At 41.5% G+C, this 288,358-nt stretch overlaps 2 protein-coding genes, 1 long non-coding RNA gene and 1 pseudogene across 19 annotated transcripts in view; 2 read left to right on the forward strand and 2 right to left on the reverse strand.

Annotated features, from left to right (window-relative positions):
* Positions 1 to 9,779: 9,779 nt before the first annotated feature.
* On the forward strand, positions 9,780 to 187,837 carry RFX4 (regulatory factor X4). 7 transcript variants are annotated; one of them, XM_050748632.1, is made up of 19 exons: positions 28,334 to 28,543; positions 35,959 to 36,045; positions 65,249 to 65,309; positions 80,431 to 80,554; positions 108,375 to 108,436; positions 113,568 to 113,781; positions 115,979 to 116,056; positions 123,348 to 123,511; positions 136,086 to 136,186; positions 138,189 to 138,247; positions 142,180 to 142,324; positions 146,449 to 146,543; positions 147,274 to 147,391; positions 158,599 to 158,718; positions 159,384 to 159,554; positions 171,178 to 171,300; positions 173,940 to 174,102; positions 177,154 to 177,292; positions 186,241 to 187,837. In XM_050748632.1, the coding sequence occupies exons 1-19, from the start codon at positions 28,474 to 28,476 to the stop codon at positions 186,511 to 186,513; spliced, it is 2,367 nt and encodes a 788-aa protein (XP_050604589.1). In that variant the 5' UTR covers positions 28,334 to 28,473; the 3' UTR covers positions 186,514 to 187,837. The 7 variants fall into 7 exon arrangements, with proteins under 7 accessions (XP_050604592.1, XP_050604589.1, XP_050604591.1 ...); XM_050748633.1 differs by having other exon boundaries at positions 28,368 to 28,543; positions 159,387 to 159,554; XM_050748635.1 differs by lacking the exons at positions 28,334 to 28,543; positions 171,178 to 171,300 and adding an exon at positions 9,780 to 10,281.
* Positions 48,074 to 48,955, reverse strand: LOC126931008 (60S ribosomal protein L6-like; annotated as a pseudogene). The gene has a single exon (XR_007717764.1). The product of XR_007717764.1 is annotated as a 60S ribosomal protein L6-like (transcript).
* Positions 104,718 to 111,008, reverse strand: LOC126931009 (uncharacterized). The gene is made up of 5 exons (XR_007717765.1): positions 110,895 to 111,008; positions 108,373 to 108,551; positions 107,449 to 107,528; positions 106,984 to 107,099; positions 104,718 to 104,966 (listed from the first exon to the last, which is right to left on the reverse strand). It is a non-coding gene; the product is annotated as an uncharacterized LOC126931009 (long non-coding RNA).
* An 11,127-nt stretch (positions 187,838 to 198,964) lies between the features above and the next one.
* Positions 198,965 to 288,358, forward strand: part of RIC8B (RIC8 guanine nucleotide exchange factor B) — a 113,590-nt gene continuing 24,196 nt past the window's right edge. For 8 of the 10 annotated variants that reach the window (XR_007717762.1, XR_007717763.1, XM_050748639.1 and 5 more), the window contains exons 1-8: positions 198,965 to 199,194; positions 208,269 to 208,316; positions 241,057 to 241,665; positions 251,743 to 251,837; positions 268,775 to 269,003; positions 270,015 to 270,110; positions 277,612 to 277,756; positions 285,307 to 285,451. Coding sequence is in view for 8 of the 10 variants with exons in the window: in XM_050748639.1 (XP_050604596.1) it covers positions 199,111 to 199,194; positions 208,269 to 208,316; positions 241,057 to 241,665; positions 251,743 to 251,837; positions 268,775 to 269,003; positions 270,015 to 270,110; positions 277,612 to 277,756; positions 285,307 to 285,451 (1,451 nt within the window). In the remaining 2 variants the exon portion in view is untranslated. Of the gene's footprint in view, positions 199,794 to 208,268; positions 208,317 to 241,056; positions 241,666 to 251,742; positions 251,838 to 268,774; positions 269,004 to 270,014; positions 270,111 to 277,611; positions 277,757 to 285,306; positions 285,452 to 288,358 lie in introns of all 10 variants that reach the window. The other 2 variants (XM_050748646.1, XM_050748647.1) reach the window with 1 other exon arrangement.

Consider the following 288,358-nt stretch of genomic DNA (forward strand, 5'->3'; position numbering starts at 1 on the left):
AATACTAGAAATCACAAACACTGTTAACAGAAGTGAAGAATATTTTTTATGACTCCTTTAATAGACTTGACATAACTGAAGAGAGAAATCAGCATGCCTGAAGATAAGCCAACAGAAACTTCCCAAACAGAAATGCAAAGACAATGGGAAAAACAAAACAAAACAAAACAAAAAAACAGAAGAGAATATTCAAGAACTGTAGGACAGTTTTCAAAATATGTAACGTACATATAATTAGTATATCAGGAGAAGAAAAAACCAGAGCAAAATATTTGAAGTAATAATGATCAAGAACTTTCTAAAATTAATGACAGACACCAAATCACAGATCTAGGAAGCTCAGATAACACCAAGCAGAATAAATACAAAAACAAAAATAAAAAACACCCCACTTAGGTATATCACATTTAAAATGCAAAAACAAAACCAAACAAAAAACAAAGACAAAGAGAAAATTGAAAAAAAAAAAAAAAAAAAAAAGAACACCTCACCTATAAAGGACCAAGAATAAGAATTACAATAAACTTATCAGAAACCATGCAAATAAGAGAATGGAGTGATATATTTAGTGTTATGAGGAAAAAAAAAACACCAACCAAAAATTCCATATCCAGCAAAATTATTCTTCAAAAGTCAAGGAGAAATATAGACATTCTTTAACAAAAACTGAAGGAATTCATTGTCATCAGACCTTCCTTACAATAAATGTTACAAGAAGTTCTTCAAAGATAGAGAAAGTGATATCAGAAACTCAGATCTAGCTAGGCACTGTGGCTTAAAGCCATAATCTTAGCTACGTGGGAGGCTGAGACCAGGAGTGCAAGGCTGCAGTGAGCTGTGATTGTGCCACTGTACTCTGGCCTGGGTGACAAAGTGAGACCCCATATCTAGTATTAAAAAAAAAAAAAAAAAAAAAAAAAAAGCCTGGCCAACGTGGTGAAACCCCATCTCTATCATAAAACACAAAAACTAGCCAGGCATGATGGTACATGCCTGTAATCCCAGCTACTTGGAAGGTTGAAGCCAAGAATTGCTTGAACCCAGGAGGTGGAGGTTGCAGTGAGCCAAGATCACACCACTGCACTCCAGCCTGGGTGACAGAGCGAGACCCTGTCTCAAAAAAACAAAAACAAAAGAAAACAAAAGCAAAAACTCAGATCTGTGTAAAGAAAATAAGCGCATTGGAGAAAGTATAAATAAAGGTAAAATAAAATCTTTCATTTCTCTTGATCTAAAAGATTACTGCAGTTTAAGGGAATAATATTAATAATATAATGGGTGTTGATAGCATATAGATAAGTAAATAAATGACAACAATGTCATAAGGGACAGGAGAGAAGAATTGGGAATGTTCTGCTATAAAGTGCCTGTGCTACAGGTTAATAATGCTATTTGAGCATGAACTTACATTAGTTAGAAAGGTATGTTGAAAACTCTAGAGGAATCAATAACATTTTTTAAAAAGCCAACTACAATGCACTGAGAGAGAAGATAAAATGCACAATTAAAACCAAACAAGGTAGTAAAAGAAGTCTCTGACAATGGATAGAAAACAGTTACAAACATAGTTGACACTCCCAGAAATATATTAATCATTGCTTTAAATATGAATATCTAAATATGCCAATTAAAAATTATCAAAGTAGATTTTTAAAAACTAGATTCAATGTATGTTGTCTACAGAAACACATTTTTAATATAAAGACTGATAGATTATAAGTAATGGGGATAGAGAGAGACATCCTGGTCAACACGGTGAAAATGTCTCCGTGCACCTTTAGTCCCAGCTACTCGGGAGGCTGAGGCAGGAGAATTGCTTGAACTCAGGAGGCGGAGGTTTCAGTGAGCCGAGATCGCACGACGGCACTCCAGCCTGGGCAACAGAGCGAGATTCCGTCAAAAGAAAAGAAAGCTGGAATAACTCTACTAATTTCAGACAAAACAGACTTCAGAACGAGAGAAATTATCAGGAACAAAGAAGGGCACTAAATAATAATGAAAGGACCAGTTTTCCAAGAAGGTATAACAATCGAATAAAGCTGATAATTTATCCAGATTTTTTCCCCAAGGGATTTTGAAACAATTATTTGACTGTATAGCTTGTGCAAAATACACTCTAATGACAAAGAGCACTGTAATAAAATGACCTTAAACTGTTTCCCATAATCATATTGTTAGTAATAATACAGAATTGTAATTTTGAAACGATTATACACACACATAACTATAAAGAATACTGTCTTATCAGGACTTATAGCCAAGTGCAAGAGACAGACATAAAAGCTAATAATCATGGCAACATGATAAATAATATAATAGAGATATGAACAAGATTCGAGGATAATAGCCAGGAGGAAATACTGAACTTTTTGTGATAAGGTCAGGCAGAGCTTCCCAGAAGAAGTAACAATTGCGCTATATATGAATTTCTAGTACAAAGTGAGAACGGCAATCCAGGCCAAGAAAATTTACAAAGACAAAGGCATGGCTTGGTTGGAAAGCTACAAAAATGCTTTGACAGGAACGGGGAACACTGTATACCCAGAAAAGAAGGCTAGAAATATGGAGAAGTGAGCGACTAAAGTAGGCAAAAGGGCCTTGCGTACCAATGTAAAGAGCTTATACTTGAACCTGTAAATGATGATACACCGTGGACAATTAATATCAGGTAAGGAACATAATCAGATTTGCCTTAGAGAAAGATTACTAAACAGTGGTATAGAGGCTGGAGGGTGTTTTAAAAGAGAGGGAGACTAGAGGCATAGAGTCCACCATTTTAGAAGCTTACCAAATGCTCTAAATACCATTTCCCACTGAAAGGAACCAGGACTCCTTGGAGAAATAGCTGATTCCATGTCTAAGGCAAAAAAAAAAAAAAAAAAAAAAAAAAATTAAATTAATTAAATAAATGTAAAAGATGAACCTGGATCATCTTGTCATGCCACAGAGCAAGGAAGCCATCAAAAGCCACAAGGGTCATGTCAAAAGGCTTGGGGACCAATTGACAGATAGGATAATTTTAGTGTAAAAAGAATAATGTAATGGATTGAAGCATCTCAAATTTGTTAAATTCTTTAAGATCATAATACTGCTACAACAAAATATCCAATAAGGGCCACCTTTGGAAGAATTTAGGAAACAAAATTATTATTGTAAAAACTGGCAAGTAAAGGGGGAAAGTCAAATATTTATCCTGCCTTTGTTATATGAACTCTGTCTCAAGGCAACAAAATACTGGATGGAAATAATTTTATAGAGAATTCGAGCTATACATGCAGAAGGGATTTTATAGAGAATTCCAGCTATACATGCAGAAGAGATAATAAAATCAAATATTACCATTTTGCAGACCCTAAGAAAAAATAATGGATCTAAGTAATGGTCATCAATGGCTGTTAAAACCACTAGGTGAACAACTGATGAGGAACTTTATAAAAATGGATCAGGTTGGTAACACCTGAACCCACTGATCTTCTTAACACAGACATTATATGAATCCCAATGTTAGGTAACAGAAAGTACACATCACCACCTGTGCTACTCTTGCCAAAACCTTGAATCTGAACCTGATCGAATCTCTAGACCCAATTACCAATTTACAGACACTACAGGGGACAGAGGAGCATGTAAAACAACCCAGCAGTGATGTCATTAGCAGATTGCAGAATGTTGGGCATGCAACAGGACAAATGACCTGATTTTGTCACTAAATAGAAGGAATAAAATAAGGACAGGAAACCTCCATATTTAAAGAGACCTAAGAGATATAGCAAACAAATGCATTGCATGGATTTGGTTTGGATCTTAATTCAAACAAACCAACTTAAAGTATCAGATAGGCAAATTTTGACAATAAATAGTTGATGGTTATGGAATTATTATTGATGTTTTAGGAGTGATAATGGTTGTGATATTTTAAAAAATCCTTGTATTTTATAGATACATGCTGGGAGTGTTTATGGATGAAGTACATGATGTCTGGATTTGTGTTGAAATAAACCTGTTAGAGGTGAAGGGCCGGGGAGGGGAATAGGGTAGATTTACAGATGAATTGACATTGATCCCACGTTGATAATAATTGCCTTATGGTTACTTTCTTATGGGGGTTCTCTGCATTACTCTTATTTTATATTTATTTGAATTGTTTTATGATAAAACTTTCTTGAAGTACATATTGCTGGGCCCACTGCAGAGCTTCTTAATCAGAACCTCAGGGGACAAAACTCACTAGTGTGCTTCGATATAAAGCCCTCCAGCTGATTCTGCAACACACTGAATTTAAGGAACAGTGTTCTATGGATAACAATCCCCTCCCATTTATATCTCCAGTTCTAACCTCTCCACTAAACCCTAAACTTATATATCAAAATGCCAATTTGACATCTGCAGTGGATGCCCAAGAGGCATCTCAAACCATACATGGCTGAGAAGAGGTATTGGTTTTGCCCCAAACCTGTTTGACCCCAGACTTCTCCATCTTAGTAAATAGGACCACAATTTACCCCGTTGTTAGAGTTAAAAACACAAGAGTTTCTGCATTCTTCTCTTATTCTCATTCCCTACCTCCATCCATCAGCAGGCCTTGTTTTACTTCCAACGTATACCCCGAACCTGTCTGTTTCTCCTATCTCCATACCTACCATCTTTTAAGAAGTCACCATACAATTTGCCTGGACCCCAGCCCCAACCCTAACCCCTACTCCTATCCCTACTCTTACCCTAACCCTATTACTGCTGCAACAAGGCTGTATCACAAACCACCCAAGGACATAGTGGTTTACAATAACAAGCATATATCACAGGTCTGCTGGTTGGCTAGGCAGTCCTGTTTCAGGCTACAGTCATAGTGCATTGTGGAAATAAAGGTTCATGTAGGTTGGGCAACCTGGAGGCCTGGCTTCTGGTGGCTCTGGGGATGAGCTCAGATCTGAAGCACATGCTATAGTCCCAAGGGTTTCTTCCAGAAAGGCTGGCTTAAGCTGAAATGGATGCTGAGAGTAGCCAGCTAGGGTTCTTCCATAGACTTAACGCTTTAAGGCGATTCACAGTGGTGAAGCCATCACCAGAGAGATGTTCCTCACTAGCACCTCTATAGCTCCCCTTATGTCTGCAGATTGCCTAGGTTCAAATCTTGACCCTGTTGTTACTTGTGTGACCTTAAGTAAGTTGCCTAACCTCTTTGTGCCTCATGGAAGTGGGTATAATAAAAATACCGATCTCACGGGATTTTTGTGACAATTAAGCCTTAGAACTGTGCCTGGTTCTTAGTAAATGCTTAATAAGCATTAGCTATTATTAGTAATGGTCTCACCATCTTAAAGGAAAAGACATTAATATATCAAAACCCTACTTATAGACCTGTCTTCCCCCTTTAAGATGATAAGACTATTACCAACAACTTTCAGTGGCTTGTAACAACAAACATTTATTTCTTGCTCGCAGTTCTGTGGGTCCCTGGGAAAAAGAGGAGCTCTTCAAACTGCCCAGCAGGTTCTGGTTGGCTCCATGTGTCTCTCATTCTGGGACCAGTGACTACTTGGAGTTTGCTCAAGGCAAGTCAGGAGTCCAAGAGTACTAGCCAAACCACCCCCAGGATGTGTAAGGCCTCTGGTTTGGTTTAACATATGTTGTCTGCTCACATTCTGTTGGCGAAAGCAAGCCAATAGCCAAACCCCAAATCAGTGGGAAGGGAAGCCAGAGCAGGGCAGAGAGGGAAGAGAGAATTAGGAATAAGTAATACCATCTACCACATCAGACAAGTCAATAATTACAATGAAGTGAGTGCTGGGTTTGGAAAGTACAGGGATTTTGAGATTACAGCAGTGGAGGCAGAGCACACGCCATCATCTAAAAGGGATCCACCCTGCACCTTCCTCTTTCCTGCTGCTCATTCATCCATTCCAGGGGATTCAGCAGCTACCCAGGTCTACACAAGCAGTGCCAACTCCACACCTTTGTGGGTCTGCCTGCCTGTCATTGCTACTGGGCTACTGGGAAGTTTTAAGGGCCCTTCAAATCCTTCTCTCTTGCTGCCAAGTCTTCCCTCCTCATGTCACATCCTGGTACCAATAGCTACTCATTGCCCAAGTCAGAAACCTGGGCATCCCTTCTCCCTCCCCATCCCTGGCCACAACTAATCAACATCAAGCGTGGGAATACAGCTTCCTTGGTATCTCCTGAACCCTGCCCCCACTGCCATGTACCTGTGTCAGGTCATCCCAATCCCTCCCGATGACCACCCCGTCCTGCAACCAACCCCCATCTGGCCGCCACACATTTTGAGATCTCTTCACATTTTGTGATCTCTTCAAAATGTAGATTTAGTCCTATATGCACCAAACCCTTCCAGGATACATTTCTTTGCATGGCCCCAGCTTACCTCCTCATGACATGGCCTGTTAATCCTCTCTTCTTCTCTTGGGTTCCGTGTGTAGCCAGGCTAGGCTCCAGTCCCAAACACACTCCTCTTTCCCCGTACCTCTGTCTGTAACACCCTCAACCCCCTTCTCTGGTTAGTTCAGCTCCTGGCTGGGTCACCCCTTCCTCCAGGAGGCCTGTCTTGACACCAGCCTCTGAGGATCAGTCACATGGCCCTCTCTTTGCTCTCACAGCACCCACACTTTCCCCATCACCCCCTCCCTGCCCCTGTGCTATGTTCTATTGAGATTTCAAGCCTCTGCAGGATAGGAATTGGATAATTCATGACCGTGTCCACAGTGTCTGTCAAGGGCAAGAGAGCCACACTGAACCCCAGTTGTTCTCCTAAAAGTGGAGACAATAATGTTTTAGTTGTGTTGTGAGGATGAAATGAACTAATGCATGGAAGATGCCTGCCCCGTGGAAACACGTAATGAATATATTAATAGTAAATGGTAGCTCTTACTATTTATAATGTTGACAGCATTAAATCTAAGCAAACATTTTATTGAAGTATGAAATACGTTCCGAAAAATGTGCAAACTCACAAGTGTCACAGTCAGTGAACTGTCACAAATGAACACACCCTTGTGACTGGACCCTGGATACCATTATTTTTAAGCTCAAATGTCAGCTTCTCAGAGAGGCCCTGCCTGACTTCCTCTCCCATCTCCTAATTCTATGTCGTGTATATTATCTCTTTCCCCTCACGCCCATGTGAACTTCAGGAGAGCAAGATTTTTTTTTTTTTTTTTTTTTTTTTTTGGTCTATTTTGTTCAGTTCTGTATCCCCTGCTTCCTAGAATAGTTCTGGACACATAGTAGCTGCACAATAAAAATTTACCAAGAAATGAGTGAGCGATTATTATTTTCATTTCTTTAAGCTCCCAGGCGCTGCAGCACGGTCATGGCCGAGCACTCACGTCCTCCCAGGTGAAGCAGCGCTGGGCCTGGACCAGCCGCACCTGGCCCGGCTCTGAGCTGTGCTGGGCTGGGTCCGGGCTTCCTGCCGCCCACAGCTCCGGGTTCTTCCGCCTCACTCCTGGCCCGTGAGCCTGGCTCACCTCACCCTACCCACGTTCACTCTGCGTGCAAAAATTAAAATAATAATAACAGCAACAATAATCTCATCCGCCCTGGAGACCACCAGTGCCCCCGTGGCATCCCTCAAGGACTCTCTCGCGAGGTCCGAAACACTCCGGGCGGTGGCAGCCGCCCACCCTGGGGACGCGCTCCTGGCCGCGGGAAAGCCCCCCGGCCAGGCTCTATCTACGCACAGTCAGACCCTCCCGCCGTCTGAAGGAGGCTTTTACTCTTCAGCCTACTCCAGTGGCAGAGAAGCTAAGGCTGCAAGAGGCGAACGCGGACAGTCAGATCTGACTTCGAATTCCGCGGTCATTGCTGCCAGGCATACCACGAGGACGCGCGGTGACCACCACCATGGCCTTCGGCTGCCAAAGGTTTCCATCGACCTCTTTCCCATCACCAGCATCGCAGCGGGAAAGAATGTTCTGGGCACTGGGCATGAGGTGGTGAACAAAGTCCTCCAGAAATAAACCGGGTAATGAGCCGGGCAGCGGCCGGGGCAGGAAGGGACCTTCGCAGAGTGATCAAGCACGGCCCCTCCGAGGAGGCGACGTTCAGCTGAGACCAGGGTGACGCAAAGGTGTCGGCTGGTTAGGCACCTGTGAGGAAGGAGGAGCCGGCAGAATGCCAAGTAGAGGGAACAGCAAATGCCCGGCTCTTTGTATAACCACTGCCTCAGTTATCTTCCTCCAAACCTTGAGAGGGGGCAACTTTGCTACATTTCACAGACGAGGAAGCTGAGGCCCAGAGTGTGAAGGAATTTACAGAGCTGGGATTCGAACCCCGCGTTACCGTCAGTCCATCCCGGGCTCTGTCCAGCCGGTACCGCGCGCCGCCCCCTTCCTCCCGCACCGTGACCTTAACTCGGCACGTGCTGGCCCCTCGGGCCCCCCAGCCCCCGTACATTGTCTCACTCAGCTCTGATTGTGGGGAGGGGGACGGACCGGGAGGCGGGGGACGTCTTTCCGAAGGATGGCTGGAAGCAGCGCGCAGCCAGGGGCCGGGGGTTAGAGACCCCCACCCCCGCTCGACGTTAGGGACTCCGCGCTTCCCCGCCCCCGCCGCGGCCGGCCGGCGCTGCCTCTGTCCATGGTCAAAGCACCCGGGGTAATCCGCCTTTCTCTTCCGCCCGCCGGGCCCCATTCATATTCTAATCACAGCGCGGCCGGCCCGCGAACGGCCACTTTATCGGGGCCCGCCGGAGACGCGGCTTGCTCCCCCCGACTTCCACTTCCAGCACCCCCCCGGCCCTTGCCCCCCTCTTTCTGCACTTTCAACTCCGCCGAGGAGGGGGTCCCTGGGAAAACCGCGTCCCTACTTGGACGCCGGGGCTTCTCACAAACTTCGAGGCCGACTGGGGGACGGCGGTGGGGTAGGGAGGGCAGGGGGAGGGCGGAGGAACAGAGACAGACAGACTGACAGAGTTACGGGAAGAGGCGCGGGGGAGGGGGAGGACGGTACAGAGAGACCGAGGGGGATAGAGACAGAGAGGGGCAGAGTCCTAGGGGGAGACAAAGAGAAGTGGAGGCAGGGTCTGGACAGAGACACTTGCAGCCAAGGAAGGAGAAATAGAGGGACAGAGACAGAGGCACAGAGGACGAGAGGGACAGAGAGCTAGAGACAGACAACGGGAGACAGGCGGAGAGAGCGAGATGGAAGGAGAGAAACCGGATGAAGGACCCAGGCCCAGAGGAAGACAGAAAGTTCTGGAGGTGGCGAACCAGCCACTCACCTCCTACCCGCCTAGCGGCCTTCTCACGCTCAGATTGGGGGATGGGATCTTAGGGTTTCAGTTCCCCTTCCCCGCCCTTTCCCCCTCAAGCTCGCCTCGCTCCCCCACGCGTGTCTGTGGATCCGCGTGTAAGGGGTCAAGACATATCCCCGCCCGCATTCCCAGGGCCACCACCAGAAATCTAACCCAGGACCAAAATGGGGGGTGGGGGCGCAAGAGAAGGAAGGGAGTGGGGCCCCACTCGTGGTAGCGCAGGCGACTCCCCAGGCTCCAGGAGTTCCCCGCGGCTCCCCACCCCCCGCTCCCCTCCCCGCCTGCCTGCGCTACGCGGGGCCCGATGGCGGGGAAGGGCCGGGAGGGGGAGGGGGCCACATCTAAGCCAATTTTGATTTCGCCTATAATGAGTGCCGGGCGAAGGCTGGAGAAGGCCTCTGGAACTTTAAATAAGAAAAACGTTGCTAATGCTATAATAGAAGGGGGAAGTCGGAGGGCTGGGATTGCGTCGCTCTGAGCCCCCCTTTTCGGAGGCGGCTTTTCTTATTCAAAACAGGCCCACAATGGGCTTCACAGTGCGCCTCGCCACGGCCCCATCTGACGAGCGGCCATTCATCAGGCCGGCTGGCCTATCAATGACATTGCTCCCATCGGGGCTCCTATAAAATGATGCTTTTTCCCATGAAACATCCGCAAACATTTTGACGGGTTTGGCTTTGCCCGGCTGGATTACTGAGTGTCCCCTCGCTCGCTCGCTTTTTCTCTCTCCCCCTTCACCGAGCTCGCTCCCTTCTCACCCTCTCTCTCCTCTTTTCTTCTTTCTCTTTTCTTTCCTCTTCTTTTTCTTTTCTTTTCCTTTCCTTCTTTATCCTTGTGCCCCCTCACACTCTGCGTCTCTCTCTCTCCCCTTCTCCCTCCCTCACTCCCTTCCTCCCTGGGCATCTCTAGCACAGGGGATCCCCAAACATCAGGACTTTTGGGGGGCGCCTGTGCTGTCCATGGGAAGAGCATGCATTGTGGGTTACTGGAGGAACCCGACATGGATTCCACAGGTTAGTGCTACTGATGGGGGGTTGGGGGGATACATTGGGAGGGAAGGAGAAGGGAGAGGGGGAACTTTAGAAAGAAGTTGGGAAAAGTTCAGACGGGTCAACTTGACAGTGGAACCCCAAGGAATAACGGAGAGCTTGCAGAAGTTTTCAATTGGAGGCGATGTGTGTAAGTGGATGAGTGGAAGTATGTGTATAAGCGTGTGATTGTGTACGTGTGTGTGTTCGTGCGCGCGCGCGAAGGAGCGCGCTTTCGCTTGCCCTGGACACAAAGTTACGTAAAGATGCGCTGGCTCGCGGCGAGCTCGAGGTGCCACTTGCAGAAACTTTGCCAGCCGACCGCCCCCTCCCGGGCCCGGTCCTCCTCCGGTATGGGGGCCTCGGAATAGCGGTGCGCTCGGGTTCTGGCGGCCAGGGCCGGGAAGCCGAGCGGAACGCCCCGAGGCAGGGGAGGGTGACTGCTTCGCGCTGCGCCTGGGAGGTGGGGACCGAAGCTCCGGCTGGTAGAGACGCGCAGCTGGAGGGAGTGGCGGCGGCGAACCCGGTGGTCCTGGGGAATCCACAGAAACGGGAGGTGGGAGTCCTGGGCTGTGGGGGCGGGCTTTTAGCTTTTCTGCCAGGAAGGGGCACCCAACGCCGGGCTCCACTCGGGGGCTGTGACCTTGCTGGAGGGAGGGCAGGACGCAGAATAGCTCGCTAAACTCGGCGTTGGGGTCTGCAAACTGCTCTGCAGTTCAAGAGTTGCTGGGCGTCAGGTTTTGGGGGCGCCGCGGTCCTTAACAACGAAAAAGGGATGCCAAGGAATCTTTCACAACAAAAATGCCCGGTATCTCGGTTCTTCCTCCAGTAGTTTTCGCCACCTCCCACTCCTAGCACCTTTGAAGAACCGTCACACTTCTAGATCTGTTACGCTTCCTAAGTCCCATGCAGGTGGAAGTTCTCTTACAGTTCACCCACCCCCCCAGGCTCATTCTTGCAACCAAGCTATTCTCATTTTGGCCCCGCTGCAGCCTCAGGGTTTCTTGGGGTGATGAGGTCAGGGAGAAGCAGAAATAGGGCAGTGGACGCAGCCTGGGCCGTGGCGAGGTTTGAGAGAATGCCTGCACGCATACGCTGCTGGGCATTGCAGCGCGGAGCAACAAGTGCCTTCCAGCCCCGGCCGTCCCCTAAGCATGCACGTCCCTTCCTTGAGCAAATAAATGCCGCACGAATGTCTCCCCAACTCCACCCCTAGGCAGGCTGGATATGGAAGTGGGGTGGAGGCTGGGATCATGGGGCATTGCCCCAGAAGGTCTTTCCTCAGTCCCTGCAGAAATATTTAAGGCCTCTCCAGGTTTCCGCTGCAGCCCTGGTGGCCCGGACACCGGGCTGCTCTTGCCAGGGGGGATATTCGGTGTTTTAGGGTAGTTGTCGATCTCTGATTCCTAGAGTCAAGGCCCTCCCTGATTGCTCTCCTCTGGGTGGGTGTGAGCCCCCAGGGAGTGGGGAAAGGCTAAGCCCCGAAGTTCTCCTTCCTATACCCGATGACAAACGAAGGCAAGGAGAAGAGTCGCCTGCCCGCGTGCGCCTCCGGACACAGTGGGCCCCGCTGAGGTCTCTGCTGGCGGTAAAGCGGGAGCCCAGAGAAGGAAAAGCGCCTTTTCCACCATTTTTTCATCTCAAGCGCTGCGCCTTCACCACCTCCTGAGAACCCTAACATTAAAAATGCATATCCTTAACAAAATTAAACTCATGTCTGCAGAGTTTGTGGCCAAGTATTTTCGAGCGCCCCACGCAGGGACATAGGGTCTGCCTACATCGCAAACCTGCAGAGTGGCCCAGCTGGGGTTTTTAGCTGCCTCCTCCACCTGACCAGGGCCCCTCGGTACTTCTGGGGAGGACTGTGGGGCTGTGGATACGTGGTGTTTTCTGTTCTGGATGCAACTGGTGGTCGTGGGAGCACCGGGTCCTCTTCACCTCAACTGCAAACACTCCAAAGAGGTTCTGAAACAGAAATCCTTTCCCCATCCACCTCTCCCCCTTTTGTATACCCGAGACATCCCTAGGTCACCACCCTGAACGCAAAATCAAAAGTTTTGGTACACGACAGTGTGAAGAAATGACAAGAGGCGCACCAGGTGACATTTCACTCGGACTTGCAAAACCGACGACGACAAGGGAAGTGCAGCTTGGCGCGGTCCAGTCCAGAAGCCTTCCCTCACCTCCCTTCCAGAGAATTTAATCCAATTAGCTTTTCTTCTGAGTTTCCCTTGTTATGTAAAGGTCCTTTCTCCTTGGCTTGCAGAGACGGGCGCTCCACGGAGCAGTTCAATTCTGCTCCTTTTGTATAAGATCGCGCGCGATCAGAACCAGGATATTGCTGTTATTATTTCATTCCGAAAGGACTGGAACAACCGACTCACAGCAAGTGCTGGGGCGAAGTAGGAAACGTCCAGGATAAGAGAGGCGGGCGAGCTGGGCCACTGTCCCTTGCTCTTAAAAGGAAAATCCCCGCGAAGTGCCTCGGGCCCGGGAGAACAGTTTTGCAGGGGCCAGAGCTCTAGTGGCCTGCTTTGGGGCCACTTCAGCATGACCTGCGGAAACGCGCCCCTTTGTTTCGCACACCGAGCCAGTAATATATTCCTCGAGTTTCCCCAAAATACTCGACAAGTGTGGAGCTAAGACAATGGCCCCGTCGGGGGAAGCTGGACAGCCGGCGCGCGCCTCCTGGGCCCTAGGCTCTCTCGCGGCCGAGCGGGACAAGGCAAAGCCCCAGGCTGCGGTGCGCCGCGGTGCTCCTGCAGGAGGCAAAGGCGACAGGCGCGCGCAGGGGCAGTCGAAGCACCTTCTGGCCGGTGCGCGGTTTGCAGTAAGCGCAGGCGCGCGTTCTGCTCGGCCCACGCTACAGCCCCACGCCGCGCAAAAGTGGGTGCTGAGCCCCGCGTGGCCTGCCCTCCCCACGCGGGCCACCGGCAGCTGTGTGTTTGTGTCCGCCGGGTCCAATCTGGGCTTCTCTGCCTGGGAGATCGTTGCTCAGTTACTCAAGTTATCCGGAAATTCCAGAACGATGGGGGAAAGTGGGTAGAATTTTAGACCACCGAGAACTTGTGCAAAGTGGGCCGGGCCGGCTCGGTCGCCTACGCAACAGACGGATCATTTCTTTTAAAACGGGATGGCGCGTTAGAGAGGGCCACTGCCAAGCTGGAGCTGGAAACTTCTGCCTCCATCCACTTTCCGCTTCCATCTCCAGAACCCAGAGCTGAGGCGGCCAAAGTACTCCTGGAGCCGGATTTGAGTTCCCCGGGTCGCATCAGTAGGAGGGCACGCTAGTCTACAGGCCCCCAGCTCAGCACAAATTCTGTCTAAAATTCTACCACCAAATTAATTATATGCCTTTGTGGGCCCGGTGTAGGGATGTCCAGTGGCCTTGGCGCCATGCCCACAAGGCAAAGTGCATCCTGGAGGGAACAGAGCCCGAGTCTCCTCCATTCTAGATGCCCAGGCACAGCCCTGGGGAAGGAGCCACTGTCTGCGGGCTTGGGAAAGCAAGGAGCCGGAGGTCCGAGCCTTGCTCCGGTGCCCAAACCAGGCAGTCTCGCCCTCCCTGGGCGTGTGTGTGTGCGTGTGTGTGTGCATGCGCGCGGGCGAACGGGGCATGTGCGCCCCCAATTCTGCCACCTGCTAAGCGCGGGCGTCTGGATTTGTCAGCGGGGTCAAGTGAGAGCCACACGGTACCAGGGTTCCGGGTCCCCGAGGCTGCAACCCTTGATGGCGCAGACGCTGCACGCAGGCTGGGCCCTCGGAGTCCCGGATTCAGCACGCGACTCCGTGCGGCAGCCTGGGACAGCGCGCTTTCCTACCCGGCCTGCAGGTCCCAGAGACTCGGAAAAGTTTGCAGGGGCCGCCCAGTGCCTCGGGCCTGGGATTTCCAAAGCCGCGCCCGCCCTCCTCCCCAGCGCGTCACCATGGAGACTGCTGGAAGTTTGTGGTAGAAAACAGACCTGGCGCAAAGCAAAATATTATGAGTGCAGTTGGGGTGACTTCAGGGGCGCCGGGGGACCGGAGGGCAGGAGCGGGAGCCAGAGGCAGAGGCTGACAACAAAGGGCCCAGTGCGAGGAAGAGAGAGGAGTTTGCACGGGCCCTACCCGCCGCTGTGTGAGTGCTGGACCATCCTGCTTCCCAGAGGCGCCGAAGTCTAATTTCTCTCCAGCAGCTATACCTTTTCTCAGCCCGCCTTGGAGCCCATGCTCCCTCCCTTCCTCTCCGGATTCTCTTCCAGCCTCCCCCCTCACCCGTCCCGAGGTTAGGCGCCAGCTGGGCAGTGCGCCCGCCTCCCTAAGAGCCACAGGCTCACCAACGTGAAAGGTTCTGGCTTTTCTTCCCCACGACCCGTGGGTCGCCCAGGGTGAGTTTCTCACCCCCTATCTCAAACCCGATCTGAAAGGGTGATGGGTTAGAATAAGGCGGGAACAGAACGAGAAGAGAAGGGAGTGTCTGGCCAGAAATCTTGGGAGTGGGAATGGGTAAAGAGGAGATTCTGATTCCCACCCCCCACCCCCACCCCCACTTTTTACAGTAAGAAAGGCGCTAGGTCGTGATTCCAACTCAGCCACTTGTAATGTGACTTTAGGTTAATCTTCTAGCCTTTCCAAGATTATTTTTAATTGCCTGTAAAATGAAGGGTTAGACAGCTCACAGGCTGGGATTCTCTGACAACGTAGACATTTCCCTCTATTCCTTTGACTTTACTGTAGAATCCAGGAAGCAATATATGGGCTGGTTACCACTATCTGAACTATGACCCACTGCACAATTAGTTAATTTCTCCTCGAACTAATAATACACTATTTTTTGCAAGTCATTTAGGATTTTAAGAGTCAAGAACCATGAACAACTCTTTTAAAAGGCCCAGATGTCCTTTCTCATTGCCCACCTGCAGTGCATTTCTTAATTGTTTGGCCAACTCCCTCCATCCCCAAAGGATTTACTAAAAGACACTAGACTTTATGGGGCTGTATCCAGTGCCAATTTAGGGAACACTGAAATGCTTCTAGATGATGAAGCCAGCATCACAGACCCTCACATATGTTAGACAGGAATGCACATTGGTCAATGTGCTAAAATGCAGCCATCAAAGGAAAATCACTCTACCCTCCACTGCTCAAGGTTTTGGGAAGACGTCTCGTCTCACGCCGAGGCACCCCTCCTGATGACAATCTGGGCAAAGGAGCCCTTCTTCTTTCCCTGAGATTCCATTGCCTCATTTGCAAAAAAATGGATTGGATGTAAAAGTTGATATGGTCTGTTGGGTTGGCGCAAAAGTAATTGCAGGTTTTGCCATTGTGGCAAAATGTGCCACAGTGGTAAAACCCGCAATTACTTTTGCATCAACCTAATGAAATTCTACCTCTCAATGATATGCCTATGTCATGTTTGTCTTCTCACATCTATGTGAAATCTTCTGGGTGCTTTGTTTATAGAGTAGTTTTACTGACATTGAGCCTCCCAAGCACTCCATGAGCATGGCATTACTGTGAAGCATAGGGTTTTTCTTTCATTTCCAACATTTTAAGACTGATTTTTAAGCCAAGTTGGTCTGTTTGCCTCAGCGTCTTTTGCAAAAAGGCTGAGAAGATATAAAATGATGACATCACAAGCTGGGATGCCAGACACTCAGGTTTCCACTTCACAGGTCCCTGAGAGCCCACCCTATATGTTCTGCAGGTCACTTGGGAAACTCTTCAGCTGCTCCTCTGATGACCCTAAGGCTCTGCAGGATGGAGACGGTGGGAGAAACCCCCAATGTTGTTTTTACCTCTTCCGCTCTATTTTAGATATTTGCAATTTTATTAAGGTTTAGGGGAGAGAGAATGAACTTGAAGAGTTTATTTGGAGGTATCAGGTAAAAGTGAAATTTTATAAAAAGAAGAAAACAAAGAGGCTACTTTGGGTTTTATTCAGTCTCACTTCCTGACTACCTGCTGGGTGGCAGACCCTGAAGTTGAACAAGGTCGCAGTCCCTACTGTCAAGGACTTCAGAATGCATTTAATAAGAGAAGGTATGGACACACTGCGAGTGGTGAGCACTACAAGGAACATAAAAGTTGAGTCATTTTGGAGCCTAGAGGAAAGGATGCTCTCTCTTGCTGAGTACCTACCATGTATCAGCTCTGTAACAGGCACTTTTTCACACATTAGCCAATGAAGCCCTATCACAACTCTGCATAGTCTCTTTTTAGGCTGAAGGAGGGTCTGAAACCTGCCTGAGGTCACAACTGGTACATGGCAGAACTAGATTGGAGAGCAGACTAGGGAACACTCATGCCTTCTCCCCACCCAGGCCATATCACCTAGACACTGCTGTCATGATATATCAGTGTTTAGTTATGACAATGGCTTTAGGTGGATTTGAATCCCACTTGGTGAGAAGGGAAACAGGTGGATGAGAGTGGAGAATCAGAATGTTGTCTTCCCTGGGCTCCAGAAAAAAACCCCTCTGAAGGAATCCTGTGACTCTGCCTTTGAGGAGGATTTTAAATGGTGGCAGCAATGGGAGGCAGTGTATCACAGCAGTTGAGTAGAGATTTGGGTCACAGACAAATCTTGGCTTTCTTCATTCATGTGTTCATTCATTCATCCAAGAAGACTATGTGTCTCCTATGTGCCCAGCATTCTGCTAGATACTGGGCTTAACAAAAATGTCATCTTTGCTTCTCTAGAGCATAAGTCCCAGACCCACAAATAAGTAAACACAAAAATAGATAATTTCAGTAAGTGATTAGCAATATGAAGGGGGGAAGAAAAACCTATCTGGTGGCATGGTGATGGGGTTGCTGCCTTCAGAGGGTGGCTCTGCCACATAAAGCTGCGAGCATTTGGTCTGGAAGCTTAACGTTGCTGAGCTTCAATTTTCTTATGGGATTGATAAAACCAGCTGATAGAGCTGTAGTGAACATGAAATATGAAAGTGGTAATAGTTAACATACGTTCGATACTTACTACGTCTTCACTTTGCTGAGCATTTTAAGTACATTATCTGTGTAATGCTCACAACAATCCCATTAAGAAGAAACTGTTATTATTAAGAAGAAACTGTTATTATTTACAGTTTAAATAGAAAAACCAACAAGTTAAAGGAAAAATTGAAACTAGAAACGGACATGTTAAATAAGTTTCTGAGCCCCAGGAAGCTGGGATGGCAAGCTATACCTCCATTGCTTGGGAAGCTTGATCACTCTTATTGTGTGCTCCTAACTTTCCTGAGGCAGGATGCAAGTAGGAGACCTAGCTTTCCATTTGTATTTTAAAAAGCAAATGTTTTAAAAACACTGTGACAGAGAAAGGATATCCAATGGCCAGGCGCTGTGGCTTATGCCTATCATCCCTGCACTTTGGGAGGTGAGGCAGGAGGATCACTTGAGGGCAAGAGTTGGAGACCAGGCTGGGCAACATAGCGACACTCTATCTCTACAAGAAATTTCAAAAATTAGACGGGCATGGTGGTGCATGCCTGTAGTCCCAGCTACTCAGGAGGCTGAGATGGGAGGATCACTTGAGCCCAGGAGTTTAAGGCTGTAGTGAGCTCTGATCACACCACCGCACTTCAGCCTAGGTGAGAGTGAGACTCTGTGTCAAAGAAAAAAACAAAAAAGAAAGGAAGGAAGGAAAAGAAAAAAAAAAAGAAAAGAAAAAAGAAAAAGAAAAAAAAGAAAGCCTATCCAAGAGATGAGTAAGTGGCAGAACCAGGATTCGAGTGGAGGGCCCACAGCCCAGCCTGGCTGGCTCTTAGATCTACACTCTTAGTCATGAAGCTGTATTGACTATCTCTTCCTTTTTTTTTTTTTCCATTAGGGAGAGGGTGGCAGTGGGAGGAATGCCCAATAACACACATAGCATTTTAGCAAAAGACTTGCTATTTTCTCCCTATATAAAAATGTTAAAAGTCTTTTTGGTTTTTTTTGTGACAGAGTCTTGCACTGTCACCCGGGCTGGAGTGCAATGGCTCAATCTCGGCTCACTGCAACCTCTGCCTCCCAGGTTCAAGCAATTCTCCTGCCTCAGCCCCCTGAGTAGCTGAGATTACAGGTGCCCGCCACCGCGCTGGCTGATTTTTTGTATTTTTAGTAGAGACGGGGTTTCACTGTGTTGGCCAGGCTGGTCTCGAACTCCTGACCTCGTGATCCACCTGCCTCAGCTTCCCAAAGTGCTGGGATTACAGGCGTGAGCCACCACATCCAGCTAAAATAATCTTTTGAACTGTAAGGGCAAAATTTATAATTGTTGTTGACAAAAATAGGGACGTAAGTAAATCATTCATACCTTTACTACACATATGAAACGTACTTTCATCTTTTTTTGGATTCACTCAGACTTTGGCTAATATTTGCTTTGTCTCTGAGAAAGTCAAGGCTTCATTCATGCAACAGGAAGAATAATAGAATGAGGCAAAAACAATTAAGTAATATGATAATATATGGAGCCTTTAGGTAACTTAATATATTGCATCTAGAAGTCATTCACAGATATGTGTTAAAATATGGCTTCAGGGGTATATAGTGTGACTTAGTGAAAAGAACATGAGCTTTGCCATCAGACAAGGTTCAAAACCTGTATCAGTTACATTCTTGCTGTGTGATCCAGAGCAAATTATCTTACTTCTCTAAGCCTCAGTTTCCTTCTTTGTGAAAATGTCTACTCACTACCTTCTAGGATGGTTATGAAAATTCAGTAAGATTGTACATGTTAAGTATTTGATTTAATGCCTGAATCCTAAAAGTTGCTCAGTAAATGGCAGATATTATTATTATTATTAACAATAATTATCTGGGCTTCCTACACTTTATTCTAGGTGCCTAGTTGGGAAAGGGGATAAGAATACCAAAAAAAAAAAAAAAATGTAGACTGTTTTAGAATACCTAGATGTGCTTGTACTATGTAGATACAACCCCAGTTTTAATGTTTCGATAAGTCTTTTTTTTCTGAAGGGTTTAGACCAAAAGACTAATTTTATTTTTATTTTTCCACCTTCCCCACGAAGAAGGCATTTTGTGTGCCCCTGTTTGCCATTATTTCATCCTTGTGTTTTCCAGTCTGTTAAAGGAAGTGGAAAATGTGTCTTTGTCGAGGCAACACCTGTGGGCTTGAATTTAAATCCTGGAAGAGAGATCTATGGCGTACTCAGAGGTGACATATGTTGCACAACCCTGATAGAGGCCCCTCCACAACTCCTGATGCCCTTCCAGTTCTGGAATGTGATGGCCCACATTTTTCATACCTCTTCCTCTTGCCTTCCCCCGACCCCAGCCCCCTCAACCACCCAACCCTCTTATGTTTGCAGGCATCACTGTTTTAAGGATTAAACCATTTTCACACTTGGTTTTCAGGAAGTATAAAACTCAGTTTCAAGTGAGCCATACTCGGGAACTCGTTTTAGCAGGATGCTTAGAGAGTTTGGTTCTTTTGCCTTTCTTGCATTTATATATATATTTTTAATGTAAGGATAAAACATCCATTTGTTCTGTTTTTGTCTTTATAATTTGATGTTTACTAACATTGCAGTTTTTGAGTTCTTGAAATGTTTACCAGAGGGAAAGAGATCATAAAAAGCAGAAAAGAATGAAATGCAGCCGTATTATTTTCAGTTGAATTGAGTCCAAACTGAGGCAACTAGGGCTGGATTGACCTGTGCCGGGAGATTACGGGGTTTATGTGTGTCATATCCCACCCTCAAGGCAGGAATACTTCAAAAGATGTATACAGTTTCCACTTTTCTGGTTGGTTATTCTTCCATAAAATATAAAAACATCATTCTGCCTCCGAGCAATCAATAATTATCAGTAGAGAGGTGAACATGGACACGTTTGATTTGTGTTTTTGCAGTTGCTTTGTTTTCATTTAAAAGAACAATGAGAAAGCCTTTGAAAAGGCTGCCACCCGGTGAAGGTTAGTTAGCACTTTGTGTCCTGTGTGTTTTCCGGCTACCCAGTAATTGTGCTAAAGACCGGTGGTTAGACACAACCTAAGTGAGACTGCTGAATGTAGCAGATATTTATTTAATCCGAATGGAAATTTACCACTTCATAAGCACTGATGTCCTGAATCCATCATGTTGGAGAAAATACAGTATCAGTCAATGCAAGCAAACTAGTCTTTGAACTAAATTTTGAATGGACATTTGGATAATCTAATGAGTGATTAGTGATTGACAATTACACCTCCACGCCAGCATCTAATTTTTGAGACACAAATGCATTTTGTGAATAAAGTGACGTCAGTGCCTTTGTTTTGAATCTTGGCCATCAAATCATCGCAAGTTACATTACACTTTTGAAGAAAGAAGTGTTTCTTGGAATGTTGTGATTATAGAATTTATAATTTTTATTTATTTTTTATTTTTTATTTTTTTATTTTTTTATTTTTTATTTTATTTTTTTATTTTTTATTTTTGAGACGGAGTCTCGCTCTGCCGCCCAGGCTGGAGTGCAGTGGCCGGATCTCAGCTCACTGCAGGCTCCGCCTCCCGGGTTCACGCAATTCTCCTGCCTCAGCCTCCCCAGTAGCTGGGACTACAGGCGCCCGCCACCTCGCCCGGCTAGTTTTTTGTATTTTTTTAGTAGAGACGGGGTTTCACCGTGTCAGCCAGGATGGTCTCGATCTCCTGACCTCGTAATCCGCCCGCCTCGGCCTCCCAAAGTGCTGGGATTACAGGCTTGAGCCACCGCGCCCGGCCAGAATTTATAATTTTTAAAAGTGAGCATGAGAGACTTTTTTGAGTTCTGTGTTATCTTTTTCTGAATGTGATTAGTCCAAGTTTGGGGTGTCCATACATGGAACATATTTATAATTTGTATACTGAATCTAAATGCTCATGAATAAGTCAAGTTTCTATTGAAGTTATTAGGATTTTATAAAGTTCTAGAATTGGGTCCATGGCATAAACTCAAACCCATGGTGGAACTGATGGATTATTCTCAACATTTTGCCAAGTTTTCTTCCTGGTGTTCACTTCCACTGCTGATAATAAGTCTAGGGTGAGGGAAGAAATGGGGTGTCTTTATAAAGTTATTTGTCTCCCCAAAAAGCAAATCAACACATTTTGTTTCATCCTTAAATGGCTACTAACCGGGCTAAAATTTCTTTTACTTTTATTTCTTTTACTCAGTGACTCCTTTTTCAAAAGCAAAATAATTTCTCCACCAAGCGTTATTGGACATCACAGAAAATAAGTCTGGCTTAGAAAGTTCTGGGAGTTTACAAGGAAGAAAGATTCCAGAGGGCTTGAGGCCCTCAGTTAAAACATTAAAACGTATAAGCATTCGAGAGAAGATTTCTAAAGCGTCGAGCCGTTGTTGTGAGAAAGGCTTTGGTCTCCGTGAACTTTTATTTTCAACTCAGTGGGCAGAGTTTTTAGGTTTCTGTGGTTTGGGTAGGGGACCTTTTCAGAAATGCCAGGCTTTTAGAAAAAACAGAGCTTTTCTTCTAATCAAGGCTGCGTTTTAAAGTTTGAAAACTTTGGTGTGATGACAAGAATAAATTATTTCTCTGCTACGCTGGGGTTTCCTCTGGGTGCCCAGGCTGCGGGGCATTCTCGCCTCGGCTACCTCACAAGGCACAGCTGCGGAGGCGCTGGGAGTGGGAGTGCGGTCCGTCCAGACCTCGCCCCACATGTACTGGGCAGCCTCGCACCGAGGCGGGCCGAGCCTTGAGCGCTGCTTGGAAAGCCTGCCGAGCTGAGCAGTCCACCGGGGACCTACACAAGGATGCCCTACGGATCCCGTGTTCTGCTAAAAGTTTTTCTTGGCATTGAGAGGGATTTTTTAGAAAGAAATGAAATTGTATATCGGTAGCTGATGATAGACTGAGCATTTTGAGAAGGAAGGGACAAAGAAAGGGAGGAGGACCCGAAGGGAGGATGGGAGGCAAGGAAGAGGCTTCATCAGAATCATTTCTGTAATTGACAGCAGGCTGATTTGGTGAGTTTTTTCAAAATTATTAGTTTCTTTTTTATACAAGTGAGTCCCTTTTGGAAATTGAGTAGCAGATTAATCAAACTTGTAATTTTTTCCAGGCACTGTGTGAATACTTATGCATGTTACTTTATTTAACTTGCATATTGATTCTATGGTGTTATTATCCCCAGTTCACAGATGGGGAAACTGAGATTCAGACAGCCTAGGTAACGATATGTCCAGGCCAAACCCCTAGTGTCAAACCAGGATTTGAACACGGATTACTGTGATTCCAAAGCCAGGCTGCTTCCTTGCTTCCTCAGCTCCAGAGCTAGAAGGAAGACCTGAGAGCTGTACATTCTCATTCACCTCCTCTACTGCATAAAGTTCAGGAGGTTCAGTCATTCCCTCATCCTGGTGGGAGACAGCTGCCGTTCTTTGGAGTGCACCATCATGGGTGTCAATGGCGACTGGGAGCCACTGGCATTGAGATGTGACTCTAGCAGCAGGCTGCTGAGGATGCCCACGGGCAATCCTCCCCGAGTGGGTGCCTCCATGCAATGTGTGCCTTTCATCTCAAATCATTCTCAGAGCTTCTGAGTTCAACCTGGCACCACCACTAGGCCGGTATCTTCCCACCTGCCAGTTACTTTGGGAAATTTGACATCTTACACACATCATCAAGGGCTCCATGTCTATTTACTTACAGACATGATTTCACTTAGAATAGGTTCAACATAAAAACCTTGCTGTTAAAAGAACAGCACCTTCCATTGTATAGCATGTTGTAGTCTATAATCATGGATAGAATCATTAACAGTGCGGGCTCTGGAATCCAACAGGCTTCCTGAGAATTGGTTTTGCCATGGGCTGGATGTATGAACTCAGCAACTTAGGTAACCTCTCTGAGCCTCAGTTTGCTTTTCAGTAAAATGGCACTATTCAAATACCCACCTCATGGAGTATTGTGAGGATTAAATAAAATAATATGTAAAGGGACCAGCACAGGTCTTGGCACATCATAAAAGCTCAATAAACAACAGCTGCTTTGAGCACCACTTGCAAGGAGAACCTTGGGGTCCTCTAGTGGCTTCCAAGACCTTTTCCCCCAACCCCCACACACAAAGACCACATAGGATGATATGGTTTGGCTCTGTGTGCCCACCCAAATCTCATCTTGTAGCTCCCATAATTCTCAGGTGTTGTGGGAAGGACCTGGTGGGAGATGATTGAATCATGGGAGCAGGTCTTTCCCGTGCTGTTCTTGTGATAGTCAATGGGTCTCATGAAATCTGATGGTTTTAAAAACGGGAGTTTCTCTGCACAAGCTCTCTCTTTGCCTGCTGCCATCCACGTAAGATGTGATTTGCTCCTCCTTGCCTTCCACCATTATTGTGAGGCCTCCCAGCCACATGGAACTGTGACGTGAGTCCAATCAAACCTCTTTCTTTTGTAAATTGCCCAGTCTCGGGTATGTCTTTATCAGCAGCATGAAATTGTACTAATACATAGGAAAAGAAAACAAAATTTTATAGAATTTGTTCTTCCACTGTGTTCAGTCTTTTGAGGCAATATCTCATAAACCTGTGACTTGGAATGATCATTCATTCCCATTGTACACCTGGGAAAACCAGTAAGATTCAGTCACATGCATTGGTCTGTATGGCAACTGAGGTTTGTTGCTCCAAAGCTGATCCTGCTTTGTTTAAATCAGGCCACCTACATCCCAATTAAAAACTTAAAAAGAAGTGTATTTTTCATTCTGATTTTATGTGGTTATTTGAAGCTTCTTCCTTTGTTTTTCAAGAGTTTCGCCTGTGTCATTGTTTTCTGTGTTTAGCACAGTGCATAGCATCTGCTAGAGTGGCTTGCACATAGTTAGTGCTTAATAAATGTTTATTTAATATATATATCAAACCGTTTTTAATATTGCAAAGGATTCCGCATCTCTTTCCTTACTTTCTAGGAAGCCTGGCCCCAAGGGCCCCTGCAAACTTGTTTGTGCCTGATAAATTACAGATTAACTAACACTCTTTGGATCCCCTACTATGTGCTAGGCATGGTGTTAGTGCTTCATTCATTCATTTCTTTCCCTCCCTCCTTTCTGTCCTTTCCTCCACTTCTATTGATCTGCTATTCTGGGCCAAGCACTGTCCTAAATACAGCAAATAGTGAGTGAATAAAATACAATCAGCACTTAAGGAGCTTATATTATTTCTTCTAATCCTCATAATAACCTCATGGGATAGTTTTTTTATTTAATAGGAAGGAAATTGAGGCCCACAAGGTTAAGTAATTTGCCTAGGGTTGCAGAGCTTACTTAGTCAATTGTTTAAGGGGAGGATTAGAATTAGTGTCTTTCTGGCTTCCAAGGCCAAGTTCTTTTAATTGTATTGGGAGATCCAAGAATCAAACAGGAAAGGTGATTTCAGGTACAGACTAAGGTGGGATGCCTTAGAGGTGGGCATGATACATTAGCTAAGACATATAATGCTTATCATGTAGGCACCTGATGTGCCTTATTCACTCAATTCTTATATAAACTCTGTGAGCTGTTACTGATATTACTCCACTTTGCAGATGAAGAACCCAAGGCTCAAGGAGGTTGAGTCACTTGCCTTAAGGTCACAGAGCAAAGAAGTCAGAATTGAATCTAGCAGTTTGGCTCGTCAGTCCATGGTCTTAACTGTTACACTGACATTAAAAACAATAATGACAGAGCCAGGTGTGCTGGCTGAAGCCTATAATCCCAGTGCTTTGGAAGGCTGAGGCAGGAGGATCACCTGAACCCTGGAATTTGAGGCTGCAGTGAGCTATGATGGTGCCACTGCATTCCAGCCAAGGCAACAGAGCAAGATCCCATCTCTAAAAAAGGTGGTCAGGACTGGGGTGCAAAAAAATAATAAAGAAAAAGAGGAAAAAAGGTGCCTCTGTCAGAAGCAAACTCTTGGGATTATGGTTGTTCCGTGTGGCTAGAACTTGCTCTGGTCCAGAATAAGCATAGTATTCTATGTGCTTTCTGTGCATTTGTTCACTTAAATCTCACACTATTAAGATGAGGTAGGCAGATTATTATTATCCATATTACGCCTAAGGAGACACCGAGGTTTGGAGAAGTTAATTTGCCTTGATTCATTGAACTAGTAAGTATTAAGCCTGAAATTCAGACAATTCATTGGTAATTAGTCACTAATCCCACCTGGTAACTTTTCCTTCTTCTAAGTGACTCTCAGGAAATGATCAAAACAAAGAAAAAAATGATATGCACCAAGTCGTTTATTGAAACATTATGGAAAATAGAAACACTTGCTCAATGGAACATTGGTCATCTTTCAAACAATGATGACTATGAAGACTGTAGTGCCCTAGGAAAAATCTACATAATAGTAGAACATTAAGAGAAAAACGAATAGAAATGCTATGTTTGCTGGAGTTACAGTTCTCTTACGTGCGCTTATAGATACGAGACTTGCGACCAATACACACAAAAAAAGAAAAGAAAGGTAGTTACCAGGTTAGAGTGGTGGGATTGTGGGAAAATATGTTTCTCTTTTCAACATTTTAAAATGTAATTTCTGCAATAAACTTACAGGAAAGATAAAGGCATTTTGCCTACGAGAAGGATGTTTTGGTGGCTTACCTCAAAAGTTCAGGCTGGGTTAAAATCTATTCAGCTTCTGTAGCCAGGGGTGCCTGGCTCCTGAGGTTCTGGGAGAATCCACATCCCCAAACAGAGCAGGAGAGGTAAAAATAAAATAAAAACCCAAAACTGGAAAAGGCAATGATGTCAAGGATGGGATAATATCAGATGCCATGCAGAGCAAGTAACCTTGGCCTCAATGATTCTTTTCCTAATTTTATATTTTAATAATATTGTTATAGTAGAAATAGAAACAAAGAAAAAAGTCTGCTAACATTAAGTAGTAGTAGGTACACCCTTCTGCAGAAGTTGAGGGAAAATGAAATTTTTACAACCTGGTTATGCAATAATGTACATGAATGCTAGTGTTCCCAGGGATATTTTCAGAGCCGAGATCTGCTTTTACACTGAATTTATCTTCGACAGGAGATGGCACTGAACACCTTAGGTTGAATTTTCTCTAGTGTCTGAAGACTCTTGGTGAGTTCATGATCTCTGAACAAACGGCATTGGTGTATCATTGGGAGTTCCCTCGTTCTTTTCTTTTTTCTTGTACATTGCAGATAATGACCCCTTAGTTAATTTCCTTGCCTGCTTTAGAGTTTTACATACTGAGTTTCCCTAAAGAGGGAAAGGGTAGCCACATTATTGAGCACCTATTGTATGTCTGGTGTTATGTTAGACACAGCTTAGAATTCACAGTGAGACTTTAATGTGCATATAATAATTACCAGTATTATAGCACAGGTGAGTGGTTAGGATCAAGTCAGATTCAAATCCCTGCTCAGCAGCTTAACGACTGCGTGATCTTGGGCAAGTCATCACTGTGATGATGATGACAATGACAATGATGATGATGAAGGTTATGGTGCTTGTGTTGGGAGGCCACATTCCAGGAGAATGATATTAGCGTCATCTCAGGCTCACCTGTGTCCTGTTGTGATTGAGACTCCAGCTGATGAGGAAGAGACACAGAGCCAGTGATCACATGGATTGTCTGGGGAGTGAACACAGTCAACTGGAAAGAATTCCTATATTTTCTCCACAGCATTCTTTTTTTTAAACAAATTACTTCATCCATCCAGTTCAGATCTTTAAGACATAATGAGTTTCTAGTGGCCTCCTACAGAGGGGGACAAGTAAGTCTTGGTTCGCTTGGCTCGATCCTGGTTTATGCATGTGATCCTGGCAAAATTATTAATGATAGTGCTTTTCAATCTCAAAAGTGTTCAGGTTTGGATGATAAGGGATATGGTCACCCTTACTCCGTGGCCTCCTTTTCTATTCTCTCCCCTCTAAAACATGTTTAGCAGCACCAGATGTAGTTGCCCACAGAACTGCTTTACTTATGCCCCACTCTACTAAAAAACTTTATGAGGTTCCCCACGACCTACTGAATACAGTCCAGACTCCTAACCCAGCACTGAGTACAGAAGCAAGGCTTATGTATGTGCATCCCCTATAGCATATCGTAAAGTGCTTATCAAGTAGCATGATCTCAGGAAACACGTATTGATACCTGAATCAATGTGTGTAGTCATGCTCAGGCTGCTTGTCAGTTTCTTGAATGCATCTTTCTTCTGCCTGCTTCAAGAACTTCGCACATGCTGTTCCTTCTGCCAGGAAGATGCTTCTTCCCCCTCCACCTGGTTCGTGCCTTCGCATTCTTTAGCTGCCAATTTACTGCTGCTTCCTCCAAGAAGCTTCCTAACTACCCCCAGATTAGACCGAATCCCCCTTTTTTTCCTCTCGTGTGGCACTCTCGGCAATTGCATCGCTGTGTGATTATTTATAGTTGTCCACACTAAACTCTAATCTTCCAAAAAGACTGAACTGTCCATTGAGGCTCTGTCCCTCCTGTGTAGTCAGCCCCTGGTGCATGGTACCCCATAAATAGTTGCCAAATGAAGACAGGGATGAATGAATGTGGGCTACCCTTTCTGAGCCAGTGCAGTCCGCGTCACCTATTTAAAGTCCTCCGATAGCTTCTCAGCACACTTGGAATAAATGTGAAGTTCCTAGGAGGGTCTGCAAGTCCCCACATACTTTGGATTCTTCCCAACTTTCTACCTCATTTCCTGCTGCTCTCCCCACCTCTCGCTTCGCCATGCTGGCCTCCTGGCTTCTCCTCACACACCCAAGGCCACCCAAACCCTTGCACTCCAACATCACCTCATCAGAGAGGCCTTCAGTGTCCCCACTGCCCAAAAAGCACCCCCACCTCTCTTGATCTCCCATTCTATGGCTTTATTTTCTTCATAACACTCACTTTCTGCTGTCTTCTTGCTAATTTGTCTCTGTCTCCACCACAGAATATAAGCTCTCTGAGAGCAGGGACCTTGTCTGCCATGTTCATCACTAGCTGCTCAGAACCTGGCAAACAGTAGGTGCTAAATCAATACTTGGTAAATGAGGGAAGGAGTGAAAGCAGAGGCGGGGCAGGGCCCCTTCCTGGAACCCAGCAGCCCCTGGGGCAGGGCCTGTGGCGTTGCCATGGCAACCCACTGACCTGAGCCACCCCCTGGAGAGGCCACAGCTGCTGGCTTCCTGGGCTTCTCCAAGCTTCTGTGTGTCGCCACTGCCACCGGCAGGGAGCCAGGAGAGAGACAGAAAGGGGCTGAGAGAGAATGATCAAAAGGAGAGCCCACCCTGGTGCGGGAGGCGACAGGACCAGGCCTCGACGGCGCCGTTCCACTGGTAATGACCAGGGCCCAGGGAGAGGAGACTGGGGTGGGCCTGGCACCCCCAGGGGGAACCGGGGCCAGGCCTGCCCTTGGTAGCTGTGAGTGTGGCGTGTCAACTCTTTTGTAGCGTTTCTGGAGCTGCAAGTTCCTAAAATAGGCCCCAGCACAGTGCCCTGAGAGACTGTTGATACAGTGTGAATAACAGCCTCTATTAAATCCCGGTGACACTTTCTAAGTCAGGAGGCGTTTTCTACAGGTATTGCACAAGTCAGGACCTCCGTGTTTTCATCCAGTGCCTCAGGAACAAAACTCAGCGTGTTCACTTCCCCACTGCTTGAACACCACGGCTGGCTCCCAGCTGCCTGCAGGCTTCGTGGCCTGGTGGGCCCGGCGGGCAAGGCCTTTGCAATCTGCTCCTAACGGACTCTTCCACCTGTCTCCCAGCACTGGGAGTCACAGGTCGGCGAACTCTTCACCTTTCCCAGAACCACCAGGCCTTTCACAGCTTTGTGCCTTTGTCCTGAAGGCAGCCCTCCTGCCTGAAATGCCCTGCTTCCCTCCTTGGTCTGGCAGGTGCTGAATCCTTTAAGGACCAGCTGAAATGCCACCCCCTCTGTGAAGCAGCCAGGCTTTCCTCTCCATGGAAGCTCTCCTCTCTATGCCCCACAGCATCTTATTATAATACCAAACACTCCTGGTACCTGCTTGTAGAAGCAGTGTGGGCAGTGTGGGCAGTGTGGGCAGTGAGCACACCCCAGCCTTGGAGTCAGACAGACCTGACCTAGCTCAGCCACCAACTAGCTTCTCTGGGTCTGAGTTTCATTCTTGCAAATCAAAGTTAGTCAAGTCTCCGTTTCAGTTGCTGTGAGCAACAGAGATGAAGCATGTGGAGTGGAGCGACCAGCACTGGAGGTCACTCAATAAATGCCAGACGTCACCATTGGGCATCTGTCCCTGTCACTCAGCTGTGAGTTCCTGGTGGATAGAGACCATGTCTTCCTCACTTTTCTATGGCTCTTAAAGCCAAACACACTAAGTGCTTTACCTTTATAATTCCAGTTAATCTTTGAAGAAATCAGGTAGGTAAGAATTCAGGACGGTTTAGGAACCATCCCAATGTTACATAACTAGTAAGTGGCCAGGCTGGGATTTGAAATCCAGTCGGATTTGAGCTCCAAACCCCACTTTCTACCAAGCCCATCTCTGTCTTCTCTTTCATGTTGTACCACCTCCCCCTTGATCACTCTGCATCAGCCCCCTGAGCCTTCTTGCCATTCCTCAAACAAGTCAAGCATGATCTTTCCTGGGGTTGGGGGTAACCTTCACCCTTGTGGTCCCCTCTTTCTGAATCTTGGAAAACCTTGCTCCCTCACTAAACTCAGTGTCTGCTCACGGGCTGTTTCTTCCCAGAGGCCTTTCTAGTGGAGAATCCCCGCTCCTCCTCTCTCATTCTCCATTATTTTCTTCCTTTACTTTTCTTTATCACAAGCATCACTACAGCTATGTGCCCAATACTGTACTAGGCTCTTGGGGACAAGGTACTGAACAAGATACACAAGGTCATTAGAATTTACGTGTTAAGGGTGGGAAAAATAAGTGATTTTTTAAAAAGGGAATAAACAACAACAACAACAAAAACCCAGATACTTTTAGGTCTTGAGACGCTAGTCCACAAGAGATATCCTATGTAATGTATGTGTGTCCTGTTGAATAGCTTTTGTTCATCTCTTCTATTTGAACACTGAAGATACTTGATAATTCTTTGGAAAATGAATAAACGGATGCACGGATAATCTAAGAGATTCCTGTCAATGTGTCCTATAAACTTCAAGGATTACCTGGCTCTTGATAACCTTCTTAATAGGCCCTCTCTGCCAGGTCAATATGAGTTTGTGAAGCACCACTCTGAATCTTGAACTGCCTTGGATGTGCCATGTCCCTGATGCGGCTACTTCTGAGTTATTCTTTGCTGCTGTAAAGAGAATGAAGCCTTGTAGAAAACCTGATAACTATACATGGCTCTGCTCAACCTCATTATATGTACCCAGGAGAATAACTTCACATTGGGGTTTCCAAATCTTCAGTCCAAAGTGAAGAGGCACAAAGATCTTCCTCTAAGGAATGTGGGCTGAACTCCCTGAAAGTGAAAATCCATAGGCATTATCTGCCTCCTCCTTCCTGCCCATAATCCCAGATGAATCAGGGGAAGGGATGCTTCACAGCCCAGGAGCCTCTGCTCACAGCTGTAGGCAAATCCTCTTGGGCACTTGCACAAGCTTGGTCCTTACTAACAGGTCAGATGATTTTTATAGATCAAGAATGAGGCAATTGGGAATAGGAAGTTATCTCAGTAGGAACTGAACTCTCTTTCTCCTATGTCCCATGCAGTCCCCAGAACTCAGTACCAGTATTGCAGCATTGATCACAGTCTGCCTTCCTTTAGAACTTTTGCTTCAAGCCTAACTTTCCATATCTATAATTAGAGATATGAAAACATGACATGTAATGTTGTTCTGGGTCCAATTTAGACAACATATGTGAAAATGGCTTCTATAGTACCTGGCACTCAATAGGAACTTAATTTTTTAGAAAAAACATGTATTTACTGTGCAACATCTATGGAGCCAGGCACAGGGCCAGCCACTGGGTGTGAGATGATGGACAAAAATGACAGGGTCCTGCACTCATGAGCTCAGGGGGTAGCACATGCCTTACTTTCTACTTGGTAACTAGAGGGCAGAAGCCAGTCTTGTTCATGTTTATATCACTACAACTGCTCTCTTTTTTTTTTTTTTTTTTTTTTGAGATGGAGTCTCACTCTGTCACCCAGGCTGGAGTGCAGTGGTGCAATCTCAGCTCACAGCAATCTCTGCCTTCCAGGTTCAAGCTATTCTCCTGCCTCATCCTCCTGAGTAGCTGGGATTACAGGTGCATGCCACCCACACCCAGCTAATTTTTGTATTTGTAGTAGAGACGGGGTTTCGTCACATTGGCCAGGCTGGTCTTTATCGGCCTGTCTCAGCCTCCCAAAGTACTGGGATTACAGGCATGAGCCACTGCACCTGGCCACTACAGCTTCTCTTTAGCACAGCTTCTTGCATCTAGAAGGCACAAAATAAATGTGTGTTGAATTTTGCTTTATTTGGAAAATCGCCTTTGATGTGTTATACTTTTCCATGCCTATGCGGTTAAAAAAAAAAGAGAGAGAAAATGATTAGGAAATTCTATAGATATGTGGATGTATCTACTTATAAGCTATGCCTTCTTTGACATATGTGTCACTGATGTAACACTTATTGAGGCCAGACTACAGGAAAAACTTTATAACAGTACTAGTGGAGAGTCAAAAGAAATAGAATAAAACAGGCTCCATTCTTAAGAGGTTTAAATTCTAAACTGAAGAGTCTTCTGTATATGACAAAGGCTGACAAAAAATATGTAAATGAATTTAGCGCATTATATAAGTAGAGTTTTAGCAAAAGTTCGAATACAAAGCAGACTGAGAAAAATGCTGCAGAATTGGCACATTGTTCTGAGGACTAAATGGGACATAGGAGGAGAAAGCTCAGTTCACATTTGGAGAGAGCATTGTGATTATGACCTGAGTTTGAATGCTGGTCTTCCTCTTACTAGCCAGATGACTTTGGACGAGTCACTGAATCTCTCTGAGCCTTAGTTTTCTTATCTCTAAAATGGGCCTATTAATAGCACCCACCTCTAGGACTATAATAAGTATTAAGTATGATGATGTATGTAATGCAGTTATATGATACCTCACCCATAGTGAGAGCTCAATATATACTGAACTTTATTATTATAAAATCACATCACCTACAAATCAATAAGGTGGAAGAACACAGTGTTTCATTCAAAATTCAGTATACATGTCATTCTGCCCAAGTAATTCTTGACCTCTGCAAGACCGAAATCCATTGTTAAAAATAATTTTAAAGTACATAACGTTGACTTCAGCTGACCTAAAGAGAGGCCTTCCAGTCATAGGAAGCTACCTGGCTTATGAGACATGAATTGGAGATGCCACTCCTAAGAGCTCCACTAGGGAAGAAGACAAAGGTCAAAGTGCCCCTGCAGATTCAAGGCCTGTATCTGGTTTGGATATCTCAGAGTGTTGCATCCACATAGTCTGGAATGCAAGACCCTTGAATGCATGAGAACTCCAACTGTCCAGAACAACACAGGTGATGGTTCTTTCACTGTTCACACCATGGTCTGAACCCTCAGAGTCTATCCCAAGTGCCACGTGTTCACATGGACATTGATTAACTAGAAGACACCCAGAAGCAGGTGAACTGGATGGCAAAGAAATGGGAACATTTTTTTCCAAGAAAGAGGTGAAACAATGCAGTTCTTTGATGGGGGTACTTCAACCAGAAATATGGGGAAATGATGGTTATCTTCTCATATCTGCAATGTGCCAGTGAGACCAGACTTATTGTGGGTTGCCCCAGGGAGCACAGTTGGCTACAGGCATAGACTGTTGGGTCAGAGAGATCTGAGTGGGTGCGATGGGTGAGATGTGTTCTCTTTCATTTTCACGGTACCTCCCACCCTCTCCCACTTCTCGTAGCCTTGCTTTCATCTCTCTCCAATGTGGGACTGCACAGTGTGGAGGACAGGTGCTGCCGTCAGGAAAGTTCTTTCTTTACTTGAGCTCTTGTGGGTGGGCGCTGTGCTCTCTTGGCTTACCTGGTTATTAGAACAAGCTCGTCTCGGGAATGTTGCCACAAATTCTTCAGAGAATGTCCCACTAGTCACAGGGGTTCTCACCTGCGAGAACAGGCCCTTCTAAGGACTCTGATGTTAACAGGCCTGAATCCAGCGCAGGCAAATGGGTGAGAGGGAGAGTGCTTCCCTTAGTTCCTGTTTCTGACAATGTGGGGATTGGGGTGTAGATGTGAGTGCGTGTGAGAGTGACTGGGTGTGTATACCTATCTAGGAAGACCAGGGGTTGGCCCAGAACTATAGATATTGCTTTTGATGGTATGGTTTGGTGGAGGCAGGGGCTGCCAACTTCAGCAGATGCCATCTACATGTAGCCATGGCTGCTGCCAGGGAAAATGAGCCAGGAATTGAAAGGATGAGAAGATCTAAGTGGAGACATTCTGGAGAATCCTGAAACGAATTCTGGAGATTTGTAAGCAGATATGCGTTTGGATACAGTGTGATGACAGACACCTACCCCCAGCTTTGAAACATTACAAGCTGTCTGTCTCCACATTGTGCATTCGATATCTGGAAGGGGCAGCGTTTTAATGTTTTGAATTTCTCTGCTCCTCAGTATTTCCTGGGAAATATCAGATTTCCATATCCTCTCAACAAGCTGGCCCTTGTTCCTCCCCTCAGATATTTTCCCCCTACTTATTCACAATTTTGGAAGCAGCTTTTAAAAGAGCAGTTTGTTGGGACATAAAATACAAAACAAAACAAAAATCCGACATCTCTCCCGGCTGTTGACATTGATTTCCCCTCTCCACATAGCTTACTCGTCTACGTGGCTTCTTTTTACAATGTGTAACCTAAGGTGTTAACTAATGATCTTTTCCTCAGCTCTTTGAATTATGAAGAGTCACATTACTTAATCCCTCTAAATCCCAGTTGCTTTCTAGGAAAAATAGAGATTAAAATCCTTGCTTCAGAGAGTTGTTGTGAAGATTCAATGAAATAACTTATGCAGAGGGCTGGCATGTTCAAATAGGTGTACAATAAATACCAGCTCCCAGATCATAAAGAAGGCAATGGGGAACCACACTGCCCAAAAGCCTGCAGCCATAGGTGTAGCCATTTCTGCTATAACACCCCATATGCCTTCCACATTATACAGAATCGGCCAACAAAGACCACTGAGTTTACTGGAAAAATAAGCTTAGGGCCACAATACTGAAAAACCTTGTCAGTGACACATAATAAAAGACAGAAACCTAATAAAAATGATATCACAGTTTTGCACATGTTAAATGGTTTAGAAATACACAAATCCAATAAAAATGGCACTTCACCTTGGAAAAGACCTGAAGATTGCCTTTAGAGGTGGGTATCGGAAGGGTTGCAGCCTGTGAGTTATTATGAAGTGAGCAGGTGTGACTCATAGCACAATGTGGACCAAAGTAGCTGGTAGATGTCTGAGGTGTGAACATGAGTGCGTTCTGCATATTTCTGTGGTGCTCGGTATAATGGCGGGGGAGGGGCGTGGAGTTTTCTGCATTCACCTAATGTTTTTTATGAAATAAATGGAGCATAAAGAGACACAAAGTTTGCACTCTGCTCAGATTGTTCCCAAATATATCACTTGCATTGGGACACATTTGTTTTCTCAAGACAAGTGTTATAGTAGAGCTGACTATACTTAGCTGATGTTGTTGAATGATGAATGAATGAATGAATGAATGAATGAATGGTGGGTGGTCTAGAAAAGAGAATAAGTATTACACTACATTGCGACAAATACATTTGTATTTGTAGCCTTTGAAACTGGATTAAAAAAAAACAACCCATAGTCTTGGATTTTAAAAGGGCTCCATAGCGGCTGGGCACAATGGCTCACGCCTGTAATCCCAGCACTTTGGGAGGCCAAGGCAGGCGGATCGCCTGAGGTCAGGAGTTCGAGAACAGCCTGGCCAACATGGTGAAAACCCGTCTCTACTGATAATACAAAAATTAGCAGGGCTTGGTGGCGGGCGCCTTCCCAGCTACTCAGGAGGCTGAGGCAGGAGAATAGCTTGAGCCCGGGAGGCAGAGGTTGCAGTGAGCCGAGATCACGCCATTGCACTTCAGCCTAGGTGACAAGAGCAAACTTCCATCTCAAAAAAAAAAAAAAGGGGGGGGGGCTGCATAGCTACCATAGTGCTTTTGATTTCTCTTCCTGCTATGGCTTCCAGTCTGTGAGAGCTCTTTGAGGCGTCCCTGGCCAAAGGGAGGCAAGCTACAAGGTTCCCTGTCCTCTTCCAACCAGAGTCCCTAAAGTTTTACCTGTTTTTCTTTTTGTTTTCACTTGAAGAAAAGTTCTGCTGCTAATTCACAAGTTTACAAACCACCACCAGTGATTCAGTTGACCAAGTCTGGTTTTACAAACTGCTACTCAGGAACATACCTTCTTTGCTCAGAAAGATAATCCTCAGTTGGTACTACAAATACTCCAGAATTCGTAGAATCTGACCAAGAAATACTCAAGTGAGGCTTCAAAAAGCCATTTTGCATCCAAACTACTCAGCAGTCTCAGCAGCAGCAGCAGTGGTGCACATGGAACTCCGTGTAAAATCCCATTCCAGTCTGGGCAGATGCCACATGCATGTTGATGAGCATTTAAATCTAATGCATTTATGATGTTCTGTCTCTCCTCAAACACCCACAGCAGTTCTGTGATTTTCTTTTTCTTTTTCTTTTCTTTCTTTCTTTTTTTTTTCTTTTTAGAGAGCTGGATTGAAAGATGTCTCAACGAAAGTGAAAACAAACGTTATTCCAGCCACACATCTCTGGGGAATGTTTCTAATGATGAAAGTAAGTGCTTGAAACTCATTCTTCCATGACATCTCAGACGTGGCCAGTGTCCTGATGGGAGGGTAGTGCCTCTAGATTGCTAGGCTGGGCCGAGTCACCTGGAACAAGATGCTCTCCAGCTATTTATGAAATATCCCAGGACCTCTCTGTAATATTCCACAATAGGGAGTGGAATCCATTCAGGTAGACCTGGAAACTGAGGCCACAGCAAAAACTGTGTTTTTACAGTTTAAACTGTTTATAGACTCAACTTCTGCAGGGGACTTGCTAGCCTGCGTTCCCAAAGACCTTGTTATAGTGATGCTCCAGTCGGGCAAATGTGGTCCCTGGTTGGGAAAGGCCATTCTCAGTGTCCACTATAAATATGGGTTCAAAGTAGTTGTGTCACAGGATTGTTGTTTTAGTCATAAATGGCCTTGATATCAGAAAGCAGAAATTTCTTCCAGTTCTTGGACTAGAGAGCTAGAGTTGACTGAAAGATGTACACTCCTGTGTTTACACCTTGCCCTGTTTTATGTCAGACTGGGGCTTCTGGGTGCTATATTAAGAGCAGTAGGCTACTCGGAACTTGTATTTTTCCCCTTAAACACTAAAAAAGTGGGATCAGCTTATTATAAGTCCAATTTTTTGCAGAGTCAGAAATGACTTTCTTACATGGTTGGTAAAGTGCATCTCCTTAGTTCAGTTTTCTGAAAGCATGAGCCCCGGCCCACCTGCTCCACAATCCCCTAAAACATTTGCTAGATCTACTCAATAGCCCCCTCCTGAGTCTTAGCTGAGGTTGTCATTCTGTCATCACCATGTCACTTCATTTTATAAAACTGAGCTACATTGGCCGGGTGCGGTGGCTCATGCCTGTAATCCCAGCACTTTGGGAGGCCAAGGCGGGCGGATCATGAGGTCAGGAGATCGAGACCACGGTGAAACCCCGTCTCTCCTAAAAATATAAAAAATTAGCCGGGCGTGGTGGCGGCTGCCTGTAGTCCCAGCTACTCGGGAGGCTGAGGCAGGAGAATGGCGTGAACCTGGGAGGTGGAGCTTGCAGTGAGCTGAGTTTGTGCCACTGCACTCTAGCCTGGGCGACAGAGTGAGACTCCGTCTCAAAAACAAAAAAAAAAACCAAAAAACAAAAAAAACTCTGAGTTACATTGAACATAAACTATACAAATCTTATGTGAGTAGTTTGATGTTTTTTTTCTTTACATATTGTATCCACTGGTGTCATTACCACCCAGAAAAAGATATAGAACATTTCTTGTCCCCCAGGAGGCTTCCTCATCAGTCACTACTGTCCTGACTTATCAGTATAGCCTGTTTTTGCCTGCTTTTAAAACTTCATATAAATGGGATAATGGACTCTGTATTCTTTTGTGGGTAACTTTTCTCAGTCAATATAATGTCTGTCTCAGTCAATATAATGTCTGTGAGATTCATTCATGTTGTTGTCTCTAGCAGTAGTTAATTCTTTCCCATTGCTGTATAGTATTTCACTGTATGCATATATCACAATTTACAGATCTTTTAAGTGTTGATGAATATTTAGTTGTTTCAAGTTTTTGATTACTAAGAATAAAACACTACTTGGGAGGCTGAGGCAGGAGAATGGCATGAATTCGGGACGTAGAGCTTGCAGTGAGCCAAGATCATGCCACTGCACTCCAGCCTCGGCAACACAGTGAGACTCCATCTCAAAAAAAATAAAAGAATAAGGCCAGGCGTAGTGGCTCATGCCTGTAATCCCACCACTTTGGGAGGCTGAGGCAGGCAGATCACGAGGTTAGGAGATCGAGACCATCCTGGCTAACACGTTGAAACCCTGTCTCTACTAAAAATCCAAAAAATTAGCTGGGCGTGGTGGTGGGCACCTATAGTCTCACCCTCTCGGGAAGCTGAGGCAGGAGAATGGCATGAACCCAGGAGGCAGTGCTTTCAGTGAGCCGAGATTGTGCCACTGCACTCCAGCCTGGGCGACAGAGCGAGACTCCATCTGGAAAAAAAAAAAAAAGAAGAAGAAGAAAACATATCTGAATATTCTAAGTTTTATTTAATTTTGGCAAAATCTACATAACATAAAATGTATCATTTAATCATTTGAAATGTACAATTCATTGGCGTTAAGTACATTCATTCACCTTGTTGTGCAGCCATCTACACCATTCATTTCCAGAGATTTTTTCATCTTCCGAGACTGAAACTCTGTACCCGTTAAATAGTAGCTTCTCATTCTCCTTTTCCCTCAGTCTCTGACAACTACTATTCTACTTTCTGCCTCTGTTAATTCGACTGCTCTAAGTATCTTCTATAAGTGGAGTTGTAAAGTATGCGTCTTTTTATGACTGGCATGTTTCACTTAGCATAATGCCTTCAAGATTAATCCATGTTGTAGCATGTGTCAGAATTTTCTTCCTTTTGAAGGCTGAATAATATTCCACCGTATGGATATGTCACATTGTCTTTATCCATTAAGACATTGATGGGCAATTGAGTTGTTTCTATCCTTTGGTCATTGTAAATAACACTGTTGTGAACACAGGCATACAAATATCTTTTCAAGTCTCTGCACCTAATTCTTTTGGGGGTACAGACCCAGAAATGAAATTGTTGGATAATATGGTAACTCTGTGTTTAATTTTTTGAGAAACCACAAAAATGGTTTCATAGTGGCTGTATCACTTTACGTTTCCACTAGCAAGGCACAAGAGTTCCAATTTTACCAGTTCCTAATCATCATTTATTATTTTTTTTAAATAATAGCCATCCTAATGAATATAAAATGGTATCTCATTGTGGTTTTCATTTGCAATTACCTAATGGTTGTGGTGATGTTGAACATCTTTTCATGTGCTTATTCACCATTTGCATATCTTCTTTGAAGAAATGTCTAAGTTCTTTGCCTGTTTTAAAATCAGGTTGTTTTCTGTTGTTTTAGTTCTTTATATATTCTGGATATTAACGTCTTATCAGTTATATATACTTGCAAATATTTCCTCCTATCCCATGGCTTGCTTTTTCACTCTGTTGATTGTGTTCTTTAATGCACAGAAATTTTTATTCTAATGCATCCAATTTAACTATTTTTTCTTTTGTTGTCTGTGCCTTTAGTGTCCTATCTAAGAAATCATTGTCAGATTCAATGTTGTGAAGCTTTTGCCTTTTTTTTTTTTCTGAGAGTTTTACAGTTTTAGATCTTACATTTAGATTTTTGATCTGTTTTGAGCTAATATTTGTATATGATATTAGGTAAGAGCCCAGCTTTATTCTTTATTTTTAGACAGAGTCTCACTCTGTCACCCAGGCTGGAGTGCAGTGGTGCTGTCTTGGCTCACTGCAACCTCCGCCTCCCACGTTCAAGTGATTCTCCTGCCTCAGCCTCCTAAGTAGCTGGGATTACAGGCATGTGCTACCAAGCCAGGCTAATTTTTGTATTTCTTTTTAGTACAGAAAGGGTTTCACCATGTTCGTCAAGTTGGTCTCAAACTCCTGACCTCGTGATCTGCCCTCCTCAGCCTCCCAAAGTGCTTGAATTACAGGCATGAGCTACTGTGCCCGTCTGAGTCCAGCTTTATTCTTTCACATGTTGGTATCCAGGTTCCCCAGGTTCCCCAGCACTATTTGTTGAAAAGACTGTTCTTTCCCCCATTGAATGGTCTTGGCACCATTGTCAAAAAACACTTGATCATGTATGTGGAGGTTTATTTCTGGGCTTTCCATATTACTCCATTGATCTGTATGTCTGTCTTTATGCCAGAACCGGACTGTAGCTTTGTAGTAAGTTGTGAAATCAGGAAATGTGTGACCTCTCATGTTCTTCTTTTTCAAGATCGTTTTGGCTATTCAAAGTCCCTTGAGATTCCATATGAATTTTAGAATGGATTTTTCTATTTCTGCAAAAAAAAAAAAAAAAAAAAGCCACTGGGGTTTTGATAGGCATTGCATTGAATCTGTAGATTGCTTTGGGTAGTTTTAACATCTTAATAGTAAGTATTCCAATCCATGAACACAGGATGTCTTTCCATTTATTTGGTGTCTTTAGTTTCTTTCAGCAACAACATTTAGTAGTTTTCAGTGTACAAGTGTTTTGCTTCCTTGGTTAAGTTTATTCCTAAGTATTTTATTCTTTTTGATGCTATTGTACATGAAATTTTCTTAATTTCCTTTTCAGATTACTCGTTCTTAGTGTATAGAAATGCAACTGATTATTGTGTGCTGATTTTGTGTCCTGCAACTTTGCTGAATTCATTCATTAGTTTTAACAGTACTTTTGTGTTTGGGTATGTGTTAAATCTTTGGAGTTTTCTACATATAAGATCATTTCGGCCAAACGCAGTGGCTTACACCTGTAATCCCAGCACTTTGGGAGGGTGAGGGAGGTGGATCACCTGAGGTCAGGAGTTCAAAACCAGCCTGGCCAACATGGCAAAACCCCATCTCTACTAAAAATACACAAATTAGCTGGGCATGGTGGCAGACACCTGTAATCCAAGCTACTTGGGAGGCTGAGGCATGAAAATAGCTTGAATCCGGGAGGCAGAGGGTGCAGTGAGCCAAGATCGCACCACTGCACTCCAGCCTGGGTGACAGAGTGAGACTACATCTCAAAAAATAATAATAATAATAACTTTATTTCCTTTTAATAATTTGGAATGTTTTTATTTCTTTTTCTTGCCAAATTGCTGTGGCTAGGACTTCCAGTACTATTTCAAATAGAAGTGGTGAATGCAGGCAACCTTGTCTTGTTCCTGATTCTAGAGAAAAAGCTTTCAGTCTCTCACCTTCGTTAGCTGTTGTTTTTTAAAATATGACCTTTATTATGTTGAGGTAATGCTCTTCTGTTCTTAGTTTATTGAGTGCTTTTATCATAAAATGGTGTTGAGTTTTGTCATATTTTTTTTCTCCATCAGTTGAGATGGTTACGTAGTTTTCCTTCATTTTGTAGGAACCATCAGTTGAAATAGTTATGTAGTTTTCCTTCCTTGAATGCAAGGATGGTCTGGCAAACAGAAATCAATTGATATAATGTATTTATTGATTTTGTATGCCAAACCATCCTTGCATTCACGGAATATATCCCATTTGGTCATGATCTGTAATCCTTTTACTGTGCTGCTGAATTCTGTTTGTTAGTATTTTGCTGAGGATTTTTGCATCTATCTATCTATCTATCTATCTATCTATCTATCTATCTATCTATATATTTAGATGGAGTCTCACTCTTTTGCCCAGGCTGGAGTGCAATGGCACAATCTTGGCTCACTGCAACCTCCGCCTCCCAGGTTCAAGCAATTCTCCTGTCTCAGCCTCACACATAGCTGGGATTACAGGCGCCCGCCACCACACCCAACTAATTTTTTGTATTTTTAGTAGAGATGGGGTTTCACCATGTTTTTGGCCAGGCAGGTCTCCAACTCCTGACCTCAGGTGATGCACCCTCCTTGGCCTCCCAAAGTGCTGGTATTATAGGTGTGAGCCACCGCACCTGGCCTGCATCAATATTTATAAGGGATATTAGCCTGTAGTTTTCTTTTCTTGTAGTATCTTTATCTGGCTTTCATATCATGATAATGCCGGCCTCATAGGATAAATTTGAATGTGTTCCCTCCTCTTTCATTATTTTGAAGGAATTTGAGGATTGGAGTTCTGAATATTCTTGTATATCTTTTGGTGAACATGAGCACTTATTTTTGTTGGTATGTTCCCAGGAGTAGAATTGCTAGATTGTAATGTATAGGTATATTTAGTTTTAGTAGATACTGCCGAAACAGTTTCCTAAAGTGGTTGTGCCGATTTAGACTCCCACTATCAATTTATAAAAGTTTCAGTGTTTCACTTCCTTGTCAACATTTGAGATAGCCATTCCTTCTAATATTAGCTATTTTCATGGGTGTATAGCATATGTCATTTTGGTTGCATTTTTTCTGATAAATAATGAGTATAGCATCTTATTATATGCTTATTAGGCATTTGTATATCTTTTGTGAATTACCTCTTCATGTCTTTTTTTTTTGAGTCAGAGTCTTGCTGTGTCGCCCAGGCTGGAGTGCAGTGGCATAATCTTGGCTCACTGCAACCTCTGCCTCCCAGGTTCAAGTGATTCTTCTGCCTCAGTCTCCCAAGTAACTGGGATTACAGGCACATGCCACCATGCCTGACTAATTTTTGTATTTTTAGTAGAGATAGGGTTTCAGCATATTGGCCAGGCTGGTCTTGAACTCCTGATCTCGAGATCCACCCACCTCGGCCTCCCAAAGTGGTGGGATTACAGGCGTGAGCCCCCGCACCCGGCCCTTCTTCACGTCTTTTGCCTGTGTGTTTTTTAAAAATTATGTTGTTGGTTTTCCCCTTAAGGGTTTGTAAGAGTTGTTTTTATATCTTGAATAGGAGATATTAATATTTGCCAGGTAAAAGTATTACAAATATCTTCTCTTGGTTTGTGGGTTGCCTTTTTATTCTCATAATGGTAACTTTTATGAATATAAGTTTTTCATTCTAATAAAATTCAATTTATTAATGTTTTTCTTTTATAGTTAGTGCTTTGGTATCCTATTAAGAAATTTTTGCTTACCTGAAGTTCACGAAGATCTTTTTAACAGATCATCTAGCAGCTTTACTATTTTACCTTTCATTTTTATATCAATAGTTCATCTGGAACTTTTGTGTATGGTGTGAAGGAGGAGTCGAAGTTCTTTTTTTTTCTTATTAATTAACTGATAGAGCATGATTTCTTGAAAAGGTCACCCTTTATCCACTGAGTTCCAGTGGTGCCTTCATCATAAATTGGCAGATTATATATATTTGGATCTGGGTCTGGAGTTTTATTCCAAACTGTTGGCCTTACTGTCTATTTTTGGGCTAATACTACAGTCTTTATTACTGCACCTATACAATAAGTCGTGATATCTGGTGCATAAGCCCTCTTGTTCTTGTTTACTTCTTCAGTATTGCTTTGGTTAATCTACATTCTTAACCATTCCATATTGATTTTAGAATTAGTTGTCATTTTTTCACATATGCAAAATATCTGCTAGGATTTTTGATGGGGATTGCATTGAATCTATAAGAAATTTGGGAAGAACACCTTAACAACATCAAATTTCCAATTAACATATGTTACATTAGGCCTCCAAGTATTTGGATCATCTTTAATTTTTCCCAGCAGTGTTTTGTAGATTTCACTGTAGAGGTTTTACACATCTTTCTTTAGACTTATTCCTAGATAATTGATGTTTTTCAATGCTAAAGTAAGTAGTACATTTGAAGTTTTTTCTAATTGTTAGTTGCTAGCATATTAAAATGCAATTATTTAGATAACTTTGTATTTAACCACTTTGCTAAATTTGCTTATTAATTTAAAATTTGCATTTTTTGAACGTTCTATGAACATCATCATGTCACCTGAGAATAATGACAGCTTTGCATCTTCCTTTATAATCTTTGTATTTTTATTTGTTTTGTGTGCCTTATGTACTGGCTGGGACCTCTAGTGCAATTTTGAGGTGACGTGGTGATAGTGGACATCATTGCCTTTTTCCCAACCTAAGTGGTGAAAGCGTTTAGTGTTTCACCATTAGGTGCGATATTTGCTGTGGATTTTTGTACATACTCATTATCAGGTTGAGAAAATTCCCTTCTATCTTTGGTTTTCTGAGAGACTTTTCTTAAATGGGTGTTGAATTTTATCAAACACTTTTTCTACATCTGTTTTGATGATCATATGTTTTTCTCCTTTATTCTGTTAATACTGTGAATTACATTGGTTGAGTTTTGAATGTTAAGTCAAACATGCATTCCTGGAATAAATCATACTTGGTCAGAAGTATGATCTTTCTATATACTTCTGGGTGTGATTTTTCTATATTTCAGGCTGGATTTTGTTAAGGACTTTGGCGTCTATGTTCATGAGATTTGTGGCCTATGATATTTCTTTTTTATGATGTTCTTGTCAGGTTTTGGTGTCAAGATTATACAGGTCTCATGAACAGGGGTAGGAAGTTTCATACTTCTCTATTGTTTTGAAGAGTTTATATAAGATTGGTATTCTTTATTTCTTAACTCTTTGGAATAATTCAACAACTGGGTTTGGAATTTTCTTTGAGGGAAAGTTTTTGATGATGGATTCAATTTTCTAAATAGTTATTAGATTATTTATATTTTTATTTCTTTTTTTACTTTTAGTAAATTGTTACTTTTAAGGAATCTGTTTCATCTAAATTTTCAAGTTTATTTACATAATGTTCAAACTTTCCTTTTATTACTTTTGCCTTTATTTATTTATTTATTTATTTTTTGAGATGGAGGCTCACTCTTTTGCCCAGGCTGCAGTGCAATGGCATGATCTTGGCTCACTGTAACCTCTGCCTGCCGGACTCAAGCAATTCTCTTGCCTCAGCCTCCTGAGTACCTGGGACTACATGCATCCACCACCATGCCCGGCTAATTTTTTTTTTTTTTTTTTTTTTTTTGGTAGAGGTGGGGTTTCACCACGTTGGCCAGGTTGGTCTTGAACTCCTGACCTTGTGATCTGCCCACCTCAGCTTCCCAAAGTGCTGGGATTACAGGCATGAGCCACCATGCCTGGCCACTTTTGTCATGTTTTTAACATCTATGTTGATGTTCTTTCATTTTTGATATTGGCAATTTATGTTTTCTCTGTTTTTCTTCAGCAGCCTTGCCAGGGTCTATCAATTTTAATGGTCTTTTCAAAGGTCCAACTTTTGGCTTTGTTGTTTTCTCAATTTACATCTTTTAAGAATTGCATTCATTTCTGCTCTTATCTTTTTTCGTTCCTTCTACTTTCTTTGAGTTTAATATGCTGTCTTTTTCCAGATTTTGAGATAGGTGCTTAGATTATTGATTCTCAACCTTTCCTAAGATATACATTTAAAGTCAAAAATTTTCCCGTAAGCATTGCTCGATTAATCCCAACATTTTTCTGATACCACACTTTCATTATTGTTCAGTTAAACACATTTTCAATTTTTTATTGTGATTTCTTCTTTTACTTGGCTTATTTAGAAATCTGTTGCTTAATGTCCCAACATTCATAGATTTCCTAATTGTCTTTCTGTTGTTGATTTCTCTTTTAGTTTCACCATGGTCAGAGGACATATTCTGTATTATTTCAAAATTTGAAATTGTTGAGACTTAGTGTCTGTCCCAACATATAGTCTATTTTGGTTAATGTCCATGCACACTTGAAAAGGATGTATATTTTGCATTTTGAATGTACATTTTGGGTTTGTTGTTGTTGTTTTTGGGACAAAACCTCACTCCATCACGCAGGCTGGAGTGCAGTGGAGCAATCTCAGCTCACTGTAGCCTCTACGTCCCAGTTCAAATGATTCTCCTGCTTCAGTCTTCCACGTAGCTGGGATTACCGGTGCCTGTCACCACACCTGGCTAATTTTTGTATTTTTAGTAGAGACAGGGTTTCACATGTTGACCAGGCTGGTCTTGAACCCCTGACCTCAAGTGATCCACCCACCTCAGCCTCCCAAAGGGCTGGGATTATAGGTGTGAGCTACCACGCCCAGCTGAATGTACATTTTAAATGTCCCAACATATAACCTATTTTGGTTAATGCCCATGTGCACTTGAGGAGAATGAGTATTTTGCATTTTGAATGTACATTTTGAATGTATACTGGATGGAGTGTTTTATAGATATCAGTTATGTGAATTTAGTTAATTATGTTATTTAAATATTCCATATCCTTACTGTTTTACTGTTGTTATTGTTTGTTCTCTCAGTTACTGCGACAGGTATGTTAATATCTCCAGCTCTGATTATGGTTGTAGCTGTCTATCTTTTTAGTTTTGTTAATTTTTACTTTATATATTTTGAAGTATTAATTTCTTAGAAATTTAGGATTGCTATGTCCTCTTATTGAAATGACTTTTTTTATTATTGTTAAATATCTCTACCTTATCTCTAGTAATACTTTTTGCTTTGAAGTCTATCTTGTCTGATATTAATACAGCTACACCAGTTTTCTTTACACATGGGTTGCTACGGTATATCTTTTTCATCTTTTTATTTTCAGTCTTACTATATAATCTTAATATATTTAGTCCAGTAAAGTTTTTAACTATAGCTTTTTTGAAAAACAAAACCCAGTCTGATAATCTTTGAATTTAGACCATTTAAATTTAATATTGTTACTGACATTATTGAGTTTAAGTCAACAAACTTACTATTTATTTTTTATTCGTCCCATCTGTCTTTATTCCTTTATTCTTACTTTTTAGCTTTTTGGGAAGGGATTAATAGAATTTAAAAAAATATTCGATGTTTTCTTCTGCTAGCTTTTCAATTATACATTCTCTTAGAGTGGTACTATTGGGGATTACAATATGCATTTTTGCATTCTTCACTTATTAATACATCTACCTCACATTACTCCTTCCCTCACTTCAAGCACAGGGGAAGAACACCATCATATTTTAACCTCATTTTCCTCTTTCTCATCTTCTGAGCTCTCATTTTAATGTATACATCTTCTACATATGTTATACACCCCACAAGGCATAATTATTATTGTTTTAAGCAGTCAATATTTATTTTTATTTATTCACAAATTTACCCTCTCCAGGGTTCTTTCTTCCTGTCAGCAGTTTCATGCTTCCATCTGGAATCATTTTTTCTTTAACTCAGAGAAATTCCTTGCAGATTTATTATCATACTGTGTGGTGTAGTGTAGATCATGAAACACATCTTTATTTCACATATATTGTTGGAGGATATTTTTGCTAGTGATAAAATTCTAGGTTGGTGAGATTTTTTTAAATTTTAATTTTCCTTTCAACACTTTTAAGTTATTCCACTGTCTTCTGGGGTCCAAAAATGTCTATTGAAAAGTTAGTCATCAGACATATTTTTACTCCTTTGAATGCAATGTGTCTTTTTGTCTCTGGCTGATTTAAAATTTTTTTCATTGTCTTTGGTTTTCAGTAGTTTGACTATGATGTGCATAGATACGGCTTGCTTGTTTTTATTCTTCTTGGGGATCACTGAGCTTCTTTAATGTGTATGTTGTCTTTCATCAAATTTGCAGATTCTTTGCCATTGTCTCTTCAAATATTTTGTCTTCCTCACTCTTCTCATCTTCTGGAGCTGCAGTTACATGAATATTAGACCTTTGATTATACTTCTTTTTTTATGTTTTGCTCTGGTTTGTCCATCTTCATTCCTTTGTACCTCAGTTTTGTATTTTTTTAATTGACCTGCCTTTCAGTTCTAAATTCCCATTTTCTATCGTGTCTAGTCTTCTATTAAACCCATCCAAGTGATCTTAATTTCAGATATTGTATTCTTCTGTGGTAGGCGGTCCAATTGATTCTTTTCTCATAGTTTCTAAATCTTGATTGATATTCTCCATTTTTCATCTGTTTTGTCCATCATTTCCTCTAATTTGACCATATTTTTCTCTATCTCCTCGAACATATTATCCATAGTTATTTTAAAGTTCCTGTCTGCTAAGTCTAGTATCTGAATTATCTCTGGATCTATTTCTATTATCTGGCTATTTCTTGGATTTCAGGTATTTTTGGTCCTTTTGAGGTTTTTCAATAACACCTCATAGTTTTTTATCCAATACTGGACATTATGGATACAAAGTTGAAGAGCCTTTGGGTGAAGGATGTTAACTTTCTCCAACAAGTATTGAGTTTTGTTCTAGCAGGCAGAGAGAGAGCTAGCAGATCTCCTTAATCTTGTCAAACCTAGTATATTTCGCTTTTGTCTGTACTACTAGGGTATGGTTTTTATTCCTAAAGCCTGGCCTTTGTGGGTGTTTACCAACTTCCCTCTACTTTGACCCAGCTTAGACTCCAACTCTAACCAATGAATGATTGGCTCTTTAGTCTCTAAGCTGCTACTTTCCCCTCAGTTTCTTGGTTACTCACTCTGCATGTATAGCTTGGAGTGGGCTAAGGATTTGAGGGGTAATTTGAATACAAGTATGTTTGTCTCTTTTTTTTTTTTTTTTTTTTTTTTTTTGGTAGTTAGCTATTTAATGAGGTTCTTAAGACATTTAGAACACCAATTTGTGAGGATAAATTCCATTCATCAGGGCAAACACAGATCACAGGTAGCCCTGGAGCTGAGGAACAGCTTTGATTTTTGGTAGAATTTGTGAGTCCACAGCTTTCTGATCAGTCTTGCGCTGCTCTGTAATCTCATACTTCTCTTTTTCTATGTAGAAGATCTCACGTTCCTGGTGTCTGGGCTTCCGCAGCTGCTGCTTCTTGAAGTAAGCATCAGTAAGATGTTTTGGGATTTTGATATTGCTGATATCGATTTTGGTTGAGGTGGCAATGACAAATTTCTGGTGTGTTCTTTGTAGAGGAACTTGATTGAGGACCAGAGGTCCAGTCACAAGTAACTAGCCACTAGCCAGCTGCTTCAGGAAAACCACGCTCTTGCCCCTGTGGCGTCCAGTGAGGATGATCAGAATGGTCCCGGGGGTAATGCTGGCTCGCAGTTTTCTCACGTGCTGACTGAAGGGTTTTTTGCTGTGGCTCAACAGCTTTCGAGGCACATCTTCAGTAGGATAATATCTAGGCATTTTGCGAAGTTTAACCACCCAGGTACCGCCGTTCTTGTCACCACCAACTGGTTTTGTAAGAGTTGCAAGAACCTTCTCCTTCTTTTTCTTTTCAACCTTGGATTTAGCGGCTGAGTACTTCCTCTTCCACATGGCCTTTCTGGAATACATGGCAGATCGGGAATACCTGCCAATTCCTCTGACAAGGACAGGGTTGCGGCTGCAATGGGGCTTCCCCTTCTTGGGCTTCTTAGCCTTGAGGTTACCCTTTTTTACCTTGCCACCAGCATCAGCCTTCTTGGCTTCCGGTTTCTTCTCTTTAGTATCTGGCTTCTCAACTTTTTCACCCGCCATCTTGCAAGATGGGAAAGAGGTGTCTCTTTCTTTAAAGTTCTCTTCTCTTTGGGATTTTGCTCCTTAGATATTAGCTACTCTGTTATCCCCAAACTCTCCTTAGCTCAATAGACTATACTCTTTGCTTGGGTTCTATTTCCCAGTGTAGCAATTTGGAAAGATCTTTCAGGAAAACGCCAAGGTGACTGTAGAGCTTACTTGTGGTGCTTCCTTTATTTCAAGGCTTGTAGTTCCTCTAGTCCTGTCTGCATTTATTGCTCTCCAATGTTTTCAAATAGCTATTTGTATATTTTCTAGCTTTTACAATTTGGTGGGTGAGTTAATCTAGTGGAAGCTACTTTATCATGGAGGGAACTGGAAGTCTGATTATCAACAACTCTTAGACAAGGAAATTGAGACCTAGAGAAGTGACGTGCCTTTCTAAGATTATGCAAGAAGTCAATACCAGTGCTAGATCTAGAACATGGGCCACCTGACTCTTGTCCAGATAAAAGAATAAAGGAGTTTCAGTTCACATTTTGCATTTATTTTCAAAACACAAAGATCACATTTAAAAAAGTCCCACAACTTTAAAAGTTATATGTACATATATTTGGAAAAAATCTGAGGAAAGAAAATAATTGCCTCTAATCCCACTATGTAGAGATAACCACTCTTGATATTTTGTGTTTCCTTCCAGTCTTTTTTCTAAGAATATATTGTTAAGCAAAATTATATATATATTTATTTATAGTTAATATGTATATATAGCTATCATTTACTGAGCAATGAGAAGTGCTTTAATTCCATGATCTCATTTCTTTCTCACAATAGTCCAAAGAGGCGGCTTATGATTATGAGCTTTACTTCCATGTGTAGAAATTGAAGCTCAAGCCTACTTGCATTCAAATTCCCCTCAAGTCCTTAGGCCACTCCAAATTGCTTCTTTTTTTGAGATGGAGTCTCGCTCTATTGCCAGGCTGGAGTGCAGTCATCTCAGCTTACTGCAACCTCTGCCTCTCGGGTTCAAGCAGTTCTCCTGCCTCAGCCTCCTGAGTAGCTGGGACTACAGGCACGTGCCACCACATCCAGCTAATTTTTGTATTTTTAGCAGAGATGGGGTTTCACCATGTTGGCCAGCATGGTCTTGATCTCTTGACCTCGTGAACTGACTGCCTTAGCCTCCCAAAGTGCTGGGATTACAGGCGTGAGCCGCTGCACCAGGCCCAAATTGCATTTTTCCCCTCTAGCAGATGTCAAGAATCTTGCCCAAAGTCACATAGCTGTTAAGTGGTAGAGTTGAGATTTGAACTTAGGTCTATATGTCTGCCTTTCAGCATTAGTCTTTTATAGTGTTTTTTGCATTTGTCTGCCTCTCAGAAAGTAATAAACCGTCATGTTTCAAAGACTTGGCATTGGAGATTTCATAATTTGCCAGTAGGAACACCAACAGTAGAGCTCATCACCCCCATTTAGTGACTGATCTGATGTGTCAATATTTGATTGTGCCTTGTCATCTCCTTTACTAGACTAGAAAGCCCCAAGAAGGCAGGAATGTTGTGTGGTTTACTGTTGTAACCCCGGTGCTTACTACAGGACATGGTTGAAGTTTTAAAAATTACTTATGAGGGGCGGGGCGCAGTGGCAAGACGGGCGGATCACGAGGTCAGGAGATCGAGACCATCCTGGCTAACACGGTGAAACCCCGTCTCTACTAAAAAATACAAAAAACTAGCGGGGCGAGGTGGCAGGCGCCTGTAGTCCCAGCTACACAGGAGGCTGAGGCAGGAGAATGGCGTAAACCCGGGAGGCGGAGCTTGCAGTGAGCTGAGATCCGGCCACTGCGCTCCAGCCCCGGCGACAGAGCGAGACTCCGTCTCAAAAAAAAATATTACTTATGAGGAAAAAACCACTCTGCTTTAGCATGTTAAGAATGCTTTGACCTGTGGTCCCAGCTACTCAGGAGGCTGAGTTAGAAGGATTGCTTGAGCTGGGGAGGTGGAGGTTGCAGTGAACCAAGATCATGCCACTGCACACCAGCCTGTGTGACAGAGTGAGACCCCATCTCAAAAAACAAAAATCCAAAAGAATGCTTTGGATTTTAACAGACAGAAACCTGATGGTTTAAATGATGTAGATATTTATTATTTTATTTAACCAAAGACGGAAAGGATGAGGTTCCAGGGTTTATTCAACAGTTCAACATCCTCCAGGACCCAGGCTTTTTATGTCTTTCTGCTGAGTCCCCTACATTGTTGGTATTTTGTCCCCGTGTTAGTACTTCATAATCACAAGGTAGCTGCTGCAGGTCCAGGCATCAGGTCCACATTTAAGACAGGAAAATGGAACAAGGGGAGGTGCCAGTTACTTTTCTTCTTGTGTGTCTCTCTTTTATCAGAAAACAACAAAATCTTTCCCAGAAGCCCCCAATAGACTTATTTTATGTTGTTTTTGTCCAGAACTCTATCATTTATAGCTGAAAGGGAGGATGAAAGAGAATTTGTCCAAAGAATAAGATTATAACTGGACTGACCACAGATCAAATCTAGCCTGTGGGCTGTTTTTATACATCCCATGATCTAATAATTTTTTTCATTTTTATTTTATTTTACTTTATTTTTTGAGATGGAGTCTCACTCTGTCACCAGGCTGGAGTGCAGTGTCGTGATCTTGGCTCACTGCAACCTCCATCTCCCGGGTTCAAGCGATTCTCCTGCCTTAGCCTTCCGAGTAGCTGGGACTACAGGAGCTCACCACCATGCCCAGTTAATTTTTGTATTTTTTTTTTTGGTAGAGATGGGGTTTCACCATGTTAGCCAGGATGGTCTCGATCTCTTGATATCATGATCCGCCTGCCTCGGCCTCCCAAAGTCCACCGCGCCTGGCCTTTATTTTCATTTTTAAAGAGTGTGTGTGGAGGTTGAGGGGAAGAAGAAGAAAAGGAATAGACTGTGTGTGGCCCACAGGGCCTAAAATATTGACTATCTGGCTCTTTGCAGAAAAAGTTTACCAACTCTTGGCTTAGAAAAATCATGGTTTACCTCTTGGGCTATCATAATATTGCCTTGGATAAAACTGGGGTTTGATTAGCAAGCAGGAAAAAATGAACAATTGGCTATTGGGTGGCCTGCCATAGAATGTATCCCTGGACCAGGCCAATGGAAAAAATGCCTTCTCGGGGTGTGATTTGAGAGAGGTCAACATTCTGCCTACTGAGAGGACTTCTTTTGCTGGCATGAGCCTTTCAGTATCAGCACCAAGGACCTGGTCAAAATGAAAATGTGCTGCTCGGAATGGGAGACTATTCAGTTTGTTAGCCTAGAATAAAAGAGTATGAGATTTTATGGATCATCTTGGCCCAACTCTCCCGTTTTACAGTTAAGGAAACTAAGGCTCAGAGAAGGGATGTGATTTGCCAGAGATCACACTCCTAGTTAGTGTCAGAATCAGGACTGTTACTGAGGCCTTCTGATATCTGTCAAATGCTCTGTTATGTCCGCTTAGCAACCCAGAAAAGATTAATTTAGTTGATTCGCTAGAGACTCAGTGAGTGTGAGGAAATGTGATATGGGACTGATATTTTTTGATGGAATGCAGTTGGAAAGAAAACCCTGGACCAGTGGGGTCAAGTCCTAAATGCCTGATAGGTGAAGAAACCGAGCAAGAGTGGATGGGTTATTTGCCATAATTCAGGTCTCATGAGTTCTCACTTCCAACCTAAACAATTGCATTTTTCCACTAGCAGATGTCAGTAGATATGTATGCTTCTGATGGCATACTCACCAACAAACAGGAGGATTGTGACTGTAAAATATTAAAAAGTCAGTGACTATTGGAGCATCATATCCAGAGAGGAAAGCTCAGCAGTGTGGATTGGACAGAGTTGTATGGGTAGAACAGAAGTTTCTGCAAAAGTTGGGCCCAGAAGATTCCCTGAGCACCTACTACATGCTAGACTCTATGGAAATCCCAAGATTATGTAAGGAAAGAAAGAGGAGGGAGCCAATATTAAAATATATTCAGCACCAGGCAGTATGCTGGGCATAATCACAACCATGATTTCTTTTAATCCTCTGGAGGGAAAGTATTTTTTCTCCCCATTTTACAGATGAAGAAACTGAGATTCAGAGATTATGTGACTTATTCAATGTCATAGCAAGTAAGTGGTAGAGTTAAGACTTGAATTTAGAGCTATCTGATTTTATTGCTGGCTCTCTTTCGACTACATAAACTGTCTTTTCCGTGGATCCCTACTCTCAATGAATTTTCAATCGAGAAAAGAAGTTAAGGCACATACTTGAATATTCATAATGCAAGGCCATATGTGATCGACTTCATTCAAAGGATATGAGGTGTACTTAAGACCTTGCCAAACCAAGTGTGGTACTGACCTAGAGCATAGACCTTCCTGGAAGCTTGTTAGGAATGCAATATTTTAGGCCCATCCCAGACTCATTGACACATGCTCTGTATTTTAATAATACTTGCAGGTGATTTACTAATTATGCATGCTGAAGTTTGGAGAGGTCACGAGATTGGAAGGTGACTCTGGAGAAGGCATTTTGGAGGAGGTGACATTTGTCTTGGCCCTCAAAGGATCCATGTGGTTCCTGCAGTGATGGGAAAATGGGGGAGGCAGAAAGCTACGAGACTGGTCTTGAGCTTGGAGAGTTTTCCAGGTTGGCTTGAGCAGAGAGGTTGAAGAATCATGGCAAACAAGGCTAGGAATGAGTTTGGGCCACATCACTGAGGGACCTGAATTCCAAACAAGAAGTCTAGAATTTGAGGTCTGAGGTGTCACTGAAGGAGCTGACTGAGGAGTGACAAATCAAAGTGGTGTTTTCAGAAGGTTGGTGTGGAGGTTCTATGCAGGTGGATTCAAGCCAGGAAGGCTACTACTCCAAGTTTGAGACCTTAGACTAGGCTGGTGTTAGAGGGTTGGAAGAAATTAGAGAAACTGGGAGGATAGGTTCAACAGGAGAAACCTCCTGGGTCACTTGCAAAGAATTGGATTGCCCCCATGGGGTGTCTACTGCAGTTTTAGTGCTGGCTGGGAACCCAGGGTTGAGACTGCTAGCTGGCTGGCGCGGCCCCAGTGTTTAGGCTGTGATTTAAGATGGCCTCCTTGGCTCCTCCCGTTCCTCACCTCCGTGCCCACAGTGTCATCAAGGGCTGCCCATTCTGCCCGCAGTGTCAGCCTATCTGTCCTTTTTTCTCCAGCTGACCTTCCCCACTCCTCTGGGGAAGAAGGACGTACTGCTTCCTCTGGGCTTCGAGCACACTGTCAGGCCAGGGCCCCTCCACCCTCCATTTAGTCTCTCCATGGGGCCAAAACATCTTGAGGGGAAGGCACTGTGTCTGACTGTATCTCATCAACACTTAACATAGTAGGGCCTGGTACATGGTAGGTGCTCAGTAAGCATATGGATATTAGGAAAACAAAATAGACCATAAAGCCTCACTAGATTATGGGTGTTTATAATTTGCTTTCAGTTTTTGGCACTCCAGGACCACTTATCCATTTGAGTAGATTCTTCCTTTGGATGCCCCTCCCCTATAGGATCTTTTTAATTTGTTCATACTTAAAAGTTAGGATAGTTTTGAATAGATTATACAGCCATATGGTCCAACAATCAAAATGCTGTAAAAGGTACTCATTGAGAAGTCTTGGTCTCACCCCCATCTTCCCCTGCAACCCTCTACTCCAGCTTCCTAGTAATAAACACTTTTGTTTATCATGTATTCTTCGAGTATTTCCTTATGCAAATGGAAAATTCAAATATGTGTTCCTTTTTTTTTTTTTTTTTTTTTTTTGAGACAAAGTCTTGCTCTGTCACCCAGGCTGGAATGCAGTGGTGCCATCTTGGCTCACTGCAGCCTCCATCTCCCAGGTTCAAGCGATTCTCCTGTTTTATCCTTCCGAGTAGCTAGGATTACAGGCATGCACCACCATGCCCGGCTAATTTTTGTGTTTTTGTAGAGGCAAGGTCTTGCCATATTGGTTAGGCTGTTCTCAAACTCCTTACCTCAAGTGATCTACCTGACTCGGCCTCCCAAAGTACTGGGATTACAGGCATGAGCCACCGTGCCCAGCCATTTGTTACTTTTTTAACACAAAAAAGTGGCGTACTATATGCACTGTGTTGTGACTTGCTTTTTTCACTTAATAATAAAAACCAGAGTGTTCCATATCAGTAAGAATATAGAAAGTGTCCTCATTCTTTTTTGGTTTTCATCTTAAAAAAAAAATACTTGCATAGTATCCCATTGTGAGGATGCATTCTAATTTAGTTATCCAGATAAACGCCTGCGCTGTTTCCAAACTTTTGCTGCTACAGACAAGCTGCAACAAATAACCTTGTGTATGCATCGTTTCAGATGTGTCCAGGTATAGCTGTAGGATCAGTTCACAGACCTGGGGCTGCTGGATAAAGGGTACATGGGATTTCAGTAGATTCTGCCAAATGACCTTCCATACAGAGAAGCCCTGGGTTTTGTTTGTTTGTTTTGTTGTTTTGTTTAGTTTTTGTTTTTGAGATAGGGTCTTTCTCTGTCACTCAGGCTGCAATGCAGTGGTGCAATCACGGCTCACTGCAGCCTCAGCCTCCTAGGCTCAGGTGATGGCTCCCACCTCAGCCTTCTGAGTAGCTGGGAGTACAGGTGTGCACCACCATGCCTGGCTAATTTTTTATAGAGATGGAGTTTTACCATGTTGCCAAGGCTGGTCGAACTCCTGAGCTCAAGCAATTTGCCCACCGTGGCCTCCCAAAGTGCTGAAATTACAGGCATGAGCCACTGTGCCCAGCCTTTCCAGCTAATTTTCAAAATTTTTTTGTAGAGACGGAGTCTTACTATGACCCTCCTGCCTCAGCCTCCCAAAGTGCTGGGATTATAGGTGTGAGCCACTGTGTCTGGCCAGGAGGCACGGTTCACTCTCCCCCTGCAAGGTGGGAGGGTACCTGTTTCCCATTAGCTTCACAGCAGAGTTGCGTGGTTGTGATTTGGATTTTTGCCAATCCGATAAGTAAGAAATGTCATCTTGGTGTAATTTCTATGTTCATTGGTTAAAACTGACCATCTTTCCACCTTTTAAGAGCATTTGTAATTTTTCCATTAAATGTGTGTCATGTGCATCGCCTATTTTTGCTTTTGGTTCTTGGTCTTTTTCCTGCTACTTTTACAGGAGCTCTTTTCTATGGTGGGCAGATGAGACCATTGTCTGTGGAATGATTGCAGTTTTCCTGAGTGAGTCATTATCTTTGTACTCATGTTGTGGTTTTTTTTTTTCCCCCTCACATAGAAATTTTGGATTTTTTATGTCATAAAATTTATCAATCTTTTCTTTTATGGCTTTTTGATTTTGTATCAAAGTTAGACAGCCTCTTTCCCACTCCAAGATTATGAAGGAATTCACCCAGAGGAGGCAAGAGGAAGCAGGTGTGGGCCCCTCACAGCAAATGCTGCCAACATCACAGTTTTGTTTGGGATTTAGCCCCGTTCCCACGGGGGAGAAGGGTTTGCTGCCAGAGGCTGATGCCCACTGCCAAAGGCCTGGGTGCCAGGCACCCTGCTCATCAGCTGGTGCCCTTTGCAGGGGCTAGAAAGGAGGTGAATGAGGGGAAATGAAACCTTTGGCAGCCCCATGTTCCCAACAGGTGAGGTCTGACCAGGTGCAGCCAGGTCAGTATAATGAAAGGAAATAGAATTAGAACTTTGAAGTGAAATTTGAGACTCACATAAACTTGAACCTTTCCTGGGATTTGAAAAGAAGTAATTAATTTAGAAATGTGCTTCCTCAATGTTAAACTCTGCCACACTGGCTCCAGGCAAGAAATATTCTAGAATAGATTCCCAAGTGTGAATTCATTTGACATGGAGGCAGAAAAGAAATGATGAGGCAGATAATAACTTCTCTAAAATCTTCAGTCCAGTACTACGAGTTTGAAGACAGAATGAGGCTCATAAATATTTGGGTCTGGGGAGGTTTTGACATCAACTAGCCTGGGTCCTTGTCTTTGTTCTGCCACTCACTGTGTGACCTCAGACAAATTCCTTCACTTCTCTGAGCCTTAGTTTCTTCCTCTGTAAATGGGGATAATACTAATAATTAGGACTAACATTGATTAAGCACTAAGTACACTAAGGCCCTGCATTTGATGTTTCACATGCGTTAAACTGTTCACTTTCTAGGGCAGCTGTGAAAGCTAAATGCCATACCATGAAGAGCTTTCCACAGTGCCTGGCACAATATAAGTCCTTAATAAACATTCCCCGGTAGTACTGCAGTTTTATATGTTACTGAAATCATATGTTTTTTATATGAACATTTAATATATGAAATCATGTTTTTTGTATGTTACTGAATCACTCCACTTTTAATTGTGATGTCATTTTATTCATTCACTCATTCCACAAATGCTTCCTGAGCCCCTACCACATGTGGGTGCTGGAGACCCAATGGTGAGCAAGGTCTGCGCCCTGCAGAGCTTACAAGCTAACAAGGCAGACACAGTGGTCAGTGCTGCAGACTGAATGTCTGTATTCCCCCCAAATTCAAATGTTGAAGCTCTAACCCCCAATGTGATGGTATTTGGAGATGAGGCTTTGGGGAAGTGTTAGGTCATGAGGGCTCAGCCCTTGTGAATGGGATTAGTGTCTCCTTATAAAAGAGGCCCCAGAGAGCTCCTCACCCCTTCTGCTATGTGTGAACACAGGGCGAGAAGACAGCTGTCTTTGAACCAGGAAGCAGACCCTCACCAGACACCAAATCACTGATGCCTTCATCTTGGACTTCCAAGCCTCCAAAACTATGAGAAATCAATTTCTGTGTTTAAAACCACCCAGTCTATGGTATTTTGTTACCGCAGCCTGAATGGATTAAAACGATCCATGGGCAGCGACCATGGGGACTTTGCTGGGGAGCAGTCAGGTGCTGAGGGAGCACAGAGTGAATAACCCTCCCAGCTGCAGAGCTTGCCAAACCTCATGGACAGGGTGGGGAGCCAGCCGCATGGTCCCTCTGGAGAAGCAATAGCAATTATAGGAACAGGGAACACTTAGATAGCAAGTCCTTTGAACCAGAAGTGGTTCAATTAATACTCACGATAGCGGTATGAGGTTGGTCCTATTATTATCCCTATTTTACAGATAATGAAACTGAGGAACCAAAATGGTGTTCAAGGTCAGGTGGCTAATAAGTAGTGGAGCTGGGATTTGAGCCTGGAAATTTGGCCCCAGAGTTTATATTGGGGGTAGATGCAGAGAGGAGAGCAGAGATGCTCACTACTGGGAACTGGACTGAGATCCCTGCACCGTGTTAGGAATCATTACTGCAAAGTGGGAGCAGAACAGAGTGGCAAGAAGACCAGGCGCCAGGGCAGCATCTTGGCAGGAGCTTTTTTTTTTAAAGCAGACTGCAGCTCTCCAGCCTTGGCAGGACCAGCAGGGGGGCACTGCAGGTGTGCCTGCGAACGGCTCCAGGAATCCTGCTGGCCTGAAATGATGCTTTATGGATGAATCTTGTTTGGTTCAAGGCATTTCTCCCAGTGAAAATGAAAAGGCATTTGGCAGGACCAGTTCCTAAAGTCTCTATCAACTATGGCTGTTTCCATTTACCTAAAATGTGTTCCCCTACTCTCTACTCTCTTTACCTAGGTAAGGTTCTTGCTCCTCCTCAGATCCCCAAGCCAGGCTCACACCCTACATTTGGTGCTGCTATAGCATTCTGGACCTGCACTTCACAGCTCTTGCCTAGGACTTACTTTTAAAGTTTGGGGTTTCTTTTTGTTTTGTTTTGTTTTAATTTTACTTTACTTTTGAAATCGGGTCTTGCCATGTTGCCCAGGCTGGTCTCGAACTGCTGGGCTCAAGTGATCCTCCCAGATCAGCCTCTCAAGTAGCTGGGACTATAGGTGCGTACCACTGTACCTGACTTGGACTTACATTCAATTGGCTGATAATTTATGACCTCAAGACAGCAGTGACTATGTCTGCTTTTTCTTACCCTTTAACACCTGTCATGGGGCTGAAATGTAGTAGACACTCAATGAATATCTGATGAATGAGTAAATAAATAGCCAGCACTTCAGGAGAACTAAGATAGAGAGCCATCAAATAGGAGGGTCAGGCCTGGGTGTGACACACCTCCTACTTTAGAAGAAAAGGGCTGGGCATTCAGACCCTGGGCACAAAATTGCCAGTGATCTAAGGAAAGGAGCCAGCAGAGGTGGACAGCACCTGTTTGGTGACTGAGCTGGAGGGCCCACATTGGCTTTTGGGGTAGACCAGTTCTCTTCTAAACACTATCTGTAGCCACTGGATTTCTGAGCACCTAGTGAGGTCCTGTCTGCATTCACCAGCTACATGGCCTCATGCAATTATTCACCCTCACCAAACTCTGCTTCCTTATTTATAAAATGGGGATATAACATTTCTTCATAGCAATATTTGGAGGAATAAAATGAGGTAGCATACGAAAAGTGATGTGCAGTGCCTGGCCTAAGTACTTGACCAATGAGTGCTATTATTAGTATGGCATTTTTAAAAACTGTTCTTGTTCTAGTTCTTAACATATTATATTTAATCCTCAAAACATCCTTGTGACATAAGTTATGATTCACATTTTTTTTAGATAAGGGCCTTCAGGCTTGGATGAGTCAAGTTGCCGCTCAAAGTCCACACAGTTGGGGGCAATGCTGGAATTTAAACCCATGTCTGCTTGTCCTCAAAGCCAAGTTCTTTTTATTCACTGATACTCAGAAATGGGGCCATAACAAAATCTAGCTGGGAAAAAAATCTTATATAACAAAGGCAGTGTTGCCTGAGTGGGAGACACTGCTATGGAATCCCAGAACAGGGAGCTTCCCTGGCTCCACCAATGGGACCACGTGCATCTTCCCTGGGCCCCAGGTCCCAGTTCCTTGCCTTTCCTCCTGCTGCTTCTGACTCTTGGAGTACCCTCTCCCTTGGTGGCCTCCTCCCAGAGTCTGACGTGTCCTCTTCAAAATGAACAGGGCAGGTTACAAACTAGGATGGACTATATGACCCTCACATGTTTTAAGCGCAGGTATGTATGTGTTTGTGTGTGAAAGAACCCTGAAAAAAGACGAGGCAAATAGGATAAAAAGGTAACAGTCGTTCCCTCTGTTGAGAGGGGCTTGGATTCTGAGATATTTTCTCCATACTTTCTTCATTTTAAAAAGATGAACATGCATTACTTTTGTGAATATAAAACAACATTATCTTTTAAAAACCTCAACCATCCCTTTAGGGCTCAGCTCAAGTGCCGTCTCCTATACGGAGCTGTGACGTCCCCTGGTGTGTGTTTGCCTTGTGAGGTCCTTGGCGACGCGGTTGTCTTTGCCCCTGTAAATCTTCCATAGCAGCAGATCCCAGCAGACAGAATTGCTCCAAACGCCCCCTGGCTGGCCAGGCATAGCCAAGGGCAACCTTTCTCCGCAGACGGCTAGCTCATTTCACTTCACCCTCCCAACAACGTTTTGAGGTAGGGCTTATTATTATCCTCCGTTTAGAGACGACTGTCTTAAGACTTAAACGGGATAATTAGATTGTTAAACATCACATTCCATGCTCACCTGGATCCACTCTGCCACATCCAGCAAAGACCCATGCTGTAGCCACCTTGCTTCTGGGAAAGTGACACAATCTGTCAGGTCCCTTGTCTTTATCTGCTCTCACCTTCCCCACCCTACTCCTGACTTCCATCCCACCTTACCCCCGTCTGGCTCCCATCTCTGACTCACTCCAGGACACGGCTCACCTATCACTTCCTCCAGGGAACCTTCTCTGACAAGCTCTGCTTTTTCATGTAGTCTGGGTTGGCCAACTCCTCCGTGCCTACCTGTATCACAGCACTTACCACTTCTCGCTGAACTTGTCCTCTGTCTCCTCTGCCTTTCTCTTTCCCCAACTAAACTCAAGGGCAAGAGTTTAATTTCTTTCTCTGTGGTGACTAGTTGGCACAAATAAGGTATTCAATAAATATTTGTTGAACAAATTAATAGGATTCTTATAATTGCCATAGAAGATGACCTTTTTACAAACGAGGAAAAATGAAGCTCGAGTAAGTTGAGTGATTTGCTCAGTTCTGGCCGGTTAAGTGTTAGGATTATTCGAATCTAGGTCTTTTGACAACCTGTCCACGTTGACCAAAACGCTGAAATTTAAAGAAACAAAAATTTAAAACCCCGCCGGTTTTAGGGGGAACAAAAATACTAGCAACGTGCCAGTGCAAGCTAGATAGGGGTAGATTTAGGTTGTTTATATGTTTTTTTTTTGTTGTTTAAAAAAACACAATTGACAATTTGTTGTTGTTGTTTGTTTTTGAGACAGGGTTTCATTCCTGTCACACAGGCTGGAGTGTAGTGGTGTGATCTCTCTGCAACCTCCGCCTCCCGGGCTCAAGAGACTCTGGTGCCTCAGCCACCCGAGTAGCTGGGATTACAGGTGTGCGCCATGATGCCCGGCTAATTTTTGTATTTTTAGTAGAGAGAGGGTTTCACCGTGTTGGGCAGGCTGGTCTCAAACTCCTGGCCTCAAGTGATCTGCCTGCCTCCACCTCCCAAAGTGCTGGGATTACAGGCGTGAGCCACCGCACGTGGTCCCATGTTTTTTATATAGCCCTTTCTTTCTCTTCGATTATTTGCTTAGTATTATAATTTCTAGAAGTTGGGTTGTGAGGACAAGCAGCTGAACATTTTAGATGGTTCTTAACATTACTGCCAAATTGCATACTAAAAACATTAACACTATCTTCAGGTATAAAGAACTCTGAGAGTGTCAATTTCACCATGTATACACCAGCATCAAAAATTGTCATTATTTAAATTTGCTTTTCCCTCAGAGATATAAAGAATGACTCATTATTTGTTTCCTTTTTATTTATTTGTGAACAACTGAGGTTGAGTATTGTTCTGTGTACTTAGGTGTTCACTTACCCACATTCTTGTGAGACCCCCATGTTCACGCTCTATATTGTGCTGTTCTTTAAGACTGGAGAAGGCACACTTAACTACTTAAATACTAAGTGGAAGGTGCTGTGCTAGGTCCTGCAGGAGGTAATGCAGCTGACTGAGATACCACCCCTGCCTTCTCACTGAGTTTATGCTTGAGCAGAAGGGGTGGATGTGTACAGAAATAATAATCCAGTCGCCTGAGGGCAGGAGTTTGGCATCAGCCTGACCAACATGGTGAAACCCCGACTCTACTAAAAAATACAAAAATTAGCTGGGCGTGGTTATGGGCACCTGTAATCCCAGCTCCTCGGAGGGCTGAGGCAGAAGAATCATCTGAACCTGGGAGGTGGAGGTTGCAGTGAGCTGAGATTATGCCATTGCACTCCAGCCTGGGCGACAAGAGCAAAACTCCGTCTCAAAAAAAAAAAAAAGAAAAGAAATAGTGATCCAGGTGGCTACACAGGACAGCTAAGAGGTGAATAATGTGTTATAGAAGCACAGAGTTAGGATCAATGATTGATTCCTGACTAAGAGAGTATCAAGGAAAGCTTCAAAGAGTTGGTGGCATTTATTCCAGGCTGGAAGGGATGAGAAACATCTATTTAGAAGAACTCCAGGTTGACAAAGCATCATGAACAGGTGTTGAGTCTATGATGTATTTTACATTCCGTTCCTGAGAACATTTAGCATTAGTGTGGTTCGGGTTCTAACCATCAGTTAGAATAGTTTTAGTGGCAGGGAAGAGAATACCCAATGAAAGGAAGTTTTATCAACCGAAGAAACTGTGCTGTCTCATAGAATAGGAGGCAGCCATTGTTTGGGTTGGTTCATCAGAGGCACCATGTGATAATCAGAGCCCCCAAGCTTTCCCTTTTTTTCTCTGCCTTCCTAGGTGTTGACTTTGTCCTCAGATTGTGTTTTTCCCCATCCCAAGTTTGCTGCTTTAATCTAGTTATTGTGTCATCTCAAAGCCACATTCAAAAGTAGAACAGGCGAGAATCTCTCACTCCTTCAATTTTATTAGGGAAAAATACTTTTCCCAGAAGCCCTGAGAGAGAGCGTCTTCTGAAATGTGATCAGCCTACATCATGTTACATGCTCCACCTAATCCAATCAGTGGCTAGATGACATAAAATTAATTATCATGATTGTCGTAAATGAATCAACATTCACCTTTCTAGGATTTGAAAGGGGGTCACTCTCCTTGAACACACAATCCTCTCTAAACTGGGCTTCTACATATAAGGAAGAAGGTGGGTACATGTAGGTTTTGATTAAGCAACAACAATATCTGCCACAGTGCTTATAAGTAGACATTTAAATCAGAATTACACCAATATTGATACATTTTCATCAATAAGATATTTTCTGGATTCAGCTTTGATGAGCTAATTTTAGAAAAATTTTTCTGTACATCATATGACATTTTCATTTTTTTCATTTTCTTTTTTGTTTTACTTAAACTGTTTTCATAGATACCAATTCTTTTCCATATAAATTTTATGCCACAGATTGATTTCATTTATCTTTTTAATGTCTATATTAAATTTTATTGATAATATTTGTAGGCTTTGACATTATTAGTTTTCTTCTTGAGACTCTTATTTGTCCTAATTATCTTGGGCCAAATTTTGTGAATCAAGGAATTTTATGTTGACTGTTCCTATCAATAATCTTTATTAGGAATTGGATAAGAGACTGATTATATGTGTTTCTCAGTAAATCCATGATGAAATTGTGACAAATTCTTTTTAGATATGCTAAAAATTAATCTGTTGTTCAGACTGTGGTATTGCAGGGCTCAGCAAATCAGGGTCATGTGAGCCAAATCTGGCCTGATGCTTGTGGGGCTGCAAGCTAAAAATGGTCTTTACAGATCAACTTTTGTAATCTATTTAATAATAGGCAACATTAATTCTAATCCCAATTAGAAGAATGTTACCTACACCCCCAAAATTAATTTAATTCTTCTCATTAATAGACATATATTACAAAAATTATATTCAATTATTACTATTACATTGGATTTTTTTTTTTTTTTTTTTTGATTCTTGCTCTGTTGCCCAGACTGGAGTGCAGTGGCACGATCTTGGCTCTCTGCAACCTCCGCCTCCCAGGTTCAAGTGATTTTCCTGCCTCAGTCTCCTGAGTAGCTGAGATTACAAGTGTGTGCCACCATGCCTGGCTAATTTTTGTATTTTTAGTAGAGACAGAGTTTCACCATGTTGGCCAGGCTGGTCTTGAACTCCTGACCTCAACTGATCCACTTACCTTGGCCTCCCAAAGTGCTGGGATTACAGGTGTGAGTCACTGTGCCTGGGCTTACATTGAATTTTATCAATAAATATTTCATGGAAACTTGTTTTCTCTTCCGTCATATAAATTCTATACAATATTCTTGATTTTTACTATTGGTCCACAAACCCTAAAATATTTACTATCAGGTCCTTTACAGAAAATATGTGCTAAACCCTGCTCCATTGCATTGCTAACCCGATTCTTCTCCTGAACACTTACACTTTCCCTACCCTACATTAAGGCTCTGCTTCATTGGGGTTACAAAGAACAAATGGTGAAGAGTTTAGTCTGTTCAGGTTTTCATAACAAAATACCATAAACTGGGTGGGTTATGAACAACAGAGATTTATTTCTCTATTGTTTATTCTCAAAGATTAATTAACAGAGATTTATTCTCCCAGTTCTGGAGGCTGGGAAGTCCAAGATCAAGGCAATAGCAGATTTGGGTGTGGTGAGGGCCCGCTTCCTGGTTCATAGATGGCTATCTTCTCACTATCTTCTCTCTGTCTTCTCAGAGGGGAGAAATGGGTATGAGGAAGCTCTCTGGGATCTCTTTCATAAAGACATTAATTTCATTCATAAGACTCATGACTGATCACTTCCTAAAGGCCCCACCTTCAAATATCATCATCATCTTGGGGATTAGGTTTCAACACATAAATTCTGTGGGGGACACAAATATTCAGTCCATAGCAGTGAGTGAGGTCCCTATGTTTTTAGGGTTGAAATTGTAGTCTGTCCTGCTTCAGTTACGAAAATACCGAGTGGATGAATGTGATCACATTGGTCAGTGATAAAGGGAAATGCTCTTCAAACTCTAACACATTGTGTCAAATAAAAACAAAATTGACATAAGAGTTTTAAAATAAAAGTCAATTTTGCTTTTTTTTGTATTAAAGTATGATGAGTCTAACATGTTGGAAAAGCCAAAATATTGTTTCAAAGCATCAACATTTCAGAGAAACATAGTCTTTTGAAACTTGGGAGAGTCGACACGACTTTTACTTTTTCCTACTGTTTCCTACTGAAGTTAGCTTCTTTTTCTTTCCTTTAACAGATGAGGAAAAAGAAAATAATAGAGCATCCAAGCCCCACTCCACTCCTGCTACTCTGCAATGGTAAGTTTCCATTTTTAGCAAGTTCTCTCTTCAGAGGATGCTCATATCTTCTTACCTATAGGATAGGATATCACTTGGATATTTTAACATTGTCATAACTTGACATCCCACAACCAACATGAAATCTATTTAATTTGCAGTATATGTAAAATGCTCCACTAGCCTTAGATCTAGCCTGGGGATTGGAATTTTCATATTTTATTTTAGGGTAGATGTTTTTTCTGTTATCCAAACACTGGCAAGGACTGGATTCCCCATGGTGTTATTAATTGATTTTAATAGAATCCATTATTACAATTTATAATAGAAACAGATGTCTGTTGACTCTTACCAATGAACCCTTAATTCATAATTAATTGCAACTATATATAATTATTTTAACATTAATAACACTAACAAGAGTAATCTACTAGAATGGCTTTCTCTTTAATATTCGGCATTCCTGGGCTTGATGAAATATTTAATGATGTTTAAGTGATTGCCTTTGTGTTTGATATTTACAGATAAATTCTCCTCTAAAAGCTTTATTTGGAAATTATGTTGTAGCTTTGAACACTAGAGCTCTCTATGAGATTCACCCCATGGAGAATCTTGGCCATTGAAGGCAATTATTCCCCTAGCAGTGCAGCCCAGCAAATATGAAAGAATTAGGAATGAAGGGGAAGGAAAGAGAAATGGGGAAAAGAAAGGAAGGGGTGCATTATATGCACCCCTCCATGCTAGGCACTTTATATATATGCCTCATTTCATTCTCACAATTCTGTGGAGTTGCTATTGTTGTGCCCGTTTAACTGATGAGGAAAATAAAGCTGAACCAGTTAAATCATTTGCCTGAATAGGCACACAGCCAATCAGTGGCAGAGGCAGGAACCTGGCTGGGTCTCTTTAACTGCAAAGCTCATGCTTGGGAAGAAAGGAAAAGAAACATTAGGAAGGATAGAGAAGAGAGGGCAGATCAGAAAAGGAAGCAGATGGGCTTTAATGAGCAAATCATATTAGATTCTCTAGTCTAATCCATCCAGAGGTGAGAGGAAAACAACACTGGGAGAAAGCACTCAGGAGCGTAACTCAATCTTCTCTAACAAGAGCCTCAGCAGTCAGCTTGTTTTGCTTCAAGAATAGCAAAGGTTGCTTTCAAGAGCTCTATTTCCAGCCTTTTGGCTTCTTTCCATCATTTGTTCCTATAGACCTTTTCCTCATTGCATTTTCTGCTTTTTGCTTTATTTAAAATTCGACTTTACTTCTCAGATCAAATCTCCCCCTTCACCCTTCCCTAAGTATTACAGCCACGCAAGTTCCCATAGTGCCAAGACATCGAATGAGGCATCGATGTAAAGGACTTTGGGAGTGAGAGTTTTTAGAAATGCACGGAATTGACAGACTTTTTTTTTTTTTTTGAGGTGGAGTCTCACTCTGTTGCCCAGGCTGGAGTCCTATGGCGTGATTTTGGCTCACTGCAACCTCCACCCTCCGGGTTCAAGTGATCCTCTTACCTCAGCCTCCCAACTGGCCGGGATCACAGGCACCCACCAACACGCCTGGTTAATTTTTGTGCTTTTTGTAGAGATGCGGTTTCACCACGTTGGCTAGGCTTGAACTCCTGACCTCAGGTGACCCTCCTGCCTCGGCCTCTCAAAGTGGTGGGATTACAGGTGTAAACCACCACACTCGGCCAACAGACATTCTTGCTTTAATAACCTGAACATGTCATATGTTTCAGAGTAAAAAATTTGAAAGGAACTAGAAGAAAATCACCTTGTTCATGTCTATTTTTCTGTGGTTGCAGGACATCTGCCTGGCAACAGTGAGACTGTAAATGGTGCAGTCTCTGAAATCAAGCTGTCATGGCTTAACTCCCAGCTCTGCCACTTACAAGCTGTGAAATCTTAGACAAGGTCCTTAACGTCTCTGTGCCTCAGTCTACTCACGTATAAAATGGGGAGAGCAATAGTGTCTAGCTCATAGGGTAGTCATGAAGATGAAATCAGTTGTTCCATAGAAGGTGCTTGAACAGCATCTGGCGTGGGGTGGGGGTTCAGTCGATCCCTCAGCTCACACCTTCCTTCTGAGACCCACAAGGACAGCCTGGAGCAGGCCCCGTCTCCTCCCTGGCATAGGCACAGCCACATCTCCTTCTATGCTACCTAATTCTGCACAAAATATCTGTTCTTCTAAATAAAGGGTCACATAGATCATTCCAGAAGAAATTTTACTCTCCAAGTCACAAGGTCAGTGAACTGTTTTTAATGATACGTCTATTTTCAAAGCCAAACCAAATTTGGGAATTTGCACATTTTAGCCTTATTCTTATCAAAAGCCATCAAGTTGTTTAAAGAACATTAACGTTTCCTCTAATTATCTTTATATGTTTTAGAATTTCAGTCATTAACTAATTCAAGAAATGTTTACTGAGCACCTGGTATTTGCTAGGTCCTTGTTCTAGGCTCTGGAAATGCAACGGTGGATGAGGTAGACGAAGAAAAGGAGCCAATGATGGGGAAAATAGGGGAAATATCTATATCTACATCTATAGATATAGATATAGGTAGGTAGATAGGTAGGCAGATAGATAGAGAGAGAGAGAGAGAGATTTTTTTTTTTTTTTGAGACGGAGTTTTGCTCTTGTTGCCCAGGCTGGAGTGCAGTGGCGTGATCTCGGCTCACCGCAACCTCTACCTCCTGGGTTCAAGTGATTCTCCTGCCTCAGCCTCCCAAGTAGCTGGGATTACAGACATGCACCACCACATCCGGCTAATATTGTATTTTTTGTAGAGACAGAGTTTCTCCATGTTGGTCAGGCTGGTATCGAACTCCGGACCTCATGTGATCTACCTGCCTCAACCTCTCAAAGTGTTGGAATTACAGGTGTGAGCCACCATGCCCAGCCGAAATATATACAGATATAGTTAAACTAATGACACTCAGGGCGCATTAGTTTAACGCCTGTAATCCAAGCACTTTGAGAGGCTGAGGTGGGAGGATCACTTGAAGCCAGGAGCTCAAGACTAGCCTGGGCAACATAGTGAGACCCTGTCTCTGCAAAAAACAAAAATCTTAGCTGGGCATGGTGGCATAAACCTGTAGTCTTACCTACTCTGGAGGCTGAGACAGGAGTATGGCTTGAGCCTGGGAGTTCAAGACTGTAGCAGACTGATTGTGCCACTTTACTCGAGCCTGGGTGACAGAGCAAGACCCTGTCTCTATTTTTAAAAATTACTCATGATTGACAGATAAACAAATAATGTATTAGATAGTGAGAAGCGCTGTGCAGAGACTTCAACTTGGCTAATAGGGTAGTGTCTGAGAGGCTATTTCAGGTTGAGCAGTAAGGGCAAGTTTCTCTGAGAAGGTGACATTTCCGTGGATAGATGTATGACACCATGACAGTGTGAAAACCAGGGACAGGGGAATGTTCCAGGTGGAGAGAACAGCTTCTACAAAGGCCCCACTGTTGTAGGTGGCCTCTCCAGATTGAGCAGAGTTCTGCATACAGGTGGTTTATTAGGCATGTGCCCAGCCTCCACACCCACGGGAGTGTGAGGGACGCTGGATAGACAGAGCGGGTGTTGGGCAGTGAAGAGGTTGTCACAGAGGCTTCAGCCAATCCTACAGGGAGTTCTGAGGTGGGGACGGCCCATTAAAGATGACCTGAATCAAAGCAACAGATCCAGGCCTTTATCCCCAGCCCCATTGTGCATCACTGGATACAGGCTGCCCCCAGGGTGGGGCGTAACTTGGGAGAGGCAGTTCCCTTCATGTTTTGCTGAGGGTCACTCCTTGGAAGGATTCAGCCTCCCAGCAGGGGGAACAGTGTCTCAGTGCCCCAGGGCAGTCTGGGCACACACAACATCCACCACTCCTTCCTGGGATGGGAGCAGGCTGAGCTTGCTGAAGGACCAGCGAGAAGGTGGCCCATGTGGTTGGAGCATAGCACACAAGGAGGACAGTGACACAAGATGAGGCGGGAGAAGCGGGCAGGGGAGAGGGTATGGAAGCAGTAAGGAAGAGAAAGTAGGACATTAAACTTAGATAGGAACAGTCATGCTTAAAATGGTGGTGGAGGACGTGTGACCTCCTATGTAAAGCTGCACATGTATCATTTTTTTAAAAATATGGTTTCAGTATAAAAACTTTCTCTCTGAAAAGAGAGTGGATGCACCCTCCATTTTACAAGGAAAAGTGACATAATTTACAGTGTGCCCCCTTTTTGCTCTGGCTGCCATGGGGTTGAGAGCAAAATCTGATGCTTACATACTTTTTCAATCTCTTCTTTCCTTTGTCTAATTTTCTTCTTCTTTTGTAAGCTTAAAAAAAAATAACAGGATATAAGTAAATTTATCCTGTTGTTCCTTATTGTTCCCCCTGCTGGGAGGCTGAATCCTTTCAAGGAGTGATCCTCAGCAAAACATGAAGGGAACTGCCTCTCCCAAGTTACACCCCGCCCTGGGGGCAGCCTGTATCCAGTGATGGACAATTTACTCATATCCTGGGTGCATTTAAAGTATATTTTTGCTTTACTTTTATTTTATTTACACAAGAAATACATTTCCTTGTTAAAAAATTAAAAACATTATAGGTAAGAGTCCAGTCCATTTCTCCTTGTAGTTCTTTGCCTTCTCCTCAAAAGCAACCCTATTACCAGTGAGACATGTGTGTGCATGTGTGCACTTGTGTGTATACATATGTGTAGATATGTATTACAGATATGCATTTGCACACATATGTATCTGTAGAAGTTTCTGAACTGCAGTTTTTAATTTAGCATTGTCTCCTTTATAAAAAGCATGAAGATGTATCACACTAAAAACATGGACCCACAACCTGTTATGCTGTATTGATCCACTACTTGCTTTCTTCCTCAGTAGAATGTCCTGAAGCTACACCTATGGTTCATAAAGAACAACCTCATTTTAACTGCAGCGCAGTGGTCAGCATCAGACAATGGCAGAATTAATTAAGACAATGGCAGAATTAATGTTGCCATTTCCCTTTTTTTTTTTTTTTTTTTTTTTTTGAGACAGAATCTTGCTCTGTCACTCAGGCTGGAGTGCAATGGCGTGATCTCGGCTCACTGCAACCTCCGCCTCCCAGGTTCAAGCAATTCTCCTGCCTCAGCCTTCCAAGTAGCTGGGATTACAGGCACACACCGCCATGTCCAGTTAATTTTTGTATTTTGGTAGAGATGAGGTTTTACCATGTTGGCCAGGCTGGTCTTGAACTTCCGACCTCAAGTGATCCAGCCTCCCAAAGTGTTGGGATTACAGGTATGAGCCACCACACCCGGCACCACTTCCCTTTTGATGAACTTTTAAGTTGTGTTCAAATCTCGTCTTTGCCATTGCAAATAGGGCCTCACAGAACATCTTCGTGTGTGCCCCCTTGGACACCGTGGGAGTGTTTCTTCATGTCTGTATCAAGAAGCAGAATTGCTCCATTAACACCTGAAGTGTTGATGGGATTGCAAAATTGCCCATCAAATGGCTTTACCATTTTATATCTTCATCTGCAGTGCAAAATACTTACAAAACAAAACAGGAACCTAACGCTAAGACAAGCATCTCATTCTCTGAGGCATTTTTGTCCTTCATGCTGTGCCCTCTCTCCAGCGGCAGTGGCCAGCCCCTGAGGACAGAGAGCAGGGCAGGCGCAGGAAAGGACACTGGCCGCACCACTAAGGCGCCCGCCACCCGCCTGACAGTGCCGAGCTCTCCTGGGACATTTGGCTTGTTATTGGAATTGGGTTAGGAGCTATTTGCTTCTCCTTCTTCCCCTTCCTTGCCACAAACCTCCTCCCCCTCCCCCTAGAACAAATAACACCGCTCTAAGAACAAATAATACAGCAGCCAAGCAGCCTAAAATAATTGGGGCCACGTGATCTGGAGGCAACTCCCAGCAGAAAACAGGCAAATATTGTCAAATGCCTTCTGCCAAACACTTTCCAGCATCCTCGGTCACGAGGGTTAGTAAATCCCAACTCACTGGGGATGGTGAGCGCTGCTGGAATCCCAGCCGCACAATAACCTCTATTCATGCAGAGAATTTCGAAATGGAAAGCAGCCTGTTCCGCAGTCCTGGCCTACTTGCTGCCAACACATGCCCCCTCTGTGCCCCGCCCTCGCCCGCCACCCTTGCCGCCCTTACCCAGAGCTCCTTGTGCGCCTTCTGGGTGGGGACATTTTCCCTTCCAGCAATTTACCGAAGAAATGAGGCTCTTCCAAAAAGGAGGAGGACAGAAGATCAAATTGTCACTTTCAGCGGGGGGATTGGAGGCAGATTTTCCTTTCTTTTGAAAAAAAATAAATTGAGGACTTGGCTGGTTGACAAGCTATCAATATTCCAAATTAATATGAAACAAAAGAAATTTAGAATTTCTCTTTAGAATGTTCTGGAAGGTCATAGGTAAGAAATTGGGTTTGGCATTGTTCCAAAGAAGAAATACATTGAAGTTTTAGACCAGATCACAGCTGCTAGACCAGACTCATTGGATGTAACCAATAACTGACGTTCTGCACCCGTTTGTGACTTGATTCTTACTCAACAGCGGCAGAACATTGTCTGCTTTCATAATATGAGTTAGGTAACATAGTTCTAAAAAGAGAGGCTGAACACTTTTAGCTCTGAATGCAACCAGTGTTGATAGATAATACCGCTAGATGTGACTGTGTCCCTCCAGATGACCTCAGCTACAGATGGAGAAAGGTCAGTGAAGCTGGACAACCCAATGCCAAGGGCAGAAATGTCTCAGGGAATGAGATGCTGTGTTGTGGAGCCACAACTTTTTTTAAAAAAAAAAGTATTTTGTGCTGTGGGTAAATGTGTCAAATGGTAAAGCCATTTGATGGGCAATTTTGCAATCCCATTAGCATTTGAAGCACATGTACCCAGCAGCTCTGCTTCTTGATGCCGGCAGGGAGAAACACTCCCACACAGGTGTGTAAGGGGGCACATATGAAGATGTTCTGCACGGCCCTATTCATAATGGCAAAGTGCAGTAGAGATGAGTAGACACTGGGTATAGGTGGAAAGGGACCGCTGAGGAGGTAGCTTCTGGTAGGGGATGGTGCCAAAATCACCTCAGCTACTGTCCAGGACCACCAGAGTTCTGGGCTGCAAACCCGTAGCCTAGGCCCCAATAGAAGCGTTGGGAACCGAATGGAAATTGCAACACTGTGCTTAATACATTGCCTAGTTTTATCAAAAAAAAAAAAAGAAAAAAAAAGAAGAAGGGACTTGAATAACCAAAAACTGAGCTGAGAGATTCCAGAAGCTGCCTAAGCCCAGGCCTTACCGGAACACTAGTTCAGTATGTTGTAGGTCAAACCCAGGGTAGGAATTGGATGCTACTGTTCTGGTCCAGTTTAGACATTACAATGGCAGAAAAAAATCTCTGATTCAGTCCATTGCCCCGCATCAGCGAAACCTACACGTTCAGCACACCTGTGGGATGCCAGGCTTGTCAGGTGATGTCACTGCTGAGCACACCTAATCCTCATGAAAATCCTGTAGAGAAGGTGGGACAGTTACCTGTATTTAAAGAGGAGGAAACCAAGGTAGTCTCTTTCTACACAAAGAGGGGGACATTCCTGACTCCCCAAGAAAATCCTCAACAACGAGGAAGCTGGGTCAGCTGAGGTCCCTTGAGAAATGTCAGGGTCCACACAAACGCATGTTTCTGATTGGCTTGTCTACTTAGCAGCAAAGCATGGCTTAACCGTTGTATAATGAAATAGATTTGTTTTTCGTTTGTTTTATTTTGCTTTGGAGTTTTCTAGACTCAGCCTCAGTCCTAACCAGAGCCCATATGAGCCAAAGCCCACTGTTTTCTATTCATTGGCTGTCTGGTGGTGTTATCTCCCTAGCTCCCATCTTCCTTCTGGTTAACTGTCGGTTTCTTAAAGGCCAGGGCAAGGGTAGTGTCTTCTTGTTCATGGCTGTATTCTACAGTGGCTGGGACATAGTAGGTGCTCAGTAAATATATGCTGACTGACCAAATGCATGTCAGTTTCTGGCACACAGTGAGAACTTTAGAGGCATCATACCTGAGTTCATACTTTTTAGCCTAGCTTTTCCCAGCCGAGTTGCTGTGGACAAGCCACTTTACTTCCTTGACCCTCCATTTCTTCCTCTATGTCCTAGGGCATAGTGTTACTCATCTTGTGCGGGTAGTGAAAGCAAGTATGAACATCGCTAGCGCACGGTAGGCACTTGAAAATGTAAATCAAATGTATTAATATTAACCGTGCTTTTCCTTTAACCACCCAGATAGTAAGATTAATAAAATACCAGAGTCCCTTGACCTGTGCAAAAGCCTGTCTTCCTTCCTGTCAGCCTTTCCTCCTTTCCCCTCCTTCCTCCTGCAGTGTTTACCGACTGTGTAAGGAACCATGTGCTAGGAACCATGTTACAACCATGTTACACCTAGTTACACAGTGCTAGGAACCATGTTAACTTCAATGGGAATTTGGCTTGGTCCCTGCCCTTGAAGGACTTTCAGTTTAAGAGACAAAACATTACCTGAATATTCCACAATATTGTAAAATAATGCTGATCGTTATTCTTTATTGAGTGTTCCCCACAATAAAGGGCCTCAGGCTGTGCATGGATTCTTGTCTAGTCCTCACAGCAAGCTTGGGAGATGGTACAGTTTCTCTCATTTTACAGGTGAAGGAAGTGAGGGAGTTCAAGTAACGTGCCCCAGGCTATACAGCTTGTAAGTGGCGGAAGCAGGATTCAAACTCAGTGATCTCAAACTCTAAAACCGGTGCTGCCTCCTGAGGAAAGCTATTTGGGCCATAAACTACGAGGAACTATGGCCATGCCTGGGAAGTAGTGAGAGCTTTATGAGTAGAGGATGTGGCTTTTCTACAGACATAACAATAGCTGGCATTTAGACCACTGCAGCACTCTACATGTTACCGAAGGAATAAACGAATCTGGCAAGGAGGAAAGGATGAAGAAGTGGTTAGCAGATGGGGTTGGGTGTGCATTGAATGTAGTTCCAAGGAAGAGAAATGTGAGTTGAGCCTTGATGCGTGGAGCATGGTGGAAGAGGTCATCCCCTGCGGTAGGAAGGTAACGGATCGTGTGTGGGAGTGGAAGGTGACCAGGTGTGTCTCAGGAGCAGGAAACAGTCCAGTTGGCTGGAAAGAGGTATACATGTGGGAAAGCAGGCCGGAAAAGGAGCCAGAGGCCTTGGATGCCACGGTCAGGAATCTGGATTTTTGTGGAGAAGGAACAGGGAGCCACTGACGGGTGTAGACTACTGTCTTGTCCTGATTGCTTAGCAAGGGTTTTTTTTGTTTTTTTGTTTTTTTTGTTTTTTTCATAGCTTACAGTCTCAGATCTCTGTGACAACTTCAATGATAAGTTATAATTGTTAATATTTTTAAAAATCCTGTTGCCTTGTAAAGTCTGGGCTTTCTGTAAAAAAAAAAAAAAAAAAAAAAAAAAAAAAAAATTCCTGTTGTCTTTTTTTTTCTTTTTTGGTAAAAGAGAATAAAAAAGTTTCTGTTCTTGACATGTGTTCAAGAACTTGAGAAGTGAGTACTTTGAGCTGATGCAGAGCGACCTTTCCTAAGAATACATCAATCATGCTGCTCCCATGCTATCAAACAGCTGATTGGTTTAACAGATCTCTGTGTATACATATAAGAAATCACAGGTTTAAAATGAGGACAGTGGGACATTATGCCAGGTGCTGAAACATTTGCTTTTCATTTTAAGTGCTGATACAAAGCTTCCTCCATGTGCCCTAGGAGGCCACATGCTGAAACCTTGTGAGGAAGTCTTAAAAATATATAACTCAGATAATGACTCATGTTAGCTAGCAGACTGAGCTCATTATCTCTCCATAATAGGATAGGCTCAATTCAAATATAATCAAGTTGTTAAATAGAAGATAAGGAAAATGGAAGAAGTGCGGAATTTTTTTCTGATCATTAAAAAAAACCCAGGTATAATGGAGTATTGTTCACCATGTCAGACTAATGATGTCCTCTAAAAGAGAGGAGGAAACGGGAAAATTTCATCAGATATGAAGAAGAATAATTAACTGCCTTTCTTTCTGCCATGCCTTGGTCAGGGAAGTGGACATTCCAATTAGCAACTTTAGTAGACAGACAGAACCTCTGGATTTTGTGAGGTTTGGGTAAAGGTGTCATGATGCTATTCCTGTAGAAACTCATCAAGCATCAAAGGGGCCCTTCCGTGCCAATTACATCCATTTGTTCATAGAGCTTATTAAAATGCTTGGTAGTTATAAGCCACCTAGTTACTTTGAGGCTCAGAAGCTCCGGAAAGAGGAACAAAACGCGGGCTGAAATATACTTATTTAGGAGGCTCTGGACTTTGACAGGTAACTGTTTAATTAGCTCAGCCTGTGTGAACCATGACTTACACCTATCTGATTTGAATAGTTTGTTGCTGCTATGGGTTCATTTGATGTGATGTTTCTTAACCATGATCTTGTATTTCAATCTTGACCTCTTGGCCAGATTTAGTGAGCACACAAGTCACAAGAACAACAAATGGAAACTGAGGCACAGGGAGCTTAAATAAAGTAACTAATGAGTGAAGGTGCCAGGAATGTCCTTGGAAACTCATGCTGTTTGACGCCGCATTTGAAAGCATGATTTTCACCCTTAACTGTCCTCTCCTTCTGCATTTCTGATCGTGGGGAATGGAGCCCTCCATTCATGCATTCTGCCCAGTTAGGAACCTGAGAGTTTGCCTGGTTGCTCCTGTCCTCCTCACATCTGGCAGCATGAGGCCCACACCCTAAGTGTTATCTCTGCCCCCACAACCACTGCTTCAGTTCATGCCACATCATTTCCTGCCAGAACTATTATAGTAGCTCCTAATTGGTCTCCTGTGTTCATTCATTCATTCAACAAGTCCTAATTAATCAGCCACTACGTGCCAGGCTTTGATCGTCCTCCTGGGCCACCTCCCCTAGAGGCGCAGAGCAAACTTTCCAAAGAATGCATTGAGCATACCACTCCCATGCTTAAAAAAGAATCTAATTGGTTTTAAAGGATTTCTATCAATTTAAATAATCATATGCAAGATGAATTCTGAATGGTTTGAAATGCACATTTGTTTAGTATGTTCATGGATTTTTTTTTTAGCCAAAAAAAATTCTAGGAAGCCATTAGCAAAAATAAGCAAAAAGGGATACTTTTATCTTCCCCACAACTTGTCATACACAAAATTGCAGTTGCCCAAATTGTTCTTACGTATGCATGAGAATGGAAAATGTTCCACTACAAGTGTTGAAGTCAAATCTCTTTTAAAAGCTGCTTAATGGAACTCTCAAAAGTCAAAGATGGCCAGGCACGGTGGCTCATGCCTGTAATCCCAGCACTTTGGGAGGCTAAGGCAGGAGGATCATTTGAGGTCAGGAGTTCGAGACCAGCCTGGCCAACATGGAGAAACCTCATCTTTACTAAAAATACAAAAATTAGCCAGGTATAGTGGTGGGTACCTATAATCCCAGCTACTCAGGAGACTGAGGCAGGAGAATTGCTTGAACCCGGGAGGCGGAGGTTGCAGTGAGCCAAGATGGCACCACTTCACTCCAGCCTGGGTGACAGAGTGAGACTCTGTCTCAAAAGAAAAAAAAAAAGTCTAAGATGACACCTATGAGACAGGTGTTTCGTTGTTGTTTTTGTTGTTTGACGTTCTTTTATTATACTCAAGCCATTCCTGGCAAATAGAACATATTAAGCTTTAAATTATTGTTTAAATTATTAAACTATTATGAAATTAAATTTGTTTAAATTAATGTCAGTTATTGTTGTTATTGATGATACTATTATCATTATCATTATTATTATTCATATAGCATCTTTGTTTCTTTCAGTCCTCCTGAGTACAACTCTACTGCCTTCTTCTGAAAATAACATTTTTATAGTAACTCTTCAACTCCAAGGGAGTGCTAAATTCTTAAGCCAAATGATATCCATTTGTGTGGCATTTAAAGACTCCCTCCACCTCCCATGGTTCTTCCCTTTAGATACCCCTTCCTTCTCTCTCCACTTGGATCGGCATCTCCATCATTCAAAACACATGGCACTGTCTCCCATCCTCGCTGTTCTACTTGCCTGGAACCTCCCTCCCTCCCCCAACTACTATGGCAGAATACCAGAGAGGTTTGGACTGAGACAAACCCTCCTATTTACTAGCTGCATGACTGGGCAAATGAGTTACACCCTCTGAGCCTCAGACTCCTATCCTGAAACATATGTATAAATACCTACCTCATACCATACAGTTATTGTGAGATCAAATGAGACCATGGATACCCAGGGCCCAGCACCTAGTAAGAGCTCAACAGATGCTAGCTGTTGTTGTTGTTTGTTGTTACACAATTCCAAACCCAATTCTTCCATGAAACTTTAATTATCGACTCTCATCTACACATCAATCTCTCTGTTTTCCCACCTTCAACTATACCTATGGTCATGAGTTTATAGTAATTAAATATTATTTCTTATGCATGCTTCTCCCCAAATAGACTGCAAAGTTAACTAGGACATAGATCATGTCTTATGCCAATACAAGTGCCTACAGGAGCCAGACAAGGAACAGAAAATAGACAGGGTACAAAGAAATAGGGAGGAGTGAGGACTCTGGCCAACTCCAGGGCACATGTAGCTCTGGCCAATTGTTGTCGTGCGGGAATATGGGTCCAGTGTTGCCAGATCTCAGCTTTTTCAAAAGAAGCCAGAAATCCAGATTCTTATGTGCAATGTCCTGAATTTTAAAAATTGGGCCAACACTGTTCAGGCCAAAACAAAGCATGTCTGTGAGACCCCAGTTTGAGAAAGCTGTCTTATTCAGATGGCCCCTACAAGTTTGTACGCGAGCTGGTTATTTGGACCTCTGAACTCACTTTTATAGAGAAACAATGCCGTGAATGGCAGTTAGGGGTCCAGGCTAACCTCCCAGGCTGATTTTCATTCATACTGGACCTGAAGCTTAGGACAGTCCTAAGAAACCTGTTCTTTATGTGAAACCCTTTTCCCACCGGAAAACACACTTAGAATTCCAATTTATGATGTCAGAGACATACATCAGAATGTAAGCCTGTTCAGGACAGGACCATTGTTTTGTTCACCACTGTTTCCTTAATATCTAGAACATCGCCTGGCACTTAGTAAATACTTGTTGAGTTAAAGGTTATCTATGTCTTTGTCCATCTGTCTACCATTAATCTGTTCACTGTATGCAAACATGAACTATCTTGCTCATTGTGATATCCCCAGTGCCTGGCAGGTGATAAGATCAATAAATATTTGTTGAATGAATAAATGACTGAAATAATCTATCCATAAGACACTTACTGACCACCTACTGTGTGCCAAGGAATATGCTGTATCTCAAGGATGCAGAAGTGACTCAGACACTATCCCAGCCTCAAGGAATTTGATCACCTAGAAAGGATTACATCAACTGTTTCTGGGAACATTTCTAACAACCATCCCAAGTTACTCAGTGTTCCCTATCCCAGAAGACGGGGAGTGGATGAGATGATCGGGGACTGTTCGGCACCAGGTTTTGTCTTGGTGCTGACAGGTCTGTGTCCCTAGGGTTGTGTTCCCCCTCTGCGGGGTTTGGATATGAAATGATTGAACTGATGTTCTTGCAATCACATGTTGGAATGAGTTGAACAAGCGCTGCCCTTTCAAGTGGGCACCTTGGGGGGCCGTGTCCTCATTCCACTTCACTTACGACAGTGCTGGGCCACTTCTTTGGCAAATGCTCTCAGAGGGAGTTTTGAAGCCACTTGAGGACATTTGTTTCATCACTTTGGAATTACGCCTTATTTTTGACCCAAAAAATTGGGGCTGGGGGATGGGTTTCCAGTTACTTTATCCCCCAAACTTGCTTCCAAATCACTTTGGGTTGTTTCCTAAAATCTAGTTAATGATCAAAGGAGAAATGTTTCTGTTGGTGAGTTGATTTAGCAGTAGGTGCCCCAGGCTTCGAAGGCATGACCCTAAGAGAAGTTCCCAAATTGCCTTGTGCCACAGCAGTTTTCTTGGGAAAGGTATTTAACTTCCAGAGTGCCTAGGACAATGGAGGCAAGATACATTTGGATGCCTACATTCTGGTGTTTGGGTTAAAGAATAATAAATTATTTAAACCCTGTATCTAATTTTTGTTTATATCCCCAATATCTAGCACAGAGTCAGGACATATCGTGCCCAAAAATGTTTTCTGGAGAGGAAGAATGAATTATGAGGAGGTCTGACATCTTCTCAGTGCTTCCCATGCACGTGCCAGGCACGATGCGGATGCTTGTCACACATTACCTCATCTAATCATTATAACCACTTTAGAAGGCACTTACAATTCAGTCCCTCCAAAAGGAAACTGAGGCCTGAGCTTCATTAAGTAACTTGCCCAACGTCACCAAGCCAGCAAGTGACAAGGCTGGGATGTAAACCCAGTTGTAGAAAATCTCTCCTATAGAATTCCTAACAGAGACTCAGTAAGAAGGTAATGGGTATAGAATCATTACCCCTAGCACAGCAGAGAAGAAGAGGATTCTAAAGTAATCACGGAGCCAACTTCCTTCTCTGGTCATGAGACCTCCCTTCAGTCAGCAGATTAGTGGCTGTACAGCTGTATAGGCCTCTCTCAGGGCATTGGTTTTCCAGACAATCCCCCTCCATTGAGTTTGTCAGCCAAGGAGCTCCAAGATGTTGACACATCCTCCTTTGGCTTTTAGCTATTACAAGTGGCTCCTCAAGTGGGTTCATTCCTGGCTGATTGGGGCATCCACAAGACCCTATGTAGTTTTTGGAGTTTGCAGGTATCTGATCTAGCCAGAACAAGGCCAGGCCAATAACAGTACAGAGTAGAGGATCTGGGAATTTGGGCTGAAAAAGGAGCCTCGTGTTATACCCAAAGGGGCCAGGATTCTGACACTGCCAAGCCACTCATGCCAGGCTTGACCTTGGGTAGCTTGCTTTGCCTTCCTGGGCCCCAGCTTCTCCACCTGTAGAAAGAACGCTATTTTTAAGGTCTGCCCATCTCTGGAGGACTAGAAAGAACACACCGTTCTTGCTTGGGGAAGGTAACACAGTTTTTGCTCATTGGGCGTTTATTTCCCTAGGCTGGAGGAGAACTATGAGATTGCAGAGGGGGTCTGCATCCCTCGCAGTGCCCTCTATATGCATTACCTGGATTTCTGCGAGAAGAATGATACCCAACCTGTCAATGCTGCCAGCTTTGGAAAGGTGAGTCCAACCTCATCAGGCTTGTCCTCCCCACCACCCCAACTTTAAGTCATTTATACACGGTTTTAAAGCATTTTAGCTATTTTTTTTTTAAGTTATCAAAGTACTTACTTTGGTACTTTGACAACTTCAACTTCACTGTAATACTTTGCTATCAAAATTTCAAACAATTCAAAAACATTGTAAAGTAAGAAGGGTATGTCTAACTTGAATTTCCTCAGTACTTAATTTTCACAAAGCAACTTATTTTCTCTGAGGGGCAAATATTGAACTCAAAAGTGTGTTACACGGATGTCAATCAACCTGGGACAGGCAACCTTCTTGGCTTAGTCATGTAGATGCTTGGAGAAACTGGAAATGGCCCTGTATCCTTAGATTGGAGGTGTGGGAGTCCTCTGCAAGGAGGGGTACTATTTGCATTATCACCACAGTCCTAACTGTTCTCTTTCCACCTTATAATAAAAATACAATCCACATTTAGAGCCGTGTCTACAAAAAATTGTTAGCACTGATCATTCCCATTTAATAGGCCAAGGAAAGCTGTTGGGACATTCTTTAAGACTGATCATTTATTTATTCGATGGCTAAAAATCTGTATTTTACACCAAAAAAACACCCAATTTGAGTCAATACACCTAAACCCTTCCTCCTTTTGTTAGCTTCATTTTTCTACGTGTAATTTTTCCTGCATCTGCTAATAAAAATAGGCTTGTTCTGTACCACGATTCTTTATCAGTTTTCTGAGTGCAGGAATACGAAGGGCTGAAATGGCAGAAAGAGGTCAGTGTATGAGTTTCAGGAATTCCCTTTTCAGATCCCCAACAGATAAATCATCAGTAGGAAAAAACAAAGAGCAGTGTTAGGGCTGGGCCAACCACCCTGGAGAGCCCAAAAACGGAGTGGCTGAGAAATGGCTCCATTCAATAAATTGGGAGGATGCTCTATGATGACTTGGGGACGAAAAAATGTTTTTGTGTTGATTAACACAATTTCTCCAAAGTGAAAGGGATGTTTTTTAAAAGTCAGTGGAGAAACCACCTTTGACTATTTCTTTCATTCATTTCTTCAGTCCTTCAGTATTGGTAGAGACTGGCTGTGTGGCAGGCCCTGTGTTAAGTAGTGGCAGTGGGGACCCAGAAAGGAACTCGGTATGGCTCTGCTATGGAGGTGCCCCTCAGCAGGTGGGAGAAGGGAGAGCACACACTGTGGATGTGTATGCTACCAGAGCTTGGTCAGGTGTTTGCGGTCCTGGAATATTCAGTGGGACCTACAAACCCCCTCGCAGAGGCCACAGTGGAGAGCCCAAATGAGGCCTCCTACGTACGGGCTGGGGGACAGGTTAGGTGAACCAAAAGACCAGGAATCCTCAGTTTCCTGGACTTATTATCTAACCTCTCTGAGCCTCAGCTGCCCCAGCTTCCTCAGGGGGATGTTGCAAGAGTCAACTAAGATGATGTCAGTGGATGATGGAAGGTACTGTTTACTCAGTCATCCAGTAACTCAGACATTTATTAAGCACCTACCATGTGCTATTACAACTTGTTGCTGTTATGAATTCTGCGTGAGATGTCTGTGCATAGACATAAATAGATATTTGTTAGCTTATATTCTGCAAAACAAACAAGAACCCTCACCACTTTTAGAAACTTGGATTTGCCTGCATAAGAAGCCTCTATTCTCTTTTTCTCAACTACTTTTGTAACCCTATTAGCTTGTGGTTTTCTTGACCTCCTGATCTGGGTAAAATCAGTTTAAGCTCACGCCTTCACCTCAGCACCCCAGTCCCATTTTCAGTTTAAGTCTCAAGCCTGCCCCAAGACTTCAGCAAATCTCAAAGCATTTGCATTCTCAGGGTCACCTTGACTTGGGACTCTTCCTTCTGGTCATTAGCCATGTGTGGCTGTTTAACTTAAAGTTAAACAAAATAAAAACTTGAGTTCACTAGCAGTTGTATTAACCACATTTCAAATACTCAAGAGCCACATGTGACTAGAAGCTACCATATTGGGCAGTGCAGAATGGAACGTTCCCAGCCTCACAGAAAGTTCTATCAGACAGTCCTGTGTTATACTGCAGTGAGTCAAGGAGGAAACTCAGCACCCCCTTTGCTTTTCACAAGACAGCCCACAGGAAGCCTCTGTGATCCCAGTAGAGTGAGATTTGTAGGAGAGGTTTACATCCCAAACAGGGTTTACTTCCCAAACAGGGTCCTACGGAACAGACATACCCCACTTCAAAATGCTCTTCAGTCTCTTCACCACAGTGGGGGCTTACTGGTCCCGCCCCTGCTGGTTCCCAAAACTAGTCCCAGCCCTTCTCCACCCTGCTGTCTCCCTTTTTTCCTCTTCCATCTCCCTTCTCCTCATTCTCCTCTCCCCCTCCTCCTTGAGACACCCCCCACCAAATGTCTCTCTTCTGCAATCTTTGGTTTCTGCTGACATCTATGCCCGTAGAGGTATCTCACTTACCCCAAATAGCTTGTCAAATTATTTTTCCGAACAATACATTTTCTCCCTAAGAATTATACTGCCAGCTGCTTCCAAAATAGTCATTAAAAAAAAAAATCTAAACTCCATCTTATCTTCAGCCTGAAAACAAGGAAATACTCAAATGGCATTAAGAGCACAAATGCAAATGCTCTGTGCAGCTGCCTTGCCATCAATTTCGAATGGACTGGGAACTGGGGCTGTCCTTCCAGCCACAGAGGACAGGAGCTGCCTGCTAAGGGTTTCCACACTGAGCTTGCTGGATTGAAATCCCAGACACATTTGCCTTTCCTGAGGATTCCAGCATGCTGCAGCTGTCATCTCCTTGAGAGAAAGGGACTAGTTGTTCTGTGAAACTTTGAGGTGAAATCGTGGACAGTCTTCCTTTGAGCAGATCCATCCAAACTTATGATTCATTGATGAACTTTTAACTTAGAGCAGACGAGGTTTAATATTTCAGCTTAGCTTTTGGAGAACAAATATATCAGTAGTAGTCTCTACCCAGCTTGCAAGTGGGCTGAGGCAATACAGAGATCAATGCTGAAGCTGTTCCCCAGGGTGACCTGGTTGGGATACCATTCTTCATAAAGTGGGTGGCAGCCATTGCTTCGCTGCAAGTAAGATCTGAAATATAAATCCTCTTTCCAAGTCTCTGGCCAAGCCCCATAAGCACCAACTTCCAGTAACGCTGTATTGACTTTGGGTCCCAGAATTAATTTAGGGAGTGTAGAGAATGTGAAAGCTTCTAGCTGAACTGGTCTTGTACCTGCTTTCTCTGTTAAGGGTAATAAAAAGTCACCCGACTTGGAGTCATTGAACTTTTCTGAGCTCGCATTTCCTTATCTTTAGACAGGAATAATCCCTCACGAAACTAGGGATAAAATGAGACAGTGCTTATGAGGGTGTTTTTTGAAACTATAAAGTGCTCTGCCCATCAAAAAAATCATCATTCTCTAAATGAGGACCTCATTCCATCTTACCTCCTGTATTTCCTTACCGTGCTTTATTTTTCTTTATAGCATTTATCATGACTTGAAATAGATATATTTATACATTTATACAGTATAGTTTTCTCTCTCTCTACAGATATATAGCTAACTTTCCCTACTGCTATTCTAGGCTTGCCAAATATCTGTATCTATATCTATATCTACACCTACCATGTGAGTATAGAGAAGCATTATATATACATAATGATTTTGTTTTGTCTGTCTCCTCTAGAATGAAAGCTCTATGAGGACTTTTTTGTTCATTATGCATCCCCTACACCCGGAACAATGCCTGGCACAGAATAAGCCCTCAGATATTTGTTACATGTTGTATGATTTATATTTACATTACTTGTCAGGGACGATGTGAATCATTTTTAGGTATGTGAACTCATTTAACCTTCATGATAATAACTCTATGAAACTGGTGTTGTATCCATTTTCCTTTAGCCCATTTACTGAGTAGGAACGAACTTATTGAGGTACACGTGGAAACTAGCTGTATTTTTACTTACTTTGAAAAATCGCCTTCAGAGTTCTCTGTCCAACTCTTCCTGTTCTGATGATGATGTCTTCAGAGGAAATCCCACAGCATCTGGCCATGTTCACCCATCACATCAGTCTTGGTTGAATAATTACAGCTCATTCTCAGCTATTAAAAAGTGCAGTTCAGTCCAATTTAAAACTTCAATCTCACATCTAAGTCAGGGCTTCTTCCTCCTTGTGGCTTAAAATTTGCTCTGGGAAAGAGGGGTAGGGTCAGCTTTTTCTCCTTCCTTTTCTGGCTCCTCCAGGGTTGGGGGTGGGAGACAGTGGAGGAGGAAAGGCAAGAGTCATTCGACCAACTGGTGCTCACTGGGGGCTTCTCCTAGCTATCAATGCCTTCTGCTATGACTGTCACCCAAATGCTGGGGCCAGGGGTCCTGTCATAGGTTTTGGGGGAGCCACTGTGGATCTCTGTCCACATTAACTGAGAGATGCACTCTCTAGCCAACCTCCCACCACCTCCACTCACAGGCTGCTTTGGCCCTGCAGGTAACTGAGGAGTCCCTCTGTCGCTCTGTTATTGTGTTGGAAGCTTCTGGCCAACTCACTGCACACTGTTTACACCCTGATTCTTAGAGATGCCCAGAGGAGCCCCACAAAGCAGAACTGGCAGATAGAACTCAATGAAGCATAAACAAAAAATAGCTTTGCTTTGTTCCAAGTTTGTCTGTGGCTCACTTCCTTCCCTGACCCCTGATGGTTGCATGGCAGATTGAATAGCTTTTGGGTTATTGATTATAAGAACAAGCATCTTCTCAATAATTTAGACTCTCTTTTAGATGTTAAAACTCCATCCAGTCCAGTTCTTGAATTTAAAACTGCAGTCTCACATCTACTTCAAAACTCCTCCCTAGCCCAGCTTGGGTCTGCCTATCTCTGGCTTGGACACCCACAGTAAGGAAGGGAAGAGTGTGATCTGATCTTCTTCCCTTCCCTGGCCTTTCCCTCCTGCTCCTGGTCCCTTTAGGTGTGTTAGACTGAGAAAAAATACTTCCAGAATATAACTCTAGCTCTCCAGGGAAACAGTGAAATAAATTTTTAGAGAACAACAGAACTATAAATTGAAACAAACATATAGTAATAGGGATCAGAATTGGCACGCACTTGATGTTGTCCAAGCTTACCAATAGGCAGTTTTTTAACAGATGGTAGAAGTGTCTAGCTCTGTCTAACTTAGAATGCAACATTCAGTTTTCATACAATTAAATAGCAAACATTTATGTAGGGCTTTGTGTATACCTGGTACTGTTCTAAGCACTTTACATGTATCAACCTTGTCTAGTCCTCTAAATAACTCTATGAGGTAGATACTGTTATTGTTCCCATTCCATGGATGGTAAACTGAGTCCCAGAGAAGTTGGGTGATTTGCCAAGTTCACACAGCCAGTAAGTGGAGGACTTAGGATGTGAACCAGGGAAATACGGCTCCAGAGCCCATGCCCTTAGCCACCTCGTTTACACAGGATGAGTTATTTCAGGGCTAGGCTAGGTATGTGTGGAGGCAGGTTTTGTGTACACACTTGTCCTTTTGACTTTGTTGTAGTCGTTAGTAGTCATCTGATGACCTCCTAGGTGACGGAATTTTGGAGAGAAGTCTCAGCCTCTCTGTATCTCAGGGGTCAAGTGTGCTGACCACTACAGTTGAGAAATGCTTTCCCAAATCTTCCCAGCTGGGGTGTTCTGGGTACTGTGGACTCTGGGGTACTGAGTACTACCTCCCCCAGCACCCGGGTTCATCCATTTATCTGATATTCATTTATCTTATGTCTGTGTGGGTCAAGTTCCATGCTGGGAGATGGGATACAGAGTGAAGTCTGCCTTTGAGGTAACAACCCTGTAGAAGAGACATATACACATGAGTGACTGCAAAACAAGATGGCAAATGCACTTCCCAAGTATGAATGCAAGATTGGAAGGACACAGGATTGGAAGGATGCTTCCTCCTTGTGGGGGTGAGGGGCAGCCTGAGAACCAGGCTAGTCATGGAAAAGCTCCAGGTACTGAGCATCCCCCTCCCTCAGCCCACAACCCTGGAAGATCCATGAAAGCTAAAGTGAGTGTTTTAATTTCACCAGAAACCTCCTTCTCCTGCTTGACCACTTGTCTTTCAGAAACTCTAAAACAAAAACTCTACCCACACAAAGATGGAACATCACTGCATTTGGCCAACAAGCTAAACCTTTTCAGAAAGAAAAACTGAGCCTCAGATTTTTGAGCAAAGAGAACATCTCTAACCTACAAATGAGTTGCTTTCCAAGCATTTGAAAGATGCATTTCAGTAGAGCAGAAGTCCTCAACCCCTGGTCTGTGGACTGGTACTGGTCCATGGCCTGTTAGGAACTGGGCCACACAGCAGGAGGTGAGTAGGTGGGCGAGTGAGCGAGCGTTACCTCTTGAGCTCCACCTCCTGTCAGATCAGTAGTGGCATTAGATCTTCATAGGAGTGAGAACCTTATTGTGACCTGTGCTTGCGAGGGATCTAGGTTGTGTGCTTCTTATGAAAATCTAATGCCTGATGATCTGAGGTGGAACAGTTTCATCCTGAAACCATTCCTTCAACCTGTCCGTGGGAAAATTGTCTTCCATGAAACCAGTCCCTGGTGCCAAACAGGTTGGGGACTGCTGCAGTAGAGGCCACAAAGTGAAAGAATGTCTTCTTCAACTAACACTTATTGAGGGTCCCCCATGTGCTGTAGCCCAGGAATTTCCAATAATGTCAGGTTTTGAGCCCTGAACTTAAGGATCTATCACCCTTACTCACCATGTGATGATGGTCAGGTCCTTTTCCCTCTCTGAACCTCACTTCCTCCATCTATCAAATGGTGAAGTTAGTCTACAAGCATATGAGGATCCTTACCATATTAGCCCAAAACACTTTTCAACTAGAAATCATAAAATAGCTAACACTGACTCTGTGCCAGTTCCTGGGTAAGACCTTTTCATGGATTATCTCATTTTAATCCTTGCATACTCTGTGAATGAGATGCTGTGATTTGGGTTTTTTGTTTGTTTGTTTAAAACTTTTTAAAAGAGAAATTTTAGTTTTAACAGCAAAGAATACATTGTACAGAGATTTCTCATATACCCCCATCCCCACACTTGCACAGCCTCCCCCATTATCAATATCCCTCACCAGAGTAGTACATTTGTTACAACTGATGAACCTACATTGACACATCATCACCCAAAGTCCATAGTTTACATTAGAATTCAATCTTGATGAATTCACTTACATTGGTGAATTCACTCACATTCTGTGAGTTTGGACAAATGTATAATAACATGTATCCATTGTTTTGGTATCATGCAGAGTATTTTCACTGCCCTAAAAATCCCCTGTTCTCTGCCTAGTCCTCTCTCCCTGTCCCCTAACCCCTGGTAACTATTGCTCTTTTTACTGTCTCCAGTTTTGCCTTCTCCAGAATGTCATATAGTTGGAATCATACAGTATGTAGCCTTTTCAGATTGACCTCTTTCCATTCATAATATGCATTTAGGTTTCCTCCATGTCTTTTATGGCTTGATAGCACATTGCTTTTTAGTGCTGAATAATATTTCATTGTCTGGATGTACCATAGTTTATTCATCCACCTACTTACTGAAGGATATTTTGGTTGCTTCCCATTTTGGCAATTATGAATACAGCTGCTATAAATATGCATGTGCAGGTTTTCATGTGGACATAAGTTTTCAGCTCCTTTGGGTAAATACCAAGGAGTGCAATTGCTAGATTGTATGGTAAGAGTTTGTTTAGTTTTGTAATAAACTGCCAAACTGTCTTCCAAAGTGGCTGTACCATTTTGCATTCCCACAGCAATAAATGAGAGTTCCTGTTGCTCTACATCCTCACCAGCATTTGTGTTCCAGGTTTTGGCCATTCTAATAGGTATGTAGTGGTATGTCATTGTTGTTTTAATTTGCATTTCCCTGATGATATGTGATGTGGAGCATCTTTTCATTTGCTTCTTTGCCATCTGTGTATCTCTTTGGTGAGGTGTTTGTTCAGGTCTTTGGTCCGTCTTTTAATTGGGTTGTTTGTTTTCTTATTGTTTTTAAAGAGTTCTTTGTATCTTTTGAGCAACAATCCTTTATTAGATGTGTCTTTTGCAAATATTTTCTCCCAGCCTGTGGCTTATCTTCTCATTCTCTTGACATTGTCTTTCACAGAGCATACATTTTTAATTTTAAGGAAGTCCCATTTATCAATTATGTCTTTAATGGATTGTGCCTTTGGTGTTTTATCTAAAAAGTCATCATCATACTCAGGGCCATCTAAGTTTTCTTCTATGTTGTTTTCTAGGTGTTTTACAGTTTTGTGTTTGACTTAGATCTATGATCCATTTTGAGTTAATTTTTGTGATGGGTATGAGGTCGGTATCTAGATTCATTTTTTTTTTTTTTTGCATGTGTATTTTCAGTTGTTCCAGCATCATTTTATTTAAAAGATTATCTTTGCTTCATTTATTGCCTTTGATCCTTTGTCAAAGATCAGTTGACTATACTTATGTGGGTCTATTTCTGGACTCTCTATTGTGTTTTGTTGTCCTATTTGTCTATTCTTTTGCCAATACCATACTGTCTTGATTACTGTAGCTTTATTGTACATCTTGAAGATGGATAGAATCAGTCCTTCAATTTTATTCTTCTTCAATATTGGGCTGACTATTCTGGGTCTTTGGCCTTTCCACAGAAACATTAGAATCAATTTATTGATAGCCACAAAGTAACTTGCTGGGATTCTGAGTGGGATTGTATTGAATCTATTGATCAAGATGGGAAGAACTGACATATTGGCAATATTGCATCTTCCTATCCATGAATGTGGAATCTCTATTTTTATTTAGTTCTTCTTTGATTGAATTCATCTGAATTTTGTGGTTTTCCTCATATAGCTCTTATACATAGTTTGTTAGATTTCTACATAAGTATGTCATTTTGGGGGGATGCTAACATAAATAGTACTGTGTTTTCAATGTCAAATACCACTTGTTTATTACTGGCATATAGGAAAGTGATTGACTTCTGTATATTAACCTTGTATCTTACAACCTTGCTTATTAGTTCCAGGAGATATTTTTTTTCTTTTGTAGAATCTTTTGGATTTTCTACTTGGACAATTATGTCACCTTTGAACAAAGAGTTTTATTTCTGCCTTCTCAATCTACATGCATTTTATTTCCTTTTCTTGTCTTATTGCATTTGGCTAATGCAGTATGATGTTAAAAAGAAGTGGTGGCAGGGGACATCCTTGCCTTGGTCCTGATCTTAGTGGGAAAACTTTGAGTTTCTTACCATTAAGTATAATGTTAGTTGTGGGTTTTTTGTAGGTATTCTTTATCAAATTGAAGAAGTTACCCTTTATTCCTAGTTTGCAGAGAGGGGTTTTTTTTTTTTTTTCAAATCAGAGTGGGTGTTGCAATTTGCCAAATACTTTTGTGCATCTGTTGATATGATCATATAATTTTTTAGCCTGTTGATGTGATAGATTACATTACTTGATTTTTGAATGTCAAACCAGCCTTGCATATCTGGGATACATCCCACTTGGTTATGGTGTATAATTTCTTTTGTACATCATTGGACTCAATTTGCAAATATTCTGTTAAGAATTTTTGCATCTATGTTTATGGGAAAATTGGTCCATAACTTTTTTTAATGTCTTTTGTCTGGTTTTGGTACTAGGTAACAGTTGACCTCATAGAAAGAGTTAGGAAGTAGTCCCTCTGCTTCTGTCCTCTGAAAGAAATTGTAAAGAATTGACAAAATTTATTCTATAAATGTTTGGTAGAATTTACCAGTGTACCCATCTGAACCTTTTTGTTTTGGAAGGTTATTAATTATTGATTCAATATACTTAATAGATATAGACCTATTCTGTCTGTTTCTTTGTGTGAGTTTTGGCAAATCAAATCTTTCAAGAAACTAGTCCATTTCATCTAGATTATCAAATTTGTGGGCATAGAGTTATTTATAGTATTCCTTTATTATCCTTATAATGTCTATAAGATCTGTAGTGGTGTCTCCTCTTTCATTTCTAATATTACTAATTGGGGTCTGCTCTCTTTTTTTCTTTGTTATGCTTTGCTAGAGGCTTATCAATTTTATTGATCTTTTCAAAGAACTGGCTTTTGGTTTCATTGATTTTCTTTATTGCTTTCCTGTTTTCGATTTCACTGATTTCTGCTCTAATTCTTATTGTTTCTTCTTCTTCAGATTAAATTCACTCTTCTTTTTCTAGTTTCCTAAGGTGGAAACTTACATTATTGATTTTATATCTTTTCTAATATATGCATTCAGTGTGATAAATTTTCCTCTACTCACTGCTTTCACTGCATCTCACAAATTTTAATGTTGCATTTTCATTTTTATTTGGTTCAAATATTTTTATTTCTCTGAGAGTTCTTCTTTGCTCCATAAGTTATGTAGAATTGTTATTTTATTTTCACATATTTGAGGATTTTCTAGTTATCTTTCTGTTATTGAATAATAGCTTAATTCTACTGTGGCCTGAGAGCAGACATTATACAATTTTTGTGTTTTATGACCCAGAATGTGATCTATCTTGATGAATGTCCCATGTAAGTTTGAGAATATATATTCTGCTATTTTGGATTAAGTAGTCTATTAATATCAATTATATTTAATTGATTCATGTCCTTACTGATCTTCTGCCTTACTGATTTCCATTTCTGATAGAGGGGTATTGACGTTTCCAACTATGATACTGGATTCATCAAGTTTTCTTTGCAGTTCTATTAGTTTTGGCTTCATGTAGTCTAATGCTCTGTTGTTAGGCACATGTATATTAAGAATTGTTGTGTCTTCTTGGAGATTGATACCTTTATAATTATATAATGCCCTTCTTTATCCTTGATAACTTTCTTTGCTTTGAAGTATGCTCCATATGAAATTAATATAGTTATTCCTGTTTCTTTTGATTAGTATTATCATAGTATATTTTTTTCCATTCATTTACTTTTAATCTATATGAGTCTTTATATTTAAAGTGGGTTTCTTATAGACAACATATAGTTGGGTCTTGTTTTTTGAACTGCTCAGGCAATCTTTGTCTTTTAATTGATGCATTTAGACCATGATCTTCAAAGTGATTATTGATAAAATTGGATTAATAGTTACCATATTTGTTACTGTTTTCTATTTGTTACCCTTGTTATTTGTTACTATTTTTGTCTTCCACTCTTCTGCTGCCCTTTGTGGTTTTAATTGAGCATTTCATATCATTCCATTTTTTTCTCCTTTATTAGCAGATCAGTTATACTTTAACATAAAAAATCTTTTAAATGGCCATCTAGAATTTGCAATATATATTTACAACTAATGCAAGCCCACTTTCAAATAACACTATACCACTTCACAAGAAGGGTGAGCACCTTATAATGAGAAAATCTTAACTTTGGAGCCCTCTGTAAAAAGTCACATACACACATACTTACATATGTGTTTTAATTGATATACACATATAATAAAATATTTTGTTGCCATTATTATTTTGAATCACTGTCATCTGTTAGATCCATTAAAAAACAAGAAAAATAAGTTTTTATTTTACTTCACTTATTCCTTTGTCAGTCCTCTTCCTTTCTTTGTGTAGATCTGAGTTTCTGACCTATATCAATTTCCTTCTCCTTAAAGAATTTCTTTTAACATTTCTTGCAAGTCAGGTTTACTGAAAACAAATTCCCTTAACTTTTGTTTGTCTGAGATAGTCTCTACTACTACTTCAGTTTTGAAGGATAATTTCTCAGTGTACAGAAACCTAGGTTGGTAGGTTTTTTTCCTCTCAATACTTTAAATATTTCATTTCACCCTCTTCTTGTTTACATGATTTCCAAGCAGAAGTCAAAAGATAGTCTTATCTTTGTCCTGTATAGGTAACTGGGTTGTTTTTCTCTCTGGCTTTTTTCAGGATGTTTTTCTTTATCTTTGATTTTCTATAGTTTGAAAATGATATACCTTGATGTAGTTTTCCTGTGACTTGTTTTTTTGTTGTTTGTTATTTGACATTTATCCTGCTTGGTGTTCTCTTAGCTTTTTGAATCTGTGATTTGGTGTCTGACATTAATTTGGGAAAATTCTCAGTCATTTTTGTTTCACATATTTCTTTGCTTCTTTTCTCTCTGTCTGATATTCTTATTATGTGTATTTACATCTTTTGTAGTTGCCCCATAGTCCTTGGATGTTCTGTTCTGTTTTTCAGTGTTTATTCTCTTCACTTTTTAGTTTTTGATGTTTCTGTTGATATATACGCAAACTCAGAGAGTCTTTCTTCAGCTGTGTCTAGTCACCTACAAATCCATCAAAGTCACTCTTCATTTCTGTTACAGTGTTTTTGATCTCTAGCATTTCTTTTTGGTTCTTTCTCAGGATTTCTCTCTCTGCTCACATGGCCCATCTGTTCTTACATGCTGTCTAATCTATCAATTAGAGCCCTTAGCAAATTGATCACAGTTGTTTTAAATTCCTGGTCAAATTCCAACATCCTTGCCTTGTCTGGTTCTGATGCTTGCTGTTTCTTTAAATTGTGTTTTAGCATGCCTTGTAATTTTTTCTTGGTGGCTGAACATGATGGGCCAGGTAAGAAAGGAATTGCGATGTGATGTGATGGTAAGGCATGTGGTGGCGGGGAAACAATCTATTGTCCTGTGATTAGGTCTCAATCCTTTAGTGAGCCTATGCCTCTGGACTGTGAACTTTGCTACAAGTGTTTCTCAATTTTTTCCCTCCCTCTTAGATGTCATAGGATGGCTAAAGTTGGCTAGAATTGAATATTTCCCTTCTTTCACATGGAATGTTAGAGGTGACTGGTGTTCGGTTATTTCCTTCTCGCATGGAAGGCTAGAGCTGACTGGAGTTGGGTATTTCCCTTCTCCCAAGTCAGTTAGGCTCTGATAATACCTCAGCAGATTAGGCTCTGGTTAACTAGCTTCTCCTGAAAGCAGGCCTTGTTAAGAAGAACATAGTGCTCCGGCATATTTCAAAATGGGCCCTTTTCTTCCCCCGCCTGCCGGAAGCATGAGGGACTTTTGCTCTGATATTTACTGTGGGAATCTGGTCACACTCCTAGAGGTACATCTCTCAATATTGTGTGGGTTCCTCTATGATTGGGCCTCCCTGGAGTTATTTTTTAACTCTCAGCCTTGTCTGCATTAAGCCTTCACAACTCATCAATTACAATTCAGGTGTTCCTACCCCAGCACTGGCTCCTGAGGCAGTTCCCACTCCTGAGTCTCTGCTCCAGGAAGCCACGACTCCCTGTATTTGCCTGTCTCTCCAATCTTGGGGGCAGTAGTTTGCTCTGTGTCCTCCCCTCTCTTAGGGACCCAAGAAGAATTGTTGATTTTTCAGTTTGTTTTGCTTTTTACTCGTTAGGATGAAGTGGTGACTTCAAAGCTTCTTATATACAGAACCAGAAACTGGAAGTCAAAATGCTGTTTTTATTCCCATTTAAAGATGAGGTAGTTGGCTCCAGGGCCTATGTTGTCAATATCGGATTTCTGATAACGCAAAGGAGCTAAACACTGGAGCGTTCTCTATAAAGTAGATCCTGGGTGGAAACCAGAAGGTCTCTGAGTTATTATAGAAATTGGGGCTGTGGGGAAAGGTGTCCCTCCCCATTCCTCAATAGTGGCTTAAATAAATTAGTGGTCTTACTTTTCTTACATAAACTAAGTCTAGAAGAAGGTAACCCAGCTGTAGTTGGGCAGCTCTATAAGAGCATCAGAGACCCAGGTTCTTTCTGTCTTTGTGCTCTGCCCTTTCTAGTAGATGGCTTCCAGTTTCTATATCACCTCATGGTCCAAAATGACTGCTAGACTCCAAAGACTATCTTCCAGGAAAGAAGTAGAAAAACATGGGGTGAGGGGAGAAAAGTCAAAGCTCCCAGTTCAGTCAGCCCTCTTTAGACTCTTTCCCAGGACCCAGCCCAGTGATTTTCCCTTACATCTCATTGTCTGCCTTTGGCTATCAGGAAGGCAAGAAAATGTGGTCCACTCTATCCTGGAATAAAAACAATGGTTTGAGCCAGGTGCAATGGTGCAGGTTTATAGTCCCAGCTCTTCAGGCAGGAGGCTGAGGTGAGAGGATTGCTTGAGCCCCTGAGTTTGAGTCCAACCTGGGCAACACAGTGAGAGCCCATCTCTTAAAGTTTTTTTAATTTAAATAAATAATTAGGATTTATTTATCTTGGACTAAGGATGAAAGGGAAAAAAATAATTAGGGTTTAGTGGGGAAGGAGTAGGCAACTAGCCATTTTATCCACATAAGGGCATTTCACACATCCATGTATCATTGTATATGCTACAGCTATGAAATGGAACTCAGGATCCTGGAAGAGTATAGGTTGTTCTCTTGAATTATGAGCTCATGGGAAGTAACGTAGGTGGTACAATGTGATCACTAAAGACTGTGGAGGGTGACATGATTCATGGTCAGGAATTTACTGAACTTTTCAGGAAAAGGCTGGCTTATGGATAGGCACTAGATAGTTGTGATATAGTGTAATTTGAATATGTGGAGAGGCCATTTGGCCTCGAAAATATACCTTCCAAAATAAAGGCTTAATGATGTCTTAAATCCCTGAATTCCACTCCTTTAAATCTATAAAAATGCAACTAGAACAGGATAAGTTCATTCATTAATACTTATCACTTACTAACACTTCAGTATTTATGAGTTTAATCTATTAAGGAGACTTAGAGATCAGTTGATGCTATCACTTTCCAGATGAGGAAATTAAAGCTCAGAGGGACTGAGTGGTTTTCCCCATTTCCTACATTTAGTGGCAGGTCTCCCCCTCACCCACACTGGATCCAGTGGTGGGGCTGAGAGTGGGGAAGAGACACCAGTAAGAGGTAGAGAGACTGGAGAAAGGGAAGCTGGGGTGACAGATGTGCTTGTATGAATTGAATTTATTTAGAGCCTGCATTTTTCCAGTGAGGACATGGGTAATTGGCAGTTTGGGTTGTGGGTGGCTCATCCTTGAAGATTTGGCTCCTTTCTCCTTGCTGACCATCCTTGAGCAATGGGGAAAAAAAGCCAAGTGTGTTCTGGGGACCTGTGCTTCATCAGCTGCACTTACCTGCATTGGAGAGGAGGATGGAGACCCCCTCATTTACATGTTGGCCCTCTTCTAGTCCCACCAGTCTGCCCACCCACCTCCCACCCTGACCTGGGGTCACTCGCACACCCCTGAACTGACACAGTAGAAGATGAGGGCACTCTTGAGGCATCTTTAGGATTCTTCAAAGATGGTCTTTTTCCTAGTTATCAAAGGGAAAAAAACATGTACATAGACTTTCCTTCTACTTTTAATTCTTGCATATATTTTTCTTAATTTTTTTTTAATCTGCTGTGGGGTGTCCATGTCAGAATGCCTGATTTCACACCAGGTTTTTAAAGGTGTTTTTGTATGTGTGTGTGTGTGTGTGTGTGTGTGTGTGTGTGTATGTGTGTGTAGTGCCATGTAAAACTCTGAAGTCAAACTGTTTGGGTTTGAATTTGAATCCTGATTGTACCACTTAGCGGCTGTGTGAGCTCAGGTAATTTCCTAACAGCCCTGAGCCTCAGTTTCCTCATCTGTAAAATGGAATATTGATAGCAATCAATCACCTGGAGAACTGTTGAGATAATGACTGTAAAAGGGCTACTTAGCACAGAGCCTGATAAATATAAACACTCAATGCTTGTTAGTTAGGACTTCAGTTTATTATAGCAACATTTCATGACTTGAACACATCATGTTTTTAATATATTATCACTACCATATCAGTGTTCCAGCCTTTCTAGGTGCTCTTCTTTCTGAACAATTTTGAGAACAATTGTTCTAAAAATGTCCTACATCACACACATGCTGCCATCACCACCCTCGCCCTCTCTTATTATCATCTTCAGAATTATTCCATTTTTGACTTAACCTGTATCTTATGTAACTCACCTCATTCTAACTAAATCAGTGTGTGATGACTGTCTTCTCTCATGTACATGTGACACATATCCAGTCACCCTGAGGACAATGAGGGGTTCACATACGGATTTTTGGAATTCTTGTTATTGCCATCTGTGGTACCCCTCAAGGGGCAACAGATTCACTGTTACCTTTCCAGCCCTGGGGCTTTTCAAGGAATCCTTCATCAATCCATATGCATGATTTGAAATTCCACTTCTGTCTCATTGCACTCAGTATGAATTTCTTATAGAAATTTTGCAAATTCTCTTAGGGAATTTCCTGTGGAATCTGTAGCATTCCCTAACCCTTTCATTCCCCAGTTCCTGGCACCCAGGAAGTGCCATAAAAATTGTTGAATAGGTAAGAGTTATGTCAGTATAGTAAAATGACCCCAGCAAACACTAATTTTAATATGGAAGCATTGAGATAGGATGTTTTACAGTCCCCATTCATATCACCACTTTAATTATTTTTTCTTTTCGGAAAAATAGACTAGGTTTATTGTCAAAAGAAAAAAAGTGAATATTCCGCTTTCAGAGTTAAATTTGTGACCATTAGTTCCCTTTAGCCAACTTCTTTCCCTAATCATTTCTCTCTTTTGTTCAAAGAATTGTTTCTTATGTGTGTTTTTAAAAATATGCCATGAGATTTCCACAATACATGGTTATAAAACAGGAACTTGTCATTGTATTAAATTTCTAATTTCTTGCTACTCGAAAAGCCTTCTTTTCCCACACCTAAAATGACCCTGAAATAAGACCCGCAACTCTCATTTTTAAACTGTGTTCAGCATACTTGGCTCTATTCTACATGAGTGTATCTCCTTCAATGTGTGGAAGGACATCTACTGATTCCATTGCATTAGAATTTCTTTTAGATCACTTCTTGTTGATGGCAAATCTTTACCTACTGAGGGTGGGTGGAATTTTTGAAAACAAAAGCCTGACGACTAAGTTTGGAGATCAAGCTGATCAAGATCATATTATTTGGGGTCAAAATTGAAGGCTGTATTATGTAGAGTGATGAGACTGAATGGCCTTCCTTGGTGGCTCTGGGGGTATCTCTTGAAGCAACACCAAGAGAGGCAGTGGGGCAGGGGGTGTCATTCACAATGAGGGGACACCTTGCTGGCTCTGGCATGTGTGGGCGTGTGTCAGCCACAGTAAAGAAGATGACAGGTAGGAGAATCAGATTCCTGTTTCTTCAGCTGGGCAGAGACTGAATCAAGGCAGCCTTGAATCACCTTAGATCCCAGTTCCTCATTTGTAAAGTGAGATCATCATACTCTTCTCCAGTGTTGTTTTCTTTCTTTCTTTCTTTCTTTCTTTCTTTCTTTCTTTCTTTCTTTCTTTCTTTCTTTCTTTCTTTTCTTTCTTTCTTTCTTTCTTTCTTTTCTTTTTTCTTTCTTTCTTTCTTTCTTTCTTTCTTTCTTTCTTTCTTTCTTTCTTTTCTTTCTTTCTCTCTCTCTCTCTCTCTCTCTCTCTCTCTCTCTTTCTTTCTCTCTTTCTCTCTTTCTTTCTTTCTTTAGATGGAGTCTCACTCTGTCACCCAGGCTGGAGTAGGGTGGCACGATCTCAGCTTACTGTAACTTCCGCATCCCAGGTTCACCCAATTCTCCTGCCTCAGCCTCCTGAGCAGCTGGGACTACACGTGCACGCCACCATGCCCGACTAATTTTTTGTATTTTAGTAGAGACGGGGTTTCACTGTGTTACCCAGGCTGGTCTCGAACTCCTGAGCTCAGGCAATCCGCCCACCTCGGCCTCCCAAAGTGCTAGGATTACAGGTGTGAGCCACCGGACCCGGCCTCCTCCGTTTCTAAGACGAAATGTACTACCGCGTATAAAAACACCTCATTTAGGGCATGGTGCTTAGTGATGCTCAGTGGCTGACAGTTCCCTTTTTCACTCTTTCCCTTCCTCATCTTAAATTAGAAGGGCAATTGTTTGGACATATCATCTCGGAAATTCTTGCTTAAAACTCGTGTTTCTTTAAAAAAATTGCACCCACAAAATGATGTAAGAGTATCCTGCATGCTGGGTTACCTTCAACAGGAGTGCGGTGTATGGGAAGGAGAACGGACAGGGGAGATGAGTGACATGGCCACCACCACCTGAAGAACTCTAACTGCCCCAGAGAGAGTAGTTCTCCAGAGCTGCTCTGCTTCCCACCCCCATCCCCGTGGAGCCCCCAGCTCTGTCTGCCCAGGCTGAAAGAGAGAAGGGTGGGATTCATGAGTAATTAAAGGGAATTTGGAAGGCTGGGATGTTGCGGAATGTTAGATCAGTAGCTAGAACAGCATGTGGCGTTCTTTAGGCAGGCTTCATTGAATCCATACAAAAAAAGAAAGAGGGGCTGCCTGCCTGTCTGCTCATTTATCAAACAGCGAAGCTCAACTTTCACAGCTCCACAAAAGTGTTTTACTGTTTGCTGAGTCTTGCTCCAGAAATTAAAAGCTGAGCAGCCTGAGCGGGGCTGAACCGACCCTGCATTTTGAGACTCAAACTAAATTGTGCTGGGCTTTCAGATTCAGGGACCAGTTTATTATTTGGTGAAAGGAGAAGAGAATAATTTATAATTTGCAGCCCATAAGAAACACTTAAAAAAAAAAAAAAGGCAAACCCCCTTCCCACAGGTTTTTGTTGCAGCTGCAAGGAGGAGGTGCTATCTGCAGCAGCCCTTTCTTTGCTCAGAGTGGGAAAAGTCTTGACCTGCATTTGGGCAGAATGTGATGTGATACAGCAGCACTTCCACCCATCCCCCATCCCCTACTCACAACAAACTCCCTTGCCTCTCATTTCTTTGAGATTGCCTTTTTCTCTCTTTGGAGGAGGAGGAGGAGAAGATTTGCCCATCAGATACTTTTAGGTAAAAGAATTTTCACAAACAGAACCAAATATTCCAACTACACTAATATGTTCCTTGGGAAAGCGTAATATACCACAAAAGCCCCAAAACTAGATTGAATGAGGAGCGTCTGCAAATCCATGAAAGGATGGAAGTATATAGGGCTAACTCCATCAGTGAAGAGAAAGGGCTAGAAAATAATGATAACCAGAGGTCGAGGTCACTAGAGAGGCAGAGAGGAGTGTTAGTAGATACAGAGCCCCTGCTCCGGCCCCTCCCTGGCAGCTGGTCACTCCTCGCTCCCGTTCAGCCAGCGGGCTGTGAAAGGCTGCTGAGGTTGAGCTCTTGCCCTCCACTCTTGTCCTACTTCCGGCTGGTGAAGTCCCAAGAGGCAAGCCTGGGTACCCAGTCTCTAGGCTCTCTGATTCTGCTACAAGCCTGTGAGATAAGCTGAGCGAGTGTTATAATCCCCACTTTATAGATGAAGAACCTGATGCTCAAATGGAAGAAAGAGCAAAAGGTCTTTTGTGGCTTTTCAATTTAGCACATTTTTATAAAGTGTTAATGCTGTCCTATACTTTATAATGTGTTTTAAGAACACTGAAATGTGTCTCCCCTTGGATAAAGCAGCTCCATCTTTGAGAAACTATTATGAGGAGGAAATCCCAAAACAAAGTATCCAGGATAAAAAACAAAAATCATGACACACAAAGATATTGCTTATAGCATTATTTGCATTAACACAATGCTGGAGACTTCAATGGCCAATCAAAGAGGAATGATTCTTTCATTCTTTCATTCATTCAGTCAACGAATTAATGCACCGAGCCACCTTCTCTCCCACCTGGACTGCTGCAGTAGCCTTCCTACTGGTTTCCCTGCTTCCCCTTGCCCCTAAGTCAGTTCTCCACACAGCAGCCAGGGTGACCCTTTTGCATGGTAAGTCAGATCTTGTTCCCCACTCCCCTCCTTAAAGCCCTCTGAAGTCTTCCCATCTCACTAAGAGTAAAGGCAGACATGCTTACAAAGGCCTGCAAGGCCCTGCGAACCCCTCCAGCCCCTCAACCTCTCCTCCTGTCACTCCCTCGCCTACCGGCTCTGCTCCAGCCACATGGGCCTCCTCGTTCTTCCTGAAACAAATGAGACAAGCTCCCACCCAGGGCCTTCCCATGGGCTATTCCTTCTTGCAGTTTCCTTCCCCCAGATATCCACAAAGTTCATTCTCTCACTTCCTTTAGGTCACCACTCAGATGCCACATGATCATGGAGTCCTAATCGCCCCAAACAAAATAACACCCCCACCTCCATTTTCTTTCTTTCTTTCTTTCTTTTTTCTAAGACAGAGTCTTGTTCTGTCACTCAGGCTAGAGTGCAGTGGCGTGATCTCGGCTCACTGTAACCTCCGCCTCCCAGGTTCAAGCAATTCTCCTGCCTCAGCCTCCTGAGTAGCTGGGATTACAGGCATGTGCCACCACGCCCAACTAATTTGCATATTCTTAGTAGAGACAGGGTTTCACCTTGTTGTCCAGGCTGGTCTCGAAATCCTGACCTTCGTGATCCGCCTGCCTCACCCTCCCAAAGTGTTGGGATTACAGGCGTGAACCACCACACCCGGCCTCCATCTCCATTTTCTTTACTCCTCTCGCCCTGCTTTTGTGTTCCCCGCTGGAGCACTTACCTGATAGAAGATACATTGACTTTTTCATTTAGTTTTAGTCTTCTCACACTAGAATGTAAGCTTCTTGAACAGAGGTGGTTTCTGTTTTGCTCAGTGTGTTCCTCAGTGCCTAGCAAAATGTGCGGCCTATAGCACAATCTCAGTAGATATCTGCTGGTGAATGAATCCAAGCTTTGTACCATTAGCCAACCTATTATGATTATTGAGGCTGCAGCTTGTTGAATGTGGGGAAAATGAGACTGGAGATCTAGTTTGTGTGGAATCTTACAGGTCTAGGTAAGGACTTTACAAAGCTAAGTAACATTGATTATTTATAAAGATTCTATGGGGGTGGCGGAGTTGGAGAAATTTGGTCAAAGAATACAAACTTTCAATTAGGCAGGAAGAGTAAGTTCGAGAGATCTACTGCACAGCATGGTAACTATAGTTAATAACAATGTATTCTTGAAAATTGCTGGCCAGGCACCGTAGTTCAGGCCTGTAATCCCAGCACTTTTGGAGGCAGAGATGGGTGGATCACTTGAGGCCAGGAGCTTGAGACCAGCCTGGCCAACATGGCAAAACCCCATCTCTACTAAAAATACAAAAATTAGCTGAACATGGTGGTGCATGACTGTAATCGCAGCTACTCAGGAGGCTGAGGCACAAGAATCACTTGAACCCAGGAGGCAGAGGTTTCAGTGAGCTGAGATCACGCCACTGCACTCCAGCCTGGGTGACGAGTGAGACTCTGCCTCAAAAAAAGAAAAAAGAAACAAGAAGACAAGAAAATTGCTAAGAGGGTACATTTTAAGTGTTCTCACCACAGAAAATAACAAGTATGGGAGGTAATGCTTATGTTAATTAACTCAATTTAGCTATTCCACAATGTATACATATTTCAGAACATCATATTGTACACTATAAATATACACAATTTTGTTTGTCAACTTTAATTAAAAAAAAAAAAAGATTCTGTGGATTGCATAACTATGGTCACCCAAACAAGTGGCTCAGGGAAAGTTTCTGGGAGGAAGTAAGGCACAAGCTGAGATGTGAGGATAAGTACACATTAGGCAGAAAAAGGGTGTGAAGAAAGGGCTCCGGACAATGAGAACATCCTGTGGGAAGGGCCAGAGTAAGACAAAACATAGTGTGTTCATGAAACTTGGAAGAAGTTCCATTCCGTATGGCCAGAGCACAGGAATTGGGAGAGGAAGGGGAGAGGTAAGCTGGAACAAAGGCAGGGCCAATCAGGCAGGACCTGGTGGGTCTGGATTCTGTCTAGAGGCTTCATGGAGAAGTGGTCGTGACGGGGCATGACAGGAAGCAGGGCCAGTGAGACCATTGCAGCAATCCAGGTGCAAGACCGTGGTCCTGGGATGCATGGAGATAGGAGGATATGGGTAGAATCAAGATATGAAGATAGAGGGTAGAACTTGGTCACAGGTTGGAAGTAGCATGTACAAGTGGCACGTACAATCATGGTTTGAGGAAGGGCGAGCTCTGGTGTGGTCAGGTAACGGGGAAAGGCTCATAGAGCAGCGGAGTGCATGCTGGGTGGCTGGATAGGCTCTGAGGGCGCAGGTAGTAAGGAGGGAGAGAGAGTGGAGGGTAGAAAGTGCAGAGGTATGGGCCTGGGAAGCAGCATTTAGGGAATAGTGCAGCACCAAGTAGTCTGACTTGGACAGAACCTCGAGTTCATGGAAGGAAATTTAGGGAGAAAAGATGGAAGCAAAGAGTGGTGTCTGAGTTTCAATCAAAAGAACCTCTACTAAGTCAGGTGACCATGGAGAATTGCCAGAGGCCTTTAGGTAGACAGGTAATGATCTGGATCATTCCTTCAGTAAACCTACTTGGGGACCTCAATTATGCAAACAATGATTTTTGATTAGCATTTTATTAAGCAGGAGCATTTCACTGCCAGATTGCCACTTGAGTGGATGCGGGTAAATTTCATCCAGGAGGAGACACGGGGCTGCCTGCTGATGTCACCATCCCCTCAGCTGCTTCCCACCTTCCCTAGCCTATTGGGTGCAGGGCCCTCAGATCCTGTTCATAGCAGAGGCCACCAGGACATTTCCAAGAGGGTCAGCGTGAAAAGAAGAGAAGATAAATCTTCACTGAAGAGTCGATGAGAACGAGAAATCATTTCATTCCTCAAACACACCCAATGTGTAAATGCAGGAATATGACATAAAAGAAATAAAGGTTGCTGTTAAAGGAAGGAATGAGAAGCTTGGGGACATTTTCATTCATCCAGAAAACCGTAACATCGTGGTGGTAGAGTGTTAAGTCGGACTGGATGCATTCAAATCGTAGGTCTGCATCTGAGCTGTGTGGCTTTGTGCAGGTTGCTTAGCCTCTCTAAGCTTCAGTTTACTCATCTATACCGAGGGAATAGCAGTGGAACCTGGCACTGGATTGTGATGATCAACTGAGATAATACACGTAAAGTGGTTAGCACCGTGCCTGAGCCAGGATTGGAACGTGGGTGAGCCTGACTTCGAAGCCTGTGTGCCTAACCACTGTATACCACTGTTTCCCAATTCACTAGGAAAACAGAGAAAGGAGGCAGCTAAGGTTGCATGGGAAGGGCCACAGGGCAAGTGGGAGAGGCTCCGAGAAAGCTAGGGAGTTCCTTGGGGGTGAGCGGAAACAGTGTGGCCTTGGCATTCCAGGCACAGGGAACAGCATTGTGGATGTGGGAGCAACATGAGCCTGGAGCTCTGGGGAGTGGCTGGATTTTAGGCTGGGCAGCTGGGTGGGAGTTGATCACAGAGGGCCTCATGGACCAGCCTTAGGAGCCTGGATTTTTATTCAGAGTGGGCAGCGAGAAGACACCCGGCATTTTCAATGAGGAAGTGAATGATCACATTGGCATTTTAGAAAGATCCTGCTGCTGAGGCCGGGTGTGGTGCATGTACCTATAGTCCTAGCTTCTCTGGAGGCTGAGGCAGGAGGATCTCTTGAGCCCAGGAATTCAAGGCTGCAGTGAGCTAGGATAGCACTACTACTCCAGCCTGGTCAACAGAGCGAGAGACCCTGTCTGAAAAAAATTTAAAAAACAAATCCCACTGGTGAGGCAACAAGACTGGTGGCAGGGAAACCAGTTAGAAGAATGTTTCTGTGGTCCAAGTAGCGAGAGATCACGTGGACTAGTGCAGCAGTGGGGGTAAGGGCAGATAGAGAGAAGGGGCTAAGTTCGGGAGACGTCCTGAAGGCAGAATCAGTAGGGGTTGTGCAGTGTTAGGAAGAGAGGAGTCAGGGAGGACCCTCCTGTTCTGTCTTAGGTAACTCAGCGGAGGTTGATGCTGGTCACACAGATTCTAAAACTGCATGTATTGATCTATACATTACTCAAAAAGAATAAGTAAAAAACATCAGGAATGAAGGGAGTCATAGATTGAATTGATCCGTGAATTCCCAGGCCCCATGCTATGGCTTGATAATTCCTCAAGATCACAGTGCATAGAATTCTAAACACACTGATTGTACATGTTATTGCCTCACAGGGGTAAAACAAATGGCTCCAGAAGGCCAGTCATTCCCCAGGGGCCTTCTGGCACATCTCTAGAATATAGTCAGCAACCCCTGGTACCTTAACCTAGGGCCAGGCATCAGGGGCTTGGCCTGTGTTGCTTTATAGATGTTATGTAGGATACCATTTGGATAAACACTTAGAAAGATTTCAGAACTTAGCCCAGTCTCTTAAATTAAGTAATCATAAGACTTAGCAACCAAACAAAACAATGCTGCTTTCTTTAATTATCTACATATTGTTTATAGAAAATAGGAAATGATTTATTTTTTTAAAAAGGAAAGAAAGAAAAAAAAACCAGCATAACATTCTGGTAGATTTTAGGTGCTTCTTCCGAGATTATCTTGAACTTTCACTGTTATTTCAACAAGGAAAGCCTTTTCTATTTGCAAAAAAAAAAAGTTGATTTAGTACATAAATATACAAACTCTTTTTGTTTTACCCACAATCCCAATACCCTAATGAATATCCACTTTCATTTTACCACATTACCTGTTTATTCCTGTATTTTTATAAATAATTCTGTTATATAACATAAACATAGATTGAGATCTGCTATTTCATTTAACATTATAAGCATTTTCTGTGTTGTGACACAGTTTTTGTTACCATCATTTTTAATGGCTATTTCATAATTTCTACAGGGTGTATATATGCTATCATGTTTTTAGACAGTTTCCTATCATTAGACTTTTATGTTGTTTCAAATTTTTCACTCTCATTAGTAGCCTCACATTTAGCTTTTCTTATTGTAGATTATTTCCTTGGAATTAATAGATCAAAAATATGAGTACTTTATGGCTTCCTATGTATTTTAAAAATGCTTTGGGGAAGGGTTGTGCTAATTACATCATCAGCCATCTGCGTATTCCAGTTTTACTACAGCCTTGACAGCACTGAATATTATCCTTTCCAAAATGTCTGTGAATAACAGAGGGTTAAACATGGTGCCTTACTGGCCGAGCGCAGTGGCTCATACCTGTAATCCTAGCACTTTGAGAGGTTGAGGTGGGCGGATCACTTGAGGTCAGGAGTTCGAGACCAGCCTGGCCAACATGGTGAAACCCTGTCTCTACTAAAAATACAAAAATTAGCCAGTTGTGTTGGTGGGCACCTGTAGTCCCAGCTACTTGGTAGGCTGAGGCAGGAGAATCACTTGAACCCAGGAGGCGGAGGTTGCAATGAGCCGAGACGTGCCACTGCACTCCAGCCTGGGCGACAGAGTGGGCGCTCTGTCTCAGAAAAACAGAAAACAAAAAATATGATATTTTACTGTTGTGTCCATTTGTATAGGAGAAATTTTCCACACCTAAACATAGAAAAATTTCTACTTTTTCTAAGGAACTAGTTTGGACTTATATTGATACTGGGACTCTTGGCACTCTATTGTGTTATCTTCTTTGCTTGGGTGGTTAGGAAACTCAGAACCCACTTTTAACCAATGTGAAAAATCCCCTGGCTCAATTTTTATGCTTCCCTTGTTTTCTTTCTATCTCTATTAGCATGTCTAGTCTGTTCAGTAGTGTGCCTTTGTGAACAGCTGCTTCAAATCCTGGCTCTGAAGCCATTCATATGATGAAAGTCTGAAGGGCTTGGCTACAGGTTAATACAAATCCAAGGTGATGAGGCCACTAAACCTGGATGCAGTCTTAGGCAGCACTGCTAGACAAGGTGTTTAAAGAGCACTGTTACTGACCTCATCTTGAATCACTGCCTTTTACTCAGGTCACAACAATTTGAGAGGGACATAACGTAAAAAGCTTGGATCCTCAATTTACAAAAGTCAGAGTTAAAGAGAGGGGATTTATTGCCTACAAAGTGGTACCCTTAAAGAATTCAGAGACTTGTTGCATCATTTTGTTCAGTATTATCACCACGAGATGGTATTTTAAAAGCCTTTTTTACTTCCAAAAGTGGTTTCATGATGCTACCACATTAGATTCTCTAAACATTCTTGTGAGGTGCATCTTTTTGTCAACCATTTTCAGATACTGAAATGCTGCCCCACCCATTCTCCACACTGGACGTGGTCAGCTCCCCAGTGTAGAGAAATGGTCAGTCTTCCTGCTACCTGTTCAAGGTTCTCAATTTCTCACTAATTTGTGCACTTCTATCGATCCCACTGATGCCATTTTAGTTGAGATCACCAACACCTAGCCCTCCAATTAGGGGAAGACTACACAACCCCTTAGTCCTCAAATGTCACAGGAGGAAATTCAGGCACAGAGAGGTTAAATAGGATGTCCAAATTCAAACAGCTAACAGGGTCATAGTCTGTATTTGTTGAGTGAGTGAGTAAATCAATCAATGAGAGTATTGATGTGGATAAAAGAGGGGTGAATAGATGAATAGAGATTCACCCCCATCCCTAGAGAAAGCACTCAAGGCTCATACCCTACCAATAAGAAATCAGCAACAGCATCTCTTCTCATGAAGGCTCACTCTCTCTGGCCATGCATGCCTGCTCGATGCTGTACCAGGAGGGAAGGGAGCCTTCGTTACATTCGAAAAATCCCTGGAAGTAAAAGGGTCATCAGGACAATCAGTGGTAATAATGGGTAACATTTATTAAGCACCTAACTAACTGCCAGGCACTACTGCCAGCCATTTACGTACATTCACTTTTTAAAATTTCACAATAACTCTAGAGGTTATTATCATTCCTATTTTACAAATGGGGAAACTGAGTCATGTGGATGCTAAATAACTTGCCCAAGGGCACCCAGCCTAACCAATGCCTGAACTTGCATTCAATTCAGGTAGTTGAGTTCCAGAGTTCTTGCACGTAACCCCTGCCCAGTCATGCCTCTCCACAAACATCATCTTAAACCCCAAGGAAAGGTGCCCCATGGTTGTGTTTTCACCTTGAGAGATGCTCTCTCTTCACAGATTTCTTGTGAATTGATGTGGCTGTCCTGGGCAACAGCAATTATCATCCTCTGCTCTGCAGACAGAAAAAAGATACCCCTAGGCTTTCATTCCTTCATTCAACAAATGTGGATTGAGGTCTCTGCATGTGTCAAACCCTGCATGAGGCCCTTGCTCTCATGGAGCATGTGTTCAAGTAGGAGGAGACATAAACTAAGCACCCAGAGAGTAAGGGAACAAGATAACTTCAGACAGTGCTAAGTGATAAGAAGACAAAGCAGGGCCATGTGACCCTTGTGCTACTCCACACTGGCTGGTCGAGAAGGCCTCTGGGCAGAAGGACATTGTCCAGACACCTGAACGGTTTAAGAGGAGGCAGCCTTGTGAAGAGCTGAGTGAAATTCCACTCCTGGCTGCAGTACAAAGCCCCCCTCCCCGCCACCCCACCATGTGGAGCAATGCCCGTGTGTTTCAGTAATAGAGAAAACAATAAAAAGCCAGTGTGGTTGGGATCTGGTGAGTAAAGGTGAGAATTGTAAGAGAAGAAGCCCAGGTAAGCAGGATGAGTTACAGAGGCTAAGTTTGGGTTTTAGTTCCAGGTGCCATGGAAACCACTGGAGGGTTTTAAACAGGGGAGTGGCATGTTCTAGACCAACCAGAATTCTCCTTCCATTGTGAGTAGGAGGGGCTGAAGCACAGAGTGGCCAAGTGAGACCCCTTTAGTATCCAGAGCCCCACAACCATCCAAGCACTCCCCACTCTGACACCAGTAGTCTTCTCCAGGGTCCTCACAGACTCCTATTAAGTCATTGCAACCAAGGACCTATGTTTTCCTCCCTTCTGTAGATGGCTGTTTATAAAACTCAGTCACTGTGCTCCCAACTCTTCCCAATGGGTAACTGATTCTTGTGTTGACTTACAGATCATAAGGCAGCAGTTTCCTCAGTTAACCACCAGAAGACTCGGGACCCGAGGACAGTCAAAGTAAGCACCGGACGGCCATTCCACCTGCAGAGCACACATCTATGGGCCTTGAGACAGGGCAGACCTTTGGTTCTTTATCCTGAGCTCTGTCTGCAGGCCTGGCAGAAGTCTGTGCCTAGAGGGAATATGGAGGAGCTTTATGATGGCCAGGGCCCCTCTCTCAGGACTCCTGAAAGAGAGGTTGTCCAAAAGCCCAAGACGAGTTGGCTCTGCTGTTTAAGGAATCTGATTTTATACCACCCTGTTTTTAGGCATATTTTGTAAAATAGTCTTGGGCATCTTTGAAAGGATTGCCTTGTGGCTTCTTGGATGATCACCAGGTTATCTGGACTGTTTTGCTGAGTAAACTCTGCTCTGATAGTATCCAGTAGACCAGAGAAGCAAAACTGTGCTATTCCCGGCATGGGAGATGGGGCAGAAAGGTGCAGGTGCACCATGGTCCATGAGGGCTCATGGCTTCCCACTCATCAGTTTCATCAAGCAACCAAACAACTCATGCTTTATACTTTCTGTATGTCACATATGTGGTGCTAGGTACTGGGAACACAGGAGCAAATCAGTTGCTGCCCTCATGGAGCCTACATTCAGGTGGGAAACACAGACAAAACCGAGAATCAGATTGTGACAAAGAAAGTTGTAGCAGAGAGCAACAAAAGAGGAATGACCAGGGAAGGTCTTTCGGAGGAGGTTACATTGAAGAAAAGAGCAGGGGAGCGCAGAAGGCTGTGCAGACACTTGTCTGCTAGGTGTGAGTCCGTGGGAAGGGAATCTCTTCCTGTACTGCTCGGCCTTCATGAAAATCTGGATTTACAGGACGTGCCTCTAAGGATGTTTCAAAAATTGTTGGATGATAATAGGTGTTCCATGAAGAAGAGCAGCAGGCCCTTTAAGTTTGGTAAACACTACGTTTAACAGTTTCCTTTACTGCAAGACTTCTCAGAACCCTTATTATGCTAATGTACAAGGTGACTCCACTAGAGGGTGCCTTATTATGCAGCATGTCTAAGCATTTTGACCATGTTGAGCAGGTCAGCACATAGTGACCTATAAAACACTGTAAGTTTTTAGAAAGGCAACCATATAGGACTTAAAAGACTTGTCTTGAAGGATGTGTCAGAAGCATGTCCAGTGCTCTCACCCTGGGCCAAACCCCTGTCTGTCAACAGCTCCTCTCATCCCTGGGCAGCACATTCCCATCCTCCAAGGGTGGGCTTCACTTTGGAGCCAAGGTGGGGAAAGAAAATGGCTGATCAAACTGGGAAGAACCCTTTTTTGGTAAAGTTCTGAAAATAATGAGACTAATTTTTTTGGTGTGGCTCAGAAGCTCTAGAATCAGTCTCTAAAGGGATTTCCAGAAGACTATTGAACAAAGGACCTCTTGGAATAAATTCCTAATAATTTTCCAAGATGACTATTCTGAAAAAAAAAAAGCCTCAGTTATAATTTTAAAATTTTAGTATTTGTTTAAAAGTGAGGTTTCAGCCTTGGTACGATTATAGATTACAAAAGCCAGATTCTTCCTTGTTTGCTGGTAAACACATAGTAGTCAATTCAAAATGTTGGTCAAACAGAAGAGTGGATGGATAGAAGGATATGGAATAAATGAAAATGAATTATTTTCCTCTAGCTCTTGGTCTTTGAGGAATCAGTGGCTCCAATACCTTTGTTGCTCATTTCTAAGAAGAGTAGCAATAGTAAAGACACATAGTAAAGAGAGAGCAGAGAAGTTTCCCATCCTGTATAAACAGAGAAAATTTCCTTCTGTCCACATGGGAGAGTCTGTTTTTGTTTTGTTTGTTTTTCTTTTTCTTTAACCTCGAGGTTGGCAAATTGGGCAATATCTTCTTTAAAAATTCTGTATAATCAATTTTATTGTATCCTCTTCCATAAGGATACTCCAAAGTTGATCACACCTTTGACCAGTTGAAAGGCAGTAAGAAGCTCTTGTCTCCAACCTGCATCATGGCCTTATAGAGAAACTCCCTTGGCAAATTGACCATGACAGAAGAAATCTGGGGGGTGGGCCAGGTGCAGTGGCTCACACCTGTAATCCCAGCACTTTCGGAGGCCGAGGTGGGTGGATCACTTGAGGTCAGGAGTTCAAGATCAGCCTGGCCAACATGGTGAAACCCCATCTCTACAAAAAATACAAAAATTAGCCGGACGTGGTGGCGTGCCCCTGTAGTCCCAGCTACTCAGGAGGCTGAGGCAGCAGAATCCCCTGAACCTGAAAGGCAGAGGTTTCAGTGAGCTGAGATTGCACCACTGCACTCCAGCCAGAGTAACAGAGCAACACCTGTCTAAAGAAAAAAAAAAAAACACATTCTGCACATGTATCCCCCCTCTTTTTTTAGAAGAAATAAAGAAAAAAGAAATCTGGGGGTGGCCGGTGAGGAATGTGTTGTCGTGCCCTACAGAACTGAAATAGAAGAACTCAAGATCAGAGCAGTAGCTTAACTGTGGTTGTTGATTTTAGCTACGTGATCTCTGAATAGTCAAGAAGTGGTCTGGTCTGAACATATTAAATAATCTGGCTCTTAAGAAGTTATAAAGGTGAACTTTTTAAGGTTAGGGTGGTGTGTCATAACTGTCATCCCACCTGAAGCCACCGGAAGCCCCCTCCTCCCCCACCCACGGAGTGACTTCCAGGTGGAAAGGCAGTTATGACAGTTGGGAAGTAGTAGAAGACACAGAAGGCACAGAAGGCAGACTTTGCTCAGCACAAAGAAGAATTTTCTGATAACCATACTGGCAAAATGAACTGGGCTGCCTTCGGAGGGTCTGAATTCTTCATCCCAGAAGGCATTCACATAGATTCAAGATGCCCACTAAGCAGAAATATCACGGAATGGTATCAGGAGTAAAGGAGGGTTGGGGAGAGGGAAGGTTTTGACGTGCTCATCTCTTCCCTCCTCGCGAAAGCCCTTCCCATAATTCAAAATGCCTTCTCATCTGTATTATTTTGTGACTTTCATCGTATCTCCACGGGTAGAGAAAAGTAGTTAATATGTTGTGCAGTATTTCTGAAACCGAGGTCCATGGATGACCTAACATTTATATTGCCATGGGACTGTGAAAATCTACTCTAGACCTACTAAACAGGAATCTTTAAGGGTGGGGCAGGGCCCAGGAGTCTCTATTTTCATATATATATTTTTTATTCTTCTTTTATTCCTAGCCACTAGACTACCAGGGATATTTTAATATGTTCTGTAGGTGCTTTTTATTAGTTGTAAAGTTTGAGACTCACTGGCTTAGTGGTTCAAAGCACTTGGGAGGTTCAAATCCTGCCTCTGCTACTTACTCACTAGGTGATCTTCGGTGTGAGGCTTAAATTCTCTGGGCCTTAGTTTCTTTATCTATAAAAATGGGGATAATAATTAATTCCAGCCTTATGGGGATTTTGTGAGATTAAATAAGATAATGTGTGTCAAGCACTCAGCACCAGAGATCTCAAACTGATGTGCTTTAGAATTACCCCTGTGGTGCTGGATTCAGTGCTGACTCCTGGGCCCCATTTCCAGATGTTCTGAATCAGTAGGTCCTGAGAGAGGGCCCAGGAATCTGTATTTTGATTAAACTTTATAAATGATTCTGATAAAAATCAAAGTTTATAAGACCACCTTGCAGTGTTTTCAGTAGGATAGCACTGTGACTTCGTAGTCAAAAAGACCTGTCTGTGTTCAAGAACCTGTTCTTCCCCTAAACGGCTATATGACCTTAAACAAATTATTTGAGCTTTCTTGGCTCCAGTTTCTCATGTATAGAAAGACTGTAATCATTTCCATTATTGGTTATTTTACAAATTGATGCATGCAAAATCCTTTGCAAAGTGCCTGGCATATAGCTAATGCTCAATAGATTATAGCTAAAATCTAAACAAAATGCAGCCTCCAATCCCTTGTTAGTCTTAATTGAAAACATTGCTAATATTAAGCCCATTTTGAGTTAATAAAAAGTTCTGGTCTCCGTTTTACATTCAGTGTCAACTGAAGCACCGAATTTACCTTTTTAAAAATACAGTTCTTTGAGACTACCACGTTTTAATTAAGAAAAACACAGGCCGGCCGGGCGCGGTGGCTCACGCCTGTAATCCTAGCACTTTGGGAGGCTGAGGCGGGTGGATCACGAGGTCAGGAGATCGAGACCATCCTGGCTAACATGGTGAAACCCCGTCTCTACTAAAAATACAAAAAACTAGCCGGGCGTGGTGGCGGGCGCCTGTAGTCCCAGCTACTCGGAGGCTGAGGTGGGAGAATGGCGTGAACCCAGGAGGTGGAGCTTGCAGTGAGCTGAGATCGCGCCACTGCACTCCAGCCTAGGCAACACGGCGAGACTCCATCTCAAAAAAAAAAAAAAAAAAAAAAGAAAAGAAAAAGAAAAACACAGGCCAAGGCCAGGCATGGTGGCTCACGCCTGTAATCCCAGCACTTTGGGAGGCCAAGGTGGGCAGATCACGAGGTCAGGAGTTCAAGACCAGCCTGACCAACATGGTGAAATGCCATCTCTACTAAAAATACAAAAATTAGCCAGGTGTGGTGGCACATGCCTGTAATCCCAGCTACTTGGGAGGCTGAGGCAGGAGAATCTCTTGAATTCAGGAGGCGTGGAGGTTCAGTGAGCTGAGATTGCACCACTGCACTCCAGCCTGGGTGACAAAGCAAGACTCTGTCTCAAAAAGAAAAGAAAAGAAAAGAAAAACAAAGGCCAAATGAATTTTTATTGGAGGTACAGTTAGTAGTCACAAATGTATCCTGCTTGGGTCCCCACAGAGAAGGGACACTCAAGTGCTGGGATCCCATTTGGCTAGACATGAGAGATCAAGTACTAATGGAAAATTTTTCATCCCCTCTCTGCTTTGCAAAGTATTTGACTTAACGTTTTCTGTAGGAGGCAATTTTGGTTATTTTTACCTGCCTGATTGATGGCTGGCACTTTGTTTCAATTCTATATTTCAGAGATTTTAGCCTTACAGGAGAGTTAACTCTTCTATCCCCAGGTAGGATGGCCCCAGCTTTCCTTGGCCTTGGGCAACACCCCCTACTCAGGAAACCTCATTTAATAATAGTACATGTTGGTCTCTCTCTTTTTTTTTTTTCTCTCTCTCTCTCTCCCTCCCCTTGTGGCCCAGGTACCATTACTATGGCATTGCAGTGAAAGAAAGCTCCCAATATTATGATGTGATGTATTCCAAGAAAGGAGCCGCCTGGGTGAGTGAGACAGGCAAGAAAGAAGTGAGCAAACAGACAGTGGCATATTCACCCCGGTCCAAACTCGGAACGCTGCTGCCAGAATTTCCCAATGTCAAAGATCTAAATCTGCCAGCCAGCCTGCCTGAGGAGAAGGTAACCACAACTAAAGTGATTCTTTGGGGTGGGTGGTTTCTCTCTCTCTGTCTCTCTCTCTCTCTACACACACACACACACACACACACACACGCACACACACACACACACACGTTTATTGCAAAACAGTGAGTTTAAAAATATAAAGATAGAAATCCAGGCCGGGAGAGGTGGCTCACGTCTGTAATCTCAGCACTTAGGAGGCTGAGGCGGGTGAATCACTTGAGGTCAGGAGTTTGAGACCATCCTGGCCAACATGGTGAACCCCTGTCTCTACTAAAAATACAAAAAATTAGCTGGGTGTGGAGGTGGGCACCTGTAATCCCAGCTGGAGGCTGAGGCAGAAGAATTGCTTGAACCTGGGAGGCGGAAGGTGCAGTAAGCCAAGATTGCACTATTGCACTCCAGCCTGGGCAACAAGAGCGAAACTCCATCTCAAAAAAAATAAAAATAATAAAAAGAAAAAGAAAAGAAAAGAAATCCAAATAAAGCATGGACTATAGTTAATAACAATTTATCACCATCAGTTTATTAGTTGTGACAAATATATCCTAGCAATGCAAGATGTTAACAACAGGGGTGAGGCATATGGGAACTCCCAGTACTATCTTTACAACTTTTCTGTAAATCCAAAACAATTCTAAAATCAAATTTGCTCTATCAATCTCTATCATGTATGCCTATCTGTCTATCTACCTATCATCTATCTTCTGTCTACCTGCATACCTGTCCTATGATCTTATGCTGTCTCATTTCATGAGGAAAGAACCGCTCCCGTCTGAATTGCTTTTCCACAGGATAAAGTTCATTTTCCCATGTGCTGCAGGGGATTTGGTGAAATCATAGTCTAACAGTCAAAGAAGATTTTATAGGTATAGTGAATCTGATAGTTTTGATCATGGAATATTTGGAGCAAGTTACTGGAAAAACAAATTTGGGGAAGTTTCCCTTGGAGTATTGCACCTTTTTTTTTTTTTTTTGAGATGGAGTCTTGCTCTGTCACCCAGGCTGGAATGCAGTGGTGCAATCTTGGCTCACTGCAACCTCTGCCTCCTGGGTTCAAGCAATTCTCCTGCCTCAGTCTCCCAAGTAGCTGTGATTACAGGTGCCCGCCACCACACCCAGCTAATTTTTGTATTTTTAGTAGAGATGGGGTTTCACCATGTTGGCCAGGCTGGTCTCAAACTTCTGACCTCCTGATCTGCCCGCCTCGGCCTCCCAAAGTGCTGGGATTACAGATATGAGTCACCGCCCCCAGCCGAGTATCATATCTTTAATGCACCTATTGATGCAACCCAGTGCTGCTCTAACACATTGAGCTTCTACTAAGTCTCCATGTCACACTAGGATCTGGGATGCAGTGAAGAATGAGATGAGTCCTGCTTTCAGAAAGTTTAGAGTCAATCAGGGAGACAGATGCTTCTATAAGTCAACTTAAGTTTACGTAAAATGCATGTCTATGTTCTGAAATGAAGAAAATGAACTTATATCTGTAAAGGATACATTAAATCTAAGAAATAGATAAATATTTTTTCTTAATTTGCTTTTTTGGTCAATAAACACACAAATGAACTTCCTGTACCATGGATTTAAAATTCTCAGATAATTAAAAAAACATAAAAATTAAAAAATTATTGAATAAATGAAGGGGGAGATTTTTTCTTTTACTTTTTTTTATTCTTTTTTTTTTTTTTTTTTGCTAAGCACATTGCAGAGAATTTCCAAATGTCTTATGGTGACTTAGGCAGAATCACCTTCATATAACTATGCACTGATTTCAACTTTGTAGTGGTCTCAGCCAATGAAGAGAATTTAGTTCCATAAGCCCTGCTTAGCTCTGTGTGCCCGGCACTGTGCTAGGTGCTGGATACATGAGCATGAATAAGATAGCATTTTTGTTTTCCTAGAGCTCACAGTCTCAGGGGGTGGAAAATGGGGGCAGAAGGAGAAACCAGCACATTCTGTATCTCAGGGAGAAACCCACTCATGCTGTGTGAGCACAGAGGAGGGAGCTGAGGGTCAGAGAATACCACCCAATGAAAATCAGTCTCACCTGGGTCTAGTAGGCTGAGCAGGTGTTAAGTGAATTCCATCCCCCACCAAAGGGAAGAAATGACTTAAAAATTGAAAGTCCAAAGGCAGCAGCAATGGATATTAATGTATGTCTTTGTTGTTGATCCTCTACCCACCCCCACAGGTTTCTACCTTTATCATGATGTACAGAACACACTGTCAGAGAATACTGGACACTGTAATAAGAGCCAACTTTGATGAGGTAGGTCAAGAAGGGTTGAGCTGTGAATACTCAGTATTAAAAATCTTATAGCACTAGCTCCTATTTCATGAGCTCCTGCTAGGTGCCAGGCCTGGCATCTGGAAGCCCTTCCTGGATACCCATTAGCTCACTTCATCCTCATGGGAGCCCATGAAGCAGGTATGACTATTATCCCCACTTTACAGACCTGACGTGTGTATAGCAGTGGACTTGGCCTCCTCGTCTGACTGAAATGGTGAACTGCCTCCAGGCCTATCAGTCCGTTAGGAAGATCATTTTGCCAGTGTATCATTACACCCAGGATTATAGGTTCACAGAAGCTAAAGAAAAGCTTCCTTACATTTTGGAAAAAATATATAAAGAACTTTATTCTATTTTGTATATTTAGGCTTTTACTGAGGCTTGTCCACTTTGGTACATCTGGAGCCAGTTACCCTCCATTCCCAAGATCTGATCCATAGATTTCCATCAAATCCCATCAGTAGGGCCATCATTAAATACAAACAATGTAAGAAGTCCATTTTATTTTAAAATATTGTAGTTAAAGAATGGAGAGGAGGAAATGAGAAAGGATGGAAGAACAATAACCAATAATAAAGTTATATAACTTTATTATTTTTTGAGAGAATATGGTCTCTAAAAGGACTATAAAAAACCCAGTAGCTATTGGTGGAAGAGATCCCAGAGACTCCTTTGGTGTGTGTGTTGTGGGGAGGGGGTGCTGTTGTAGGTGGAGGGGTATAAAACGATGTCAGGTACAAAATGCTCTTCTCCCGTACTTTTCTGCCTTCCCACGGCTGTGTGCTTTAGGAGCAAATGTTTGTTGAGCACTTCCACTATCACTTTGCTCATAGACACAGCTGCAGATGAGATGGGAGAGCGTGTTGGTAAAGAAGTACTGTTCTTCCTTCTCTTGACTTTTATCCACTAGACTTCTAAAACGTACTTTAAAATCTCCCAAATTACTTGAGCAACCGTTTCAGTGGATTTTTTCTTTTAAGAAAGAAAACTCCCTGCTTTCTTTTGAACTGTGGTTTGGCTCTGTCTTACATTCCAAAGATCACTGAGATCAGGACAAATAATGATTCGTGACTGGCTAAGACAACACTAGCTGCTATAACAAATAACTCTCCAAATCTTAGCACACTGGAGGTTTATTTCCACTCATGTCACAATCCAGTGCAGTTGTTCTTGGTTGGAAGGCTGGTTGCTGGGGGTGATTCAGGGACTCAGGCTCCTTCCACCCTGCCCTAAAGCCTTGGAGTCCTCTTTGTTCAGCTGATGGGTGGGGAAAAGAACTACTAGGAAGGCATACCCCCTACTTATCCTTGTCAGCCCAGAAATACAATAGCACTTCTGCCCATATTCCATTGACAGGAGCTGGTCCCATGGCCCCACCTTAATGCAGCGGGGGCTGGGGAATGTGGTCCCTTACACTACTTATAGCAGCTTCCACTACTCACATCTCTAATGGACAGCTCTTCCTCTCTGCCACAGTTACCAACAACAAAACTAGTGGCAGTTCTCCCTTATGTTCATATGTAGCGTATTCATCTCAAAACTTGGGTCCCATACATTATCCTCTCTGCCACAGTTACCAACAACACAACTAGTGGCAGTCATCTCTTATGTTCGTATGTAGCTTATTCATCTCAAAACTCACTCCCATTTCATTTCATTTCATTAGCTTAATTCCAACACCTATTGGGTCCCATACATTATTGGAGAGATAAGTAAGACACAGCTGATGGGATAGGGGGAAGGCATGTAACTAGCAACTAGGATGCAGAATCGTTGAGGGGCAGATGCTGCTATGGGAAGAGTGCCAGGCTTTGAGTCCCAAGCTTGGATTCAAGAGCTGGCTCTGCCTTTCAAGCCTCAATTCCTCATCCTAGAAATGAAGATTTAAAAATTCATCCCCATCTATTGAATTCACAGTGTTACAAGAAGGAGGAGATAAGACTATGCCTGGTAAAAGCTCTTTGTAAACTGCAAAAGGTCATACAAATGCTTGTTCTTTTCAGATGGATCAACCAGGGTGTTGAGAGACTTGGCCAAGAGCACACAGTTGGTTAGGGCCAAAGGTGTGTCAAGGTCCTTTGTCACCTGACACTCTTAGGCCAATTCCATGCCACTGGCAGGAATATTTGGTGGCTGCTTTTAAAATGGCTAATCAAGATGTGACTCACTCTTCTCAGCCACAGAATAATGAAGGGAGACATTTTACCTCTGTTGAGGATGGCTTTCTCCTATAGCTGAGAAAAGTCATTGGTAAATGGATGGTGGATGTATCTGGCACACCTTGACTTTACAGTTGGTTTCAAGTCTTCCAGGTCTTTAATATTGGTTGAGGTTACAACTTATGCTAGTATCACAGTCCTAAATTATCTTGTTTGTTCACTTGTTCATTGTTTGTCTCTACCACTATAATGTAAGCCTTTGAGGGCAGGAACCTCATCTGTCTTGATCACTACTGTATCCTATCCAGCCATACTTTTAGGTTCTCAGTAAATGTTTGTTGGGTGAATGAGTAGATGAATGGATGAACAGGTGTAGAAATGCCATTGACGTATAACATTGTCAAGCAACTAAAGAATGCAAATCTGAGGCTGGGCACAGTGGCTCATGCCTGTGATCCCAGCACTTTGGGAGGCCGAGGTGGGTGGATCATGAGGTCAAGAAATCAAGATCATCCTGGTCAACATGGTGAAACCCTGTCTCTACTAAAAATACAAAAATTATCTGGGTACTCAGGAGGCCGAGGCAGGAGAATCGCTTGAACCTGGGAGGTGGAGGTTGCAGTGAGCCAAGATTGTGTCACTGCACTCCAGCCTGGTGACAGAGTGAGACTCTCTCTCAAAAAAAAAAAAAAGCAAATCTGCATGTAAGGGACTCGGGAATATCTTCTCCAGACTACATTGCCCAATAAGCTGTAAAGTTCAGTAGTCTTGTGGTTGAGTCCCAAATCCCCCACTGACTAGCCTAAGACCTTGGGCAAGGCGCTTAACCTCTCTGAGCCTGGATTTCTTTTGCTACAAGATGAAAATAATAATTATACCTACCTCATAGTGAACATGAAATTGTGTATGTAAAGTGTCTGATTTTGTTCTAGAACATGATAAATGTTAGGCATTTTTGTAATTATTTTGTTGAGATCCTTCCAATCCTGTAACACGTAGGGACTCCAATTGCAAGTCAGCACAGGTGTTTCCACAAGGTACCAATGTTCAGAATGAACTAAATATGAACATGGAAAAAGAAATAGAAAATTTGCTTAGTATTCCTAAGGAAATCATCTCCTCATACTTCACTGAGCTGAGAGACAAAGGGCAGAGAGTTTAGAAGACTGAAACAGATACCTCAGGAAACTGAATTTTATTAATAATTTGGAATCATTTGCCTCTGATTATTTCACTGTTTATGCTTGCAAGGTGTTAAGAACTTATCAGAACTCTCCCTTCTGCCTAATACTGTTTCCATTTGTTAAATGCCTGCACAATGCCAAGCATTTTACATAAGCTATCTTATTTCACCCTAATAGTAGGAAGACATGATTATCTTCATTTTACAAATGCTGGTAACTCTCAAAGTTATATGTTTAGTCCTGAGCTCCAGATTCAATTGACTTGAAATCTAACTTAACACGGCCAAACCAGAGCTCTTAATTTTCTGCCCTAAATCTGTTTTTCCCAGGTCTTAGATTGCCACTCCCCTCCACCCAATTGCTTAAGTCACAAACTTTGATTCTTCCCTTTCCCTCACCCTTCAGATTCAGTCCATTGGGAGATCCTGTCAGTTCCACCTTCTACAGGGAAACATTGCATCTGTCCATTTCATGCCTAACTTCCAAGCCTTAGCGCTTGAGCTATAGCCATTCTCCCTCCTTCCTTTTCCTTCTCACCCGGAGGAAGAAGTATCATTGAACAATAAATGGCCTAAAATGCAGAGAGTAGGAAGGAAGAATACATATTCTACAAAAGCCACTCAGGAAACTGAGGACTGATCAGCCTTCCCTGTGCAGCTTGAACAGGCTTCAAACAGACAGATGCCTGCTAAGGACACTGATTTTGCACAGATTTGTTTGAATCCACACAACAGCTGATCTTTTCTAGATGTTCTGCTAGAAATTGACTGCTCATATAAAAAAAAGGGGTACGGCTGCCTGCAAGAAGAGCTAAGTAAGGCAAATGAATTCAAAATCTATCAACTCAAGAATCAGCTGGGCAGAGCTTCTTACTCAGAGTTGGAGGAGCAGACAAGAAGGCCCAGGACCTGACCTGAGCCTGATGCCCAGGGAGTGAGCTGGAATCAGGGACAGTGGAGGGTCCTCTGGAGGGCAAGTACCTTGTCCAAAAGCCGTGGACATCTCCAGACTCAGGCCACGCTAGTGGTCAGCCACCGGATTCCTCAATGACAGAACAAAAGTCTTGATAGGTGAGCGGAGCCACAGTAGGGATCCTGGCTGGGTGACACTCAGAAACGTAGGCAAGAAAATCTCAAACACCTAGAGCAGGACACTGATCTCTTGAGCTCAGCAGTGGTAGTGCCTCCATAATATCATAGTAGTAATAACAGCTACCCTGTTTTTGTTTTGTTTTGTTTTGTTTTTTGAGATGAAGTCTTGCTCTGTCACCCAGGCTGGAGTGCAGTGGCGCTATCTCGGCTCACTGCAAGCTCTGCCTCCCGGGTTCACACCATTCTCCTGCCTCACCCTCTGGAGTAGCTGGGACTACAGGCGCCCTCCACCACGCCTGGCTAATTTTTTTTTGGTATTTTTAGTAGAGACAGGGTTTCACCGTGTTAGCCAGGACGGTCTCAATCTCCTGACCTCGTGATCCACCCGCCTCGGCCTCCCAAAGTGCTGGGATTACAGGCATGAGCCACCACGCCCAGCCCACAGCTAGCCTTTATTAAGCATCTACTATGTGCCAAGCACTAGAAGCACTTTTTAGAAATCTTTACCAAAACCTATACAGAGAATACTGCTTTTATCCCCATTTCACAGAAAGGGAATGGAGGCTTAGAGATGTGATACTCCTCAGTAGTAGAGCCAGGATTAGAACCCTGCAAGTCAGTCTTCGCTCCTCCAGATTTTGTTTTAATTTTCAATCTGGACGAAAACTTTGCAGTATTTCCACTGTCATGGAATAAACAAGACTCTCACTGAAGTCTTTTCGATTTACAGACCTGACTTCATTAACCACTATGACCATGTTTTCGGTAATCACCACTTCCCTCCTAAGAAGTCAGAGGGGCATGCCTTTCTCCCTGTTCCTTATCCTCCAAGCCTTCCATCCAGTGAAGTCCAGGCTGCAGGCAAGGAAGCCTATTCACACGAGGCTGAGATGGAGTCACCAGGCTAGAGTCGGGGCATGGCTCCACTAGCCAGAGGCAGCCTGGTCAGAGGAAAATTAGGCCCTACTCCTTGGAGGGGCCTGAAGGATGCTGCAGGTTACCAGCGCAGGGGCAGAAAGCTGGGAAGTGGACAGCAGCCTAGGGAGAGACATGAGCCTCAGGAATGGGGTAGAAACCCAGTTACCATGTGAAGAACAAACTAGCCATAAGAGAGATTGTGGAAGGACTGAGGCAGACATGGGCTGTATCTCATCCATTCCCTGACTGGTTGTCTGGCTTTGGACAACTAATATCTCTGCAAATAAGAGTAATGATTCTCAGCTATAGTATTATGAGTATTACATGAAACCTAAGCAAAGTACCTGGCATATAGTAGGTACTCAATAAAGAAAGTTAATGGTGGCCAGGTGTGGTGGCTCACTGTAATCCCAGCACTTTGGGAGGCCAAGGCGTGCAGATCACCTGAGGTCAGGTGTTCGAGACCAGCCTGGTCAACATGGCGAAACCCCGTCTCTACTTTAAAAATACAAATATTAGCCAGGTGTGGTGGCACACACCTAGAATCCCAGCTACTTAGGAAGCTGAGATAGGAGAATTGCTTGAACCCAGGAGGCGGAGGTTGCAGTGAGCCGAGACCACACCACTGCACTCCAGCCTGGGCGACAGAGCAAGACTCTGTCCCCACCAAAAAGAAAGCTAAAATGGCAATAATACTTGCTCCAAAGTTTTAGACTAGAGGGACTCAATTATCTCCCACACCAAATCAGGATTGATTTGGAGAACCAGGGATGTGGATAATGCTACATGTGGAACTCAAGAGTGCCCATCTGTTGAGGGGAGAAGGAAACATGATACAGAAACCCATTGGAATGTATAAAAATTCAGAGTTATGTGTTCCCCAGCTTCGAGATGGGCTGCTCCCCAACTGGAGATGGGCTGCTCCCCAACTGAAGAAGTGCTGCAGATGTTAGTTGATAACTGAAGTCTAAATATTCTCGAATGTTATTATATACATCAGTTAATATCTTCTACTATTTCTCTTTACTTCCCTTAACTTTCCCACCCCTCCACCTCCTATTCTACCCACAGCTAAAAGACAGAGGTGTAGGGGAGGCAGCAAGGGGTTCTCTGCTTTGGACATTCACTCTGCCCTTCATTCAGTAACAATGCGGCTCAAGTTCCTGCTGTCGTCATATTAATAATAATAATTGCCTTTCTGGGTGCCTGCTATAATCTGGTTCTTTCTAGTGGTTTGGGGAGTTTTAAAAAGTCAATCACACACACTTCACGTGTCCACATAGCTTACCACTCAGGTATCACCATCTAGCATCCCATATAGCACCCACAGGCAGGGAGATTTGGGAAATGGAAGAATTCCGACATGAAAAGCCTCTTGCACTTGACCCAATCTTTGATGCACAAATTTGAATCAGGAGAATTTTGTGTGTGTGGCACCTACTCTCCTCCCTTCAGCCACACTCCTTTTACGCGCAACTCCCATACCTTTCCCTTCCTTCCCAGAAAACCCAGGGGCCCCTGAGGTTCAGTGGGCTCAAAGAATAGTGAGTACTAGTGCTCCGACCTTTTTAAAAACAATGCCCCACCTTTCTTTCCTTAAACTCTTCCCAGACCCTAGTAAGCATTGAAGGGGCTGATGGGTGAAAGTGCTTCATCTTTTGGGGCAGAGGAGACCCCAGCCTGCTAGGCTAGGCAGTTCTCCAGCAGTGAGCATGTTGCATGCCTAGGCAGAGGGAAGACTTGAAGTGGGAGAAACTCCCAGGGCCTCCTACAACATGGCAGGCTGGGGGTGGCTTCTGCTGCCGCAGGGGAAGTAAATGACAGCGTTGTAGACTGGGTTGGCCTTGGTGGAGTCCCAAGTTTCTGTTGGGAGGGCCCTGGGTAACCTCATGGTTCTTCTCTCTGTGGGTCAATACAGGTTCAAAGTTTCCTTCTGCACTTTTGGCAAGGAATGCCGCCCCACATGCTGCCTGTGCTGGGCTCCTCCACAGTGGTGAACATTGTCGGCGTGTGTGACTCCATCCTCTACAAAGCTATCTCCGGGGTGCTGATGCCCACCGTGCTGCAGGCATTACCTGACAGGTGGGCATGCTTATTCTTGTCTTCCTTCATGGCTGGTCCACAGAAGGGACTGTTCTGCTTCTCTTGTACTGAAAACCATGCACTGTCCAGAGGCCTCCCTTGTAAAGACCATTAATATTGAACTCTTAAATATTAACGTTTATTTATATTTTGGAATATAAATAAACCATTAATATTTTGAACCATTTGTGTGGCTTAAAATTCAAAGGTATAAGATGGTGTACAGTAAGCAATCTCCCCACCAGACTCCTGTCCCCAGACAACCCAGTCCTTTCCCAGAACATGAGATAGAATCATTTTCTTGGAGTCTGACCAGATCTGATATGCACATGTAATCAATACGTATAATATACTGTTTTTCTTACTGAAATGGTGACATACACTATATACTGTTCTGTGCCTTGCTGTAAAACCAAACAACTTAACCTTGAAGTTTGTGCTGGACAGCTTCCATGCCCCTCCAGATGCACTCTCCACACTTCATGCTGCCTTCTGCTGGGGCTGGGGGTGGGGCATATGCTGATAGCATGGGCCACCACACAGGGTGCTTCTCAGGGAGGGATGGAGGGAGGAGAGTGAAGTCAGGAGATGGATTACCTGGCCCCCTCCCTGTGAGATTGTGTCAGGCTGGCTGGGTTCCTTCACTGGGCTGTGTTCCCTTCCAGGCAACTTTCCAGGCTGTCCTTGGGCACAGGGTGGATGAGAGCCTGTGGTCTGAGCCTTAGGTCGCAGCAGTCTCCCTTACAGTTCCTCTACCCCGTCCACACCTTTGTGACATGTCCCTTGTAAATAAACCCACCCATTTACGGTGGCACTCCTTCCTGTGGGGACTGTTACAAAGCACATTCCACATCCATCTATAAGGAGCTTTTCTCTTTTTCACAACTGTATAGGGTTCCACCATCTTGCATTTAGTCGATTCTCTTGATATTTCCAGTTTTGTCCTACTACAAACAACACTGTGATGAATGACATTTCATTTACCTTTTCTTTTTTTTTTTAAACATGGTGAAGTGTGTTAGTTTCCTGTGACTACTGTAACAAATTACCACAAACTGGCCAAGTGACTTAAAATAACAGAAAAGGTATTCTCCCACACTTATGGAGGCCAGAAGTCCCAAATCAAGCATTGGCAGGGCTGGTTCCTTACTGAGGCTCTGAGGAAAAATATGTGCCATGCCTGTCTTCTGCTTCCGGTGTTGCCAGCAATCCTTGGTGTTTCTTGGCTTGCAGACGCATCACTCTAATCTCTGCCTACACCTTCACAGTGCTTCCTGCTCTGTGTGTGTGTGTGATTTTCAATCTGTATACCTTTTCCGCACCCCCGTCTTATTGCACTGGCTAAAATCTTTAGGATGATGTCCTAGCCTAGGCAAGGGTGGACATCTTTGCATTTTCCCTGACCTTAAGGGGAAAGCATTCAGTATTTACTATAAAATACAATGCTAGCTACAGGTTTTTAATATCAGGTTGAATGTGTGTGTGTTTGTATGTGTGTATTATTATTATTATTATTATTATTGAGATGGAGTTTTGCTCTTGTTGCCCAGGCTGGAGTGCAATGGCACAGTCTTGGCTCACTGCAACCTCTGCCTCCCGGGTTCAAGTGATTCTCCTGCCTCAGCCTCCCAAATAGCTGAGATTACAGGTGTGTACCACCATGCCTGGCTAATTTTTTGTATTTTTCATAGAGATGGGGTTTCACCATGTTGGCCAGGCTGGTATCGAACTCCTGACCTCAAGTGATCCACCCGCCTCAGCCTCCCAATGTGCTGGGATTACAGGCGTGAGCCTCGGCACCTGGCCAATTATTTTTTTTAAGATGAAGTCTGTTCTGTTGCCCAGGCGGGAGTACAGTGGTGCAATCATTGATCACTGCTCACTGCCGCCTCAAACTCCTGGGTTCAAGTGATCCTCCTGCTCCAGCCTGTGGCATAGCTAGAACTATAGGCATGCATCACAGGACCTGGCTAATTTAAAAAAAAAAATTTTTTTTTTTAGAGATAGGGTCTCACTATTCAGCCTAGGCTGGTGGTCATAAATTTTTAAAAAAACATATTGCTAGATCTGAATTGTTAATATTTTGTTCAGAGGGTTTTATATTTCATCAAAGTTATTTGATCAATAATGAAAGTTTTTCATCTTTAGTTTTCATAATGTCTTTCTCTTATTTAGATATCAGAGGAACCCTGGCCTCATAAATGAGTTGAAAAATGTTCCCTCTCTTTTTTTTTTGGAGGAGTTAGTGTAGAATTTTATCTAAATTTTTTAAATTCATAATATTTTCTTATCCTTTTAATATCTGTAGGCTCTGTAGTGATGTGTCCTTTCTCATTCCTGATGTAGGTAATTTGTGTTTTCTGTCCTTTTTCTTGGTCAGTGTGACTAGAAATGTATCAATGTTATTGATCTCAAAAAATAGCTTTTGGTTTCTCTGGTTTCTTGTTTTCTGTTTTCAATTTTATTGACTTCTGTTTTTTATCTTTATTCCTCCCTTTTTGTGCTTGCTTTGGGTTTATTTTGCTCTTCTTTTTTTAATTTCTTTAAGTGAAAGCTTAGGTTGTTGATTATAAATCTTTCTACTTTCCTAATGAAAGCATTTAATGCTATAAATTTTATTCTAATCTCTACTTAGCTGCACCCCACAAATTTTGATATGTTGGGTTTTCATTTTAATTCAAAATATTTTCTGCTTTCTCCTGTGAATTCCTCTTTGATCTATGGGGTATTTAGTAGTAAACTGTTTAATTTCTAAATATTTGGGGATTTTCAAGATATCTTCCTATTAATAATTTCTAGTTTAATTCCCTTCTGGTCATATTATATATATCGTTTTATATCAATTCTTTTAAGTCGATACTTGTTTCATGCTCCAGAATGTGGCCTATGTTGGTGAATGTTCTATGTGTACCTGAAAAAGCTATATATTCTGGTATCATTAGGTTAATTGTCAACTAGGTCAATTTAATTGATAGTGTTGTTTCAATTTTCTTTGTCTTTACTGATTTTCTGTTGATTTGTTCTACTGATTAGCAATAGAGAATATAGACACCTCCAGCTCTAATTGTAAATTTGTCTATTTCTATACATTTTTGCTTCATGTATTTTGAAGCTCTGTTGTTAAACGCATACAAATTAGAACTGTTATGTCTTATTGGTGAATTGACTTCTTTTCATAATGTCTTCTTTTATCTTTCATAATATTTCTTGTTCAGAGGTTTACTTTGTCTGTTTAATACAGCTAACTCCAAGTTTTTTTTAAATTAGTGTTTGCATGACATTTTTTTCCACCCTGTTAATTTGTCTTTATATTTGAAGTAGATTTCTTATAGCCAACATACAAACATAGAGGGAAGTCTTTCTTTTTTATTGTCTGGCAATTTTCCTTTTTAGTTGGTATGGTATGTATAGATCTTTATATTTCATGTAATTAAATATATGGTTCAATTAAGATCTTCCCTCTTCCTAGTTGTTTTCTATTAGTTTCATCAGTTTTTGCTCCTTTATTCCTCTTTTTTTGTCTAATTTTGTGTTAATTATTTTCATCATCCCATTTATCTCCATGGCTGGCTTTTTTTTTCCCCTCTCTGAGACAAGGTCTTACTCTATCACCCAGGCTCCAGCTGGAGTACAGTGGCATAAACACGGCTCACTGCAGACTCAACATCCTGGGCTCAAGCAATCCTCCCATCTCGGTCTCCTGAGTAGCTGGAATTACAGGCATGTGCCACTAAGCCTGGCTAATTGTTTTACTTTTACATAGAGATGGGGTCTTGCCGTGTTTCCTAGGTTGGCTTGAACTCCTGGGCTCAAGGAATCCTCCTGCCTCAGTCTCCCAAAGTGTTGGGATTACAGGTGTGAGCCACCATGCCTGGCCATGATTGTCTTTTTAAAAATACCTCTTTAAAAAAAATTTTTACTAGTTGTTTTAAGTTTGTATATCTTTAATTATAATATACCTTCAAATAATATTATACTGCTTCACACGTATATAAGAATCTTAACACTATACTCCCAATTTGTATCCCATTTTTTATGCTATTGTTGTCATAGATTTTGTTTTTGTATATGCTATAAACTCCTAAAACATTATAACTATTTTTGCTTTAGATAACTATCTTTGAGAATGATTAAAGATATGAAAAAATATTTTATATCTGCTTTCATTCGCATGATTCCTAATCTTCATTTCTTTATGTATATCCAACTCATCTGTATAATATATGAGTTGGATATGTAATCATAGTCCTCTGCCTGCAAAATTTTCTTTAATGTTTCTCATATTGCAGGTCTAGTGGTAATAAATTATTTGTTTTTCTCTGTCTGAAGAAGTCTTTATTTCTCTTTCAATTTGAAAAATACTTTCACTGGGTATGGTATTCTGAATTAACAAGTTTTTCACTTTTGGCATTTTAAACATTTCACTCCATTGTTTTTGGCTTGCATGTTTGTTTTTTGTGCATCTTTGCTCCTCTGTAGGCAGTGTGCCTTTTTTCCTCAGATGCCTTCAAGACTTTCTCTGTCTTTGGTTTTTCAGTCTCTGTCTTTGGTTTTCAGCTGTTCAACCATGATGTATCTCAATGCTTTGTGTTGTTTTCAATCCTGCTTGGGGCTTTCTGAGCTTCTTGGATCTGTGCTTTGATGTATTTCATTATTTTTGGAAAATACTCATCCATTATCTTCTTCTCTGCTTTCTCTCTTTTTTCTTCTCCTGGTATTTCAATTACAAGTATGTTAGGCCATTTGATACTGTCCCACAACTCCCAGATGCTCGATTTTGCTTGTTCTCTACTCATTTTTCTCTTTGTGTTTTAAATGGAGTAATTTTTATTGACATATCTTCAGGTTCACTGATTCTTTCCTTTGCTATGTCAATGCTACTAATGAGACTATTGAAGGCATTCTCCATTACTGTACTTTGTTTTTATGTCTATTTCTAATATTACAATTCTTTTAAAAGTAATTTCTGTGTTCTGGCTGGGTGCAGTGTGGCTCACACCTGTAATCCCAGTGCTTTGGGAGACGGAGGCAGAAGGATCACTTGAGGGCAGCCTAGACAACATAGCAAGATCCTGTCTCTACCAAAAACAATTAGCTGGGTATAGTAGCTCATGCCTATAGTCTAGCCACTAAAGATACTGAGGCGGGAAGATAACTTGAGCTCAGAAATTTGAGGTTACAGTGAATCATGATCCAGGCTGGATGACAGAGCAAGATCCTATCTCTAATAATTATTATTATCACATTAATTATTAATATATTAATTAATAATTCATGTAATAATAGGAATTATTTATATGTTCTTCTGAAATTCCTCCTCTGTTCCTGCTTGTTTACTTTTTCCATTAGAGCCTTTGACACATTAGTCATAGTTATTTTAAATTTTAAATTACCTGTCTGATAGTCTGGTTATGTTGATTGTTTTGTTTCTTGACAGTAGGTTCTATTTCTTAATTTTCTGTTTATCTCATAATTTTTATTGGCTGCCAAACAGTGTGTAGAAGAGTAGAGACTGGGATAAATAATACTTAAGCCTGGAAATGGGATAAGTATTCCCATTTCCCTTAGGTTCCTTCCCCTAGGTTCCTGAATATGAATTGAGGCAGTCTATTTGGGACTTCATTGCATTTGGGTTTTGTTGTTCCTATGGTTACCTTTAGTGTAGCACCAGATTTAAATTATTCTGGGGTACTTTGTGCTTAAGTTGGAGATTTGTTGGGTTGTTTCCCTTAATGTGCCTGCTCCTTTACCTTTAGGCCGTCCCTATGCACACAGTTGCTTAAGACTTGGTGCTTGTTAGCCTGATTGGAGCTGAAAAGTCGGGAAGTGGGTTCTCTTTTGTTCAGCCCTGTTTCAGTCTCAAGCAAGCCCTGTGCTTTGGATCTCAGAGTTGGGTACTCTCAGTGATCTTGACTCATTGCAGAGACATATCTCTAGTGATCTGAGCCCTTGGTGGTTTCCAGCAGGGTTAGAGAGCTTTCTCTTTTCACCTTTCCCCCACCTACAATGGGTCTTCCCTATTCCCTGGGGTCAACAGTGTTTTCTGCTCTTCCCCTAGTCAACTGAGGCTTTTGATCCATAAGGGAGAAAGGTCTTGGTGGAACTTCATGCTTTTTCCACTGCAACAGCTGTTCCCTTCCTCCAAACATATACCTCTCAGAAAGGCTTCTTCTGTCCTCCTGTCCTGTCCCCAGTCTTCCTCATGAACACCTGGTGAGGCCTGTGCAGAAGGGCTTGCAAATAGATGTGAACTTCCCTTGTATCTGTCATTCCAAGAGTTCTATACTCTCATGGTAGTTCATACTGGCCCGTTAGCTATTTGTTAAAAGTGTTAGCAAAATTTATTTCACCCACTTGTATGTAACGCCCTGTTTTCTTCTCTCTATTGCAAGTGAGCCAGTCCCCAAGTCCTTCTCTCATTGGAGGTGCCTTTCTTTCCATAAATTCCAGGCTACGTGATTGTGACCTCAGCTCTCTAATGGTTTAAAGAAAAGTTGTAATTTTGTAGATTATCTGGCTTTTTCTTGTTATGGTAGGAGTGATGCTCTTTCCAGCTTTCCACATTGTAGATGGAACAGAAATACACCCAAATAGGCTAACAAAGGTTACCTCCAGAGGCGATTATGGCCAAATTTTAGTCTCATCCTTTTCTGCATTATTCAAATGTTCTACATTAAGACCAAATTTCAATTTTTATAATAATATGTATATGTCTATATTATATATGTAGGAGCCATTTAGGGCTTCGTGTTATTAAAATCTTTCTCAGGCACTGATCAAGCGAACTGAGGCTAAATCTCCACTTATATTTTTTACCACAAAGGTATCTTCTGAGGATTTAATAAAACCCATCTTTATAAGAAAGATTCACATACTTTTAATAATGCTTTATAGGTATTAAACACACACATACACACATGGCATTTGCTGTTTATTGCAAAGCAGTTTGTGGGGTACAAATGAAATGTTAACCCCTCCCTTCCTATCTATAATTGACTTATTTTTACAGATGTGGAGGTTAAAGTTTAAAAGCTGAAATGAGGGCCAGGCATGGTGGCTCATGCCTGTAATCCCAGCACTTTGGGAGGCCCAGGCGATGAATCACTTGAGGCCAGGAGTTTGAGAACAGCCTGGCCAATGTATCAAAACCCCATCTCTATGAAAAATACAAAAATTAAGTGGGCGTGGTTGTGGGCGCCTGTAATCCCAGCTATTTGGGTGGCTGAGGCACAAGAATCACTTGAATCCAGGAGGCGGAGGTTGCAGTGAGCTGAGATTGCACCACTGTACTCCAGCCTGGGTGACAGAGCAAGACCCTGTCTCAAAAAAAAAATAAAATAAAATAAAAAAGAGGGTTGAAATGACTTGTTTACCTTCACCTGCAAATAAAATGGTCAGGACTCAAATATTTATTCAAGAAAACCACAAATGTTCATTCATTCATTAAACAAATGTTTATTGATTACTACAATGTGCTAGGGACTGTGCTAGGTCCTGGAATACAGCACTACATAAGATAAGCATGCTCCCTGCCCTCATTGAGTTACAGTCTGCCAAAGGAGGCTGTTAAAAATTACGTGGCTACGTAATTACCACTGCAATCTTTGGCTTACAAATCAAGTGCCTTTTTCATTAAATCAGGAAGACAAATTTATTCAAAAGATCAGGCTCCAACTGACTTTTCAGTTTTATATACTCATTCATCCCTCAAACTTGTTTGAGTGCCTTTTCTGTACCAAGCCCTGTGCTTGGCATCATGGAAATAAGAATTGGCACTAGAAGTTCTCACTCATGACCCTGGGCAGGCCCAGGCTGAGGCACAGCTCCCCACCCCCTAGCTCAGACCCATCCCATCCTTTCCAACTCAGAAGAGCATATTGAAATTCAGGGGAATAAAAATACACTATTATAGAGATAACCATGGATCACACACTCCCATTTATAGGAAAGGGAAATCACTCTCAAACTGGAGTTTTTCACTTCTTCCAAGCAATCTTGGCACCGTGGTTGTTAATAACTGGGTTAGCTAAAGTAAGAAAGTATGTGTGTATGCATCTGTGTGTGTGTGTGTGTGTGCATGTGTGTGCGTGCGTGTGTGGTATGGGCAGGAAGGAGAAGTCAAAGAGGCAAAGAAAAGAGTGAAGACCAAGCCTGAAATGCCAAAGGAATAGCAACACTGAACAGAAAAGCAGAAGGCACCAGATATGGGGAGCATATCCAAGGCATGTCAAAGTGCACGATGTGGTACTTTCATCAAAGAGAAGTAGGACAGTGGTTATAGGTCAGATAGACCTAGGCTTGACTCCTGGCTCTAACACTTGCTGCATCTCTTTGGACAAGTAAAATAACTTTTGTGAGCCTCAATTTCTCACCTCTATTTTGGGACTAACAACAGTATGTACTTCTAGGGCTGAAGTGAGGATTAATTAAGAAAGTACATGCGAAGTGTTTAGTAGCTTGGCACATTGCACTCACTAAAAGGTAACTGCTGTTATCACCATTGTTGCAGTTTTACTAGCATCACCACTGATGGTCATTCAGGGAGCTATGAGTGTGAATGTAGGATGTAGGAGAAGGGCTGAAGCTGGAGCTGTAGACTTGGCAACCACCTGCACAAGACGGAGGAAAAGTTATGTCCCTAGAAGTGGAGGACACACCCTGGCATCCCAGTCTGGGAAGGAGAGAGGTGGAGGGAAAGCAGAGGAAGGAGGTCGAACTGCAGGTATACACCCACAGAGGACAGTATGTCAAGAAGGCATAGATGCTGCAGGAGATGGAGTCAGTTGAAGCTTAGGAAGGCATCTCTTAGATCAGGTGATCAGGTGAGCTGCTATCTGGGGCAAGAGCGTCCAGGCAGAAGGGATGGCAAGTGCAAAGGTCCTGGTGAGGTAAGCAAGGGCCTGGAGTGTTGGAGAAACTGAATGGAGGCTAGTGCTGTGGGGATGGAGTAAGCTGAGGGGACAGTGGGAGGAGCTGCAGCCAGAGATAAGGAGGGTAGGGAGGGGGGCAGTTAGGACAAGGCCCGTTGTCCATCTGGGGATGGAGAGCCATTCATTCTTACATTTCACTTAACAAGCATTTCTTATGTGCCTACTATGTGTCTGGCACTATGCTAGGTACTGAGGATACAGTGATAAGCAAAATGGACATAGTCCCTGCCCTCTGCATGGAGGGTACAGTGAGAAAGATGTACAATGATCAGATAATCACACAAGTTGGTATATAACAACAAACTGTCATAACTACATGGCCATTCAAGAGGAATCATCAGGGGTGCTGACCTGGTCTGGGGGCTTCGGAGAAGGTTTGCATATAGAAGTAACATCTAGTCTGAGATTAGCTGAATAACAAGGAACTGAGTAGGTGAAGAGGGAAGAGATGCTCTTGGCTGAAAGGATACCAGGGGCGAAGGCCCTGAGGGGAGAGGACCAAATGGAGGCCAGAGGTCCAGAATGAGGAGAAAGGGAGAAGGTGCAAGGTGGGGCCTTGGGGGCTGCAGCAAGAACTGGGTTTTTTATCCTAAGAATGATGTGAAAGCATTGAGGAGTTTTCATCAAAATTACAGGTGTTTTGGAAATGTCCCTCTCACAATGTGGAAGATAGAGTGGAGGTGGGAAGGTGAGCAGGGCAGGATGGACTCAGGAAGCTACTATAAGTCTGGATGAGAGTTGATGGCAGCCTGAACTAGGGAGAAAAGGGAGAGACATGGCTGTGCTTGGGAAGTAATTTGGAAGCAAAATCTGTAATATGTGGTAAATGGAAAGAGAGACTATGTCCAAAATAGTGTATGCAAAACTGGATACTTGCCTAAAGAAATTGTAACTGAATTTAATCAAGTCTTTAGAAGCAGACAGGATAGATGGATAGACTATATGACACTACAAGACAGAACTCAACCAAATCAGAGTGTAGGACATTCCAGGGAACAAATACCATGATGTTGCCAATAAATAAATGGCACAAAATAGGGGGGAAAAAAGATTTAAGAAACAGAACAGGGCAATGTTGTATCTTTCATGCAATGTGTGGACCTTGTTTGGATCCTGATTCAAACAAACTAAACATCTGTGGGAGAAATACAGAAATCTGAATGCAGACTGGGCTGTAGATGATATTAAGGAATTACTGTTCATTCTGTTAGATAAACTAATGGCATGGAGGATTTAAATGCTGCACACACTGTGTGCATATGTGTGTATACATGTACACATACATATTTAAACCTTGCCAATGAGAAATGCACACTCAGTTTTTCGGGGTTAAATGACATCTTGGATTTGTTCCAAACACTCCAGAAAAGAAAAAGTGGAATATAATCTATTAAACTGGCAAAAATGATGTCAATTGTTGAAGCTGGGTCATGGGTCCTTGGAGGTTTATTATACTATCTGTCTTGGGGTATGTTTGAAATTCTTGAAAATAAAAAAGTTATCAATAAAAATAAAATGATGAAAAATAGAGTTCATACTGAAATAGAGGACACAAGAAAAGAAGCATGTCCAAGGGGGAAATCACGAGTTCAGCTTGGAGGCCTCTGGGCCAGAGGTGCAAAAGTAAGTGCAGACAGTAAATCTGCACAGACGGGAAATTCACAGATTCAGTGAATCTGTGGGCCTGGAGAAACTACCCAGGGAAGGAAGAAAGCTTTGTGAGATGAGAGCCCAGGACTAGATATGAAGAACTGGAAGGCATGCTGACCAGGCAGAGGGCAGGAGTTCTGTGACTGGGGAGGAGCAGCCAGAAGGAGGGATCACAGAAGCCAAGGGAAGTGAGTGTTTCCAAAAGGAGGGCGCAGGTGACAGAATCGAATACCGCCAAGATGTTAAGCAGACAAGAACCATGACAAGTCCACTGGGTTTGGAATCATGCATGGGGGCTGCTTAGGTGAGAGCTGTTTAGGCTGAGGTCAGGAGTGAGGTGAGGAGGGAATGGGAGGTGAAGGAAATGAGACAAAGAATTGGGCAGCACTTTGAAGAAGTCTGTCTGTGATGTGGGAGAAAGGGCAGTGGCTCGAGGGGATAGAGTGGAGGAAATAAAGAGGTTTTTGTTGTTTTTAAAGTGAGACATTCTTAAATACATTAAAATAATGAGCAGGACTGGGCATAGTGGCTCACGCCTGTAATCCCAGTGCTTTGGGAGGCCGAGGTGGGCGGATCACTTGAGAGCAGGAGTTCGAGACCAGCCTGGCCAACATGGCAAAAGCCTATCTCTACTAAAAAGACAAAAAATTAGCTGAGCGTGGTGGCGTGTGTCTGTAATCCCAGCTACTCAGGAGGCTGAGGCACGAGAATCACTTGAACCTGGGAGGCGGAGGTTGCAGCGAGCTGAGATTGTGCCACTGCACTTCAGCCTGGGCAACAGAGCAAGACTGTCTCCTAAAAAAACAGATGAGCAGAATGATCTAGTAGAGAAGAAAAAGCTGAATATACAGAAGAAGGGACCATCAGCAATGTACAATTCCTGAGAAAGCAGCAGGGGACGGCAAGAGGAGGGATCGCTCCTGGATTCTATTAGGGAGGAAGAGATGAACCAGGCAGGTAGCTGAGTGTTGATGACATCCTTCCTCTGTGTTTTTCTGTTTTTTTTTTTTTTCCCCCTGAGAAGTAGGAGGTGATTCCACCCACTGGCAGGGAGGGGAGATTTCGGGAATTGGAGGTATAAGGGTCTTGAAGAAGGTTGGAGATAGCTATGAGAAAGGAAAGAATGAGTGACCAGAGAGAAATGGGGTTGCCCAGCAGGGTGGAGGTTGGTGATTTTGTGTCTGACAGGAGACAGTGGACGAAAGGCTGAACCAGGGCAGCAGGCTAGGCGGTGTTGGTGGAAGGCAAGGATGGTGTGGATGGTCAACAGGGGAGATGTCCCTATATCTGGCACAACCAAGGAGGACTTCGTGGAGAACGAACCTAGGCCTGTGAGCAGATGGCTTTGATAGCAAGAGCCAGAAAAGGGGGCCCAGTGTCTTCTCAACTCCAAATTCCCATCTTATTGCAACCTATTGCCCTGCTCAGTGCTTCACCTCTCCAGTTCCCTCCTGCCTCCTGCTCCAATACTGTCTTTGACTCTTGGAATCTAATATGGTTTCAAGGCCCATATCAAGGTTGTTTGCCAATTTAAAAATATGCTGTTGCTTCCCAGTTCCCACCAAATGGCAAGCAGTTTGGTAAGCTGGGTGAGCAGGAATGGCAGTTATGTTGCAAACGAGGTTCCTGCCTGCCTGGGAGGATCGGACAAGACTGGGCTTTCTTAGGCCCATGGCCCACTGTCTTCACCCCTCACACAAGCTCTTCAAAAGCATAAAGGAGCATGTTTTGCTTGCATCTAACTAGTTCTGGATGCCACCAAGCCTTGCAGTGGGCATCAGTGACCAGCAGAGTACATTCTGTTCGTGCCCTTCCCAGACCCACCCGCTCTCCGCAAGGCTTGGGCTGTTGGCACTGTCTCTGAGGTTGCTCTTACAAATGGCACCTATTGGTAGCAGCCCAAACATGATTAGGGGAAATAAAACCCTGTAGGGGACTGTGGGAGGAACTGAGCAACATGGGCAGCACTTAAAACTCATCGTTTCTCTTTCTAGCTTAACTCAGGTGATTCGAAAGTTTGCCAAGCAACTGGATGAGTGGCTAAAAGTGGCTCTCCACGACCTCCCAGAAAACTTGCGAAACATCAAGTTCGAATGTAAGTACTGAGTTGGGAGTGAAAGGGAAGAGAGAATTACATTTTAGTGCCAAATATTTTACGTAAGTTGTTAATAACAATAGTAGCAGCAGCTACTGTTTACTGGTTAACTATAAAGCACCAGGTATTATACTAATTATGTATATACACATATTTAATCCTCATAAAATGTTTATTATAGGTGGCACACTTCTTCCTTTACAGAGGAGGAGTCAAGCTTAGAGAGGTAGTGCAGAGACAGGATTTTCTCCCAGGTCTGACACCAAAGTTTCTGCTTACCACCACCATCCTCCTTATCTCATTCAATCCTCATGCTGCCTCTGCGATGTAGGAAGTAGTATCTCTATTCTACAGATAAGGCTCTGAGAGGCAAAGAAAGTTGCCCCAAAGCCACGCAGCCACACAGCTGTAAGTAGGGGCAAGGAATCAAACTCAGGTCTGAGATTTCCTTGAAGTTCCTGCCCATAAAATGGTGGTAGCAGGAGAGAGAGAACAGCTTAAGGGCTTCACTCGTTCTCTGCCTAATTAGAAAGCCAAATTAATATTTCTCATAAAGGGATTGAGACCGTGAACCCTTTCTTTGCTGAGTGTTGGCACACATTCCCCAGCATTAGTTTTGTTTTTCTGTTTCAATCTGCCTGTACTTGCGGGGAGACTCATGTACGGTTTGTTTATTGCTATTAAAGATGAAATGATTTTCAGTAAAACAAAGTTTTAAAATATACATTTTTAAAGCCCCATTTGAATACAACAGCTTGCTATTCTTGCCCGAAATAAGTGCCAGTGAGCAAAATGAAGGCGATCAAATTACCCTTTCTCCACAGGCAAAGGGAGCCCTTTCAGACGCGCTTTGAGGTTGCCTGCAGTGGCCATCACCTATTGATAAAGCCCGCTTTATTTCATGGCTTTCAGCTCTTTTCTTTTCATGAGCACTAAATTCCACATCACAAAGTTAAAGAAAAAGTAATTAAGGAGAAGGATTAACGATTGATCAGCCTGGAAAATTAGAAGTCTCCCATCTGCCCCCTCCCACCCCCACTCCTCCACCCCACACCTTATTTTTTCAAATCAAGCCAGCTCTGAGTACAAATTAGAATAATCCTAGGGAAATTTCTGACTATTACTTGACCAGTTCAGAAATTACCAAGAAGAATGCCCCCGCACCCATTTTAATTATGCCGACAAAACAAACCTGTTCAAAGTCGGCGGCGAGGAGGTTTGTTGGACCTTCCACCTGTGTGTGTCGGGCGGAGGCTCTTCTTCCCAGGGAGCCCAGCCTGGGAGTGTATTTTGAGAATGTGCAAGGGGTGGAAACAAGCCCCACTCCAACAGCTCTGTAAGAATGAAGAGCTAGGGCAAGCACATGTCTGGTCTGCATTGAAATCCGCAGATATAAGATCACCCTACTTCAAATTATCAGCCTATTATGTCAGTGTAGCAAACAAGACCTTTTCCTAGCTGCAGTCATCATCGAAACATGCAAATAGGTCATGGAGCTCATTTGATAAAAAGCACAGATTATGAATGCAAAGCCAGGTTCCATCCCAGAAGCACCTCCTAGCCCCACACACCGCTGAGGCTCAATCAGGATTTACTATTAGACATACTACTTTTTAAAGGGACTTCTTCAAAGCTTCCACTTGATTCCTGCAATTATTTATGGGGAGAAGTGATTGAGCTTGCAATTAGTGAAATGAAGACAATAATTGCCTTTATTCACGGTTGACTGACGCCACCATTTCTCACACCTGCGAGTGTATCGTGTGCATGACTTTGAAATATGTACCCCGAATGTCACCATTAGGAAATAGTTGTTGAAGCTCACATGGGAGAACAAAGAACCAAGTGCAGGGTTTTGCCAGTGGGTATATAAAATGGGATTGGGTGGTGAGACAAATGTAGGCAAAATAAGCATCCTACGTTTTGAAATCTGCCCCTGGAAAGTCCAAGTTAGAATCATAAAGATTGCAAATATTTCAAACTAATTCTTTTCCCTTTGCAGTGTCGAGAAGGTTCTCCCAAATTCTGAGACGGCAAACATCACTAAATCATCTCTGCCAGGTAGCTGTCCTGCGCTATGTGTTTTAACCACTGCTGAGTCATTGCAAATGAGGGGGCAAATTCACAAAAACAACTTCCTGCAGGATCTTTCAGGTTACCAGGGCACTCTCTCTATTCATTTCTGCAGATAAGGAATGAAAACATTAGCCAATAACTAAATAGTTTCAACTAATATACAAAATAATTTCTGATATCAGTTGCCCCTTAACCTTTCAGATATGTTCTAGGTCCACAGTTCTGTGTTTCTCTTAATTATCCAGCCCAAAACGTATGTAGTGGTTGAATCAAATGATTCAAACAGATTAAGAGGATGATTTGTTTGTTGTATCATCGGAGTTCAAAGTCATATAATATATTCAATATTTGCCCAATTTTGTTTAGTTTTTTTCCAGATCTGCATTATTTTTAGCACGAAAGTGACATATGCTTGCTATCAAAAACATTTAAAAATATAAGTGTATTAAGTAGAAGTGGAAGATCCCACTGCATGCCCCTACCTACTCTGTAGTTACAGCTTGATGGCACATAAGTACATTTCTGTTAATTTTGCACTTTAATGAAGGGACTCTAAGTCTGTTAAGGCAACCGATTAACATTACATTAAAATATTAATGACGTTACAGCAGAGGTGGCAAACCAGTGGCCACAGGCCAAATCTGGCCCTCAGATGTGTGGGGTTATTGTTGTTTGGCTTGAATATGTTCAAAACAATTTTTTCACATGGTCACTAACAGTTGGAACTGGGAGATGACAGCTAAACCTTCAAGAGCTGACAACTTGCTCCCAGAGCCCTGTTTCCCCAGGCAGCTGTCAGCTGTTGGGCCAAACTTCTCCACAGTGGCCACCATCCTCATTCCACCAACTCTGTCACACTTGGCCCACCTCACTCCTGAATGTCACCTGCCTGCCCCCTTCCTGTGTTTCTGTTTGCAGCCTCTCCTTTAAGGTGCTGTTGGTTCTGGGTGGGTTCAAGGTCAAGATGGGAGGGAGGGGTTTCTAGTTAGAGTGGTCTGAAGGAGGGCCCCAGGCCAGGAACCAGAAAGTATAACACAACAGCCACACATACCTCCCTGCTCCTGTCCTGCCCCTGGCATGGACAGCACAGGGGTTGATTTGGAGACCAGAGGGAAATTCTTCCAGATTCATGCAGGCTGCTACAGAGGCTACACCTGGGCATTGTTCTGGTGACGGTGCAGAGCCTGACAGATTAATGGGATTCAGGGAAGAAAATTAATGTTGGCCTAACAAAGAAACATTGCCTTATTTCTGCGGATGCTATGCCAGCCTGGCCCTCTGGTTCTTTTTTTCCAGCTTAGAAGAGTGGCTCTTGGGTCGTATCAGGGAACTAGACGTGGTTTTGGTGCCTCCCTCTGGGGATCAGACAATTTAGAGAGGACTTTGTCCCTTTAACGCACATGTAGATAAAAGCGTCCACACCCATGCCCATAGCCACGTGTTGCACAAGCGTGGGGGTGCCCACATGTTCCCTCTCCACCTTCCGCACAAACATAGCATGTAATTTAATCAGCAAATGCCCCCTTTCCATCTCTACTGGACAACTTTCAGACACATTCCCAGATCAGACAGAGGACTAGGGTTAAGTCTGGGAATGAAACACCAGCTAACATCCCAGTGAGCTTTCCTAAACACACACACAGCAAGTCAGACTAAACAACGTCCAACTGAAGACTCACCTCAAATATTTAGACCCAAGATTCGCACGTCCAGGCTCTTTCAGATACACCAGGCAAGTAAACACTTGGCATTCCTATCTTAACCATTCACTTTACAAAATCTTTTGGGTGCCTACTGTGTGCCCAATACTGTGCTTAGTAGTATTTGCCCTTAGCAGGAAAACAAAAGTGTTAAATGTGATGAAAGAAACAGAATGGAAATAGGTGGTCAGAGATGGCCTTTCCATGGGTGTGACATTTAGGCTGGAGCATACATCGTAGTGGGGCTGCTGGGGCAAGGAGGGAGAAGAATGTTCCAGCCAGCAAGAACACCATGTGCAAAGGCCTTGAGGTATCAACACAGTCACTGAAAGAGAAGCGATCTGAACAACAGTAGCCACTTTTATTGAGCTCCCTGCACTATGCACTCTGTTTTTTAAACACTATCTCAAGGAATCCTCAACAGCAGCCCTTCTTTAAGAGGTAAGCACTAAGGCCCTAAACACGATGGTAAGAGACACCATTAAAAAGCATGTTCTAGGTGGGGCGCAGTGGCTCAGGCCAGCAATCCCAGCACTTTGGGAGGCCTAGGTGGGCAGATCACTTGAGGTCAGGAGTTCAAGACCAGCCTGGCCAATGTATCGAAACCCTGTTTCTACTAAAAATATAAAAAAATTAGCTGGGTGTGACAGCATGCACCTATAATCCCAGCTACTAGGGAGGCTGAGGCAGGAGAATCACTTGAACCTGGGAGGCAGAGGTTGCAGTGAGCCAAGATCGCGCTACTGTACTCCAGGCTGGGCAACAAGAGTGAAACTCCATCTCAAAAAATAAAAATAAAAAAAATAGCATGTTCTAAACACTTGCTTACAGAATTCACTCTTTGGTAAACAGTTCATTTCATTGTAATAAAGTGGCTCACAATGCATCTCTGAAGGAACATGCTCAGGAAAGAAAAAAACAAAAAAGGTAGGTACTATTGTATCTCCATTTTATAGATTAGGAGGCTGAGGTTAATCTACTTGCCCACCCGAAATCAATCAGCTGGTCATCAATGAGGCCAGGATTTGAACTAGGTTATGTTTGAATGCAGGACACCTTACCTTTCTATTCAGTTGTTTTCATTATCCTTAGAGACTCACCTAACTCATACATTCTACGCCGATCATTAGAGATTCACCTCACTCATATATTCTACGCCTTCGTGACCTTTAAAGAGTTCTCCAATTATTTAACTCAGATTTTACTTGTGCTTGGATGGTCGGGGTACAACAAGGGGTTGTCAGTATTTACCTTTGCCTAGGAACTTACAAGCATTAAGAGACTTGGCAATGTCTTTGTGTATTTTAAATCTTTTTTTTTATTTTATTAAAAGACATTGTGAAAACATGCAAGTAAAGGAAATGATCCTGGATATATATTTTTCTTTTCTCAATATTGTTTCAACTTGATGATATTGTTCCAGGTATTGTTCCAACTTGTAAATTTAAGTTCACTAATGAGGGTTCCATGAAAAAGCCACAGCTTTAAAGAAAAAAAAAAACCACATACACACACACACACACACACACACACACACACACACACACACACATATAAAAATATAAAAACTTATTCACACACTATACACATCCCTCCATCCACTAACAAACTACTGAGATGTATGGTGGTATAGTTTCCCTTTTCCTCCAACCTAATTATTCATATATGTTTTAATCATTATAGTTACATTTTAAAAAGCAAAAATGGAAAACTAGAGCATAAACTGTTTCAGAATGTATTTATATGAAAAATACACACTTTGAAATATCTGGGATTAAGTTAGGCCCTGGGGTAGCAAGAACACTTCTAAATCCCGGCCTGTAGCTTCTCAGGGACTAGAGATACAAGGATTATTCGGCACAGAGCTCCCATCCCACAGGCTTACCTCAGAAAGCTGACAGATCTCTGGGCTTCATCCCATTGTTCCATGGGGTCAAGACCAAAGGGACTGGAATCAGCAGGGTTTGGTCTGGCCCAGCCCACCCTGGAAGTTGCTTGTAGAGAAAAAGACATGTGTGGAAAGAGCCACAGGAGAAAACAGTGTCCGCATCTTCTGAGTTATGGAGTCTTCCGGTGCTTTCCTGAAATTGAATTTCCCGGAATTTCAAGGTAGTTTGCAAAATACCATAAGCAGATGCATTAACAAGGCATAAAAGGAAATACAGTGAAGGGGTTTAACAACCCACGAGCTAATGAGTTGACTGGATTGGATTACAGGCATCTCGAACAGTGATCCACAGTGCAGACATCACGTTCCAAATGCTGGAAGACTGGAGGAATGTGGACCTAAACAGCATCACCAAGCAAACCCTTTACACCATGGAAGACTCTCGCGATGAACATCGGAAACTCATCATCCAATGTAAGCTGTCCCACCAGGGATTGTTGTCCTGTTTTTGTTTTTAAAAGAAAGAAAGAAAAAGTATCTTAGTAAATACTGAAGTGGCATCCCCACCCTGTCCTCCTTCCCAGCATCTCTTCTTCCTCATTGTTCCTTTTAAATGAGTCGGTCCAGAAGGAAGGGCTAATTGACTTAAGAGGACATGTGTCAGCACTGCTGGGTAAAGAGGGTTCTGGTGCAATTGGGCAGCACACAATGTCATGCAAAGGGCCCCACGTGTGACCTGAATGCCAGCCCTGGTTCCATGGAGGTGGCATTAAATATGAGAACAAAAGCTTATTGCTTATCTCAGTGTATGTCAGTCTGGGGTCAGCTGGATATGCTGCCTATTTTTCATTTGAGGGTCACATGAGTCAGTCCACTTATTGGCAGGTGAACCTTTCAATCACGTTAAATGTTTGAGAAGCAGGTGGATGGCGTTTTCAGTTTTACTTCTGTGAATATATGTTCATGTCCCGGCGAACAAAGATTTCCACCATGCAGACTGCAGGTATACTGCTCCAAATATTAACCCCATGTAGGCAGGATGTTTGTTCTTAGTACTAAAGCAATATGAGAGGGCCAGAGAACATCATCATTGTTAGCACATCCCTGCTGTTCCTCAGACGCCCATCCCAGCTGACTGCCCAGGGCATCCCCTGAGCCCAATGACCCTGGATCCATTGGTGTCTACAGGCTACCTCCATAATTAGAGAACATGAGGTCAGGAAACGTGAGGGGACACTCCTCCCATCAGGTCTCAGAAAGGTGTTAAGAGCATGCACTCCCATGTTCTCAGTGGGGTGGTGAGGCCCAGGATCCCAAAAGTGACATTGCCTGGGGAGCTGCAGAGAGGCTGCCCCACCAAGAGGGGTCTTTCTGAAAGCCCCAAGCCCCTTCAGATTTCTTAGTATATGCCTTCTGCACTGCTGTCTTGAGGGAACTCTTCATTCAGCTACCCAGTTTAAACTTGAGGTGCCTTTAAACAAATAAAGTTCCCTAAGAGGGTCCTATTAGAGATCTCTTTCCCAATAAGCCCTTTTCAAAAGCAAATGGAATAGTTGAAATGTCTGAACATGTGGACCTTCCCCAGGACTTCTTTCCTGACTTAGCCCAAAGCTTACTCAGGCTGTTACTTCTTCCTTCACAGCTGCCCCCAGCCCACTTTTCCCCTGTTAAGAATTTTAGAGATCATCACTAAAATAATAATTCAGCTTATTGACTGCCTGCTCTAAGCCAGCTCCTGTGTCAGATCCAACACATGCGTGGTCCCATTGAATCTCCACATCAAGCCCATGAGGAAGACACTCTTATCACCCCCACTTTACAGATCAGAAAACTCAGGCTTAGAGAGCTGGTGAACCTAACTCAAGGTCACGCAGCCACTAAGCAATAGAGCTGAACCCAAGTCTGGTCTCACATCTAGTCTCAGCTTCACCACCAGGCCTTAATGCTGCTCATGTATTCATGTGCAGGGGAGACAAAAAAAAAAAAAAGGGAAATGTGGGTGAGTTTCAGAGGTTCCAGGATCTTTCCAAGTGTTTACAGTCATGCTTCCTGTTCTGTTTTTTCCTGTCCCCTGGATGGAACGTCAACAGAAAGCATGGCCCTGCATACCCTAATAGCACTGGGGGTACCTCTGATCATTGTGTCCCCAGGAACTCCCAATGGGCCAGGCACAGAGCAGGTGTCCAGCAAGGTTCATGGAATACCAAAGAGATGAGTGGAAACCCAGAGTGAACCTAGTTCTTAGCTCTGCGAATCTTCCTAGTAGTGTTAGACTCAGTTCTCTTCCCGCCTCAGCACCTTTCATGAGGGAGGAAAATGTGAACCAGACTCATGGGGAAAAATACAATCAGCATTGCTTGCTTAAGGGAACAGGCTCTGAGCCTTTGCTGGAGCACCGTGGAGGTCACTGCTGCCTCTCTCAAGAAAGAACCTCTGTGGCTTTCTCTTCAAGTTTCCTTAGGTACAGGGCAGAATGGTGCCCTTTAAAGCTGTGACCGCATTCTTCTGGGGACATAAATGCTGTGGTTCAGTTCAACCCAGCTAGTCCTTACTGAATGCCTGTCCTAAGTCAGGTACTGTATTAGATGCTGGCCAGAGGGCAGCGAATAAGATGGACACAACCCTTACCAACATGGAGTTTACAGTTAATGGTAAATCAGACCTCAAACATGTATTTACAGATGTGTTGCATCTTACCAAAGAGAACAGTGCCATGTAATGCAGTGCTGTGAAGGGGGAATTGAGGTAGGGTACCAAGCCTCAAGGCAGTCCAGCACATGTGTGTCAACCCTGTACCTCCCAAGCAGACAGCTGGGAAGTCCCTGAACACACATGGAGTTGGACCAAAGGTCATCTTGAGCAGGGCTGGGACAACTGTGTGCAGCACTCTTCTTTCCTCACAGCGAGCTGACAAATCTGCAAACTCTTGCTTGGGGGTGGGGGGTTACCATCACCTCTGTGATACAGATCTCAGCCAGCAATGCTCAGCTTACCTTAGATTTTAAAAGTGCACATTAGTACTTAAGCAAGCTGATTAGAATGAGTTATCATTGTAACTGCACAAGGTCTGTCGGGCATCCCAGCCCCATGTCCAAGTTCCATTGACTGGGATCCCCGAGCTGGGATGCCCAACAGACCATGGTTCAAACCTTGCTCTTACACAGCATGGGGCTGGGATGCCCAAAAGACCTTGATTCAAATCTTGGCTCTAGTGCACTGTGACCTTGGTTTTCATTTCTGTAAAATGGGGCTAATGTGAAAGGATTAAATGAGACTATCTGTGCCACCTGCTTGGTACACAGTCTAGTATTAGCATAGTGAAGTGGTTAGGAGGCAAGCACTTGAGTCAGGCTGTGATTGAATCTTGTCTCTGCAATTCACTAGCTGTGAAAGAACAACCTTTGGATAATTACTCATCTTTCTTTGTCTCTGTTTCTTCACTTGTAAAATGGAGGATAATAATGGTACCTACCTCCTTGGGTTGTTCATCCGTTCAGTCAACAAACATTTGAGCATTCTAGTGCTATGACCCTCTGGTCTCAGAATCTTACTTCTTGTAGCAAGCATCTACTAAGTAAAATAGAGCAAAGTGGCCAGTCCTTTAAAATGAGAGAACAAAAACTGCTCAAGTGAAAATGAAAGAAACGTATGGATCTTGAATTGTGGTTTGATTTATTGATCTCTGCATACAGAAACACAAAAATGTGATGAAAAGAGATGCTTCAAACTAGAGATCACCAGAGCCATGTTTCTATTTTCTAGAGCACTTCATTGATTAAAAAACACTTCCAGATTCAGTTATCTGAATTAAGATGAAGACAGGTTGTAAAGTGGTAGGATTATCTCTCCAATGAGGAAAATGAGCAGCAGAGAGACTGTTGCACTTACTCAACAAGTATCTATTAAGCACCTACTACATGCCACACAGAGAGGCTGCTTAAGCTACCTGCCTGATATAGTTGTGGTCCAGAAACATTTGAATTATCAAATGTGCCCTACCCTGGGCAGAGAGCAAGAGAGCAGCAATGCCTCACCCATTAATTCAAGCAAGAATTTGTTGGGTAACAACTATGTCACAGATAATGCACCAGCTAATAAAGATACCAGACGAAGAACTAGCAGGGAGACACACATGCCCATCCAATTATGCCAGTGCCATTAGTCATATAATAAAGGTAGAAAACCGATACTAAAGTGCTATGTGAGTGCAAAGGAGGGGTGATCAGTTCTGCTGGCAAGGGGCATGGAAGGTTAAAGGGATTTCATACCAGGGCCATTTCAGCTGGGCCATGAGGAACCAAGTAGTGGGAATGGCCTGAAAAAACAGACTAAGGCTATGAAAAAAGTAGGGCTTGCTGGGGGAATGGCAAGTAATATGGGATAGCCACAGTTTAATGTGTTCACAGGCATGGAAGATGATCTTGGAAAGGTAAGTTGGGGCATGTTTTATAAAGTCTTGAATGCTCTGCTAAGACCTTAGAGTTTTATTTATTTAAAGTTTTACTTTATTCAAAGTTTTGTTCCCCTGTTCTTTTAAGACATAGCCCTTGTTAAATACAACTGCAGTGACGCGTGTGGGGTTCTCCTTTGTTTGACAGTATATCAGGAGTTTGACCACCTCTTGGAGGAACAGTCTCCCATCGAGTCCTACATTGAGTGGCTGGATACCATGGTTGACCACTGTGTTGTGAAGGTTGGTAAACCAGCGCTGAGGGGGCAGCCTTGGGTCCTGCAGCCCACCACCACCTACTGTGAACTTGGCTAACACAAAGCCCCATGGTGAGCTGTCTGAACAGGGTTTTGCGGAGAGGCCCCAGGAGGTGAAGGGGGCACAAGGCAGGACTCTTGAGTCTTCCATCCCTGATTCAACCAGGTCAGCATATCTTTTATCTGCGGTATACACTGAGTCTTGGCATAAGATTTCATTTTTTCACAGTATTTTTGCTGCTACAAACAAAACAAAAACCATTGCTCCATAGCAATGACTTTGAAGACCATAAGCCTTCCTGTCATTTTTCTGTATGTATGTATGTATGTATGTATGTATGTATGTATGTATGTATTTATTTATTTTTGAGACAGGGTCTCACTTTGTTGCCCAGGCTGGAGTGCAGTTAGCTCACTGCAGCCTTGACCTCCCCAGGCTCATGTGATCCTCCCACCTCAGCCTCCTGAGTAGCTGGGACTACAGGGGTGTGCCACCATTCCCAGCTAAGTTTTGTATTTTTTGTAGAGATGGAGTTTTGCCATGTTGCCCAGGCTGGTCTCAAACTCCTAGGCTCAAGAGATCATCCGCCCATCTCAGCCTCCCAAAGTGCTGGGATTACAGGCGTGAGCCACTGCAACTGGCCTTATTTTTCAAAGAGACAGTAATAAATGAAAGGTCAAGTTGACCACTATTAAAGCCATTCACTTTCTTGTAGGTGGCTGCCAAGAGACAAGGGTCCTTGAAGAAGGTGGCCCAGCAGTTCCTCTTGATGTGGTCCTGTTTTGGCACGAGGGTGATCCGGGATATGACCCTGCACAGCGCCCCCAGCTTCGGTAAAGCCACCCCAGCCCTCCCCATCTCCAAACACCTTTTTCTCTGGGCTCCGTGCATTGAGTCTACCACAGCCTAACTTGCTGTTTCTGCAACGTCATCACCCTGAAACACATCTGTTCTGGGGAGACATGACATTGTTAGGACTTTCAGGGAGAGAGATGGCGTTACGAGCTAAAGGTGGAGTATCAATCTGAAAATGAGTCGTTTTGCCCACAGATAGTATTATCTGAGCTTAAAGAGGAATAAATTGCAGTGGCTGTGCTCTCCATGCCTAGATGTCCTCAGTGATTGCTGCTTCCACAGCACGATTTCATAGAATCCCGTATTTGTGCACTTCCCAAGACTGAGCATGTGAAGAAACCTCTGAGTTTGAACACTTGCAAATGTCTTGATTGACCATACTCTAGCTGTGGGCAGATGACCTTAAGTTTTATTTAAAATTGTACTCTAGTCTAATCCCTAAAAGAGGTCATTTGCATTGACTTTCCCTTTTGTTTCACTGACCCTTTAAGTCTTCATCACCTCCAGGAGATAGGAGACATCCCCACCTCAAGTCTTCATCTGCTGCTTTCTAGTAAAACACGGCTTGAACTCTCTGCCCAAAGGTACTGATAATAGTCTCTGCGGGCAGCAACCTGATTACTGAATCGGGGTGAATGTTACGCTACATGTAGGACAGTTTTCTACTTTTCACCAGAAAGAAAGGAATATGTACCGAGTCCAGATCATCACTGGCAAAGTGAGATGGGACTTTTGGGCATTATCCAGACATTTGAAATCCCAAAACATTTTGGTTTCAATTTTCTAGGCATTTCAGCAAAGGAGCATTGGTAAATTTTCTGGGTAATTGCTTCAGTTCTCTATTTCGCTTTGCAAGTAAGGGTTGTGGTTTTGTTTCTCATTATCTCCAATTAAGCCAATCAGCTCTGGGTTTTGCTGTGGGTTTAATTTGACACTTTTCCATCTAGCTTTTTATGGTCTTGTCACCATTTTTCAGTTGTGCTATACAACGAAGTAAATATGTGGGAAAACAAAGAAGGCAGTATTTTTTCTAAACAGCCCTGTCCATGAAAGACTGTGTTTACCCACTTGGAGAAGCGTTTTGTTGTGGATTTCTTTAATCTCAGCATTGGAGATTTCTCTGAACCTGCCTGCACCATGGCTACAGATGGAAATTCTCTTTGAGCTGTATATGGAAATGCTCCGCTGACTGCTACCTGGGCAGTGGCATCAGGCACGGCATTTTGATGACTTCCAGTTCAGCACAGTTAGTGTTAGCACATGTTACCTCTAGCTCTGGAGAAATCATTCATGCAGAACTGTTTTCCCTTAAGTGAACTGTTGGAAAATATTTGAGATTTTTTTCATTGCTTCCAAGTCAGAGAATCAACAATATGACACACAAATACACACATATCCACATCCACACAGTGAGCATCCTCTCCATGCTTTATCCTTTATTCTTCAATTTGCTGATTTTTAAACTGACCACGTGTGCTAGCAGGTGCCTTTCATTAGACAGGGAAAGTAATTCCCTTGCAATATTCTTGGAAATGCATCTGTGCTTACTAACAGTCAATGTAAAAAAGAAAGTTTGAACAGGAGAATGATTAGGCTTTATGAATGGGTTGAATTTATTACTAAGAAATATGGTTCTTTGAAATGTGTTTCTTTTTGAACCACACACTATTTTGGGATAGATATACTGGAAACTCAGGCAAATGGCAAAAAAAGATGATCACAAATCACTTAGAAAAGGAAAAAAAGAGATATTAACCCAGTCTCAGTTTTACAGTATTTTTCAACCCTGAGTGGGTTGAAATAATACCTGTCTCCAAGTCCATTTAGCAAACTATCTGAAATGGCGGCCCAGCTCATCTGACTCATTGTTGAGTTTTGCAGCTTGGGGTGACAGGCAAGTTAAAAGAGTTTGCGGCAGACAAAAGCCCAGCTCCCCCTTTCTGCCTGTATATGTCAAAGACCCAGTTGGTGGTTGTGTTTGGGTCATGTGTTCCCTGTATGAAAACAGCTAATTAGGAAAAAGAGCCCTCTGTTCCCTGGTCCCCTCCCCCAGCCACAGGGGCCAGCTCTATATATCTTATAACTCCCACATGGTCCTTGTTGCTGTGAATGGCTACAGGGTTTGTGTGTCAGCGTAACAGGCTGACCATTACAATGATCGTGTGGAATATCACAATGATCCCGTAGGGGACTCTATCACCTCTTCCCAGAACAGCCTCTTTCAAAGGTAGTTGACTCCTTTCTTCTCCTTAATTCCTTTTCACTCTCTTCTCCTTAATTCTTTTTAACTGAAAGAACCTATGCTGTGAACTAAAGTAGCCAGACTTTCTTTCTTTGCTGCAAGCAGTGTTTTTAGCAAAATTAGTGAGCAAAGGTAGGCTATCAGGCAAACTTTTAGTCCTAATGGAACTGAGCAAATCAAAGTTTTGTTTTTAAAAAAACACCATCTTTTTAGTCGACTGATCTGATTTCAGTTCCTAGAGTACCTAGATCTCAAGTCGGTGCTAGCGCCTTTACCCTTTCATTCTGGGTTTTCACCAAATGCCTGCTTAGTTCACTGTTACGAACATCTGGAAGGTAATAATAGTTCCTGGAAGCACTCCAGCATAAGTCAGTTTAAAAAGCAGCCTGGGTGTGGGCACAGCTGATGGCACACTTGCACAACACTTCCATGGTTTCACTTTTTTACACACCTGTTGTCTGACCTAGCATCAAAGCTCACTCACTTGGGCAGGGCCGGGGAGACCATGTGGGCATGTGTCAGGGAGTGGCTCCCAGAACAAGTAGCCACGACCAAGCCTTCCCAACTGCTTCTCTATGCTTAGATGGCCTGGCCTGGCTCCCTTTTAGGCAGAATCTGCTAAATTGCAGGACCTGAATGTTCGCAATGTCATTCAGGTCCCCACCAAGCACTAGGATACAGGAATTGCTTTCCCTGTAGTCAGGAGTGGAAGTAAAAACCCAGAGAAGAGAGGACTTGCGTGTGGACTCAGAGAAGTGGCAGATTGAATTCAACCCACAATCATTCCCATGCTAAAGCTGGAGTTTTTCCTGACATGCTACACTGCCACCACCTCATTTACCTTTCTTTGGGTAAAAGAAAATTAATAATAACAACACAGCAACATTTATTGAGGGCCGGATATACTTTAGACATTACATTTTCTCAATTACTTCTCACACAACCCTGTGAGGTCTGAATTACTGCCCTCAATATGACAGACGAGGAAGCTGAGGTAGAACTTGAAGGATTTGCTTAAGATTGGAGATAAGAATGAAGCAAAGACAAGATAATGACGACTATTATAAGAAATATTTTGGAAGCACATACTGTCATTGAATTATTGCATTAACTCTGCAATGTAGGTAATAATGGATACTTTTCTAAAGACTTGAGAAGGGAGCTTGGAGAATTTCCTTGCACAAGATCAATGCAGCAAATGTCAGAATTCTATTTGAAAATCAAATCTCCCTGACTACAAAGCCCATTCCTTTTTGATTATCACAATTAAGGCAAATACTCTGGGCTCAGATGCATGCCACAATAGAGTTAGAAACATTTGTTTAATCCACATTGATGATATTATTAATATTTTTAAAAAATCTATGGATTAAGATTAAAAATTTTAAAGCTATGAGAGACAAGAATAATTATTAGACTGTCATGAGTAGTAAGAGATGCCAGAAGACAATTGAGTAATATCTTTTAAGTGTTGAGAACAAAGAACTGTCAACTATTATTGAAGAGTGAGGGCAAAATAAAGACATACTCAGTTATACAAAGACAGAATTTGGCACCCACAGATCTTCACTTAAAAAAACAACAAAAAAAACTATTAAAGGATGCATTTCGGCTGGGCACGGTGGCTCACACCTGTAATCCTGGCACTTTGGGAGGTGGATTACCTGAGGTCAGGAGTTTGAGACCAGCCTGGCCAACATGGCAAAACCCGTCTCTACTAAAAATGCAAAATTTAGCTGGGTGTGGTGGCAGGTGCCTATAAACCCAGCTACTTGGGAGGCTGAGGCAGGAGAATCACTTGAACTCAGGCGGGCAGAGGTTGCAGTGAGCCAAGGTTACGCCATTGAACTCCAGCCTGAGCGAGAAGAAAAATAAAGCCATAGCTGAGGTCTAGAATACAAGAAACAACAAAGTTCTAGTTATTGCTGCCGTTGCTGTGTAATAAATTACCCAGGCTTAATGGCTTTAAGACAACCATTTTATTATGCTTATGAATTTTTCAAGTCAGGATCATGTGCCAGCTTGGGGTTCCACATGCAAGTGCCCCAAATGTGAAGTCACTTTGCTTTTATGATCCAGTCTTAGATACAGTGTAACTTCCCTCATACTCCATTGGTCAAAGGCAGTCCCAAGCCTATCATGGCTCAAGGAGGTGCACAGACCCCAGTTCTTAACAGAGAGCACATCAAAGAATTTAGGGACCCTGTTTTAAGATGAGAGAAATGTAAAAATATGTAAACATATTTAATTAACTATTGAATGTAATTTAAAAACTAAAAACTATATATGTGTTTTAAAAAGTTAAAAATAAGTTCTAGGTAAAAATATAACACGGAGTAATGAGAAGAGAATCTTCAAGGAACAGTTGAAGCATGCTAAGGTCTTTGTCTTCTTTAGGAATACTAAGTAACTTTAGGCTTTGTTGGAGAAATTTATAGTTTGGATTTAATAAATGCTTAGCATATATGTTAACAAATTAAGGTATCATCACTAAAAGAATACAATCATGATTATAGAAGAAAATGGAAGAATATGAAAACTTAAGAGATAAAACATTAAATGGAAAAGAAGAATTGAGAAGATAAAAGCAGCATAGAAAATGGATGGTAAATGAAAGCACAAAATAGGATGGTAGAAATAAAGACCAAATGATAATCACAATAAAGGAGTAAGTCTCTTCCTTCAAAAAACATCAGGCATAAATGTTTTTATAGTTAACTAAACTTATAAGAAAGTTATAAAAAATATAAAATCTTTAGTTTATGAAAATAAACATGAAAATAAATATTTCAGAGACTAAAAGAAGAGGCCGGGCGAGGTGGCTCACGCCTATAGTACCAGCACTTTGGGAGGCTGAGGCGGGCAGATCACGAGGTCAGGAGTTCAAGACCAGCCTGACCAACATGGTGAAACCCTGTCTCTACTAAAAATACAAAAATTAGCCAGGCATGGTGGCACGCACTGTAATCCCAGCTACTCGGGAGGCTGAGGCAGGAGAATTGCTTGATCCTAGGAGGCAGAGGTTGCAGTAAGCCAAGATCATGCCACTGCACTCCAGTTTGGGCAACAGAGCAAGACTCCATCTCAAAAAAAAAAAAAAAGAAGAAAATCTGTTTTCAGTGACTGCAAAGCTTAGGACATCCTGGTCCAGCCTAGGATGTCTGATTTCATTGTCCTCAGTGCTGCTTTGCCCACCTCATTTCCTTCAATAAAATGGTTGCCCCCACAAAATAAGGAAATGATTGTATTCTTTTAGTAATGATACCTTAATTGATTAACATATATGCTAAACATTTATTAAATCCAAACTATGAATTTCTCCAACGAAGTCAAAAGTTACTTAGTATTCCTAAAAAAGACAAAGACCTTAGCATGCTTTAACTGTTCCTTGAAGATTCTCTTCTCATTACTCCGTGTTATATTTTTACCTAGAACTTATTTTTAACTTTTTAAAACAAATATACAAATTAGTTTTTGGTTTTTAAATTACATTCAAAATAAAGAAATATACAACTCATTTTACAAAGCTAACATAATCTCAATATCAAAATCTGGCAAGAAAAGCAGAGGAAAAGAAAATTATGACTCAACCACACTTTTTTTTTTTTGAGACAAAGTCTCACTCTGTTATCTAGGTTGGAGTGCAGTGGTGAAATGTAGGCTCACTGCAACCTCCCCCTCCCAGGTTCAAGCGATTCTCATGCCTCAGCCTCCTGAGCAGCTGGGATTACAGGCGTGTACTACCATGCCCAGCTAATTTTTGTATTTTTAGTAGAGATGGGGTTTCACCATGTTGGCCAGGCTGGTCAGGAACTCCTGACCTCAAGTGATCCACCCACCTTGGCCTCCCAAAGTGCTGGTATTACAAGTGTGAGTCACCATACCCGCCTACACATATTTTTTTCATAGGTGAAAAAAATTCTAAGTAAAACACTAGCAGATCAAAGTTAGTGGCAAAATTTTTAAAATCAGTATTAGACTATGCCAAAAATCCTAAAAGGAAAAATTACTAATTAACATACTATATTAATAAAAAGAGAAGAATCATATAATCATCATTATAGATACAGAGAAAAAAAGCATTTAATATATTCAGCTCTCAAGTATGGTTTTAAAAAAACCTTTTAGCAAACTAGGAATAGAAGGGAATTTAATATCTTAAAGGGCATCTAGAATTCTGCAGCAAACATCACACTGAATGGCGAAATGTTAGAAAATTTCCCATTGCTATCATGAAAAGACAGGAATGCCTTCTAATATGATGTCTGATAAATATGTACTGGAGGTCCTAGCCAATGCCTTAAAAAAAGAAAATGAAACACAAGAATTAGAAAGGAAAACACAAAATTGTCTTTATTTATAGATGTCATGATTGCTGGCAAAAAAGAATCCACAAACTAATAGAACCAATAAGAATTCAGTCAAGTTACTGAAAGTAGTTTTTTTTTTTTTTTTTTGGAGACAGAGTCTTGCCCTGTCGCCCAGGCTGGAGTGCAATGGCATGACCTCAGCTCACTGCAACCTCTGCCTCCTGGGTTCAAGCGATTCTCCTGCCTCAGCTTCCCAAGTAGCTGGGATTACAGGCATGCGCCACCACAGCCGGCTAATTTTTTGTATCTTTTCACCGTGTTGGCCAGGCTGGTCTCAAACTCCTGACCTCATGATCTGCCCGCTGTGGCCTCCCAAAGTGCTGGGATTACAGGCGTGAGCCACCACGCCTGGCCCTGAATTCAGTTTTTATAAAATCATTGGCATTCTTAATTTCACTATATAACTTAAATATAACTTAAAACACACACACACAAAATTCATAATAGCAATAGAAACTAAAAGGTACCTGGAAATAATTCTAACAAAAATTGGTGGTGTTCATTTTACACTGGTGTTCACTTTAGAATTCTCTGTATTTGTCTATGATGGATATTTTTCATAAGAAATGAAATGCTTTGATTCTACCAAATGCAATTAACTATATTACCATATAACAATAACAAAATAAAATCTCCTTTTGTCTCTATCCTAATGCCTTTTTCTGTAACAGGCTCTGCTGCTCCCTAGCTCTGTGACTTTAAGCAAGTTATTCAAGCCCTCTGAGCCTTCATTTCCTCATGTATTAACTGAAGATAATACCTTCTTTGCAGTGTTGTTGACAAGTTAAAAGAGCTTACTTAGCGCGGTGCATATGGAAGTAGTCAATGCTTATCTACTTGATTCATTCATCTAACACATATCCATTGAGTCTCTGTTGTGTGCCTGGCACTGTCGTGGTCACTGGGTATAAAGCATTGGTCAAGACAGAAAAATCCCTGCAAGATGGAGCTTACAATCTAGTGGAGGAGGCATGCAATAATAATTAATTAAATACAGGATATAGTATTTAACTTAGATGGTGAGAAATGCTAAGGAGATAGATAAAGCGGGATGTTCGCTATAACTGCCTCTCCCCTCTTGTTTTTGATGTCTGTCTCTCTCATCAGTCTTTCTGTATTTCCTTTTCATTTTTCCTGTCTTCATCGATTTGCACTATCCTCATTGCTGTGACACCCTGGCACTGAACTGTTTACTGCCCAATAATCTTAATGATTAATTTCTGCTTACTAAGAAGACTTAGCTTCTGTGGAGTCTGAGACTGAGCTTTATGGCTCCTTTGTAGTCAGAGCGTTTAGCACAATGGTTAGCAAGTAGCAGTAGCTCTACAAACTCTTGTTGTTTCAAGGATTAAAATTTACAATGGAAAATTAACAGACTAACCGGTAACTGATCAGAGGCATTAATGAAGACAGCTTGAAGCCCCATGTCAAATCCGCACTTTCCCTAAAGTACTGGCTTCCAAGTTCAGCTCTGATGTTTTCTAAGAGTAATCTTAGGCAAGTTTCTTCACCTCATCAGATCTTTGTCTCCTTGTCTTATAAAACAGGAGGATGGAATAAAATGAAAATGTTTGTTCATCCTAAAACGACTAGCTTGGATTTTTATCATCTAAGCTTTCCATGTTAATTCATTATTTCATAGTACATTTCTCTCTTTCTATCCATGTTGACTTCAGATCAACATCCCAGCAAATAATTTCTTCATTTTGGAGACCCTTTCCTTATTTGATGCTATCTTTTGACTTCTTTGACTCTATGAACACAACAGTCGTGTCATGGGATCTTAGAACATAGTAGCAAAAGGGACCTTAGCGATAATAACAATAGTTACCAATTATTAAGCATCTAATAGATACTTTCCCTCATTTTAGTACTTCTATAATGTACATTTTACTGTCCTTTTAGAGAGCTGTAGTGCATAATGATTGAAGAGCAACTTCAGAGTCAAGACAGTCCAGGGTTCAAGTCTTGGTTCGGCCACTTAATGACTGTGTGACATTAGACAGCTACTTTAACTCCCTAAGCCTCACTTTCCTCCTTTGTAAAAGGAAAGTGTAACTTACCTCACATGGTTGTGATGAGGATTCAATGCCAAAGTAAATCTCCGGTGGTTTACACAGTGGCTGCCACAGAGTCAGCAGTCAATAAATGTCGGATTTTGTTTTCAGTATTTATAAGCATTAGGGAGGGTAAAGTAACTCATCTAAAGCCTCAGATACTAAGTGGCAGAGCTAGGATCTCAACCTGGGCAGTTTAATCCACAGCCCGTATAATTACCCACACGGTGCTGTTCCTCCTCAGTGGCTCACAGGATCCCATTTCAGGGAAACTGATGGAAAGTTTAGTGTTAGAGACCGCATCTCACAATGACTGAGCAGAACCTGGACTTTGCTGAATTCCAAATGGGGTTGAAAAACCGACATAGTACTGGAGATGGAAGAAGGATGTGAAGGAGGTGCAGGACAGTGGACCTTGGCCTTGAGCTCTGTGGGAACAAGGACAGGAGTTTGTGGCAGGTTCTAGAGACAGAGGGTCATGTTTATGACCTGCTGGGCATCTAGTGGCCTTACAGTTAAGCCAGGGATTTTCCTCTCTAGCCTTTCTAGACCAAAAGAATTAACTGATCCAAGATGAAGGGTGTGGATGTATACAGAAGCCAGGTGCAGTTAAGGAGAAAATAAATAAATTTCACCAAGGAGTGCTCCAAAAGCCCCCAACTAGCCTCCACCACCTTATTTCTGAGACTTGGAGAGACCTAGTTCCCAACTCAAGTGGCCCCTCTAGGGGCCAAGTCACTTATGCCATCTCGGCCTTATTTTCCCATCTGTGCTATGAAGATATTGAACTAAATGACTTATAGGGGAATGGGAACAGATTATGGAGCCAGACCAAACTGAGGCAAATCCCTACTTGATCACTAATGAAGAGACTCATTTCCTCATTGGTAAGGGAGGATAATACCACCTACGTTACAGTTTGTTGTAAGAAAGAAACATACGTTCAGTGCTTAGCAGAGTTTTTGGGACAGAGTAAACGCTCAATAAACAGTAGATATGATGATGATAATAATGGTGGTGGTAATGATCATGATGAAGATAGAATGACAAAAAAAATAATGCCAGAGTGTCTCATAAAGTCTCTAAAAGGCCGGGCGCGGTGGCTCATGCTTGTAATCCCAGCACTTTGGGAGGCCGAGGTAGGTGGATCACCTGAGGTCAGGAGTTTTAGACCAGCCTGGCCAACATGGCGAAACCCACCTCTACTAAAAATACAAAACTTAGCCAGGTGTGGTGGTCCGTGCCTATCATCACAGCTACTAGGGAGGCTGAGGCAGGAAAATTGCTTGAACCCGGGAGGCAGAGGCTGCAGTGAGTCAAGATAGTGCCAATGCACTCCAGCCCAGGCAAGGGAGTGAAACTCCATCTCAAAAAAAAAAAAAAAAAAAAAAAAAAAAAGTCTCTAAAAAAGCAAGCTAGAAGGAAATGGGAAAAAAACAAGCAGTATACTGGTCAGCTTGGAGAGAGGTGAAAAGTTTTGGACATTTAAAGGGACTGCAGGATATCCACATGGAGATGTCCTATTGGGACCTGGAAACATGGGATGGGAGATAAAGGCTTGGCCCTCTCTCTCTGACCCTGGATCCATGAGGCCTTGATTACAGTAGACATTAATTGAGCTCCTACCGTAGGTGCACCATTCCACTGTGCACCATAGCAGCATGACATGCAAAAAAAAAGCTGGTTTTGAAATAATGTATTATCTATTAATCGTGTCATCTTGCATAAGTGCTTGGCCTACAAAATAGGAATAAAAATACCCACCTTACAACATGGTTGTAGTTATTAAATTAGAGAAGATAAGACTTTGAGCACAGAGACTGGCATATAGGAAAGTCTTTAGAAATGACTGTTCACATTCCCTTTTACAAAATAATCTACTCTAAATTGAAAAATGAAGACTGCCACCTGAAAAGACCAACTATCTTCAATGAATTACCTTTTCTAAGAACCATGTGCTAAATGAGGTCTTGAAAACATTTAGGGAAATAAGTAAATAGCTTGTTGCAGATTTAAATTTTCAAATTTGCTCCTAGAATTATGTCAGGTACATTGGTAGACAGCAATAGAAGGCAAAGTCCCCACCACGGGCATACTTAAAGTCCAGTTGGAGGAATAATACGCTGATGGAAGAGATAAAAGTGAGAGACGCTGTGTTAATAAATGCTGAACAGAGTGAGGGGTGCTCAATGAGGATGAGGCCAGTAGGTATGTGAGAGCTCAGAGGTGGCTCGGTGGGTGCCATTTTTGATGGTGTCATACTAATATAACTTTAGCAAGGAAAAGATTCACTTGCCACAAAGTGTTAATGACACTTACCTTGCCAAGCACTAGGCTAAGCTGAGGATACAGCTGAGAAATGCAACCTCTGACCATGACGAGATCATAAGTGAGTGGAAAATTAGACTCTTGAGCAGACCATTTAGAACACTGTGTAACTTGTGCAGCTGACCAGACAGAGGGGGCCTACATGAGACAGCACTACTTACTTTCTGTTTGATCCTTTTTTTCACCAGGGTCTTTTCACCTAATTCACTTAATGTTTGATGACTACGTGCTCTACCTGTTAGAATCTCTGCACTGTCAGGAGCGGGCCAATGAGCTCATGCGAGCCATGAAGGGAGAGGGAAGCACTGGTAAGCCAGCATTTTCCTGGGAATTGCACCACTTAGTAATGTTATTTGTATCCTTACTTCTGTGCTTTATGTTTCTTTAACTCTGTATCTCAAAGAATTTAGTTATGGTAAACAGGTCAAGTGGTATCAAACCAATCGTGTCTTTTTCCTCTTTAAAGTGGGCATGTGGGCTGGGCATGGTGGCTCATACCTGCAATCCCAGCACTTTGGGAGGCCAAGGCGGGCAGCTTTCTTAAGGCCAGAGTTCGAGACTAGCCTGGTCAATATGGCAAAACCCCATCTCCACTAAAAATACAAAAAATTAGCTGGGTGTGGTGGTACACACCTGTAGTCCCAGCTGCTCAGGAGGCTGAGGCACAAGAATCACTTGAACCCAGGAGGCGGAGGTTGCAGTGAGCCCAGATTGTGCCACCGCACTCCAGAGTGGGTGACAGAGCAAGACTCCATCTCAAAATAAGTACATAAATAAACAAACAAATTAAATAAAGTGGGCATGTGTATATATGCAAATTGCCTTGAGTGCCATGATGGTGATGGGAAACCACGGAAAGTTTTAAGCAAGAGTGACATCACACAGATTAGAAGAATATTTCACTTTTTAAAGTATCTTAGAGACACCTGCCTTTACATTTGGTTCTAAAAACTTCCCCTGTGTCTATCCACAGCAGAAGTCCGAGAAGAGATCATCTTGACAGAGGCTGCAGAGGCTACGGCGCCAACCCCTTCACCAGTGCCATCGTTTTCTCCAGCAAAATCTGCCCCATCTGTGGAAGTGCCACCTCCCTCTTCCCCTGGTAGCAATCCATCCCCTGAGTACACTGGCCTCAGCACTACAGGTAATGGGAAGTCCCTCAAAAACTTTGGGGAGTGAATGTTTGAAGAAAGGGCTTTCTGCCAGCCTGGGCAACATAGTGAGACTTCATTTCCACAAAAAACTAAAAATTAGCCAGGCATCTTGGCTCACACCTATAGTCCCAGCTACTTGGGAGGCTGAGGTAGGAGGATCGCTTGAGCCCAGTAGGTTGAAGCTGCTAAGAGCCATGATCGCACCACTGCATTCTGGCTTCAGTGATAGAGTGAGACCCTGTCTAAAAAAAAGAAAAAAAGAGCTTTCTGGAAAAAACATTCTTCCCCCACAATCTCCAAAAGATAATGCCAAAACCTAGGTATCTCCTGGATTTGTGAATGACGTACAGGTACTCATTTATTCATTGGTACACATTCTGTATGCTGCTGTTTTCAAGTTGGCAAATTAAGCACATGATACAATCCAAAAACTAAGCCAGAAATGATTATAATGCTATATAACATAAATACACAAACATTCTTGAAAACAAGAAAGGGAACTCTCTGAATCAAAAACTGAGCTGCTTTCTTTTTCTCTGGAAAGGGAGGCAGACAGGAAACCTTACACTAAACTATGGCAACCACAAGCAGGCAGGGGCTGGGAATGTGAGTGAGTCTTGAGCTAAGCTAGAGTTGCCGGGCACATGGCATGAGGCTGATGCTACCGCCCACACAGTCCAAGATGTGCACAGGAGTCTCCTAAGATTAATTTACAACTAAGAATTACCCAAGCTTGGATACACACCCAAAAGAAGGCAGAGATCCAAACAGATGTTTGTACATCAGTGTTCCTAATAGCATTTCTCACAATAGCCAAAAGGCAGAAACTACCGAAGCATCTATTGATGGATGATGGATAAAGAAAATGTGGTGTATATATATAAATGGAATATTACTGAACCTTGGAAAGGAATGAAATTCTGACTCATGCTACAACTCAGATGAACCTTGAAGGCAGTATGCTTAATGAAATAAGCCAGACACAGAAGGACAAATACATGATTCCATTTATATGAGGTACCTAGAAGAGTCAAAGTCACAGACACAGTGAATGGAATGGTGGATGTCAGGGGCTGGAGGGAGGGGAAATGAGGAGTTAGTGTTTAATAGGTACAAAGGTTCAGTATGTGATGATGAAAAAGCTCTGGAGATGGATGGTGGTGATGGTTGCACAACATGGTGAATATACTTAATGCCATTGAACTGTACACTTGAAAATGGTTAATATTGGGCATGTTGGCTCATACCTGTAATCCCAGCACTTTGGGAGGTCGAGGCGGGTGGATCATGAGGTCAGGAGTTTGAGACCAGCCTGACCAACATGGTGAAACCCTGTCTCTACTAAAAATACAAAAATTAGCCAGGTGTGGTGGTTGGCGCCTGTAATCCCAGCTACTCAGGAGGCTGAGGCAGGAGACTCGCTTGAACCCAGGAGGTGGAAGCTGCAGTGAGCTGAGATCACTGCAGTGAGCTGAGATCACTCCACTGCACTCCAGCCTGGTAAACAGAGCAAGACTCCATCTCAGGAAAAAAAGGGGTTAATATGGATATATGTTACCACAATTAAAAGTCACCCAAGCATCTGTGGAAGCCCAGTTCCATGAAGGAGGAACAACAAACTTAAAAACACAGAGAGTCTATATCCAAAGGAATAAAGTTAATGGGACAACCTGAAAAGTATTGTTAAGATGAGAACTAAAAATAAATCAGTCAGGCACGGTGGCTCACCCTGTAATCCCAACACTTCGGGAGGCCAAGGTGGAAGGATTTAAAGCCAAGAGTTCGAGACTAGCCTGGCCAATATATTGAGACCCCATCTCTACATAAACTTTTTTAAAAAGTTAGCTGGGCATGGTGGTGTGCACCTGTGGTCCCAGCTACTTAGGAGGCTGAGATGGGAGGATCATTTGATCCTAAGAGTTCGAGGCTGCAGTGAGCTATGATCAGGCCACTGTACTCCAGCCTGGGTGATAGCTTGTTTTAAAAAAAAAAAAAAGAAGAAGAAGAAGAAAGAAAGGAAAGAAAGAAGAAAAAGAAATCATACCCATGAGAGTCAATATCTTCAAAAGGAAATCTATAATTGTTGAAATAATAATTTCAATAGATAGGTTGAATATTAGAAAATTAGATCTAACTGAAAGAGATCAGTAAACCGAAAGACTGAGCTGAGGAATTCTCTGATAATGTGGCAAAAGAAATACTAAGTATAAAAGTGATGTTGAGAAAAAGGACTGATAAAGTCAGAAATGGCAATATTCATTTAATAAGTGTCCAGAGAAAGAATAGAGAGAAAGTGAAGGTTATAATAGCTGACAGTTTTATAAAATGGAATAAAGACAAGGCTTTTTAGACCAAAAGCTCTCATTGAACATGTGCTGAATAAATGGAAAAATTAAAAAAAAAAATCACCTCTAAGCCCACTGAAGAAAATCAAAGATGAAAGAAATCTTATTAGCTTCCCCAAAGAAAATGCATAGATAACCTCCAAAGGAGAGAAAACCAGACTGATAACAGACTTCTTATCTGCAACATTAGATTCAATATCTGAAACCATACTTTTGAAGTGTAAAGAAAAAAACTGCATTGAAAACTTTGGATCCAGAATCCTATATATGTTTATTCATTTATATATGTACACACATGTATTTTTTTCCCCCTGTGAGGACATTTTATGTGTCAAGTCCTGTGCTGGGAAATAAATAGATTAATATGCCAAGGTCTTGCTACCAAGAGGGAACACAAGGATAAAGAAAAGTACAGAGACAACTGTTATGGAAGGAAGAATGTGGTATATGCAATAAGTGAGATATAAACTAATGCTATGAGGTTCCTAAGGAAGGAGAGATTCTTTGTGGCTGGAAGTATCAGGGAAGACCTCACAAAGATTCCAAGCTTTGTGGAGTGGAGGGCTTGGTCAGGCTGTGATAATTAATTCATTATCTTTCCATCCAAACCTGCTCTACTACCCTCCTGTTACCCAGGCAACAAATATGGGCATCAGCTTCAAATCTTTCCTCTCCCTAAACTCCTGTATTAGTTGGGGTAGGCTAAGCTGGTGTGACAAATAGATCCAAACACAGGTGGAGTTAACAAAACAGAAATCTATTTCATGCTTGAAGGCAGTACTGCTAGGGTATTCAGTCATAAAGGAGGCTCTCTGTAATGTAGCCATTTGGAAACACGTGCTCCTTCAATATTATGCTCCATCATACCCCAGGGCAGTGTTTCCCAAACTATGATCCAAAGACCAGCAGTATCAGTATCTCTTGGAAACTTATTAGAAATGCTCATATCTAGTCCCGCTGCAGACCCAGTGAATCAGAAACTCTAGAAGCACGGCCCAGGAATGTTGTTCAACAAACTTCCAGGTGATTCTGATGCTCACTAGGTTAATGACCACAGCCTGAGGGCTTTGTCAAGTCTGCAACCAGCCGGCAGAAATGGAAAAAGGGCATGGAGGATGAAAACCTACTCTCTTAAAAGCCCTGGCCTGAAGGTAGCACACGTCACTCCCACTTATATTCCATCAGCGAGGACTTAGTCACGTGGCCTCATGTAACTGCAAGAGAGGCTGGGAAATGTAGAATAGCATGTACCCAGGCAGGGAAGGGGGAACAGCTGTAGGGGCGACAGCAGGCATTCTCCATCACATTTCCCAAGTCCAGTTGTTCTAATACTAATCTAGATTGATCTGTTCCTTCCCATCCTACTTGTGCCTCTGGTTCAGGCCACCCCCACCTCTCACGGACATCCACAGTGACTCTCAAGCTGATACCCTACCTCCAGACTCCACTCTGTCCTCTCTCATTCTACCCACTAAGTCTCGTTTTCATGAAGCTTGTGCCTCCTCAAAGTGCTAGGGCAAAGAACCCACTGCCTCACTCTAAAAGCCTTAAAGAGCTCTCTTTCTCCAAATCACTTCTCACACTGTTCCTTCTTCTTGGGCTAGCCTCTTTCCACCCTCTGCCTGATAAAATTCTACTCATCTCCTTTGATGTTTCCCTCACCCTCCAAGTTAGACTCTTCCTCCAGACCCTCACAGCATGGACTTAATTATATCCTAATTCTATTTAGGACTGTTTCCAGAATAGACTCAGAACTAAAGTGTTTGTTGTTGTTGTTGTTGTTGTTGTTTTGTGGGGGGCCAAATAAATAGGGTCAGATTGCTCCATTCAGGATGTCTTTTATCATTCTATCACGTATCTACCCATTTATCCAAAAAATATTTCTCAGGTGGCTTGGATGTGCTAAACACTTTCAGATAGGTGCAGATACAATGGTGAACAATAGAAGTGTGGTCCCTGCCCCCTGGGGGTTTATGTTTAGAGGTTAAGGTTCTTGATGAACAAACTGACAGTAACAATATAGTGTAAGGAGTGCTAGGTTGGAAGAAGGGTCAGAGTATTATGGGAGCATGAAGGAGAGGGGAGAAAAGGTATTCCAAGTAGAGGCAAGAGAGAGCATGTTACTTTCAGGAAACTTAAAAGTATATATCCTGGAGACTTTTGATTAATTCCTTCCCCAGAGTTTCCTCTCTGTGGAACTACACCTACTTAGAGAGGGATTGAGTAGATGCTTAACAAACTAGAAGGACTTGCTGTCTTGTGTACTAGCCCATAAACTCAGTGGCCCTCTGTCAGGGACAGCTAAGGAAATTGGATTCTTCAAAGTATTGAAAAGTTGGGTTGTTGATAAATGGCATTAGATCAAGCTTTGATTTCACTTTGGGTACACAGCTAGAGAGCCCTCTTCTGTGGAAATTTAGATGTGAGATCACCACATTTGTTTATATAGATGCGCCTCAAACTGTATTTTGTTTTCTGCTTTGAGGAGGAAGAAAGTGATCAGGCTCCCACCTCCCTCCCATTTTCTTTCCATAGTGGGTTGTTGTAGTTCCTGCTTAGAAGGCTCAGAAAAAGTAAGTGTAGTGAAAAGAATGACTTTGTTCACTGAACATTAAAAGGAAAGAGAATTCAAGTACCGTTCACAGCTCTTCATGCAGGTCTGAGGAGTTCTTCAAAGACTGGGATTATTGGGCAACCATCCCCAGTCTCCTTTCTCCCTAAAGAAAGAGCCGTTTACCCAAATATCCCTGTGACCACCAGGGAGACACACATGAGTCTGCTAGTGATAACATCCTTACTTCTGAAATAAACAGGGAAATTATACAAATAATACAGTTCTGCATTGTGAAGCAGAAACCATTTGGATGAAACATTTCTCAAAGTGTATCAACATTTCAAATAAGGAGACACACTCTAAGGGAATAAGGGATGGGAGAGAAGAGTGTGAAGGAAACATGTCTAGGATCTTCTCATAGTTCTCATCCAGCTAGTGAGTGTGCCTGGCTTTCTTCGAAGCAATGTGGAGGCCTCAAAGTATGGCAGGTGTGATAGACAAGGCCACAGGAATATCATAAATGTCTTCAGATATTTCTGTGCAATGTGTTCAAGAGCCATAAAAGTAGCTTCTTAGAAATACAAATGTGAAACAGGTTCTCTTCAGATGATTTCAAGCTTTGAAGATTTTGGCACATTCCAGCTTTGTTCTCAGATATCTCCAGGGGGCATTAAAAATGTCATCCTATATAAGACTATGTATGATATTTTTCTCAAGTACCACTTTTGAAATACTCCATTGCTAAATTATACTGGATCTGGGCATGTAATGTAGGTCATGGTCTTGGAGAAAAGAAACCTAATTTCCTAACAACATGTATGATTGTATAGGCACATTATATTATAAAGCACAAATTATTTACCCATGACAGAAAGCTAAATATTAGGAAATCTATTATGGTAGGCTTCTTACATTTGGAATTTGTGCAAATTTTCATTGAACAATAGTGTAAATTGTAAAAAAATTATGTAAATCTTGTAAAATGTATTTGCCATGTTTCTTTTTTTAAAAAAAGTCAACTCAGCACATGGTTTTCATGCCCAGTTAATTTTTATTTCTATTTAAAAATTATCGCTTGATTTATATCCCATCTACTTTCCAAAAAGTTTTGAAGCAGTTTATAATAAATAGAGGAAAATCAATTTCATAAAAAGGACCAAAACCAGGAAGAAAGAAATAAAGGTGAGGAAAATTAAATGAAACAAATGTTAGCTTTAAAATTTTATTAAAATCTTATTAATACGTGAAATGTTATGTGACCCAGTTATTTTGTTGGGTTTCCAGCTTATCGCTGATCAGACAATGTAAATATTACCAGGTTTGACTTGTTGAGAATTAAGGCCAATCAAGTACCTGGGACTCTTTCACAAACAAATGTCCCACTTTGGATGGACACTTCTCCATTTTTCCGCTGTGAAAAAGGAACGGTATCATGTGTGCTTGGTGGCACAAAGCTAAAATTAATTCATTGCGCATAACCTTTTGGCATCCTCTGATACAAGGACTAGGGAACACAAGGTAGTACAGATAATGAGTTATGACTCACTAGGAAAACAGTCACTCTGCTTATCTGTATCTACGTCTAGTTCCATATCCATGTTTCTAAATATATTTTACTAAGATTGTACTTATTAATTGATTTTTTTAATGGGCAAAGAAAGGGAAATGAAATAAATTTCGGCTACCTAAAATTAAACCTGATATATGGCCAATTTTGGTTGGGTTTACGGCAATGTCATGATAAGAGGCTGGTTAAAGGATTCCATTCCAACAGATTTCCGCAAGGTAAAATCTAGCCTGTCTGTTCACTTTCTCCCCCAAATTTGTAGGCTTGCTACCCTCCCTCATGACCTGGCAAAGTTTAGAAACCTTAACTTTCTTTAAGGAAAACTGGCTCCTTTCCTCCTCGGAAGCATGGCAGACAGTGCCAAACTGATCAGTCTATTTAACATGACATTGGGCTGCAATTCTTTCATGTCATCTAAAGAAAAACGTTAAGCTCCTACCCTGTCCCATCAGGCCACCAAAGGGTTCTAAAACCTCATTTATGATGTCATTTTAAGTATTCCCTCCTTCAGCAATGACAATAAAAGTTAACTATTAAACTCATGTTTTCAACTTCCCACCATGGGTTCCCTGCAACACAAAACCAGCAAATTAAATCACTGAGATACTAGGATACTTAATGAAATAAAAGCGAATTCCTCATAAATGGCCCTAACTGTAGAACATCTGGCCTGCCCAGCTGCATTTTCTCTACATCAGTCGAGGATGTAACAAAGATAACTGATCCTTAGTCTTTCCAAATAACAAAAGCCCAGTTATTCTGAGGGCAGCTAAACCGAGTGGGATAAGATGGACACTTCAGCTCCATCACAGAGTCTGCGATGACTCATTACAGGACCTCAGAGTTGTCACTGCTAGTGAATTCCTCCTTCTTTCGTCCCTGCTGCTGCTTTTTCTTTAAAGTAATGGAATCACGAAAAAAAAAGCTGGGATTGAAAATAGATTAATCGACTCTTTTTTTTTTTTGGATCACAAAATCAAATCTTAGCTTGCTGCTGGGACTTTGGGCTCCCTCATTCATTCATTGTTCATTCATTCAACAAATATATATTTCGTGTCTAATTTGTACCAAGTCCTGGGAGTACAGAAGTGAAAAAAAGGAGTCATAGTCACTGCCTGCATGGTACTTACATTCTAGTGGGTAAGAGTCAATACAGAAGTAAACTGCCAGGTAAAGGTGCAATTTCAAATGGTCAAAGTGTTATGTGTAAAAATATTAGTGTGCTATTAAAAAGTATAAAGTGGGGACCCATCTTAGTTGGTGGTCAGAGAATGCCTCTCTGATGAGGTGACATTTATCTGAGACCTGAAGTTTTACAAGGAGCCAGCTACATAGAGGTTGGGGAGGGAAAAAGAACTTTCTATGCGATGGGGAAAAGCACATGCGCAGGCCTCAGGCAGCAAAGAGCTTGGCGTAGTGGGAACTGACAAATGTATATATAATAAGTAAGGAAGACAGTGGCAGGAGAGGAAGTTGCAGAGCTAGGCAGAGGCTAGATTATGCAGCAACATAAGAAGGAACTGATTCATTTGCTGCCCCTGGTCAGTTCTGTCAATCAGATTTTGACCACGGAACTATTGGTAAAGTGTAACTCAAACAGGTGAGGTTTCCAGCTTCAATAGGTGGTCTCTTTAAACACAGCTGTCTTAAGGATAGATGATAACCAATGACGGAGGTTGCAGTGAGCCAAGATCGCGCCCCTGGCACTCTAGCCTATGTGACAGAGTGAGACTCTGTCTCAAAAAAAAAAAAAAAGATAGCCAATGGCATACCTAGAGATATAGGTAAATATCAATATATAGTCTTCTTTCCCTGTCTCAGTCATGAAGATTACAGGAAATGCTTGTTTAATAGCAAATACTGTTAAGCAACATTGTCCAAATAGAAATTTCTGTGATGAGATGGAAATTATTTCTATCTTAGCTATCCAAAACAGTAGCCATTAGCCACCTGTGGCTACTAAGCACTTCAAATGTGGCTAGTGGAACTAAGAAACTGAATTTTTAATCGTATTTAGTTTTAATTCATTTAAATTTCAATAGCCACGAGTGGCTATAGGATAGGGCAGAGCAGCTCTAGAATCTTGACACACTTAAATGAGCTTACAAACAAAAGGCATAGGTTAGCTTAAAACTTGAGCAACATCTGTGATGGTTCACAGAATCCTCCTAAGGAAAAGGTTAAAACTGTGGTCCCCAACCTTTTTGGCACCAGGGACCGGTTTTGTGGAAGACAATTTTTCTATGGACTAGGGAAGTGGTGGGGGCGATGGTTTCAGGATGAAACTGTTCCACCTCAGATCACCAGGCATTAGACTCTCATAAGGAGCGTGCAACCTAGATCCCTTGCATGTGCAGTTCAGAGGGTCCACACTCCTATGACAATCGAATGCTGCTTCTGATCTGATAGGAGGCAGAGCTCAGGCAGTAACGCTTGCTTGCCTACCACTCACCTCTTGTGCGGCCCAGCTCCTAACAGGCCATGGACCGGTACTGGCCCTGGGGTTGGAGACCCCTGGGTTAAAGGATTCAGTCCAAGATCTGAAAAAAAGGGTACAGCCAGGTAGCTTGGGAAGCACTCTAAATTTTCACAAGTCTGTAGCAGAATCTCAAAGCTTCTGGGTTTCTTTTTGTTGTTGTTGCTTTTGAAACAGGGTCTCACTCTGTTGCCCAGCCTGGAGTGTAGTGGTGTGAGCACAGCTCACTGCAGCCTCTACCTCCCAAGCTTAAGGGATCCTACCACCTCAGCTTCCCAAATAGCTGAGACTACAAGCACACACCACCACATCCAGCTTTTGTATTTTCTGTAGAAACAGGGTTTTACCATGTTGCCCAGGCTGATCTCAAACTCCTGGGCTCAAGAAATCAGCTCACCTCAGGCTCCCAAAGTGCTGGGATTATAGGCATGAGACACTGCGCCTGGCCAACTTGGATTTTTAATGGCTCTTAACATACAGGATGTGTGACACGAGGCAGTATGTTATAGAGCCTTGTTACTCAAAGTGTGGTTCACCGACCAACCACATTCATCATTTAGAAGTCTGATATAAAGGCCTCACTCCCAACCTACTGAATCAGAATCTGCATTTTTAACAAGATCTCCAATGATTCAAATACACATTCAAGTGTAAGAAACACTGCTATGGAAAGGGTTTGGGGTTGGGCAGACCCACATTCAAATCCCAACTCTGCCACTTACCTGAGCAAGTCATTTAACCTCTTGGGCCTCAATTTTCTCACCTGAAAAAGGAGGTAATACTACCTACCTCAAAAGGTTGTTGTGAAGACTGGGTCAATGTATAAAAGGAAATGAGCATGAGATCTGGTTTATGTTAGATGATCATTAATTCATTTATTTGACAAATCATTACTGACTGTCTATTATATTCCGAGCACCCTTCCTGTCCTGTGCTTAAAACCTGTTCCAAAACAAAGCAACCTTGGGGAAGAAGAGTGTTTTGTTGGGGATGGGAGGGGAAGAAAATGTTCCCCTGTGGCAGTTTCAATACTGTAAGGTGACCAACAACTGCTTCTCTTGGGATCTTTACAGGATTCTCAAATATCAGGGGCTTCCACCGCTATCCTCAGACCTTTAAATAAATAGAAATGTGAGGAGGGGAGGGGAGAATAAGAGAAAAATATAGGAATTGAACAAATAGGGAAGATTTGCTATTGTTTTACCGACAAATAAAAAGCATTAGACTTGTCTTAAAAACTAAGCACAAACTGTAAGCTGCACAGATTTTCTTTTATTAGCTTCCTTAAAAAAGAAGCAGCAGCAATTCTCACTGGAGGTCTCACTGGTAGGAAAGGGAATTCAAGGGGTGTTCTTTTCTGCTCCCCAGGCAAAAAGGGTTTCTCACCCAAGCCAGTAGGTGTTAATCTGCTTAAGCCTGCCTGAGTGGATGTGTTAGATTGCTGGCACATGGCCATTTAGGGGTTTTGTTCCCCAGACCACAGGAGCCCATTTTTCCAAGAGTTCCACTAGCTTTTTGTTTGATAACGTCTATTTCTAGCAGCATTTACTCCTTCAACAACAAATTCAATGGAACGAAAATTTACTGAACACCTACTATTTGGCACACCCTCTGTTGGGGATACAGAGATGAATAAGGAACAGTTGCTGTGCTCCAGGGGCTCACACAAAAGTAACTTCTGTTGCATTCTCTCAGGTGATGGCTATTATCATGACTTCTTCCCACTGCTTGGAAAAAAAAATTCTTTGGTTTCCTTGGCTGTCCCATTTAAATATCCACTGACCTCGCTGTGCTCCCCTGAGGTCCCAGAGGCTTTAAGGGTTAATTACTCGCTTGTTGGGGCTGGTTCATTGTTCTCCCAAACTGCCCACCCTCTCCGATTCCATTTCCAATTCTAAACTTTGTTTAATGTGTTCATATTTTTCTTTTTACAGAGGCAATACACATTCATTACAGAAAAATACAGATAAGTAAAATAAGGGAGAACATTTTAAAACTCTCCTCAATCCCACCACTAATGATAATCCGTTTTAATAAACATGACTTTTTAAAAACTATAACAGTAATATAATTTCACATGAAGTTCAAAACATAGAGGAGGGCAATTATGCATAATCCAGTCATCTAAGTCGTGATCATTTTGGGGATCTTCCCTTCCCATTTTCTTGTACTTATAAATCAAGCCTGACAAATCATTATCAAGCCTTACAAATCAAGCCTGCTAAAGTCATTATCTTTTGGGGGAAGAATATGGAGTAGATGTGCAAAGCAGGAAGGGGTACTTTCAGCTGTGCTGGTGAGTAAGGACACTAGTAATTTTATAGAAAAACATGTTAGGAAATTTGCTGTAATTGGCCAAATTACCGTTGCTATTCAAATGTTTCATCACTGGTAATAGAATCTCACCCAAGAAACTTGCCTTTCTTCCTTGGGGTCTGAAATGAGATATACAGAAATATCTATTTTAAGAAGTTTTCATGTAAGAATACCTGAATTCGTAATGAAGAGTGCTTGAATACCATTAAAAGCCTACAACATGCCAAGATCTCTGACATATATTATCTCAGTTAACCCTCACAACAGTCCTGCAAGATAGATATGATTACTCCTGTTTTAAAGATGATGAAACAGAAGCTCATAAAGTTTAACAGGCTTGCCCAATATCTTACAGCTAGCACCTGGCAGAACCAGAACCCAGAGCAAAGAGACATGACAGTAGAGAGTAGAAAGTGTGTGGCAGAAAGTGTCTGGGTTCGGAGCCCGACTGAACCACCCACCCACTCCAGGACCTTGGGCAAGTTATTTAACATTCTAAGTTTCCTTGAACTGGACTTTTGTGTGATGCCATTAGCCTGCAGTTAGTGTTGACAAAAGGAACCATCCTTAGAATTAAGATGAAGTCCATTGTAAGGGTGTTGAGGACATTGTTGAACAGTTCATAGTTAAAGATATTTCTGTTTGCTCTGAATATGGAGGACAGTATACTCCCGAGCAATCGTCAATCTTAGTGCTCCTAACTATTCAGGTTTCCAGGAGCACTGGCTCCTGGAAAACTCGTATCTAAGTTTAAAATTCACATATAGGAAGAATTTGGGTGGCATGTTTCACCTCATTCCGACTGCACTTTTTGCCTCCAATTCTGCTTTTCTTTCTTCTTTCATTCCCACTTCTATTTTATTGTCTCGAATCTTTTATATTGCTATACACTCCCTTAAATTCTTTTGGATTTAACCTTCAGTTTCCTTACCTATAAAATGGGGGATAATGTTCTTTTAAGGGTGTGTGACAAGCACTCAGCACACTGCATGGTCTGTAAGAGATGCTCAATAATGGTGTCTTCTTTCATACTCTTGGAATAAATCTTTGCCTCATTACAACAAAGGACATTATTTGCATTCCAAAAGATTCTTCAATTTATGAAAGGGCTCACCAAAGGGTTCTTTTAACAATAAGCCAAGGTATTTAAAATAGGATACCATTTCCACATTTCTTCAAGGGTATTCCTTACCTAGTCTCTGTCACATAACTGGCACTGTGCTGATCCACCGACTGCTTCCTCCCACTACTCCATGTCAATGCAGCTCCTCTCATATGCTATTTGCAAAGTCCCTGGGATGGAATGGACTAATTTTTAAAATGAAAACCTTTCCTTTATCTTCCCAGAGGAATTTTTAGATAGAAATGGTCTACTGAAGAAAATACAGAACGGGAGATCAAATTTTCTCTTTTACTTCACCTTAAAAATGTCCTCCCTTAAATTCTTCAGTTTTCCATGTACCTAAAGGGGGATGTTGGATCCCATTCCCTCTGCCTTCTGAAACAAGCTTGATTATTTCCACCATATTAACATATTTTAAAATTTATCAGAAATTAAGTTGTCTGATGAGTTTAATATTGCTGTTAATGATTTATTAAATTATCATTAAAAAAAAATTCTAGGCTAGGAGTGGTGGCTCATGCCTCTAATCCTAGCACTTTGGGAGGCTGAGGTGGGAGGATCACTTGAGACCCGGAGTTAAGACCAGCCTGGGCAACATAGTGAGACCCTGTGTCTATAAAAAATTTCAAGGCCGGGCACGGTGGCTCATGCCTATAATCCCAGCACTTTGGGAGGCTGAGGCGGGCGGATCATGAGGTCAGGAGTTCGAGACCAGCCTGACCAACATGGCAAAACCCTGTCTCTACTACAAATACAAAAATTAGCCAGGTGTGGTGGTGTGCGCCTGTAATCCCAGCTACTCAGGAGGCTGAGGCAGGAGAATCGCTTGAACCCAGGAGGCAGAGGTTGCACTGCGCTGAGATTGTGCCACTGCACTCCAGCCTAGGAGACAGAGCAAGACTCCGTCTCAAAAAAAAAAAAAAAAAATTAAAAATTCTCTGGGCATGATGGTACATACCTGTAGTTCCAACTACTTGGGAGGCTGAGGTGGACGGATCTCTTGAGCCCAGGAGGTCAAGGCTGCAGTGAGGGCCATGATCATGTCATTGCACTCCAGCATGGGTGACAGAGTAAGACCTTGTTTCAAAAAAACCAAAAAACAAAAAACTAACCATCTCATAAAATATTAAGCATTTAATTTTGTCGAGTTTTTATCCCCCAGTCTTTAGCACTTTCAAGGTATCCAATTAAATTAAAAAATAGACAAAGGGAATTCATAATTTGTATAGAATAGGTCACTGTCCAGGCCACTGTCTAATAATCTTCAAAAAGACCTGAGCTGGCAGATCCCAATAATCTACTTATGTTTGCTTAAAGCAATTTGTTGGATCCTTAATACCTGTTGAGTTAAGCACTGAAAAGTTAATTGGCAGTGCCTATCTAGGCTGTATTTCCCCAGGCTTTCCTTTTCCTTCTGGCCCTCCCTTCCTTTCTTCTTATCTTTCCCTTCCCTTTTCTCCCTTCTAAAATTTTTATTGAGTCCTTTGGCGGCCAGGCTTTGTACTAAGCACTGGGAATCCACTGGTGGCCAAAATCCTGGCCAGGCCCCTACCCTCTTGGTGCTTTCTGTCTGGTGAGGGGACCATTAATCAAATCACATTCACTAATGGGTGTAGGATTACAAATTGCAGTAGGTACCACTTAGGCCTACAGTACAGTGAGGGATCTGGCCTAGTCTGGGATTAGGAAGACGACAGCTTTTTGGACTGTGAGAGGAAGAATGAGTGGGTAATAAGGCAGCAGAAACATGTGCAAAGGCCCCGAGGTGCTGGGAACTGTGGTGCTCTGGAGACGATGAAAGATAATGTGGCTGGACCAGATAAAACAAAGACAGGGGATGGGGGATGCCTCTGGTGAGCTCAGCAGAGTCAGAGATACATGTCTTGTAAAGATTTTGGCCTTCAACTTAAGAACAAAGGGAAGCCACTAAAGTAAGGAAGAACAAGGGATGTGAGAACTGTTAATGATCGAGACGTCTTAATTTGTCTCTGCAGGAGCAATGCAGTCATACACGTGGTCTCTCACATACACAGTGACGACGGCTGCTGGGTCCCCAGCTGAGAACTCCCAACAGCTGCCCTGTATGAGGAACACTCATGTGCCTTCTTCCTCCGTCACACACAGGATACCAGTTTATCCCCACAGAGAGGAACATGGGTAGGTAACTTTCCAGGGATGCTGCTGGACTTTTAAAATTTGATCTAAAGAGGATGGGTGCAGCAGCTCACACCCTATAATCCCAGCACTTTGGGAGGCCGAGGTGGGCCTTTAAGTCAGGAGTTCGAGACCAGCCTGGCCAACGTGGTGAAACCCTGTCTCTACTAAAACTACAAAAATTAGCCAGACATGGTGGCGTACACCTATAATCCCTGCTACTTGGGAGGCTGAGGTGGGAGAATTGCTTGAACCTGAGAGGCAGAGGTTGCAGTGAGCCGAGATTGCACCACTGAACTCCAGCCTGGGTGACAGAGCGAGACTCCGTCTCAAAAAAAAAAAAAAAAAAAAAAAAAAAAGATCTAAAGAGGGGTTTCCTTAACAGCTATTTTCTTAAAGAACAGGAAGGGTGCTACCCTTTGCTGAGTTCCCACAATATCGTGAGCACTGTATTGTGTAATCCCCACAACAACCAGGGTAGGTAGGTAGGTAAGAAGGTGTTAGTGACCCCATTTTAGATGAGGAAATTGAAACTTGGTTCTCTTCAGTTCCCCAAGGTCACACAGCTGGCTCATGGTAGGACCTAACTGAGCACATATCTGACTCCAAAGCCTGTGTTCCTCCCTCTTCACTCCTTTAACGCCTCATCTGAAAACCCCTTTCAGCAGTTCTCCTGGCTGGCTCTTTGTACAAACTGCAGACTTACAGAGCGTCATCTTAGGTTCAAGTCTTTTATGATTCCACTTAGAGAAGGGCTTCCTCACCTGAGGGCTGGAGGTCCCTTTAGGGCTGCAGTTATTCATGAGGTTCAGGGGATTCCCCATAGGTTCTAGCGGTGCTTTATGCCCTGGAAAGATGCATCATTTGTTTTGCCCATACGTATATATTTTTCAAATGTGTGGAGTGATGTTGCTGTGATGAATGAACTACAAATCCATACAAAAGTGTTACTTGAATCCTCGTAGTTCTTTGCCATTATGCATTGTCTTTATCAAAAGACACTAACCTTTCAATGTCTAATGAGCAGTGATCTGAAAAGCACTTAGGATATTAAAAAGAGATCCTGACTGGGCACAGTGGCTCATACCTGTAATCCCAGCACTTTGGGAGGCCAAGGTGGGTGGATCACTTGTGGTCAAGAGTTTGAGACCAGACTGGCCAACATGATGAAACCCTGTCTCCCTACTAAAAATACAAAAATGGGCCAGGCGCGGTGGCTCGTGCCTGTAATCCCAGCACTTTGGGAGGCCGAGGCGGGTGGATCACGAGGTCAGGAGATCGAAATCATCCTGGCCAACATGGTGAAACCCCATCTCTACTGAAAATACAAAAATTAGCTGGATGTAGTGGCACGCGCCTATAGTCCCAGCTACTCAGGAGGCTGAGGCAGGAGAATCGCTTGAACCCAGGAGGCAGAGATTGCAGTGAGCCGAAATTGCACCACTGCACTCCAGCCTGGCGACAGAGGGAGACTCCATCTCAAAAAAACAAAAAAAGAAAAATTAGATGGGCGTGGTGGCAGGCGCCTGTAGCCCCAGCTATTCAGGAGACTGAGGCAGGATAATTGCTTGAACTCAGGAGGCGGAGGTTGCAGTAAGCTGAGATCACACCACTGCATTCCAGCCTGGAGAATAGAGCAATACTCCATCTCAAAAAAAAAAAAAAAAAAAAAAAAGAAAGAGAGAGAGATCCTACCATGTGGTGCAGTGGGCCTGACCACTCCCAGGCCAGGTTCCAACAGACCAGTTGTGGGGTACATGAGAGAAGGAGGGGGAGGACCTCTCAGGTCCCTTCCACAGTTGGCCCAGCATAGTGCAGCACAGCGGTGACCTGACAGTGTGCACAGGCCTGGATGTTGGTGTACTTTTCCATAGGTTCAAGTGCTCCCAAGCAGTCAATCAGGCAGCCATTATTTTCTCAGGAGGCCTTTGAGAGTATTTCCACACATTTAGAATAGACTCTGAAAACCCTATTTCAGAGAGATTTTTGATTAAGCAGAAATAGCAGAAAAAATACTCACATGGTCATAGGTCAGCATCTTTGCTATAAAGATGTTACTAAGAAGAACAGTGATAATAATAGGCTATGTCTACACAGGACTTTCTGGTTTATACAGTGTGTTCACACATATGATCCTCAGAATGACCGTGCACAGTATTTTTATGGATGTGAGAAACAGGGTCGTGAAAGTCACAGCTAGAAAGTGGTGGAGTCTGGCTTAGAACCGGGGTCTTTGATGCCTGTTTGACCATGCCATGGTGTTATCCCCCCAGGAGACAGCTTACAGAACCCCACTACATCCTTCCCCATGATGTGGAAGCAGAGGCCGGAGTGATATAAAAACATAAATCTCACAGTGGTTTCTTTTTTGTTATCCCTATTTGATTCCAGGATACAACAGGGCTTTTAAACACAGCAGGAGTAGAGGTTTCCATCACTAATGATGTTTGGCTCAGGGCTAGATTTCATCTCTGAACGCTGGCTGGGGGAAGGGAGGTATGTTCTAGGTGTTGAGGGAGTAGGAAAATCAGCCTGGGGTTTTAAGTTAACCATAACAAGGCCACAAAAGTGGAAATGGTAAGAATCAAAAGGAAGAGGCCAGACGCGATAGCTCATGCCTGTAATCCCAGCACTTTGGGAGGCCAAGGTGGGTGGATCACCTGATGTCAGGAATTTGAGACCAGCCTGGTCAACATGGTGAAACCCCATCTCTACTAAAAATACAAAAATTAGCCGGGCATGGTGGCGCACACCTGTAATCCCAGCTACTCAGGAGGCTGAGGCAGGAGAATCATTTGAACCCAGGAGGCGGAGGTTGCAGTAAGCCAAGATCATGCCACTGCATTCCAGCCTGGGCAACAGAATGAGACTCTGATTCAAAAAAAAAAAAAAAAAAAAAAGACGAAAGAATGAAAAATGGGGTTGGGGGGTGAAGGGGGAAGAAAAGAGAGAAAAAAAGAAAAAGGAAAAACATAGATGAGGTTTTTAAAAAGTTGTCAAACTGATCTGTTCTTGCTATTACTCACACTATTCAATGTGCTTGATGCATTTTAGATACACGGGAAGCTATAACTATGGGAGCTATGGCAACCAGCATCCTCACCCCATGCAGAGCCAGTATCCGGCCCTCCCTCATGACACAGCCATCTCCGGGCCACTCCACTATGCCCCTTACCACAGGAGCTCTGCACAGGTGAGTCAGTGGTCCTGGTTTCTTGCCCAGACCTTGGTATACTTGGTGCCAAATCTGGTTAACACAGTTCGTAAACTGTTATGCATGCTGTGTGTGCAGCATGTATGTCCCCAAGGAGAGGACAGTCTTTTCATCAGCGTCATTTCTGGCCTCCAATGGCTGGCCCACAGTGGGTGCTCGGCCAGCGTTCATGCTCCATTTGCTCTCACATGCCTGGTTGCTAAACAGTTTGTTTTTCATTCTATCCTCTCTTTGACTTCTTCATGCCAAGATCTAATCGGCCGCATGTCTGCTGCCCTTTTTCGGGCAGCTACCCTCACCCTGGGCCTTGGGTCTCCTTTCCCATCACCACTCTCCTGGTGCAGACCCTCATGGAGTCTTGTCAGGACTGGTCTCTCAACATCATTCTAACTGGTCTCGTGGTGTCCTGTGTCTGCTCTTTTCATCCAGCCCACACACGTAATCTTAAGCGGAAGAATCCTCCTGAAATGGATCCCTTTTCAAATCACTCTCAGGCCCTATATCTCCTTGGGCTCCGCACTGTCTAATAAGCCAAACCAGCCCTCCGTGGTCTGTGGGGAATGGACAGGCCATGGCACCTGGCTGCATTTGGAAAACCACCGCTGGACACTCTATCTGTCTAACACTTTCCTGTGCATTGGCTCTGATCCGACTGGTTGCCAGTTCCACTCTGCGTCCTAAGTATCTCTGTATGCCCTCTGTGCTCGTCTCAGCTCAGGCCTTTATCATATCCAACCTAGATGAAGACAGAAGCCTTCCTGATGATCTCTATGCCTCTAAAAAGTGCCCCATCTCTGGTTCATCCCCGACACTGCAGCTAGAGGAGTCTTTCGGAAAAAACCCAACTGACCATGATACTTTAGCTGTCTTTGGCACGTCATCGCTTTCCAGGTCAAGTTCAATTCCTTAGTATGTCTCTTAAGACTCGTTACCTTTTTGGCCTACTCACCAACTCCCTCCCTCCCCCCAGCCATGCCAGCCCTCATGTGGTTGTCTCGGATGTGCCGAGTTCCTCCGTGTCTTTGTAGATATTGTTTCCTCGGGCTGGGTGTCTCTTCCCCAGTTTCTTCTGCTGGGCATTCATGACAAGCATCTTGCTGTCTTTGTGGCATTCCTGAAAGTACCCCCTTGCTTCCTCCAGGACCTTATTAGGTGCCACTCCCTGGGTTTCCTCTCTCAGTAGCATTTCTCACACCCTGTTATCATCACCAACTTTCCTGTTTGACACGCACAGAGACCCTAAGCTCCCTGAAGGCAAAGATTAAGTCCAGTATCCTCAAGTCACAGCACTTGGCACCTATAAAAAGAGGAGCTACCTTCTCCTGAACACGTGCTATATGCCAGGCTCTGCGCTGAGCACTCTCCACATCCCTTGGATAACCCCTGCAGAAAAGGAAGTGAGACTCACAGTAACCTGCCTGAGGAGTTGAACCCAGGAGCTGTGACTCCTGTCCAGGCTCTCAGGCACCACCCCCTGCCGCCTCTCAGATGCAGGCATTCACTAAGTGTACACTGAGCAGATGAGTACATGGGAGGTGGCGTCAGCATGAACAATAGTACGGTGTGCTGAGCATGCTCACTCTATTCTGCAGGCACAGGAAGCTAGGGAGTGGTAAGATCAGAGCTATGATTAACAAAGAGAGCTCTCAGGGTCCCCACAGAATGAACCAAGAAGGGGGGCTGGTGGAGGCAGGGGGCTCTGCTCCAAAGCACTTGTAGAAGTTTAGGAATGAGATGGCAGGACTGACGCTAGCGTGGAGGCTGTAATTACATCAGCTGTTAGCACACAGACTCGTCTCTGAAGGAGGGCACCAAGGAGAACGTATCCACAACACATGGCACTCTGGGCAAACAGGTGTTTGTTTTGATTTCCATCTGCAGTACCAAGGGGAGCCCTGGTTTAATCCCCAGACAAGCCAAGAAGTTGATTCCACTAAATCATCACCTGGGGCATTCATTATAGGTTTCCAACTGCATCACACAGAGATGCCAGCTCCTTAGGAGCTCCCTCTCTTGGGAGCACTCTGTGCTCCTCGCTGTGATCCACTGCATGACTGAGAACGGCTGCAACAGCCTAAATCACTCCACACACTCCAAGCATCTCATTCATTCATTCATTTCTCAAATGGCTCCTGGGTAACTACTATGTGCAAGCACTGCACTAGCCACTGGGAGCACAGTGAGAAGGAGACAGAGCATGCCTGCTTTGGTAGAGCTTATGCTCCAGTGGGAGACAGCATCATCAAGCCACAACTCTGGACATTGTCTTCCCTCCTTCTTCACTTCCTCATTCCCCCTCATGAAATGGCAGAAGCTGGTTTTCTGGGGTGATATTTTTAAAGCCATTGCCATAAAAAGAAGCCAAGGTCTCCTCAAGGCCCATGAGGTCCTGCTCTGGAAGCCACAACAGTCCCCAACTGGAACACTGTCATTTAATAGCTGGTCTTAATAGAATGGCCCAAGGACACGCGAAAGCCCATGGAAGGGCCCTTTTAATCCAGACAAGGTGTGAAAGTCCAAAGGGTCCTAGGCCAGGCTCTTCGCCACCATGCCCTGTGACTCTTAGATGAGTGCCTCTGACACTCCCCTCAACACACACACACTCCACACTTCGTGGTTTATGCCTTAGTCTCCACATGTAAAATAGGGTGGAGAGAAATTTATTACATCGGTCTCTACCTAGGTTGATGAGTGAGGTCAGTGTTCAAAACGGGGTACCTCTCTGGGGGAAGGTACTGTCTAAAGACAAAGTATCCTTTGTTTTGTTTTCATTAACATTTATTCAGAGCACTGTTCTAGGCATATTTAAATATACAGACTCACTTAATTGCCATAACAACCTTGGGAAGAAGGCATTTTTGGAGATAGGATCTCACTCTGTCACCCAGGCTGGAGTGCAGCTGTGCAATCTTGGCTCACTGCAACCTCCACCTTCGGGGCTCAAGTGATCCTCCCACCTCAGTCTCCCTAGTACCTGGGACTATAGGCGCATGCCACCAAGCCCAGCTGATTTTTGTGTTTTTGTAGAGACAAAGTCTTGCCATGTTGACCAGGCATGTCTCAAACTCCTGGGCTCAAGTGATCCTCCTGCCTCAGCCTCCCAAAGTGCTAGGGCTACAGGTGTGAACCACTGCACCTAGCCTTTTCACTGTTTTTAAAGATAAGTAGACTGCCTCAGAAGGTAATGCGCCCCAGGCCATGCATCCAGTAAGGGACAAAGCAGACTCAAATGCAAATCCTCTAGCTCTCAATCCCAATGCTAAACCAGTGGTACTGAATACTACTGTTTTGGAGAGTGGAAGGTAAATTCAAGAGGTTACTGCTGCTATTCTCAGTAAGTTTCAAGTTGCCAAAGAGAAGCACACACCCCAAGATAACCTTATTTCTTTCCTTCATTGGTTTTTTTGGTTTAAGGTTGAGCATAGAGAAAATCCACTGCAGGGCTAATTAGTTTTAGCTTTTCAGAGCAGGGGTCAAGCTGTTCCAATTCTGAGTAACTGAATATCACAATTCACTACGTCAGACTCACCAGGGAAAAGGACAGTCTGAATTGGAAGAAAAATTGCAAGTATGCAATATGGTTGGAGAAATGCAATTGGTCATCAGCACAAAAGTAACTGAAACTACTGCAAATCAATGCCAGCTAGGTTTCCTTAGAGGGCTGATACATCTGTGAAGCACAGTAATTATAGGGGTCCCAGCATTTCTATGCTCAAAATAATTTTAAGTCATTTGTTTTCAAAATAGAATATGTGTATGCCTTTATTTACACTACTTATTTGTATAATACATACTTTCTTCCTGGGTAATACAAAGGTAAGCCTCCCAGCCCTGCTTAGATTCTTATAACTTCTGACCTAGTCCAGATGAATGAGGTTTCACAGTGTAAGGTTTGAATTATTTTGGAAAAACATTGCAACTGTGCTGCACTTGTTCACATCAAAGTAAGCTGCCTCTTTCCAGGTTCCCCATTCCCAGGTCCAACCGAAAGGAGAAAATAAACCAGACCAAGTACATAGCTACAAAATCTTTCTGAGCCTCATTCAATACATGTTCATAGAACCTCTACCCTGTCAAGCAGCCATAGTGGAACTGGGGCCCTTGAGCTCAAAAGCCATTTGATCACACTTAGACTGGAAAGCTGTCCCTTATTTATCATCTGAAAGGCAGAGGCCAAGCCTTATCAGCTAATTACTGCCTCTCACAGAATCTCCAGCAGTCTGGCCCAAACCAACCCAGGACCACTGGGTGCTACAACGTTTGCTTAGGGCACTGTACTTCGGGTTGGCGTCTTGGGCCAAAAAGAAAAAAAAAAAAAATCAATCAATGATAGTGTTGTAAGATCTCTGACTGTAGAGCCAGGCTCCTTGGGTTCAAATCCCAGCTTTGCCTCCAATTAGCCCTGTGCCTCAATTTTCTCATCTGAAAAATGAGGATAATTATGGTATCTATTTCATAGGGTTGTAGTGAGGGTCAAGTGAGTTAGTAAAGGTCAGAACAGGGCCTGGCTCATAGTTAACACATTTTATTATTATCCTTTGTAACACCACAGTTATCATATTTAGGGTAATTTTATAATTAAGATCTGTCTCCCTCACTGTACTAGCTCTGTGAAAGCAAGCACCAAGTCCTTTTTCTCTCCCCATTATATTCCCATGGCCTAGCACCGAGCTTGGCCCTCAGTGAGTGCTCAGTAAATACTTGTCAATGAAACGAATGAATGACTGGTACTAAGTTGCTGTGTGATTGCAGTAGATCATTTCCCTTCTCTTGACCTTAATTATTTCACCTGTAAAACCAGAGGTAGAACCAGATGGTTAGTCACTAAGGCTCTTCCTACCATTAATGGACCATGACCCTATGATTCTAAAAATAACATTAATAACAGCTGACACATTTTGAAAACTTACTACACAGGAGTTCTAAGTGTTTCACATGTAATAACTAATCCTGACTTTAAAACCTCAGCAGCAGGGGGATGGTGGCTCACACTTGTAATCCCAGCACTCTGGGAGGCTGGGAGCCCAGGAATTCCAGTAGGGGGGCCGTTTGAGCCCAGAAGTTCGAGATCAGCCTGGGCAATGTAGTGAGACCTCATCTCCACAAAAAATTTAAAAATTATCTGAGAGTGGTAGCACACACCTGTAGTCCCAGCTACTTGGGAGGCTCAGGTGGGAGGATCACTTAAGCCTGGGAGGCACAGGTGCAGTGAGCTGAGATCACCCCACTGCACTCCAGGCTGGGTGACAGGGCAAGACTCTGTCTCAAAAAAAAAAAAAAAAAAAAAAAAAAAAAGCTCAGCAGATGTGGACTGTCTGACAAAGAATTTTTGGGAACTACATCCTTCTCCAGAAGAGGCTAAGAGAAGAGGCTAAGAGGCTAGGGGTGAGCCCTCTGGCAGTACTTTGGTGCAGTGAGAGCTGCCTTTCATAGGAAAACAGTTTGTGCTCCTGACTGGACCACCTTTCACCCCTTGTTCAAGTAGCAGCTCATTTGGTAAGGGGTCAGGAATAAAGGGCTCTTTCTTCCCTCTCCATGTGTAGGAAAGTCAGCCCTTGGTGTGGAGAGTCATTTCTCAAAATAGATCTTCCTAATATGGTTCCAAAGAGACCAAGAGTCAATCGTAGCTGAGATGGGCTTATGCCATAGGCATCTGATGAACGTTGGACTGTGTGTGCAGGCACACACACGTGCACACAGGCACCCCTCATACCCTCCTCTCAAGGGGTGGTAAACTGGTGACTTATGTCCTTTTTAAAATCAGTAGCAACAGCATATGATTTAATCCAGAGAATGGTAACTTCCTGTTACGGGCCCTCAACAAAAAGTGCCTTATTCCAGCAGAGATCTCTGGACCCCAGAGTTTGTGCCCAGCATGCTTAAGGACCCTGCATGAAACCGGATGTAAAGTGTGAGAGGTGAGGCGGGTGCCATGGGCCAGCCTCTGCCACTCCCACCAGACTAAATAGAAGCTTCATTGGTCATGTTAATGACCAAGCCAAGGCAGTGAGCACTTCAGCTAACTGGCCTTTCAATGGTCTCTTCACTACAGGGAAAACGAGTCACTGACTCATTTGCAATTAGCTGACCTAACAGGACAGAATTTTCCATGCTGGATTCTGTGGTAACAGAATTTTATTGTCACATTAGAGATATTTTGAGCCAGTCTCGTTTCCAGGCAATTACTCTTTTGAGTGTATGACACAACTTCTGAGCACAGCTGTGTCGAGGGTCCTTGACTAGGCACAAAAGCCACACTCTCGGGTTCTGTGGGAAAGAGCCCAAGTCCATTCTGTGACATTTTACTTACACGAGCCAAGGCAAGGCGGACTCTGTTGGAACCAGCAAGCTGAGGCCAGGTGAGAATTCTAAGGCCCCAGAGCTCTGTCGGGGAAGAGGGAGCTTAGAGAAGGAAGAGCAGCAGAGAGATTAAAGTCTAATGGGCTGGCCTCCAAAAAGGGAGTGCTCTCCTGCTCCTGGGTAACTTGGCAGTGGCAGGTCAGCCTCCTTTGGGATGGTCATATCAATGTGGGGAAAGCATGCTCCCCAACTGGGTTTCTATGCCAGCTCTTCCACTAGCTTGCTGTGTGACTTTGGGCACGACACGTGATCTCATGGGGCCTGGCTTTCTCATCTGTACAACATGGGGTTGGATCCCAGGATTCCTAAAATTCGTTCTAGTAGTAATGTCCCAATGTTCATTTGCTAACTATTATTTAGCACCTGCTAGGTGCTAGGCACCATGCCAGATGTTGGGCACATGGTGTTGAACACAGCAAAGCCCCATCAGGAGTATATGAATATAAGCCAAAAGAAAGACCTAGCTAGCTGCCAGGCAGGATGGTAAGGCCCCGGCCCAAGAGGCACAGGCTGGGGTATTTAGGTTCTTGAGATAGGATTCCAGAAAAGTCTCTCTGAGGAGGTGACATTTAAGCTGAGATAGAAAGAATGACAAAATGGCAGGTATGGCAGGAGCCGGGGTAGGGGTGGTAGAGAAGGTTCTAGGCAGAAGGAACAGGTAGGACAGAATTCCCTGAGTTGGAACCAGCTTGGCATGCCATGGGACCAGAAGGGAGGCCTCTGTGCCAGGAAGAGCACCAGGAGGTGAGGTGACACCCAGGAGTTCACTTGAGAGAAGATCAGGTGGGGCAAGCAACCTTTCTGAAAAAGGATCGTTTTGTAGTAATAGTTCCTAATGTTATCTGTTTAATACACCTGGGATCTTGGTTTTTTGGGACAGGGCCCAATCTTACTATGGTCTCACTGGGATTTAGAGCAGTTCCTGTGCTAGAATCCCACTGTGCAGACCTGAGAGTCCACCACTGCTGCCACACAAACAGCATCCTGCAGGTTCCCATGATGCAGAGCACGGGGGTATGTGCCAGTGTTTCTGATCTGATTTGGGATTAGGAAAGCCTTGGCGTGCTGTCCATGGTCTCCTTGGCAACAGCCCTTGGTGCCTTCTCCCTTGAGTTCCCAGACACCACCTACGCCCTTCTCCGTCTTTTCTAACTGTTCTTTTGGTTGTGAAGTGGCTGTACTCTTGCTATGTAAGGCATGCCATCCTATGTAGGGGGAAAAGTCCCTCGCTACTCGAATTAGGATCCCTCTTTCTTGACCTCTGAATTGCTGGTTCTCTTTGCATGCTTCAGGCCTAAGCACCTGCCCCAGCTCCCCTTAGGCTCTCACTCACAGAGGAAGAGCAGTTCCCTGTAGCCACCTAGACTCCAGGGAGCAGCCATTGTTGTCATAGCCCCTTCTCCCTGCTGTCTAGGCTTCAGCCTGTCTGTCTCCCTCATAGGAGGCAGCCTCCCACCTAATCTCCTGGGGCTCCACTTTCCAACTGTCAGGGAAGACAGATGGGGAGCAGAAGAATTCATACATTCACACACTCTCCTCCTCGCTGCTCTGGCCATCCTTGTTGATTGGCTCCTGTCCTTGGTGGGGTATCCCTCAGCACAGCAAAGAAATCTTTGTGCTGACTGGCCTGCAGACTGGGAGCTCTCAAAGGGAGCCCATAGCTCCTCTCCTTCCTCCCCTCTGATCCTACTAACCCGGGCTTATTTGCATAGCTGTCTTGGTAACAGAAAAGAATGTAAAAGAAGAAGCACTTCAGAAGCACTTCTCTTACTCCTAATCCTTTCTAGAACTACTTTCCCTCTTCTTGTAGCTACTAACACCTGTTCCTCTGACCTGCACAAAAGCTCCCCTCCCCACCGCTCTCAATTGGTTTCTCTTGACTCGTTCCTCCACATTCACACCAAGTCCAATTCCTATTCGTGTATCTTCCAGGAGTTCAGCAAATGTGAGCCAAAAAGAAAGACATTCTCTAAATGATAGGCACTAATAATAACCTTTGAAATTGTTGACTTGCTTCCTCTTCAAAAGCCTGCTTTTAGGCTGAAGTTTATAATTGAATTCAACTGTAAAATGTTATTTTTTAATAACGTCATTGTATTTTACTTGGCAGTGTTATGCTCTTGGGTTGATGGACTAGGACCTATCACATCTCCATAACTAACAATAAAACTCACTACCATCCATCTGTACATCCATATTTATTTATCTGGACATGCAGTTACTAGTGTATTTGTGCGTGTGACAAACACACACTTTTCTGTATTCCTGGTGTGGCTGTTTCTCATTTTGGGTTTGACTTCCCAAGATATTGCAGATTAGGAACAGAAAGCCAGTATAACCGCATGAGTAAACACCAGCCCAACTCAGGCTATGAAATCTTTTGCATTTCTCCTGTTGACTTCCCTAAGACCAAGATTCAATCTTGCAGAAGTTCAGTGATTCCTCTCCATCAGCTCTCATTAATAGCATCTTAAGAAATTTAACTTAAACTATAAACATGACTGATATTGTGTATATGCAACTTCAAGCTAATTTTTACTTTGTGGAATTTCTTTCCCCTCAACAAGTACCCTTTTAATAGCCCCACTTCCCGGATGGAACCTTGTTTGATGAGCAGTACTCCCAGACTGCATCCTACCCCAGTCACTCCCCGCTGGCCAGAGGTGCCCTCCGCCAACACGTGCTACACAAGCCCGTCTGTGCATTCCACGAGGTACGGAAACTCTAGTGACATGTATACACCCCTGACAACGCGCAGGAATTCTGAGTATGAGCACATGCAACACTTTCCTGGCTTTGCTTACATCAACGGAGAGGCCTCTACAGGATGGGCTAAATGACTGCTATCATAGGCATCCATATTTAATATTAATAATAATTATTAATAATAATAAACCCAACACCCATCCCCCAGAAGACTTTATCTCTATACATTGTAACTCATGGGCTATTCCTAAGTGTCCATTTTCCTAATGAACATGAGGATGGGATTCAATGTGGGATGAATAAACTTTAGTTCAGAAACAGGACTTACTAAAAGTCAGCGGGATTGGGTTTCTGTAGCCAAGCCAGACTTGACTGTTTCTATAGAGCACTATCTCGGGCAGGCCATTCTGTGCCTTTTCCCTCTGTTCCATGACTTTGCTTTGTGTTGGCAACCACTTCTAGTAAGCTACTGATTTTCCTGTTGACAAAATCTCTTTAGTCTTGAAGGATGGATACTGGAGACAGAATCTGGTTTGTGTTCTTGGATGGGCACATAATTTGCCAAGAGCATTCACCTTGCCATCTGTCTGTCATCGTACTGTACAAGGAACAGCCCTCAGACGTGTTCTGCACATCCCTTCTTCCTGGTGGTATCATCACTGCTTCCTGGAGCACCAGGGCTAAATGGGGAGCTATCTGGAAACTCTAGATTTTCTGTCATAACCCACATCTGTCACAGTACCTGCATTGTCTTGGAATGTAAGCACTGTCTTGAGGGAAGGAAGAGGTCTGTTCTGTATTGCCTTAAGTTGATTGAGGTTTGTAGGAGACTGGTTCTTCTACATACAAGGATTTGTCTTAAGTTTGCACAATGGCTAGTGTCAGCAAAAGGCAGGAAGGTTTTTTTTTTTTAAGTTCTATGAGAATGTGGATTTATGGCATTGAGTATCACACTCAGCTCTGCTGTGTTAACTTTGTGAAACTGGATGGAACAAACTTTAACTTACCAAGCACCAAGTGTGAAAATGACTTTCATGGTTCCTTCATAAAACTATAATAATATCCGACACTTTGATAGAAAAAAATTCAAAGCTGTGCCTTTGAGCCTATACTATACTGTGTATGTGTGGAAATAAAAATGTATTGTACTTTTGGAGAATTTTTTTGTAGGCATTTTTCTGTCAGATTTGTAGTAATTTGTGAGGTTTGTTAGAGATTAATATAGGTTTTCTTTCTGTATTATAAAATGCACCAAGCAATTATGGTGGACCTATTACCCTATGGGTAAGAAATAAATGGAAATACGACATCGGATGTTTTAGCAATTGTTCTGTAAATAAAATCTTTGATCACACCACTCAGTGTGATAATTGTGTCTACAGCTAAAATGGAAATAGTTTTATCTGTACAGTTGTGCAAGATATGAATGGTTTCACACTCAAATAAAAAATATTGAAATGACCTGCTTTCTTCTGACTTTTCATTTGACATGACCTCTGTGTGTGTGTGTGTGTGTGTGTGTGTGTGTGTGTGTGTGTGTGTGTATAAATAACATTCTGAATACTTAGGGTGTAAGTAGGCAGGGAAAAACTAAGTAGTCTTATATGGCTGTGTTTATCCAGTTCCCCATCCTCTTGTCATATAATAATTAAAATGTGTAGAAACCACACATCCTGTCCTTGAATAATGATTAAGTAAAAATAGTACCTACAGTCTGATAGAGGTTTGTAGGGGACTAGTTCTTCTACACACAGAGATATGTCGTAAGTTTGCACAGTGGTTAGTGTCACCCAAAGGCAGGAACCTTTCAGCTCTTATAGGGAATACTATTCTTCGATACCAACACCATTAAGAGATCCCTTAGTTCATTATGCTTTAATGATCACTGGGTGTAAAGATATTTCAAGTGCAGTGCTTTAAATGCTAATAAACTTCTGGAACAGAATAGTAACATTACTGAATACTTAATAAGTATTAACAAATTCTTCTCCAGCACAGTATTTTTATTCTGGGGTTGAGAGGAGTGGGCTATCAAAGTACAATGATGGTGTTTTTCTCAAACATTAAGAGTCTAGGATCTATGAGAAGTTCAGAACCACAGATGTCCAGAAATGGGAGTAGTGAGTATATTAACTAAAAGGCATGAGAACTTGACAATTCAATTTGCATTTTGAAAGATTTATATTTAAAGCCAAGTTCTTACTTGCTATGACGTAATATATTTATACCTGAACATGATTTTTAAGATTAAAATTAAATACAGAACATCCCCTTATATTTAGCTATGTTGTTCTACAAAAAGAAAGCAGATGTTGAATTTCACTTTCTGATGGTCAATTAGTTTGATCTTTTGTCCACAATCCATTAATTGGCTTTCATATAAGGAAAGTAAAGAAAAGGAAGAATGAAATTTCAGATTTAGTCACTGCCAAAAATAAACCTAAGAGTGACCAGACCAGTCTCTCTTACAATTCAAAGCCAGAGCTCCCTTAAATAAATGAAAGGGTGTAGGAAGTCAGACTTTTGACTTACTAAGCACAAAAAAGTAATCACCAAATTCTTTAGTCAGGTAACGAGGGCATAGGACACCCATTTACACATAACAGCCACAAGCTCATTAACTGCACAAATCTTTAGGCAAAATGAGTCATAATCAACAAGGGTCTGAAGCCCATAGAACAGGTCACCTCAGGAACTTTGCAAGGAAGAAAATGTGTGCCTCCCTTTCACAGCACAACCAAGACCCTGGAAAAGAAGGCAGCTTCAGATGAAGGCAAAAGGCCACTGGGCCTCCTCTCCAGAGCACCAGGTGCCTACCTCTTGGGAGCCGAGTAGTACCTATGTTCCCAATTGTTTTAAAACTTTCAACTTTGGAACCAGGAAAGATCTGAATAGGAAAAGGCGGCAGCTGCTGTGAGCACATGACTCAAATGCACCTTCTTTCCCTCTGATAGCTCCCAGTCAGTCACCAGAACGGGAAATTCGGGCACGGTTGGCAGCTGGGAGCGGGGCCAGTCACTTGTCAGGGGAAGAACAGAAGAGTCTTGGCAGTAAAGGGACCCTCCCCTCTTAGGACTTTTTCTGAAAAGAACTCTGCCAGCTTGAAACTGGCTGAAGTCATGAAGAGCAGCCAGGATGGCTCACCCACATTGCAGGCCTCTGGTGTCCTCAGATTCCATCCTGCTGTGTTCTTTGTCAGGCCTCTGGTACACCCCAGCTCTGGGTAGAAAGAGAATTTGTCGCCCCTCTGAGACTGAAACCCAGGCACAGACCAACCCAAAATGTTTGCCATGGAGTAAGTCCAACCCAAATGGGGGAGGGGAAATTGTGGAAACTGCCATGTGACCTTGAACGGTTCACCTCCCCACTCTGGACCTCAAGCAGGTGTGTTACATGATTATGACATTCCAACTTACAGTCTGCACTGATGGACCAGGGCTGGCAGAGCTGGATGAGGAGGATGGATGGGCTGTTTAGGGAAAACAAAAAACGGAGAAGACTGGCAGCTGGGCAGTGATTCAGGGAGGGAGCCACAGGAGAGAAGGCACTGGCTCCACCAGCTGGTGCTATAACACAGAGTGAGGCTCATGAGTCCAACCCCATCCTCCCTTGTACAACTCTGGAGAGCAGTGTTTGGCAATTTTCCTCTCTCTTCAAAACTGGCCTTAATATTTGCTTTAAAGTAAAGTCGAAATGTCTGAAGTGAATCTAGAGAAGGAAAGATAGCAAAAACAAACAGCTATTTTGTTCCAACCTCTTGCACTGCTTAAAGGCAGACTTGCAAGATTAGAAAACAATTAAGGCCGGGCATGGTGGCTCACACCTGTAATCCCAGCATTCTGGGAGGCCGAGATGGGTAGATCACTTGAGCTCAAGCTTAGGAGTTTGAGACCAGCCTGGGCAATATAGTGAGACCCTATCCCTACAAAAAATTTAAAAATTAGCCAGTTGTGGTGACACGCACCTGCGGTCCTAGCTACTCAGGAGGCTGAGGTGGGAGGATCACTTGAGACCGGGTATTTGGGCTTACAGTGAGCTATGAATGGGCCACTGCACTTCAGGCTGGGGGACAGAGACCTGTCTCAATAAATTAATAAAGACAAAAATACTGATGTATAGGTCCCACCCACAATGAATAGTGACTTGGAACGTGACCCAGGCATCAGTATTTTCCTAAGCTCCTCAGGTGACTGAATATGCAGTCAAGGTTGAGAAACACGATCCCTTCCACCCTCAAGTTCTAAACTTCAGGAACTACTACTATTCCCTGAACATGTGGCCCAAGTTTCTCTTTTGCAGCGTTGTTTGTCCAGAGTGGAGAACCATGCTCTGTGCAAGTACTGGCACTCCACCGTAACCTACACCGTGCATAGTTTTCCCTTAGCTGACAAACCTTTCCCTAAACTGCGCTGTTCTGTTCTCCCTTCAGCTACCCCCACCTCCCTACCACTTTGCTGCCTGCCCTTCTAACCTGGAACTTCTCTGCTTCAGTTCCTTGGCAGCCTCCCAAGCTAAGCCAGCTTGGACACAGTGCTTGGGGCTTCCTCTTGTTCCAAGGAGGTCAGAACCTTTTGTGCTTCACCAGCCTCCTCCCTGAAGCTCTTCCCCCAATCCCCCTCCTGTGTCTCAACCTCCCCCAACCCTGCCGCCACCCTCTCACCCCCATATTTTGCTGCTGCTGGTGTAGGTGGGACGGAAGACGTGGGCCACAAGAGATGAAGAAAGAGCTGTTGCTAGGAAAGGAGTGTGGGTGAAGAGAGATGGTGGGCGGGAGAAATAGGACTCCCCAGTTATATGCCTCCCTTTCTCATCATAAATGCCTCAAGAGCTAAAACCAGCTGTTTAAAATCTATTATGAAAAATAATGAGGTCTGACCGTGACAGCAGGGGTAAGAGAATCAGCCTTAGAAAGAGTTGAAGTGCTGATACTTGGTATTTATGTCTTCTCCTAGAAAAGAAAAGCCTCTGAGTGAAGTTTAAAAGAGTAACTTCTCAAGGAACTATCCAACTGTGCCCCTGTGAGGGACAGTATCCAGAATGTCTTGGCATATGCTATACCTCTCAGAAACAATAAACTGCAAGGTGTCTTAAGAACCAAAATATAGTTGAGGCAGAAGGATGATCTTTAAATGAGAAGTCTGCAACACTCTTTCCTCACCTCACACTCAGGGGCACATTTCTGAAATAGATCTGCCTTAATCCACGGAGTCTCCCGTTTATTGAAGTCTTCTCTGTACCAGGCACATTAGACTCGCCATGTCTGCTTCTCACAAGTTCCCTGCAATACCAGTGGCACAATCGCTTCTGTTTACAGGTGAAGAAACGGAGACTATGAGCAGCTTAATGCCTTGCTGAAGGTTACAGTTTAAGGGGCAGAGCTGGGATCTGAAAATTACTCCAGGCACAGTAGCTCACACCTATAATCACAGCACTTTGGGAGGCCAAGGAGAAAGGATCACTTGAGGCCAGGAGTTTAAGACCATGGCAACACAGGGAGACTCTGTCTCTCTCTATATATTAATTTTTAAAACACAATAAAAGAAATACTACTCCAGAGCCTGTCTGTGCTTTTTCTACCAAAGCACACTCTTCCTCCTTCCTACTTTTCTTCCCACCCTCCCACCCCATCCCAACTTCCATTCGCCTCTCCTGAGCAGTTCTGCAGTTTTAAAAATCAACCTTGACTGCGGTAATAGAACTTACTGGGGTGGAAGAGAGTTTCAAAAGTTTCGGGAAATTTTTGTGCTCACAAAATGCAGGCAGTTTCTAAGCTGGGCACCAGATCTTCCCCTAAACCAGAGGTGGCATTCTGCTCACTGTAAATAAATAGCAGACTACCTTTCCCTCTGTCATTTCCCAACGTACATACAAACCAGTGCATTATGTATGACCGAGATTTGGTTATTCTATATAGAAACAGGAATAAAAGAAAATCAATAATAATGAAAAAAAAATACCAGGTCACAGAGGATTTTTATTACCAGGTCGGAAAAAAAAGCTCTGCAGGGGGGCGTGCAATGAGCCAAGCATTCACTAGAATGAAGTCACTGGGGTGGGGGAGGAAGGAGCACGGAGGAGACTGGCTACCTCTTGCTGTTAAGGTCACTACCCTTTGACAGAGGTGGCCTCTGACCTCAACAGCCCTACAATTCTGTTTTGACTGACCCTGAAACCCATGAAATTCAGATGTAGGCACTGCCCAAAAGTTGAGATAAAGCTGACTAATATGGGAAAAGCTCCCGGTATGTGCCCCCAGCTGAAAGGAGCTGGCAGTTCTTTGGCGGTAGACGCAATTTATTCTGTCCTCCTCCTTTCAGGGAAATGCTAATCCTTCATAGGCAACTCGAGGGGAAGACTAAAATGTGTTGATCATGAATGACAATAATCCTTTGTCCACCGCCACCTCCTCCTAGGGTTGAACCTTAAGAGTTTAATCAAATGTTGGTAAGTAAATTAATGCCTTACTGCAAAAGAGGTGGTGGGAAGAAAGGTTGTGAGAATATATTTCCTCTGACATGTGAATCTCAATAAACTTAATTGCAAAGGCATCGATATGGGAAGGGGGTACTGAAAGAGTGTTTTAGATTCCTATTTACACACACATACACATAACAGTCACTATCCGAAAACTGTCTTACAGCATGTCAGTGTTAAAATGTTAACTTCAAAGTCTAAAGACGAAAGCAGCGCATTGGAATCACTTTGCTGTTGTTAAAAACAACAGCAGCAACATCAAAACTCATGCATTTGTGCATCCATAGGAACAGCAAGATGTTTAGCCCTGAATCTTCACATCTTTCTAAGGAAGGTTGCATTTTTCATTCCAGTTCAGCTAACATTTTAGTGGCTACTCCATGCCAGGTCCGCCTTGCTGGCCACTTTCACAGCCATCTCTTTTAACCCTTCCAACTTACTGCAAAGTAGGTATAATCATGCTCATTACGTTGAGAAAAATCGGTGCTCAAAGACGGCAAGTGATTTATCCCTGTACACCCAGAGTTAAAATTCAAACTAGAGTCTTTTGGCTTCAGGTTTTCCTGTTAGATACAAAAAATTGGTTGCCAGAAGGGTTTCAAGGAATTTGACAAATGATCGGCTTCTGAGACTCACACAGTGAGTCAGGGCTAAAGACCAGGTTTTCCAGTTCTCAGTCTGGGTTCTTTCACCACATGACAGCATTGCCACCCAAAGCGCCCAAGAGGTGTTTGGATGGGATTCCAAGTCAGCGAGATGCAAATAGGTCTGACCCACATTCCTGCTCTTGGGTAAATAAAAACTCCTAAAGGGCAGAGCCCATTTTGTGTGCTTAATCTAAGAGTCCCACTGTGGGTAGCCAATCAATATTAAACAACTAGAAGGACATTTGCCTAGGACTAACGGCATGGACTCAATTTAAGCAATCAGAATACAGTGAATATTACTGAGGAACCTCATAAAGGTGCTGAAAGGCTGAATCAAGTAAATTTTTAAGAGTTGGAAAAAAAAAAAAAACCCTTGAAGTCATCTAGTCCAACTCTAATTTTATGAGATAGAGATAAAACAATGTGCATAAAGATGTGAAGACAGTCAGCAACAGACTCTCCCTTCCTGTCTCCCAATTCTATTTAATTTTATGTCATACAGCATTGTAAGGTAACGTTTTCAGGAATGCAACATGTTGTAAGTTGAAGTTGGACTGGCTGGTTATAGAGTCATCATTGATTATGAAACATCTCTCACATTTAACTTTTCCTTTCCCACTGACCTCTAAGAAATCTCCATTGCTGGCTTTCAAGTTCAACCAACTTGGTATCATTTCTCAACAAGCATCTTGTTAATTTTGGCCTCCTGACCCTTTCTCACAGTATTTCCCCCTGTCTTGGAGCCCTCTATGCTCTCTCCACCATCCCTCTTTATAGATCACCTCCTTCAAGAAGACTACTCTGACAACTCTCCTTCCCATTAATGTTTATCTTGCTTTGATTTACACAGTACTATGCTCACTTCTTTTTCCTATCAGTAAAAAAGATCACTGTATTATTTAGTTGTTTCTTATATTCCCAAAGGACAGAATCAATTATTTCTACTTTTAAAATTTTTTTATGGTATCTAAGACAATGCTGTGCTCCAGTGAGTACTAAATATGGGTTAAAGGATAAAACTATGTTAAGTAACTTTGCTATAAAAGGAAGACTACATTCTTTTTTTTTCTTTTCTTTTCTTTTTTGAGACAGTGAGTCTCGCTCTGTCACCTAGGCTAGAGAGCAATGGCACATCTTGGCTCACTGCGACCTCTGACTTCCAGGTTCAAGAGATTCTCCTGCCTCAGCCTCCCAAGTAGCTGGGATTACAGGCATGCACCACCACGCCCAGCTAATTTTTGTATTTTTAGTAGAGATGGTGATTCACCATGTTGGCCAGGTTGGTCTCGAACTCCTGACTTCAAGAGATCCACCTGCCTTGGTCTCCTGAAGTGCTCGGATTACAGGCATGAGCCACCATGCTCGGCTGAGACAGAATTCTTGGTAAAAAATGAAATAAAAATAACTTTTTTTTTTGAGATGGAGTTTCGCTCTTGTTGTCCAGGCTGGAGTGCAATGGCGTGATCTCGGCTCACCGCAACCTCCGCCTCCCGGGTTCAAGCAATTCTCCTGCCTCAGTCTCCCGAGTAGCTGGGATTACAGGCATGAACCACCAAACCCAGCTAATTTTGTATTTTTTTTTTTTTTTTTTTTTTTTTTTTTTTAGTAGAGACGGGGTTTCTCCATGTTAGTCAGGCTGGTCTCGAACACCTGACCTCAGGTGATCCACCCACCTCGGCCTCCCAAAGTGCTGGGATTACAGGCATGAGCCACCACGCCTGGCCAAAAAAATAACTTTCATATCGTCAGGTTATTTCTCAAAGACTAATGAGATACATGAACATGAGTTTGGGGGTCTATCAAAAAACCAATTCAGCGGTAGATACTCTATCAAAATATTGATCCAGTGGTTCTCAATACTAGCTGCTTATTCAAATCAACTGAGAAGCTTTTAAAACTACCAGTATCCAGATTTCACCACAGATCAACTGAATCAGAATCTTTGGAAGTATGCCCAAGGGATGATTTGCACATATCATATTGATATTTGATTTGCACATATTGATTTTTCACATCCCCACTCTTATTAATAGGTTTTTCTAAAGAATGAGCATATTTAAAGGTGGTTTTGGTTTTCTGAGAATCACAAAATTTTAGAACTGAAAAATTTATAACTGAAATTATATCTGGATCAATCCCTTAGTTTAACAGCTAAGGACACTGTGGGACAATCCAGCTATTATTTCAGTTCTAAATTTCTAAACCTCAAGAAAAGTTGAGTGAGTGGCCTCACATAGCGAGGTGGTGGTTGCTGAGTGACAAGTCATATCTTGAATTAGTGGAATTCTCTGAACTCCAATTCTGGAGCTGTAGCCAATAGACCAAGCTGCTAAGGCTTTAAATTTCTGCTTTCTCCTAAAGAAAATGTATACTAAGTATTACAACAGTTGAATTTTAAAAGCTGTTAGCACCAGGTTCTCATTAAAGATCTTCAATTTGGCACATTCCAACTAGCCCATTGTCATGGCAAGAGGAAATGCCACAGCAGGATATATCAAAGTCCAAAATAAATGACTAGTATCTATTTGCAGGCTTTTTCATTGGCCCTAACATGAAAGTCCATAACATTTCATGTTATCAGAGCCCAGGGTGCTTCTAGCCCTTAACTATACCACTTATTAGCAAACTTCTTTGCTTATGAGCCAGCTAATCAATACTCTGAACTTCCCTTTTCTCTGTAAAAAAGAAAATGTGCCTCTTATTGACCTTGCGATTTCAGCTATAGCAAGGATTAAACCAAATAATCTACGTGAAGATATTTAAAGAATTTAAAAGCTCTGTCCGTAGATATATATAGGATTACTATATTACTGCTTCTAAGAGTAACAACTTGTGAAAAAATATTTGTTGCTTTGATTACCAAGGCTCTAAATCTTAATTCCTTGCTATCATGCCACTCAAGCATCACCAGGAAGTGGAGTCAGAACACGACTAGAGCCTCTAGTCCCTGAAAGTATCCCATAACTAATATTCAAGGAGGTAAAGTGATGCAGTGACCTAGGACTCAGCTAGTCTCGGCTCCATTCCCAGAGTCTGCTTGTAACTATTGACCTTGGACAAGCCACTTAATTTTTCTGGAACCAGAGTCTCGTCAGTGGTCAAAAGATGACTTGAATTAGAGTGAAAGATCCCTTTGAGTTATAAAATCAGAATATGAACATTTAATTAAAATTACTAAAGTACAACTTCCCAAGTCATTAATTCATCTGTTTTTACATTTTTAAAATCTCTTTTTAGAAGTACAGAGTTGGAGCCTAAAAACATAGCCTATTTCTGGCAAACAGACATTTCAAAGACATGTGTCTGAAATGTCAGAGACCTTCTAAAAATTCTAAAGAGAAACATCTCTATGGAAATAAGATACTTTGTGCTTGTTTAATATCCTCTCTGGGAGACCCTTGCTCCAAAAATAAATACATGGATACCCCCAAAGCACTTAATACTGTACTGGACACAGAGTAGGCACCCAAATACTTTGTTAACAGCTCTCAGTTTGAGTCCCAGTTCTTGTTACTTAACTCGTCTGACCCTGTTTTCTTATCTATAAAGTGGGAACAATACCTTCCCCAATGATCCATTGAGATTAGAAGTATTAAAATGTTCTGTAAACTGTTAAAAACAATCGCAAGATGTTACTATTAGCTTAGGAATTCAGCTAACTATTCCATGACCTTACCAAAATGTGCTTTTTGGAGAGATGGATTAAAATCTTTCTGACTTAATTTATTACAGAGCACCTAACCCAATGCCTGACTCAACAAATATGCTCAATAAATGTTTACTGCGTGGAAAGTATAATACACAGAAAGACCAAAAGCTCCATAAACTCAGGTACCATGTTCGTTCTTATTTCCAAATTCCCAGCATCTAGCAGAATATCTAGCACAGCATAGAAGAAATTCAATCATTAGATGAATAAACTTTTGCCCCCTCTAGTTCCTCTTCAGCACAGCTCAAGAGAGAGAGACTGGTAGGGGAGACATCAAGGACGACTACGGGTAAAGGCTGCTTGGAATGGAAAACTTGAAATTACTTGGAGAATTCACCCACTCTCCATCAAAAAAAAGCTTGGGAGAGCAGAAAGAGCACAGGCTCTGAGTTCAAATTCAATTTCCAAAAATCTGCAATTTTGATAAATTAACCAATTACCCTCTCCAAGACTCAGTTTCCTCATCTTAATATGAGAATAACTCATATGGGTGCTCACTAGAATGGAAGCTCCATGAAGGCAGGGACTTTACTTTGGGCCCACTGTATCCACACTGCATTTAACAGTGCCTGGGCACAACACAGGCTCTCAAATATTTGTTGAATGCATGTGTATGAAATTGATAGAGCTAACACTGGTGAAGTATTAACAGAATGCCTGACACGTAATTACCACTGGGGCAATGGGAACCTTTGTCAGCACCACCGCCGCTACTGTATCGGTATTATTACAGTTCCTGGTGGTCGGAGAGCAGCCCCTTCGCGCGGTAAGGCCTGGTTTCAAACCTCGACTTTCCCATTCTCTGGCCGTGTGACTTAGAATAAATTACTTAAAACTATTCGGGTTCCTTTTTATTTCCACAAAAATTTGTGTTGGGAGAATTAGAGGATATGGGGAAATCACCTAAGAGAGTCTGGAGCCCCGGTGGCACGAGATGCATGCTAGAGATTAGTATTAAGGCAGAAAATCGCCGAGTCCTCTTTTATACAGATAACTGCCTTCGATTATTTCCCACATTACTGTAGCTGAGTAAATAACAAGAATGCAAACAAGGGTGGAAGGAATTTCCGAGAACGAAACCGCTAAATGAGAAAAGGGAATTAAACCGGTGCTTGACAGTTCCCACCAAGGCATGGCAGTTTCCGCGACCGCCAGCCAGTCCAGCCAGCCCCGGCAGCCAAGGCTGGAGCAGGAGAGTCAGCGGTGTAAGGGACTACACCGAAGCAGAGGCTTACACCCTCCCTCTAACGGTCTCCCCGCCGCTGGCCTCAGGCGGCCGCCAGACTCCCGTTTCCGGCCTTCGCAGTACCACAGTTCCCAGCATGCCCTTGGCGGGAAGTCTTTCCGGCTGGATGACTACTAATCCCAGCATGCCATTCGGCACTCCAGTAAATTAGATGGAAGAGCGGGATAACCCCATTGCATGCAGGGAATTGCAGTCCATTTAGCGGCTGGTTCATAGATGGGCGGGGAAGAGCCGGGTTGCTCTTGTCCGCTGAGAATGATTCATAGAGGAGGGTCAGGAAAGAACGGTTCAGTCTGTGAAACCCCCCTTAAAAGACTGGACACTTCTCCGAGGGAGGGAGAGGCAGGAGAGCAAGCAGGACCTTGGGCCTGACTCCGCCTCGGTCCGCTAGCCAGGCCTCGACCAAGTCCTGGGCCTTGTCGGGGGCGGCCGTGAGGCGCCGGTTGCTGGGGGAGCGGTGACGTCGCGGGGTGAAAGTTGAGGGGCGGTGACGTCGGGCCGGCCCGGGCGGAGGCTGGCGGGTTGGAGGCAGGAGGGAGGGAGGGAAGGAGGGAAGGAAGGAAGCTGGGAAGGAGCGAGCGGGGGCGCGAGGCGTTTACCTGGAGGCAGCGGCTTGGGCGCGCAGAGCGGCCGCGGCTCCCCCGCACCTGCGGCCATGGATGAGGAGCGCGCCCTCTACATCGTCCGGGCCGGCGAAGCGGGGGCTATCGAGCGGGTCCTGAGGGATTACAGCGACAAGGTAAAGAGTCCTGGCTCCGGGCGTGCGGTATCGCACCCCCGGGCCGCCCTCCGTGCTTGCACATCGCATCCTTCCCCACCCCCTTCATTCCGGGGATGCGCATTGCTCTCCCCCGAAAACGTTTCCGGCTTGGGCATGCGTGTTTGTGCCCCCAGCCTTTTCCATCCGTGCATCCTGCATCCCACTATCCCCACTCTAGCGCTCACTCCTCTGATTCCTGGCCCAGCAGCTTGACCTCCGGTCCTCCTCTCAAGCGTGCAAGTCACACCCCCGGAATCCATAGATGTGCATCTGTGCCCCGTGCCTCACTCCTGGATGCATAAATGCATGCGAGGCTTCCTCACCTGTACGGTATAAAAATACATGCTTCCCTGCATAAACACGGCCCTTGACATGTATAAAACGTATCAGCAACGATGGCAGTTCTTTCTATACCTTTTGCACTGTACGGTTTTCAAGGCATTGATGTCTCATCTGTGGTCTCCTTTGATCCTCACAGTGTTTATAGGGTAGATGGTATCATCCTCCCCATTTTATAGATGAGGAAACCGAGGTGCAAAGAGCTGAAATCACGCCCAAGGTCATGGACATATAATGTTGTAAGTGGGTGGAGAATGTAACTCCTAATGATACCTACTATTTGTATCGCATTAACAGCTTTCCTATCCATTATCTCATTTAATCTTACAGCAATCCTGTGAGGTATTATCTGCATTTTGCAATTGAGACTCTAGATTGGTTAAATAATTTGCCCAAGGTCATACTTGGAGCTGGTATTCCAGTTTAGTTCTTTCCACTTTACAACTCTGCTGTAAAAAAGTATCTTATTATAAATCCCAGTCACTTCTCTGAACCTCTTTCTAAGAACCGTTAGCTCTTCATTACTTTTCCTTCCAGGAATTTTACATGCTTACTTCAAAAGATAGCCTGCCACACCTTTATCCTTTGGTTTAGAAGACTGCTTTATAGGAATGACTGGCGACTCCCTTCTGTGAAAACAAACCCAACACTAAGTCACAACCTAACTGTTAATGTTTTTCTTTCCTTTGCCCCCGTACATCATCTCCCCTTCAGTGTTTGCTTTGTGCCCGCCACAGCATCCATCCACTTTGTATTATTGACAATTTGTGTCTTATTTTTGAATCTTTTCCACCCGGGGCAGAAATGGCATGCTGGCGGCTGAATTCCCGTTTAATCTTCCCAACAATTCTGTGAGGAGAGTGATGGTATTCCCCAATTCACAAATGATAAAATTTAGGATGATAATGTGGTCCCAAGTCCACACAGCCCCTGAGAGATAGAGCTGAGATTTGAATTTAGGTGGTCCAACTCCAAGTCCAGCGCTCTTTCTACCGTACTGTGTTGCTTTCCTTGGGAGGATACACAGGTTCTCTCTATTCATATCTTAGCTCCCTCACTTTCTGATATGCTTTACTGTTGAACATGTCTGCCTAATTTAGGAATAACTCATTTAATGCATAGTTGTACGTATTGTGGAGATTATAATGATTTAACTCGATTTATTACTGCTTTCCAGAAAAGGCATGAGGCAGCTTCAAACTGATTTTCAGAAGCAAGAAATACAACAGAGAACTTGGCCATTTGTTGAATCAACTAATGTTTATTTAGCACTTATTATATGCCAGATACCCAGCAATAAATAGGAATTTGTTTCTGTGGGGAGGAAGGAGGAAAAACCTTCAACTGGATATAATCACCTTCTTTAATATTTCTCCTTCCCTTTATGGCTAAACTAATTAGATTCCAGATTTGCTTCCTCCAATTTATCTCTTCTCGTTGGTCTCCCTCCAGATTGGTATCTGCTTACCACTCCTGGCCAGGTGCTGTCAGAGCTTAAAACCTGAACATCTCCAGCTCCCCTTTTGTATTGCGAATGTTTTTAAGGTTGTTTTGCATGGTGTGTCTTGCTTAAGGTGGTATCTGAAGTGTTTCAGAAAATTCCCAAACACTTGTAATTTTAGGATCAAGCCTGAGAGTGCTCTGACTAGATGTGAATTGGGTCAGTTAGCTCTTTCAGAAGAAAGCACTCCCTTCTTTTTCCTTTTTGGAGATAGGGTCTGTATCTGTCGCCCAGGCTGGAGTGCACTGGTGTGATCATGGCTCGCTGCAGCGTCCATCTCCTCCCCGCTGCCCCTCCCACGTAGCTGGACTACAGGTGTGTGCCACAGCACTGGGCTAACTTTTTAAATTCATTTTTTGTAGAGATGGGGTCTCACTATGTTGCCCAGGCTGCTCTCAAACTGCTAGGCTCAAGCAATGCTCTCACCTTGGCCTCCCAGAGTGCTGGGATTATAGGTGTAAGCTACCGTGCCTGGCCAGAAATCTCTCATATTTAATACTGACTATAGTAGGGCCAGTATAGTAGGGCTGATTATAGTACAAAGAAAATGGCTGAGCATCATACTGCAGTGAGGTTGTGCCCCTCAAAGGGAGAGATTTTGAGAGCAGATGAATGGGAAGTGAATGTATGATCACAGTGGTTCAGGCAGTAAGAATGGGGAGGTGGATTTAAATTGCCCAGCTCTGTGGTATATGGAATTTGGAACCCTCAAAAAAATAGTTGGGTACCATATACTTGAGTTTCCTTGTCTGGAAAAACGGATTTGAGAAATGTTTGGATTATGAGGTGATCACAGGGCATTGAGGAGTCCAACAGAGAGAAATGAATGCTGTAGACGGAGACTGGTTCATTGTTTGGGAGAGTAGTGGAGAGGTTCTTTGTGCTACCTTATTCCTCTAATAAAGCTAGTCCTTGAAAGGAGGCAGTCAAATATAGTGGAAAGGTGGTGGGATTTGGCATCAGATAAACTTGGTTCAAATCCCAACTCTGCCATTTATTAGCTTTATGACTATGGATAAATTATATTAAGCCTGTGAATCTCAGTTGCCTTATCTGTAAAATAGGGATAATATCACCATTCTCTTAAATTATCGTGAGGATTACATTAAATGAAATGTAATGCCAACACTGGGCACAATGCAGCTAGGAAGCACTCAGTAAGTTACAGTTATAATAACCAGGGTACCTAAAAGGTGTGGCCAGAGCCAGCTTGGCCACTGATCCTCAACTTAATGGCTTGTGTGGCCCTAAGATGAGTTACTTAACTTTGCTGTGGCTTAGTTTCCTCATCTGCCAAATGGAGATAATAATAGTAACTATATCATAGGCTTGTTATCAGGATTAAATGAGTTACATGTGTAAAGCATACAGAACAGTGCCTGCCACTGAGGAGGCACTCCGTAACTGTTAGCTTTGAACAAAAAAATTAAACGTGGCATGAGTTGGCATAGCACAATATTAAAATTTGGAAATAATGCTCCATTCTTTCCCTTCTTTTTCTAATGGGTAGCAAAATACTTTGTACCACTTTCCGAGATACCTGTCGGGCTCCAGGAAACATCTAATTTCTACTGTGTTATATATATAGACTCTCATTTCCAAACCTTCTTGCTTCATTCACCGACCTTTGTTATCTTGGAGAGAGGAAAGATCTATCTATCCCGGAAAGAATGAAACTTGTCTGTTTGTCAAGGGCATAACAGAGCATAGGTCTCAGCATAGGCAAGTGTTTTTGTTTGTTTGTTTGTTTGTTTAATGGGTGGAGCAGTTAGTTGTTTTTCTCTCTAAATTCACCTGTTAACATTTATTGAGTACCTGCTATGTGCTATGTATTATCCCAAGCATTTTCACATTTCGTGTGTCATCTTATATTAATTCCTAGGAAATGGCAACCTGGTCTTCAGATTCCATATCCAGGGATCTTTTTGCAGGGCTATGTTGCCTTTACCCTGTCTCTTCTGTGTTTTTGAGCACAGAAAAAGTTTCTTTTTCAGGAGTGGTGTACTACAGTTATTCCTCAATATCCAAAGGGGATTGCTTCCAGGATCTCCTGTGCATACCAGAATCTTGTCAATACCAAAATCTTTGAATGCTTTAGTCCCTGATAAAAAACACTATAGTATTTGCATATAATCTGGGCACACCTTCCTTTTTTTTTTTCTTTTTGAGATGGAGTTTTGCTCTTGTTGCCCAGGCTGGAGTGCAATGGCGCGATCTTGGCTCACCACAACTTCCGCCTCCTGGGTTCAAGTGATTCTCTTGTTTCAGCCTGCTGAGAAGCTGGGATTACAGGCATGCACCACCATGCCCGGCTAATTTTGTATTTTTAGTGGAGACAGGGTTTCTCCATGTTGGTCAGGCTGGTCTCGAATTCCCAACCTCAGGTGATCTGCCCGCCTTGGCCTCCCAAAGTGCTGGGATTACAGGCGTGAGCCACTGAGCCCGGCTGGACATATCCTCCTATATACTTTTTTTTTTTTTTTGGAGACAGAGTCTTGCTCTGTCGCCCAGGCTGGAGTGCAGTAGCTTGATGTCGGCTAACTGCAACCTCTGCCTCCCAGGTTCAAGTGATTCTCTTGCCTCAGCTTCCCGAGTAGCTGGGACTACAGATGTGCGCCACCATGCCTGGCTAATTTTTGTACTTTTAGTGGAGACAGAGTTTCACCATGTTGGCCAGGCTGGTGGTGAACTCCTGATCTCAAGTGATCCGCTCACCTGGGCCTCCCAAAGTGTTGGGATTACAGGCGTGAGCCACTGTGCCTGGCCTCTCGTATATACTTTAAATAATCTCTAGATTACTTATAATACATAATACAATGTGAATGCTATACAGATAGTTGTACTGTATTATTTAGGGAATAATGCCAAGGAAAAAAAAGCCTGCACTTGTTCAACACAGGCACAATTTTTTTTTTCCCAAATATTTTCAAGCCATGATTGGTTGAATCCACAGATACAGAATCCTTTGGCTACTGTTGAGTCCTAATCACCTCCACTTTAGTTATAGAATGAACTGTTAATTTGGGGAAGTATGTATCATTCTAGTCTAGACTGTTCAAGCTCTTGCTCCCCACAGGCCTGTTCTTTTTTTTTCTAGGGATGGGGATCTCACCATGTTGCCTAGGCTGGAGGCTGGTCTTGAACTTCTGGGCCTCAGCCTCCCAAAGTGTTGAGATTACAGGCGTGAGGCACAGTGCCCAGACCTCAGGCCTTCTCTAATAACAGATTTAGTAGAGAGATTAGTTGCCACCATTATCATGATTATCAACAACCAACTGTGACTAAGGGCCCTGAGGTATGGAGTAGTATCATACCTCCATACCTGGATTCCTTACATCACAGGATATTTTATGTTAGAGGAAACTCAAAGTTAATAGGGCCCAACCCCCTCGTTTAATAGATGACTCATCAACTATGATGATAACCAGAGAGGTGGCTTGGTGGCCCTACAGGCCACCTGGACGTATGATTACTGCATACATAGCAAATTCCAACAGGATTCCAGTTTTGAAGTATGGCAAGTTTTTGGCCAAATGAAAGGTATTTAAGATACAGACAGCTAGCTAGGTCTCTAGTAGTAGTCCTCATAGGAGAAGAAAACAAGACTGCTTGCAGTGAGGTCTTAATTCATGTGCTAGAAGAACCTGATTGATAGAAACCTAATATTGGGACAGTTCTATAAATATAGCCTCTACATTTGAATAAAATATGTAAATATCCAGGACCATGTAAGAGGACTTTTTGTTTTCTACTTTGGAAGTTGAGCTCTGACTCTTTGAGTTCACTCTGTGGGTTTTTGCAGAGAAGCATGTTTAGTGGGCTGTTCCTTTGTTATACTTTGTTCCTATGTCCAGATTATGTTATCTAATCTGTTTCTGATTTTTAGTTATAGAAGCAATCTCTGTTCATGAAACAGCACAACACACACCACCCCAATTAGGTTTATTCCCGTGTAGTAGTACTGTTTGAGTGTATCTTTAGAAATCTATGAAATTACTCCTAGCTCTCTAATAGGTCAATATTTGGCCAGACACCACACCATAGGTTATTCAACAATAACAGTAGTAGCCATTGAACACTACTATGTGCAAGGTGCCATGCTTATAAAAAGATAAGGAAAACTTGATATAGGTAGTAAAGTTGAATAACTTGGCCAAGTTTACACTTTTAGTAAGCAGTAAGACTGGACTCAAACTCAAGGTTGTCCGACTCCTGATCCTGAGCTTTTTAGAGCTGATTCATAGGGTATGAAACCTGCGGTGAGAGTCATAATGAGTCTGGTGTGTCACTGAGTTGTTAGCTTGCTTGGTCTCTAAATTGAACAATGGTTTAACTCTTTTTTTTTTTTTTTTGAAATGGGGTTTTGCCGTGTTGCCCAGGCTGATCTCAAACTCCTGGGCTCAAGCCATCTGTCCACCTCGGCCCCCCAAAGTGTTAGGATTACAGGTGTGAGCCACCATGCCCAACCAGTTTAACTCTTTATATTTGATTTTTTTTGCTCCTTTTTCTCTGGAAATTAAGCATGTAAAGAAGGTGAGATGGCCGAGTCTTGGCTAGGAAATACATGTACAGCTGGAAATGCTTGTTTTCTTTTTCCCCATTTCAGCCTTAGAAAGGGGAGAGAATAAAGATGGGGTACTGAATAAATTAAGTATGATCTAAGTTGGATAAAAGAACCCAGGTTTATAGAAGCCAACATCTATTGGATCCAAACAGTCTTAGAGGTTTGAGCTTCTGAATAGATTGGCACATTCCAGATTCAATTTGTAGTGCCTCACATACCATTATATTTTCTAATTAAGAGCAACAGAATAATTAGACCTTGGTACTGTTCTGAATTCCCACCTTAAAAGATTAATTCTACATAGGAACTGTATAAAAGACACTTTTATAACTTACTGAGTGTCTTTCCAAAAGACAATTTATTTTTCTGTCCCCTTACCATAAATGCCAAAAAAAAGTTTAGAAGAACCATTATATATATTAACAGGTAGGTACATTTATTCCAGATAATTTATGGAATTAGCATTTTACTTATAATGGCAAAAAAATAGGCTTTCTTGGTTTCTTAGTACAATTATTTTCATTTGTATTGAACCTTTATGAAACTTTAGTTTACAACTTTAATCTGATAATCTGGCACTTTTAAGTCTAATGTTAATTTTCACTAAACCTCAGGTCTATACATTTCTAAGTATGGCCCTCAGATTTGCAATCTTTCTTTCCTCTCCTCCTTCCTTCTTTTTCTTACTCTTTATTCATACTTATCCATTTTATTTTTTTAATTATGAAAACAATATACCAACAATGAGTCTTCTTTTTAAAAAATTGGTACATAATATTTTGTCAGGTGAATATAATATGTATAATAGAATATTGTCACATGCACAACATTCCGTCAGTCTCCTGTTGGTTATTCCAGTTCTCGGTTTTTTTCCTCCACAATATTGGATGACACTGCAGTGATACACATATAATTATTCTCTCCTTCTAGATCAGTAGGATAAATTCCTAGGAGTAGGAGTTCTGGGTCAAAGAGTATGAATATTTTTATGGCTTGTAATATGTGTTGTTGCCAAATCACTTTCTCTTTTAAGATTTATGTCAGTTTATACTGCCACCAGGAGTATCATGCCTGGATTATTGATGTCCATTCTTCACAGGGCATTATGTCCTTAGTCTTGCTTTCCTTTAATCTGGCCTGTGAGCTACTGCCTGAAATGTTCTTCCAGAATGCTGGTCACACCTCCGTCATAGTCTTCCCCTGGTTGCCTGTCACCTATTTGCCAGTTCAGGTATAAATTTTAAAATCCATGCCCTTACCACCTGACTTCATTCATTTTAATTGTTTTGTATCCATATTCGAGGCAGCCTCCCTCCCTCAAATAGCCACTGTCTCCTACCTCTGAGTCTTCCCTCTGATCATTTCTTACATTCAGAACTTCTTTTCTGCCAACATTTCTCCATCTTCTTTAATTTAAAAAATTGCTGCTTCTACAAAGATGTCAACACAGAACCACCTGTAATGATGATATCTTTAGTACTTAGTGTACTTCACTCCTGGTGGGTTGCCAGTAAATATTTGTCAATGTGGCTAATGAGAGAAAGAAAAAAGAAGTAGAGAGATTTTCGGTGGAGATTTTTTTTTTTAGTAGGAAGGCTTAGAATTCTTAAGAGTACTCAGTTCTCCTGAATAAAACTTCAGAGGAGAATGAGGAATTCTGCGCTCTATTTTTGGGGTACCACTGTTCTTTCTGTGATCATGGGCAAGCCAACTTATTCTGTCTTCTATTCTCCTTTACTTCAGCTACAGAGTAGAAAATATAGTATTGCCAATCATTGCAGAAGAGTCATGACACTCTCTGCCGTTCTAGTTATTTTTTCCTCATAATCATTGGCATCATCATCATTATAACCCGAATATTTACTGAGTATTCCTACTTGCCAGCAATGAGATCGTGCTTTATATACATGCCTTAGCTTTTTTAACTGTCACGATCTCTCTGTGAACTAGGTACCCCCTGTTTTCAGATGAGAAGCCCGGTTCCAGAGAGTTTACTTGCTCAGGGTCACAGCTAGTAAGCGGTAGAGCCACCATGATTTAAACTCTTATTCTTATTGAACTATTTTTCTGAAATATCGAACTATCAAGTCTTCCCTATCCACAATTCTCTGATGATTTCTTATTGCATATGAAAAAGAAAGTATAAACTCAGCAACGTTGGAAGGCCCTTCCAAATCACCGTCCAGTCTGCTTTTCCATTCTCATCTTCCTCCATGCCCCACCCCAAACATATGTCCTGTGTTCCAGTCTCACAAAGTTGCTTATTTCACAAATATATAATATAGTTTCACACATTCGAGCCTTTGTTTTTGTTCCTGGATTGCATTCCATTTGCCTCTGGCAAACTCCTGTTTATCCCTCGAGATCCAGCACAAATATTCTGTATTCTGTGAAAGCCATTCCGGATTTTCCTGGGCAGTTAGTGGCTTGGTTCGCTGTGCTCCTTTGTGTATATTTCTGCTGTAGTCTTTTCACACTGCTTTATAACTATTTGTTTACATGCCTGTCTCCCTTACTTTAATAAGAATATTGAGATATGGGAAGGCAACATTTTTTACAGGGACATTATTTTAGATACTATTAAACATAGCCAAAATTAAAAAATACATGTATTTAAAATGACATTGTTTCCCTTTTTTCCCCCCTCAGCATAGGGCTACTTTCAAATTTGAATCAACAGATGAAGATAAAAGAAAGGTAAGCCTTGGTGTTACTCTGTGAATGTTTATGTGTGTGTGTATTTCATTCATGGACTTTCTAAGCAGTGGTCATGTTTTCATCTGATGGTTATTGATTGGTTTCTTGTTTCCCTTCATTTTGTTTTTAGGAACCCTGAGAAGAAAGGTTAGGTTAGGTTTAGTTTGGGTTACATGTAACTCTTTCCTCCTTTGTCCTCACAGGACTATTTACACTTGTATAAATCAGGAGTGGAGGGATTCAGAGGAGACTCCCCCCAGATCTACTCACTCCCAAAGACTGACTGTTTAGTGGCAAGGCTCCACGTTGCCCAAAATCCATTGCTAATATTGTAAAGCTTAGCTTGAGACAAGGTCTCACTCTGTCACCCAGGTTGGAGTGCAGTGGCTCACTGTAACCCCAGACTCCTGGGCTCAAGCAGTCCTCCTGCCTCAGCCTCCCAGTAGCTAGAACTACAGGCACACACCACCATGCCCATCTTTAAATTTTTTGTAGAGTTGGGGTCTCATCATGTTGCCCATTCTGGTCTCTTGAACTTCTGGCCTTAAGTGATCCTCCTGCCTTAACCTCCCAACGTGCTGGGATTACAGGTGTGAGCTACCATGCCCGGCCCTGCTTTTGTGTCTTGCTGTACTCCATACATCTATCCTTGGCCATACAAATGCCAAAATCAAACAAGACAGTATGACTGAATGAGTGTAAATCTATCACTGCTGCTAGAAAAATAGCTTAAATTCAGTATTTTGCGAATATTGGGTTGACAGTGCCTTGAAATCACTCCTCCGTTCACCTGTATCCCCATATCTAATATCAGTGTCCTGCTCATTTTACCTTTTCAGATTTCTTCCATCCATTTTCTCCTTAACCTCTGCCCTAATTCAGGCCTACATCTGATTACTGCATCAGTTTCCTGACTATTCTTTCATTTTCCAATTACGTGCTTTTCTAATAGATTGGCATCCATAAATCTAAAATAGCAATCTGACCATGTCATCCTTAGCCTTAAAACCCTTCATCTATCCCTTCAGTGACTTTCTTTGCCTACAGAATAAACGTCAAGCTTCTTAACATGACATGCTGGGTGCTCAGTGATCTGCTATATGCCTACTTTCACAGCTTATTTCTTTTCTCTCCCTTGTATTTTATGTTTTAGGACTAGAAAATGTTTCCAGTTACACACACATCCGCATCCCTTCTGTTTCTTGCTTACTACTTTTGCAGTATATTGTTTTCTACCTAGAATGCTCTCTACCTCTTGTACACCTCTTCTTTTTCTCACCTGGTGAATCCCTACTCACCTCAGGGGCACCTCCTTCAACAAGCCTCCTTTGACATTCCAGTTAAGGTGAAGTACCTCTTCAATATTCTCATAATACTCTGTATAAATCTCTAACATTAATATTTATGCCTTGTTTCTTAATTATATATCTGTTGATGTTAGACACTGGTATCTTTATACACTTGACATTTGGAGTGCCCAGCACATAATAGGCACTCAGAAAATATTTATTGGATGAGTGACCATGGAATATAAATTTTGTAGATTAAGGTTTAACTCTGACTTTCTTTTGAATTTGAACAATGTAACCAAGACTAGAATACCTTTTACAACAGGGATTCTCAACCAGGGATATGCTCTTTGGAGAGCTTTTTCAAAATAGCCCTGCTCAGGCCCAATCTCTTATCTACTGAGTGAGGATTTGGGAGGTGAGCTCCAGGCATGTGTATTCTATGTCTCTGTGTGTGTGTGTGTGTGTGTATAAAGTATATAAATTAATCAGAGACAGGATCTTGTTTCGTTGCCCAGGCTGAAGTGCAGTGGCATGATCATGGTCCACTGTAACACTCTTGGGCTTAAGTATCCTCCTGCCTTAGGCTCCTGAGTAGCTAGGAATACAGGTACGTGCCACCATGCCCAGCTAATTTTTCAGTTTTTTGTAGAGACAGGCTCTCATTCTGTTGCTCAGGCTGGCCTCAAGGGATCCTCCCACTTCGACCTCCTACAGTCCTAGGATCACAGGTGTGAGCCACCACGTTCAGCCCAGTGTGTATTTTTATAGATGGTCTTTAGGAAATAAATACTCATATATCTGATGGGAGTCCAAAATGGCACAGTCCCTATGGAGAAGAAACTGTCAGTGTCTACCAAAATTACAGATGCATTTTACTCTTTCACCAAGCAGTGTCTCTTTTAGAAATCTATTCTGCAGATAGATTGAACCCTAAGTAAGCAAAGTTATTCGTTGAAACATTGTACATAATAGCAAAAGATTGGAAACAAGTGTCCAGCATTTAAGGAGTGTTTAAAGAAACTATGGCTCATTTACATTATGGAATATTATGATGTAGTAAAAAAGAGATTCACTGTATGTGCTAATGAGAGAGTGAAAAAAAAAAAGAAGCAAGGTGTTAAAAAGAACATGTTGTTTGACAAATTCATGATAAGTATTCAGGCTAGGAAGCCAGCTGCTATTTAATTTCATTGGGAAAATCCATACTATATCCATAGATTCATGGTGCCTTAGAAATCTGACATTAGAGTCTTTGGTAGTGCTTTTACTGGTCAAAATAAGTATATTAAGACAGAGTCTCCTACCCCATATAAATTTCAGGTGAAAGGGAGAAATTTCTTACACAGTTATTAATACAATGTGTTTATTTCCAATAGGGTAGTAGAAAAAACTAACATTTTCAAAGTACTGTCTTTTTCTGAGTTTTAGATTTCTGGAGAGAGTAACTACTGTATAGTGCTTATTACCAGTTATAGTGTGTAGGTTTCTGCTTCCTGGGAGGTCTGTTATAAACAAATGTCATTAGGGACCTAGCCAGGTAATCTTCATTAATGGGAAAACATCGGCAAACAAATCCATTTCTGTGAAGTCTCCAGGGGTTAAAACCATTTGTGACTCTTTCATGCCTAAGACTCTTTTTAGACTTCAACATCAGAACTATTGCACAGCTCAGAAGGATGTATACCTTAATAAGCTTTTCAAGTTCTTAATGGAGAGACATAGAGAATTATAGGCATTTCTGTACCTTAAGCCTACTCAGAAAATAAAAGAACTCACATTACTGCCCAATTCGTTTGCTCCCTGTATTCATTTTCACACTGCTGATTAAGATGTACCTGAGACTGGAAAGAAAAAGAGGTTTAACTGGACTTAGAATTGCACGTGGCTGGGGAGGCCTCAGAATCATGGTGGGAGGTGGAAGGCACTGCTTACATGGTGGCGGCAAGAGAAAAAAATGAGGAAGATGCAAAAGTGGAAACCCCTGATAAGCCCATCAGATCTTGTGAGACTTATTCACTACCACAAGAACAGTATGGGGGAACCTCCCCATGATTCAGATTATCTCCCACCATGCTCCTCCCACAATACGTGGGAATTATGGGAGTACAGTTCAAGATGAAGTTTGGGTGAGGACACAGAGCCAAACCATATCATTCTGTCACTGGCCCCTCCAAATCTCATGTTCTCACATTTCAAAACCAATTACACCTTTCCAACAGTCCCGCAAAGTCTTAACTCATTTCAGTGTTAACCCAAAAGTCCGCAGTCTAAAGTCTCATCTGAGACAAGGCAAGTCCCTTTTGCCTATGAGCCCGTAAAATCAAAAGCAAACTAGTTACTTCCTAGATACAATGGGGGTACAGGCATTGGGTAAGTACAGCCATTCCAAATGGGAGAAATTGACCAAAACAAAGAGGTTACAGGGCCCATGCAAGTCTGAAATCCAGCAAGGTAGTAAAATTCTAAAGCTCCAAAATGATCTCCTTTGACTTCGTGTCTCACATCCAGGTCATGCTGATTCAAGAGGTAGGTTGCCATAGTCTTGGGCAGCTCCGCGCCTGTGGCTTTGCAGGGTATAGCTCCACACCTGACTGCTTTCACAGGCTGGTGTTCAGTGTCTGTGGCTCTTCCAGGTGCACGGTGCAAGCTGTCAGTGATCTACCATTCTGGGGTCTGGAGGATGGTGGCCCTCTTCTCACAGCTCTACTAGGCAGTGTCCCAGTAGGGACTCTGTGTGGGGGCTCTGAACCCACATTTCCCTTATGCACTGCCCTAACAAGAGGTTCTCCATGAGGGCCCTGCCCCTGCAGCAAACTTTTGCCTGGGCATCCAGGCCTTCCTATACATCTTCTGAAATCTAGGTGGAGGTTCCCAAACCTCAATTCTTGACTTCTGTGCACCCACAGACTCAACACCACTGGAAGCTGCCAAGGTTTGGGGCTTGCATCCCCTGAAACCATGAGCTGAGCTGTGCCTTAGCCCTTTTAGCAATGGCTGGAGCATCTGGGACTCAGGGAACCAAGTCCCTAGGCTGCATACAGCATGGGGACACTGGGCCCAGCCCATGAAACCATTTTTCCCTCCTAGGCTTCCAGGTCTGTAATGGGAGGGTCTGCATGAAGACCTATGACATGCCCTGGAGACGTTTTCCCCATTGTCTTGGGGATTAACATTTGGCTCCAGCTTGAATTTCTCCTCAGAAAATGGGTTTGTCTTTTCTACTGCATCATCAGGCTACAAATTTTCTAAATTTTTATAATCTGTTTCCCTTTTAAAGTGGAATGCTTTTAACAGCACCCAAGTCACCTCTTGAATGCGTTGCTGCTTAGAAATTTCTTTTGCAGATATCCTAAATCATCTCTCTCAAGTTCGAAGTTCCACAAATCTCTAGGGCAGGGGCAAAATCCCGCCAGTCCCTTTGCTAAAACATGACAAGAGTCTCCTTTGGTCCACTTCCCGACAAGTTCCTCATCTCTATCTGAGACCACCTCATCCTGGACCTTATTCTTATCACTATCAATATTTTTGTCAAAGCCATTCAACAAGTCTCTAGGAGGTTCCAGACTTTCCCACATTTTCCTGTCTTCTGAGCCCTCCAAACTCTTCCAGCCTCTGCCTGATGATACCTAGTTCCAAAATTGCTTCCATATTTTCGGGTATCTTTTCAGCAACACCCCACTCTACTGGTACCAACTTAACATATTAGTCCATTTTCACACTGCTAATAAAGACATACCCAAGACTGGGAAGAAAAAGCAATTTAATTGGATTTAAAATTCCACATGACTGGGGAGGCCTTAAAGTTATGGTGGGAGGCAAAAGGTACTTCTTACATGGTGGCGGCAAGAGAGAATGAGATAAACCCATCAGCTTTCATGAGATGGGTTTATTACCACAAGAACAGTTTGGGGGAAGCCGCCCCCATGATTCAAATTATCTCCCACCTGGTGCCTCCCGCAACATGTGGGAATTAGGGGAGTACAATTTAAGATGAGATTTGGGTGGGGACACAGCCAAACCATATCACTCCCCTAGTTCTCTTTCCTAAATGTGTTTTTGGAGCTCTATGCCAACAACTACTTAGTAACAACAGGACATTTTTTTTTGGTAAACTACATTGCTATCTCTTTGAAAAACACTACCCCCCCTTATATGAAAAATATTTGTGACAACTTAGAAGTAAGTGTAAGGTAACAGTGCCCTTCAAAAAAAAAAAAAAAAAAAACTTGATTATTCTATGCTTTTGGGGAGATAATTATAAATTAATGATCCTTAGACCTAATTCCTGACACTTATATAGTGTTTTGCAGTTTTACAAAGATTTGCTTCTTACCGGTAGTGCTGTAAGTATGATAAGAATATCACCATTCCTATCTTATGAATAAGGAAACTGAGGCTCATGTGAATGACAGCTTGCTAACACTCACACCACTAGTGGGTTCAGCCTTACATAGACAGCAGATTATCTATTATGTGCAGCTCCTTCACTGCTCACTGCTCCATAGCTCCCTCTTATTACCATTGAGATATATTTCAGAAGGCTTGAAATTATGATCCAGTACCTTGTTTTCTCTCATTTCATACTTTGAGAAACTATTTAGGTAACTAGACTTAAGTTGGAAGATAGCAAAGGAAATTACCAACTAGAAGTGCTTAAATTTTGCTAGAGAAGGAAAGTCAGATACAACTGCTAATGTTTGTGCATATAATGCAAATAGTTCCAGGTGCATGCGGATCATTGTATACTTAGATATAAGCACTTGTGTTTATTGAAGCATTTGCTTTATATTCTGTACCTAAATTGGTAGGCTGTGATTATCTACCAGCACATAAACAAATACGTCATGCAAATATGTAGGATTGGGGGGAGGATATGATGAATAATCTGAAAATTCACATGTTGAGGAAATGAAAGCTCTTAAATGAAAAGCTTTAAAACAAAACTGACCTCAAAACCAATAAAGAGTACTAATTGCAATCAGTTTTGAAAGAGACATATTATAAAATGATTAAAAGATTTCCAGCTCTTTCGCATGTAAGAATACAACCTTATCAAATGTGGAAAATTTCAATAGTCTGAGATAAATCTTTGTGTATATAGTAATTTTCCTCAAAAGAGTGAAGTTAAAAGTAACCAAATATCAAGCATAGTTTATTACCTTCAAATTCACACAGCCCATATTTCTGTGAAGCCATAAGGTAATTGCCAAGTTGAGATTGCAAGCTCTTTGAGGACAAGAACTCTGGCTTACTTTATATTTTCAGCAAAATAGGCACCTATAATAAATGCTTGTTAAATGAATGAAAAGAACTTGGTGAGTGAGTGGAGGCCACAATTCCTGTGACTTGTACATATTGTTTGGATTTGTGTTGTATATTATTTTAGCTATAAAGCAGAATCCCAAGCACAGCTCATGTTGTTCACTGAAAAAGCAGGATACAATGCAAAAATATGCATACAGTATGATCACAGCCATGTAAAACTGATAAAAACCATACAAAGAAAAAATGATGACAAGGAGATAAATGGCAGCCACCTGAATAGTTATTACTATGGATATTTTTCTGTTTTTTAAACTGTTCTTTTATATTACAATAGATTATAATGATACAAGCATAGGTTCATTATATAATTATATTACAATATACTCTTATAATAGTGTGATTGGAGTTGTAAGCGAAGGACTAATACTTCTTTTTTCAAATCATATATTTTCTCTAAAATTGGCCTTCTTGATTACCTTACGTATTCCTTTTGGGAGAGCATAAAAAACTTACTGAGTTTAGGGTGGTAGTATCTGCAGGGCCAGTTTATGGAATGAAATATATAGTAACACAAAAGTTCATTCTGCCATTTCAAATACTTTTTTCTTTTTTTCCCCCAGACATGAATGTATTTAGCATATTAGAGATCTCTGTAATCCACAAATATTTTTTCAGTAAATCCTATATTCCTGGCCTTGTGTTAGGCCTTGGCTCCTAAGTTGGCTTTTTGTCCATGGTGTTTGGTTTGGCACTTTCTCAGTTATAGATGCATGCCGAGGCTTGCCATTGTGGACTATAGAAAATGAATGGGTAAATTTCTATATTAGATTCTCCCAAGGAATATGTGCCAAGATAGAATCATTAATCCTAGACTGTGAATCCATGCTTTGGAATAGCTTGAGGAATGGATGCTTGTTCTAAAAGCCTTTTGCCCTTATTTTGGTCATTTGAAATTGTCACACTCCAGTTTTTACTAAAACAAAATAAGCTTTGTATGCTTTGCAAATTTGACTCAAAATTTATTTGATGTCTTGGCTTGAGGGAATGTTTTGATGCATAGTGCAAGTACAGTTCTCACTTACAAACCAATAATTTTCAACATCTTCATGTCTTTAAAATAATTGCACAGAATATCAAAAGTGCCTCCATACCTTTTACTTTTTAACGTTCCTTTCCAGCTGGAATCTGACACAAGATTTGACTTAGAAGGTCTAAGTTGTATCATAGGGCAGGATGAATGCCTCACAGTAGGTCAAAAAAACAATTTAAACTTCATTCCAAATTCCACTTTTAGTTTTAGATGTTTTGCCATGGCATTGGAGGAGTAAATCTAGAAAGCAAGGACAGGACAGCCCTGACTTAGTAAGCCACATGTATGGCAGTGTATACATGATCTTTGGATCACTTTTTAAGATTTCTGCCTGGGATAATGAGAATACTATCTCTGATTTGTACTTTAGAGGTTCAGGTGCATTTTTTCATATAGAGATTTCATCAAGAAGTTCCACTTCCAGCCATGGCAGTGTGAGGACCTCTACAGATCTACTCCCTAATGGAACTGGTAAAAATTATTTTTAAAAACAACCATTTAAAGTCTGGAAATAGTCCCAAAGGCATAGAGTCAATGAAGAAACACCTATTCAAGAAAGTCTAAAAGTAAGAAAAGTAGGCCGGATGCTGTGTCTCACGCTTGTAATCCCAGCTACTTGGGTGGCTTGAGGAGAGAGGATTGCTTGAGTCTAGGAGTCTGACGCTGTGGTGAGCTATGATCATGCCACTACATTCCAGCATGGGTGACAGAGTGAGACCCTATCTCTAAGGAAAAAAAACAAGGAAAGTGAAAGTCTGTGTTATTTGAACCAAGACCTGTTCTCCCTCTCTTCTCTTGGCTAAGTGAGATGGAAACTCTTCTCCAAACTGGTACAGGGAAGAATATAGGGTTCCTTTCCCTCTAGTCCCAGTTGGAGTGCTGTCTTCACAGGAGTGACAGAATGTCGGCATTTCTCATCCTGCCCCCAGCTACCTGTTGCTGAAACTAAATTCTGGATAAGTGTAGCTGAGAGGTGGGTCTTCCCTCCTTCCATTCTGCCCTTCCTCATAGGATAGCAGCTGTTCCTTGGGTGTGGCACTGCTGAGAATACTGAGGCCACAGTCATTGTGGTGGTGGAACGTGGTTCCACCCCAGGAAAAGCAAACCAAGGAGATCTAGGGTTGCTGTACCTTTACTTCAATTGAGTTGTCAGTCCTAAAGTGGGGATGTCACACAGAAGCATACCATTGTCTCTGCCCCCAACATCAGCACCAGGGCTCAGAAATTTTGTCCAGGGGAAGAAGCAAACCTTATAAAAGAGAGTGCTGAATGTCTCCTCAAAGGAACTGACTTCATTTGCACAGAATATGGAGAAGTTCATGCCTAAGGGTGCAAGTTGTGATGAAAGTCACTTGGGGGTAACATTAACACAGTCATTGGAGATACAGGTTAACCCAAAGTCCAGCTACTTTGCTAGGAGGAATGGGATAACTGGGCTAGACTGCTAGAGGAGAGAAAGGAGGAAAATGGTAGCTGGGAGAAACTATCCCTTCAAAAGACTGGATCTGTTTGTGGAGCAATTTTTGCCCCAGGACATTTTTGAAGACAGTTGATCAGTCAACCAGCAATTAGTGACACATTACAGCTGTGTGTGGTCAGGAAAAGAGAAAGTCAGAGGGGCCTGCCAAATCCACTGTCATGCCAGGGCAGCTGTGGGCATACCCAGTGGTGTGCCCCATGAGGTGCAACATCAGGGCTTCACACTTTGAGGAAGGAGAGGGAGAATAGACTGCTAAGATAATTGGGCCAGTCACTAAACAAATAAACAAATACAATAGCAAGTCCTGGAGAAGGTGGGTGGAAGGGAGTGCAAATACCTAGAGTTGTTACAAGATGTCCAGTTTCCACAGGGTGGGGTGGGGGTGGGGGAGGGAAGCAGGCACCAAAAACTGCTTGTATGAGTGACCAGATGTTGGATTTAACAAAGACTTCGAAGTAGCCATTATAAATATATTCAGAGAGCTGAAGGAAACCATGATTAAAGAAGTAACAGATGTAATGAAGTCACATAAAATGGAGAAATCAATACAGAGATAGAAATTATTTTTAAAAAGAGCCAAATAGACATTCTGGAGTTGAATAAAATACAATAACTGAAATAAAAATTCACTGAAGGGGCTCAACAGTAGATCTGAATTGGCAGAAGAAATAATAAGCAAACCTGAAGATATAGCAATAGAGAATATTCAAGGCGAAGAACAGAATAAAGAAAAACGAAGAGAGCCTTAGAGAATTGTGGAATAACATTTACACACCAACCTATACATAACGGGAATACCAGAAGGAGAGGAGAGAGAAAGAGAGGAGAAGAAAAATATATTTGAAGAAATAATGGTTCAAAACTTCCCAAATTTATTGGAAACCTACATATCCGGGAAGTTCAGTGAACCCAAAGAGATGCATAAATGTATCATAGTAAAAATGCTAAAAGCCAAAGACAAGGAGAAAATCTTGAAAAGAGCAAGAGAAAAATGACTCATCGCTACAAGGGAAGGTCAGTAAGATTCACAGCTGACGTCTCATCAGAAATGTAAGTCAGTGGGATAACATTTTCAAAGTGCCTAAAGAAGAAACCTCATCTGAGAATCCTATATCTAGTAAAGCTGTCTTTTAACACTGCAGGGGAGATAAAGACATTTTCAGATAAATAAAAAACTGAAAGAATTTGTTGCTAGCTGACTCAGCTTACAAGACTTACTAAAACAAGTTTTTCAGACTGAAAGCAAGTAACCCTAAACAGTACTTTGAATCCACATGAATATATAAAGAGTACCTGTAAAGCTAATTACGTAATTGTAAAAGTCAGTATGAATACATAATTATGCTATTTTCTCTTAACTGATTGATTTTAAAAGCATTTGTATAAAACAATATGTATATAATGTATTGTTCAGTCAATAATATAGAGAAATGTAATACACTTGCCAAAAACAGCACAATGGTGAATGGGAGCAAAGCTGTATTGAACTAAGGAAGCAAATCCAGATGGTAACTAGGATCCACAAGAACAAATCAAGAAAACCAGAAACGATAGATAAGAAGGCTAATATATCAAAAGCTATAAATGTATACTTGTTCTCCTTTAGCTTCTTTAAAAGACAAAATTGTAAAGTAATAATTATAATAATGTGTTATTGGATTTGTAATGTTTATAGATGTATATAACAATAATAGTATAGAAAAAGGGGGAAGGGAATAGTGAAGTAGCTATGTTGTCTGGGGTAAATACCCAGGGTTCGTCTTCCCGCGCCAAGATAATTTAGGATATGGACACATACCAAGAGTTTAGGAGCGGAGGTCTAATAGGCAAAAGAAAGAGAAAGGAAAACAGCTCTCTCTCTAGTGAGAGAGAGGGGACTTCTGAGAGGAAAAAGGAGCCAGCAGTGGATGTGCCAGATTTTATAGTCAGATTTGAGGAGGTGATGTCTGATTGACATAGGGCTCACAGATTGGTTTGATCAGGTATGATGTTTACATAGTGTGGGGAAGGCTGGCTGCCCCACCTTCTTCTTCTTATGCAAATGAACTTTTCCATTGGCCAGCACTATCTTGTCTGATCCTTAATGTACATGTGGCTGACAAAGAGAAGGGAAGATGGAGCCACCATCTTGAATATGATTGGCGCAACTGCCAGCATGTGTGTCTGCAGCTCTTTGTTAGAAAGGAAAATAATTTGGGACTGCTTTTCATTAAAAGGAAAACCTTGCCAGGGACTTCCATACCCTCACTATCTGCCTAAGTAATTTCTTCTTAACTCCTGTATCAATAGTGCTATATAGGAATGTTTCTATATCTCGCTGGAATTAGTATAAATCTGGAGTTGATTCTAATAAGGCATATATGCTAAGCCCTAGAACAATGACTAAGGATATAACTCATACGTACACTCTGAAAACTGTAAAACATTGTTAAAAGAGATTAGAGAAGCTTAAAATAAATGAAAAAAATCCCATGATCATGGATTAGAAGACTTACTATTGCTAAAATGTCAGTACTCCTCATATTGATCTACAGATTCAAAGCAATCTCTTTTAGAAACCCAGATGGCTTCTTTGTAGAAATTGACAAGCTAGTTCTAAAATTCATATGAATTTTTGACACAGGGTAGTCAAAACAAACTTGAAAGGAAGAACAAACTCAGAGGATTCACAATTCCTTATTTTAAAATTTACTGCAGGGCCAAGAGCAGTGGCTCACGCCTATAATCCCAGCACTTTGGGAGGCCGAGGTGGGAGGGTCTGTTCAGCTCAGGAGTTTGAGACCAGCCTGGGAAATATAGTGAGACCCCCCCATGTCTAAAAAGAAAAAATTGCTACAAAGCAGTAATAATCAAGGCAGCTGGTATTGTTACGAGTATAAATGTAGATATTAACAAATGGTGCCGTGACACTTAGGTAGCCACATGTAAAAGAATGCAGCTGGATTCTTACCTCATGCTGTATACAGAAATTAATTCCAAATGAATCAAAGACCCAAATGTAAGCAATAAAGTCATAAAATTCTTAGGAGAAAACATAAAGGTAAATCATGTCCCTGGATTTGGCAGTGGATTCTTAGAGATAACACCGAAAGCACAAGTAATAAAAGAAAAAATACATGAATTGGATTTCATCAAAGTTAAATACTTCTGTGCTTTGAAAGATACCATCATGAAAGTAAAAAGACAACCCACAGAATGGGAGAAAATGTTTGCAAATCCTATGTCTGATAAAAGACATGTATCTAGACTATATAAATAACTCTTACAACTCAAAGGCAACTCAATCTTCAAGCGGGCAAATGATCTGACTAGACACTTTTCCAAAGAAGATATATAAATGGTCAGTAAAGATACTTGACATCATTAGTCATCAGGGAAATACAAATCAAAACCACCATAAAATATCAGTTCATACCCACTAGGATGGCTAAAACAAAAAAGTAAGATAACAAGTGTGGACAAGAACTGGAAGAAATCAAAATCCCCATGCACTGCTGGTGGGAATGTAGTATGATGCAGCACTTTGGAAAACAGTCTGGTGGATCCTCAAAAGGTTGAATAATTACCATATGACGCAGCAGTTGCACTCCAATGGAAATATATATCCACATGAAAACTTGTACACAAATATTCATGGCATTACTCATAATTGCCAAAAGATGTAAATATGCCCATCACCTGGTGAGTGGATAAATAAAATGTGTTATATCTATACAATGAAATATTTGACCATACAAAGGAATAAACTAACTGATGCTGCTGCAACATGGATGAACCTTGAAAACATGCTACACGAAAGATGCCAGACACTTAAAAGGCCACAGATTGTATGATTTTATTAACTTAAAATTTTAGAATAGGCAAATCTATGGTGACAAAGTAGATTCATAGTTGCCAGGGGCTAGAGGAAGAGGGCAATCAGGAGTTACTGCTAATAGGTATCTTGAGCTTTTGGGGATGATGAGAATGTTCTAAAATTAGATAATAAGGATGGTTGCACAAGTGTGAATACAGTAAAAACCATTGAATTTCATGCTTTAACAAGTTGATCCTTACAATATGTGAATTTTATCTCAAGCTATTTTAAAAATAAATAGTAGTAGATTATGTATCCTCTATGCCCATCAGTTCCAAGTACTGTTGGGTACTAACATTTAATCCTCACAACAAAGCTATAAAGTAGGTAGAATTTTGCTTATTTTACAGATGACGAAACAAAGGCACGCAGAGAAATTACTTGCCAAAAATAAGAAAGTTGGAGGCCATGATTCAAGCTTAGGCAGCCTTGCTCCAAGACCCTTGTGCTACACCATACTGCCATTCATTAATAATTGGATTGACCTGTTGTGTAGTTTATGAATCGATTCTATTTATTTCCTGATTTTAGGCACCCAAAATGTAAGATTTGATGGAGAATATAAAGCTTTGACATTAAACTAGTTATAGCATTGACAGAAAACAGAAGATCATGCTTGCCAGTGTAAGTGAATGAATAGAATAACTAGTGAAGAAGATAGCTGTGTAGTACTGGACTTATAACACTTAGGCTTGTTGCAGATCCTTTTGTTGCCTCGCATTTATTTTTTGTTGTCAAAAATGTAAGGTTTCCTTTTCTCAGTAGCTAGCTTTTTTCTTCCTTTCACATGTTGATCATATGCTGAGGAAAGTGCAGAAATTTGTACATCTTTGATGCATGGAAAACTCATAGGGACCTGAAACTTCCTGGCTGACCAGATATTTCCACTGTTCTCAACTCCTCTATTTGTAGATAAAAAAACTGGAGGTTGACTTACCCAGGGTCAGAGTTAATGAGCAGAAAAGCTGGAACTCAAACCAGGTCCTCTGTCTTCTTTTCCGACTTCAGTGATGATCTTTGCAGGGCTTATCCTCAGATAACTCACAGTGTAGTAAGGGACCCACAGTGTCTTCCAGTACAGTATGATTCCTTCTACGGCATCCTACACTAAGGGTCATCACTTTCGGTAATGGAAAGCTTACAGCAGCCATTGTACTTTATTTTAGATAGCCCTAATTGTTAGAATAATTTTACTTGTATGAACTCTAAATCTGCTTTGCTTGTCCTAGTTTACCTATATTTCTCTTTGCCACTGTTGTCCATTATTGGACTTAGCTTCCCACCTCTTTGCTACTTAATCTTTATGATTTTTTTCCCCCCACTTACTGCCCAACACATTTATCAAAAAGCTTTCTCTGGCAAAGTTCCCTATAGTTTATTCCTTCAGTCTTTTAGCACATAGCTTAAATTGCTGTATATTGAAATTGAACGTTTCTTATTCATTTTACATACGTTCAGCATCCCTAATATTATAAACACTTGAGTCATGTTCGTTTATATCTCACTAACCCAAAATAGACATCTTGTCACTAAGTTAGAATATATTTCTCTTGAATAATTTGCATGTACTTAAATTTTAAATTGGGAACATTTTCAGATATGTTACTGTATCGGGGTGGTGTACATAGCTGGTCAGTGATGGACACTGTAGAATCTATGGAATTAATAGAAAAATTGCAGGGTTTTTTTGGTTTTTGTTTTTGTTTTTGTTTTTTTGAGACGGAGTCTCGCTTGTCGCCCAGGCCCAGGCTGGAGTGTGGTGGCACGATCTCGGCTCACTGCAAGCTCCTCCTCCCATGTTCACGCCATTCTCCTGCCTCAGCCTCCCGAGTAGCTGGGACTACAGGCGCCTGCCACCACGCCCAGCTAATTTTTTGTATTTTTGTAGAGACGGGGTTTCACCATGTTAGCCAGGATGGTCTCAATCTCCTGACCTTGTGATCCACCCACGTTGGCCTCCCAAAGTGCTGGGATTACAGGCGTGAGCCACCGCGGCCGGCCTGCAGTGTTATTTTTTATAACATCACTACTTCCCTTTCTCAAGTGGCTTTACCATTTCATTAAAAGGCAGACCCTTGTAAACAAACAAAAATACTCCTAGCAATATTTTTCTTGTACAGAATGTGCTTGTTAGCATTTCTTGATCTGTTTGTCCATCTGGCCATCTTTATGACGTAATATGCATCAACCTCCTATTCTATGCCAACCACTATGCTAGAGGTTTCTAATATATCATCTCATTTCATATTTATAAGCCCTAGTTATCCCTGTCTATTTAGAGTTAAGGAAATGTAGCTCAAGTGATTTCAAGAAATTTGCCCGAGATTACCTAGCCACAGGGGCAGAGCACAGCTGGTGTCTGAATCCAGGTGCTTTTTTTACTTCAACTATACTGTTTCAATTAAGTCATGTATAAGATGCCTTATACTTCATAATAGGGTCTCTCATATGCTGTTTGTGTAAATAATTGCCATAAGCATGTGAGATAGATAAACTTCTGCCTTACAAATAAGGAAATTTAGTTTCAGAGAGATCAGTTTACTCCAGATCCAAGTTCAGAAAATAGAACTAGGGACTAGGAAGAACTCACATATTTTGTTTCCGTGCTTTTTCTGCTATATTATTAATGTGTTCTTATGCCTTCGAAGACCTCTAAAATCACACAGCTGTCTCATTGAGACAACTTAACTTCCCTCTTTCACCTATTCTCGGCTATATTAGTCTGATTGAGCTGTCAAAATACCATAGACTGTATGACTTAAAGGACAGAAATTTATTTCTCTAAGTTCTGAAGGCTGGGAAGCCAAGATCAAGGTGCTGTCAAGGTAGGTTTCCTTTCGAAGCCTTTTCTCCTAGCCTGTGAGCAGCTGCCCTGTCACTGCTCACATGACCACTTCTTTGTATGCATTTACACAGCACTGAACACATGCTCTTGGTGTCTCTTACAAGGGAAGTAATCCCACGAGACCAGGGCCCCACCCACATGACTTCACCTAACCCTACTTACCTCTGTATTAGTTTGTTCTTACGCTGCTATAAAGAAATACCTGAGACTGGGTAATTTATACAGAAAAGAGGTTCAATTGGCTCACAGTTCTACAGGCTGTACAGGAAGCAAGCCAGCATCTTTCTGGGGAAGCCTCAGGAAGCTTTTACTCATGGCAGAAGGCAAAGTGGGAGTGAGACACCTTATGTGGCTGAGCAGGAGGAAGAGAGAGAGAAGGGGGAGGTGCTACACACTTTTAAACAGCCAGATCTCATGAGAACTCAGGACAGTACCAAGGGGAAAATCCGCCTCCATGACCCAGTCACCTCCCACCATGTAATTCTCACCTCCAGCACCAGAGATTACATTTCAACATCAGATTGAAGGGGACACAGATGCAAACCATATCACTGCTCAAAAGTCCCACCTCCATATGCTAATATTGTCACATTGTGGGTTAGAGCTTTAACATATGAATCTGGGGGCATGGGACACAAACATACAGTCCATATATTAGCTTACCATCAGAGTCCCTGACTGTCTTTTGTGCATGCTTGGGCTATTAGAGCTGAAAACCAGGGATTCAAAGACAGAGGAACTAGTTCAGAGTGAGTAATTGAGTGTTGTGGAGTAGATGGCATTGGAGACAAGGTAAGGAAATTCTGAAGAGATTGTATATAGGAAAGAACTTGATTCACTAAAAGAGGTAAAGAAGCAAAGGGGCTGCTGTAGGACCGGGATTTATATCAGCCACCAAGATACGAGGTATGTGTTATTGTGACAGTGTTCATCTTGCAGCCTTACTAGTGTACTGTGTAATCAAACTGTAGCTTGTGCTAAGAACTCCCTAAAGATTAAATGAGATAATGTTCTCTCATTTGGTAAATTCTAATTTGAAACAAATGAAGATACTTCATTTGTTTTTGTATTTGCCAAGTTAGTATTTGCCAACATACTAACTTTAAAGACTAAAATACATTTCACATGGGCAGTGGAGAATAGGGCTTTCTGAAAAATAGACTTAAGTAGTAGAAGAAGCAGAGTTGGCTGGTACTGTGTTTGAAGAGAAATAGAAAGTTTTGACACACCCATTTTTGCCCTCAAAATGGAGGCTTGTAAATGGAAGCTTATAAAACCTTTCTTGTCAAGAAAGAAAGGGTAGCTGATTGGTTTTATAAGCTTCCATTTACACCTAAGCTCTTTCCTGTTAATGAACTCTCGATGATGTGATGTGTCTTTCTCAGGATTGCTAAATAGCAAAGAAATTTGAGCCAAACTTGTTTAATAATTGTTTCTCAGAACTTTATTTTCAGTTTTTTTGACAGATCACTGTGATATATAACATAACATTGATTGTATTACTGAAAAATGTACATGTGCAGGAAAGGAAGTTAGAGATGAAATTTAGGAAGTGAGATACAGCCTCATTCAGAGACAGTATCCATTAAATACAAAATGAGAATTACCATTGTCTTCTATATTACAAGTAGGAAAAACCCTGAAGTGTATATAATATTAAGCTTTTACATGAACTCAGCTGCGTGAGTATTCATTTTAGAAGATCTCCATGTTAGTTTTTTATAAAGAATTCAAATTTGACCCCTAGAATCCTCCCAGAACCTTTATTAAAAGCATATTTTAAAATTCTGGCAATAAGTCATTAACTATTTAGTATTTTTGTGGTTTACAGTTTTTGAATAGGTCCGTCTTGTGGAACTGACAACATTGTCCCAGCTACAATTATAGTAAGCGTATTTTAGAATTTAATACCACCCTCATCTTCTGCATGTACACATGCACCTCTTGTTCCCCCCTACATACACATGCTGTATACAGAGGGCAGTAGTTAAGGACTATCAGATTTAGGTGCCTGACCTTCAGCTCCAGTTAAGAACTAAAATTAGATCCTTGTGGAATATGTATCCAGTGACGTTCATCACAGAAGAGTGTAGACATAACCTTGAGAGGCCAGGGAAACATCATCCAAGGGAGCCTGCCTTAACTACAAAAATTCCTTTGACATCTCATTTTTTATCTTAAAAATTCATGTAACTTATGTAATGAGATTTATAATACATTCATTTATTTTTATGTAGAAATCCCCTACCCCAAATAAATCTTTTAGTAAAATAGTGGTTGAAGAATATGTACCAAAATTACCCTATGACTTTAAATATCCCTGGTACTGGGCCACATCTCCCAGATGAATGTGCATAACCTATTTTAAGATTAGGGTCTATCCCATCACTATAGGAGTACTGGTAGATTCAAGTGAGTATAATTCAAGCACGTGGCTAACACTGTAGTCATAATGGGCAAAAAAAGCAGGGAAGGAGGAGTCTATTCTATTATCTATTCTATTTTATTAAAGGGAAAGTGGCAGACTGTAAGGATAGGTATTTCACTGCCACTACAATATGAGAATTCTTTTTTTTAAGTAGAACCATGTTTAAGGATTTAGATCTGTTTATTTAAGGAAAACAAAAATCTGTTCTCAGAAATTCCCTTCACTGGCCTAGTTTAGCCCAGAATTGCTCTTAATGTTAGGAACAATCATTTTTGTTTTAGTTCTTGTGTATTACTACATACCAGTAAAAGAGAGTAGGACTGAGTCAAATAAGAATTTGAGTCCTCTTTCCCACTGTAGCATTCTCTGCTACATTAAGCAAATCATTTAGCCTATCTGGGAGTCAGTTTTCATATCTATAAAATGAGAAGGATACCCTCTTGTCCTGAGTATGTTAATAGGTGTTATTTTTTGAAAGAGTTCTGTGGTCAAAGTAAGGAAATATCAGCTTTAAAAAAATGAACAGGGCTGGGCACAGTGACTCAAGCCTACAATTCCAGCACTTTGGGAGGCAAAGGTGAGGGGATTGCTTAATTAAGTCCTGGAGTTTGAAACTGGCCTGGGCAGCATAGCAAGACCCTGTCTCTAAAAGTTAAAAAAATAGCTGAACACAGTTAATTGTACCTCTATTCCTAGCTACTTGGGAGGCTGAGGCAGGAGGATCCTTTGAGCCCAGGAGTTCGAGGTTACAGTGAGCTATGATCATGCCATTGTTCTCCAGCCTGGGTGACAGAGTGATGATACCCTGTCTCAAAAAAAAAAAAAAAAAGCAAGTTTCTTTTCCATAATACATGAGAGAATCTTTGGTAGTTTGGTATGCCTTATAAGTTTCCCAAGCTTATTTGCCTACAAAACCCATTTTTATAGAATCTTTTGTACTGCTAGTGTTTGTTAATGGTAAGTGTTCATTATAGCACCTTCTCTTAACATTCTGATTCTAGAAATTGGACACATTTTGTTTGGCTGTTCAGCTCGTTTCTAGACTGAAGTTATCCTAGGGTTACTAACAAGTTGAACTCAATGCTTGTAATGTGTGTGTATCCTGCCCTTTTTTCCAGCTGGTACTGCAAAGTTACTGCATTTTCCTGTTTCTTGTAAATAACACAAACATTATTCCTTGTGTTTTGCAGTTTTTCACTTTCTCTGTTCCCCTTTGTTTCAGTGTATTCAATTATTGGCCCATTTTTATTTTAAATTAATCTATTCATCTTTATCTGAGTTTCAACAACTAATAGTAAAGATTTCTGAAACCCTCAGCCCATTAAATCCTTTTGAGAAACACTAATGTTGGAGAGAATACTATGTCACTTCTACATGTGGGCTTATTTCAATCAGAAAAACAAGCCACCTTTAAAATGTTGCTATTGGTTAAGATCTTTAATTATAGGTCTTGTTCTTAAAAATGTAAAATTTTAACTCTTACTGTGTACCATCATTTCATTTAATAAAACAGCATTGTAATAGAAGGAGTATTATCCCCATTTTATAGGTAATGAGACTAAAGCTCAGAGAAACCAAGTAACTTGTCCATATCTCACAAATAATAAATAGCAGTCATAACCAACTTATATTCTCTCTATTATACCTTGTAGCTTCTTATTAAAACATGTGATAGTACTATATGTGGCATATGTATTGTAGTTATAATGATAAGTAACATTTATTGACTAATTCTAGGGCAGCACATACACACCATCTCATTTAACTCCCTCAATAACCCTATGAGGTAGGTACTTTTTTTTCTTTCTTTCTTTCTTTTTTTTTTTTTTTTTTTGAGACAGAGTCTCGCTCTCTCACCCAGGCTGGAGTGCTATGGCAATGAGTGCTCTGCTCACTGCAACCTCTACCTCCTGGTCCCAGGCGATTCTCCTGTCCCAGCCTCCCTCATGAGTAGCTGGGATTACAGGCGCCCACTACCATGCCCATCTAATTTTTGTATTTTTAGTAGAGACGGGGTTTCACCATGTTGGCCAGGCTGGTCTCGAACTTCTGACCTCAGGTGGTCTGCCCACCTTAGCCTCCCAAAGTGCTGGGCATGAGCCACCATGCCCGGCGTCAAGTAGGTACTATTATACCAATTTTACAGGTAAGGAAATAAAGAAATTGGTCAACTTAAAGTCATACAACTGAAGTAAGTGGCAGCTGGGAATCGAAACCAGAGCTTTAATAACCTATTAAATGTTTGGAAATAATATTCTATAGCACACAGTACTTTGAAGATGTCATATCCTAGTGTGTATGTTTGTAAATATTCTACATATTTGACAGTATCTTTGTGCCTGTGGAAGAAGAGAAATGTGTTAGACCCTGCCCCCGCCAAAGCTGATAAGAGAGATAACTCTCCGTAAATATAATTCAAGGTCAGAGGCTTAAGTGCTATAAAAGTGCTACCGATTAAGTATTCTGGATTTAGAGGTGGAAGGGATTACTTCCTGCTGGGGGATGGTGAAAAAGATAGCATTTGATTTGAAGGGAGGAGTGATTAAGAAGGTTGGGAGGACATTTTGAATACAGGAAGTAACATGAGAAAAGGCACAGAAGTTTGGACAAGCATTAGAGGTAGATTATGGTGCCTAGATCAAGGATATTATGGCAATAAGTAGTTGAATGTGAGTTTTAGAAAGGTGAGTTATGGGGGATTGGTCCCCTTCCTAGTTAATGTGTTTGGATGTGTTTTATTTCAGGTATCTACTATGAGATAGTTAAAGAGAAATGTCTACCAGGCAGCAACATTTTCTTTTTGCTGCCAACTTTAGGAAGCAAGTCACCTATCTCAGAAGTAAAAGATACCACCATCAACCAAGTTATACAAATTAGAAATCTATGAGGTTCCTTGCCTCCTCTTTCTTCTTCATTCTTGACCAATCATTCCACCAAATCGTTCAGTCAATTCTGCACTCTTAAAATCTTTCCTCTGCTGGGCGCCATGGTTCACTCCTGTAATCCCAGCACTTTGGGAGGTGAGAAGATCACTTGAGCTCAGGAGGTCGAGGCTGCAGCAAGTCATAAAGGCACCACTGCACTTCAGCCTAGGTGACAGAGTGACACCCTGTCTCAAAAAAAAGAAAAAAAAAAACAACAGCAGCAACAAAAAAACCTCTGTAATTTTCCCAGTTTCATTACCACTGCCTTAGTTCAGCCCGCCATCATCTCTCTTACTGCAACAACCACTTAACTGCCTTGCTTCTGGTCCTGCTCCCCTTTTCTGACTCATTTTCCACATTATCATCAGAGTAATATTTCCAAAATACAAATCTAATGTCATTTTCCTGCTTAATACTCTGCAGTAAGTTCCCCATTTCCTTCTGGATTAATTCCAGACTCTTCATTCTTCTCATATAAACATGGACTAGTATATTTTCTCTTTAAAAAAGAAAGAACAGCCTTTGTTGACCTTACATTTCCTCTTATTGTCAGCCCATTTCTCTGTTTGTCTTACAGTAGCATCTTGAAAGGTATCTACTTCTCTTTTTTACCTCCCAGTTACTCTTCAGAAACTGTTTTTTTGTTTGTTTGTTTGTTTGTTTGTTTTGAGATGGAGTTTCGCTCTTGCTGCCCATGCTGGAGTGCAATGGTATGATCTTGGCTCACTGCAACCTCCGCCTCCCGGGTTCAAGCGATTCTTCTGCCTCAGCTTCCTGAGTAACTGGGATTACAGGCATGTGCCACCATGCCTGGCTAATTTTTTGTATTTTTGGTAGAGACAGGGTTTCTCCATGTTGGCCAGGCTGGCCTCGAACTCCCAACCTCAGGTGATCCACCCGCCTCGGCCTCCCAAAGTGCTGGGATTACAGGCATGAGCCACCACGCCGGTCCCCAGAAACTGTTTTTATCAAGGCCATTTGTGATCTAGCATTGCCAGGTCTTTATGCTATTTGACCTTTCATCTGCATTTCGAACAGTTGACCATTCCCTCCATAAAATATTTTCTGCCATCTTGTGTTCCAGAACACCACACTGCTAAATTTCCTCTTGCTAATACCTCTTTACCTCCTTTATCAGTTTTTCTTTTCCACAGCCCCTGAGTGGTAGCATCTTTCATGGCTTTTAGTCCCCATTTTCTCTATATGTTTTTCTCTAGGCAATCTCATCCACTTTTATAACTTAAGAATGCCCTTATTCATATAGAAAGCATAGATAACCCTGATGGCTGCTTAGGGCTCCAGCCATATACATTCAGCTTCCTATTTGACATCTCCAGTTACCACAAACTTAATGTGACCTTACAGAATTTTCCTTCAAACCTGTTCTTTCCCCAGTCATCCCCTTCTCAATAAATGGTACTATGTTGGCTTAAGCCAGAAACTTCCCTCTCCCCCACAAATAGTAAGTCCTATCAATTTTCCCTCTAAAATATATACCAAATCCGTTCACTTGTCTCCCTCTCCACTGCTACCACTCTAGTTGAAAGTATGTTTGTTCCAGTCCAACCCATTTTCCACACAGTGATGGTGATTTTTTAAAAATCATTTAATTGGATTATATCTCTCTTTTACATAAACTCCTTTAGTGACTTTTCATAGTATTTAAAAAGTAAAGTCTGATCTTATCATGGCCTGTAAGACGCCACATAATCTGGTCCTTGCTTACTTTCCAGTTTCATCTCACAGCACTTTGCCTCCAACATCACCCACCTTAGCTTTCAGGACCTTAAACAAACCAGGCTCTGTCTATACTGTTTTTTCTCTCTTTCTTCTTTCCCCCTTCCCTTCCCTTCCCTCCTTCTCTCTCTCTCTCTTTTTCTTTCTTTCTGTCTCTCTCTCCCACCCTCCCCCCCTTCCTTCCTTCCTTCCCTCCCTCCCTCCCTCTTCTCTTCCCCTTCCCTTTCCCTCTTCCCTCTTCCCTCTTTCCTCAGAGTTTCGCTCTGTAACCCGCGCTGGAGTACAGTGGTGCGATCTTGGCTCAGTGCAACCTCCGTCTCCCAGGTTCAAGCGATTCTCCTGCCTCGGCCTCCTGAGTAGCTGGGACTACTGGCACATGCCACCACACCCAGCTAATTTTTTTGTATTTTTAGTAGAGATAGGGTTTCACAATGTTGGCCAGGATAGCCTCGATCTCCTGACTTCATGATCCACCCGCCTCAGCCTCCCAAAGTGCTGGGATTACAGGCGTGAGCCACCGCACCTGGCTACTATTCTTTCTTCTACTCTTTGCACATTTAGCAGCTTCTCGCTATCAGAACTTGGTCTAAATATAACTCTATCTAAAGTTGATATTTTCCCCAGTTATTTGCTATCACAATATCCTGTTAATTTCCCTTATATTTACTTAACATTTTAGCACCAGAATTATATCTCTGTTCACACTGTGTACCCATCACCTAACACAATGCCTTGAATATGGCAGGTACTGAGAATATTTGTTAAAGGACTGAATGGAAATTGAACCTGTACCTTTCAGGTGTCATTTTAAATGATACTTCTTTAGGAAACTTTTCCCTGAATTGGTTTAATTCTCTCCCATGAGACTGGATTAGGTGCCTTAGATTTTTATTGCCATAATATTTTATGTTTAAATCAGTGGTGTTCATGGGAATAGGGTAGGTTTTCTCCTCAGGAGACATTTGGCAGTTTCTGGAGACATTTTTTATTGTGACGACTGGGTAATGGGAATATTACTGGCATCTAGTGGGTGGAGGCCAAGGGTGCTACCAAATGCCCTACAATGCACAGAACAGACTCCCAAAACAAAGAATTATCCAATCCAGGATGTCAGTTATGTTGAGGCAGATAAATTCTTGCTTAGATCTATTCAGTGCACTTATCATATTGATCCCTATCTTGTGTTTCTTTGTAATTCTCCTCTGTTCCACTTTAAGTTCCTTAGAAGTCTCACCACACTGGATTTATTAAAGGGAAATTAACAGGATATTTTGGTAGAAAATAACTTGGTAAATTCTTGATAGATGGCCGAGTAGATAAGAAAATGAATATACAAAGCAGCCATGGCACAACTAGGACAAGTTGGCCTAGATCCTGATATTAGATATAGAAAGCAGTTGCTTAGTGCTTGAGGTAAACTATAATATCTGTTGCTCATAGAATGATGGCACAGTTGAGTTTCTGTATGGTACATTGATGGGATGCCATATTTCAAAGCTGTATTATATTTAGGTTAAAGCTAAGTTGTTTTAACAAAGGGACCTCAAGATAGAAGTGGCTTACAAAATATGTGTTTATTACCTTCTCAAGTAATAGTTCTGAGATAATCACTCAGGCAGTGAATGACTCTGCTTTATTAATTTATTCAGGGACCTGGTTTCCTTTCAAGTTGTCAAATCATGCTTCACCATCTGAGCATTGTCTTAACCTAGACTGGACTGCCACTTTTAGGTTTAGGCTATAGAAGGGGATAAGACAGTGGAGAAGTCATACCCACTGTCTCAAAGAGCCAGACCTGGAAATGGCATAGATCATGTCTATACACTTTCATTCTACTGGCAAGAGCTCCATCATACAGCAGTGAAGAACAACTAGGGAGTGTGGTGTGGCTAGGTAGCCATGGGCCTTGCCACAGTTGTTACTGCATGAGAAAAGGACAGTGGGTTTTGGTGGACAACTATCAGTTTCCATCACAGTGTCTAACAAACTGTTAGATAAACCTACAGTCAGCCCTCTGTATCCATAGATTCAACCAACAGAGTTAAAAAATATTTAGGGGAGGTTGGGCGCTGTAGCTCACGCCTGTAATCCCAGCACTTTGGGAGACCAAGGCAGGCGGATCACCTGAGGTCAGGAGTTCGAGACCAACCTGGCCAACATGGTGAAACCCCATCTCTACTAAAATACAAAAATTAGTGGGGTGTGGTGGTGCGTGCCTTTAATCCCATCTACTCAGGAGGCTAAGGCAGGAGAATCACTTGAACCTGGGAGGTGGAGGTTGCAGTGAGCTGAGATCACACCACTGCACCCTAGCCTGGGCAACAGAGCGAGCCTCTGTCTCAAAAAAAAAAAAAAAAATTAGGGGAAAAAAACCCCCAAAACAATGATATAGCAGTAAAAAATACAAATACAAAATACAGTATAACAATTTACGTAGCATTTACATTGTTTTGGGTATTATAAGTAGTTTGGAGGTGATATAAAGTATATGGGAGGTTGTGCAAAGGTTGTATGCAAGTACTATATACTATTTTATATTAGGGACTTGAGCATCTATGGATTTCGGTATCCATGGGGGTCCTGGAACTAGCCTTCTGAGAACACTGAGGGACACTATTTATGAAGCTTTATATTATTTATTTATTACTCTGGTATCTCAGTTTTACTACCTTATATAGTTGAAGAAAACTTATAAAGGATAAGAAGTGTTGTCTAGAACAGTGCTTCTCAAATTATTTGTGATGAAGGATCAAGGTCTTACATTGTTTGTTTTTCCCTAATTTGCAGTAGGCCAATACTTTTCTAAAATGCAATACAAATTAATCACTAAAAGAAATAATCATCAAATTACTATGAAAGTTTCTAAATGCATACTCTTCTTTATCCCTGTCTCACCTTGTGTACCTATCTCAACATGACCTAGCAACAAGGAGTTGGTGAACTGGCACTAATCAGTAGACAACTCTTCTAAGTAACACTTGCCTCAAAAGTGTTTTCTAACAACCTATTTTGGATTACCAGAGTCTAGTAGATGAACTGTGGTATCAATCTTTTAAACAAAGGCATTTTCTTTATGTATAAAATTTTTAATTTTTTAATAGTTTTAGAAATCACCTCTTAAGATAGTATATAAATCTTGATAGATCATTTGAATGCTTACATATGCTTCATAGTGTATTTTGTTTCATAACTAAGCCAAAGATGATCCTTGTTTTATAGATTCAGAGTGAAAAAAAAGCCTACTATTCTGGAGCTCAAAGAAGGTTGCCTTAGAGGGCATTTAGTTTTAATGCATGGTGTGGAGGGAAAAAAAAAGGCCTAATAAAGTGACATGCTCAAAATCACAATAAATCGGAGACAGCTATGGTATGATCATAATTTACAATGGAAATTACATTGGAATCAGATGATCTGGATTGAGTCCTGACCTTGTATTTCTTAGCCAAGTGGCTCCAGGCAATCTTAACGTTTTAAGAATTGTGTGGTGGGGCCGGGCGTGGTGGCTCAGGCCTGTAATTCCAGCACTTTGGGAGGCCGAGGTGGGAGGATCACCTGAGGTCAGGAGTTCGAGACCAGCCCGGCCAACATGGCGAAACCCCGTCTCTACTGAAAATACAAAAATTAGGCAGACGTGGTGGTGTGTGTCTGTAATCCCAGCTACTCAGGAGGCTGAGACAGGAGAATCACTTGAACTCCAGAGGCGGAGGTTGCAGTGAACTAAGATTGTGCCACTGCACTTCGGCCTGGGAGACAGAGAAGACTCTGTCTCAAAAAAAAAAAAAAAAAGAATTGTGCAGTAAGCATTTCTTAGATTGAGAAATATAAAAGTTTTTTGTAAACTGTAAAGCACATAAGCAAAAAATATTACAGGTGACACATCCCAAATCCTCAAACCTGAAATCTCCAAAATTCAAAACTAAAAAGAAAAAATACCTATTTATGGGGTATATGTGATACTTTGACACAAGTGTACACAATGTGTAATGATCAAATCAGGGTAATTGGGATATCCATACTCTCAAACATTTAACATTTCTTTGTGTTAGGAACATTCCAGTTCTGTTCTTCTAGTTCTTTTGAAATATACAATAAATTATTGGTAACTGTAATTGACCTGTTGGGCTACTGAACACTAGATCTTATTCCTTCTATCTAATGGTATTTTTGTACCCATTAACCAGCCCCTCCATATCCACCCCCAAGCCATCTCCACTACCCTTCTCAGCCTCTGGTGGCCATCATTCTACTCTCTATCTCCATTAGATCTTTTTTTTTAGCTTCCATATGAGTGAGAACATGCAATACCTGTCTTTCTGTGCCTGGTTTATTTCACTTAACATAATGTCCTACAGTTCCATCCATGTTGTTGCAAATGACAGGACATAATTTGGAACTATTTTGAGTGCCGACATGATATTCAAAGGAAATGCTCATTACAGGATTTTAGATTTGGGCTGCGCAACCAAGTAAGTATAATGCAAATATTTCAAAATCCAAAGAAATCCAAAACACTTCTTCTGATCCTAAGCAGTTTGATTAAAACATACTCCACATGTGCTATAATTATTAAAATTGTGAAGCCATTTCTTTTAATGGTAAACCTACATTGTTCTTTCTGGACTCTGCTGCATTTCATGCTACAGATTCATTGAGAACAGGAGTCATATTTAATACTGCATCCATTTAAAAGTATGTTTTACAAGGACTCTAGCAATATGAAAAATGCTTATTATGTTATATTTAAAAGTTAGGAAGCAAAATTATGTGCACATGATGATCATACCTGTGTGTTAAAGTAATAATGCATGTTACTGAAAATCAAGTAAATTAACTAAGGATCAAGCCCTCTGTCCACTGTGTATAAAATATACCAGTTCATATAATTAAGGATTTTTTTCTATTTTCTTTAATAGTTTTATTCTGTATTTTAAAGAGCATATACATGTAAGTAACTTAAACTCTTCAGAAAAAAGAACTTTGTATGAAGGTGCATACTTTCTGCTACTTCTATGAAAAGACTTTTACCCTGGGGGATGAACCACCCTACCAATACAGTCACAAGAATAGCGTCTACTACTTTCTTTCCTTCTTAGAAAGGGAAAGTGTCAAGACATTATTAAAAGACCTCTAATCTCAAATGCTTGAGATTTAGGGAACTTAATTTATTTCGAGTTGGGGAGAGGGTGCTAAGATTAAGAAGAAATAAAACATAATGATAGTCACCATTAAAGAGTGCTTATTATGTCCCAGCATGTATTTTATAACATCCCTGTGAGATACGGATGTTATTCCCCCCGCCCTTTTTTTTTTTTTTGATCCACCCACCTCAGCCTCCCAGAGTGCTGGGATTATGGGTGTGAGCCACCATGCCTGGCCTCCCATTTTTTAAAAATGGGAAACTGAGACTAAGAAGTGTCTAAATCATACAGCTGGTTAAAAAAAAAAAAAGGTCACACAGTGGCAAACCCAGGTATTAAACTCAGGTCTTTGATTTAAAAGCCACCATAATACATTTTCTTCTCTTGTGAAAAAGATGTCCCTTCCACCTTCAGAGAATTTTTAGTAGTTGAGGCAAACTCATAAAAAGAAAACTAACAGGATGGATGTGCTAAGCACCAAATGATTGCTACAGATTTGTGGTTTAGGTATCCCTTAGAAAGGAAGAATGTTGAGGTCTGAAGTGATTAGGGAAATTTTTATGTTGAAAATGGGTTTTAAGCTTAGTCTTCGAGAATTGCTAAAACTTAAATAGAAAAGGAAAAGGACTGATGTGTAGAGGGAGGCTGTAACAAAGCAAAAAAGCTCAATATGAGATAATTTGGAAAGGAATATAGCTAAAGAGGAAAATTTGATAAGAATAGTATGAAAGAAAACGCAGAGCAGGTTAGCAGATCTTAAGTGCCAAACTGAGGACTTTGACATTTTACCTGATAATAATGTGTAACAGATAACCTGTACTGAATATTTATCACTTGCCAGGCACTGCCCTATTTGTTGTACATGCATGATCTCATTTAATTCTTGCAGTAAATGAGGTCCAGAGACAAGTAACTTGCCAAGGCCACAATTGTTCAGAAGAAGAGCCAAGATTTGAATATAAACAATTTAAATTCAGAACTTCTGCTCTTAATTACCACACTGATTTGGTTTTAGAGTCCATGGTAGATTGAACAAATTTCAAGCCCAGGATCAGTGACCTTAAACAAGTAATGTGCCTCCCACCTTTGGCAGTTTTTCACATTTTAGTTCAGAAAAGTGATGTGACAATAGAAAATGACATCTCATTCCTGTCCCTGCTGCCCTTACACATCTTTAGCACATGGCAGCGAAGGAGAAGTCAAGGTAACGTGCTAATGGCTTTCAAGTCTGCCTGCTTTTCTGTGTTCGTCTGGTCAGGTATTCTCAGTTAACCCTTGACCCCAACGTCCAAATTATATCAGTCCATTGTTAATCGTAGTTCAGTGGTCCTCACATTGTGGATTCTGGACCAGCAGTAGCATCAACTAGGAATTGTTAAAAGTCCCATTTCTGGACCCTCATCCCAGACCTACTGAATCAGAAACTCGAGGGATGAGGTGCAACTGTCTGTTTTTTAAAAGTCCTTTAGGTGATTATGATGCATGATGAAGTTTGAGAACCACTGTTAAAGTCCACTATAGGATTTCAGTTCAGGAGCAAACTACTAAAAAGTTTTTGGCAATCCTTGAGGGGTAGATGTGGTGGCAGGGCATACCATGCTGAAGGAACAGTGGAGGAAAGACTCAGGATGTATCATGGTCAGGGACTGGGGGTCAATTTGGAACATCTGAAGAAGAAACAGTGTGTGTTTGCGTTGTGTGTATCAGACAACAGTAGGAAAGGGGAAACTAGGCCCATTTCAGCAACATTCTGTGGGCAGCAGGGAGGTATGAAAGGTGTTTGAGGAGAGCAGAGCATGTGTTAGGAAGAGTAAAATCAACTTAAATAGTTACAGCACAGAAAAGTACTGATAGGGCAAAATAAAGGGGAAATACAAGAGTACCTTTGAAACACGGAAGTAGTACACAAACTCAACAGATAGAAGAACTATAAAGAATGCTGCCTAGTCAACCACTTTTATTTGTTCCTGATAATATTCCTTAAATAGAAATTACTGTATTGAGTAAAGCATTAAGTATGTTGATTAAATATCACTTTCATTGTTTTTTATGTTTTTGGTTCTAAAAATTGTAATTTGAAAAAAGAGAGTCATTGTCCAAAAAGTGGTATTACTTTTCAAGAGATATAGCAAAAAACTGTGCAACAGTCACCATGTGAGGTAAGTCTGTAGTGAGAAATGGTATGTTCAAGAACAACTGTGATTAAAAACTGTGCAAAAAAATCTTGTCTTTGCTTGCTAGATGATCTTCTACAAGCTTTTAGATGAGGCAGTTTTTAACTAAAAATTTTGTAGGCATCTTTAATCTCTTTCATGTCCCAGAGTTTCTCAGTCCATTTGGTTTATGTATAGCCCTGGCTATTCCAATTTGTCTTCGGGCTCTGCTGTTTTTCTTTCTTGAGTCTGAAGTTATTAGGAAGAAAAGTGCCATAGTGCCCATAGGTTTTCTTTTTACTTTTATTGTTGCTGTTATTTTTAGTTTAGAATGGAAGAAAGATATTTGTGTGCTGTTAGACATGTAGAACTCCGAATTCACAAATGTAATATTTTATAATACCTTATTACATGTTTCCCAACTTAAGGAGGAAGGCAGATATTTCCTTCTTGAATGAAATTGTGTGGAAGCAAAGGTGATCTGACTCCACCCCCAGGAATATACCACATATGAAGTAGTATGTAGAATGTATTTTTTTGTCTTGAATGTGAAAGGTCTAAATATGGAGAAAATTTTCCCTGTTCTGTATACTTTTAATAATGGGCACATTATACTTTCTGCTATCCCCAAACTACATTCAAAAAAAGTACTTTAAAAATGATATTAAAATATTAAAAGAAAGTCCTTTCTAATTATCAGGTATGGTAAGGATATAATTGACAATGTTATGAAATTTTTTTTTGGCTTATCAGGTAAAGTTCCTTTCCACATCTATTTAAAGAACGTAATACAATCATCCCTCTGTATCGTGCAGTCTGCATCTATGGATTTAATCAATTGTAGATTGAAAATACTCAAGGAGAAAAAGGATAGTTGTGTCTGTATTGAACATGTACAGACAAACTTTTCTGTCATTTTTCCTTAAATAATACAACCATTTACATAGCATTTACATTGTATTAGATATTAAATAATCTAGTGATGACTGAACATATACAGGAAGAAGTGCATAGGTTATATGCAAATACTATGCCTTTTTTTTTTTTTTGAGACAGTCTCGCTCTGTTGCCAGGCTGGAGTGCAGTGGCACGATCTTGGCTCACTGCAACCTCCGACTCCCTAGTTCAAGTGATTCTCCTGCCTCAGCCTCCCGAGTAGCTGGGATTACAGGCACGTGCCACCATGCCCAGCTAATTTTTTGTATTTTTAGTAGAGACAGGGTTTCACCATGTTAAGCAAGATGGTCTCAATCTCCTGACCTCGTGATCCGCCTTCCTCAGCCTCCCAAAGTGCCGGGATTACAGGCATGAGCCACTGTGCCCATCCTTCTATACCATTTTATATAAGATACTTGAGTATCTGTGGATTTTATTATCTGCAGAGGGTTCTGGAATCAATCCCACACAGATACCAAGGGATGACTACATTTTAAATGGGCATTTTTGTAGCTGATGACTATGTGCACATAGCCTAGGTTTCCTGACAAGATTATAATGTGACCCACAGGCAGCCTCTTTTTATTAAAGAGTTAAGTCTGATGATAGATGAATAGAAATTTTGTAAAATCTTATATTGGTAGTAGTAGTTGTTGTTTTTATAAGATATAAGGGAGTACAGAAACGTTCAGCAATGGAGTAGTTATAGCTGCTTGCCTCACATGTAAGGGTAAGCTTGAGAGACCCAGACCTGCAGTTCGTAGAGAAGAAAGCTGACATTGAATTTTGAGGGAATGGTCAGTGATCCTTAAATCTGGCAATGGTATTAAAAAAACCTCTTTAGGAAATAAAGATATTTGGGTTCATTCTAGAATTGTTTTTGAGATATTGATAGCAAGGTTTGGAACCAGAACTACTACATATATTTGTACGATCTGTGCCCTACGGCAAGAGAACAAAAGAAAGCTAAAATTCTGTACACAATCTGAGCTTCCCAAGCTATGTGTGCTTTTTAATAATTTGCCCACCCAATGGGAACTTTTTTGTGTAGTTTGTATACTAGGAGGAGTCACCTTTTTGCAATTGGCTCAAGGCTTAATATAGGCTAATTCAACTGTATTTGGAACCTAACACTTGGAATAATTTTTTATCAATTTGTCAGCAAAAGTTCTTCTCTGGGGTTGTTTGATGATTAAATATTATTAGATCTTAGCTAAAGGGGGTTCTAGGGTTTCTGAAACATGGGACTGCTGCTAAAGAACTATAAATTCAGAAGCAATAGCGCAACTAAAACTCAGCAGAAATGCATACTTCTTTAAATCTTTTTGCAAGAGCCTGTACTCTGGACAAATAGGAACCAATTCTTGAGGCGTTAATCTTTATTTCTGGGAAGGGAACAGCTATGATTCAAACTGATTGTCTTCCATCCTGATGGTGACCTTATATTTCAGTCTCTAACATTCCGTGATTTAAAAAATAATAAAAACCTTTTCTATCTGGATTTTTAACTGTTGTTAAATACATTGGCAGAGAAACATTCTGTGTTAAGTCATTTGAGCCAAATAATGATTTTTGCATACTCTTCTTGTTTTTCAGAAACTCTGTGAAGGCATATTTAAAGTCCTTATAAAGGACATCCCAACAACATGTCAAGTGTCGTGCCTGGAAGTACTCCGCATTCTCTCTAGAGACAAAAAGGTTTTAGTTCCTGTAACAACTAAGGAAAATATGCAGATACTGCTGCGACTAGCCAAACTAAATGAGTTAGATGATTCTTTAGAGAAAGTATCAGAGTTCCCAGTTATTGTGGAGTCATTAAAATGTCTGTGTAATATAGTGTTCAACAGTCAGATGGCACAGCAGCTCAGCCTGGAACTTAATCTTGCTGCAAAGCTCTGTAATCTCCTGAGAAAGTGCAAGGACCGGAAATTTATCAATGACATTAAGTGCTTTGACTTGCGCTTGCTCTTCCTTCTGTCACTTTTGCACACCGACATCAGGTCACAATTGCGCTATGAGCTCCAGGGACTACCGCTGCTAACCCAGATCTTGGAAAGTGCCTTTAGCATCAAGTGGACCGATGAGTATGAATCGGCCATAGACCATAATGGACCTCCTCTCTCACCTCAGGAGACGGACTGTGCCATTGAGGCCCTCAAAGCTCTCTTCAATGTGACAGTAGACAGTTGGAAGGTGCATAAAGAGGTAAGGCAGAGAAGGCTATTTTTATCTACCTGAAATTTAATTGGTCTGGGGCATCCCTAGAGTTTCCTGCAAGAGAAGAATACAAGTTGGGAAATGGAAAAAGTTCCCACTTCTCCCATTAAGCAATTGTATTACCCAGGATGTACTTCTTAACCATTGTAAGTCTTATTCTTTCCATTTGTGTGATAACACCTATCAGAATAGGTATAAAAATGGACTACTATTTTGTAAGTTGCCAAATATAGTTTTCTGAGTTGCATTATTGTCTCTTTTTAAGAGTGCCTCTTTCAGGAATAAGGTTTAAATGATAAGATTTGAGGGGAAGCAAAACAATGTGGTTGATAAAGCTATAGGCATTTTCAGTGGCTGCCATCTTAAAGGAAAGTTAAGACAGATCAAGCCAGTTGAAGTTGATCAATCAGAATTAGTGTCTGCTCAGGAGAGTAGAAGATGCTCTGTGTATGCCTATCGTCCCAGTCTCCAGGGGGTTTCTCTATAGTGTTAGATAACTACCAGAGGTATAGGACCACAACTAGATATCTGTGCTCATATATATATAAGTTCTAGAAAACAAGCTGATTATGCCAGAGTGTGTGGAAGGTTATTTTAAACCACCTGACTTATTTCTAAACAAAGATCTTTCTTCACTGTGGCTTGGACCCTTCAGCAACCCAAAGTGAGGCAGATTTGATAGTTTACATTTGAGTACCTATAAGAACAATATGCTAAATAGGAAACTTAGTTTAAGGAAGTCAACAAATTAAGTGAAGTAGACATAAACTTTTTTCCCTCCTTCTGGAAGCATAACATGTCACATTTACTCTCTTTTTAGCTTTAAATAACTGTTGAAATTCAGCCCCTGCTGTAAAAAGAGAGAGATTTTGATGCCAGAGCAAATTGTCTTTTTTGACAATTGACTTTTAAGATTTAGGCTAACATTTGAAACACTTCTCACCCATGAGTAAAGATCTGTTTTTGCCAGCAGCCTACTTTAAAGGGATTATCTCAGTGCAGTGCTATAGTGGGAATATGCAGACATCTGAGTTTTAAAGCGCAAATAGGTCTGTATTTTGAAACTAAATATTTGAATATCAGTCCTAACAGCTGTTCTAGATGACTGTAGTATGGTCAGTTTTTCCTTGGACTTGGCAAGAAAAGATGTGGAAAGCCCACATGCTCCATTTATGCATTGAAACCAAATATTTGGAAGTATTTAAAATGTTATGTTTCTATGCTTATTTGGTACCTTCTATGGTTATTTTTCTTACGCTGTTTGTTTTGGGGTTTTTAAGTTCTCCATTTGAGACTTTAAACTCCTGAGACTGTTGGTTTGCCATTGTTAGAGCCCCCTGTTATTTAAATTATACCCAAAATAGTAGCTCACACTGTTCAGATTCCTGACAAAAAAGAGTGTAAAATTCAGTGAGTACACATCAGTATATGTATGAAATGGATGACAGGTAATAAATATCAGTATATTGAGATTATCCCTCATTAGTGTACTTCAGTTATAAGTAATATCGGAGCTAGAAGAAGCTTTAGAAAATGTTGAAGTAGCAAATACTCATTCTGTGTTATAGAATATTTAATCTCCAAAAGATACATGAAAAGGATCCGTAATCCTGGAGCGGGTATCTCTGACCTAGTACCCGTTGTGAGTCAGTTGATATAGCCATCATAAAATATATACATTTAATGTGACTCTGGGCTATTACTGAAGTGCTCAGAAATTTAAATACTATTGAACATAAGATTCTTGCCAACCCAATTAGATAAGAATGTCTTCATGAGTTTCCAGAGTCAACTTTTAGCAGACATTTAGTCATTCATTCATCCAATCAGTCTGTCAGTCAGTGAATATTTATGGTCAATTGCTAGACATTATGCCGAGCATTGTGTAATATTTTTGCAAACAATAGGCATTGTCTTTGCCTTCATGAAACTTCAGTTTTTTTAGGTGAGAGAGGTAATAAATCAGTAAACACATATATAATTCAAATTCTCTTAAGTGCTAGGAGAGAAAGAGCGCATTGATTGAGAATACTTAGTAAGAAAAATTTTCTGAAGGTGTCTCCTGAGATCTGAAAAGAGAACGATTTAGCCATTTGAAAAACCGGGGAATAAAAAATTGGGGGATGAACATTTTGTGGAAGTTAAACAGTGTATGAAAGACAGAGACCAAAGCATAGGGTACTTTCTAGTGAGGGACCCACAACGTGGCATAAAGAAAGTCTGTCACCAGAGTGCAAAGAAACTTGCTACTTAAGAGCCCATTTACCTGGATTTTAATAGCTCCTTGATTGTCAGACAAAAGACAGTTTACTTCGATTGGGCAAGCCCCTAAAGAATTGCCAGAATTTTAAAACAGTGACTGAAATAAAAGGATATGGAAAACTTGTGGTACAGAAGAATCCAACTTTTAAAATAAACGTTATTTTCCTTTTTATGAAGTAATATATGCTCATTGTATAATATCGAGGAAAAAGGCATATAAGCAATTAGAAAATACAAATTACCTGTAAACTCACCACTCAAAAGATAAGCACTTTTTTATTCTTTTTTCTTTTTTTTTTTTTTTTGAGACAGTCTTGCTCTGTCACCCAGGCTGGAGTGCAGTGGCACAATCTTAGCTCACTGCAACCTCTGGGTCCCGAGTTCAAGCAATTCTCCTGCCTCAGCCTCCAGAGTAACTGGGATTACAGGCATGCGCCACCACGCCTGGCTAATTTTGCATTTTTAGTTGAGACGGCGTTTTACCGTGTTGGCCAGGCTGGTCTTGAACTCCTCACCTCATGATCCACCCGCCTCGGCCTCCCAAAGTGCTAGGATTACAGGCGTGAGCCACTGCGCCAGGCCTTTTTTTTTTTAGCTAAAGAAATAGGGTCTTGTCTGTTGCCTAGGCTGGAATGCAGTGGTGTGATCATAGCTCACTGCAGCCTCAAACTCTTGTGCTCAAGCTGTCCTCCCGAGTAGCTGGGACTATAAGTGCAGGCCACCACACTCAGCTAATTATTTTTTATTTATTTATTTATTTTTGAGATGGAGTCTTGTTCTCTCGCCCGGGCTGGAGTGCCGTGGTACGATCTCGGCTCACTGCAAGCTCCGCCTCCCGGGTTCACGCCATTCTCCTGCTTCAGCCTCCCAAGTAGCTGGGACTACAGGTGCCTGCCACCACGCCCTAAGTTTTTTGTATTTTTAGTAGAGATGGAGTGTCACTGTGTTGATGATCTCGATCTCCTGACCTTGTGGTCCGCCTGCCTCGGCCTCCCAAAGTGCTGAGATTACAGGCGTGAGCCACGGCACCCGACCTGTGTTTTAGTCTTTTAAGACATGGGTCTTGCTATGTTGTTCAGGCTGGTCTTGAACTCGTAGCCTCAAGCAATCCTCCTACCTCAGCCTCCCAAGTAGTTGGGATTACAGATGTAAGCTACTGCACCAAGCACTGTTTGCCTCTTTTGGTGTGTATCTTTCTTTTTTTTTTTGAGATGGAGTTTCCCTCTCGTTGCCCAGGCTGGAGGGCAATGATGTAATCTTGGCTCACCGCAACCTCTCCCTCCTGGGTCAAGTTATTTTCCTGCCTCAGCCTCCCGAGTACCTGGGATTACAGGCATGCGCCACCACCCCTGGCTAATTTTGTATTTTTAGTAGAGACGGGATTTCTCCATGTTGGTCAGGCTGGTCTCAAACTACCGACTTCAGTGATCCGCCCGCATCGGCCCCTCAAAGTGCTGGGATTACAGGTGTGAGCCACTGTGCCCGGCTGGAGTATATCTTTCTAACTATTCTTAATTGTATGGTAGATAAATATATATGTACATTTTTACAAAAATTCAGTCATTTAATAATCTTAGTCTTTTTTCTTCATAATAAAAGTTCACAAAGAGTAGGTTTTCGGCCGGGTGTGGTGGCTCACACTTGTAATCCCAGCATTTTGGGAGGCCGAGGCAGGCAGATCACAAGGTCAGGAGATCGAGACCATTCTGGCTAACATGGTGAAAACCCATCTCTACTAAAAATGCAAAAAATTAGCCGGGCGTGGTGGAGGGCGCCTGTAGTCCCAGCTACTTGGGAGGCTGAGGCAGGAGAGTGGCGTGAACCCGGGAGGTGGAGTTTGCAGTGAGCCAAGATCGCACCACTGCACCCCAGCCTGGGCGACAGAGCAAGACTCCGTCTCAAAAAAAAAAAAAAAAAAAAAAAAAAGAGTAGCTTTTCAACATGTGTTTCTTTAAGCCATAAGGTTTCTAGCAGTGGGCTCTGGGAGCAATTGGACAGTTTTCCAAGTTCCTCAGCCTCACTTTAGATACAGAGCACCAATTGTTCTTGCTATTGCTATTGCTTTTCTTTAAATATAGGTTGTAATTAAGATTTAATTTGGGGGATAAAATGGATTCCGCAACCCAAAAGAAATTTTTGACAACCACCTTCTAACTTCTTGTGAAATAATACGTACTTGTAAGTATAAAGAGGCCTATGAAAATGAAGAATATGGCTAGGTGCAGTGGTGGCTCAGGCCTGTAATCCTAGCACTTTGGGAGGCTGAGGCAGGAGCATGGCTTGAGCCCATGAGTTTTGAGACCAGCCTGGGCAACATAGTGAGACCTGATCTCTACAAAAAATAAAAAAAGATAAAAATTATCCAGGCATTGTGGCATGTGCATATAGTCCTAGCTACTTGGGAGGCTGAGGTGGGAGGATCACTTGAGCCCAGAAGGTTAAGGCTGCATAGTTGTGCCACCACACTCCCGCCTGGGTAACAGTGTCTCTCTCTCAGGAAAAAAAAAAAAGAGAGAAGTTTAAAAATAGATAAATATTTTAAATATATATATATCAGTATTTGATACTTAGGAGTATTCCTTCCTAAGGAAAGATGTATCAACCTTTAACAAATCTCCCTTTTGAAGACAATTAAAAGATTGTTTGCAGTTGCTTGCCATTTTAAGTTCTAGTGATTTTTCTTATAAAATTTTTGTAGATACGTTCCTGAAATTGGTGGGCCAGAGGGTTTCAAAGTTTCAAGGTGTTTTTATATATGTTGCCAATTTTACCTTCAGAAAAATATTGTTGGTTTATACCTTTTCAAACCCTGGACATTTCACTTTTTAAAATCTTTGCCTATTTCACAGCTTTACAGTTACAGAAAATGCAAACATTTGGTTTTAAACTGTTTTAGTTATTTTTATGACCACTTTCATTTACAGTTCACCAAAAATAGAAAATTAATGACTAGGTTTTTCTTGAGGTTTAGCAAATTAGTGCAATTTGTTCATTTTAGATTCATGCCTCAGTGTTAAATTCGTGCCTGCCTGCTGATGCCATCAGCAGATTAATTTGGAGTTTGCTTTCCATTCGGTGGGAAATGTAGCTAGCCTTATTTCCACATGTAGAATCAGCCTCTGTCTCCCTTTCCTAAAGGTGTAGTGTGTTTTAAAAAGCCAGTTGATTTCTTTAGCAGGATACAAAGTCAGTTTTCGAAAAGTTAATTGAAATGGTCTTGTCTTTCTCCTGCTTTAACACTTTTCTAAATATCTCTGTTGATGGAAGAGAGCATGTTATTCTTGGGACTGTAAGGGATCCCTAGAATGAAGACCACATTCCCTTCTCCTGTGCTTCCAAGGTATCAGTGCAACGTAATAAGAAAGTACATACCAGCAGACACGTTAGAAACAGAGAACCCAGTGCACACAGAGAAGTACAAGTATCTGAGTAGTCAAAGGATACCATTTGAATGAGATAAAACAGTGAGTGTCCATAGAAGTTAATTAGGAATGTCACAAAAGGGGTTAGTTCCATGATTATTTTAGACACTTTGAAGGAAATATGCAGTAGTGGAATCTGTAATTAAGATGTGAAAGCTATATAAAGAGATCCCAAAGAATTTCCTGAGTTTTTTTCTCCGTTTTAATGTTACCTCATTTTGATTTTCACTATCATAACCAAGCCTGCTTGCTCTCTTTCTCTTCCTTTGCCCTTCATCCTTACGGACTTCTTTTCTCTCTCAGCCTTTGAAGGTGGTATCATTTCAGGAGGAGAGAATATTGATGCCCTGAAAATATCAAAACTAAATCAGGAAGCAATTAATAAACAGTTGTATAAGCTGTGTTTATATAATGTTTTATGAAAAGCAATTGCATTTCATTGCTGGCATCTTTGTGAGACAGGAGCATTAACCCCATTTGACAAATGACAGTGAAGATCAGAGAGTTTCAATTACTTGCAGAAAGTCACACAGTAGAATAACCAACAGTAGAAAATAGTGTTTACTTTATTAAGTCTTCTTAAATGATAGCATTTATCCAACAAATATTTATTGAGACATAAACTAATGGAATAGAATAAATAGAGTCGATACAGTCAACTGACTTACAGGTAACTCTGAAGTACAGTAGTGAAAGAATGGGCTTTTTAATAAACGGGGCTTTATCAGTTGTATGGCCACGTGGAAAAAATGAATTCGAATCCCTAGCTTACACCATATACAAAAAATTAATTTGAGATGGATAAGAGACCTAAATATACAAGGTAAATAATAAAGCTCACTAAAGAGTATCTTCATGACTTTATCTCATACAAATCAAACATTTCTTAAATAAGCAAAGATTTCTAAAACAGGACAAAATAAGGATCAAACCATAAAGGAAAGAAATGACAAATCGATTTTCATTAAAGTGAATTCATCAAAAGAAGCAAAAAGGCAAGACACCAGGAGGAGGATATGTGCAATGACTCTCTTCAGAATACATTAAAAAGTCCTACAAACCGGTAAAAATAAAAATCAGACACCCCAATAGAAAAATAAGCAAAGGACTTGAACAGGAACTTCACAAAAGAGGTATCTCAATGAGTAATAAACATACGAAAAGGTGTCCAACTTTATTAGTCACCAGAAAAATGCATGCTACAACCAAGAAATCACTACACATCCATGAGAATGACTAAAATTAAAAAGGCTGACTCTAACAAGTATTGATTGGTGCCCCCGTAGAGCAACTGGTGGGGTGTAAATTGGTGTAAGTATTTGGAAACACTTAGCAGTACCTTGTAAAGCTTGACATATGGATATAACCTGTGACTCAGCATCTCCTCTCTAGGGTGTATACCTGTAGATATCAAATGACATGTAAAAATTATGTTCACAACAACGCTTTTCAAGATAGCCCCAAGCTGGAAACAATCCAAGTGTCAATCAGGAGTAGAACAGATAAGTAAATTGTGGCATATTCATACGTTGGAATACTATATAGTAGTGCTTTCTTAACCTATCTGTAGGTGAAGGACCAGATTTTTTTCTCCAAAAATCTGTCAGAATGAAACTCTTGTGTAATACAATATTACACACAATGCCAAACTGCTCAAAAGTTTCTAAATGTTCACATATACCGTCTGTACTCCTGGTGTTGCAGACCAGTGATGAACAGGGTGGGGAGCAGCAGTGGAACACAAACATACTTAGATAGCACTGCTCTCAAACAATGACAAAGAACAGACTGCAACTACACAGAGTAATGTGAATGAATCTCACCAACACAAGAGTCTGTATTTTATGATTCTATACATATAAAGTTCAGTAACAACCAAAATACCTGTGTGTGACATTAACAAGTTAGAATTACCTGTGAGGGACAGAAGATGGTCATTTGAAGGGGATATGGAAAGAATTCCGAAATTCTTAATCTTGGCATTGCATGATTTTTATATTGGTTATATGGGTGTGCTTATTTTGTCAAAATTTAGCTCTACACTTATGATTTGTGCACGTTTCTGTTTGTATAGTATACATTAAAATTTATTGATGACCTATTAAACACACACCCTCTTTCCTCATTAAGGTAATAGATTAGTGGAGGAAACAAAGTATATGCAAGTAAACAAATGTGAAATTACAAATTATGATTTCATGAGAGAAAAAAGAGTCGTCTCAGAGAAGATACTTTAGCTGAGACCTGGAGTGCGCAAAGGAACCAGTGATGCAGAGCAGAGGCAAACAATACAGGGATTTTAGTAGTCGTTTTGAGTAGAGAAATAGAGCTAATTTAGTGGATTTAGAGTAAAAGAGGACATTGTAGACATAGGATACAACTTGGGAGCTGATGTTATCAAAACTGGAAAAGGTAGAACTAGGGTAAAAAGTAGAATTTTGCTTTGCAGCTGCAAATAATGGAAATACCAAAATGGATAGATTTACGAAAGCCTGTCAACATCAGCATGAAAATAGATTATTGTCTAAAATAAAGGAAAATATAATATAAAAGGAAGTGTAATCCCTAGTTAATTTTTAAAACCAAGGGAAATATGATCTTATCAAGAGTTAAGTAATGAATGCATTTCACATGGCTATTTAACATATGAGAGAATTTTAATTCAGGCGTTTGAGATGGATAGTGAATGGGACAACATTCATTCCAACCCTGCCAGTCTTAGAGTCTGTCATTCCAGTAGTCCCTCTTTGTTTTTCCCCTTTCCCCCTACAATGATTTATCATTTGTTTCAGCTCTTATCAGTCTTGCCTTTTGTTCCCTTCCTCTGTTATCCTTCCCCCAACCTTCAAATGTTTTATTGAAAGTATTAAAGCACTTTCATGCTTATCATTTTCTTTAATCCTTTGTAACCCTGACAGAACCCTCCAGTATTTGGAGATTCATGTGGGGAAACTGAGGCTTGGAGAAACTATATGACTTGTCTGAAGTGACAACCTAGACTCCTGACCCCAAGTGCAGTGCCTTTATTTCCATTAGGCCACTGAGGCCCTCTTCTCATCCAACTCTATACATGATGATGTTATGTTTAAAATATTATTGTCCACATTATGAGTTGTGAAAGTGTGCCCTAATTGCTTGCTAGATTTTATGAGAGACATCTTCCTAGAAGGGTTATGTGAGTTCTATATATGAATATAAGATATATGTGTATAACTTATGAAAATATATCACTTCACATGGACTTGAAATCAATGATGTATTAAGAAGTTTTGGCCAGCCGCGGTGGCTCACACCTGTAATCCCAGCACATTGGGAGGTTGAGGCGTGTGGATCACCTGTGGTCAGGAGTTGAAGACCAGCCTGGCCAACATGGTGAAAAAACCCTGTCTCTACTAAAAATACAAAAAAAAAAAAAAATTCGCCGGGTATGGTGGCGGGCACCTGTAATCCCAGCTACTCAGGAGGCTGAGCAGGAGAATCGCTTGAACCCAGGAGGCAGAGGTTGTGGTGAGCTGAGATCACACCATTGCACTCCAGCCTGGGCGACAAGAGTAAAACTCCATCTCAAAAAAAAAAAAAAAATTTATAATTTTTTAGTAGTTTTTGAGGTAGTTGGAGTCTGCCTGAAATATGGCATATCCAGGCTCTCTATCACAATTATCTCTAATTTCATATGTCTTCTTAATTATTTAAAATCTGGAAGAAGAAAGATAATGACTTTGATGCAGATAATTAAAGAAAGTGTAATCAAGATCTCACTAAAAATGAAGAAGTAAACCAAATGATTATTCAGGGCTTAGTTTATTTCCTACTGTTTGCCTTCTTCGCTCTAACTGCCTGTGTCTCTTTAATACCACTGCCAATGAGTAAACATTGGAGATCACTTGTTTTTCATTACTTGCTGGTAGTTCTGGGGGAATTAGGATATTAAGATTGATTAAAATGAAGTTGGTGGATTTATTGCTTTGAAAGTTGAGATGAGACATTTTTATTAAGGATGTTCAACCAGTCTCTGAAATAACCTGGTAGCATCACATCTGTTGGAACTTTTATAATGATTAGTAAACTGGAACAGTGCACCATACAACAAACGAATTTAGGCTTTTTGGAAATGAAAAAAATCTCTAGTGGAATTGAATCTTAAGAAGGTAAACCAGATTGGCTAGGTCAGCATTTCTGGAAGTGGTTATGGTTGTTCATATGAGATAGTGACTGTTTACTTAGTATTGCCTCAGGAATTCTTCCTAGGATATTCTGCCATCTACAATGTATGTATAAGAATGATTGTTTGGGGTGGGCAAGAGATGTAGTAAAGTAGCAGACCCCACTGTTAAGGCATTCAACCCCCAATTTTTCCTCTCCTCTTTTTTATTTGCCATAGAGTGATTCTCATCAGTTCCGTGTAATGGCAGCTGTCCTTCGTCATTGTTTACTAATCGTAGGTCCAACTGAAGACAAAACAGAAGAGCTACACAGGTGGGTAAGCTCTGTATTGACATCGCAATGAAGGACGTCATCAGTTCTTGTTGGTTTTGTGCATCTAATTTCAATTGTTATAAGCACAAGAAAGTGAAAATACTGCAGTAAATCAGGTAACTGGTAGGTCAGAAATCATGATCATGGAAATCATTACTGTGCCCTGGTGAGAAATTTTTATTCTGCCCCCTTTCACTTTGTTACATTGAGGTTCAACAGGAGAAGAGAATTTGGCATTTGTTGCAAATGCCACAGATAGTTGCTGTTCTTGGTTTTATCCAGAACAACAGTAATAGTACACAGTTATTGAACACATACCCTGTGGCATTGTGCTAAGTGCTTTATAAAGATTAACTTCTTTTAATCACCATGCCAACTATAGGTAGATTCTGTAATTTTTCCCTTTCAATATGAGGAAACTGATGCAGAGAAAGATCAAGCAATTTCTCTGAGATTATACAGCCCTAACAAGTGGAAGAACTGGGATTTAAACCCTGCTTTTAATTACTGCACTTAACCAGTACTCTGACTAATTTCATTTGAAGAATACTTACCAAAAAGTATATATTTTGGCAACGATAGTTTTATTTTTTAAAAAAACTTGAAAGAATTAGGGCATAGTGTCTAGTATTAAAATATATAAAATAGGCCGGGCGTGGTGGCTCATGCCTGTAATCCCAACACTTTGGGAGGCCGAGGCCGGTGGATCACTTGAGGTCAGGAGTTCGAGACCAGCCTGGACAACATGGTGAAACCCTGTCTCTACCAAAAATACAAAAAAAGTAGCTGGGCATGGTGGCACATGCCAGTAATCCCAGCTACTCAGGAGGCTGAGACAGGAGAAACGCTGAACCTGGGAGTTGGAGGTTGCAGTGAACCAAGGTCGCACCACTGCATTCCAGCCTAGGCAACAGAGTGAGACTGCATCTCAAAAAATTAATTAATTAATTTTAAAAATAAATAAAATATATAAAATAGTTCAGCTGTGTGCCGTGGCTCATGCCTGTAACACTAGCACTTTGGGAGACTGAGGCGGGCATATCACTTGAGCTCAGCCTGGGCAACATGGCAAAACCCTGTCTCTACTAAAAATACAAAAATTAGCTGGGTGTGGTGGCACATGTCTGTAGTCCCAGCTACTTGGGAGGCTGAGGTGGGAGAATCTCTTGAACCTTAGAAGGCGAAGGTTGCCGTGAGCCGAGATTCCGCCACTGCACTCCAGCCTGGGTGACAAAGTGAGACCCTGTCTCAAATAAATAAACAAAATAGTTCAAATTTTGCAACTTGTCCATTAGAACTGTTAATGGACTGCTGTAAAAATTTATCGTACTCTGAGAACAACTGAATAAGAATTAATGCATTTTTCCAGTTCTCTTTCCATTCTGGATCAGATTTGTAACAACAAGAGTTCTGACTTCATCATGATACTACTCATGGTGCTTTATTATACATGAATACAAATGGCATTTTAAACAATTCAAATAAACTCATATCTGCAAGCAAATTACTTTGGCATTAACTCTACATTTAACATAGGGTTATTCTTAGTAGTAGAAATTCCTTTTTGAACGCTTAAAATATTCAGTTTTCCAAAATATGGCTTAAATAAAACTATAGAAACACAGCCAGAGTGTAAAATGAAGCATATGCTTAATTGTTATTTTTCAATCAAATCCATATTATTTTAGTTATGATCAGCAACTTATTATTTGATATTGTACTGAATTTGCTGGTAGGTTATCTCAGCGTACTCCCTGCCCTGCAGCCTGTCAAAAGACTGTTTTCTTCTTGATTAAAAGTGTAATTTTTTTCTGTAGCTACAAATCAAACATTCCTTTAGTTTTCTTAAAACAGTACCTTTAAAAAAATCAGATTAACTACAATAAATCATATCCTAACAAGATTTAATTAAGCATTTTGACCCACTGTAATTTTTTTTTGTAATTAAGAGACACTAGAAATTTGGACCCTAAAAGTAAAAGAAAATGGTCTTATAAGCCCAAGAGTAAGTTGATTTTTTGTCACCCAGGCTGGAGTGCAGTGGCGCGATCTCGGCTCACAGCAAGCTCTGCCTCCCGGTTCACGCCATTCTCCTGCCTCAGCTTCCCGAGTGGCTGGGACTACAGGCGCCCGCCACCACGCCCGGCTGATATTTTTGTATTTTTAGTAGAGACGAGGTTTCACTGTGTTAGCCAGGATGGTCTTGATCTCCTGACCTCATGATCTGCCCGCCTCGGCCTCCCAAAGTGCTGGGATTACAGGCGTGAGCCACCGCACCTGGCGTAAATTGATTTTTTTTTTTAAGAAGTCAGATATCACAAGTTAAACAATCATACAAGGATGTGAAAGAAAAGCACTTTGACCAAAATTGCTAAACTAGTCACAAATACATTGCCAAAGATTTTTCCGAGTAATGAATTTAATATCTTGACGCAGCACCCAGTATTTGTTGAAAGAGAGCAAAACTATATAATAGAGGTTTTTAAAATAAAGTTTTTTTTTTAAAGTCAGATTTATTTTCCTTAGTGATGCTTGCTTTTTTCTTTAAATTTTCTTTTATCTTAAAAGTTACTTTGATATCAGCTTCACTGCAAATAAGGAGTATCCCTAGAGCCACAGACAGGATCTATGAGTATTTCTCAAAGACTTTCCTGGGAGATTGAGGTTGCTGCTGACTTAACAGTTTATCTGGAATGGCCTTGCATGTTCCTTTAATCAGAATTAGAGTGATTATTATCATTTTGAGCAGTAATGACTGTAGGCTAATCCATTTAAATACAATGAAAATGGCACTAACCTCAAAGTGCTATTTTAGGAAGCTTCTGTAGTGACCCTGAAAACAATTTTTCTGTGTGTGTGTGTTTTAAGCATAAAAATTTTTCTAAAGGATTTCAAAGTAACATCTCAAATTCCATTTTTAAAAGTTATTTTCTAAGTTTGTTTTTACTTTTTTTTGGACACTTTGATTTGCTTTAAAGAAATGTTTAATGAAATAGGTAACCCTGGGTAGTATAGTGTATGGTTCTGCATTATCATCAAACCCAAAGAGTTGTGATGATGATTAAATGGGAGGTTCATAAAGCGCCTCTTCCCTGGCAACGAGAAAACAACCAGTAAATGGCACTTGCTGCTGCTGCTGCCACCACTGCCACTGTGTCACTGATGTGCTACTTCTATTAGTATTATGATAAACATACTGGCTTTTAGAATATTTACTGTTTTAAATATTTCTTTAATAGTTGTTGGTTGATTTTGATATGCTGTTTAGGAACTATGCCTATGTTTATCCTGTGATCATGTAAAGAAATCTTCTTTCTTTTAATCCAAATGTTTCTGAAGCCAGATAAGTCCTATGATATATGCATGTTAGGAGCCTATAAAGGTGCTTTTGGAGAAAAGTAAGTTTGGAAAAAAAACAGCCTGGCAGCTTTTTGTGTCTTTGTAAGACAGTGCCATTTTATCAGAGAAGTCAAGAGGTCATGGACATAGAGATGAAATGAGTTAGCACGCAAAGATAGCAGACCTTGACCTTGATTTCCACTAATCAACATTTTAGATGGTTTTTAAAATCTATTCTCTTTCATTTCCTTTTTGTCCATACTTAATTGTAACAGGTAGGTTGTTGGTATGATCCACCTTTTTTGCTCTATTGAAGGACATCCTAATTCTGTTCATCTCTGTGTGCCTGAAAGTATTTTCAGCACTCCAGTCCATAATCAACAAGCTTATGCAGAAATATTTAGCCCAAAAAAGTTGGCATGTCGTTGTGGTTTTATTTTATTTTGGAGAGAAGGGAAGAAATCAGGATGGCCTATATGCTGATGAGAAGAGGGAAAGATCAGATCTGATTTAATTTATTTTAGGCTCTCAATCTCGTTTTCTTTTACTCACTGAGTACATTGGTATTTCTAAAGCTTTTTGTTACTGTTTCTTTGTTTAGACTAATTCATTTTGTCTCACATATTGAAGGGGACAGTATAGGCCATACAATACCTAATAACAGCTTATTACAATGCTAAATATAATGTCTTAAACATAGCAGTCTTTTTTTTCTTTCAGTTTTTTTTTATAGTGGTAAAATACAGTTATAAAATTTGCCATCTTTTAAGTGTACAATTTGGTGGTTCTATTTAATGTGCAACCATCAGCACCATCCCTCTCCATAACTCTTTTCATTTATTCATTAAGATGGCTCCATCTTCTCCACTGCACACAGAGGTGTTTTTCAAAAGCAAATGTCTGCTTTAAATCTTGTTTTGGCTCCTCTTTGTCTTAAGGATTAAGAGAAAACTTTTTGGCAGCAGGATTGGTGGGGGATCATTGTGCAAGTATTTATGATATGTAGTCTTGTGGAAAATCTGTTTCTCTTGGTTAGTTCCCCCTTTCATCCTGTATGTATGATTCTACCAAACCTTTGAATATATATGTATGTGAGAGCTTATTTCTGAGCTCTCTGTTCTATTTCATTTGTCTGTATGGCTTCAGGCCAGTAATACACTGTTTTGGTTACTGTAGCTTTATAGTAAGTTTTGAAATGAGTAAGTGTGAGTTCTCCAGCTTTGTTCTTTTTCAAGATTATTTTGGCTATTCAGAGTCCTTTGAGATTCCATATGAATTTTAAGGTGGGTTTTTCTGTTTCTCAAAAGAATGTCATGCGGATTTTCATAAGGATTGCATTGAACCTATAGAATTCTTTGGATTGTATTAATATTTTAACAATACTCAGTCTTCTAATTACACAAGGCAGACTTTTAATACATGTTTGAAAATTGAGTGATTTCATTTCTGTTTATTAATTAAGCACTACTATTTGTTAGGCACTATGTTGAGTAACAAAAATGAACACAGCACAGTCTCTGTTCTCCATGACTCGCTAATCAATAGATAAGACAGATTTGTAAGTAAATAAGTAGAGTTGTTTTGATGAGTGCTGTATTAGACATGAATAAGCTTATATAGTTGTACAGAAAAGGAGAATTTACTTTGGAGAGATCGAGAAGGGGTTTGCGTTGGTTTTGTCGTTAGCATAAAGCTCTTAACTCTTTAAGCTGACTCTCTGTAAATGACAGTCATCTAGGTGAACAGATGTTTTCTGAACTATAGCTGAGCACTGTTCTTAGAGACTTTACAATGCATACCTGGAGGAACATGGAGACTAAATTCCCTTACTGTCCAGTTTAGATTAAGACTCCCCTCCCCCGCACACACATATCTTGTCACTGTCTTATCATCTGCTTTATTTTTTTTATAAGGAGAAAAGACATAAATGTTATGAAAAGCTAAATAACAATTCAAGACAAGAATAGAGAGATATCACAGATATTTTTTGAGTAGTCTCCCAGTAAATTATTCAAATAATAATTGCTAATAGAATTCAAAGGGCATCGTCACTATGGTTTGTCATGATAAGAAAGTCTTCCTTGCTCAAATGATACCTGTCCTGGCCTTTTCCAGACCTCTAGTCCTCTGATGATTCCTTTTTCTCCTATCTGTAAGTCCTCTTGTAGATTTCCTTTCTTCCATCTCTATTCTAAAACATTTGTTCATCATTTCAACCTACTCCACTCCATTACCATGTCCTGCCAGTCTTAAAGCACTCAACCCTAGATCTGATCAGCCCACCTTCTTTCTCCATAGGCTGCTGAGCCCTAAGGGAAAGTTTTACCTAACCTGACAGATGGCTCCATCTTCTCCACCGCACACAGAGGTGTTTTTCAAAAAGCAGATTTCTACTTTAAGTCTTTTCATGACTTTTCTCTGTCTTAAGGATTAAGAGAAAAAAAATTTTTATCACTGTACATGTGTTTATGATATGCAGTCTCATGTAGAAAATCTGTTTCCCCTGGTCAGTTCCCGCTTTCATTCTATGTGTATGATTCTGCCAAACCTTTGCAACTCTCTAAAGGCCTTCTGCACCCCCTTATCCTTAGAAGATAACATGTTTTTACTTAGTTTTTATTTATGGATATTTGGGGTGGCCTGGCAACATGGGGTAGGGGTTGTGAGATTATGAGAGAGCTTAAAGCCTTCAAATACATCTTAGCATGGCCATTGAAGCCTGACATCTGGATTAAATCTCAGCCCTTTCCACAAGACTTCAGGGCAGAATATCATGCTAAAGTGTCAGAGTCTCTGCCTAATAAATTGGGCAGAATGCTGTTATCATGGCAATATGCCAGTAACTTCTGAATGAAGGAAACCATCTCTGGTTGTGTTGTATTGGATGAATCCATGGAATTGGATCTGAGGCATTGGCCTTCACCTTGAGAACTCTCTGCCTCGACAGCATCCCTGTTTCTGTTATCAAGCAACACATTTGCATGGCAAGGAGCCACTTCCCTTGCCTCCAGGAGCCTACCATTCCACAATCTGCATGACTGTATTCAAGCTACTCTGCTCTTCTTTCTCTTCCTTAGACACAGATTCCTTATTAGGGCCTTTACACTTTCTCTGTCTACTGCCTGAAATCCTTTTCCCAGATCTTTAAGAGGCTGAGTCCTTCTTGACACTGAGAACTTAGCTCAAATGTCACTTCTTCAATTAGGCCTTCCATAATTGCCTAATTTAGATTACGAACCCCCTCCCAGCCCCCTGCCACCACATACACACATATCTTGTCACTACCTTATCATCTGCTTTATTTTTTTCATGATACTTATCACTAACTGAAATAATCTTCATCTTTTATTTTTCCACTTGTTTATTGTTTCTCTCCTTCATTAAATTGTATGTAATCCCAGCACTTTGGAAGGCCAAGGTGGGTGGATCGCCTGAGGTCATGAGTTCGAGGCAGGCCTGGCCAACATGGTGAAATTGCGTGTCTACAAAAAATATAAAAATTAGATGGGTGTGGTGGCGGCCACCTGTAGTCCCAGTTACTCAGGAGGCTGAGACAGGAGAATCGCTTGAACCTAGGGGGCTGAGATTGTAGTGAGCTGAGATGGGGCCACTGCACTCCAGCCTGGGAGACAGAGCAAGACTCCGTAAAAAAAAAAAAAAAAATGCTTGAAAAGAGTGAAGATTGTGTCTGTCTTGTCTGCCATTATATACCCAACACCTAGAACAGTTATACTTAGTAAATGCTTAATAAATATTAATTGGATGAAGGGATGGATAGATAGATGATCTTGCTGACCTCTTAGGAGGCTAATTGGAAACTGTCAAGCAGGATCGTTCTTAAACCCTTAATTCCCCATCCCTACCTATAAATGTACTATAAAATGTACCTGTTCTTTCCTGTTTTCTGCCAATATCAGGAAATTAAGTGGCTCTCTCCCTGCCCAAGGTTAACATGCCCACACCTTTTTCTTCTGCCTCTTGAGGCCTTATTTCAGCATTGAACTCCTCTTCTAGTTCTTCAGTCTCTTCTTTGGGCTTTATCCCTTCAATATGTGACATGCTGAGATCTGTCCCTTTTGTGAGGAAAAAAAATCTTTGATCTTTATCACCTCAGAGATATGACCCTGTTTCTTCCCTTCCCTTCACAGCTAAGTTTTTTGACAGTGTTTTCTGTGCCATTAGCCTCTAAATATTTTGATCATATTCCTAATCAGTAAAAGTTTTTGAATACACCCCTGAATATATTTATTTATATATACCTTATATATATATGCTGCTAAGCTGATATACGAAATAGATAATGAAATTATATATAAACAATAAAAAGGGATAACATACAGACTAATATTTTAAAATAGATTTTTAAAATTAACCTGCCACAAACTTTTAAAATTATCAGCTGGGCATGGCAGCTCACGCCTGTAATCCCAGCACTTTGGGAGGCCAAGGTGGGCAGATCAGTTGAGGTTGGAAGTTCGAGACCAGCCTGACCAACACGGGGAAACGTCATCTCTATTAAAAATACAAAATTAACTGGGCATGATGATGCATGCCTGTAGTCCCAGCTACTTGGGAGGCTGAGGCAGGAGAATTGCTTGAACCTGGGAGGCAGAGGTTGCAGTGAGCTGAGATCGCACCACTGCGCTCCAGCCTGGGCGAAAGGGTGAGACTCTGTCTCAAAAAAAAAAAAAAAAAGAAAAGAAAAAAATTATCAAATAGCAGAGGTTTTTCTTTATGTTCTGCACAATTACTGTTTAAGTACCTTGTTAATTGTGGTGGCTTTGAACTATCATTAGCTGATAGCTCTGGGCACATTAGATACTTGATATGTTTGGATGTTTTGTCCCCACCAAATCTCATGTTGAAAGGTGACCTCCAATGTTGGAGGTGGACCTAGTGGGAGGTGTTTGAGTCATGGGGGTGGATCCTCATGAATGCTTGGTGCTGTCCTCCATGTAACAAGTGAGTTCTCACTGTGATCACTCGAGATCTAGCTGTTAAAACAACCTAGCACCTTCTCCCCCTCTTTCTTGCTCCCACTCTTGCTGTGTGATACACCTGCTTTCCCTTCGTCTTCCACCATAATTGTAAGCTTCCTGAGGCCCTCACCAGAAGCCAATAAGATACAAGTGCCATGCTTGTACAGCTTGCAAAACTGTAAGCCAAATAAGCCTTTCTTTATATAAATTACCCAGTCTCAGCTATTCCTTTATGGGACTAATACAGTACTTAAGGCAAAACTCCTTAGTATCGTAGTAGTTGTAAATTCATGTTACAGATAATTTCCAGTTTTTCTAAAACTAGCTTCTTGTCAGCTCTGTTTGGATTGTCCTTGTTTTGACTCATGATATGGCATACAAAAGGCTCTGCCGTTTTCTTATCCTTTGCTTATGTTACTTATTATCTTCAATGTTGGTGTCTTTGTATTATAGGATTTATTTAAAATAGTTTATTCATTTTACAAGAATTGGTTTAGTTAAAACTGGATAAAATATATAAACCCAGTTAAGTGGGCATATGTAAATTGTAATATGACCAGTGAAGAAAGCGAATGAGTGACCAGGAAGGAAGGACATCACTGCTACCCTTCTGTAACGTGGAATTTTAACTCTTCTCTCAAGATGCTTTGCATTTGTTTGTGACATGGGGAACATTTGATTTATGGTTCAGGTCTGGGTACCAGTGTCAATTCATTTATAAAATATTAGTAAAGCTTAATTTCTTTTCAACTTTCTAGATAAAACTAATAAAAATAGAAGTACTTTGGCTGGGCACGGTGGCTCACGCCTGTAATCCCAACACTTTGGGAGGCCGAGGCGGGCATATCACGAGGTCAGGAGATCGAGGCCATCCTGGCTAACACAGTGAAACCCCATCTCTACTGAAAATACAAGAAAATTAGCCAGGCGTGGTGGCAGGCGCCTGTAGTCCCAGCTACTTGGGAGGCTGAGGTAGGAGAATGGCATGAACCCGGGAGGCGGAGCTTGCAGTGAGCTGAGATCACGCCACTGCTCTCCAGCCTGGGCGACAGAGTGAGACTCCATCTCAAAAAAAAAAAAAAGGACTATTTTCTTCCCACATCCAGTGGATCATCTTATGTACCTCCAGGGTTGCATCCACCTCACTTTTCAGACTACTGGTTTGTACTTACCATTTCCATGGCTTTACCTGCTATTCATTCTTCAGCCCACTGTAATCAGGCTTCTGCATCTAATCCTCTGCCAGCACAACTCTGGTTTAAGGTCATCAGTAAGTTACCTTATCATAACATACAAGACTTTTTATAATGTCCCCACCCCATTTCATACATACATGAATAGACCTTTCTGGTCTTATTACCTACTAAGACCCCTCCTTTAGAGGCCTTATCGTTTGCTTTAGGTTTAGGAACCTGTTTTCAGTTCTCCACAAGTACCATAATCTCTCATTCCTCCAAATTTTTGCTATTCCCTCTTGTAGTGGAATATGTCTGCTGTTCAGAAGCTCCTTAATTGTTGACATTTACTATGTGCCAGGAAGAATGCTTTGCATGCCTTTCTTCATTTAATACCAACATCAACCTGGTAAGTTTAAGCTCCTTTATTTCAGAGGTAGGACTAGGCTTAGAAGAGGTTATATAATTTGCCTAAGGCTTACTAGAATTCAAACCCAGTGCTTTACAAATTATGTTATGCTGCCTTCCCTTAGGAAAAGGAGTTTATTTTCTTTTTTATACCTGGCACATAGCACAAGGCATAGCAAATATTATATTTGTTGAATGAATAAAGTGAGGTTTGAGCTAGTCTTAAAGAATGAAAATGTTCTAGGCAGGAGAAAACATGGACAAATACAGAAAAGAGAATGTGTCTACAGCACATTTAGAGAACAATGACCTGGTCACTATGGGTTAAAAGGTATTTCACTGAGAGTAGCATTCAGGGGTCTTTCCATTCAAAGTTTTCTTGAAGCTTCCCCGCCTGCTGCTGCTGTAGTCCTCTCTTGTTCTTCGTAGAAAAACTCCTTTAAGTGGTGACTATCTGATTCCTCTACTATTCTGTTAAATCCAGTTCACCAAGGCTTTTAGCCTCACTACTCCACCAGAATGGCTATTGTTAAGGTCACTAGTGACTTCTGTGTTGCTAAATCCAGTGGACATTTTTCAGTCATCCTCTTACTTGATCTGTCAGCATCATTTGACACAGATCATCACTCCATTCTTAGATACCATGCTATCTTGGTTTTCCTCTTACCTCACTAATTATAAGTTCTTTGTCTACTCCTCAGCCTCTGAATGACAGAGTGTTCTAGGCTTAGCTTTCATAGTCTTTTAATCCACATTCACTCCTTTACTGATCTAATACAGTCTTCTCTAATACCATCTACATGCCAATGACTTGTCAGTTTATATCTCTCTCTAACCCTGATCTCCCTGCCTGAACTCCAGACTCACACAGCTAATTTCCTATTAACATCTCCACTTGGATGTCAACTAGACACCCCAAACTTAACATCCAAAATTAAACTCTCTATCGTCCCCTAAAAAGCACTTCTCTTGCAGTGTTTCCGAATTTCAGTTTATGGCACCTCCAGCTTTTCACTTCCTAAGGCTAGAACTTTGGATTCTCTCAAACTCCACACTAGCCTGTCAGGAAATCCTTCAGTATGTATCGAATGAACCACTTCATTGTTAATACCTTGTTCAGTCACCTGAATTATTGCAGTAACATCCTAACTATTCTCCCTTACGTTTGATGTCCTACTGACTGTCCTCAGTGCAGTAGCCAGAGTGACCCTTTTAACCTAAGTTAAGAGGATCTCATCATGCAAAACCCTGCAATGAATGATTTTCCATTTCCATCAGAGTAAGAATTAAAGTTATAATATCCTACAGGACCAATCTGGTCCTCTTCATGATATACCTGATGTCATATCCTACTCCTCTTATGTGTGGTGGGTCAGCCACACCAACTTCTTTGCTGTTCTTCAGACATGCCACTGCTCTTGCCCCAGAACCTTTGCTTTTACTCTTCTTCCTCTGATGCTCCTTCCTCAGTCACATTACTCATTCTCTAATCCCTTCAAGTCATTTAAATGACTCATCTCAGTGAAGTCTTCCCTAACCATCCTATTTAAAAGTATAACCCAACCGGGCGTGGTGGCACACGCCTGTAATCCCAGCACTTTGCCAGGCCGAGGCAGGCAGATCACGAGGTCAGGAGTTCAAGACCAGCCTGACCAACATGGTGAAACCCCGTCTCTACTGAAAATACAAAAATTAGCCAGGCATGGTGGCACACGCCTGTAATCCCAGCTACTCAGGAGGCTGAGGCAGGAGAATCGCTTGAACCCAGAAGGCAGGGGTTGCAGTGAGCCAAGATGGCGCCATTGTACTCCAGCCTGGGTGACAGAGTGAGACTCTGTCTCAAAAAAAAAAAAGTACAACCCATACATACTAGTTTACCCTCCTAGGTTCTTCCACCAGAGCACTTGCCACCTTCTAGCATATTATTTAATTAATTAACTTAAACAAATTTTATTGACTTTTCTCTCCATGCCAGAAAATAAGTTCTGTGAGGACAGGAATGTTTTTATTTATTTTCTTTATAATACCTGCCTGAAATAGTGCCTGGCACAAGTAAATAATAAATAGTTACTGGATTGAATTAGATTAAATAAAATTACTTATTTACATCTGAAAATCTTTTGGGTTTTTTTTTTTTTTTTTTTTTTTTTTTTTTGACAGAGAGTCTCACTCTGTTGCCCAGGCTGGAGTACAGTGGCACAATCTTGGTTCTCTGCATCCTCTGCCTCCTGGGTTCAACCAGTTCTCCTGCTTCAGCCTCCCAAGTAGCTGGGATTACAGGCATGCGCCACCACGCCCGGCTAATTTTTGTATTTTTAGTAGAGATGGGGTTTTACCATGTTGGCCAGGCTGACCTTGAACTCCTGACCTTGGGTGATCCACCCGCCTCAGCTTCCCAAAGTGCTGAGATTACAGGCGTGAGCCAAAACACCTGGTCGGGGATCGTTCTTTTCTTTGCCTGAATCATTTTAGATGGTTTTATTGTGGTTTGGTTGATATATAAAAAGCTGTACATAGTTAATGTATACAACTTGATGAGTTTGGAATTCTAAGTAAACACCTGAGAGGTATTACCATAATCAAGGCCATAAACTTTGTCATCAAAACAGTTTTTGTACTGGCATAAAACAGACATATAGACCAATAGAACAAAAGAAAGAGTTCAGAAATAAACCCACACATAGATAGTTCTTCAGAAAGGGTGCCAAGAATACACAATGGGAAAAAACAATAGTCTCCTCAATAAATGGTTTTGGGAAGACTGGATTTCAATTAAAGAATGAAATTGAATCCTTATGTCACATCATACACAAAAATCAACTCAAAATAAAGACTTAAATGTAAAACCTAAAACAATAAAACTCTTAGAAGAACACTTAAATTAGCCAGGCATGGTGGCACACACCTGTACTGCCAGCTACTCAGGAGGCTCAGGTGGGAGGATCACTTGAACTTGGGAGGTTGAGGCTATAATGAGCTGTGATCACACTACTGCATTCTAACCTGAACAACAGAACAGTAACCTGTCAAAAAAAAAAAAAAAAAAAAAAAGGAGGAGCAGGAGCGGGAAACATAAGAGAAAAAGCTTATGGACATTGGTCTTGGCAGTGACTTGTTGGGTATGACACCAAAGCACAGGCAACAAAAGCAAATGTAGACAAGTAGAATTACATCAAACTGGAAAACTTCTGCACAGCAAAGGAAACAGTCAACAAAATGAAAAGGCAACTTATGAAATGAGAGATTAATATCTAAAACCTATAAAGAACTCTTAATAGCAAGAAAAAAAAATCTGATTTTAAAATGGGCAAAAATGTGAATAGACATTTAACCAACAAAGACATACAGACAGACAACAGGTACATGAAAAGGTACTTAACATCACTAATCATTAAGGAAATGCAAATCAAAACCTCAATATCATCTCATACCTTGTTAGAAGGGTTATTACCAAAAAAAAAAAAAAAACCTCAAAAACAAAAGATAACCGATGGTAAGGATGTGAAGAAAAGGAAATCTTTTTACACTGTTGGTGGAAATGTAAATTAGTGTAGCCATTATGGAAAACAGTGTGGAGGTTTCTCAAAAGATGAAAAATAGAATTATTTGATTCAGTAATCCCACTTCTGGGAGTATATCCAAAGGAAATAAAATCACTACTTCAAAGAGATATCTGCATTCTCATCACATGTTCATTACAGCACTGTTCACAATAGCCAAGATATCGAAACAACCTAAATGTCTATCAGTCAAATGAATGGATAAAATGTGTGTATGTATATATACACACACAGCACCATCAGTGGAGTATTATTCAGCCTTTAAAAAAAGAAGGAAATCCCATCACTTGCAATAACATGGGTGTATCTGGAGGACATTATGATAAGTGAAATAAACCAGACACAGGACGGATACTCCATGATCCCACTTTTATGAGGAGTTTAAAATAGTGAAGCTTGTAGAACTAGATAGTAGAATAGTGGTTATCTGGGACTGGGGAGAGGAGCAAATGAGGAGGTGCAGTCAAAAGATGCAAAGTTTTAGTTATGCAAGATAAGGTCTGGAGATCTCCTGTGTAACAGAGCCTATAGTTAGCAATACTGTATTGTGTACTTAGAATGTTGCTAAGGGAATAGGTCTTACGTTAAGTGCTCTTACCACAAAAGAAAAAAATTACTTTTCAAAGATTTTGAGGGGTTTGGGTACAGTGGCTCACGCCTGTAATTCCAGCACTTTGGGAAGCCAAGGCAGGAAGATCGCTTGAGCCCAGGAGTTTGAGACCAGCTTGGGGAGCATAGTAGGACCTTGTCTCTACTAAAAATTAAAAAAATAGTGAGGGGCATGGTGGCATGTGCCTGTGGTCCCAGCTACTCAGGAGGCTGAGGCGGGAGGATTATTTGAGCCCAGGAAGTCAAGGCTGCAGTGAGCCGTGATCACGCCACTGCGCTCTGGCCTGGGCAAGAGACTCTATCTCAAAAACAATTGTTTTTTTTAATGAATAAAGAGGGCAAAAGGAAAATCTTTTGGAGATTTTAAGATTCATTTATGTAGACTTTTCAGTCTTGAAAAAAGATATGTAAGTCCCAAATATAAAGAAGATACATTTGACCAGGAAGATTTATTAACAGCTATGGATCTACATGTGCCATATCATGTTCTTCAGTGTCATTTCATGTTTTTGTCCAGCGATTCACAGAGGACTAGATTTTAGATTGCTTTTCCTCTCCCACAGCTGACAAGGCTTTAATCAGGGCATTAAGGAGTTCTAAATAGGTCTTGCTTTTGAATCTGCATATCAGGAGGGGGCTGGGAGCATGAGCGGGAGGATGTCATGTCTCAGTGATTAATGATCTCTAGGAAGCTGAAAAGGGGAGTGTAATATACACAGTATTTCTACCCCCTGGAGTAGGAATGCAAACACTATTGTGCAGATCTGTGCATAGTCACTGACTTCCTGGTAGCTGGAGAATTTCATACACTCTTCTACCACAAATAAAACTGTCAGAGAAGTGACAGAGCTCAAAAAGCTGGCCTTCCTTACTTAAAAAGAATAGCTCAAACACAGTGAGCCAGAAAATTAATTTTGTAGTTGTTTGGAAACCGAGTTGTTAAATAAAAAGTAAGAAAATGGGAACTTTTCTTGAAAAGCCTAAAACCTCCAAATATTTGTTGAATCAAACTCTACATTTGGTTTCTTAAATTTACTGAATTCCTGGGAACTGCTTACTTTAAACGAATTTAAAGGGGAAACATTCCTTTGTAATGAAATGACCCATCTTAAACTTTTCAATCTGGTCTCTGGTAGGTTCAGAAAATCATACGGTCTGTGGACTCAAGAGCCTATTGCCTGATGTTTAGGGAAAAAATCGTAACATTTCAGAATGGCTTGTATATAGTTTTTGAAAATAATTCTAAGGTAGAGTTATTTCCCCCCTTTTATTCTCAATGAATCTATGGTATTATTTAGTAACAATTTCCAAATGCTTAAGATAGAAGCGAAACATTCTGAGCTATAGGTAAGATAAACTACAGATATTTGCAAAAAAGTTTTAAGAGAAAGTTTTTGGGGAAAGCATTGTATTTCAGCCACCTTTGATTATTTACAAATAACCAAATATAGAGAATTTGTGCATAACACCAATAGCAGCAGCAGTATTTGGTTTTAGTGAGGACAACCAAATAACTTGTATTTTACTAGGAACCATTTATTCATAGGACTTGTTAAATTATTTTTTGCTCTTCATTCATTTTTTTGATGCCCTATACATTACCACCTTCTGTTCTGCATTGTCTAACTTTTAAACTGATTTCTTACCAGTTTTTATTTTTCCATAATATAAAAAGAAAGGAAATATTCATTCTTGGGGAAGTGGAGCACAATTCAGGGTAAAGGAAAGAAAAATTTTTGTATTTCTATTTCTTTGTTTTTCTGTTTGTTTTGCTTTATTTTTTAGGGTGTCGCTATAAAGTAAAAGGAGCTACTGGTCTAAATTAAGATAGTATCAGATAGATTAAGCTCTAAATTTGGTTTCCAAGTGGTTAGACTTTTAAATTGCATTTGCAGGAGTTTATTTTTAGTCAGGATATGGTTATTTTTAGATCTGCTTCTCTGTCACTAGGAAATGAAATGCCTGTCTTTCCATTGTTGATCAGGAAGTTCTAAGGCATAGGCATATAAGAGCCAGTTAACCAGAACACCACCACTCCTTTTAGATGAAAGAATATGAAATAATTCATGGAAGAAAGTATGTTTGTTGAGAACATATCTAATTTTGAAATTGTTAGTGTCATTTTAATCTTTTGTACATTGAACAACAGAACAAGGTTTTTAGGGAATGCCAAAAATACAAGGTTTGGGTTCCCCCTACTGGCGTGCATCCCAGGCTTGTGTATTCATTAATACACAGCTGAAAGGCCTAGGGGCTAGAGATTAGAAATAGCTATATTAACTTCATTTAGAGACCTGATGATGAGAAAGAGAGAAAAAATTCCATTTCCCCTTTTCTGCATGTCTTACAAAAAATGGGATGGTTTTAAAATTGTACTTTCTACATTTAGAAAGAATAAAACTTAATTCTACAATATTTGGTTTTAATGTTGCTACTGATAAGCTGCTTATTTGCAGTGCTTCTCAAATGCTTTATGTTGTAATCTAAGGAATAATAAAACACCAGTGGATCCACAAAAGGATTTAAAACCCCAGGGAAGAAATGCAAAGCTAGCATTGTTGCCATAATGAAATTAAAGAGCTGGCATTAAAGCTCACTAATTCCTATTTTAGCATTTCAGAAAGGGACATGACATCATGTGATTGTGTCTATTTAACATTTGTTTTTTCTAATTTGTACAACATATATTTGAAACAGTTTTTTATTTCCTATCTTGTAGTAAGTGCCAAGTAATATTAATGGCTCATTTTGGAAAAGAAATATTTTAATTGACTCTTAGAAGTCACTTTAGAACTTCTTATTATGTTTGCATTTTAAAGGACTATTCAGTCAAGTTAAAATATTGTATTTTTTTAATTGCTTTTCAGCAATGCAGTCAACCTTTTAAGCAATGTTCCGGTCTCTTGTTTGGATGTTCTCATTTGTCCATTAACCCATGAAGAAACAGCCCAAGAGGCAACGACTCTAGATGAACTGCCCAGTAATAAAACAGCTGAGAAAGAAACAGTTTTGAAAAACAATACCATGGTATACAATGGTATGAATATGGAGGCCATTCATGTTTTACTCAATTTTATGGAGAAGAGAATAGACAAGGTAAGGCTGATAAAATGTAAGCCCTGGGAAGATGCTTCCAAAAAATGTAAATGTGCCATACATACAGACACACATCACAGAGCATGATTTTTAAATCTATGCTTTTTTGAAACTGATATGTTGCATAATTGTTTTTACTTTGGAAAGCAGTTTATTACAATACATGATAAATTGCTGAAGCCATGTTAATTTATTTGTTCAATGCTGAAAATTATGTTCATGCAGCACCAAAATTATGACTAGTGCTTGAAAACAAAGGAAAAATTAATTACTCTTCCGTGTTGTTACTTTGTGAGTCCTAGAAATAAAAAATATTCCCCCAAAAACTTGCTAAATATTCTTCATAATACCTAAAAGACATCTTCCAAAAAAAAAAAGAGAAGACCTTGTCAATTTTCCATTTGTTGTGAGCTGCTTACATTCTCTGGTCTATCACTCACTTTGTCAGGTATCTATATTAAAAGGCAGCAAGGTAGCATAGGCGAGTCACCAAAATTTTGCTTCATTCAAGCCCATTGGCTGAGCCCATGGGAATCCTAGAAAATGTAGGAACATCCAGGAGGAACCAAAAAAGGCAATAGTAAACATGAAGATGATAAAATGGAAATGTTGTTAGGAAAAGAATTATTAAAATAGCTTGTAAGCTTCGGTAACATAAGATGTCCCCACCTGGCGGATCACGAGGTCAGGAGATCGAGACCATCCTGGCTAACACGGTGAAACCCCATCTCTACTAAAAGTACAAAAAATTAGCTGGGTGCAGTGGCGGGCGCCTGTAGTCCCAGCTACTCGGGAGGCTGAGGCAGGAAAATGGCGTGAACCGGGGGGGCGGAGCTTGCAGTGAGCCGAGATCGCGCCACTGTACTCCAGCCTGGGCCACAGAGCGAGACTCCATCTCAAAAAAAAGGCCCCACCTCAAGAACAAATTAATATCTTCAGTTACATGAAGGAAAGTAATACTGTTAGAAACAAAACTAATGTATTTCAAAAACATATGGTTTTTTTTTATAGGGAAGCAGCTATAGAGAGGGTCTAACTCCAGTTCTCAGCTTATTAACCGAATGTTCCCGAGCCCATCGAAACATCCGAAAATTTCTCAAAGATCAGGTAACTGCTTAATGCATATTACATTGCAAAGTTAGTCTTTTTATGTGCATTTTAAACATAGAATTAATTGAATTCTCTCACAATGATTTTGTTTCAGATAATCAGAAACTCAAGTTAGTTTTAATCTTTGAAATCTTCTTAATCAAGAAGTGTGTATTTTTTGAGTCATTCATTCAACAAATGCTACTGAGATGTGCTGTGTGCTGTGTTTTGGGCATTGAACAACAGATGAAGTCTTTCCCCTTGGGGAGTTTATTTCATAGAGAGGGGGACAAAAAGTAAACAAATATAAAATATAATGGCAGGTGTTGATAAGCGTTCTGAAGAAAGATAAAGCATTTTAAGAGAAAGGAGACACTTTAAGGGAACAAGGGAGGACCTCTCTGAAATGACATTTGAACAGAAAGGTGGAGAAGTAAGAGTATCTCTGAGAATGTTTGGAAAGGAATGTCCCTGAGAGAACAAGTTCACAACCCCTGAGACTAGAGGATGCTTTGGTATACTTAAGGAAAAGCAAGAAGGCCAGTGTGCCTAGGCCACAATATGCAAGGGGTGAGTGGTAGATGAAGAGAGGTAACAAGAGCCAGGTACAGCAGGCGGTGTAGGACTTTTCATTCTCTTCTAAGTGAGATGAGAAGATATTGGAGGGTTTTAAGGGGGGAAGTGATGTGACCTTATTTATGCTTAAAGATATCCTGGCTACTATTTGTAGGATTGACATAGTGGAGCACAAATGGATACAAGGAGACAAGTCCAAAAGATAACTGATGTTGCAAGTTTGGAGTAGGATGGTAGTGGTTAGAGTTCATACTTGGGAATATGTTTTAATATTTTAATATGTCTTAAAAGTAGCTCACAGAACTTGCTGATAGATTGGAATATGGGTTGAAAAAGAAAAAATAAGGGTGATTTTTAAACTTTCAGATTATACTTTAGACTACAAGTGTAAGACTTTGATTGTAACAATACCTGAAACTAGCCTCCTCTAAAATCCCAATTTCAAGCACCTTCTCTTAGTTAGTACCCTCAATCCAACATTCTTTCATCCTCTGAGGATTGTCAGTCTGTCAGTTTTTTCCACTGTTCTTCACTCACTTGTGTCTTCTCTCCTTACCCAGGCTAGATTCCACTTGAGGTTGATTACTATAATCCCTTCTTTCCATACATCTCTAACGAGCACCTTGTGTGCTCCCTCAGTCATACTCACCTGGCAAAACCTAACAAACTGGCTAACTCTAGCTTTCTGCCTACTCTGGGTCTCCACCAAGCACTTGAACGTGATAAGAGAAAAATGATACAACCATTTTGACTACTCTACTTTAAATTTAAGACCACCAGCCCCAATTGATTCCTTAGCAAACTCCAAGATGACTATTTCACAGCTCCTTTTTCTTCACACCTCCAATGCTTACTACTCTCTCCTCACTCTCATTTCTTGACTTTGTTTCCTATTTCACCACGAAATTAAGAAAAATACTTTATCTTTCCACCATTGCATCTGCTGTCTGCATCTATACTGCCATATCCCTTGTATTCCAATCTGTCACAATGGATGAATCATTCCTACTTCTGTCTGTGGCCAGCATTTGTCCTGGATCTCTTTCCCTCTCATGAACTTTGCACCTGCATTTATTTCCCCTCTCTCTTCTTATATTAATCATTTTTTAAAATGTATTGGATCATTTAAGTCAGAACCCAAACACATCTTTCATCTTAAAAACAAAAACACCTTCCCTTATCCCACTTCTCAAGCTGCCTTTCTATTTCTGTGCTCCTCTTTATGCAGTGTTCCTCAGAAGGTTTTCCATACTCTCACTCTCTCTATTCTTTTTACTCATTTTTGACTCCTAAACCCTCTGTAATTAGGCTACATGCCTTCCGCCCCACTGCGAAGGTGTTTATCAGAGTCACCAACTCAACACTGCCAAATCTAATAGTTCTCAAATCTTTTTTAAATTATCCAATAAAATTTGATGTAAGTATTGCCTCCTCCTTGAAATACTTTCTTCACTTGGTTTCTGGGACACAATAGAGAACCTGTTTGTGATCATCCTCGTTTTCCTGACCCTAAATGTTTGAGCGCCCCAAGGCAATACTATCTTGTCTCTATCTCTGCTGCCAGGGTGATCTCATTCAAGAGTCATCCATATATGCTGATGACTCTCAAATTTGTATCTCCAGCCCTGACCTGTCACATAAGCTCTAGACTTACACAATGAACTGCCACTCATCTCCTCCCCTTGGATGCGTAGTAGGTATCTCAAGTTTAACATACCTCAAACTAATATCTTGATTTTCATTCCTCCAACCTATTTCTTCTCCTTCTTTCCACATTTCAGTACATGGTACCACCATTCACCCAATTGTTCATTTGTCCTAATAAATGAACCAGGTTCATTTTTTCCCTCTGTATTTATGGTCAAGATTTAGTAAGCACCTTACTCTATCTAGAACACACTAATAGGTAGTGCTGATAAGGAGAGATTAGAAAATAGAGACCATCTTTGAGGAATTTACAGTCTGTTGAAAGAAGAGAGATACCCAAAAAGCATGAATAATGATTTAAGCAAGATTAATTAATTAAGGTCATTTCCACATTTGATTATTTTGAGACATTCTCCCTTGACTAGGAGGAGTTGGTGAAGCACAGTAAATGAAAATACTTTTTTTCTGTATTTTTGCTTTTTTCTGTAGGGGATCCAGGTACACCTAAACTGTTTATATTTTGCTATCTCTAAAGAGAATAGCAAAAAAAGAAAAAACCTATTCGTTAAATAGCTTCTTAATATGAAGGCCTTGGGCCACATATTGTGTCCTTATAAAAGATTATGTGACCCACTGTCTGTCTTCAAGAAACATGACAGTAGAGGTAAGGAGATGAAACATGACAGGTGAAATAACCAAAGATACAAGGCATAATACAGAAATCAACTTTCCTTCTGAAGAGGATGCACTGTAGACTGTTACGATCAAGAAAGGCAGAATTTAAAGTACAGATGATTAACTCTGATAATAATGTAAGTGGAACCTTGGTTTCTTATTATGCCCTGTAGTGAATACCTGGTTAAATCCAACTCATGCATACCCAAAGGAAATTGGTCTATATTCTGTATTTGGGAGGTAGGAAAGAAAACAAGTGGTAGAAATTACTGACCTAGGTTGTATTATTCTGGAGAGGCTTATAGAAGCAGTGAGCATTTGGGGGATTTGAAAAAGAAACTGGACAAGATTTGTCAAAGAAAAAATTTGTTGGAGGTAAGTATTCTGGGGGGAAATACATATGCAGTTTGGGAGTGGTATTTAACAATAACAACAAAATGTTGTTAAAAATTTGTTTTAAGGAACGAGAAACGTAGCTAACAAAATTTTTACGTGATAATCTTTGTTCATAGATTTTGTACTCTAGGTACTATAGGCATATACTACATGAAATCATTTGTTACATGTTTCATTCTTCTAGAAATGGGAGATGTACTAAGTATGGTTCAATAATGGTTCACAGTAGTAAGAATTTATTGTGTAATTACTTTGTGCCTAGTATTTTGTTCTACCCAGCCAGAGATTGAAATGTGGATTCCATAAACACTTTGGATAGGTTACTCAATTTTCTGAGATTTAGTTTCCATTTTTGTTTATAGCTGTCTCCCCTGCCTCTGGTATCTCCTGGTACATGGTAGGTACTTGATATAGAAAGAGAGAGAGGGAAGAAAGTCATTTGAGTGGATCAAGTAAAATTATATATACATAAAGGGTCTGGGATATAATAGGTGCACAGTAAGTTCCTATTTGACTTTGTGTCTGCCCTCATTTCTTAGCACAGGTCCTCGCTTATATAATAGAAGGTACTTAATAAAAGCTACTTGAACTAATTCACTTTTCCTTCAACCAGCAAATATTCATTAAACACCTGTAATATGCTAGACACTGGGAAGAGAGCAGTAAACAAAACAAAGAAATCTCTGCCCCAGTGGAACTTGGTCTTGTGGAAGGAGGCAGACAAGTAAACAGATAATTATATGCTATGTCTGGTGGTGATAAGTGCTATGAGGAAGGTTATGGCAGAGTAAGGAGGTGGAGGTGTTACAAAAAGAGAGTGCTAAAGGTTAGTGATATAGAGTGGTCAGGGAATGTCTCCTCTAAGTGACATTTCGGCAAACACCTGAGGGAAGTAAGGAGAGAGCCATGCAAGTTTCTAGAAAAAGAGTTTCTGGGCAGAAGGAGAAGCAAATGCAAAAGACCTGAGGCAGGAAAGTACTTGGCATGTTTAGGAAGGTCCATGGAGGTCTGTGTGTCTGTAACAGCATAGGCAGGGAGAATAGTAGAAATGAAGTCGAAGAAGTAGCAGGAAGCCAGATTATGTGGAATCCTGTAAGGAAGTTGTAAGGACCTTGCCTTTTACTGTGAGATGAGAAGCCATGGGAACTGGAGAACTTTGAGGAGTGACATGATCTGACTTTCAAAGGATCATCCTAGCTGCTATGTAGAAAATGAATTAGAGAGTGACCAGCATGGAAGCAGAGACCACTTACAAGGCTTTGATATTAGTCCAGAGAGAAATATTGGTACCTTGGACTTGGTAATACTGGAGGAGGTGGGGAGAAGTGGTTGGATTGTGGGTATATTTCAGAGGTGGAGCTGACATAATATGCTGATGGATGGATATTAAAGAGAGGAGTCAAGGATATTTCCAGGGTTTTTGTACTAAGCAATTGGGAGAATGGACTTACCATTTAATGAGATGGAAAACTGCATGAGGAACAGGTTTGGTGGAAACTTCAAGAGTCCTGTATAGGAACTGCTAAGTTTTAAAGGTCTATAAAAGCCTGGAGGTCAGAAACAGAGTAGAATAGTGGTTACCAGGGGCTGTGGAGAAGATGGGGAGTTATTATTCAATAGATACAAAATTTCAATAATATAAAATTATTAAGATCAAGAGATCTGCTGTACAACATTGTACCTATAGAATGATGGTTACCAGAGGCTGGGAAGGATAGTGGGGGAGTGGGGGGAGAAGGAGGAGTGGGGATGGCTAATGGGTACAAAAATGTAGTTCAATAGAATGAATAAGATGTAGTATTTGATAGCACAACAGGGTGACATCAACAATAATTTGTTGTCTAGTTTAAAAACAACTAAAAGTATAATTGGATTGTTTGTAACACAAAGAAAGCATAAATAGTGGATACCCCATTTACCCTGATGTGATTATTATGCATGGTATGCCTGTATCAAAATATCTCATATACTCCATAAATATATAACCTACTATGTACCCACAACAATTTAAAAAATTTTTTTCTTTTTAAATAGTTTATTATTATTATTATTATTATTGTAGAGACAGGGTCTCGCTGTTGCCCAGGCTGGTCTCGAGCTCCTGGTTTCAAGCGATCCTCCTGCCTTGGTCTCCTAAAGTGCTGGGATTACAGTTGTGAGCTACCATGCCCGGCCAAAAATTAAAAATTAAAAAAAAAAAAAACTACAAAAAAAAATATTGTGTGGTACACATAAAAATTTAAGAAGGTTAGAAAAAAGAAACAAGGAATCAGTCATGGGTCCCACGAAAGCTTAATTGAATGAGAATCTGCATTTTAACAAGATCCCCAGGTGTTTGGAATGCATATTCCAGTCTAAAATCACTAGCCTGAAAAGCACCAGTTAACAGGATGACTTCGGGATACTTTAATTTGCTCTGTAATCAGTCTGTAAGTGTAAGTAAGGGGGAGGCAGTGTATTTAATATTGTGTTAGATTGAATACCCTCTATATAGATCTATCATAGATATAATTATCTTAGAAAATGAAAGTGAGTCATTTTAATATAATTTCTGCCCTTATTTAAATCTATTAGTTTCCATAGCTCTTTGTAAAATCCTATAATTTTGATGATTTAAAAAAAAAAAAATTGGAGGTCAGGGCAGAAATCAACAATGGAGATATAATTTAGGGCAGCGGTCCCCAACCCCCCAACCCCAGGGCCTTGTCCATGGCCTTTTAGGAACTGGGCTGCACAGCAGGAGGTCAGCAGCAGGCGAGCATTACTGCCTGAGCTCCGCCTACTGTCATATCAGCTGGGGCATTAGATTCTCATAGGAGCACAAACACTATTGCGAACTGCACATACAAGGGATCTAGGTTGTGTGCTCCTTATGAGAATCTAATGTCTGATCATCTGAGGTGGAACAGTTTCATGTTGAAACCACCCACCAAGCCCCAGTCTGTGGAAAAATTGTCTTCCATGAAACCAGCCAAGTCCTTGGTGCCAAAAGGTTAGGGACTGCTGATTTAGGGAGTCATCAGGGTGCAGAGACTATAAAAAGCCATAAAACTGGATGAGATCACAAATTGAATGAGTAAAAATAATGAATTTGTCTACAAACTCAACCCTTGAATATTCCAACATTAACAAAACAGGAATAGAAAAGAGAATTGGCAAAAGAGGCTGAGACAAAGCAACCCATGAGATAGGAGGAGAACCAGGAGAAAGGTGTGTGGGTGGATGAATGGGTAAGTGAGTGAGCAAACTAACAGACAAACTAAGCAAGTTTCATAAGCCCTCTGGGGATCAGTCTATTTGCCATTACTTTTAATAGCAAAAACCTCAATTGTTTTTGCACCAACCTAATACAAAACAGGGATGAGAGTGATATTACTACCTCCTTTGCAGGGTTACTGTGAAGATTATAAATAATGTATATATTGTGGGGTTACTGTGAAGATTATAAATAATGTATATATACCATCTATTATAGCAACTAATGCATAGAAAGTACTCAAAAATTAATAGCCATTTTTATTATAAAATTAAACAACTAGAAAACATAAGTACAGTTTTTTTTAATTAAATAAAGGTTGAGTGCCCTTATCTAGAAATCCAGAATGCTCCAAAATCTGCAACTTTTTGAGCACCAACATGATGCTCAAAAGAAATGGTCATTTTGGAGCATTTCTGATTTCAGATTTTAGGATTAAGGATGCTTAATCCATATGTATCTATAACACAGATATTTCAAAATCTCCCCAAAATAGAAGTCTGAAGCACTTCTGGTCCCAGGCATTCTGGATAAAATATACTCAACCTATACTGAAAATGTTGGAGGACTCAAGAGAAGGTAAAAATCGGTATGACTCAGGGTATTAGGGAAGTCTTTATGGAAGAGAAACTTGACCTAAACTTCGAAATGGATTTTCATAGAGGCAAGTTGAGGCATTCCAGGTGCTGAGATGAACAAAAACTCGGAAATGCACTTGAGGATAGTGTGATGGTACAGTGAAGAGATGTTTCTGATCAAATGAAACCTCATCACAGGCATGAAATCACTTGAAGTCTGTTTTTTGTTGTTTAGTTTTACTTGGAAGCTAACCTTTTTTTTTTTTTTTTTTTTTTTTGCTCCTACAATACAAACCCCAGTAGATATTACAAGACTGGCCAGTTGCATTGTACCATCTTCACTCACTCTAGTAGCCTCGATTGATGATGGGTTTTGCATTTGTGCCATCAGGTTTTACCACCGTTGAGGGATGTGACAAATCGACCTGAAGTTGGCTCAACTGTGAGAAATAAGCTGGTGCGCCTCATGACACATGTTGACCTTGGAGTCAAGCAAATTGCTGCTGAATTCCTTTTTGTCCTTTGCAAAGAGAGAGGTAGGTTAAACTCTCTTTGCCTCTGCCTTTTATCTTTCAGAGGGAATTCGAGAAATTTAATGGATAGTGTTAGTACTGGTCATCTCATTCCATTCTTTCCAAAGCTTACTGTCTGTTCTATTAGGCTAAGGAGTTAATAAAAATTAATAGCCAAAAACATTTTTTATACGCTTCCGAATTCATTGAGACATGCAAAGACAGATACATTACCAAACACACTCACGTTTAAAGTTTGTCTTCTGTATCCTTAACCCAGCCTTCATCTTAATGGGGCAGGACTTAGAGCCATTATGAAAAGTTGCTTCAGTAATTCAGGGGTTACTATTTTAATAAGCAGGCACAAGTCTAGGTTAGTTCCTCTTTTTAATTCCTCTTGGAATTAAAGCTATAGGAGTTTTGGTTTCTTTACTAAGTTTTCCAATCAGTAGTTACTGAATGTGAGCTATATAATATACTGAACAGAAGTTTTTAAAATGCATAATACCCTTGAGACAAAGTTAAGATAGTGGTAGAGAGAAATTTGAAAATAACTGTACTACAATACTACTCTATCAGTATATATAAAGTGATTGTCTACTGAGATAGATCCAACAATTAAAGATATTTTCTAAAATTATATGGATTACTCTGCAAAAGGCAAGTTTTCCAAACAAGGAACTTTGATTATTCAGTTATTATTTTTACTTCTTCTACTTTGTAAATCTGCTAGTATAAAATCCCATCTAGGCAGATCTATATTCTACTGGGGTACTTTAAAAAAGTAAGATAGATAATTTGGAGATGGAAAAGTTCACTCCTCTTAAAATCTTAAGTCAATTGTTATTCTTAAACTTCATTTCTGATGTATTGATCCAACCACTTAAGTTCACATTAAGATGGTATATTAGTAACCTAATTTGATCATTATCATAATGATTATGAATTGAGAGGTATCATGTGCCTGACATTCTATGTATAATCTCATTTAATTCTCATAATGATCCTGTAAGGTAAATATTATATTTTGATTTCATAAATGAAGCAACCTGCCACCTGAGAGCCTTTCAATAACATGTCACACAGTTGCTGAGGGCAGGAGCCCAAATTTGGGTCCTGTCTTTTCTTTCTGCCATATTTCCTCTCATAATAATTATATTAGCTATTATTATAGACTGTTTAGCATCTGTTCTTTTAGACAATTTACTTCTTCTTTAATGATTTTGAAAAAAGATTGATTTAGCATCTTGGAATTAAGTGGTTAGCATAGTGCCTTGCACATAGTTATCTGTAAATATTGGCTGAATTGATTTGAGATCAGAAATGATCTGTTTTTTAAAGTATAATTATACATGTATATGCATAAATCCAAAATCACACATATGTGTATCTATTCATTTTAAAAGGTTTGTCAAAATATATACCAAAATATTATTTATTGTTACCTCTGAGTAATAAGAGTACTGGTGATTTTTTTAGTTGTCTGTATGATTTTTCTATAATGAACATGTATTTTTTGTATACCTTTAAAAAGTTTTAAAATGGGGAAGAATAAAGTTTATTTCTCCTGTAATTACATACCTAAGTGTATATCTAAATATATAAATCTAAATAAATAATTACATATCTAAATAATTTCTAAATATAATCACATTACCGATGAGTGAGTGTCATAGCAAATATGGTAATTATGGTAATTACATTTATAAGTGAATTTTGTTAACTTTTTAAATTTGAAATGGTTGGTTTTGTTCCCCTTTAGATCCAGTGTTTAGTTTCATAGTCCTAACTTTGAGCCCAAAGCTAACCTCCATTAGCAGATAATATATTTTTAATTTGACCTCAACAATTCTGCATTATAATCTTTTTTTTTTTTTCCCCGAGACAGAGTCTTGCTCTGTCACCCAGGCTGGAGTGCAGTGGTGCAATCTCAGCTCACTGCAACCTCCGCCTCCCAGGTTCAAGCGATTCTCCTGCCTCAGCCTCCTGAGTAGCTGGGACTACAGGCACGTGCCACCATGCCTGGCTAATTTTTGGATTTTTAGTAGAGACGGGGTTTCACCATATTGGCCAGGATGGTCTCGAACTCCTGTCCTTGTGATCTGCCTATCTTGGCCTCCCAAAGTGCTGGGATTACAGGTGTGAGCCACCGGCCTGGCCTATAATCATTTTTTCCTTCCAATTTGATTATAAGTTTAGTAATGTATTCTTCTGGAATAAACAGACTTCGTTCAACAAATGTTTTTGAGCTAGACCCTGGGATTACAGAGGTATAGAAGATAAACAATGTTTCTGCCCATGTATTACTTATTTTTTTATTTAAGGGTCACAGACGCAAATGCCTACAGTATCAGGCTGGTAATAAAAGTAAGTCAGGTGGACTAGATGTAAGATGACCAATGAAAGTTGACACTTGGCTCACTGTTGTGGAGACAATTGGCTGGGATGGGGAGACAAAGAGACTATGGGAGATTATAAAGAGGATGTTGCTACTCTTTAGCAGCAACTGATGGTTACCATGAAGGAACATGTGGCCAGTGTTAGCAGATGTTCCATCTTTTCCGGAGAAGCTCTCTGTTTTTAAATGTTGTCAACTAGTTCAAATTTAAAAACTTCTGGCCAGAAAAAAAGAAAATGTCTGAGTTTACCTTCAGCTTAAAAGTAATCAGATTTTGGAATTTGGGTTTGGAGGTAGACTATTAAAATAAAATAAAATTCAAATAACTTTTCAGAATGTCTGAACTGTCTCTTATCTTAAGGATATGCCAAGGAAATTTGAAAGTGAAGGCATCTTGATCAAGGCTCAAAGGTCAGACCACTAAGTAGAGACAGACAGCAAGCAACAGTTACAATGGGTTAGGAATACAGAGACTGCATTAAGAAAGAGGGCGCGGGCGCGGGGGCTCATGCCTGAAATCCCAGCACTTTGGGAGGCCGAGGCAGGCAGATCATGAGGTCAGGAGATCGAGACCATCCTCGCCAACATGGTGAAACCCCCTCTCTACTAAAAATACAAAAATTAGCTGGACGTGGTTATCTTCTGGTCCCCATTCTCATTTCACATTGCTCCCTGAGTAATCTCATCCTCTCCCTTGGCTTCTGTTTGCACAAATTCCCAAATCTATGTATCTTTAGCCCCAACCTTTCTTCTGAACCCCAGTCATATTTATCCACTTGCTTACTGGACCTCTCTGCCTGAGTGTCTCACTGGTACCTCAGACTCATGTCTAAAGTTGAATTTATGATCTTCATCCCCATGCCCTTCAACCTTTTCATTATCCTTCTATCACTTTCTCTGCAAACAGCACCATTGTCTGTTTAGTTCCTAAAACCAGAAACTTAGGAGTTACCTTAGATTCCTTCTTTATCTGTAGAAGTCATAATCACCACATCTATAGATTCTACCTCCTGTTAAATATATTTTATTTATTTCCCCCATTCTGTTCCCACACCACCATCTTAGTACAAGCCCTTAAAATTATTTTAACTATTAATAAGCTATTAAAATATCTCATGTCTCTGTTTCTAGTCAGATTTTCTTCAGTTTGTCTTCCACATGGTTAACAGAGGGATTGGTGTAAAATACAAATATAATTTTGTCATTCCCCTCATATAAAACTTTAAGTGATTCTCTGTTGCCTGCATGGTAAAATCCAAATTTTACCTCCACAGAGTCTCTGTGTGGTGTATTTGAAATCTATTCCCCTGTTACGCTCCATGCTTAGTCATACTAAATTATTTATTCTTGCCTGATTATACTGCACCATTTCTTGGCATATCTCCATGGATTGGCAGATGCTGTTCCTTTTGTGATGAATGCTCTTCCTCATCTTTGTTACCATGGCGAACTTTACTTATCCTTGAAGACGAACTTTAGCATCATCTCTGTGAAGACCTTCCAGGCAGAGTTCATCATTTTCTCCTTTGTGCCATTTTTTCTTCTCTGTTGTTAATACTTTTGACATTTGCTGTGTTGTAACTCTTTATTTGTTGAACTTATATTCTAGACACTGAGTTTCCTTTAGGTCGGAGATCATGTCCTACTCATCTTTGGATCCCCAGTGCTTAACAGATAGCAGGTGCCCCATAAATGTTTAATAAAATAGCAAATGTTTGTGCTCTCTATAAATTCAGGCTGGTGAATACAGGGTCCCATTTAAAGGAGTAATTTCTGTGCACTATGATAAGTGCCCTAAGAGAGAAATGTGCCAGGTAGTATGGCAACCTGAAAGAGGGAATGCTTGGGGGTGTGGAGATCAGAGAAAGCCTTCACAGAAGAGGACAAAGAAATAGGAAGTAGCCTTGAATGTATAGAAAAGAGACTAGTTTAAGGTGTGAGGAATCTTTAGGAGACAAATTTGGAAAAGACAGCGGAGGCCAGAAAACGAGCCCTTTTATGCCCTGTTTTGGAATTTGAGCTTAGTTTTTAAGGGAAGACATTAGAGATTTTATTCAGGAAGGTTGTAAAATCCTATTTTTACAAAGATATTTTGGGCAGTTGTGTGGAATAAGAAATGGAGTGTGAGACTGGAAATAAGGACACTAAGATGAAGCCACTAGTTGAGTCTTCTAAAAGTTACAGCATTTGACTAGAAGGAAAAGGATTTTCACAGAGAAGGGGGAATAGTCTCTGGGTAGAAGCTGGTTCTTGACATTCTTTGTTCTTGGTAAAAGAGCAAAAACGTATTGCTTTTATTTTAGAGTGTGGTAGAACCCACATTTGTGTAACTGTCTGTATCATTACCAATGTAGTTCTGACTTTGCACAGTGCTGCCGTGGTTGGTTTCCTCTGTTCATAGTGCCCTCTAGCATACCGGTAAAATAGTGGTGAAATATTTCTCGCAACTTTCTGACTGAATGCTGAATTGTTTCATTTAGGCAGCATTTTCATGTAACTGTATGGATAATTACTATGCAAGGAACAAATATATTTGTGCGTTTCCTTTTTATTTTAGAACAACCCAGAAAATCTTTTGTTTGCCCTAGCAGCTCACCTTAACATCCAAGTGCAGTTTTCTATTTACTACTTTCCCAGTATAAAATAAGATATTATATGGTGTATTTGAAAACAGACTTAAAAGTAGCTAGAAACACTGCTTCAGTGCTTCTCACTGTGAGGATTTCGTATTTCATTTGTCTCACCTTCTCTACCCCCAATTTTTGGATATTTTATCCTGTTAACAGAAGTTCATGTGATTTGAAAACTCTTGGCTGTACCCTTTGTCTACTCTGAAGGCAAACTATGTCTTAAGTCACCTTTGTAACCTACACTGCCTGTCACAGAGTTAGCACACAAAGTTTGTTCCAGTGAAAGAGGAGTTGACATGATTTTCATAAAATTGCTAGGGGCTTTTACTGTTAACTGGCTTCCAGAGAGATTTTCTACATAAGAGAACAGTTATTTAGTATTCTGTTTACTTCTATTTAACCTATTTTGGCTTTTCATAACCTTTGCATTTTTAAACTCTTTTAATTTTTAGCCATTTTGTGTCTTTTTTTATTATTGTTATTTTGTCTTTAAGTATATTCATTTAAACATTTATTCATATCTGAATTTAGAGTGTCCTAATTGTAATGAGTATTTCTTTTCTGGATCCACTACATCTCCTTGTTCGTTAAAAATAAGCTTTATCAGTAATGCTTACAATGATAACATCACCTACTATCTGTAAGGTACTTTGTGTGGGTTTAGATCTGTGATCCTTTGCCTTCAGTGGCTTTGTGTCTGACCTGTCATTAAGAAAATGTCTGACCTTCATGAATATTAAGAATACCTATATACACTGACCACTCATTTCTTCTGCTAGTACTTTTTAAGGATTCCTTCATTTATCTAAAGCGCTACATCTTGGGGAGGCACTGATACCAAGAGAGCATATCAGACTTACTCAGAGGGCTTACCCCACCCTCATTCAATAATTCTAATAGGATTCTATCCAGCACCCACTGAGGATTATTACAGACAGACCACAGTTACCAATAGGTTTTAAGATTGAAAATGACTGGTTTCAACATCATTTAATATACTCATTAGCCCATGTTTCCTTTTGCACAAATTTCACCAGTTTGCTATATTATTTGAAAGCAGGACGTCTTTTTATTTATCCCCATACCACCTATTTACAGTGTCATGAGAAGGACCCTCTAGTTCAGGTATTTGAAAATGTAACAGTCAACTCTATCCTAGAATACATTTATCCTATCCATATCCTCCATGATTTTATACTCTGATCATATATACCCACTTTTCTTACCTATTTTCCTTTCCACCAACCCTTTCAGTTCCCCGGTCATTTTAATTGCCTTTTTCTGAATCTTCTCCAGCTCTATTTTGTCTTTTTTGAGGTAAGTGATCTGAATTACAGATGTAGATTTTACTATGGCTTTATACATGGATAAGATTGTATGTTATGTTATGTTTCCTACAGTTGCCTTTCAGATGACATTTTAACAACATTCTGTTAAAGACCTTCAGTAAATTTTCTCAATTCTTATCTTTTGATTAAATATTGTAATGTTTACCTTGAAATTGTACCTGAAGAAAATTAAATACTGCTAAACAAAGCTGCCAGTTATTGTTTAGTATCTTCCTTAAAGGTGTTTAGAAATCACTAAAAACATTACTACAGTGCAAGTATCCCTTGCAAAAGTTGTATGTGTCTGCTCACCTTAAGAGAGACATCACCTGACCCTGTTGGCAGGATAATACTTACAGAGAACCTGAACCAAACTTTTCATTAGACTTCTTTTTCTAAAAAAAAAAAAAACTAAGATAATTCGAAAATGATCATTTTACCCACTCTTCTCAGAGAAAAAGAATGACTGTTTACTTCGTTTTAGATACTTTTCATGCTTTGCATATATTAACTTGTGAGGTAGATAGTTACTATTCTATTTCTACGGAATAGAAAACTAGGATAAAACTGCAACATATCTTACCTAAGGTCAACCAGTTAGTAATTGGTAGAGCCATTATTGAAATCCAGCCAGTCTAACTCCTGGGTCTGCCTTCTTAATGGGCTTCACGTGCCTATATATGGTTGCTGACTTTTTATTTTAAAAAAGCAATAAGTTATAGCCTATGCTATTTGCTAATATCCTTCCTTAAGTTTTCTTATTTCTTACTCCCTTTTCCTCCAATTCCAACAAAGAATGAGAGAGAGATTTTACATTATGTGCCATATTGCTAAAATCCCAATCTTTCACTCTATCTAGTTTCTTATCATTTCTCCAAAACTGGATTTTTAAATAGTAAGATCTGAGATCAGAAACTTAAAGCGTGACCCTTACCAAAGGTCTGGCAGTCACAGAGGCCCCACTTTTGCCATAAAGTGTGTTCAAAACAGCTCTGTTTTAGTTTCTGATACCTCAAAAAAGGCTCTTAGTCCCCAGAGCCTATGGGAAAATTTGTAAGTAGTTCAGTGTAACCACTACCCTACCACAGTTTGAAAATCTCTCAATTTAAAGGTTTACTGCCATAGCGTCTGTCTTCAACGTTCCTGTGTTGGTGAGTGGTGGATGATGATGGTGAAGACCCAAGGATTCCTATCTAAAACCTTATTCTGTTTTTGCAGTGGATAGTCTGCTGAAATACACTGGCTATGGGAATGCTGCAGGACTGTTGGCGGCCAGGGGCCTCTTGGCTGGAGGAAGAGGAGATAATTGGTACTCAGAGGACGAGGACACAGACACTGAAGAATACAAAAATGCAAAACCAAAGTATAGTATCAAATTTCTTTTCACCTAAGTATGGCTGTGTCTTTGAGTTTGTTATTTGCCTTTTACTTCCTTTGTCTTTGATTTTCCAAGTGTTTCTTTTCTCTTGTGGATTTGGAAGCTTTCCATTTAATGGTGTTTTTAGAGGCAGTTTCATAGCTAGTGCCTTAGAGAGTGACTTCAAGTGATGGAGGAAAGCTAATAATGCAAGAAATGATATTTTCAACTTGCTTATTATCTTCTCCCAAGTACTAAGAGAGCTGGTGTGTTTAGATTGTACTGAAAAAGTGTTATTGCTTACTATTTGCTTTCCTTTCCATAGGTTGAGATTTTATAAGGTATAACCAAGACCACTTATTTAAGTTGATGATTTGATGCTTAGTCTTTCTCAGAAATCTAAATGTAGGTTCTGATCCTCCCTCTTGCATAAAAGCCTTTATAAGTCAATAAAATAGTGCAACAAGACACATTAATATCAAAAGAAAAGAAGTCTGGCTTCACAGTGAATTTTAATCAAACAAACATATGGAGACTCATCTTCTAACAGATACATAAGTGCAATAAGTAGGCAAACCAGAGACTCTGTGAAGTCTTCTCTGAGTCAGTGCTTACAAATTAAAGACACTATAATTATTCTCTTTTATCCCAAGATAAACCACCTCTCCTTCCTCCTATTCCCTCTCCATCCTTTCCATCCCGCTCGTAACCGTCAACCCATGTAAATTCTTAGTTTCCGCTTATTAGGAGTTATTTGAGCTGTGTTTTTTCTGAGTTCCATTTGAAGATTTCCATCTGAAAATTGGAAAAAAGCTCTTTCCTTTTGACATGGTGACACTGACATGCTGTGCTTTCTGCTGGCCATCTTCTAGAGTGTGATGTGAATCATGCAGTAGATGATCAAGGATAGACTATCTGCAAAGTCAGATACTTTTCAAAAACATACATTGTGCCGTGCCTTTTTGACATGCAAGTAATGGGTTGTCAGAAGGTGAAAGAAATGATCAGTTCCCAATTAGACAGGACATACATGGCCTGTTTCTTGGCAAATCAGATCTGAGTAGGTAATGTTACTTTTAGCATCCCTGATGCTGTCAGCCTCAGTAGGATCTTATAGAGTGTGTCCTAGAAATAGAGTTTTTGGGGGGAAAGCTGGCAATGACTCTAAGCACTATTTTCTTAAGACTGCCACCATTTAGATATTATCAATTGGCTATCTATGACAAGTATTTGAAGCTAAGATAGAAGAATCTTGCTTCTTTCTTTCCCTAATTACAGAAGTCATCATTCTAAATTAGTCTTACTAGCTTTTTTCATTCTACAAACTATTTCCTTATCAGTTTAATATTGATATCTCTTTATTTGAGCCATTAAAATATACCTCTTGAGAAATTTCATATTTCTAAATGAAAGTAGCAATTACATTAGGCATTTCTTACATCCCAGGATGTGTGAACACATTCAGCTATGATCTAAAACTCATGAGTACTCATAGATGGTTGATATCTTTGCATCTCAATGTGTATTGTTCATTTTGTTTAGTAGAGAATTTCTGTAATGGTAGTGGTCATATATATAGCAAGCACCAGAATGCTACTATAACAGTAGGAAAATAGAATTATGTTACATTACAGAAGTGATGTTAGATTTCAGGAAGTACCTTCTGTTGAAATCAACAGCCACATTAGTATTGTTACTGTCTTGGCTGGCTGTCATGGAAAGTTTCTGTACTTAAGCCTTACATCCCTAATTATAATCTTCAGCCTTTGGACTTTGCTTATAATATTCATAGGAATGGTATGTTTGTGTAGTCAGAATAGTCACCGTTGTGAAATTTTGTTGTATTTCTTAAACACTGATCATTATAATTGTGTGTTTTTCAAGTAGCATCACATCTCCCCCCTTCTGATAGATTCGCATCTGTTTTTCTCTTAAATTTTCCTTCTTTAAAGTGAAAAAGTGTGAGATATTTAATGTTACTTTAAAATATTTGTTCAAATAATCTCTATGGAAGTGGTGGTAAACAAAGTCCTTTGCAAGCAGGAGTACCCTTTGCATTCTGTGGAGCGATCCACAGAGCTCAAAGAACTTGTTTCCTAAAAACTGTTGTAAAAAATTTTTACCAATCAAGCTTATAAAATCAGCATCTGAAAGGATTGCTTACTCCCCTACCCCTGAATACCATTCACCAGTCAGAGTTCCCAAGATCTCAGTCTGCTTTTCTTGTGATGCATTTATTCACAACAGTTGCTACTGTTGGCAGAAGCAGAGAACTTACTCTTCATCCAGTTGTCTCTAGTCCCATTGTCAAAACTTTAAGTGGATTCTGATTAATGCACCAAGGTAACCTGTAATCCTTTACTGGAATCTGAAACCAAGAATTGTATGGAGCTTACATTCAGGCTATGGTAGACAGTTAATATCACAACAAAGCCTTTTGTGTCAAAATAAATGTATTTAATGGACTGGAAATGGCTTTCTGCAATTAGCACGCTTAGAGAAAATACACTCATAGAATTGAGTTACATGCCACATAAATTTTTGGTGTATGTCTAGCCAGGTTTGTTGAAAGTTTTCAGATAAACTTTAGTCCTGTGTCAAAGGGAAACCAAACTTCTAAATTCTAACTTTTATACCTGTTTCTTTTATGCCTCTGAGAATGGAGGTCCCTTGACTATAAAGGTGGTATAACTGGCTGGTATGGTGTGTACATTATTCTAGACATCAATTGAAAGATGTGTGTCTAATGACATTTGTCTCCTTTTAGACGACTAGCTTTCACAGGGTGCATAGGCATCTAGAGGCCCAAAGAGGTGCCTTTAAAAGACTGCTTTGTGGAGGGATAGGAGGAACAGATGGCCAAAAGTGAGCAGAACCCTAGGGAAACTCCTTGCACACTTAACACACCACACT

The sequence above is a fragment of the Macaca thibetana genome, chromosome 11, assembly GCF_024542745.1.
Source record: "Macaca thibetana thibetana isolate TM-01 chromosome 11, ASM2454274v1, whole genome shotgun sequence".
Classification (NCBI taxonomy): Eukaryota; Metazoa; Chordata; class Mammalia; order Primates; family Cercopithecidae; genus Macaca; species Macaca thibetana.

Bases quoted from the DNA above. Each gene is read 5' to 3' on its own strand.
- RFX4 (XM_050748632.1), top strand. From the start codon at position 28,474: ATGATCAAAAGGAGAGCCCACCCTGGTGCGGGAGGCGACAGGACCAGG. The intron at 123,512-136,085 runs GTGGGCATGCTT...TTCTCTTTCTAG, and splicing joins CTGCAGGCATTACCTGACAG to CTTAACTCAGGTGATTCGAA. The intron at 159,555-171,177 runs GTAATGGGAAGT...AATATCTTACAG, and splicing joins CACTGGCCTCAGCACTACAG to CTAGCACCTGGCAGAACCAG.